This window comes from Phodopus roborovskii, unplaced genomic scaffold (genome assembly GCF_943737965.1).
Source record: "Phodopus roborovskii unplaced genomic scaffold, PHOROB, whole genome shotgun sequence".
Taxonomy (NCBI): domain Eukaryota; kingdom Metazoa; phylum Chordata; class Mammalia; order Rodentia; family Cricetidae; genus Phodopus; species Phodopus roborovskii.
In genome coordinates, this window is record NW_026126416.1 from 28,302,889 (window position 1) to 28,591,246 (window position 288,358).

A 288,358-nucleotide genomic window follows, 5' to 3' on the forward strand; every position below is an offset into this window, starting at 1 on the left:
CCTGCTTGCTCTCAACCTTTGCTACATCTCATTCTCTGCCAGGTCTTGGATCCACTGGGAGTCTTCAATTTATAATTGCAAATCCCCCCCCCCCATTTCAAAAGCAAAAATCGCAAGCAACAAGTGACATCTAGTGGGCGTCTGGGTTAGAAAATAATCTCAAGAGTATCTTATTTTATAATTATTTAAAAATGTTTTTTCTCAAATGTTCTTTTCTCTCCCCAAGATGGAAAAAACTAGACGGAAGACTATCTGATAAAGATGGCAAATTGCTATTTTCTTTCCTTATAGAAAATATTCTTCTTTCAAAGAATGAACAAGAACTTTGAAGATGAAACCCTAGAAATAACCGAGATCTCTGCTACTGGGCATTGGTGTTAGTGAGGATGATCCCAAACATGTAGGTGGGTCTGAAGACAAGGCGACCTGGCGACCACAGATTCCAGTTCATCTGATTTGAGAGTATTAATTTGATAAATCTATACCTACTTCAATTATTACCTCTCCTCAAATGCCATGGAGAAAGGGACAGAAAGGGAAATTAGTCGCTAAGAAGTTGATAGTGTTTAAATTTAGCATTTTCTTTCAAGAAAATGTACAACTGTAACCCAGATACCAGTTGTCTATTCTCCCCAAGTGCTCGGGAAATCTTTTTTGTTGTTGGTTTTTGTATTTTGTTTTGTTTTCCAAAGACAGGGTTTCTCTGTTTGTAGCCTTGGTTGTTATGTAAATCTTCTGTAGACCAGGCTGGTCTCCAACTGAGATCTGCCTGCCTCTGCCTCCTGAGTGCTGGGATTAAAGATGTGCACCACCATCCTGCTAGGAATCTTTTGAAAATCTTCACTCTCTTACAAGGCATAGGCTTTCCTGAAACTCCCCACAAAACTCCTTGGTTCTCATCTCCTCATCTTAGCATTCACCGTCCAGATGCCCAAGAGTTCTGGACACCCAGAGCACTGTATGAAGTGTCACTTGTCTTATCTTCCCCCACTTTGACTGGAATGTAATCCTTGGCTCCCCTTTCCATATCTCCCCCCCCCCCCAGCACCACTGCTACGGAAAACAGTGATCTATTTGACTCTACTGTGGATACAGGGGCAGGGCAGGGAGCTACAGCACTAATCACTCAGCCAACAGATTAAAATGTCACCCATGATGCTATGAAGTGTGGGATTTCTTTCTAAACACTCGGGAGGGGGAGGATTGGGAAGGCGGCAGTAGAATGATGCGATGTGGGGGAGGCAGTCACCTGCAGGGCTCTTGGAACCATGGGAAGACATTGTGTTAGGGCACCACCGTCACATATACTTGGGATTTCTCCAAAATGTTTAAAGGAACAAGTCTCTTGGCAATACCCGAGGCAGGAAATTTCCCAGTAGTTCCCCTCCAATCAGTTCCCTGCCAGGTCTGGAGGAGTCCCTTATACCTTTCTGACTCCTCTTTTCAGGCTGCTCTTGGGCCCTATTCTAAGACTCGGGTAACCCATCAGAAACTAGGATACAGGAGCCAACTGCCTCCCTCTCCCTAACAAGTCCATCCAGCTTTTAGGTAAAAGTAACCCACATAATTTAGCACGAGGCTCACACAACGCTTATTAATCACCACCCCACCCCCTCCCCCCCACCCCGTCTTCCTGTGTTTTCCAATTCAAGAGCCTAGGACTGAGGGTAAAGCATTCAGGAAGATAAGCTAGCTCTACAGAAGTCTTGAAGAGAAAGACACAGAGTAGGTGGGCAATTATTTTACCTCCTCAACAAGATGTTCAGTATAGACACTGTGCTAGGCCCAAATAAAACAACCTTTAAAACCCCCATCCTTACCCCTGAGGTCCTTTCCACTAACTGTGTTACAGCTCACACAACCCTGGCTGAGCTGGAAGCCTGAGGAAAGAGTTAGTGCACAGGTCTGCACTGAGGACTAGCAAGAGGCAGCCCCTCTATACCTCAGCTTCAGCTGGCCCCAGCTCATTTAACTGTGTTGTCTATTTGGAAAAAGAAAACAAAAACCTAAGAAGTCTCAGTGAAGGTGTGATTGAGATCTGGCTACTGTTCAAACTCCCCAGGGGTGTGCTTATCCACCAGAAACCCTGCTTTCAAATGTGCACAGACATGAGCTCTCCCTCTGAACAGCCACAGAAATTAACACCAAGGTGAAAGCTATGTCTCCACCTCTTCTAGCCCTCAGGGGTAGGTAACCCAAGCTAGGGACTAGGGGGTCGGAGAATTGGCTTTCACCCCATTTCCAAAATATCCCTAAGCAACGGAAAAGTGGACATGTCACCATTGGCATGTGCCATTGTCCCCAAATGCACAAATGAACCTCTTTGTCTTTTTTCCAGTACCATTTTCTTACCCACTCCGTTGAGACTGGTGACAGAGACGGCTGGCAGGGAGTTGGGCACAGAGATCAGTTAACTGAAGCGAACAGAGACTTTCAACTCAACCTTCCGAAGCTTTATCGCCTCGTCATCACACAGGTTCTTTGCTTTGCCTGTATATTGATTTCTATTTTTTTTTTTTTGTTTTTATTTTTGGACTATGAAAAAGTGTCTCATTTCTTCTAAGATAATCACAGCCAAAAGGCAGCTTCTTTTCCAACGTGCATTATTTGTCTATTACAGAATTACTCCATGCTCCCCCCTGAGACAGGACCTGGTGTGGTGTTTGTCTTTTCCCCCTAATACTATAGCCCCTGTCATCTCCCAGCATGCAACTGTGGGATCGTATTCCTATTTGCCTTTGCACCCCACCCCAAACATACTTTCTCAGTTCCCCATCAATTGTTCTCATTTCTCTACCACTTGTCAAAAATATCCCTCCTGAAATGGTCTGTTTCTATAGGATAGAAAAAGAAACTCAGTAAAAGCAAGCTTGAGCCTGGTGGTGGTGGTGGCACACACCTTTAATCTCAGCACTGGGGAGGCAAAGGCAGGCAGATCTCCTAGTTTGAGGCCAGCCTGGTCCACAGAGGAGTTCCAGGATGGCCAGTGCAACATAGAGAAACCCTGCCTTGAACCACCACCAAGGAAAGAAAAGAAGGAAGAAAGAAGGAAGGGAGGGAGGGAGGGAGGGAGGGAGGGAGGGAGGAAGGAAGAAGTTCAAGAATCAATAACCAGGTGTTTCAAAATGAGGAGCACTTGGGGTTTTTATTTCCCCTAAGTATTATGTCTTTTCTTACACAGCGAGTGAGCCTATGGAACCCATTTTTGTCTTATCCCCGCCCCCCCCCCCCAGTGATAGCCACTAAGCTTGTACCATATGATGCAAGTCCAGCCTCCTCTTTCATTCAGTGTTCATCTCATAGGAAGGAGGGGTTCACATCACCTGTGGAAGGGGTACTGGACCCTGCCAGGAACCCAAGCCCAGCGTCACGCCTGCTGCATTTGGGCTAGTATGTGTTGGGCCTAAAAAGGCCAGGACTCGAGGCCTAGTGGAACTTCCTGAGCCTGGCTGAAGTTTGGCGACCTGTCTTTGGCCTGTAACCTCCACGTGGGAGTGAATTTTTAGGCCTGATGTAAGACTGGCCCCTGCCTAGCTAACCACTAGCTTGGTGGAATATTATTGGCCCTTTCCCTTCACATCACCTTACCCCATCCTAAGATTCCTACCCCCACCTCAACCCACGTAAGTCCCTGTCACGTCCCATTGTCCCTGTGGTGGATAGCACCCTCACCCTTCCTCGGTCCTCTCCTCTGAGGAAGGAATTGTGGAGCGGCTAACCCCCACCCCCACACCGGCAAGTATGGAAGCAGGCACGCCTTGGCTTTCCCTTGCTTGTCTGGTCATTTTTCACCTCCCACTGCTCTAAGTTGTCTCAGGTTCATTCACAACCACACTTTGGTTTCTGTCCATTTGTAGCAGTCTCTGCTCCTGATGTGGCTCCACTGGTGACAGCAGAAGTGACTCCTCAGACATCAGATGTGTCCTGATGTTCAGCTCCAGGGATCTGTCCAAAACTCTCTTTCATGGCTTCACAGCTGGCAGTAGCTTCCCTGGCACTGTGTCCCCTCCAGGGTAGCCCTGCAAGCTACCGCTGAAAACACATGAAACAGTCCACACTCTTTTAGTCCGGATTACTTTGCCTTTTTCTGATCTCGTCTCTTGTTTTCATAGCACAATCATGTACCTCTATCGCCTACCTCTCCACCACCCTTTCTGTGTTGAGACAGTCTGCTACACAGCCCAGGTTGGCCTCAAACTGTCCCCAGGAGTGTTGGACCTCAGGTCCAGTCAGTTTTCAGACTCCAGTCTCCTGGGGATGATTTCACGGCGCTTTTTGCTGTGTATGCTATGTTAGACACATCATCTTTTTCTAGTATGATATCCATCTTTATTTTACTGACACCCAATATATTAAATGCTGACCTTAGAGTCACAGTGGTAGTGTGTTACAGTTCATTGCTTTAGTTGTCTCCTTTATATCATCTAATAAAGGGGAAATGTGAGTGAATGCAATGTTAGCTCTCACACACTAGAAACAGAAACCTGAATGATGGTGCTTTTATCCCTCAAATTCAGCCTCCTCACTTTAGAAAGATGCCACCAGGTGGCAGCATTTTGCCATGATCTCAGTCTGGTGTTCAGAAAAGCTGGGACCTCACTCAGATGTGAGACATACTCTTTATGATTAAAACACCCTGAGAGCTGGAAGTTTATTGGATCATTTTAGCAAGAGCCCTACTTAACTTTGGCTGTAAGCTTCCCCAACTCGGCTTTCTATTTCTATGTTTTTCTTCAAAGCTTACATACATTTTCCGTATTAAAAATATTCATAGGAACCGGCTCAGCATGGCCCACTGATTTCATCTTGAATGGTTGGTTCCTAAGACTCCTGAGCTAACACAAGCCACAGTCCACAACTGCAGCTGGACTAAAGACACAGACAGGGCCTTAGGTAGCAGCTTGGGCCCTGACGTCACCGACTCTGGGTGGAAGACTCATTACTGAGGTTGGGGTGCTTCTGGCAGCTTAATGGCCACCAGACACCTCAAAGGTTTCGTGTTGCAGCCCCAACCATGCATGGGCTTCTGTGTGACCTTTGGTGGCAATATGGTACTCAGATTTCAGCATAGACCCCAGCCATAACAGAACCACAGACCTAGACATGGTCCTTGATAGCAGCTGAGTCTGGATATCACCATTGTTGGCTTTGCCTCTCACTAGACACCACAGCAAGAAAGCTGGTCCCTTCCCTCACTACAGGTGAAACCAACCCTTAGAGCACGGGCCTAGGTGAGCTGACTCCACCTTGCCAGAGGTGTGTGGCCCCAATGGTTAGGACTGACCAGCTCAGCTACCACCCAGGTCCACAACAGGACCTTGAGTTGGCCCAGCCTAACATCTACCCATCTAGGACCTGCTACAATACCCACAGGGTCTTCATGACTGGGGGAGCCTCAGAGTATCCAAGAGTTCAGAACCAGTGATGGTGGTGTACCAGAAACCAGACCAGCCACCCATTGCAATGAACATTTGCTAGTAAAGCCGATAGGACATGAGTGCTATGTGACATACGGAGACCCCCCAGTGCCACCAGGTGGAATGGAGGTGTTGGAGAGGCAGGAAAAGAGAAGCAGAAAGTCTTGTTTTGCTTTTGTTCGTTGGGCTGCTTGTTTACTTTGTTTTCTTTGGGGGCAGGGAGCACTGCAGGGGTGAGGGGAGGATATGGGGGGACCAGGAGGTTAAGCAGAATTGGGATACATGTGCAACTCTCAAAGGAACAATAAAGTTAAAAAATAATCAAAAAATTAATAGGTAATAAAGTTTAAAAGGTACACATAAAAAAACTTAATCTTTTTTCCTTAGCCATTTCTTTAAAGTTTATAGACAATACAAAAAGAAAAAAGGGGGATTGGAGAGATGGCACAGTGGTTAAGAGCACTGGCTGCTCTTCTAGAGGACCCAGGTTCAATTCCCAGCACCCACGTGGCAGCTCACAACTGTCTCTAATTCCAGTTCCAGGATACCCAATGTGCTTCAACAGGCAAAAATGAGCAGTATTTTGGAATGCGTTTTCCAAAACACATTTTTGTGTATGTGTGTGTGCATTTGCATGTGTCCACTGCCCAAGGTGTTGGGTGCCTCAGCAGGAATTAGATCGTGACCAGTAATTACTAAGGCATTTGTCCCACCCCCATGAACTGTAGCAGCATTTCTTGCTTGGCCATTACATCCTAGGGGCGTGGCTTCAGGTGTGCAGACATGACCCTTTATAAGGCAGAGGTGGGGCCGGCTCACTCTTGGGTTGTGGTGAGAGCATCACAGTGGTAAATATTCTTTGTGTAAATAAATGCCTGCTTATCATTTACCTTGGGTCCTGTGGACTCATTTAAACTCCGCCTTCAATTGGCACCAGCGTGTCAAGTTGCTGCCCCATCCCCCAATTTCCCCTGGAGCTACTGCTGCCTCCCAGTGGGGAAGTCCTGAGCACACAAGTATTTTACTTTTGTTTGGGGGAGATACCTGCCCCCCCACCTCTTCTCAGGGTGATGAAAAAAGAGGGCTTTTCTCATCTAAAATCATCAGGTTGGTTACTGAGTAGGGATGGGGAGCATAATTTACCCTAACAGAAAATGACTAACTGTCCAACCACAGATTACAGAGTTATCATTACTAATACTAAAATTGGCTTGATCTTTAGGATTTCTACTCTATCACAACCTTAAGGTTACGGCAGAGACAGACAGTAGGACTGTGAGGGAAAGTAATCAGTGGCAGATAATGCAAAGCAAACACTGGTCCTAGTGATGTGGGAACAGTGGGGTATGGCACGGCAGGGAAGAACCCCTCCCCCATCACATCCCAGTGAGGCACTTAAGACCAGGCTGTGAAGTGTGCTCTAGGTTTATGGCTATAGCCAGTCACCATGCTGGGTGAGCCTTCAGTGAGGCAGGTACCTCTGAGTCACTTCCAGGACTGTGTGCAGCCCCTCCCCCATAATTCCTGGTTCACCAAGTTATACTTTGGTGCTGTCCTTTATAGTCTGTTGTGGGTTCCCAATCCTGAGAGAATAGACCTTTACAGAATTCCAGTCACATAGCAACAATGTATTAAAGAACAAGGAGTAATGTTAACACCGCCTCCCTTCCTCAGGCAGCATCTGACAGTAGCCCCCCCCCCCCTCTAACTCACAGGGATCCTCCTAACTCAACCTCCAAGTACTATTACAGCCCTGAGCCAAAAGCTTGACCTCTTTTTAGTTCTTTAGTCGGCTTATGTAAAAATGTTACCTGCTAAAGACTTCAACTTTATTGAATAATAAAAAAAAAACCTTACAATTGATGAAGCAATTACAACAAAACAGTAGCTAGAGAACTTAAATAACTTAAATAAGACAACAAAAAACCCAATTGTACTCTTCTTTTGACCAAATCTGCATGCATGTCCTTTCCATCCTCACAATGCAGTCTTACAGGTATCCATCAACTGCAGTAGAGATAGTCCAGGTTCCCTTTCTGCATCCTAGAACACAAAGCACTACCAGAACTAAAGCTTCTCTTTACAGTGTTGAAAAAACAGCAAAATACTTCAAGCGCTTTTAATTCTTTCCAGTGGAGCCGAAGCCTCCTGAGCCCCGTTCAGTGTCATCCAGTGTCTGAAAAAACATGACAGGAGGCAGGCAAGACAGTCAGTGTCACAGCCTCTCCGGACAACTCACAAATTCCATCTTCACAGTATCAACACTTACCATCCAAAACACCACATTCACCCAGAGGAAAAACATTTAAGTCTCACACTAAAAAAATCAATTTTGCTTACATAGCACCAGTGATGCACATTCTCAAACATTCCATATACCGGCCATTCTCCACTCAGCCATTACAACACTTACTTTAACTTCTTCCAACTCTGGATAAAAAATCTGTTCACAAATGAGCTGTGCAATTCGATCACCTTTTTTTACTTCAAAGAAAAAAACAAAACACAGATTACTATTGATAATTACTGATGTATTTTTTCTCCCGTCTATTATTTAATGAGAGCTTGGGTGAGTTTGACTAACACAGATAACTCAAAATTTACTATACATGTAAATGTACACACTTAACTCACCTTCAAACTTCTCTTTTCCAAAGTTAAACAGCACAACACCAACATTTCCTCTATAATCTTCGTCTATGACACCAGCTGGAGGAAGGAATAATGTTATTTTGATTTATGACATCAGAACACCAGGTGTCTAAGATTATCTCAAACCCTCTTTTCCAAAGTCTTTCTCAGACTTATTCTTACACCTGACAAAGTGAATCTCACTTTGGTCCTACAAAGTCAGAAAACAAATGATATTACTAAAATACAAGAATTTAAAAAGCATGTCCCAATTTGCCATCCTGAAAGCTTATCAAGTGGTAAGCATCTGGTACTTCACGATAGGTGAAGCAGCTATCATCTTCGGCTGACTACCCAATCCACAAGCTAAAAGGACAAGGAGAAAAAGATCTGGGCTCTAAGTCTTCACTGGTAACAGCTTCCACGACATTCTGATTAAATCACAGAGAAAAAACACTCGGAAGCCCGTGATATACAATGGAGAAGTCAATGGTGATATGTAGCAGTCTTGCAATACTAGAATATTCCACGTGCATAAGAAAATGGGGCAGGACTACTGTTTATATTTTACTTTCAATTCAAATCCCTAACCCTTCTTAAAACCACGACTGTTCAGTAAACACTGGTTGGTAAGCATAAGCTCTCTTAAAAATTTTGTTGTTGTCATTGCAACAACACGTGTGGAGGTCAGAAGACAACCATGGAGGCTGGGCCGTATGTAGGTAGCTCTATTGATAAAGCACTTGCCTGGCATGCACAGAGCCCTTTGTTTGATCCCCAGCACTCTATGAAAACTAAGCGTGGTGGTTGTGCAAACCTGTAATCCCTAGAATTAAAATTCAAGGCCACCCCAGCTGAAGATCACATTCAAGCCCAGCTTGGGATACTTAAGACCCTGTCTCAATAAACAAACAAAAGACAACCATGAAAGTCAGTTCTTTCCTTCTACCAGGTGGGTGTGAACTCATTTGGCTTGGTAGTAAGGTACTGCCATCCACTGGGCCATCTTGCTGGCCCAAGATTATTTTTCAATGTCTAATTAGTACCTGTTTGATATTATAAAATTAAACAGAACCTTACAGGAAACCTGAGCTAGGTCTTTGCCATGGCCCAGGAGACACATGCCCCAGATTTTCTCGCAGCCATTCCGGAGTCAGGAATTTGATGCATTTACACAAGCACAGATAATGTGGCTAATAGCCCTGTTTCTGTTTTTAACATGGAGATCTAATTCGAATGTCAAAGGCAGTTCACTCTGTCTAGACTAAAGGAGAGTCTATTTTTTTTCCCAGTAGAACAGCAACAAACCTTTTACCAATCCAACTATTATATAAGGTTTCCTTTATTACCAGTTTATTAGTTTAGCCCTTAATAGTGAGGGAAAGAACTGATATGAAGATTGGGCCAGCTGTTTTTATACTCTTTGGAGAAAGGTTAACTGCAGGAGTAATGTAGCTTGCACTTAGCAGGGAAACTCCCTAGGATAAGAGTGTATTGTTCCCTGTTGGAATGAATGACCACAGAAGGCTGGAGAATTTCCACTAAGGAAGACCTTTGAGGTATAGCCTAATAAGTATACTGATTACAAATGAATCTCTGAAAGATAACCTGGACTGACTTCCAAATTCTTTGGGTTGTACCTTATTAGGAAACTATTAAATTACTCAAACAGTATCATTATGCACAAGGTAAAAACCACTATTACAGTAATAAAGTTTATAAAAGTAATTAAGTTAATTTAATTCTTGCACCCCAAAGAATCAGTTCATTGAAATAGCATAAATTCTAGTGATCGCCTTTAGATACACACACAGAAGGGACCATTATTTCGATGTAGATGGTTTCTTGCATATGTAACACCACATATCATGCTGCTTTCAAGTTTGTGCTATGAAACACAAAAACAGCCCTTGATGTAAACTATGTAAACTAGTACTATCTCAAGTTACAAAAAACTTTCCTGGATCAAAGGATAGACACACACACACACTACATTACTAGGTAATCTCAAAAAAGAGGGACAGCCATTTCAACTTCCAGCAGCAATATCTGTGCTAGGATCATACGGAAGCAGTATTTTAATTACTGGCCAATATGATAAATAAGACATTCCATGGCTTTACTTTTCATTTCCCTGTGGTTGGACATTTTTCTTTCCATACATACATGGGCACTTGTTATGTCATGTTTCTATATTTTGTACATGATTTTAATGTGTTCTTTTTCATGAGTTGTAAATATAGTAATTTTCTAGCATATACATGCATACATATATATCTCTCCACTGTGTATCTGCAAAGTTCTCCTGTTGAGAGTATTCAAATAGCTAGATGTCTTGAATCCTACAGGGCTGGATCATTTTATATGCTTGGAATATGAAAATGTGAAAATCTAGTAAGCAAATAAACCAAAATAACGTTGGCTCCAGGGCAAAGGCCTACAATTCCAACTACCTGGGGTGGGGGTGGGGGGGCTGATGCAGGACAACTGCCATGTTCAAGGACTACCTGGTAACTTAATGAGATTTTTGTCTCATGAAGACATGAAAAGAGGGGCTAGAAACATGGCCCACCAGTTAAAAGCACTGGCTGTGCTTGCAGAAGACTTGAGTTCAATTCCCAGCACCCACAGGAAGTAAAGAGAGGGCTAGAGAAAAAACGGAGGGGAGCAGAGCACTTGTGTGAGCTCTTGGGTTCAATCCTAGTACAATTATAACAAACAAACAAAAACCAAGAAAGAGGAAAAAAAGGGCAGGCAAACAAAAACCCCAAGACCCATCTTCTCTGCATAAAGACGATGAGCACTGTCTACAATGGCTGCATAAAGATGAACGCATTCTCATATCTCTTCACTGAGTATCTTGGAAAGTTATCACTGGAAAAAACAGGCACTGGAACTGGCAGTGGTTAATCAACAGGTTTTCTGTGTCAAGACTTTGGCATGTCATCATTGGAAACTTCTTTAGTGAAAATGCTCCACATCTACCAGATGTGAATTCAGAGCAAACTTGCACAGTCAACTTTTCCTTTTGACCCTGATTTCCAGCCTGAGGCTTCTAATAGCATCTCCCTTCAGCTGCCAACTACGATAAACTTGTACCTAAGAGAAATGTTTTAGATACTCTGCATCCAAGAACATACCACAATGTGATTTTATGAATAACCTCATACCAACCACCAGGCAAACTAACTTTCCAACTACATGATTTTCCCCCAGACAGTTGTTTTAAGCAAAGTAGAATTTAGAAACAAACTTGGAGGGGAGAAAGAAGTTTCCACATTAAAAAAAAAAAATCCGTTATATCTGTAGGAGACAGACTGTTAACTTGAATTAATGTATGTGCCAAAAACTGTTGGATGCTTCACACATATATCTTAGCTCTAGTACCCCTCAGAGGTAGGCACACTAATTTCTATTATATAGGTGAGGATTGTGCCTTTAAAACCCCTTTGAAATTTCACTAAAAATATGAAATATATAACTTTAAGTTAGATAATTAAGTGACTATATTTAAGTTAGTAAAGCTTTAAAAATTTTTCATTTGCCTGCATAGATGTCTGTGAACCACATTCATTCAGTGCCTTAGGAGGTTAGAAGAGGATGATCAGATCCCCTAGAACTAAAATTACAAACAGTTCTGAGCTGCCATGTGGGTGCTGAGAATTGAACCCAGGTTCCCTGGCTTTTAGCTGCTGAGCCATCTCTCCAGCCTATAAAAAGTACTTTTGAAAATTAAATGTAACTCACCAAGCCCTAGGATTTCTCAATCCAAGTGAGGACTGTAAATATCAACCTTGAGGCTACACAGAAAACTATTTTGAGGTACCTGCCTTGTCCCACAGCACCACCTAGTGGCACCATGGGAGACACCAGTACTTTCTAAAATGGGAGGGCCAATGGATAGGTAGGTGTCTGGGCAGCTAAGCTTCATCATGACTTAATTAACCCCCACCCCCACTGGCACAGAACAGTACATACAAGACAGTGAGGAGATGGGGCAGCTTTGAATCCCACTGGTGAGAACGGTGGTATTAGAAACACATTTCTAAGTCAGTTTTCTCATTTAAAAACCAAAACCCCTCTTGACATGGTTCTGTAAAAATGGCAGCCAGACAATTTAGCACAAGCACATATCTGAGGGCCAGTGTCTCTGAAGTGAAATACTGGATAAAGACAAAGAAAAGTCAAGATTCCGCCACTACAACAGTGGACTTGTGTGCCCTAATAAGAGATCATTAGAAACAATCCTATCAGCAGGGCCTACAAAGATGGCTCGGTGATTAAAAGCACTTGCTGCCCTCACAGAGGATCCCTAGGATCAGTTAACCCAGCCTTCAGGGCAACTCCAGGTCCGGTGGATGCCCTCTTCTGGCCTCATCCAAAAGACCCAGGTGTGCACATGGCACATACACACACAGGCAAAATGACGGAATATACACTAAATACACACAAGAAAGATCCTATCAGGGAAGTGAAGATTCTTTACAGAGGCAGTTGGAAACCCTGTAGCAAGAATGGCTACCAGACAGACTGCCACAAAGGCAACAAGATAAGCAGGCGTCACTCAAGACACTTTTGAGAAATGTAGAAAAGGACCATATTTTGTCTTCATACTGTGGGGGAAAAGTACTTTGTTATATTTTGCAAAACAAGTATGGCCTTTCTTCCAAAGCTAAGAAAATTCTTACAAGCTAGATCTGTCTTTCTAGAACCTTTTGCTTACTAGTTCAGAAAACTACAACTCAGTTAACAACATGAAAGTTTTTCCTAGCCTATGAACCAATTTTGTATTAAATACAGATTCTCAGTACAGCAAGGCAAAACCCTGTTGGACAGTGCCTGTTATTAGTAAAATAATATGTTCTTCATATAATGTGATCAGTAGGAATTAGACATCAAACAGTATCTCAAACTACAGCATTGTTGTCTATCCAGACCTGGAAATTCCCAGAGGCAATGATACCACAAGAAAATTCATAGAACAAAGAAATAAATGTTACCTCCTACATCTATGAAGTGCTTTACTGCCAAGCCAGAGCGTGGAGCTAAAAAACAAAATAGGAAAAGCAGTAGTTATTTTAAATGGTAAGGAGAAACAGATGCACTATTTTTGATATAAGAAGTACCATGGTGTCCTCTAAGGTTTATATTTCCACCTTAATTTCAGCAGACCATTCTTTTTTTTTTTAAAGATTTATTTATTTTCTGCTTGCATGGATGCCTGCATGCCAGAAGAGGGCACCATATCTCATTATAGATGGCTGTGAACCACCATGTGGTTGCTGGGAATTGAACTCAGGACCTCTGGAAGAGCAACCAGTGCTCTTGCCTCTGAACCATCTCTCCAGCCCTCAGCAGATGATTCTTAAAGAACACATTAACCATATACTATACCAACAAAGATGGAAAGACTAGTCTAGGAAAATTCAATGCCGTTTTACTTCCAAACAAGTGCAGAGCACAGCCCCGTGACTGCTGGCAGTACAGATGGTTACTGGAACCAACTGGAAAGTGAGCAAGTACAGCCCAGCCTGAAGACTTCTGACTAGTGTTCACATCCTATTCACTTACTATGACACACTCACACTCTCTCTCTCTCTCTCTCTCTCTCTCTCTCTCTCTCTCTCTCGTGTGTGTGTGTGTGTGTGTGTGTGTGTGTGTGTGTGTGTGTGTGTGTATAGTCAGAAGTCAACTCTGTGGACTCAGTTCTCTCCTTCTACATGTGGGTCCCTGGGATCACACTGGGTCACAAGGCTTTTGGCACAAATGCTTTACTTACTGAGCTACCTTTCTGGCCCAACTCAAGATGGGAGATGAATATGCAAATCCGAGAAGAAGGGAGGAGGCTATGCAAACAATGGCAGAGCTTAGCTGAGAACCTGGAACTTCTTTTCATTCTTCAGGTTAGGAAACATGTTTACATGAAACATGAGTAATGGCCAATGCTCTAATGTTAGCGAACTAAAATACCTATGGAATTTCATCAAAAATTAAAGTCTCCTGTACATTTTTTAATTCTAAAAATGGAAGGACACTTTATACCTTAAACTTGCTGACCCAACCATCAGGTCTATCTCAATAATCCTAACATCTAGTACCATGCTTCACAACAATCTAAAGCAGGTACTTTGTCAATAAACACCACCTCTTCAGGGTTGTTTACCTGAATTCCAACCAATTGCTTTCCTACCCTAGGACTTTACCTCTTATCTAAGTGCCTCGGTTTTTTTTCCCTCCTATTTAGTTTGAAGTTACAAAAAGCACTTAGGCTCTTGACAAGTTTTGAATTTACTCTCTAGACAAGTGGCACTCCCCAGGATTTCTTTCTCAGCAGTAACTGATGGACACACAAGTGCCCCTTGCTCTAATCTCTGGGACCCAGAACAAGACCAGGCTCAGGGGTTCAGTTCTCTCTCCCATAATATAAAATGCCAAAACCACCATTCTAAGACCCCACTTTCTCACACAAATATTAGTCACCCTTATCATTATATTTATAAATAATGTGACCTCATCTGCAGACTAACTCTTGCAGAGTTGACAATACTACTGGGAAAATCTCCAACTAAAAACCACCTAAATTTTTCATTTTAAGAACCAACAATGGGGGTATGTATAGCAATTCTATAAGCTCAAGAAGGTATTTGAAGTAAAAATGCAAAAGCAGACATGTGAATCTGAGTTTTTATAAGTAGGTGTATCTGGTTTATATGATACTAAGACGACAAAGGGCAGGCATGACAATTACCTGTTTCTTAAACCACTTACCTACTCTTCCATAACACCCAGAAGGAACAGCTATCTGAATGTCTGTTTTCACAATGGTTTTCTCCATGGGTGGTATTGTATAATCATAGGCACTAAAAAGACATTTAAGTATTCATTAAACTTTTGTCTTTTAGGGTTTTTCAAGACAGGGTTTCTCTTTGTAACAGCCATGGCTGTCCTGGAACTCTCTTTCTGAACCAGGTTGGCCTTGAACTCAGAGATCTGCCCGCCTCTGCCTCCCAAGTGCTGGGATTAACAGCATGGACCACCATTGCTTTATTAAACTGTTTTTAAAATTGTTTGCTTTGATAATGAATATAAAATGTATTCTGATAAGTCATTACTTCATATAAACTTAGAACCTATAAAGAGTTATGACAAATTCCTAACTCATCTAAAAGTTTCCTTAGAAGGCAGTAATTTCTTTTAGCTGCAATAAGACAGCTTTAGGCTGGAGGTGGTGGTATATACCTTTGATCCCAGAACTCAGGTAGAGAAACCTCAGTGAGGTAAGGGGGGGTAGGATGGTGTGGACACACAGCTTAGCTAACAGTTCTCTGAATTAACAGTGGAACAAGATGTCAACATTGTCACGGCTGTATGTTTGCTTTTTTTGTTATTGTCTGTGAAAGCAATGGTTGGAGAATTAGCATGAAGAACAGAAAGGCTGACTTAATTCTCTACCTTTATGGAGAGAAAGTGAAAAACCAAGGCAAATAACAGCTACCACTCACTAGGCTCTCAACCCATGCCAGGCACAGTTCTAATCTGCTAATGCATATGAACCCATTTTACTTTTGTAACGATTCTCTTGAATGAGGGTGAACCTGAAGAAGAAAGTGTTAAGACAAAACATTGGTGAGAGGCTGAGATGCACTGCATCCTTCCTCTTAGCCAGGAGATCAACTAGCCTCCGGAGCTATGGCTGTGAACTTCGGTGGCTGAGGGGGAAACTGGTCACCCATCATCCAGCTCCTGGGGATGGGCACTGACCAGAACAGACTCCCGAAGGTCCTCCTACAAATTGCTGCTACGGTCACTATTACTGTTGCTCCCTTCCTGATAAAAAAAAGTCAGAGACTTTACAATAAGCAACATGGAAGTTACTCTGGAGGCCTTAATTCAATCTGGTAGAACTTAACTGTACAATAGCTCCATTTTTCCCCCCACAAAGTATTTGCACTTCTTATACACCAGTCTTCAAATACACAGAAAACACCATCTTATTTACAAGATGGCCTAAGTAGCTAAGCTCTCTCCCAAGTCTCGCTGTACTAGATGCATACACACGGGTCAACAGGCTTGCTTTCACGCTGAGACATCTCACTAGCCTGGGAAGCCCCCCCCCCTTTCCTTAAATTCCCAGTCCTTCGGTGGGATATACAGAGAAATAAGCAGCGTCTACAGATATTTTTCCTAGACTCCCACGTAGCTTTTCTAACGTGCACCCCGCAGACGGTCAGGTCACCCTCTGTCAAGTGTAATACTTTCCAGTCGGCAAAGGTGGAGCGCACGAGGCACAGCCATGCTTTGGACATGTCAGCCGTTTACTTTCTTCTCGCCCAAACCCCTACTGGGTTTGCTTAGGGTGAACTCTTAAATTTAAAAGTCTCAGCGAGAACGCGGCGGAGCCCCGGCTGCACCGAGGCTCGGTGTTTGCAGTCCTGCAGGCCGCCCGTGGCTCTCACCTGTACAGGTCGTAGCCCGCAGCGCGCGCGGACCCACGCGTGGGAGCCGTGGCGTGCTCCGAGAGCCGCACGAAGCGCAGAGAAGCGCCATCCTCGGCCCGAGCACGCTTGCTGACAGAGCCGGCCGCGGCGACTTCCGAGCAGGGCATGTTGACAGGTGGAGAAAAGCGGAGTGCAGTGAGCCCAGGAGCCCGCCAGCCGCGGAGGAAAACCAAAATTTCCCGCCTGGACGAGCCCACCGCGCAGGACGGGGGCGAGGCCTTCCGCAAAGGGCGGAGAGCGGCCTAGTGGAGGCTCCAACAGCGGCAGGCTCCCCTCCTCGGCGACCCCAGTGGACTCGCTCCCGCGCTCCAAGCTCTGCCCGGGCAAGCCCAACCTCCGCAGCAACGCGCACGCGTCCTCCCCGGCTCCCGCCCCAGCCCCCCCATCCCCTCACCAGCGCGCGCTCCCGCCCCGGCACGCGCGCCCCCGGCTCCGGCCGGGACTTCACCGGCTCCGTGGCAGATTCTGCTCTGCGCCGGCAGGAGCGCGCGCGAGGGGAGCCGAGCCCGCAGGAGGCGGCCGCGCAGCAGCGTACGCACGCACGGGAACAGCATGGCGCGGCTCTCACTCGGCGGCTGGCTGGAGGTTTAGGCCTCCGCAGGCCCCGAGCCCGCATTCCCGCCCCGCCCCGCCCCGCGCTCCGCCTAGCGGTCCTCCTGCTTGCCTTTCCTCCACCCCGACGTTCCATGGTGAAACCAAGAGACCGTTTGCCTTCTACAGTTGTACACGCAGAGTGTTTTTAAATCTGTTGTCCTCACCCAAAGCAATTGGGAGATCCCGTGGCTGGGAGGCAAACACTCTTTGACTTTACAAAGGGGATAATTAAGGAACTCGGTAGAATCTCCGGTTTTATCTGGAGCACTTTGAAGAAATAGAAGGCCCAAGGCACTTTTACAGAAATGTCAGCTAAACATACTAGGGGGTGATCGTCATTTCCTTGTCTTTCCTACGAGCCAGTGCGGTCCTCTGGTGGGTGTGCAATACATACACTCTCTTTCTGATGCTCTTTAATGAATCTGTTAGTAGCCGGGTGATGGGGGAGAATGCCTTTAAGCCCTGCACTGGGAGGCAGAGACAGGTGGATCTCTGTGAGTTTGAGGCCAAATTGGTTTACAGATCGAGTTCCAGGACAGCCAGGGCTATACAGAGAAACCCTATCTCGAGAAAAAATAAATAAATAACATAAAATAAAAAGAAGGAAGGAAGGAAAAAAGAATCCTTTGTGAGTTCATGATGAGTAGATGTGGTCCTGCAGGCCATGCCAGTCAGCTCTGCCTTCCTCCTTCCACCTATCGGTGGGTTTAGGGGTGGGCCTCCGGCCAGGACTGAGCAACAAGCTCATTTTCCCGCTGAACCTTTTCCCAGAACTTCTAACAGTGATCAGGCATTCTGCTCATGTTCTGGCTTCAGCGACTATCCTGCTGCCCTCTGGGCACAGTGTCTTCCTAACAGTTTTTAGACCCAGCTTTGTCCTCAACAAAACTCAATTCCAAGAGGCCATTCTCAAAAATCTTCAGTTGTTACCCTGCCTTCCCTCAGTTTACTATCAGAATATCTTTCTATTTACATTTCTTGTGCATATTTTCTTCTACATTGCCTACTTATTGGTTAGATACTTGATCCATAAGGGAAGGACCCTACATACTTAGATTGGCCTTTTCTATTCCTGCTGTGTCACAGTGGGTTTCAAAAGCCCATGCCAGGCCCAGTATCTGTTATTGTCTGCTGGCCTGAGGATGAAGATGTAGCTCTCAGCCACTGCTCCAGTGCCATGATGATAATGGTCTGGCCCTCTGAAACTGTAACGCTTTCTTTGTAAGAATAGCCTTGGTCATAGGGCCTCTTCACAGCAATAAGACTAAGGCAGATTGTTTAGTCAGTCCACTCAGACCCCTCCATATCATTTCCTTTCACAAATCTTAGCATTCGTGTGCTTTCCTTTAAACAAGATTGAGGTCAGCTGTTCAGAGCACTTGTTGCTCCTGCATCAGACCCCAGTTTGATTGGCAGCATCCACATTGGACGGCTTGCAGCTGCCTGAAACTCCGGCTCCAAGGGCTTTGTGTGGCGCTTGGACACATGGTGCACATATAGACAATCGGGCCCACACAAACATAAGCTTTTCAATTTTGTACATGAATTTGTTCGTGCTTTGATCATATTCCTCCAGTTATCCCATCTTATCACTTCTCCCTACCACAAACCCCTTCTCATGAAGTGCCTCTCCTGTTTTTCTGTTTTGTGTGTGTGTGTGTTGTTGTTGTTGTTGTTGTTCCTCTTTGTGGCCCATGACATTTTAACTACATTTGCCTTCCTGAGCATGAGTGGGCAACCATTAACTGTCCTTAATTCCTCAGGGATTGTATTTATTTTCTTCATCAGTCCATTATGTTTTTGAGACAGGATCTCATGTATCCCCGTGACCTATACTGGCCGCGGAAAGGATGACTTTGGACTTCTGATTCTCCTGCCTCTACCTCCCTGACGCTGGGGTTACAGGTGTGAGCCACCATGCCTAATTTTGACAGGAACTGAGGATGGAATCCAGAGCTTTGTGCATTTAGGCAAGCACTTTATCATCTGTATTGTGTCTCCACCCCCATTTACTTATTTATTTATTTATTATTTTTGTTTGTTTGTTTGAGACAGGGTTTCACTGTACAGCCTTGGCTGTCCTGGAACACTCTGTAGAGCAGACTAGCCTTGAACTCACAGAGATCTTCCTGACTCTACCTTCCAAGTGCTGGGATTAGAGGCATGCACCACCACCACTACTCAGCTCTTCTAATTTTTAATTGAATACTTTTTTCCATGTTTTGCTTTTCAAAATAAGTAACAGGTACAATGAAGATTTGTTTGCATCCTTGCTTCTCTCTCTCTCTTTATCTCTCTCTCCATCTCTCTCTCTCTCTTTACTTAAACAGAAAGCTGTGTATGACATATCCCTACTCCTGCATCTTCTCAGCCATTTCTTCCTTGTATTTGTACTTCTCCTTTTCTGCTTGTCCAGACTTGGCTTTCCTTTCTAGGGTCTTCTTGTGGTTTTTGTCCAGCTTTAGCCTGGTGATAACCACCTTGCTGGGATGGATGCCCACATGGACAGTTGTGCCATTAGCCTTTTCTCCCTTCACTCGTTCAGTGTAGATGATGTATTCCTTCATGTACACCTGGACCTCTTTGCCAATCTGCTGACCTTTGTAGTGTCCTTGGACAACCTGAACTTTATAATCCTTTTGAATGGGCATAGATGGAACATTGTACTTCTGTCTCAGCTCTTTGGAAAGAGGGGAAGACATGATCTTCCTCCAAATGTGAAAAGGTGCATTGAAATGCCGCTTGCAGTTCTTGCTTCAGTCAGAAGTCGTGAAGGGATTGAACTTCATTTTGGCAGCTGCTATCCAGGGATGGCAGCAAAAGGCATCCTTGCTTCTCTTATCAGGTAGTAATTACAACTCTTTTTCCTTAGTCTCCGATCAAAAGCTTACTTTATTCAAGACACTTAGAACCAGGAGTGACTTCTGCTCCCATCTTATCTCCCACAACACTTAGTCTATAATTTATTTGTCACTTAGCTCTAGTGTGTGAGCTCATATCTTATCTTCCAGATTAGCAAAAGTCATATAATTTCATGAATGCTTTGAAGTACTTACCTGGGTGTTTTAGTCAAACAAAAACATTGCTTGACTTATAATACCTACCACTATGATAGTGTTCTTTGGTATCTTCTGTTAATTTGGGTATAGAAAGTGCTTATTGCAATCACTTTTCATCTAGGGTATTTTAGACAGTGGAGATATAGACCACTGACTAAGTAGCTTAAATCCAAGCTACTTCAATTAAGAACTAGATATCTCCCCACTACAGTTTATTCTATCAGGACACAGCTATCCATCCTGCTGACTAATTTAATTGCATATGCTCAGTGGCAGCTTGAAACTTGAGTATCAAATAGGAGCTTTGTGAGCAAAGTTTGCCAGGTAGCCTCCAATGCTGCAGGTTTTAGTGTGCCCCAAGAAGACTATGACAACACTGAACCCATGCTCTCAGGGGCTAAGATGACTGGTAAGTGAATCAGGATTCTTCATGTTGGAGTTGATGGTTCCCTGTGGAAATGCTTCTTCCCTGGGCCGTATTCTCTGGTTTCCCTCCCTTCCCCTGGGCTTCCTCTTCTCAGGTACATTTCTGATCCTTCTCAACTGCTTATGCTTCAAGCTTTAAAAAGTCTGAGAGCCAGGATGATGACATATACCTTTAACCCTAGCTCTTGGGAGGCAGAGGCATGTTGATCTCTGAGTTTGAGGACAACATAGCCTACAGAGCAAGTTTCAGGACAGCCAGATCTACACTGTGAAATCCTGTCTCGAAAACAAACAAAGCATTTTAAGAAGAGACTTTTTTTTTTCTTTCTCTCAGGTTTTCCCCTCTTTGAAAATAGTCCCCTCCTGGAGACTAGCTAATGCTTTGCCCTATTTGATGGTTCTTCGTTGCATGTACCATATATGAAATGATAGATTTATTCAGTTTACCTGCTCATATACCTGTCCTTCAGTAGCATGGAAGCACTATGGTAGATCTAAAACTGTACATTTTAAACACTGTTAGTCAGTGTTCTATAGTTGTGAAGAGACACCATGACCGCAGTAACTCTTATAAAGGAAAATATTTAACTGGGGCTGGCTTACAGTTTCAGAGATTTAGTCCATTATTATCATGATAGGGCATGGCAGTGTGCAGGCAGATATGGTGCTGGAGAAGGAGCTGAGAGTTTTACATCTTGATCTGATGGCAACAGGAAGTCAACTATCTCACTGGGTGTAGCTTGAGCATGGAACCTCAAAGCCCACCCCCACAGTAACACACTTCCTCCAACAAGGCCACACCTACTCCAACAAAGCCACACCTCCAAATAGTGCCACTCCCTTTGGGAGTCATTTTCTTCCAAATCACCACTGTTGGTTTCTTAGTAATTAATGGTTTTACCCTTTCTTGTATTCTTTTAAACTTTCTAAACATTTATCTTAGTTTTTTTTTTTTTGTATGTGTTTTGCTCTGCTTTTTTTTTCTTTTAATTGAAATGTGTGCTTGATTTATCAGTTTTAAAATATAAAATTAGTCTAATTATTTTTTTCTGGATAACACTGGGTCTTTATTCAAATGCTTTGACTTTGTTAATCTTTTTTCCATTTACATGAAATTATAATTTTCAGTGTTCTGGGTGCTTACTTTTGAGAAGCCTCACTATTAGTGGCACTTTGAATAGTCATTTTAAGCAATGTTTACCTATGGCTATGTGTTATTTTGAAAATATATCTTGCAGTATAAGGACCTGGAACATTTGGACACGGTCGAAGTTAATAATACATCTTGAGATCACTTCAGTTTAAGACGGCTGTCCTATTGTGTGCTCACCCTATTTGTTTAACTTGCCTTTAAGAGAACAGTGGAACAACCAATCTTATTTGCCTTGGATTTTCCATGCAGTCAACATGTACTACCTAAGCTGGTGTACAATTGTAATCTTAAGGTATGTACTCTTCCATTGCTGCGACACAGAGAGCAATGCATGCCATGGTAATAAATGCTAGAAATAGCAAGTAGGTTGAAAGCAACATTACACAATGATGATTTGCCATAAATGTTGAAAACAACATGTGGATGTTACTTGACAGGATTTTTTTTGTTATCTAGGTCAGCTGGAGTCATTGCCTTAATCCCCTGGAAAACTGTTAGAGATTTCCGTGAAGTATCCCCTAGTTATTTTCCTCATGTAAGCTTTCTGCACTGTTGTACATAAGAGAGAGCCCTTTGTTGGAGGCATAGACACACAGACAGACACAGGGTAAGATTCATAAGACAGCACAGATTCAGACTCGTGGAATAGACAATGAATGACAAAGGTACAGGGAGAATTCAAGTCTGGCCTCACTCTTGGTGAGATTACACCAAGGGGAAGTGATTTAAATTTTTTTTTTTTTTTTTAATGGGACACTGGTGCATTGTCGGTGACTGGGAGTTTGTCACCAGTGCATCCAAACCAATGCATTTAACACCGTTTATTGCTTTTTCCTTCTTCTTCCGGTGTCTCAGACCTCTGGCCAGTGTCACCATTTTTCTATCCAACTTCCTGTGGTGAGGGTGCTTTGTAGAGTTGTTTTCTCAGATTCTGGGGGTTTGAAAACTCTTGTGTTCCTTTTCGGTGGGAGTATGTTTTCTTAGACAGTAATGCAGGGGTGGGAGAGATGCAGGCAGTGAAGGAAGATTGTCCTTATTGTCCTTAGCTAGCCAACTCTATCTGAATTTAGAGCATCCCCAAATGGGCCAAAGCAACCTTGCTTCTCATCAGACAAAGATGCCAAGAAAACAAGAAGTCACTTAGGGCTCTTCCACTAAAATAGAAATGACGTCAGAGATTGGCCTCTAGCCTACACAGGCATGCACACACTGGCACATAGAAAATAAGACCATTGGGAAACTTCTCAGAATGTCTTGGGTTCTCCCAGAAGTGTGTTCAGACATATTTGAAAATATTTTATTAGTAAATAATGTAGCAACCACACATGAATATTCCTATGAGACTCTCATGGGGAACAGAGGCAGGATTTTCATTTCACAAGGCCAGCACAGGGATCTTAAGTATACAAAAAGCTCAGTAGGGGATGGAGAGATGGCTCAATGGCTAAGAGCACCTGCTGCTCTTGCAGAGGACCTGTGTTCAACTCCCAGCATGCACACAAAGGCTCACAACCATCTGTAACTCCAGTTTCAAGGGATCAAATACCCTCTTCTGATCTCCATGGGCACCAGCCACACATGCAGTACACTTACATATATGCAGGCAAAGCACTCATAAAAATAAATACATCTTAAGAAGAAATAGCTCTGTAGATTGACACAAAACTGACTGGCAGTTAAGTAGTCCAGAAGCCAATCACACAAATATTTCTTGCTGTAAAACTATTAGAACTAATTCACAAATTATCGCCTCATTGTGCTTTAGAGAAGTTGTTGGGGACAGAATACTTAGCATAAAATCTGAGAGCGTGACATTCTCTTGAATAATGCTGAATACTCAATCTAACTTAACGAGGGTGGCCATCATGAAAAGCTGACTCTAGATAATATAGACGTGTCAGGAGACACAATCTCTGTAATTATAGTTCATAGATGAGTTACTGTTATCTAATTTTAAGGCATAATTTGGCTCTTATGAAGTAAATAGTGTAAGAGCAATAGCTTTAAGAAGACAAGCACACAGGATGGTCCACAGAGAGCCTGCCCCTCCTGGTTAGAGACCGTTGCTTTGGGGATTTGTTTTAGAGAATTTTGAGGGTTTATCACAGCCTGGAAAGAACTCCTTCACTTTTAGTCAGCGCTACCAAGCCTGCTGTGCTCAACATTGTGATGGAGACATCATCAACTTAAATACAAGAGTGAGCCCAGTGTCTTTGTCCCTAGTACAAATTTTATGGTATAATTGCATTAACAATCACAGAACAGACAGCATCCCGAATGTCTGCTGCTTTCTCAGTTAACGCGAATGGTGAACATCAAGACAAGTCGCCAAAGATGCCCCCTCAGCAACTGAGTTAAAAACAAAACCAAAAATGATCCCTTTTCTTTAAGATGTTATCCTTACATATTTTGTCACCGTGAAAAAAACCAAAACCAAAAATGAATTAGTATATCACCTTTTCCGATTTCAACCTGAGAATATCACTGCATCAATATTAGTAACCAGCAGAACATTCTGGGCCCTGGGTTTTGAAGTGGTAGGTGTTTCCAGAAACCAAGCAAGAGTGGAAAGCTATAGTTTAGGACAAACCAACTCTCAAGTAAACTGGAGAGAAGTGAGCCATGAGCCAGCAGAAGGATTCCTTTGATATACTTAGTGCCTGTGTAATGGCGAGTCCCTAGGGTGGGAGAGGAGGAGTGTGACTGGTAAGGAAAAGATGGGGAGGTTGTCTTGACTTCTTGGTAGGAAGAGACCTGCAGGTGAAAGCATGGCTTTTGCTGAGGAGAGAGAGGGCCAAGAAAGAGTCTAAAAGCTTTGGTGTCTTTGTTGTGTGGAGGTAAAGAAACACACGAACAGAACAAAGCAAAAAGACGCTTTCTGGGCAAGTGGAAACTTGGAATAGTCTTGAAGGCCCCTCCTCATTTTCGAGGAACTGTAGGCAAGCATTGGGACAGGAGGCAGGAGGGGACTCTGAGCAGCCGAGCTGAGCTCTAGAAGTTGTGCTCCAGGGCCATAGCTTCTACAACTGTCGTGAGTGTTGCCTGTGTCTGGTGGGGTTTTCAGTGCTGCAACTGTTCTGGAGTCATCCCTGTTGCTCTGAGTAAGCCCTGGACCTCACTCCTGTTAGTAACCCTGGTAACAACCCACTGGTATTGGCTCAGGAAGTTGGATTTTGGTCAGTTGTTACTTTCATCTTTCCTGGGGTTCCTTTCTTTCTGGGGAGAATAACAGAGAAAGTGTATGTGTGTGTGTGTGGGGGGGGTGACATTTTATTTATGATATAACAAGCAAAGCTTGCCTGAAGATCAGAGCACAAAGTTAGTCACACTAGTCAGCCACATAGGCCAAGCAGTGGTGGTACACACCTTTAATCCCAGCACAGAGAAGGATCTCTGTGAGTTCAAGGCCACCCTGGGCTACACAAGATGGAATCTGTCTAAAAGAGAAGTAGAGCTCACACAAAGGTGATCCCAGGACTTGGAATGGAACACCTTTAATCCTAGCACTAAGGAGGTGGAGATAGGAAAGGATTGGCTGGAGCTCAAAGCAGTCTAGGTAGTCTGAGTGGTAGTCAGTGTGAGGATGCAGTCTGAGGATGGGATCGCCCTTTTTGTCTGAGCATTGGTAGAGGTAAAAACTAGTGGCTGGCTGCTTTGCTTCTCTGATCTTTCAGATTTTACCCCCTGGTAGCTAGCAGACTCTGAATTGCTATTATTAATACCAATTAGAAATTGTGCTGAGAGAAAGAGATAGAGAGAGAGAGAGAGAGAGAGAGAGAGAGAGAGAGAGAGAGAGAGAGAGAGAGAGAGAGTATTGTCTCCCTGGGAAAGTATTTCACACACACTAGTACCCAAACAGGGAAACAATAGAACCAAAGATGAGTTGGAGATGTGATTGCAGGGTCCTGGCTATGGGTAGCAAGACTCACAACTGAGGCTAAACAGCCTGGGGGGGGGGGAGGTGTAGAAGTATTCTAGGAGGGAACTCCCACATAGCCGTCCTTTCCCTCTGTGGAGTTCAATAGATGCCCTTTTTGCTATGGGAGAGCTTTCATGCTTCTTACTATTGGTAGTGAGATGTGTAACCAAGGCTAAGCCATCAGGAGGTGGAGTGGCTGTTGGGGGGATCCTAGAGTGGCAATCCTCTGTGTCATGTGGACTGGCTTGCTTACTTAATGAGTGGAGGCAACCATTTGCTTACAGGGGTGCTCTAAGAACAGTAAAGGTATACATAAGGTTTGGGTCTGGGGGCCTCAAGGAGGTGCCCATTCAATTATGGAAGGGAAAAAGTTTTATTTCTAAAGAAGGGTAAATAGCCAAGCTCAATCAGCCGAGCAAACATACCCAGCAAGGGCCCACTGGATTTTTTTCCTCCTGCAGTGGGCTGGTGCCTCCCATTCTTGAGACTGGTAACTAAGAGCAGAGAAAACAGGCTCAAGCCCTTGCTCTAATTCCAAGACTATGCTGACTCAGGATGGATTTTTGCCAAATGGGCAATTTTTTTAAAAAAATTAAATTAAATTATGTAACCTTTTGACTGAAAAGGCAGTGCATTTCTTTTACATTTCCCACAGTTGTGTAGACAAATCCCGCAGCGTTTGGAATTAGCATGGAGGGGCTGGGAGTGTTGGCACTCCCAGCCTGTGACTGTGGAGGTTGCCTGGCCACCCTTATGTGTAAGAAGCCGCACAACTGTAGCCTAGAAGGCTGCTTGGCAGGAGGAAGTGTGTGAGAAAGGGAGATGCAGCTAGCATCCTCCGAGTTTGCCTCCGGTTTGGCAGGTAATGGGAGAGGAGAATGTGGAAGTGTTGGTTTGTCCCTTTTCATGGCTGTGGGCCAATAGGAGAAGAATACAGTTAAAACTGTGCTGAAGAACCCTTCCGGGGTCCAAGAACTTGGACCTCATGGGAAGAACAGGAGAGTGAGGAGGAAAACACGGCAACAGGGATAGAGAATAATCCCTGGGTCAGCCCTTTACTAGAGAAAAGGGGAAATCCGTGACCCCGCATGCAGATAGAGGTCTTAACAAAGGAAACAGACAGTCGGGAACTACTTAGCTCCTGAACTGCTCCAACTGGGGAAGACTTCTAACCAAGCAATAAAAAAGCTTGTCTCAGTCTGGCTCCTGAGGCTGTGGGACATGGGAGCAGACGGAAACCATCCAACTGCAGCTGGGGGTAGCAACACTGAGCAGGACAACGCCTCACACCTCAAGTGTGAGGGAAACCAGTCATCGATGGGCTGGCTATCTCCATCTGAGGTCCCTATAAACACAGAGGACAGAGGCCCATAGAGGAAGGACGGGGGTCACTGAGGAGACTGAGAGAAGCTATGTTTGATCCCCAGGTCACAAGACTAGGAAGACTGATGTTCACAGGGCAGTTAAAAAGGGAGCAGATTCAGCAAGGACCTTGGAACTGGTATAGAGGGCTTTAGTGGCTTTGTTGAGTCTCACAGTGGGTTGTGATATTTTTGAAGTAGGAGAAGCTTTGGCAGACATTGGTGACCTAGATCAGCACGTGAAGTGAAAATGTTGCAACAGTTCACACGCAACATTAATAACAACACAGTACAAATAAGAAAGACTAAGCTTGTCCTGTCTCCAGACTAATCTGTATATAGTTCTCTCCAGCAGGAAATATTGCTGGGGATGGTGGTGGTGGAAATTATTCATGCAGTATGGAGCCCTCAGAAGCCAGGTGTGGCTGAGAGTGAGACAATGGAGGTGGCCAGAGTTAGAGAGCCCACTCATACCCTTCCAGACTGAGGATTCTCATAGAAGCCGGCGTGGCTGAGAGAAAGGCAATGACAATTGGCTGAAACCCAGAGCCTGTCAGATCCAAGGAGCCATCTCAAGTGGCCAGCGCAAGCACAGCCCACTCTCCCTTGGACCTGGCCATACACACACAAGCAACACTAACTGGGCTCAGCAGATCTCTGTGAACAATTCTGTCTCATGAAGACTAACAGGTGCTGTGACCCTGAAAAGAGTTTGGTAGAGGAAAGTGTCTGAGGTAACTACAGAGCAGATAGGTTGGAGAGATTGAAAAATTGTCTTCTGTGCTAATCCAACCTCCGATTCAGGAAGGAAAAATAAATTTTCCTTTATTTTGAGACTAGGTTTCTCATAGGCCAGGCTGGCTTTGAACTCCCATGATCTTCCTGCTTCCATGTAGATGGAAGTTTCTGTCTTATCTGGTCCCTGAAACCCTTTTGTCCCAAATAAACACAGAGAGGCTTATATTAATTATAAACTATTTGGCCTATTTCTCAGGCATATTACTAACAAAGTCTTACAGCTTAAATTAACCCATGTTTCTTATTATGTTTAGCTATGTGGCTTGGTACCTTTTCTCTATAAGGGATTCTTATCTTGCTTCCCCTGAGTCTGGCTGCTGTCTTTGTCTCTGCCTTTCTTTTCTCCGAATTCTCCTAGTCTGCTAGCTCATCCATATCTCCTGCCTGGCTCCTGGCCAATCAGCGTTTTATTAAACCAATACGAGTGACAGAGTGACATGTCTTTACAGTGTGCAAGAGCATTATTCTACATCATTTCCATCTAGTGCTGCATTGCAGACTGCAGCTCCATACTCAGCAACTTTCAATCTTCTATTGCTGGTATAACGAAGTATTATAGTCTGTGGTGGCTTGAAAAAAATGCCCCCCCACACACACACAAAAGGGAGTGGCAATATTGGGAGGTGTGGCTTTACAGGATAGGTGTGGCTTGGTTGGAGGAAGTGGATCACTGTGGGGTGAGCCTTGAGGTCTCATGTATGCTCAAGATACCACCTAGTGTCACAGACCATTTCCTGTTGCTTGCAAGCCAAGATGAAGGATACTTGGCTAGTTCTCCAGTACCATGTGGCTTGCTCCCTACCATGCTCCCTGCCATGATGATAGGAAACTAAACCTCTGAAACTTTAAGCCTCCCAAATTAAATGCTTTCCTTTGTAAGGGTTGACTTGGAGCCAGGTGGGTTGACTTGGAGCCAGGTGGTGGTGGTACACAACTTTAATCCCATCACTCAAGAGGCAGGGTCAGGTGGATCTCTGTGAGTTCAAAGCCTGGTCTATAGAGCAAGTTCCAGGACAGACTCCAAAACTACACAGAGAAACCCTGTCTTGAAAAAACAAACAAATGAGTTGACTGGCTCATGATGTCTCTTCTCAGCAATAGAAATCCTAAGTCTTAGTAGCTTAAACATTGTCTTTAAAAGAAATCATTCTTTAGGTCAAAATCCAACCCAGGTATTAATAATCTAAACATAACAGGCACTAAGCTGCCTTTTTTTCTATAAGTTCTAGAGAGAGCTGTGCTTTCCTTCTCCTGCCTTCCCTGTCTATGACCTCCTCTCTTTGAGCTCAGAGCTCTCAGCAGCAGATAGAGTTCTACTGCTAATGTCATCTCTTTGGTTCTTGGCCACACCCTGGACTGGTTTTCCTCTATGTGATTGTAATTGCAGTGTGTCTACCCAGACTGACCAGAATGCTATCCCCAGCTCAAGCTTACACATGGGCCAAACACACACACAGTCTCTTCGCTGTTGGAAGTACTATACATATAGGCTCTAAGGATCAGTGTGTGGACATCTTTGAGAACAATGTTTTGATCACCATAGATAGAGACTTTGTGCTCCAGCTCCAGATCGCTAAGCAAGTCTGTCCTTAGTCTCCACATCACTGCTAACCACTTCCGGGCTGCTCCACCCTGAAAGGTCCATTGTGAGGAGGATGCGTTGCTCACTGATGAACTTCTTGCCTTTCCCAGAGACCTGCTCTATTTCAGAGGATGCAGCCTTCTTTACCAGGTCAATAGTCATTTAAGCTTCAGATCCATAGGGTGAGCTGAGTTTCCGTGGACAAGGCATCCCAGCTTCCCATGCCTTGCTCCTTGCCTCTGCTCTTCTGTTAACCTCTGAGCACAACTAAGCTTAGAAATACTCATTCTGAATCCAAGATTTAAACAAGCCACAGGTATGGCCAAGGGATGCACTATTCAGGCTTGCATCCCTGTCCCATTGCACAGTGTTGTTGATTTCGATGACAGAAAAGGAAAATACACTACTTTGTCAAAGCAAACACATTTTAGTGATTTTATTTCAGGTTGATTTGCCCCCACATGTTTCCCCAGAATTGTCAAAATATGCCAAGAAAAAACAAAACAAAACAACAACAAAAAAAGTTATTCATCAGATAAATAATTTTTAGGTTTTTTTTCTGATTAAATATTATAGACACACTATCAAGAAGAAAAATCAGTACCTGTATTCTTAAATTTTACAACACAACATTCCCCATTCATATCTTATTCTCTAAAGCCTATATAATAACTATAAAGAGTAAATGAATGTAGGGTCTAGATGTATTTTTAATAGTGTATTAAAAGTTTATGAGATTATTTTCAATGAGTTCTATTTTGATTTCATCTATTCTAACCATTAATTAGACAGAAAAATAAGTAGTACTAAGATATAAATTTAAATATGCTTAGCAGGGAAGACAATTGATATTTTATGTTAAGAATCCACTGGAGTTCATCTAAGTGGAGCATGTGTCTCTTGCTCGCCTCCCTAACATACCTTCAGCAGGCAGCAAATGCAAGCTATGTGTTATCAGAGATCACTTGTAAGCATATTATCTGCTGCATTAAATAACCCTTTAGGTAACTGCTTTGAACACTCTGTAGACTCTAGTCCTTCGTAAAGTTTTCTGTTATTGATTTTTAAATCTTCATAAGCCTCTCAGGAGGCCAAGCAGAATCAGGCCGCTGACCCAGCAGGTCTTTTCCTGTGATTGCCACCTGCAGTCACCATACCAGCCTGTCAATAAGCGCTTATGGAGAGCCTGCTGAGGGACTGAGGTCTCCACCAGGGCCATGCAGCAGGCTCCACAGATTAAGTTTGCCTGGAGCTCACATCCAGATTAGCATGTCTCATAAGCACGCCGACTAGGTTTTATTCATGTCTTGTTTATCAGCAACTCCGACAAAGTGTTTCTCTAGGAGTGGTATGGCTTAACTAATGGGGAAAACCTCTTATTAATAGTAACTTTTTTTTTTAAAAGATAAAATTTATGTAGAATCAGGTAGGCTAGTCTTCAGAGATTTGTATATCCATAGATGAGGTTTTACAACATAAAATACCAGAACCGAGTTTCACATTCAGACGTTAAGTTGGAACATTTCTCATCTTTCATGTTTTAAGAGTAAAATGTCAGGACATTTTTGTGATTTCCTCTAACCAGTAACACAGGAGGGAGGTTCCTGGTCAGAATTTCTAACCATGCCATGTACAGCATATCCGATATAGAACCTTTTCTTGCCACTGGAAGGCTCCTGATGACATGGAAGAAAAATTAAAACCAAAGAGAAAAATTACAGCAGGCAGGGAAATTATCTGCACTTTTGAATTAGTAATAACTAGTAACCTGAAATGTTTATCACACCCCCTTCAAATGAGAGTATTGCAATTATTTTAAATACAGAAACTAAATTGATATATTCTTCAAATAATGCAAACATGTATAAATGAGAAAAAACATACAGTATAGTCATTGTACAGACAAAAGATTGTAACTTCTGATTTTTTTAAACAGAGAACTTAATAATAGATATTTTCCCTATGGAGGAAGTTTTCCACCCATCCATAATCTCCTGGATTTTTTGGGGGGGGGTACATTAGAAGCACAATCCTCCAAGTCACACCATGCTTGAAGATACACATAGTTTTATATACAGGTTAGTTCATTGGGCAAAAATAAAATAGTTGGACATTTCCCCATTTTTTAGCCCCAATCTTCATTACGTGAGTAATATTTTCAGTAGAGGCATACTCCTAACATTGGTAGGGCCATGGGATAAAGAATGAAAATATAAAAGCTTGTGGCCTTTTGTCTTTGGTGATCTGTTCCCACATTGTACGGGACCCTGTAAGTCAGCCACGAACACATGTAGCTCAGAAATGCCCACCCAGGACATGGACACACCACACATTTCAGTGGCACCCATCTAAGGAAGTTACTTGTGAGTCCTGTGGTCCACTTGGGCTATTGGGAGGGAATTTCAGTCTTCCAGGCTCCTGGAGCCTATTCCATATGGGGCCACATGGACACTGTAGTCTGACTAGCCCACTCACCCTTTCCCTTCCTCCTACCAGTCTTAAGTGTCCATCCATACTTACAGCACAATGAGGTTGGCGGCTCTTGAATGTTCCTGTAAGAGCTCATTCAGTCGAACTTGGCGGTAACTCTGTGGATAGTATTTAGACTGAGTTGAGTATAGGGGGACCAGAACTATGAGTGAGAAGTTATCTTCTTACCTCAAGTCATGAATCAACAGAAGATACGATTAAAAGTTATTACTAAATAAAATTGAGTGTACTAAAAAAATGAAGATTTAATGTTGTAAATTCATGGGGAATTGTAGAAATGTAAAGGGTGATTCTGGATTGTCACTGTGACATGGTGTCTTACTAGATTCTAGGGGAATAGAATAATACAGATGGCAAAAACAAAAACATGAGAACAGAGGGGTTGGAAACAGGCTTTAATTTGAAGGAAACCAATTGAATCTTGCTATCTCTTTGATAGCCTGAGAAGGTAGGTTCTATCCTGTTTTCTTTAAGCTCCCTGATAACATTAGTAGACTGGTTTCAAGTAAAAAGCCACCAGTAAACTCATTGGAAAATTATTTTACAGTGATAAAACTACTAATACTATTTTTGTATTTCACTGGTTGAGAGCCAGGTTCATGTCTGACTTGCTTAATTATATATATGCTATGTCTCTGTTAAAACTGGTTACTTAATCACATGCACAATTAATTGTTCTAGTTCAGCATTGTTGTCATTGATGGTGGAAGGGTTTAAGATTTTCTTCCTCTATAAAGCTCTTGAGATCCTTGTCTTTTGATGTCCAGTTAACTCCTTGAGTTCTGTACTTAAAATCTTCTTTTCATTATCATTACTACCAACACTTCAATTTAAGCTCAGGCCAGAGAGAAACTTCTGGTTGTTCTCTCTCCTCCTCAGGCTGGCTGGTGTTTGTGATCCTCCTGCCTCAGCCGCCGGAGTGCTGGGATTACTACTAGCTATTGTGCTATCTAGGAAACTCATCATTTTACATCCATTTTACTGTGTGTGCCAGGTACAACTTATACACACACATGCATACACACACACACACACACACATACACACAAAATTTTATTATTTTTCTGTATGTATGATGTATGTGAGTGCTGCCATATGCTTGTAGATGTCAGAGAGCAGCTTTTTATCAATCTATTTTCTGCCTCCACAATAGAATCTAGGGACTGAACTCGGGTCACCTGATGAATTATCTTGTTAGCCCAGGCACAACATCTGTATTTAATATTCCAAACAATACATCATACATTTCTATTGATACTTTTGTTAGTTTTTCTCAGCTATGTTTATCAGGCTAGAGGCCTTTGTTATTGTTTAAATTGTGGGTCAATTTACCTTTATCCTCATTGCATTCCTAATGACTTAAATTATTTTAGGTTAATGAAAATACATTTCAAAGGAGACCTAACAATATGGACCAATAACTTGTTTGGTTAACTTAAAAATAGGTTATATCCAGTAATAGATCAAAAAGTCCCTGTTAGCGCAGGCACCCAGGATGCTGAGGAAGACTTGACCCGATGTATCTTTTCTTGAAATCAGCCACTGTTTCCTCTTTATATTTAGAAGGCAAAGTGAAAACTAAGGAAGATGAGTTCTTACCTTTTCCTTGACAGCTTCCAGTTCTGCGTCTGTAATTTTCCATGGACTTTCTCTTTTTAATTTCTCAGCAGTGGTCAAATCTTTGTGGCTTTCATGGAGACGATAAGGTTCAATCATCTCTTCAAAGACTTTCCAGCTGAAATTGGAATTGTAAAGGAGGCCTCACAGTGGGAAATGGACTCATTATTTCACAGATGCATAGAATCAGAGCAGAATGGCATGCAAATCTTTTAAGAATCTTTGTACAGAGTACTGTGAGGAAAGCCATGGGCCTTACTCCTCCATAGTCAAAGCAAGCAGTCAGTGTGTTTGAGACCTGGTTAATTTGCAAGGATCATCAACATTAGTAATTCATGAACATGTAGATAGTAATTATTCCACAAATGTGTTGTTTTCTGCATAATGTAGTTAAAGAGCCACTTATAGTATAGACAGGGAAGCCCACATCTGAGTTTTCATTTGCTTGTGGTGCAGGTCAGTGGCTGACCTCTAGCAGTTACTGTAGTTGGGAGATAACCTACATTCATTGAGCTCTGGGGGGCCCTCCCCACCTGCAGACAACTAACAATGCCCACTCCTGCCAGGAGGCTTTGGGCAGATAGGGAATCAGCCTGGGCTCTCAGAGGCTTAACAGTTCCAGGAAAAAAAAAAAAAAAGAGTCTCTGGAAAATAATGGCGTCCTTGTCCTGGTGTTTGATGTTGCTGTCTGAGATTTTCAAATGACTATTATTCATGTTTGTGTTAAGCGAGAGGGCGAAAATCAATAACATTTAATGCCTAAAAATCTGAGGCCATCTTAGGGCATCTAAAAATAAATCATTGAGGAGAAAGTGAGAGGCAGTGTCTGAGAGCTGTGGAACGTTTAAAAATTGCAAAAAGAATCTCATTCTTGTCTTACATGATAATCTCCTAAGATTTATTCTTCAAACTGCACACAAAGTGAAGCTTCTAATTTATGGAAGGAGTTGTCTTCGGAGCTCTGCTTAAGAGGACCTCAACTATGAATAATTTCCTTTGGTTTTATGTAATTTAGCTTACTTACCATTTAGTAACTTTGGGATGAATAGTAATTAGAATCCATACGCTTTGGGGTTAAGAAATTAAAATACGAAGTGATGAATTTAATTATCTCATCAGTTGGACTGATTTAGGATTTGCAGATAAAGTGCAGGGATTACAAAGGAGTAAAATTGTCTCTGCCAGTTAGCTTCTGTAAAGGACTGAAGAGAGGAGAGGTACTGCATGCAATAGACTCCCATTGTGCTGACTCACACAGAGAATGGGGAGATGACAGGTAAGCAAGAGAACTGATGGCCCCTATTATTCTTTCAACAATACACTCATTTGCCACTACTTCCCGACAGTGTCAACCCTGAGAGAGCTGTGGTGACAGTCAATAAGATGCAGGGTCTGGCCTCAGAACCTGGATAATTGCTCTAGGGCTTCTACTTTCCTCATATAGCTAGCTAATCTGGTCTTCAGAAGGGAGTGACAATGGCCACGGAGAGCCCTGTGAGAGCCAGAGTGATGGTGTATATGCAGTGCCTTGGGAAAGTGAGGTAGCGTCTTGCTGACCAGCTCCAGAACTTGGTGTCCAGATGGAAAGCTGTGTTTAAACTCTACAAGTACAGTATGAGTTTCTCTGCACCTCAACCAGAACCTGACTAGAAAATATATTATAAGAAGGATTTCTCAAGAGACAGAGGGGGAGTGAAAATTAGTAGTTGTTTCCACAGTATCCAGGGTGTGAACTATTCCATCTACAACATCAACCAATTCTAGCACATTTCTGGGTTTTCTACAAGGACTGGGTAAAACCCAGGCAGTTTTGAACCAATATATACCCACTATTATAGTGCCTACCATGAGTGGCCCAGTGGTTTAGGGGGACAATGAATCCTGAATGGAGTGTAAGAACCTGATTTCAGTGATTTTTGAAATTCTTACTGAATACACAAGAACAAGTATGGAACCTTAGTTGCTATTGTCATCCACCTTGTTTTTATAAGCTAAATAAACTCCATTGGCTGTCTACAGGAAGGGAGAACTGGAAGAATGAAAGAAAATCAGTCCATTGTTTTAAAGCTTATTTTCTATGTCATTTAGCTGAAAGCCAGCCTACACTTGTACTTAATTTATGTGTGACAATAATTTGTCATCTAAATCACTATAAGGTTTTCTTTCACCGGCACTGAAACATACTAAGGGGGTGAGGAGGGAGACCAGAGCAGGACATTGGATCTCCTGGAACTGGAGTTATAGATGGTTATTAGCCAGAGTGTAGGTCTTGAGAATTGAACCCTGGTCCTCCGGAAGAATAGCCAGTACTCTTAATGCTGAGCCATCTCTCCAGGCCCCAGCTGATTGTCTTTAAAGTACCTTTTAATTGATTCTCGGCCAAGTAATATCTGCTGCTAAATATAAATGAGGATTAATTCAGTTTTCAAAAATTAAGTAACTGTCCTGCCTTCTCCATCATTTTCTTATACCAAAGTTCAGCACTATTTTAACTGCACCAAACTTTCTCCCTGAGAGAGGAAAGGGAAGGAGGAAAATGATGCATTTTAATCTCAAAAAAATGTGATAATAATTTAAAGCTTTATCCTTGATCCGCATTAAGTTTCCTCTTTCAAAGTAACATATTGTTGTTTTTTTTGACTACTCTAGCATCTAGAATCTTTAAGCTAAGTTATCTACTTAATTGCTTCCAATTTCTCCTCGATTTCCACATAAAGATTGTTGTCTTTTGGCCCATGACTTTTAATTCAGTTTATAAAATAAAAATGGGTCCTAACCACAATATGTCCTATGTTTCTCTAGACTCAATTATTTTCTCATTTAGTTGGTTTTTGTGCTGTCTTCACCCTTGTACCTCCCATATTTAGAGGTAAGGTTTCTATGACAAAATGCCTCCAATGTGGCTAACCAACATTTCACAGTGACTGCAAGATGTACTAAAGGTGATTGAAAGATAATTTAACACTAGCCTTTCCCAAGAAAATCACTGACAAACTGTTATCCACTGTGTATAACACCAGGTGAGCAACACAAAAATAGTGATCTGAGGACAGTTGTTAATGGTGGTGAAGGCTGTCCAGTGAAGACAGATACCCTGGGTGCTGAAATTGGGACAGTATTCTCTTGATGGTTCAGCTTGATGGCCTGGGGCTACATCTGTGTACAGAGCTTTCTCTGTTTGATTGTGCTACCTAGAGTTAACACAAACATGACTGACCCGCTACTAGAGGCCACAGGTGCCATGAACCAAATGACTGTTTCTGTTCCAAATTAGGGCTACTTTCAAATACGGGACATGAGTTACAGTGAGGTACATGGGAGAGGAGGAGGGCTCCTCTGAGTACTCTTTCTGGCAGATGGCCTCCTTTTCTCAAGGCAGTATTCATTAGCCACCAGAATCCTTTAACCTTAGCGAGGATGGATGTGTTCCCCTGTGTCTTCTCTGCAACCTTCAGACAGCAGAGAGAAAATCTGCAAAGCTCTGAAACCGAATTTATAGGTTTCTCATGGAAGGGAAGTAATTCTCTCCTGTGTGAGGAACACCAATGGTGTCTGGAACAAAGTTTAGACACACAGACAAAAAATGAAAATGCCCTGAGGAGAAGACAGTATGGGGCAAAGGTTAGCGTGAAAAGACAAAGTTTGTCTGTACTATGACAATCAGGTTCACCCACAGTGGTTAATAAAGACCACATATCACAGATTCATTGACAGAATAGAAAGGGTCAGAACACAGGGCGGTGGCCACAGCAGATGAATGGAGGCTAGACTTCGTCACACAGAAAGAAACAAACCTTGAGTAGAGAAAACCAGGTTGAGGAGTAAATAGACACGGGAGTAGAGAAATAACTGCGTATTTATGAAGATGAACAATGAAGACAAATCTGCTGCTATAAAAACTGGGCGATTAATTTTTTGTTCAGCATTCAGCATGTATGAAGAGATACAGTGGTTACCCAATAGGAAATAGCTTGACCTTGATGTACAATGATACCTAAATCCTGTCACTAAGGGGTTCATGCAAAAAAAAAAAAAAAAAAATCGTTCAGCGTGTTCTGTTATGAAGCACCCATCTCTACCAACTAGAGTCACACAGTGGGCCACATGACTACAAGTATCACTGAGGCATTTGATCAGTGAGCTACAACTCTTCAGATGACAGTCCAGTTCTGATCAGACCAATTACCAAAGGGAATTATAAATATGTCATTTTATAACTGCAAAAGCATAAGAATTTCAGGCATGGCCAGGCAGTGGTGGCACAGGCCTTTAATCCCAGCACTCTGGAGGCAGAGGCAGGTGGATCTCTGTGAGTTTGAGGCCAACCTGATCTACAGAGTGAGTTCTAGAGTTCTAGGATAGCCAGGACTGTTTCACAGAGAAACCCTGTCTTGGAGGAAAAAAAAAAAAAAAAAAAAAAAAAAAGAATGTCAGGCATTTGAGTTATGTATGATGCAAAGAAATGGTCATGGTTAAGGTGCTCTGTAAAGCACTGACCTGACCCATAGCCTTAGTTAACTCACAGACACCCTAAACAGTATGAAGTTCATGTTTATCTGGTCAATAAAGTGCATCTTAAGTCTTAGTATTTTTAGATGGTTATCAAGCTCATACAGGAAACACTAGACCACAAGAAGGGAAGAGGTGAGAAGAGCTATGGCTTGTCAAGACTTGCCAGAGGAAGCAGAAATGGTGGTGAAAGACTATCCAATAGGACTGTGGGACCCAAGGCACTTAGAAGCCTTCATGCCCACTATGGGCTTTCTTTGTGGGCTTCAGTCTCTTCTAAGTCAAATGCATTAAGTTGTATCCACAAGAAACAGTAAAAATAACTTACTATGAACAACTGAAAACTTCTTGTAATGGCTAAATTACAAGTCTAAGCAGTTCATTTAATGTGCAATTGACCATGATTCCAGGCAATACCCTTGCCTCTTTGGGATATCCTGTGAAGACATAACCTGCAATATCACTAGTTTTCAGATGCTGTTGCTATGAACTGAAGGTTTGTTGTCTGCCACAGTTCACACTGTGAAGCCTAAATGCCCAATGTGGTGAAGTTTGGAGGTGGGGCTTTTTGGGGTACTTAACTTTAGACAGAGTCTTAAGGATGTTGGCCTCATGAGGGAATTAGTACCATAACAGAAGAAAAAGAGATACCAGAATTCTTTCTCCATCATAAGAGGACATAGAAGTGACCAGTTTTAGGCTAGATAGAGAATCCTCAACAAATACACACCAAAAAGCACCTTGATCTTGGATTGCTCAGCCGCTAGAACTGAGAAACAAATGTCACTTGACCATGCTGCCTAACCTACAGCATTTTGTTAATGGCTAATATAATAATGGGGTTGAGAATTCAACAATTGATAAGGGCTAAAATGCTGCCATGCTTTGAAGGCATTTAAATGATCATTTCCACTTTGTCACTCCCCATTTTCTGGGAGTGGGGCTTCAATCACCTTTCTAGGTCTCAGATTGTTTTAGAGACTCCCTCAAAAGTTCACAGGCCATAAGCATTGAGCCCCTTAGTGCCTGGACCCTAAAATAGCCCTGGGATGGGGGACCTGTCCTCAGGCTTCTTACCATAACCCAATTCTCTCTTAAAATGGACTTGATGGCTGTGTGTCATAGTTACTGAAAAGCATTGCTTTTAGTATCTGTCAAGAAGACATTACAGTAAATGCATTACATTTTCAACTCTTTGTTAAGCAACATGAAAAAGAGCGAGACATTGGCAGGGGTGAGGAGAGGAGCTTGCTAAACAATTCACACCTCTCTTTGTTTGGCTTAATGTTGATGTCTCCAATTATATGGATGTCTGCAAATTTTATCCTAAATTTGCTGAGAAGAGAAGCCATTCTGAAAAAGAGAGAGAAAAGCACATAGTTAGTGCCTATGTAATTACTTTCTATCAAAAGTGTCTTTGTATTTGAGTTAAGGCATCAAAAGCAATCAGTATAGCTTTCAGGCAGAGGCTTTTCAGTTGATTTTGTTAACGTACTTGTTGGAGAAGTTAAGTATGGACAAAGCTGCTCCACTGAGGGTATAAAGCAAGCCCTGCCAGTTGATCAGGGTGGCACACACCTGCTATCTCAGGGCACTGAGGCAGGAGGACTGTGAGTTAGAGGCCAGCTTGACACACTCAGAGACAATTTGCCGTAAAAATAAAATCCAAGAAATCAAAACAAAGTCTGGTGGATGCAGAGAACACAAAGAGCAAAGGGAACTCTGCATTCATCTTCATGGGAGAGACCAAAATTCCTTGTCATCAGCAAGACAGAACATGTTAATTCTTATTACTGGAAGTTTGTATAAAGTTGCTGACAAACTAATAGTTCTAGTATATGGCTATATGTGGACCCCCCCCCCCCCACTCCTAGAAACTGGTCATTTGAACTTAAAGTTACAGAAATCTTGTAAAGTGTTTCAAAAGTTCCTAGGCTTATCATATGCTTACATTTTGTCTAATTTGGCTTATTATTATTATATGAGCATTGTATAATATTCATTGAAAGTAACATACAGATATATCCTTGTTATAAATGTGAGTGTATGTGTGTGCTTACCATAATGAGTCCATTAGCCTGAGAGGAAAAAGAAAATATGAAAATTGCTAGAATGTGAGACCTGTATAATATATTGCACAGGTTCTGGAAGGTACAGAGCTCAGGACTTTAGCCTGCCAGGCAGGACTGAGAGCTGCTGATGGTGTCTCCCCAGGTTTCCATGACAGCTATGAGTACACCATGCTCTCTGATGTTTGTCATTCTCACATCTATACATCAGCTCCAAGCGGCTACATTAGTGAAAAATCTACATAGATACATGATACAACTTTAATTAAAAGTTTTCTTTCTTTCGAGAAAGGAACTCATTATGCAGCCCTGACTGGCCAGGAACTCAACATCTAGCACAGGCTGGCCTTGAACTTGGTATGTAAAGCAGGCTGGGCTCAAACTCAGAAAGATCCGCCTGCCTCTACCTCCCTAGCGCTGAGAATTAAGGCTTATGTCACCACACCCAGCTAGCTCAAAGGTGTTCAAAGCACTGAAAACTCAAGTCTTAGAGCAGCCGGTCCCCAGGACAACCAGAAAGGCCAGCCCCAAATCACTCACGAAAGTTTTTCCTCTTCGATACGGTTGATCTTTCCTCCAACGTAGATTCTCAACTTACAGTCTTTCCATTTTTTTCTGAGAGTCAAGATGTATGGGATAAGAAGTGTTAACCCTGGAATAAAGAGTAAATTAGAGCAGAAAGGATGAGAGAAGTTGAGTGGAAAAAAATGAGAACATTATTTGTATTCATTCCCATTATTATAACTATTAAATGATTTATGGCCTTCGGGAACTCAGAAGTGGGGTTCCTTCTCATATGCAGCCACCCTGTTAAAATAACCAAGCAGGAGTTCTGCTCCCTTGTGAATATTTTGGGCAACTTACCTCCATCATCAAATAACCACCAAACATCGATTGTGCCTTTTCCTTGCTTCTTTTTAAACTGAGCACTGGCTTCCACCAGTTTCTGGTTGAACTCCCCGACGTGCATCGACTGGATGGTGTTGATATTGCCCTCTGAAACAGAACACACAGTGATGCATCTGTCTTTTGAGGACAGAAACAAGGTGACTTCCTAATAAGCCTACTGAGGAAAAACAGAGCAATTCATGGTGTCATGGAGAAATTCTGAGCTGCATTCTCCAAAGTCAAAGTCCACAATTTAGCTCGCCTTCCTTAGCTAGGGAAAGAAATGCCCCAGTTCTATGGACAGCCCTTATTATAAAGCAGGTCATTGTTTTTGATCCCTCTTAGTCTCATAATGGAATTAGAATTTAGGTGTACGGTGGCTTAAATTTCAAAGATATCCCTCAACTTTATATTTTGAGGCTTTTGCTTTTGTTTTTGTTTTGCCCCCTGGCTGATGGTGCTATTTTGGGAGGTTGAGGAACTTTTACGGGGGCTCAGCACAGTTGGAGAAAGTAATTTAGTGAGGGGCGCGCCTTAGAAGGTTACAGCCTGGCTCCTACTGTAGGAGCTTTCTGGTGTGCCCTGATGTGCATAGTATCTGCCTTGAGCATCTGCTGCCAAAGATGAAAGCAGAGTGGTTCATCTTTCCTCTGATAGGCTGAAACTATCTGAGATCACGAGTCATTGGAAATCTTTCCTCCTATAAGGTGTTTTGTGTTGAGGCTTGTTTTTGGTCAGGAGACCATGAGTAAACCGTCCATGGGGATGGTTTGGAGGGGGGGAACAAAGTGTCACATGTGACACCTATGTGGAAAGAAGGCTGCTGGGGAAGGAGGGGGACAAAGGGGACAAAGGGGGAGAGAAACAATACAAGCAACAGTTGTTTGAAACCATAATGAAACCTAATTCTGTATATGTTAATAAAAAACATTCTTTTTAGGAGAAGAGGGCTGGCTACACAAGCTGCTTTCTTGTGGGATGTTTTTAGCCTGGTTATGCTCCAATTATGAGTGAAGTATGTGACGATGCTCAATAGACTCTCAACCTTTGGGATTTTAGAATGGAACAAAAGTTTTTAGATTGACTTTAAATTAGGTGTGGTAATGGAATTTTCTAGAAGACTGGGAAGGCCACTGAGGGGCCTAAGTACTAGCTTCAAAGAACTCCACGAAGAATGGCATGAAGAGTGGCATGTGCTTGCAGTCGAGAGAGGTGGAGTCCTGGGTGCTAATTGGCTAAGCAGCCTGCCTTGCTTGGAGAGTTCCAGGTCAGTGAGAGGCCCTGCTGCAGAGTGGATGGATGACTCTCCTGAGGATGATGCCTAAGGCTGTCCTCTGGCCTCCTTACACCTGTGCAATGTATACATACATACACATTCAAACACACACATACAAGAATGAACTATCCTTTCATTGGAGATTTCACTCCACAAAGGTCTGGTTTCCCATTCTCTGTAATGCCAGATTACATGTTTCTCTTTCAAGAGTTCTGTGATGCGAAAGCAAAAGCCATTGAGTTGTATGAATTTTTGTGAATGCTATGAAAAAATCTAGGACATGTAAAGATTAAAAACCGATTTGAGTTTTAATTAATGATGGATACATATATTATATTTAGAAGTAAACAATGTTTTTCTAAACTATTAATTTGTTTAAAATTACTTATATATATATATATATATATATTTTATTTGTGTGTGTGTGTCTGTGGGTAAGTATGTACACTATGTGCACACAAGTGCAGATGCCCTCATAGATCAGAGGTTTTGAATCCTCAGATCTGGGATTACAGGTTGTGAGCCACCTGACGAGTGTGCTGGGACTTGAACACATGTTCTCTGGAAGAGCAGTGGCTTTTAGCCACTGAGTCATCTCTTCAGCCCCAGGTTTAGTAGTTTTTGACTCTGACATGGGTACAGCGAAGGAGTATCAGGAGAAGCAGGCCTATTTCCCAGCAGAATGCTCATCACTGGGTTTCTTTGGCATTCTGTCTCTATTATTTTTAATTTCCTTGCTGTTGAGAGTCATTACTCCATAGCACCAATGCAAAGAGGCTGTGTTGGGGCAGTGCTTAGCCACACTGACAGCCTCTTCAGAGCTCCCTCTCTGATCGAGTGGGCTCTGAAGATGCTTTGTTCTGTTTCCGCTGTCGCCACGTTCTGGGCCTGTCAGTTCTAAAGCAACAATCGTATATTGTTTTTATATCCTTAGGACTGCTGAGAGAGAAAGTAAATTTATTTGTAGAATGGACCAAGCTCTGCCCTTACTTCCATGCAAATCAAAGCTTCTGGAAGACTCATTAGGAGAGCCTGCAGCTTTGGGCTTGATCTAATGCTCAAAAGAGTTGTCACCACCTGAAGCCCAGGGTGGCGTAGCTCCCTGCAGAGCAGTGTTTGCACGCCTATGTACTAAAGCACACAGCATCATGATTTCGTTTTTTCTGAACACCAAGGCAGGTTAACATTGGGACAAGTATCTTTTTACCAAAACAAGTGTTGTGATGGAGGAGTAGACTTCCAGAATCAGCAAGCCTTGCTTACACCCATGACACCAAGGGCTCTCCCACTCAATTAGAGTGCAGAACGGGCTGAGCTTTAGCTTTGATTTTTTTGTTGCTTTTCCAGGCCATGTCACTTAATAGAGATTAATATTACAAATAAGACAACAATAAAGTCTTATTGCTAATTAAAAATTTTAAACATTTATTTATTTTTGCACACGTGCATGTGTTGGGGCACGTGTGTGCCGTGTATGTGGCTTACACATACATGGAGGTCAGGGGACAACTTGAGGGAGTCGGTCTGCTTCTTTCACCCTATAGCTCCCTGGGACAAATCAGCTCATGAGACCTGGTGGCAAGCACATTAACCTGCTGAGTTATCTCACAGGCCCTTACCGACTTATACCAATTTCAACTTCAGATTCAAACATATAATTCTCGTGGGAGTGTGTGTGTGTGTGTGTGTGTGTGTGTGTGTGTATTGAAACAGAGTCTCTTTCCATAGCTCTGGTTGTTCTGTAACTCACCCTGTAGACCAGGCTGGCCTCGAACTCACAGAGATCTACCTGCCTCTGCCTCTCAAGTGCTGGGATTAAAGGTGTGTGCCACCATGCTTGGGAGGGAAAAGGATATTTTAAAATTCCTGGGAAGGGGCTAGAGAGATGGCTCATAAGAGTGTTGGCTGTTCTTCCAAAGGATGCAAGTTCAGCTCCCAGCAGCCACGTACCCATGTTAGATAGATCACATACTCCTGTAACCCCAGCTCTTGAGTTTCTGGTGTTTGCTTCTTGTACTTACACATACAGATAAAAGGAAATAGATTTTTAAAACTTGGTGGGAAATTTTAAGCTCCCACAGTCTGCGGGACACAAATTTCCTGTCATTCTTTTATTACAGGTAAAGTTTAAGCCTTGGGCTACACACACTAGAACAAGCCAACGGAATTAAACTATTTACAGGTTAGGGAGTGGTCTTTTCAGAGCTGGCTGTCACCATAGACCAGGGGCTGGCAAAGCTTCAGTTTGGATCCTGCTGCTGGGCTAATGGTGAAACCATCTCTCACTGGGTATGTGACAGTCTGTGTCTCATGTGTATTCTGATTTCCTACCGGCAGAGGCCACTGTGGACCTCATTAAATTCGAACTTAGACTTGTGTAGAAAAGAAGGCAACCTTCAAAAGAAAACAAAGAAAAACCCTCCCATTTCCTCAACTTTAAACAAATGGTCTCATGTTTGATCTTCTGTCCTCAGGATGTCTCCCAGACACGAAGAGATAAGTTTGCCACTAGACCAAAACTACAGGAAGTAATTAGTGTTAGGGAAGGGGCCCAGTCCCTCGTTCTGGTTAGGTATGAGGATGCCTTTCCAGAAACAGGTTTCTAGTTGTACCTCATTTGCCTAGTGCACTAGCCAATTGTACGCCCCTGGTACATCTGCATAAGGATTGTACAGATAAAATTGATGGATATTATTGGTTCTTAATTCTCTATTCTTCTGTCTCAGTAGACATTTCTATTTTGAGGCACCCAGTCTACATAAGTACCAACTACTTTTTAAAAATAGTGTTTTTAACAGTGAGGTGGCATAGAGTGCTTAATGACCCTCCCTTCCTGGAAGAGACCTCTCTGTGCCTGCCCATACTCAGTGTCTTAGGTTCTTTTCTGACCCCCTCGTGATGCTCAGTTATGTGTTCATCTTGAAGTCTTGCTTCTAAGATTTAAAAGTGCTTACCTTTCTTAGGGGCTGGCTTGGTAATGTTGAGCTTGCCCGCTTTCTTAATCAAGCCTCGGATGCCTCCCTTACCCTCCTCATACTCGTTGTCTTTGATTGTGGCTTCCAGAGCCAGTCTCTCCTGTTCCAGTTTCTCCAGCTCATCTGAAGAGAGTAGAACAGTAAGCAAATTCACTCAGAGGAACTGTTTCCAGAAAAGCCTTAGACACATGTCTAGCATTTCATACAATTATACGAGATGGCAGTGTTTCCAGTCAATTGTATTTAACAGCTGCTCAGAAAAACAGCTCCATGCTTGACATCATGGGGCTTTGATTTGTGAGGGCAAGAAAGACTGCTTTTCTTTCTTTCTTTTTTTTTTTTTTTTTTTTTTTTTCTTTGAGACAGGGTTTCTCTGTAACAGCTCTGGATGTCGTGAATCTTGATTTGTAGACCAGGCTGGCCCTGAATTCACAGAGATCCTCCACCTTCTGCCTCTCGAGTGCTGGGATTAAAGGTGAGTGCCATCATGCCCATATGAAGACTATTACTTATTTACACCTTTATTACCACCATCAGGGGAAAACCTGACCTAGTGAGATGATGTCCCTGCTAAATCACTGACTTAATGATCAATTTACCAGCTAAGAATTTCAACAAGCAGAAGTAACAATATTGCAGAAGTATTCTGGGCACACATTCCACATAGCAAGGCCTCCGAACCGAAACAGAAAACTAAGAGCAAGAATTACAGACAGATTCCCCGGGCATGCTGGTGTACACATGCGATCCTAGCACTTGGGAGGTGGAAGCAGAAAGGCCAGGAATTCAAGGTCGTCCTTGGCTACACATGTAAGTTTAGTTCTTGCCCAGGCTACAATGAGACTGTCTCAGCAGTCCAAAGGGGATGTGATGAATTACAGTAATATAATCAGATCTTAGAACCAGCTTCTCTGATCTTTGAAAACAAACTGAACAAAGTATCCAGCACTGATTGACTGTTTGGGTCTCTTAAGTGAACAACAAGGACAAAAAATAGCATTATGGAGCGAGTGACTGAAGGCAAAGGGCCAAAGTCAATGATTCTGGGAGAATGCCAGAGTCCAGATGGCTGAAAAATCACTTGAAACATTTGAGTCTAAACCAAGAGTCAAACTATGCAAAAATTTCCTCCAGAAGGTTCTAGACTACTGTCCAGGCTTTGATATTGTATCTGTCTGCCTTTTAACTTTTCTGGGTTCTGATTGTGTTGGAATGTTCCTATCTGATCTCTCTCCTCCCTCCCCATCTCTCTGTATCACATAATATAATATAATATAATATATAATCTCTCTTTGACCTTAGAAAGTAAGTCACGTGACAGTGCTGAGCTCACGGGCATATTCTCGAACTTCCCTCGGATCTTCTATCTCATTGCCTGCTGAGAAGTCACCCTTGGGAAATATGCCCTGCTCCAAGGGAGAGGGTAGAAAACCCAGATTCAGTGTTACAAAACTCTACTAGGGCTTTTGCAAATATCAGTCCTCAGAACCCATCACCTGATCTCTCTGTGAAAGGATGATTTCGCCTTAACTAAATCTGTCCAGCTACACAGAACCACCAGGCCCCTTTCCAGGTCTTAGCAATTAATCTTTTGCCAGTGGCATGAGATTTAGAGTCAAATCTCCCATGTGATCTCCCCAAAGCTTCAAAGGTTCTCATGATGAGCGGCCATAGAAGGCTAGGAATGAGGCTGATGGTCTTAGAGACCAGACAGGTCATGCTTGCATTGACATTAAAAGGTGAGGGCAATCTATATTGCAGTGGGGGCCCCAACCTGTAGGAGCTCGGCAACTGGCTTTCTGTGACTTCAGTCATTTACTCCATGTCTCAGACCTCCTGTGGAATGGAAAATCAGAACACTTTCCCACCCTATGAACTTTGAAGGAATAAACAGCAGTGCAACTTGGAGCTCCAGGAAGACAAGAGCAGCAATGCATTCATTAGGCAGGGTATTAATGCTCCTTCTGGAAATGGGTCTTCTCGGGCAAAGGAAATGATCTTGAGAAGGCCAGGAGTTGTTTTAACCCTGTTTATTGTACACTCTCTGGGTGCTGTGTTTTATTCCTTTCCAAATGGCTCAGAGATGGTTACTATGATTTTCTTTATTTTGTAGCAAAAAACAAAACAAAACAAAAAAAACACCCAAAGTTCACAAAAGTTAAAGAACTTTCATGACTATTGTCGAGCAAGGTGAGGACTTAAGTACAAAGAGGTCTGTTTGGCTGTCATTCTGAGTGCCTCCCAGCATGAAGACCTTCTTGCAGCTTGTTATGATTACAGTTGTTTCTATTAACTGCCAGCCTCTTCATCAGATGAACTAAAACATTTGCAGGCAGAGGGTGCCAAGCCAAACCACACCCCCAATGATGGTTCTGGAACATGACATTTTAGGGAGTGCTCTAACGACCTGGGTTGTATGGGAGGTTGCCTCAGAGTTCCGGCTGGGATGTTCTTCTGCAGACCTCTTCCAGGGGCTTTGCTGTGAACTACTTGGAGGCAATTAAGGACCGCACAGAAGAGGGGGCAGCTCCCATTTCTTTCTCTCTCTCTCTCTCTGACAGGCTCCAGCACACCCTATGTTTAGCTACTAACTGTGCTCTGCTTGGACAAAGATAGTTTAAATCCTCTTTTGTCAATGAGCCAGCTAGCTGAGCACACCCCAAGTGACTCTAGCCATTTGTTCTAAGATGAGTTTGTAGCCCACCCAGGACAAGCAAACCGCAGAACCCCAGGCTCAGGAGACAGACCAAAGTGTCCTCCTAAGTTTCATTGTAGAGCAGACAGGCTGATGAAATCTGTTCTAGAGGCTAAAATCAGCTTGCTTAGCCATCTTGGGTTTCAGGGCCACAAGTGGTGCTATGTTCACTGCAGACACAGTAGGCTTGCAAGCCTTCATTCGGGATGATGCTTCATCATTTACTCTGTGGGAGATAGATAGAAGACCCTGTGCAGCTCCTCACATTACAGTGTGGAACAGAAGTGCCCCTTGGATGGTCTTAGGTCTGAATTATATCTGGTATACTACATACCTCTGCACTGGAAACAAAGAATCAATTTTTCCAAGAGATTTAATAGGGATACCAGCCAGCTGAGTTGCAAAAGTAACCATTAGTCACAAGGAGGAGGTGGTTCAGGGGAGATATGAGGTTGAGATTACTCATTCTATATGATAGCCAGGAACACCATTCTGTCCTTTGTCTTGTTTTGTTTTTGGAGACAGGTCTTCTTCTGTAGCCTAGAAGTCTTCATGTAGTTGAGGCTGTCGTGACTCTCTACCTCTTCACTCCAAGTGCTAGGATTACAGACCTGTGTTCCTAGACTCAGCTACTTTGAATATTCAGGAATCACAGTGTTCACATGTAGGAGCTTTGCTTCGGATGCTGGTGTGCAGGGAGAACTGTTTTCATCCTCATTTTCTTATAAAAGAAACTTGGACATAAACAGTGCAGGAGATTTGTCCAAGGTCGCATAGTTAGTAACATGTCTTCTACGTCTAGTTCTAATATTAGCCCATGTCACCACTGTCTTTGAGACTTATGTAGCCTCGGCTAGCCTCACGATCACTGTGGAGCCTAGGCTGGCTTTTAACCCCTTGTTTTCTTGCTTTGTCAGTGCTAGGATTACAGGAATGTGCCACCACACTCTATTCTTCATCCCTCTTTACCAGTGATTTTCAACCCTCCTAAGGCTGTGACTGACCATGTAACACAGTGCCTTATGTTGTGTTGACTCCGAACCATAAAATCACTTTTGTTGTTATTTCATAACTATTTTTTCTACTGTTAGGAATCATAATGTCAACATCTGTATTTTCCAATGGTCTTAGGTGACCCTGTGAAAGGGTCATTTGGGGTGGAGACCCACAGGTTGAGAACTTTAACATTTTTCAGTGCCCTGATCATGGTATCTGTCTGCCCTTTGGTTTTATAGATTTTGAGAGAATCTCGAGGCTATAATAGTGGAAGTAGATGACCTTTAGGTTGTCAGTTGAGAGCAGGATTTGAATAACTTTTTTCCCATGTACCCCAAAAGGATTCTAGTGAGACCAGATACCCAAACTGCTTTGAATAGTGGTTACTATGTTCCGAAGTGCTTCATAAACCACATGGTAACCGATTTTAGAGACTGTATTTTGAAATTCATTTGGTTGTCAAAGTGGCCTCCTGTTCTAATGTGTCATTTTTTTTTAAGATGTCATTTGGGGGCTTATAATTCACCATCTGCTTTGAATCTTAAGGACAGCAGCAGGAGGAACAGAGGAAGCCAGAGGGCAGTCATACTCCCCTCCCATTTTACAGCCTATTTTTTCTTTATTCATTATTAAATTATAACTCTTTCCTTGGTCAATCAACTTGAAGCCACAAATGCTTATAGGAATGGGTTGCTGATCCCCAGGTGAAGTCAAGCTGGATTGAAGGCAGGAAGTGGTCCTACAGCCTTGCCTTCCAATCAAGCAATTATTTACTGCTAGGCCATCTGTCTTTATTTTGCTAAGCCACTCGATCAGACACAGCAGTATCACCATGCTCTGAGCAGGTCATAAATCGTGCAGTACTTACATGAGGTACTCAATTGTGAATCACACTCTACCACTTTGTTTACTACCAGTGCAATCTGGATTCTTTGTTGTAATTGGCAAACTTGCTAAATACCTCTGGGATGTGAAAAATATGAAATGCCACATTTTTTTTTGTGTTGCCAGGCAGTAAATTAATTTATTAAGAAGAAGTATTAGTCATCAGTATCGGGTGACTTGCTGTGGTGAAGGAATTACAACGTTATGAGCATCAATCTTATTTAAACAAAAAGTTATTCTCATCTAAACCTATGACACAGTACAGAAACGATTGTCATTAGCTGGTAAATTACCTAGAAAGCTGATTTCTACTCACTGCTTTATTAACTGTAGTATATGGGCTCTGAGTTGCTAATGTTTCCCTTAAATTATAATCTGTGATGACACTGCGGTGCCCATGTTGGGAAAGCTATGATGATAATCATTAACATACTGTAATGCAATACTGAAGATTTATCAGGCTCTTATTAAGCCCTATATTATAGTATAATATAATGAACTGCAAGTTTGCTTCTTCTAATCCAAAATCTAATGTAAGACTTGTGCCATAAATTGCCAGAGCTTTATAACAAAGCATGGAGCTGTGGCATCAAGCTAATTCCTATCATTATGTGTTTTCTTTTTTCACATGGTCTCTGTGTATTTGTGTGACATTGCATTTCTGTTTACCTAGATAGATGGTATTTATGATTATTTTATTAGCATCCAACTGTATTTTGCCTTTCTTGGCTAAGAAGCAGAAATATTTCAGACACAAATTTGATGTAAATAGTTCTTTTTCTTTGGGAAGTTTAAAGGAACTATAGTTCCGTGCCAGACTTCTTTAAGAAACATTACAGAATCGAATGGTTATAGCGCCTCACAGAAATAAACTGGTGGTACATTTCGGTGCCTGCAGCAGTAAGAGGCAGAGGTGATGTTATTCAGCTACACTGAATAGATCAGCTTGAAGAGACTAGCATAATACATAAAGCAAATGCATAATCTAAATACAAATTATATTTTTCATCGTTATTTTTAGATAAAAAACTCAACAGCACCAAAAACAGAAAAACAAAATAAAAAAGATTGGATTTGGAGGATCTGATTTGGATCTGACCAAGAAGACTTCTCCCTGGTGACTAGAAAGTACTATGCAAGCTTCCATGGGAGGGAAGAAGTCAATAGTCCTACCCAGCTATGATGCCCATGAAGTACATCAGTGAATGGTAAGATATCCCTAAAGATGCAATAATGGCACTCATATCTTAGCAGTAACCAACATCTGTCTAATTGGACTTAAGACCCTCTCAATGAGAGGGAAATCATGCCTGGTACTGGAAACCTAGCCAACTATCCAAGACTAATTAAGTCATGAATCTTAGAGGAGAAACTACTACTGCACTTTACTAAACCAGCATAATTCTTAACTGCATTCTAAGGGGTTATATGTATACCCTTAAGTGTAGTCTTCATCCCTCATCAAAGAAGCTTCTCTTTATAACAGATGGGAAGAATTACAGAAATACACAACTGATCAAAATTCATGGAACAACTGATCATGGGATGTCCAGCCCGGCCCCAGTGAGACATCTACAATACAACCCCTGCAATCTAAGGCTCAGGGAACATCTTGGAAGAGGGGGCACAATGACTGTAAGAGTCAGAGGACCAGCAAATCTGCTGTGGAGGTATGTCTCCTAGAAATGACAGGGAAGTTTCTCCATGACACCTCAACAATATGGTTGCCTAAACAAGACCTGAACAAAGATTTCAACACTGTACTTCTAGAGAAATCTCTTTCACTACAATTACCTGTGTCATGTCAGTTATATTTCACTCACTCTAGCTGGGTTTGTCTGCAGTCCCTGCTGATGCTGATTATTCTTATGGTTCCCCAACACTAGTCACCTGGTCCCTTCTGGCTCCTTCATAGTTTCTTTCTTGGGCTGCATTTGCATTGTTCGTTCTATTGTTTGTTTGTTTGTTTTTTGAGGCTGGCCTTGAATTCACAGAGATCCACCTGCCTCTGCCTCCCGAGTGCTGGGATTAAAGGTGTGCACCACCACCGCCTGGCTTGTATTTGCATTGTTGTAGTTTCCATTTCCACCTTACCAACAATGATTTTCCACCTTTGCTGGGGAAAACCACAAAACCACCACACATTAAAGAGATTTGAGCAATGGGATTTGTCTTCCAAAGTTCTAGGAGTGAGAATTCTAATATCAAGGTGTTAACTGAGATAATTATCCCAAGGCCACTTGGCTTGGTTTGAGGGTGATGCTTCCCATATGGTAATGCCTAGCTCTGTGTCTTAATCTATTTTTGTAAGAGTACTAGAAAAGTTGAATTGTGATCTATCAGTGTGGTCCTATTTTTCCTTAATTACATAGTTAAAGATGATCTTTGCAGATAGTTCCAATCTGAGGCACCAAAGTTAAGACTTTGGCATATGAATCTTATGGTCCATGAGGCACAGTTTAGTCACATCTAAATCTAGATCTCAGATCTAGGTGGATTAAGACTATTGACTACCTATTGAACACTCCCAGCAGGATTTCCCACTGCCTTTGAGTTGAGGCATATATCTCTCCTTAAAGTTTAAACCTTTTCTTGCATTTCCCATCTCCTTTGCTAGCCTCAGCACTAAGCCAACTAAGGCATTTTTTCTTCACAGTTCCCTGTCCTATCTGCTGGGAACCAGCAGTCTGCTGACCCTGCCCCTTGATGACGGGAGGGATACTCATGTCCATGTCTCCTCTATGTCATGACTTACCTGGCTGCTCAAGCTTTACCTGGCTGCCAGGGGACTCAGTTACCCATTCACAAGTTTCCCTTTTAAAGCAAGCACGCCAAGTGTGCCTCTCTCTTGCCTTTTCTCTCTTGCTCTTTCTCTCTTCCCTGCTTTTGGTTGGCCACCAGCTATCCCCCTTTCCCTCCCCTCTCTCAATAAACTCCACATGGGTGCTGAGTCTCCTGTTTGTGTTTCATAGGCAATAATTATAGCAAAAGAACAACACTATCTCTTATACATTCAATCATCTTCCAATGCTGCCCCCAAAACACTTGTCCAGTCTGCTTTTTTTCTCTTCATCCCTGAAGGAGATTTCCTAGTTTGGGCTTTTACTTTCCCTAGCTTCTATTATTGAGGAAATCTTTTTCAAGTACACATTTTACAGTGTTTTTCCTTGGTGAAATATTTAAAGCAAGTTAGACTTATCAACACTTGTAGCAAGTTTGTATATATCTCTCTACACTTGTAATTCTAAAAAATAAATTTCTTAACCTACAAAACAGTAGGTTTCTTTTGACATCTTCATACATATATATTATTGTGTCTTGCTCATATTCCCACCCCCACTGACTACCTTCTGCTCTCTGTCCTGCCCTCTCTCACTGGTCCCCTTTCTCCCTCCAAATGTAACCCATTCTGCTTTCACATCACATATATGTTTATATATATATATATATATATATATATATATATATATATATATATTTAAACCTAGATTTCACATATGAGAGAAAAAGTGACATTCCTCTCCCCATTCTAGGCTTCTTTGAGTCAGCCTCCAAATGACTGAAATAGTATGAACTTTGTAAGCCAAGTTTGACAATTGTAATCTCACTTACATCCTTCTAGGTTTCTCTTTGATGACAGACTACAGTCCATCCATTGAGTATGGCAGACATAGCTTGGGAAGCCCTCAATATTGCCTGCCTCATCCTTTTCCCTTTGGTGGTGCTTATCTGCTCTGGCTATCTATGAACCCACCTATCTCCTCATCTTTACCTTTCTTCATGCTCACTGCTGGGCAAGAGATATTTGTTCTCAAGACTCATTATTCTCCTGCCTCTCAACATTGTTTACTAAACTCCTACTCATCCACTAAACCTCTGTCTTAGTTAGGGTTTTTATTGCTGTGAAGAAACTCCATGACCACAGTAACTCTAACAAATGAAGACATTTAACCGTGGTGGCTCTTTTACAGTTTCATCAGTTCAGTCCATTATGGTCATTATGGGGAGCATGGCTGCAGTCAGGCAGATGTGCTACTGGAGAAGTATCTGAGAGTTCTACATCTTGCAGGCAACAGGAAGTCAACTGACAGTAACACTGAGGGAAGCTTGAGCAAAGCAGACCTCAAAGCCCACCCCCGCAGTGACACACTTCCTCCAACAAGGCCACGCCTCCTTGTAGTACCACTCCCTTAGGAGGCCACTTTCAAACCACCACACCTTCAAATCATATTTCTTTCAGGAAATTTGGCATTAAATGCCCCTTCTTTACCATAATTTTTCATTCATTTATAATGATCACAATAATATCCATTTCCCTATTACAGTGCCAGTATCTTAAGTGTAGAAATAAAGCTTATTAATATCATATTACCATTAATACCAATATCATCACCTGCATTCACCATGCTCTACAATAGGCATCCCAAAATATTCCCTTGTCTAAGTGTCGTTAGAGGATTCAGTATAGAAGCTCAGCTGAAGAGAAGGACTTGTGTTCTCTACTAATCTTTCAGAAACTGTCCTCGTATGCTCTCCTTACTTCATGTCTACCAGATTCTCTATAGTGAAGAAACAGGTATTGACCAGAATGAGTGTTTCTGGGGAGAGTATTACTTAGTGCTTCACAGACACCCATTCAGGTTCATTTCCATGAAGTCTACAAACCAGTTTTTGGTCACCTGAGAGCAAAATATGTGCTTCTCCATGGAGGAAAAAAAAATCTTCATTTTCTTTAACATCTTACAGAAATTAATTTGGCAGGCTACTATACTGAAGGATCTTGATGTTGGCTTTGTGGTATTACAATAAGAGAAATTATTGATTACCCTGAGTTTAATCTACATATCTGATTACCAGAACAAAGGCTACTTGTGTTAGCCACAGCAAAGCAGAGGTGGGCTGAGGGAGAATACTTTTGGCCATGCTAAGCACTGTTCTGACCTTGCCATCTAGCACAATTCACCATCTATTGAGTGGATAAGGAAAATACTTACCTTGTACCTGGAGAACTGGAGAGATGTCAAACCCTTGGCTGATTCTGACGATGACCACACCAATCTCAAAGTCAAAGGCGTCACTGAAAGGGAAAGAAACATGTTAAGTGTTTCTTTAATCTTCACACGCGGTAAATATTAAACTTATCTCTAGGATTCTGATATGAAGCTGTTAAAATTTACTTTAGAAGATAGCTAAGAGCAGATATCTTCTTTGGGTTTGTGTTTTCTTCCTTTGTCTCTTTAAAAAAAGTAAATTCTGTGTAGAGGTAAAGAGATGGCTTACCTCTAATAGTCCCACCAACTAGATGTTTTGATTAGGAGCTCTCTACATACTTTAAAATAATTAATTTGTTGTTAGATGATCAAAACAGTTCAATATATTTAGAATAGAACATTTATAGATTGCAAATTCATTTGAAATTATCTGCTTTCTCTCCCTGCCACTGGGAGGACATCTCCAGTGACACTGGACACCAAGTTCATGGCTTGAAACATCTCCAGTATAGATGGAAGGCACAGATGGATCTCTGAGTTTGAGGTCAATCTGCTCTACATAGTAATGTCTAGGACAGTCGAGGCTGTCAACAAACAGACAAATAGGTTTCCAGTTTCTCTGAGGAACTTTTGTTACAGACTCTGTACAAGCCCTTCAAAGAAGCGCTCTGCCCCAGAAATCCTGTGTATTTTGCAGATGGTGCTGATGACTTCTCTGCCCCAGCCTAAGGAGATTAAAGGATGTAGACAAGAAAGAAAAGCTACTTGGTTTATCTTAGCTCCTGCAGTACAGCACATAAGTCTAAAAGCAAGCCCATCATTATTTGTGTTAACTAAACATTTCCCTCTGGAAGTTCCCTTGTTGGCTCATCTGCAGAACTGAGACCCAGAATCCCTTATGGTCAGGCCCCTCCTCTTTAGCATCACTGTAGTCTGTGATTGATTGGTCAGGCCATCCTCTTCAGTGTCATTGATGTAGTCTATGATGGCCATAAGCAACAAGCTTCCAGTAAGAGGTCAAGCTGAACTTTCAGGGAATGATATGAAGAAGTTCCACTCAAAATTCAAAACGTACATTTTCTTCACTTAACGAAATAGGTGTGTTCTAACACAGAATTCTACATAAACAAATTTTGTTTCTAGTATGATTATGAAAAAAACTAGACAATTAGTTTCACAAGAAGATGTTGATTCTTTTATAGGCAGGTTGGTGGGCTTTAAAGGACATCTTAATTCCTAAAACCTATGAATACATTTCCTCACAAGACAAAAGGGACTTTGCATATATAATTAGGTCAAGATTTTGGAGGGTGGGGAGAGTATTCTATAAGATCTGTCTGGGCCAGATATAGTGACAAGGGTGCTTGAAAATGAAGTTGAGAGACAGAAGAGGTCTGTTTAATGTGGCTATTGCCGAATTGGAAATGGAGAAAAGGGGACACCAGTCACATATATTCACAGGCAATTTCTAGGAACTGAAAAGGAAAGTTAGGATTTTACACTAGAGTATTCTGTGGATAATCTAGCCTTCTCCACTTTGATTTGGACACAATAAGACATGTGTTAAACATCTAACTCATCTAATTGTAAGGTGATAAAACTTCATTGTTTTAAAAGCTATCAAAAACTAAGACAGATTCTAAGTGAAATGAACCATGCTTGTGGTGCAGACATTTAAAACCTTTTACTGAAAGGAGTATAGTAAGGCACCATACGATAGTAACCGTAGCCTAGCGTTAATAGTGTGTGGCTACTTCCTCCTGCTTTCTCTTTGCTGGTAGATTTATTCAATTTTATACTAGTGCAAGCTTGGATCACCTTAGGTAATACTGATTTTACTGTGAAGAAGACCTGTGGTTAATGTGTTATAAAAGCCGGAGTCTTCCTCAGTTTGATGTAATTAGGCACAATCATTCTGATCCTTGGAATTGAGTGTTTGGGATGGTGGGGAGGCTAATCACAGGAATGCTATATCACATATTAGACTGTCAGGCTGTACACAGTTCTTATATCTTATGTGCCATATACGACAGAAATATAAGATTATATTTATCTCTGCATTTCTTTCTCTACCCTGTTTGTTGGCATAACAGCAAACCCAGGATTCCAAATGTTTTCAAAGAAAATGTCTTCCCCCTCTACCTACCCTTGGCCGTCAATCTAGTAGATAAACTTTTAGGTTGTACCTTACATTAAATGCCGTAGTGACCTGTATACCTTAAACATTACATTTGCCTTTTCTTGTCTTCAATATCACCCCACCCACTCTCTCTGATGCTCCAACTCCTTTTGCTTCCTATTGGTGGTGTGGGTTTTATTTTTCCACTTTGGTAAAGAACTTACAGGAGCAGGAGAATGTGTTCTTCTCCAACAACTGAATCTGACATAAGAGAGCTTTGTTTGTACAGGCTGTATGCCGCTCCGGTTAGTACGTTAGAAACAAGTGCTCGTCTTGGAAGCCATCACTTACTGTATGATTCCCACGTAGTTCTCAATCTCTGACAAGGGAGCTTTCCTCCAGTTTTTTTTATATCCAATCACTAGAGTGTTTGGCTTCATTCTCCCCAAGCCTGAGGCCTAAACAGAGGACATAAACACATGAACAATCTTTTCCATGCCAGAAAAATACTACTGCAGATGAAAAATGGTGTCAAAGAGCACCGAAGTAATGTTCTGAAGATTAGATTATATCTTAATGTATGTCCTTCATGCTCGTACCCAAGCATAAAATAAGAAGATCAGTTCTAAATCATCTCAGCCATAAATGGATTTTAGATGACAGGAATGTAGCTTTGCTAAATTAGCAGTCATTTGCATTACTTCTGACATACTCATTAAAATGGTTCAATAATTTAAAATCAAGTAAGGGTTGGCTTAACTGTCAATGTGCATGTTATAATTTAGAGGTTCAAAACTCATTTTCACCTGTGATGTTCAAAATTTCATCAACAATAAAATCCATGTTTTGGAGACCTTTGAAAACTTCCTTATGTTAGTTGCTGGAGAACAACTGAGCTGTACTTCTAACAATGCTCTTACATGATAGTGTTCTGAAATTTTATATTTCATATCAAAAGTTTCAGTCAATTTTAGATGACAGGGTATGGCTTCCAGTTAATCAGATTTAATGTGGTAATATTATCAAGCCCTTAGTAATTGCAAAGTGATGTCTGAGGCTCTTGCAATAGGATCTTGGAATAATGTGGAGGAGCCAAGATGTACATATGCAATTGTAACACAATAATACATGCAACAGAGGATGCACAGGGAGACTTGGGTTCCAGCTGATGGCTTGCAGCTTCATGGAGAAGTGACATTTACACTGGATTTTCAAGTTTAATTGGACATTGACAACTAAAGGTAAGGAGAGCTGCTAGTGAAGGAAGGTCACCTGGGACATGAAGATACTAAAGAACTGACCAACATCAGCCATTCTAGAGGACACAATCATGAGTACAAAGATATAGGCACAATCAGGAATTGCTAACACGAGCTTGGCCTTTCCATACTTGGTATATGCTTCATGTGAAGCATCATGTGAACATCTGCGTGTTCAATTTTTGTTTTACATTTGTTTGTATGTTTCTTTACTTTCATTTTTTATGACTCATTTACTATTTTTAAAAAAATCTTGGACAAATTTATTCATGTCCATGCTGAATCCTGGGTTCTATCATGCCCCCTCGCCTCCTCTCTACCCCTTGCCTCTTGCTGAAGCTCTTTTCCCTAACAAGCCGTCATCTGTTTTGATGGCCATTTTCTTAGCCCACTGAGTTTAACTGTGGTCAGTTGCGTGATCATGAATATATGTGAGACCATTAATAGTACACAGTCAGCCTATCAGTGGATATACTACTGAAGAAAAAAACCTCCCTCCCCCAGCACTCATAAATAGCCTATAGTCCTTCTGTAAGCGGTAAGGCCTCATGAGTCCCCTCCTCCATGCATGATGAAATGGGTAGAGGTCCAAATTTGTGTAGGTCTTGTGCAGGTAACCACAGTTGCAATGAGTTCACGGACATGAATCTCATGTCATGTCCAAAAGACACAGTTTTGTAGCAGCCCCAGCTCCTGATTCTTATTTCTTTGTCCCCTTCTTCTGTGATGTTCCCCAGCCTTAGAGGAGATGATATTGATAACACTTTTAGGGCCCAATACTCCACAATCATTTAGTCTTCATAATTTGACTAGTAGTGAGTCTCAACATTAAATAGCACCTATTCCAAAAGAAGCTTCTCTGATGAAGCCTGGGACCAGCACTAATCTGTAAACAATTCTGTCTGTTTAGTAAAACAAGAAGAGCAGTCTCTACTCTGGGACCTATGAACTCCCTACTCACAGGCTCTTGACCTGGTTCATGTTAAAAGGTATGAATTCCTTTCTGTGGAGTGGCGTCAAATCCAATATAAAAGTGCTTAGTTATTTCCATAATGGTCATGCCACTGTTACACAAGTGGCGGTATCTTGCCAGGTAAGTTGTTATTGTAGAATTCCTGGAAAGAGGCTGTGACTGCAAAAGCTGATCAATCGATTCAATGATGTGGAGAGGTTGGAATGGTGCAAGTTCAGGGCCAAATAACTATTTACTGCCTCCCTCTGAATGCCATCTAACATTTTTGTAGCCACTGGGTTACCACTTTGAAGTACACAAATGCTATATTCAGAGACTCTCTTGGATTGTTTTAATTTTTTTTTTTTTTTTTTTTTGTACTTTAAATTACAGAGATGAGAACTGGGGAACACGTTTCTGTCATCACTATAGAAATAGGAGAAGGAAGGAGGGCAAAGGAAAGAACGAGAGGGATGGGAAACTGCATGTAGCTGTAGAGATGATGACATTCATTTAATGTTCTGGAAATAATTCCCAAGGCTGGGGAGATTTTCTGCCCTGATCCACATGCATTTATTAGCAGAGTCTAGCAGCTGCCCGCCCGTCATTTGCAAAAGAAAAAAGAGAAACCGTGCCTGACTGGTACCTGCTGCACAAGACAAAGAGTTTGAAGTTTTAACAGGATCCTGAGTGTCCTCAACCACCAGAACAGATTTGCATTTCAATGAGTGTGGGGACAGAACGGTGCTGGTAGCCAAAGGCAAATTCATTTTCTGTTTTCTTTGGATCATTCCTAGTTCAATGCAACAGAACCTCAGCTTTTGTTCAAGCCCTGCCTATCCCAAGGAATTTGAAACATGCGTCCTGACCACCTGTCTTGATCTCTGATGCTTCCTTGGTGAGTGATCTAACTCTAGCCATTGGTTTGAGGAGCTTCATCCACCAGGATGCTGCCTTCTGCCTCTGTGCTCACTCCCTCAGTGCCTGCCTTACCTGAAGGAGACTCCGGACACCGTCTCTGAAGCAATCTGCTGCTACTGCAGCATAAAATGCCTTGATTTTGTTCTTTATAAGCCAGGACTGCTTTTTAGCCATGCCACTGTTCATCTCCTTAACACACAGCTTGCGAGGTCCCTGTATGATGTAATGAAATATTAGTTAGAAGCCCAGCTATTATACATCTCATTACTGTTGTTTTCCCAGTGACAAAACCAAGCCCCATTAAATGAAGAGATAAGATTGAGGGAAAAGTACCTCCTTAAATGAGGTTTGTCTAGAACCTTATTTTTGGAGAGGGCCTATGCTGCTCATGTGATTCATTTCAACCCCAAATCCAGACTTAGTAATAGCTACTTAAACAATTGCCTTGTACAGAAAGGAAACAAAAGCCGAGGTTATGGTGGCACACAGGGAAAACACTCAGCATGTGATTGAAGAGGCTCACGATGAATTCACAATCAACCTGTGAGAGCCATGTTTATGAACCTCAAAGAAATCTCAGTTAGATTCCGATTTCCAGAAAGGGACAGAGCTCTTGGGAGCCAGCTATGAAGAATTGCAAATTCTGCCACAAGCAGCACAACCTGACACTTCTGTTGGACTCTAAGCACTGCTTCTTGGTGTGGTAAGAATTCCTTCACACCACCCTTTTCCTGCACTGATACATTTATAATTGGCAAGTTAGTGCTTCCTCCTCATTCATTTAATTTGGTGGGAGTGAAAGGTCACATGACTAAGAGAAGGGGAGGCAGGCATGGTGGCAATAAAGCACCTCATAATCTTAAGGTTTAATTCTGGAAACCAATATTTAGTTAACAGTTCTTCTTCCATAAAGGTCCAAGTTAGTTCACTTCTTCTCATGTTCTGATGAAGTCCAAGAGGTATTTCTAATTATCACCTATGCATTTGACAGGACAGATGAACCACCTACTTTCTCCAGTCTATAGAGGGATTTGCATTTTGTTTTGATGTCTTAGTTTTTAAGTCTCTTGAGATAACATGTAGTGGACTACCCCTAGAAGGTACAGAGTATTGTTTAAGCATCTGCATTTCTAATAAGTATCCAGATGATTCGGACGCTACTGGTTCCCCATACTGTACTTAGGAGGACAGTCTTGGAGATCTTTGGTGGGAAACAAAGGGCTTTGGGATACTGGAAGATACGTTCAAACTTCAGAGTTGGATAGAACTTGTCTAGCCCTATGCTTGGCTACTCTGGAGGTCATGTGTTATCTCTGAGCTTTGGAATCTTATTCAGGAGAGCCACCTGGGGACTGGGGACTGCACACAGGGGAACCTGTCCTGGTAGACCAGCCCACCCAGAGTCTGCCAATGTTCTACTCCTGCCTCCACCCACTGGAAGAGGAGAGCCAATAGAATACTGGACCTGTTTGCACTCACTGGAAGAGAACCTTGGTCTCGTACTCACCAGGAGAGGGAGAGACCCCACTGGTACACACCAGAAGAAGGGGTGGGTAGATGACAGTGTAAGAACACAGTCAACAACAGAAAGATAAATATGATGCCACCAGAGTCTAGGGACTCCATACCAGCAAGACCTGAATATACCAACACAGATGAAGCAGAAGAGAATGATGACCCTAAAAACAACTTTATGATGATGGTAGAGACCATCAAAGAGGTAATGAGAAAATCCCTTAAAGAAATGGAAGAAAAACCAAACAAAAAATTCAAGAAATGGAGGAAAAGACAAACAAAAAATTGCAAGAAACATTTCAAATAGTACAAGACTTGAAAGCTGAAATAGAGACAAAAACAAAACAAAACAAAAACAAAAAAAAAAACAAAAACAAACAAAAAAAAAACCTCACAGTCTGAGGGAATGCTAGAAATAGAAAAACTAAGTAAATGATCAGGAATTACAGATGCAAGCATAACCAACAGAAATCTCAGACATTAGAGATGCACTAAGAAAAATAGAGTCATTGACCAAAGAAAATCTTAAGTCCAACAAATCCCTAACACAAAATACCTAGGAAATGTGGGACACTGTGAAAAGGCCAAACCTAAGAATCACAGGTGTAGAAGAAGGTGAAGAAACCCACCTCAAAGGCACAGAAAATATATTCAACAAAATCATAGAAGAAAACTTTCAAAACCTGAAGAATGACATGCCAGTGAAAGTACAAGAAGCTTACAGAACACCAAATAAAGCAGACCACAAAAAAATGTCCCCTTACCACATAATAATCAAAACACCAAACATACAGAATAAAGAAAGAATATTAAGAGCAGCAAAGGAAAAAGGCCAAGTAACATATAAAGGCAAACCTATCAGGATTATACCTGACTTCTCCAGGGAAACTCTGAAGGCCAGAAGGTCCTGGATAGATATTCTACCAGCACTAAGAGACCATTGATGCCAGCCTAGGCTACTATACCTAGCAAAGCTTTCAATCACCTATAGAGGGTGAAACCAAGATATTCCATGACAAAACCAATACATATCAACTAATCCAGCCCTACAAAACAGAAAGGAAAACTCCAACCCAAAGAAGTTAACACCCACAAAAACATAGACAATAGATAATCCCACTTTACAGACAGCCAAAAAGGGGGGGGGGGATGCACACACAATACCACTACCACCAACAAATCTAAAACACAAAAGAATTAGCAAGCAATGGCCATTAATATCCCTCAATATTAATGGTCTTAACTCACCTATAAAAAGACACAAGCTAACAGAATGGATATGAAGTCAGAATCCATCCTTCTGCTGCATACAAAAAACATACCTCAACTTCAAAGACATGTTACCTTAGAGTTAAGGGTTGGGAAAATATTTTTGAACCAAATGGACCCAAGAAACAAGCAGGTGTAGCAACCTTAGCATCTAACAAATTGGACTTTAAACTAAAATCAATCAAAAGAGATGAAAAAGGTCATTTCTTATTTATCACAGAAGAAATCCATCAAGATGAAGTCTTAACATCTATGTCCCAAATCCAAAGGCACCCACATTCATAAAAGAAACATTATTAAAACTCAAATCTCACATAACACCTCACACATTTATAGTGGGAGATTTCAAAACCCAACTTTGACTACTAGATAGGACCACCAGACAGAAACTTAACAAAGAAACAAAGGAACTAACAGAAGTTATGACCCAATTGGGTTTAACAGACATTTTAGAACATTCCATCCAAACACAAAAGAATATACCTTCTTCTCAGCTCCACATGGAACCTTCTCTAAAATATAGCAAACCTCAGTAAGTACAAAAAAATCGGAACAACTTCCAGTATCTTATTAGACTATCATGCTTTAAAGCCAGAATTCAACAATATAAACTGCAGAAATCCTGTAAACAACACCCAATGGAAAAAAAGAAAGCATCTTCAACAAATGGTGCTGGCATAACTGGATGCTGGTGTATAGAATATTGCAGATAGATCCATATCTATCGCCATGCACAAAACATAAGTTCAAATGGATCAAAAACCTTAACATAAACCCAGCCACACTGAACCTCTTAGAGGAGAAAGTGGGAGGGACCCTTGAACAAATTGGTACAGGAGACTGCTTCCTGAACATAACACCAGTAGCACAGACACTGAGATTGACAATTAATAAATGGGACCTCCTGAAACTGAGAAGCTTCTAAAGGCAAAGGACACAGTCAACAAGACAAAATAGCAGCCTACAGAATGGGAAAAGATATTCACCAACCCCACATATGACATAGGGCTGATTTCCAAAATATACAAAGAACTCAAGAAGCTAGTTACAGAGGGGAGGGAGAGGAAACTCAGATTGACATGTAAAACAAGCTTGTTTCAAATTTAAATTAAAAAAAAAAGGAGGGGGAAGAAATTTTATTCTGTACATAGGGATAAACATCCTTTTCTTGCAAGGTTGCCTAAGCAGTTATAATTAAGTGAGTAATTAACTATACTTAGTACTATATCTAGTACTAAGCTTGAAATGTACTAGGTGTCTTCCTACGCTAATTTGTATTATTGTATTATTGTAAATGTGTGTTCATAACTTCCGGGAAACCCCAGTGCCTAATTCTGCATAGTGTTTGCTCCATCACTGAGCTGGTTGTCAGAATGCTCGGTTTAAATGTGGCTCTGGACTGATCCATTGATACTACTAGTGTCCTATTTTGAGACCAAATATATTTATACAGATACGGCAATTTCCGGGTCATCACTGCCCAGTATAACAGCTCTTATCCACATGTTGCTATTGAGCATTTGAAATGTATTTCAGATGAGATATCCTAGAAGTCTTAGAACACAATTATATCTAAAATAAATCTCATCAGCATTTATGCTGATTACAAATTGAGATAACATTTTGGACATATTTGAATTAAACAAAAGAAATAATTAAAAATAACTTGATCTATCTTTCTAATTGGTACCTAAGATTTTAAAGTATGCATGTAGCACATATTATATTTCTATCATACAGCACTAGTTGAGCTCTGGTGCCCCTTCTATTTTAGTATTCTGTTTAAATTGGATCAAGTTCTTTGCATAGTTGTTTGCCATCGTATGTTCTAGAAGTTACCAATATTTCAAAACAATTTGATTATCTTATATTAGTCAAAAAGCAAGAAAATGCAATGAAGGTAGAAAATGAAGATGATATTGAACCAGAAGACCAAGGAATGATTTATGCTGCTGTGAAGGAAGTTTCACTCAGTGATCCAGACTGTCAGTGCATTTTACGTTTCCAGTCCTTCCTTGGGCATTCTAGGCTTCACCCCCTACAAGAGGAGGAAAGAATGTTGTATGGAAGGTTGTTTAATGTTGATGACAGCCATCAGAGAGAAGAATAACCAACAGCTAAGAAAGATGTTAGACCATCAGAGTTCTAAGCTACTCTTCAATGACAGAAAGCCCCTGGGGGAAATGGGGTTTATTTAAAGAAATATAGTCTAACATATGTCTGTTAGTATTACAAAAATCTGGATTAGACATGAATTGTGACAGAGAGATTTATTTTAATGTCTGAATTTGCTTTACTGAAAAGTCATAATAATATTTCATACAGAATCTCTTTCTGCTAAAAGGGATTATGATGTCCTTGTAGCATACTTGCTAATATGAAGCTAGACTGTACTGCAAACGCAAGAAGGTGAAAGCCAACTAATAGGAGGGGAGATGTCTTGGGACATAATTAACCAATACTCAAATATGTCATGATCACAAAAATGGATTTTATCATCCAATTAATATATTACTGAGATTAACTTCAGTCAGCATTCCCAAACATAAGCACATGCATTAATCCCCAAATTTGAACAAGGAAAGTTTGGAAAATATGTACATTTATGTATCAATGTCTCACGGCTTTGCTTTCATTGCTTCTCTGGTTGGAACTACCAAGAGGCTATTTTTTCCCTTTTTCTGATTTGGCCCATGAATTTATTTCACCATATATCCTAGTGCCCATTCATAGGCCATTTCATTCTTCCTGTATTTGGTCATGTCATTGTTTTATTAACATGTTGATAGATGCCCACTGATGTAGAGTTTAGTGTCCCTCATCTGAAACTGTGAGGATGAATTAATAAAGACAAGGGGAGGGAGGGAGAGAAGGGGGAGCTTCAATGGCTGAATATGAGTTAGGTGAATAGGGGTTTACTGTCTGGACTTGAGTATATGTGGGTTTTGTTGAAGACCACATTTTCAGGAGTGAGAACAGCAACTATCATACTCCCTCAATAATAACATCAACAACATTACCAATAATAACAAATGAAGTTAATTCAGTATATACTATCTGATAGATACAAAATAATGCTTGAAAGCATGTCTAATTCTCACAGTGACTCCTAAACAGGTGATTTCTTATTCAGAGAGACTAAACTATATGTGTAAGGGAATCAAAGCTAGTAAGTGGCAAAATAGTGATTCCAAACATGATTGTTAGTTTCAAAGACCCAGGGGAGCTAGCTTGCTAGAGCTGAAAACAAAATTATTGTTCCCTTTCCATCATCACTACTTAACATTTCCATAAGGCTGGCTTAACCATCATCAGTATACTTTGGGGAAAACATTTCCAGTGGTGTGCTGCCTCCCCTGCATCCCTTCCCATCTGTTTCCTTGGAAAGATGATTGACAACAGAGCCTTGAATCTAAACATTCCAACAGCATCCACAGCCTCAGGAGTTCACAGGAAGTAACTAACCAGGAACCCTTTAATTGATGCAGTGACTCTTCTCTGTTCCCAAGGGAATTTCAGCACTGGGGAGTAGGGTTCATGGGCTTTTCATGGCTACAGCAGCACAGTAATGTGAAGTGCTGTCCAACATATGTGTGAAACTACCAGGTCACACGCTTACTTCACATGAAAGGGGCTTCTAGGACCATACTCCTTTTTGTAGTTTAAAGATTCAAAGGGTTAATTAAAAGCAGGTTTCTTGTCTCTATGGAAGACTTTTACCCCCTTGCCAATATATGACTGTTTATATTTCTTGTTCATTTCTCCAGTCCTGAAGATATTTTATTGCTTGCTAAACCAAATTTTCTCTAAATTGCTAGAGAAGAAAAACACCCCAAACTGCTTATTCTATCAAAACCAGTTCCTATATTATATTGGCCAAAATGAAATCCACTAATCCAGGGCACTAAAGTTGATAATAAGGGAGAAAGGCTCTTGATAAGTTTTCAACAAATTCTCTGGAGTCACAGTTGGCCATAACTTAACCTGCCAATCTTCCCTATTCAGTAGCTCCTTCCACACTGCTGGATAATTGTATTTAGTAATATTGTTTGAGTTACTGTCATCTAACAGAGAAAGGAAGGAGAATGTGGCCAACTTTCATAGCATTTAGGATATTGCTAAGTTTAAAGAGATGCTTGAGAATGTCTCGGGATGCAATATGGTGAATTAGTCCACTGCATCATTGCAGAGTTGGCTGCCCCTGGTCACAACTTCCTCACACTCATTCCTTGGCAGATATTGGAAGTGTAAATAGTGGCCTTTGATTGTGACAGTTCTCCCTGGGATCAGACTGTCTAGGCTTTTTTCTTTGGGGCTTAATAAGAGGCACCCTGGGAGGCCTCCACTGACATCCCAATTGCCATTTTCTTGTCAGGATGGCCCAGTACTTGATTGAATTTTCCTGTCTCATTTTCCTAGTTAGTAAAATAGAAACAAGAGTTTCTTTGTTTTCTGCATCTTACATGCTTGTGGATCAAGGAAGTCATGTAAACATGTACTGATAAAGATTTCAACTGAGAGAGACAGAGTGAAAGAGAAAGAAAGAAATGAGAATACATGTAGAGGTAGGCTAGTATGGAGGATTAGATGTATTTTTTTAATTCTAATTTCAATGCTTTGTCTCAATTTAGAGAATTGGAAAACAATTACTGTTGACTGATGTGAGATGTCATTCTGTAAATATGTTTCTTGTATTGGTTAATGAATAAAGCACTGTTAGCCAATAGGAAAGCAAGATAGGCGGGACTAGGAGACTAGGAGGAGAGAGGAAGAAGTAGGGAGGAGTCAACATGTAGAGACTTGAGAGAACAGAGGTCTGGGACCTCTCTCTGGTAAGATGAGACCACGTAGAAATACTTAGATTAACAGAAATGGGTTAATAATTAAGACAGAGCTAGCCAATAAGAAACTAGTAACTGGCCAACAGCATTATATCAAATACAATGTCTCTGTGTGTTATTTGGGGCTGGTACAGCTCTGGGACCAGGCCGGCAGGGAAAAACCTGACCATAACAGTTGTCTTTTTAGGATCTACTTTGAAAACTTCCCAAGAAAACCTCTAGTCACTTGTTAGTCCCCCACATGGTCCCTAAACAACAGGGAAGTCTCTGAGCTCTGTCAAAGTCACAGAAAGCTTAGCTTAATTCCCCAGATACTTGTAGTGTCATCACAATTATCCAAACATTTAATCTAAATTCCATGTGTGGCCATTTAAGGCCATTATGCCTGGTTCCTTCTCATCGGCTTCTGTAGACTAGTGAGTATTCTGGTATGATTCCCTCTACCCTTTTAATTTAGACAGTTATCACCCAAGATATGTCATTTTATTTCTGAGCCAGTTCAATTCTTCTTGACTCAAAGGCCATTTCTTAAAAATTTCTAAGAATTCATGATAACTTTTTCTGATAGTTCTGAATCAAGGAGAAGAATTCTTGTTCAAGCTATTCTGGAACTTTCCTGTTACTGTAGGTCTCTTTTGTGGCACTTAAAATAGCCCAAGATGAGCACTTCCCTTGGATGAGCTCTTCTTCCTTTGCATGAAGCAATTCTTACCACGAAGACTTCACAGCAGATGCAGAGGCCACTGTTCTTTGTAAAGGCATGGGTTATATCTAAGAGAGCAGGTCTTGCCATGGGTCCCCCTGTTAAGACAATGCACTGTGGTCTGAAAATAAAGAAGACATGATAATTGGCCAGTGCAAGAAGCATGCGAGCTCAGAAACTCTGAAAGGAAATAAGAGAAAGTTAAGACCAAGAAAACTTGGGAAAATGGAACACTTGTTTTTTATTCATTTCTTGGATTTCCCTCCAGAATCCTTGAATTATCTTGACTCTACATCTTGTCATCTTAGTGTGTTTCATTTCATTAATCATAGCAAAAAAATGAAGTGGGGAAAAGGTAGTCTTGGGCTTCGCTTGTCTTTCGTTTGGGAGTACCACATCATCCCAAACCTCCACACACCCTGTCCCTCTCTCATCAGTATTTTTCTTTATCTTCCTTGCTAGCCTATGTTGTGAGGCATCATTATAATATGTAATTAATGAAGATCTAAAATTACTACTTCTCCTACGGGAATTCATTAAATCATAAAGCCTCAGACTGAATGCAGATAAGACCAATGATTAAGCTGCCCGGGGATCTGGGTGATACCTGTCTGGAGTCACTGTCTCCAGGCATGGAAAATGACACAGCAGTGTGAGGAGCTTTGCTCTGGGTGAGCAGAGCTCAAAGCAAAAGGAAAAAACAAGTTCATTTGTGTTCTTGGTTACAGCATGAATTATAGACAAGAAAGCAGGCCTTCTGCTGTTGTCAGAAGTGGAGGCTTTGCTATTCACATTGGAAATGTGCCCACAAACCTACTTGCAGTGACTCCTTGAAAGAAAAGTCACTTGGAATGTGGAATACCAGGGGACCCCAAAAGACAACTTTACCTGAAATTTTTCACATGGTCTTCCACTGTGGTTAATTCCAGAGCATTGTCTAAAGCGCTCACATAGGAAAGAGCCTGTGTGGAAGAGCCCCAGTTCACATCTGTGGACAAAGGAAATTGGTACTTTCCAAAACTGACCTTTTCTCTGCATGCCTTGAATAATTTTTAATAAACCATTCTCTCCCACAAATTTTCTCGCCTATGCAAGCAGTGGTGAGAGCCCAAGTTAGAGAAAATACAACATAGTGTTTCCTGGAAAGAGCCTTGGACCCTCCCATGAGCACCCACATGAATACTTAGGAATGAGCCTTCCTTCCAGCAGGGTCACAAGGTCAATCTGCCCAGCCCCAGAAAGCTTGCTTAGTAAGAAAGCCTGTGTGCTGATGGCCACGCAGACACAGAGTTCATGGTTTTCACAAGTTCTTATATTGGAAACAAAAGAGGGATTTCTGTATGCAGAGGTAGTGCAGTCATCTCTCTATTTTGAGTGGCAGCGCTGGCCAGCTTGGGAATTCTTGCTTGTGGGGGTCATGAGGAGAGTTTTAGGCTCTTTAGCAAGTGTCTTAGTCTGATCTGCCAGAAACCAATCTTCAAAGAATGGAGCTCAGTACTCTCCCTGCTTCAAAAGCAGTGAGTTTAAATATTAAATGAACTCTGTATGCTTTCTGATGGGAAGTTCCAGAGATGAACCAACAGATCTGCCCCAGACGGCGGTCTCCCAGTGCTTGCTGTGGAGGGTGGGGACAAGCGAGTATTTTACCTGAGGATTGAACAAAGTGATGCACAGTGTTGACTATGTACCAGACAAGCAAACCTCAGGACATTCGTTCTTTTATTATATTATTATTGGGGGGGGGCATGCATGCCACAGCACATGCATCAGGAGTCAAAGGAGGAGTTTTGTGAGTGGGTTTTCTCTTTCCACTGTAGGCTTAAAAGATTGCACTCAGGTCCTCAGGCTTATGTGGCAAATATTTCTCCTGCCTGATGTTCATTCTTTTAGGGCTAAAACCTTTACTGGTCAATTTCATATTCATACGTAAAGGAATGAAACTCAAATCATACCACATACCAAAATTAACATAGTAGATAACAGACCTTAATTAGTTATTCAAGTATCAAAAGTTCTAAATGCTTGTGGCCTTGGACTGAGGAAAAATGTCTCTTTCTTTCTCTCTCTCTCTCTCTCACACACACACACACAATCACAAAAGATAAAAGATAGAAAAGAAAGATCAATTAGTTTTGATAAAAAATAAGAACTTTTATTGGTAAAAATACATTACCAGGGAAAAGAAAAGAAAAGCCACAGGCCTGGAGAGCATAGTTCGAAAGCACATACCACAAGGAAGAAGAAACAGAATACACAAGGAAGCCTCACATTTGAGTTAGAAAACAATTAAAAAGACAAAAGATTTAAATAGCTGCTTAATAAGATACATAAATGTATAAGATTTTTCAGGGTCATTAGTCACTAGGAAAATGCAAATTTAGCCTAGGATTATGCCTCTATTACAAGGACTTTAAAAACCAATTGACAATACTACATGCTGACAAGGGTGTAGAGTGACTAGGACACCTTTTTAAACTGCTGTTTTGAATGGAAAATAACACTGCTATTCTAGCAGACAATCTGGCAATAAAGTTACATACACCATATATGAAGTCTCACTCCTAGGCATTTACTCAACAAAAATGAAAACACAGGTCCACTTAGACTATATGTACATAATATATATATATATATATATATGTATATACAATATATAATATTAATATACAACATTATATGTAATAATAATATATATCCAAAATTGAAAATTACCCAGATGTCCATCAACTGTCAACAAGTGACAAAGACTTGTGGTACATTCATATACAGAACACCACTCATCAATATCAAAGGACAAATTGCATATATGCTCCAATATGGACAAACTAAAAGTTTATGCTAGCCCAAAGACAAGCATAAAGACCATATGCCACGATTCTATTTATGATATTCTGGAAAGGACAAAGCTATGGGTTCAGAAGTTAGGAAACTGGTTGCTAGGAGCTAAGTTTTAAAGGAAGAACCTGAATATACATGTGTCAAAGGGGACTCCTGGAGAAATCCTACACCTTTATTGTGGCAGCAACAGGGCTTTATAAATTTGTCAAAACTTAACAGCTGTACATCAAAAGGGGGTGGAACTTTCCCAGCTGTAAATTGTACTCATTGTTAAAAATGTATACATTGATAACAAAAACTACAACAGAATCCCTCTAGAGTAGTTGTTCCCATCTGCCTGGCAGGCAGAGTAAGGTAAGGGATACCGTGGTGGCTCTGGGCCTCTCAATGCTGAATTCTGGTCCCTGGATGTTTCTAACTGTTCACATTTCTCTTGGGTTCTGAAGTTAATAGCTGAAGCTCAGGCCCCAGTGCCTACAATGTCCAGATTCTTTCTTACAACAGTGGCCTTGATTTTGGTTGGGTTGGCTATCCTTCAAGGATGCCTCTTGCCCCTTCATGATCTCAAAGAACTCTATTTCTGTTAAGGCCTTGAGACTTCCCAAATGTTTCATACCCTTGCATGCATCCACAACCCACTCCCATTCTTCTCCCTTGATTCTCATTTTCTGTCTCTGGCATAACCCACCTCCATGGGGCTTTATGTTGTTTTAGAAGTTCATTCATTCATTCAACAAATATCTACTAAATTCATGTAGAGTAGTTGGCTCTGTAAATATAAACTACAAACCAAGAAAGAATTTTGAACAACCCCGAGGTTGCTCACGCCTCCCCCTTTTCCCAGCAATTTGTTTACACTGCTCTTGTGATACTTGATATACTGTATTATAGCTAATTGCTTGGCTCTGAGTCTGAGCAGTCCTCGAGGACAGGGGCCCTGTCTCATTAGGACATTAGAAGGAGGTAGAAGGGGAGGCTTGTGAGGTTTGGGGTCACATGCCTGTGGTCTAAATGTCAGCTCTGTCAAACCCTAACTTGTATTTTGGCAAGTGATCAACTCTTTGAAATTTCTTCTCCTCTAAAATGAGCCTTACAGCACCAAATGAGCAGCATCACCGCAGATTAAATGAGCACACGACATGTATAATGCTCCATGCTGTTAATTACTACTGTCCTTCTACTATGCAGCACTATGGTGAACTGCCTTACGCACACTACATGTAAGTATGTGGAAGATGCATGACATACATTTAATGGATGGGTAGAGACAGCCATGGAAGCCCATCCTAGGTGGCCTCTTTTTTCTTACCTGGCTTCTTATAAGTCACGTAGATGTAGAGGGATAACTCAATGACATAGGTGATGACAGCTGCCCACCAGTTGATGACAAACATGACTGCACAGCACAAAATAGCTCCAAAAAGAGATACCCACATGTTGTAAATCCCATATGCTGGCCTCCATCCTGGAAGGAAAAATAACATAGGAAAATTTTTGCTATTGTACTATTCTGTATTATAGAAGTATAGATAATATGTCTTTTTCTCGCATAAAAAATGTAGTTTTCAGGTCCATTTTCTAACTCTTAACTGTTTTTCTATGATGTTGGATCCTTGGTCTACAAAGATAATGTTTGTACCAAAGACAATGCTGTAAAATCTGGGAAATATAAAGAATTCTGAAAGTAGATGGTCATATACTGGACCTCCATGCTTCCTGCAAGTCCTCATTGTTCTCCCAAACTACCAGACCTCAAGCATCTAAAACCAGCACCATCAGAGTGGAAAGGAAGGAGGTAGGGTGGAAAAAGTGATGTTCTAGCAACAGGCGAGGAAGGACTTCCTGTCTACGCAAGGGCCAGTTACTAAAGAGGGCCTTTGCCTCATTTGCAGAACAATAGAGACAGTCTGACTTAGATTCATCCTAAGAGGACAGTGTTTTTTCCTTCAAATACGATCATCTTAGAAGAGGAGAAATATTTCCATCAGTGGTCCTTAAACTCATCCATTAATATGTACAGCATCATATTTTACAACATATCTGTCACAGTTACAATTCACACACAGCTAATGTTCCATTAGCTTTCTGAAGTGAAGGAGACCATGAAAAAATTCGGTCAGGATGGGAAAACCTGAGTTGGAGGATGTATTTGGTCAGTGGGTGAACACAACTTTAAATCTGGAGTCATTGAAATCCAGTGCAATTCTGTCTAGAGGAGCAATTTCCTCAATGGCCACAAGAGGGAAACAGCACTCCAAAAACACCATTCGTAAAGTCTGACTTTCTTAGTTCTGCTCCCTTTTAAGAGAGCTGCTGGATGGCAAGAGAATGGGAGGGAGGGATGGAGGGGGTGGTGGTGGTTGGAAAGTCATATTTGGGGTTTGTGTGTTTACATGTGTCTTCCTATGTATGCTTTTTAAAAATTTTTTTGTTTGTTTGCTTTTTTTGATTTTTTTTTAAAACATAACAAAACATGGCATGGGATTACAGATTCATATTAAAAGACAAACCACACTAAACTAAAATCTTCAGTTACTTTCTATAACCCAGCATCCCTGCATGAATACAGGCCCCATGGCCTCCCTTTCTAGTAGCTCTTGGTCTCCTTTGCAAACCTTGCTGCCAGTAAGGCTGAAGATGGTGGCAAACCGTAAACGAGTATTTATTTAGCATTTTGGACAAAAGTCCTCATGGTGAAAAACTTCCTGAGGGTCACATGACCTCATCAGATGACTTTCTAGAAGTGACAGAAGGAATTTTTTGGGCAGTGGAAGCAAAGAGGAGATGAAGGGTGATGCGGTAGAGGAAGGTTCTTCTTACGGGTGGAATTTTAAACCATTTAAGGCCACAGCCCAATTGTGCACCAATGTGCCTGGCATGAGCACCACAGCAGACCTGCATTGCCTGCACTCAGCAGGTAATTATGGGAACTGCTCATCCTTCTCTTCAGCACCATGGGCAGGAAACAAATTGATAGTGAGGAAGTCTCAAATATATACATTTATTCCACTTCTGTGGTCACTTTTACCCTGGAAATAAATAGTGGTGTTTTTCTACTGCAGAAATAAATGTGGTTTCTCTTGCAATGAATAATTTATTGCCACAGGAGAAAATTGACTTTACGGTTGGTCAAAAAGGCCATTGCTCACATGATTCTTTTTCTATTTCAGAAGTCATCCCCCCCAACTCACCAAAGTAAAGTGGATTATGCTGCCTACTAAGATATAAGAAAACATAAAAAAACACAGATTGAACACTTTTCACAGACAAACTAACTGCTTAGACTTATGTTTTTATTTCGGCTTACCTGGAGATTTGGCATATGAGGCATGGAAGCAGGAGAAATTAATAAGTGCGTATGAGGCCAGGAAGAAGTTGGAGATGATGGGCGCAATGACATTCAGCTCCGCTGCAAGAGAAACAGACCAGTGCATGAAGATCTGAGCAGGGACAGTGGAGGGCAAGGCGGGGGACGGGGAGCAGCTCTGAAGGCCTAGGAGCTCAGACTCTTCTGGAGATTGAAAACATAGCTAAAATCTGTAAGAAATTGAAAACATAGCCAAAAATCAAAGTTTAAGAAGTTTCTTTGAGGCTATGTACATATTTTCAGCCAACGTTTTCATGAGGTGAGACTCAAGACATGCCAATCAGAAAATAAACCATCCAGACCTCTGTCTACACCAGGGCTAAGTGCATAATGAACTCCTCTATAGCAATTTTGGAGGCACCAAATCAAGAGGCTCTGTAGGATGGAAATCTATGTAGTTTTAAAGGAGATAATGTAATGTGTACATTTTTAAAAAGTTGGTTGTGTGATCATTTAAATGCAGAAGGGGGCTGGTAAGATGGCTCAGCAGGTAAAGGTATGTGCTGCCAATCCTGACCCCCTGCATTAGATCTCAGGAACCCACGTTGAAGGAGACAACCTTCCACAAGTTGTCTTGACCTATTTACAAGTTCAGGCATGTGCACATGTGCACATGCCCATACACCCACACACGCACGCATGCATGAACGTGCACGCGCACGCGCACACACACACACACACACACACACACACACAAATGTAATACAACATTTAAATACAGTAGAGGGCAATAATTTGAAGTCTTAAACACTATATTACATTACTAGAATATCTCTATATAAACCATTTTTATTTTCTTAAAAGTCTAACAAATTGAATAGGAATTGTAGGTAGCCGCCCCCTACTTCATAGACACATAACACATAAATTATAGTTGTTCCTAGGGATTCACATGCAAAGAAGAACTCTTAGTTTTTGCCTTAAGAGAGAGCAAGGATTGTGAGCTGACAAATATGCCTTTTCATGGCCATGTGATTGCTTCTAGTCTGGGAAAGAAAACTCAAATTATAGTCCAGGTAAGTGGTTCTCAAAAAAAAAAAAAAAAAAAAAAAAAAAAAAAAATCAGCCTAGGATTGATTTGAGGAGCATGTAATATGCAGATTCCAAATCCTCAGTGAGTCTAACTAAGCAGCCCTGACTCTGGGCCTTCGAAACATGAACTTTCAGGACATCCCAGTGATTCTGAGCAGATGGCCAAGGAGCTGCATTTAAAGAAACGTTGGTATAGATGATTTAGCTTGCCAGTTTGGAGCTATCAGGCTAGTGCATGCTGCCAGGATGGGAGGGTGAGGGAGTCTCCAATTTCCCATGGTTAGGAAGTATTGCATTGGAAGAAGGGGTCGGTTGCACTTGTCAGGATGGGCTTCTAACATTCAGGTTCAAAGCCTGCAACCCCCTTACTTCCTCAAATGCCCTCTTATAAGGATTTCTTGCTTCCTTCTTAGACAAATGCCCAGATAGAGTCTTAATATAAACCAGCTAATTTCTCAAGCTAAAAGCAAAAGCCTGTGTAATGAGAAGGATCCTTAGCTTTCAATAGTACAAGAGAACTACACACCAATGAGAATGAATGCCATGGCTATCACAAAAGTGAGGAAGTATCCTCTCAGGGGCTCGTTGTTTTTCCCATAGCCCTTGGCGAAGAACTGCAGTCCTTTGAAGATGTTGTCCTTGCACAGAGCCTAATGGGAGAAAAGAGAAGACATTTTTCACTTATATTTATGCACTGGCATTTTCTCTAGGTGATTCAGAAAAGAAGATTTGGGAAAGATTAAACGGTGCACAATATGAGGCTCAACACTGCGGCTCATCATCCTTTATATTATTGGAATCGCTCTTGACTTTGTGACAGTCAAAGCATTTGAGCCAGATGCAATCATTAACGGTTTCAGAAAGTGATGGAAAGTGATTGCTGGTGGGAACTGCTATTTTGGATGGTTTCACATGCAGTGAAGACAGTGCACACTTCCATGGCTGTATTACCTGGAATACTTTGGGCGCACTGACTAAGGAGGCCAGGGCTGAAGAGAGTGTTGCCGAAAAGATGCCCGCAGTGATGAGGGGGCCGAACCCTGACACCATGCTCATGACCTTGAGAAGAGAGAAGGGTTTGGATAAAGCAGCTCATCCAATAGACAGTCTGAAAGTTAATTATTCTTCAACACAGTTTCTTCCTTCTCCACATCCTGTGATTTGCAATCTTATAAACCAATGCTCGCCACCCCCCACCCCACCCCCCACTTCACTCTTGAACTTGGAATACTTCTCTTTTCAAGATGTAATGACCTTCCCCCACCCCAAGCACTAGATACCCATCACAAAATACTTTAAAAAACAAAACCAAACAAAACAAAAAAAAAATAAAAAAAAAAAAAAAAAAACACTGAAAAACTAAGGAATGCTCTCAAGGACTTTCACAGCGTCTTCCTTGTGCTCTCAGTAGCTCTGGTGGGATAAAGTCCTACCCCACAGCAACTGGTGTTGAATAGGTGTGAGGACCACTTGCCTGCCATTGGTCTTTTTAAGGCATTGGTTTTTCTTCTACTAAAGAGTTTCCAAACTTTTGCTTTTCTTGTGCTCTTTAAGCATAACTTTATTTTATTTTTTTTTTTTGAGATAATTGAGATACTCATGGTTTGCCTCAGAATAATAGTGAAAATGATACCAATCTGGTCCCTGGGAAGAGATTTTTATATGTTTATGAGGAGCCTATCAGCTTGAGTCATATTTTGGAATAATGATTTCAGCAGAGTTGATATCTGTGTTGGTTGTCACAATGCAGACCTCTCAGTCCACTTACTTCTTTACTGACTATGTAGGACAGTTAGGATGTCTTAGGTCCTGTACTTTCCCCATGTTGCTTGGCTCTCATTTCCATCCCAGTTTCTCATTCACAATTGGTCCTTGCCCTGTCTCTTGGCCTGTACACAAAATGCACGCCAAGTGCTAGCTAGCCTCTTCTTTCCAGAGTTGACTCCAAGCTACCGAACAACATGGTGTTCCCTCCTGGAGGCACCACCCACACCACCTACTGACTTCTTACCATAGTGCCCAAAAAGCATAGGAATTGCTATCACATGATGCCTGTGTGGCTTCTTCTCTCCCACACCACCTGCTCCCCGCTTAATTCCAATCAATCATGTACTCAATTGCAGACCCAGAAGCCTCACTGTGCTTGATATTCTGAAAATGCAGACAATAGCAACTATTTGCCCCCCCCCCCACCTCTATGAGTTCATACCTGAAAATTGTTCATCAGCCCGTACTGACACGGTTCATGCTGACATCTTGAGAAGTCGTAGCCCAGCCCACAGGCTGCAGATCCGTTACAATTCATCCCAGAGATGATGGTGTCATTCATGCTTCCAGTGGCATCTCTGACCACACATGCCGCTGAGGAGACAATGTGCCTGTCATTTCTTTTTCCCTTGCTCCTTTTCAGTGCTAGGGACAGAGCCAAGGGCCTTGTGCTTGTGAAGCAAACACTGTGGCACTGAGCTAAATCCCTGACTCCCCTCATCCCCCATCGTCTCATCATCTTGTCATGCCTTTGTCAGAGTCCTGCTCTCTGAGGGTTTTCTTCTAAAACATGCTCAGTTGGCACTGAGTCTGAACACATATTTTCAGAGCCTGTGCTGACTACCAGTTCTTTTTGAGACACGGTCCCCGGAGCTCCCAGCCTCTGAGTCCTGTGAACACCCTGGTTTATACAAGCTGTCACTCACACTGCCTTGGTGGTCCTCACGCCTAGGGTATCTTGTAGGAGGTTTGGGAACTGAGACAGTGTCTTATTTTCTGATCTCCTAAAGCATGCGGTGCTCTGGCATAACATGTACACAGCTCACATCTAGTGCAGTTTTGCTGATCACGTTTTTTTTTTTTTTTAATTCTCGTTACCTGAGAGGCAATCAAGGGAAGGCACTAAGGAATTTAATAACTGAGATAATGTGGTCTTGTTTTCAACTAATTCTTTGCATACATTTTAGAAACAGAGTAATAATTCTACTTTAGATGTAATTTTAAAAACTTTTCAATGAGATTATAATGAAATCATAACATTTTCTCCCCTTCTCTGCCCTCTCTCCAAACCCTCTCACATACCCACCCAATTTGCTCTTTCAAATTCATGGCCTCTTTTTTGTTTAGTTGGTGTGTGTGTGTGTGTGTGTATTTCTAAATACATGAATTTAATGTGTGTGGCCTGTATACTGTTTGCCTGTATGTTTTCAGAGATGGCCATATAGTATTTGATTACCAATTGCTGTGCTCTTTCCTGGGGAAGACTACTTCATCTTCTCTCAGCATTCCTTGGTTCCCTATAGTTCTTAGTGTATTGTTGAGGCTTTGTGTGCTTTCCTAACCCCACCCCCACACCTCCCCATTCACATTAGCGTGTCTATTGGCATCCTCCTTGTTCAGGTCACATGTATGTAATTTTAATTGCTTTAATAATAAAGATAGCACCTCCCGATGGGTAGGATGGTTGCACAGTTTCTGCCTATGTGAGCACAGGTATAAAAGACAGAATAAAAAACATTAGGCTTCATCCCAAACAGAAATCTAGGCAGGACCTTGGGAATCCCCAGAGGAAGGAAGGAAAGAAGCTGAATAGAGTAGCAAGCTCAGCAGAACTTCACCTGCACAGTTCCCTGGCTGGGTGATGGGACTCAGAAGCCACTCCCAAAAGATAAGCTAGGGGGAGGTCAGGCAGTTCCACCCCCAGCACAAGCCAAAGCCCTCATGAGCTTAAATCCAGCTGTGGTATTTGGAGACACAGTGATTTCTCCAGCTCATGAGGCAGCACTGGTGAGAGATCCTGTTTTGTTGATGGGATTCAGGGCCATGGAGGTTAGAAGGCATCTAGAAGATCTTCCTTTGGGCCTGCTAGAACCCTTTGGTGAGGGATGGTCCAGAGAGGCAGTTGTAGAGAGCAGAGAGCTGGACATTGAGGACTGAAGAGTACAGGTGGCCGTCAAGCCTAGCGTTTGATGCCTCAGAGCCTGAAACTTACAGGCAGATGGAATTCTGAAGATAACCATGGCTCACTGCTTTCGAGCCCTAGGACTCGGAAGTTCTAGCGGTGCACCCGCCAGCAGGTGATTAGTACCCAGGAGGCCTTGCAGTACCACGTCAGGTCATCCTAGTTCTCAGTTCAGTGGTTGCTCCCACGTCCTCACATCCTTCTGCTAGAACAGGCACTTCAGGTTTATGATCTGGGGGTCTCAGGAAAGTGAGAGAAGCTGTCCATCTTACAGAGGGACACTGAGTGGCCAGCAGAGGCCCCTGGTGCCCTAAGAAGAACAGCTGCTGTGCAGTGAACCCTGGCAGGCATCCTGCACTTGTCCAGTACAGACTAGGCAACAGAATAAACCAGCAGAGAGAAGAGAGCCCAAAGTCAACTGGCTCCCCTCCCCCAGTGCTTGTAACTAGCAGTTTCAGTTCTGAAGACGCTGGCAGGAGTCTAGCATCATTTCCCCTACTGTGGGATTCCTTTCTTTTCTGTCCTGCATCTTTAGCAGTATCTTTGCTGTATTATATCTTTTGAAACTTCTTAATATTTATACTTAACTTTCTTCATACACTCATGTTATTTTATGCATTTTTTTTACCCCCACTTTGAGCAACATTTTATTTCATCTTTGTTTCTTTTCTGGCTTTTCCCCATACCTCTCTACATTTTATAGTATTTTGGATTTGCTTCATTGGCTTTTTATCTTTTCTTTTCTTTATATTTTCAACTGTGTGTTTGTGTGTATCTTTGTGGGTGTGTGTACATATGAGCATCGTTACTTAGGCCTTGGATCTCCTGGGTCTGGAGTTACAGGTTGTTGTGAGCCACCCAATGTGGGTGCTGGGAACCAAACGTGGGTCCTCTGCAAGAGCAGCACATGCTCTTAACACCTATCTAGCCACCTCTCCAGCCAGACTGCTTATTTTCTCTTAATATTCTTATGCCTTTTAGTTTTGTCCTGTTTAATATATTTATTCAACTTTGTTTTTGAACTTGTCTCACAATCAGGAAATATTTTTCCTTTAAATTTTTTATGTTTCTTTTCATTCCCTTTCTTCTCCACCTCCTTCTTTTCCTCTTAGCTCTTTAACCCCACTTCTTCTATTTCCTTCATCCTTCTCCACATCCTTCCTGTATCTCATTTGTTTCTCACTTTATATAGCACATGCCATTCTCAGCTCGTTGTCACTGGTTATGTATTAGTGGCTGTAGATGATTTTAAATGGTTTTTTGTGTTTCATGTGGTTTGATGTTATTGTTGGTACAGAGGTTTATTCCCTCCTTGTTCACTAGTAGGGATTTAGATCGCAAGAGAAAGTAACCAAATAAGAAAGACCAGCCCCCACCAAAAAAAAAAAAAAAAAAAACAAAAAAACCTAGAAGCCATATCTAAACCAAGAGATGCACTAACCACCACAAACATAAGATACTTCAAAAAAGGCAGCAGCATGACTCTTCTAAGAGATTATAACTCCGTGAGCACCAAACCCAAAGATAAAGAGATCTGCAAAATGCAGTGTGATGATTTCAGTTTTCTGGTAAAAATGATCAATAACCTAAAAGAAGATACGAACTATCAGATGAATTTGATCCAGGCCATAGAGAGAAGCATCAGCAAATAGGGGGGAAAAGTCATCAAAATGAAGTGGATCATCAACACAGGCAAAAAAGTCAGCAACACAGACAACTCAGTAAAGATACAAAGACTTCAGAAAACAAAACCAAAAACCAAACCCAGAGCACTGAAAATGAAAAACTCACTGAATCAAATAAAAAAAAGCACAGCAGAACCGATCACCAAAAAAACCTGACAAGCAGAAGGAAAAATATCAGAGATGAAGGATGGGGTTGATGGAGCATGGCGTCCAGATACCAGCACAGAAAACAACAGTAGCAAACAAGCGTGACCACATCTAAGGACTCTGAGACTATAAAGCTCAGAATCACAACACAGAAGGAAGAGGACGGCACTAAGGACATCAAGAACCTACTGAATTATACCAGAACCTTTCCAAATTTAGAGAAAGACACAGATATTCAAGCACCAGAAGCATTTAGAGTTCCAAGAACCCAAAGCGAATAACTTGACCAGCAAAGTCATCTTTTAGAATCAATGGAGAAATAGGGCTCCAAGAACAGGCACTGATTATGGCAGTGATATGTGTCAAACCCGCACTGCAGAGGATGCTTAAAGGGGCATCGTGTGCAAAAAGGGAAGGGGGAATGAGGTACTTACAGCATAATATCATGAATAAGACGAATTGAGGAAAAGAAAACAAAGGTCAACATATGCTGGTAGGGAAAGATGAACTCTTAGTTGGTGGGAATGTAAACTTGTGTAGCCCCTATGGGAACCAGTATGAATATCCCCTGAGAAACTGACAATAGAGTTAATGTAAGACCCAGACATACTCTTGGCTACATACACAAAAAGTTCTAAGTAGACATATCACGGAGGTATGTGTACTTCCATGCTTATCACTTCCCTGTCCACAATAGTCAGGACATGGGAGTAGCTTAAATGTCTGTCAACATATAAACAGGAGAGCATGTGTGATGTCTACACAGTGGAACTGTATGCTGCCAGAAAGAAAAATGAAATTATGACAGTGGCAAGAAAATGGACACATTTGAAAATCATGTTGAGTGAAACAAACCAGCCTCAGACAGATAAATACTGCGTGTTTTCTTTCAAATATAGAACCTAGGTTTAAAATTATACATACACGTGAGTGAATAAGTGTTTGACGTTCATGTAACTAGAATGGAGGTTATGAGAGAAGATGAAGTAGTGTTAGGAGAGGTGAGAAATAGGGTAATAGGATACAGGAAATAGGAAAGTAGAAGCAGGAAGTGACATGGGGAAGAAAGAGGCAAGGAGAAGGCATGGAGAAGAGCCGTGGAGATGGGAACAACTCAGAACCAAGTGTTCTGACAAGTACTTCTGTGGTTGTTGTAAAGGCATGCATCCCTCTGTATGTTACCTGAACAAAATAAGTACATAATAAGGCTAAATATAAAAAATGGCTAAATATTAGTATTTCCTAACATGCCATTAATGAGACAATCTTACTTCTTTCTGTTTCATTATTTGCACACATTTGAATGCTTCCATTATTTTATATTATAAACTTTGCATGATGACTATCTTTGAGCATTAATATTTTCTTCCAAATTTTTAAATATTTCTTCAGGGTTGAGTCTCCGAAACAGAATTGTGAGCATTTTAAAAGACTTCGTTTTTAGATGCACTTATGTGGCCTTTTATGTGTATGTATGCTTTGCCTGCATGTGTTTATGAGCACTGTGTATGTGCCTGGTCCCTGCAGGTCAGATGAGGGCACTACAGCCTCTGAAACTGGAGATACTGATGGTTGTGAGTCACCATGTGGGTGCTGATAATTGAACCTGGGTCCTTCTCAAGAGCAACGAGTGTGCTCAAGAAGAAGAAAAAAAAAAAAAAATGAACGGAATGGAAATCATCATGCTAAGCAAAATAATACAGAGTCAGAAAGGTAAATACTGCAACTTTTCCCTCATATATAGACTTCAGATTTAAATCTAGATGTCTATATATGTGTGTGTGTGTGTATATATATATATATATATATATATATATATGTGTGTGTGTGTGTGTGTGTGTGTGTTTGTGTCTACATATATGTATACATATCCATATCCATATACATGATGTGGAAGTAGAAGGGGGACTAAGTAGGCAGAGGAAGGATACTAAAGGGAGGTGAAGGGGGGGTATAAGAAAGTGCTGTGGAGGAGCAAGGATGAGAAAATACAATGATGTGTTAGAAGATATTCGATTATACTGTGAACCCCAAATTTGCATTTGTGTTAATTAAATATACTTAACCTTGGGTCAGGAGGCTATATTAGTTGACAGAAAGTAATCATAGAGTACCAGAGAGCACCCGGGAGAGATAGAGAGACACAGGAAGTAGTAGGGTGGGGTCTGGAGAGGTGCAACTTTTTCTGGTTTGGAGAAATAAAGCACTGGTCTTCTGTGGATGCCAGCAAGGAGAGACACTTAGCTAGTTGCTACTTAGCCTCTTGGAGCTTGCAGGTTTTCACCCCAGCCTTTATCTGGAGTCTTACTCATCATTAGAATGATAGAGATTTAGTTAAAGCTATCTTTAGTGGCAGAGACAGGGCCAGTGCCTGTGGGAGCAGAATTCTTCTTAGGCTGTGGCCTGAGAGGCCAGGCTGCTGCTAGATAAGCAGGCTGGTAACTGCAGAGTCGCAATGTAGATTAAGGCACAGCCACTGTGCCGAAGTTAAAACAACAATGATGCATAGGAATAAGTCAAGGAAATGAAACAAAGAGAAAAGATGGAGTATATATTTTAATTCTTTTACTTTCCTTATGAGTTTTTCTGACTATTATCTCTGCCATTGTGTATTTGATAGTTATTGAAATACACTAAAATATACATGAGGGTTTAAAAATGCATAAATGATAGGTTCTTTGTAAACCAAATGCCAATTAATAAGATGTTAATTTTGACTTTCCATTCCACCCTGAGTGGCCTCTTATTCGTTACCTTTAAGACAGCTCCCATAGGAGGCCTGCTCCTTTCTAAATGGAGATGAAGGAGTTGTAGAAGGGAAGCAGGATAACTGGGAAGGGGGAGGGACTTTGAAGAGAAGAGGGAGGGGAAACTGTAGTTGGTGTGTAAAATAAATAAAAAAAATTTGTTACTTAAGTAATAATAAAAAACACAGCTCCAAAGGTAGCTCATTGGTCTGAGGGTATGTCTTGCTGATGGTCATGGGTTCTAACTCTAGGTAAGCCTTTCCATTAGGAACATTCAGAACCTATGTAAAACCAGGCATGGTAATATGTGTCACCAAGCTCCTAACATGCACCTGCTGTCCTAAAACCACATTTGGAAGATGCCGCCCCAGATGGCTTCGGTGTCATTCTAAAGTTATTGATGTCCTAACACACTGATCAGCCAATGTCTTCCTGTGTAACTCAGCACAGAATGCCACAGGGCACGGAACAACCTTACCAGGTTTCTCACACAAGAAGCAGCAAGACAGGCAACAGTCTTAATATTTTTTTTTTTCAGAAATCAATTGAAGACATACTGACTTTTCCAATTCTTTTCTTATAGCAAGCAGAGAACTACTGGAGTTTATCCTTTGGTCAAATGGCCACTGGGCTTCCATAGTTGTCGAACCCTGGGTTACATTCCTCACTATGTACTGAAGAGAATTTCTTTTCTTTGTGTTGGAAAATGCATTCCTTCCTTCCCATTATGGCATAAGCATGCTGTGTCTCCAAGAGAAGTGGCCATAGGCAGGGGGTTGAGCCAGCCCCATGCTTCTGGGTAAATCCAGCACAGCATATGTGCCTTTTACAGCTACCACAAGGCTGGCTTCCACACTGCTAACAGCTGGGCTGGGCTGATTTCCTGGCAGCTGGTGTCAATGACACTTCCAAGTTAGACATGAGATATTCCTCATCTTTTATAGTTTCCTTTGACAGGTTTGGGTTTGGGTTTTGTTTGATCCTCCCCCCCTCCTTTGCTCTGCTCTTGTTCTCATGTCCTCAGAGGGCAGTGCTAGAAGTGACAGCTTTCCCAGCAGTATGATCATCAAGGGTGCCAAGGTGGGGCCTTCTTTGGGCCAGGGCATAACAATTTGATAGGCTTTTTAAAAACACTGATCCAAAGATGTCTGTGTTGCATTTTAATTGCATCAAAGGCCCCCGAAGATACATGCTATTAAGAACCAAGAAAGGAAGTAAAATTTCTGCCTTTAAAAACAAAACAAAGCTTTCTACTCATGTCCCATGGAAAGCCATTAGATGAGCCATTAGATGAAATTCTGACATCAGGGATGTTTTACTCACCTACACAAATAGCAACACCTATGTAGGCAACAGTGGTGATGAAAATGGCCAGCATGGTTCCTCTAGGGATGGCATCTTGGGGATCCTGTGAGAAATTATGCAGAGGAGAAAACAGAGCTGAATAAAAAACAGAGAGCTAGTAGTTATTTCTGTATTTGCAAAATGTTAAACTATGCTTCCTGAGGCAAGCTCTAAGGAAACTATCTAGTAAATGGCGAAGTGAACAGTCCTTTGGACAGAGTATTTAGAGTGAATAATGGTGTATAAAACTTGGTACTGCATATAAACTCACAGAGCTTGTACCATTCTGTACCAAATGGGATTCTAGAACTGAAAGGAAAAGTAGACACATGCCTACATCCCTAACCCCGAAGCCATTTCCAATTGATAAGCACTTGTAAATGAGAAATTAGCTTTCTCCAAGGGAATTTCATTGGGTAAACAATCCACTCTTAAGGGTAGGCTTCATATGCACCAGTAAAAGGCCAACAGAAAATGAACTCAATGGCATCTTTGTCTCATGATAAGTCAGGCTTTTTTTTTTTCCTTACATGTACTTTGTGCATATATATACACATATATACATACATATATATAATATATATATATTTCCAGTTTTGTGTTTTTATGGGATTCTTACGTGTGTGAACATGTGTATCTCCATGTCTACATGTTTCTTGTGCTTTTTCTTTGGCTCTTTTTCTTGTTGGGTTATTTTGCCCTACATTTGTCTTTTTTTGTTTTTTATGTCATTTTATTAATATTTCTTAGATGTCTGTTTTCTATGGAGATACAGAAAGGGGGTGAATCTGGATGGGAAGGTGGGGAGGAATTGAAAGGAGTAGGGAGAGAGGAAACTGTAATCAGAATATTGTGTGAAAAAAATCTATTTTCAATAAAAAAGGAACGGTGGTCCTATTTTTAATAAGCAAATTCAACCATTAAAAAAAGAAAAGAAGACCAAACAAACAAACCCTCTGTGCAGAACTGAAGAGAACACTCCCGTCTAAAGAGAGATGTTAAGGAAGTAGAGCAGACCTCTTGCTCTCCACGGGAATTGCATATAGAAAATCAGACACAAACTCTCTGGCATGTTGACAATATCTGGTCATAGGTATGTTTTGTACTGAGCTTAGGCTTGTCTTTAAAACCAACAAACAAAGAAAAACAAGACAGAACAAAAACACAGTTCTGGCTGAGCAAAAAGGATCATATGCTAAATTCTCCAGTCTCTCTACATTCTTCATTTCCTCAAGTAAGCTCAGTAAAAAGGTGAGGACACCCCTTTACTAGAAAATTAGATTTTTCTCTTGCTTATAAATGTATTGCATACATAGAATTAGTCCACATGATATTTAATTCACCGGTTATATCTGGTTTTGAAAGGGACTGTTCAATTATTATATCAAACTGACTTGCAAGCAGCATATTACATTATATTTAATTCAATTTAAGAAATTATTAAAAAGATATTTTGATGCATGATTTTCTTATACAGGCAGCTATCTGGCATTCAGGAAGAACCAATGAATACTGAACAGAGAAATGTACAATTCCAGTAGGGAAAGGTCTCCCAGCTGGAGGACACAAGTCTCATCAATACACATAAACAATTGGTACAGGCAAATGAAGCTTGAGCATTGTTTTTTTTCTAAACTTAAATACAATGATCAAGTCCATTGAAAAGGTCACACGTGGAAAATGCAGACACAACCCAATCACTGGAAACCATGTCTTACCCAAGAAACCTGTTCCTTATGGGTGCATTGTCACCAGGCTATGCAGCCCCTAATCCATATATGCTCCAATTCTTCTAGGAACATCTGAATATTGGGGTTTTTGCTGGAATACCTGTACCCAGTTTCTTCCTTCCATACCATTGTCTCCAGAGTAAATGTGCAGGTGTGTGCAATACAACAGCTCCCACCAGGGAGATGAGGGCAGTGTGGCTGAAATGCGCCCTACTTAATCAAATTCACATGATGTTTTACCTTTTATTTTATTGCTTAAGAATTTATTGGGAGCTGGGAGATAGCTCAGTTAGGTGTCTGCTACAAAAGCATGAGGGTCTGAGTCCAATTCCTAGAATCCATGTTTAACAACACAAGACAAAACAAGTGTGGGCACACTTATAATCCCAGCACTGGGGAGGTGAGACAGGTGGGTGCCTGGAGCTCACTGGCCAAGCAGTCTAGCCTAGTTGGTGACCCTCCAGATTCCAGCGAGAGAGACTATCACAAAACCCAAACCAACCCAAACTGTGTGTCCTGAGGGATGGCCTGATATTGACCTTGGGCCTCGAAAGCATATACACATATGTATACCTCCCAATATTCGAAACACACCCCTACAATTTCATGGGATCTGGGTGATGTTGTAACCGACTTAACTGGAGCATAACTGGGTAAGAGGTGGAAGACAGCCTTGTGACGTAGAAATGAAGACAGCTTTCCCTTGCAGCTGCCTACTATAACCCCTAACTGTTGAGTGCATGTTACAGGAGGGTCAACTGGACTCTATGGCGCTACTGGATAACATATGATGTCAATATAATGATGTATGATCTTGTGCTATAAGATCATACCAAAATGGGATTGTTTAGTCTTGCTACTGACAGAGGGAGCTTGGAAATTTGATATATCCTTAGTTTTCACCCTTCTTCAGAATTAATCCCAAATCTAAGGTACTTCTCCTTTCCATCATTAAAAGTGCCCCCAGGACAGAATATAAGTAATCAATTAGGTTTCTGCTTCTTCGGGTCTAACAATCATACCCCAGTTTTGAATCTCAAAGTGTTTCTAAATCCTGATTTTCAGGATAGCTCCTGTTGTGCTGTTGCTATTGCACACAGAATGCTCAGGATGGGACTTTGTGCATCTGTTATTCTGTTCCTGGTTACTCTTCACTAGAGTGAGGAGCCATCTTGAGATGGATCCTGAGTCTGGAGGCAGATTATTCATCTGCATCTCTCTATATTGTATAAACAGTATTTTCCAAATTGAATCGACTCAGTTATTATCATTATTATTATTATTATTATTATTTATTTTGGTTTCACCCTCAGAAAAAAATAAAATCTAGAGATATAGACGTTTCCTTCCCAATTTTTAGAATATTTCACCTTTGGGAGCTAGCATGTTTGGTTACACTGACTTTTAATTATGCTCCGACATCTTCAGATAATTTCACTTTTCACTTCCTTTCCTCCTGGGTCTATGGACTGTTGGTTTCTCCATTCACTAAAGAGTTTCTGTCTTTATCTTCCTCTTTCTCCTCTCCCTTCTTTTTCTACATTAATACTCAGAGTTCCCTTGCTCCCCTGCCTGCTTCCTTAGATTCCTTGCCTCCCTCTTACAGACACCTGGGTGAGTTCACCCATGCAGTAGCTTCAAGTCCTGTCTTTCTTCCTAGAACACCTGTGTTGTGATGTCCTACTTCTATCTCAAACCCATTAGCTAAGTCTCTTCCTCTTCTACTATGCCATGAAACTGACTCAATGAAGTGAAGCCAATGTTAAAGAATAGAATTCTATTCAGAACAGAATGAAACAGAAACATCAGAGGGCATTGCTTGCATTTGATTGTGACTCATGATCCTTCCTTACTATGGGTTATAGTAAGAGAATTCTTTCTGTTGCTTCTAATTCTAACAAAAGCAGAAATTTAACCTCTGTCTAGTGCATGGCCTTCATTCAAGCATTAAACAAGATGAATTGACTAAGCACCTTGTTTTTTTAAGAAATCTAAAGACAGCATAATATTTTCCAATTTAAAAGCCTGTCTGTAGCTTCTGGGAGCCTAAATCAGTGAGCTCTGATCCTTTTGTAGTTACTGAGGAAACAGGGGTTCATAACTTAATTTCATTAAGTGAAGAGAGGAACTGAAATTTTTGCACAAGTTTGTGATGTTTTTGAGCTTTAGCATGACCTTTTCCTGCCAGTATCTGCTCAAGAATTTACCATGGTAGTGTGGTCACTAGCATAGCAAATCTTAAATCCTTATTCACTCATTCAGTCAATGTCTATTAAGACCATGCTATCTCTGAAGATACACAAGGAATAAGCCCAAAGGCCAAGTCCCTGCTCCCACAGAGTATGATGCTCCACAGTGAGCGTCTGTGGCACTTCCTTTCCTGTGAAGCTTTTGAGGCCCTCCAGTCTCACCAGGTTTTCTCCAGTTAACATGTAAGAGCCTCCCTGCTATCCTCAGGCTTCTCATGCCAGACTCTGCTTGCTTCCTAGGGCCAGACTTGCCTTGTTCCTCCCCAATAGTCAACTTCTAGCTTTTGCTTCCCAAGTTCTTCTTGAGGAAACTGACCCTGCTCAACCCAACAACTATTTGTTCATTATATTTATTTCACAGTCCCATTGGCCCATGCATGTTTTTCATACAATATCTATCTCCTGATGAGTCTTGCAAATGCTTACCTTCTGACCTTGATTATAAATACGTTGAGGTAAGATTTGCATCTTCTTTTTGTACAGGTGAGGTAAAACCCTTGTCCTTCTTATGAAAGATACTCTTTCTGTGCTCTAACCCTCTTCTTGTACTGTTGGAATGCCTCAAACTTTACTGGGGTACATGGTTTCCCTACTTCAGAACCTGTTTCATAGAGTCCTCTGAAGCTAGGTAAAGACATGAGTCAAAAACAAGACCAATGGGTTGTCAGCAGAAGTGATTTATAAAGGTTGTCTTTTACTGTCCCAGTCCCTTCATAGGAGGTAGAGTGAGAACCAGGAAGTGATTTACCACTCAGGACCTTGAAGATAGGGGAGAACCCCAAGGTAGAAAGAGGAGAGTCTCTCTGAGTTCCTAGGCTGCCTTTTGAAGTGGATGTTTTAATTTTGTTGGATAGTCTATGAGCTCCAAAATGCATGTGCAAGAAACACAAAGTCTGATTGTATTTTGGCCATGGCTAGAGGGTGGTCCTCTATAAAATACTTCAATCACCATTATAGCTAATACAAAGGTTCCTATAGGAGCACTTGATGGAGAATGCTGTGAACTGAGGACGGAGTGATCCCATAGCTGTTATTGTTGATTTGGTTTTGTTTTTCCTCAGATGTCTTGTGTCCTTAGACATGATTATTAAAGGGAAGGAGTGATTCTGATACTAAGTCACTAAACTACATTAATTTTATTGAAAAATAACTCTGTGTGAATATACTGTTTTTGAATGTCATGGAATATGGGTTTTGGGATTATACTATATTGTCAATAGTCTAGATTTAAAATTAAGGGGGAGAAAAAAAGGGGGAAGGAAGTAGGAGGGGAAGAGAAAGAGAGAGAGAGACAGAGAATAAATAGCTAAGAAATCATGTAGAAACCTTCATTCTTGAGTCTCTGGGGCTTAAGTCATAATCAGTCTGTACCAACAACTACATTCCCACCATCAGGACTACAAAGCAGAGGAGACTGCATACCTCCAGGTCTCCAGAAATGTTGGCACCAGCAAGGATCCCAGTGGCAGCTGGGAAAAAGATGGCAAAGACAGAGAAGAAGCCTTCACCCTTTGTGAAGCTTGGCCCAAAATTTTCTGCAAATATGGACGCTGAAATGCAAGAAAGAAGAACATCCTTTTGAGTTTTGCTATACTATAGGAGCTTACATTCTTGACTTCTATATTTCTAGATGGAAATGGATGCTTAGAATTGAGGCAGAGTGAACCTGAAACTGTTGGTTACTCTTCCCCAAGTACCAAGGTGTCTATTGTTTTAGATACACATTTAGATCTTAGATCTTTAGACAGATCTCCAAAAAGGTCACTAGAGACCAAACTTACAGAAGACATGGGAAAGGAGGATAAGGAATTCTTGCAGAAGGGAATATTAGTCTTCTCTAATGGGGTCTCACTGGACATACAAACCACAATTATGAGAGACCCCATGCCAAGCAGTGGCTGGCTAGTCAATATGAAACAAACTCAATGGTATTTTTGTAGACTTTCCATCTCATATTGCTTTATTTGAATATTTTTTCCTCACAGTTCTTTTGCTTGTGTATTATGGTTTTCTGATTCTGTGCTTTATGGGTTTTGTTTTTGTATGAGTCCGTGTTTTTTGTTCTTTGTTTTTATTTCCTTATTCTGTTTGTTTACCTGTTTTTAGAGAAAGAGAGAAAAAGGGCATGAAGGTGGGTGGATTTGGAGATGGGGAGGTTAGAGAGGAGTTGCCAGGGAGGAAAAACTGTGGTTAGAACATATTTTTATGAAAAAAATTAAATAAATATTGCCAAGAAAAAAGAAGCAATTCTTGCAGGAGCATGTTAGCACCCTCACAATATGCCACACATGTTCACATACCCCCTCATAACCATTCCGGCATGTATGTATCTTTAAACGACCTGCCTTTTTAGGCCTTTGACAAGTCCTACGCTGTTGGAGGCAGGCAGCAGGATAGACTTGTTTCTAGTATTCCAGTCTCTCTGTTCTTCCTCTCTGTGTCCTGATCTTAGGCCCTTATACTAAATTCTCAGAGGATAAGAATATGGTGAGGTGCTGTGTCCTAAGATCAACACTGTCCTGTAGGTTGTCACCAAATCACTTAATTAAGAAAGCAATCTACAGAAAAGTCAGAAAGGAAGAGAAAGAGGAAGAAACTGAACAAAGAAAGGAATCTGTGGTAAGGAAGGGGGTAAAGTTGAAAACATTGGAAGATGTAAAGTAGGGTCAAAGGTAGAAAAGGAAGGAGAGTAAAACCCAATGCAAATAAAATAACCACTGCAGAGAAAAGCCAGTAAAAAGCCAAAATAAAGAACTGGGTTTAAAGATGGGGGTGGGGTCACAGATACTGATAACTAAATACATAATGGAGCAAATGATATTTTTAAGGCCTCAGATATGTATTGAGTAAGCTAAGGTAGAAAATAAGAAGGCAGAGGAAGCAGATTGGGGAAGAGAAAAGCCAAATTTGCATGCAGTGATGTTTCTGCAAGTAGAAACACAAGTATTAACCCATAATTTCTTTTAAGAGTGTGTTTTGCCATGTATGTATATATGTTTGTATGTATATATGTATGTATGTGTATGTATTATATATGATATATGCCTGCCTGGTGCCTACAGAGGCCAGAAGAGGGTGCTAGGTCCCCTGGAGCTGGAGTAACAAATGGTTGTGAGCTTCTGTGAAGGGCTGAGCAAACTCTCCAGTCCCCTAGTTCATACTCCTTGAAAGCTTGACAGTGACCGACAGCGGATTATGTCCCAGCAAGGTTGGATGCTACAAAGCCTCTCAGGAAGATAAGAAGACTTGATTTGACATTAGTGCTCAGAAATTGCTAATTCTTTTTTCCAGTGTCAGGTCCTCATTCCCTACATTTAGTTCCTATTCCTATTGTCTAGCCATCTAGTAATAACCCGGTATTTAAGGATTTACAAGAGACCTTCCCATCTTCAATTGAAAATGATTGACTTCTCAAAATTACTTTTAAAATCTAAATACCTTACATATTTGCTTTTTAAAGTCTCCCTAGGAAGTTGTCACTATTAATTTAGTGGGAAAGTCTGAGAACCAAGCAGGATATGTATTATCTCTTCAGCTGATAGTCAAGAGTTGAAACCCAACCATGGGTCTCCTGAATCCAACACTAGGCCCTTTTCTGGACTACACAGGACTTCTGGGGGCTGAAGACATTTGAGAGAGGTAGCAAGGGGGTGGGGGGAGGCAATAAGACCAAATACTGAGAAGCGACTAGAGACTGATTGGTCCCTACCTTGGTAGTTGAAGAAGCCTCTGGATTTCTTCTCATTGTTGGATGGAATGACTGTTCCAATGAAGAAGTTTGCAATGGCAATGAGAAGAATGACCAGGAGAATCACTTGAGCCTGCAACACCAAAGGAAAGTGGCCAAGTTAAAAGCAACAATGATATAAACTAGGTTCCAATTTGGACATTCTTAATCTTAATATATTGTCTTCCTCACTGCTCGGGACTTGAGGATGAGACCTGAGTTCCCCATGTGCAGAGTTGGTCTGGACAATAATTGTACATGAAGATGTGCCAGCCTTGTTGGCCATGTCACCATAAAGGCAGCAAGCCAGGTGACCTGATACATAAGCTTGCGTTCTCACTGGATTTGGCACTTGTTGCAGAATATTTGCTTACACTGTGTGAAGATGTTTCACTGTGATTGGTCTAATAAAGAACTGAATGGCCAAAAGCTAGGCAGAAGAGAATAGGCGGGACTTCCAGGCAGAGAGAGGAAGTTGGGATATAAGATATGCCAGCAAGATGCTAAAGATGTTGTAGAGGCAACCAAGGCATGCAGCAGAACATAGATTAATAAAAACAGGTTAATTTAAGTTATAAGAGCTAGCTGGGGAAAAGCCTAAGCTAAGACCAAGCTTTCATAATTAACAATAAGTCTCAATGTCATTATTTATGTCCTGGTGGCCCAAAGGAAAGTCTGACTACAGGTACTTAGTGGTATGATGGCCACCCTGTGTGTACTCACGGCTTTTGCTGTATTAAAAAGATGACAGCTATTCTTTATGAATATGGTGTTGTTTTTGTTGTGATTAACTCAGGGCCTGGCCAGTACTTGTTACGGGGTTATTAAGAGATACCCACCTTTGCTTCCCACTCCATCCCAGCTACTGAGATGCCTAGAAGAATCACCACGGTGATGGAACCAATTATCCGAATGTCATTGGTTGGATCTACCATCATTGAATCACTTTCCTGTCATGAAGGAATCACTCAAATGATTAGAGATAGTTCTTTGTAGTCAAATTTTTTTAAATAATATTCAAGAAGAAAAGATACTGTACATAAATACCTGGGGCATATAGGATAATAAGAAAATTAATTATTTTTAAGGTCAGGAAGGCCAAAAAAAAAATCTTAATTTCATGTTTTATCTGTGACATCGGCCTTTGATAGGCAAGGCTAGGGACTAGAAAGGTTAGAAATTCCTTCTCGTCACAGCTTTAGGAAATATTGCAGCCCTATCTAAAAATATGTATGCCCACATCTTTTGTGTTGTGCTTCAGCAAAACAACTTGCTACTTTTATGTGCCATGGGGAGTTTTAGAAATGCGTGGTTTCCAATATGAATATTGGAAAATGAAAATAAGTATTGTTCAACTTAATAACAGAGGACACAAACTCAGTAATATATCTCTTGAAGAGAATATACCTTAAGAATACACACTATGGTCATTTATTCACGTCATTTCCACATAGAGGTAATTTCATCGGCAGAACTCAGCTAGACCTTTAAGGTGAGGGAGGTGAGGGGTTACCACACTACACAGGCTCAAAGAGCTTGTTCCCAGGGCTAAGAGGGACCTCATTTTCTGCAGTGAGTTGTTATCTGTTTGAACTTGCTTCATCTTTGGAGACCTTGTGAGCAGCAGTGTTGTGCCTACAGGAAATGATGCCTGCCATCTACCCGGAGCTTTGTATTTTACACACTCTCCATATACATCCTTTGTATCTGAACTGTATGGAACTCTGTGAAATGCACAAAGCAGTAAATCAACTCCTCTTTCAGCTTTAGAAAATAAGCCTCAGATGTAGAGGAAACTGGTCTAAAGTCTCCCAGATGGCAGGGTGAGAGCTGAACTCAAAGCCAGATTTTTCCAACGTTATGCCTGGGGCTCCTGTCCTGATACTGAACTCTTTCTCTTATGACATGAAACTATCCTCTAGGGCCCTGTAAAAGAAAGTTGAGTTACTTTGTCTGTACAAAGAAGAACTTTAATTACCTTGAGGAGATCTACCACAGTCTCCGCAAACCCCACCACATACATGGCGACAGCCACTGCATTGGCGAAAGCAAAGATCAAGCCTATGGACCCACCAAACTCAGGCCCTAAGCTCCGGGAAATCAGGTAGTAGGCTCCACCTGTAACAAGAGCAGCATTGTATCACCTGGAGCAGGTGCTAAGCTTTCCAGTCTCTATGGTTAAACCCCGACTGTTAATCATCCCAATAAGACTATTTTGGATTCCTGGTCATTTTGCAAGTCCTGTGTCATCATAATGAGTATTTGTAGGCAGACCTGCCTTGTGCTCTGTATATAGCCTAAAATGTATGTGCTGATAAAAGTCAATCTATTGAAACTTACAAATTGGAATCCTGATTTAACCTAATAGAAAATAACAATAAGCTTTACTCAAATGCTTTGTGTTTTAAAAGATCATTAGAGTATCAAAATTAATAATGTAACTAAAGTAAAAATTTTAGATTCAAAATTTCCAGAAACTGACAGACCAGGGTAGAAAAATGAAGTGGCAGAGCTTGTTCTTTTCTGGTGTTGTGGTACAAGCCTGTTCTCCTAGTCCTTGGGAGGAGGAGGCAGGAGAGTTAGGTCTTCAAGATCATTCCCAGCCATAGTAAATTTGAGGCTAGCCTGGGCTACCTAAAACCTTGCTCAAAAGAACAAAGCAGTTGATTCTTTTTTATTTCTAACCTCCATTCTATTGCATGAACTTTTATGGGAACTAATCTGTAAAATGAACAGCTGTATCAGGTGTGTGTTATCCTCTCTGCAAAGCACCCTTGTTTTCTGGTTTTAGCCTAAGGAAGCTTGAATTCCCACCATAAGAATGTGGAATAAAAAGCAACGTAGAGGGAGGGCTGGGAACCAGTGTTCTTCCCAGAACACTAAAGAATAGCTTTGTAAATGGCCACCCACTCCTGTGATGTGAAAACCAAAGGGGACCACTTCAGAGCTTAGAGCAAGTGACCGGCATTAAATGAGGCTAGATGAGGGATGTAGACACTGTAATGACTTCTTAGGAGGAGCTAGTCATTGGAGTCCACAAGGTCAACACTGGACAAACAAGCAGAACAAAGCTCCCGTTTATGGAGGAGGAACTATGCTCTGTATGGGTGAGCTCCCAAAACGGAACATATCTGGTAGAGCAAATCTCCACAAATTTTAAAACTTAGCTTTGCACAACAAGTTGGCTGGACAGTTACATGAGCAGGACAGTCACAATGTGAGAGATCCCCATGGAGAACTGGTTCTCCATGCTTAGGAGCACTTGTTGCCCCTGCAGGGCATCCAGGTTCAACTCTCAGCACCCCTGTGGTGGCTCAAGACCATATATAGTTCCGGTGCCAGTTGTTCCGATGCCCTCTTCTGACTGCCTGGGGCACCAGGCTCACAAAGGGCATATACACATGCACGTAGATGCAGGCAAGTACTCATCCCCATAAAATACAATAAAATTTCAAAAAGCAGTTAATAAAACTTAAGTTGAGAGTGACGGCTGTGTTGTGGGTGGGGTGACGTTTTGGAAAGCCCTGAGAGGAGGCGGCGGAAGCATTCAAGGCACTTGGATGGCTAAGACGAGTGGGTTGTAGTGGACTCAAGGTCAGTCCAGCCCCCCCAGAATAAGACTTTATCTCAAAACACCAAAACCAGGCTGGAGATGGCTGAGTGGCTGGGAGTGTATATTGTTTTAGCAGTAGCTCGCAACCATCTGTGAGTCTACTGCCATCTTCTGGCCTCTGCTAGCACCCGTACTGATGTGAACATACCCTCTCTCCCCCCACACACAAATAAAAATAAATCTTAAAAAAAAAAAAAAAAAAAAAAAAAAAAAAAAGACAACTCCCACAACTGACAACAAAAAGCCCAAGCAGGGAGACTTGGCTAAAACAGCCAAGGTAAAAATTAGTGGAGTCCTGACAAACAGGATGTGTGCAATTAGGAGACACTGACAAACTTCATCTACTTTGTTTTCTACCCCAGCCTGCCTGGTACTGAAAACTTGACAGAAACCTACTGTTTTACTTATTAATTTTTAAATTTTCTGCTATGTTCTCCCATAGAAGCAGAGTGTTTGGGGAGAACATGAAGGCTGGGTGCAGGAATGACAGCTTTGTGGGAATCACCCCCATAAGGTGGTGTTGGGGAGCACCCAGGCTGAGGAGACTCCTGAGGAAGCCAGTGTAGCTCACCTGTTAGGATTCACCACAGGAGCCCTTCCTCCAGATCGCTTCTTTCTCAATTGAGAAGAACTTTACCTTGTTATTTGACTTCTGCTTTGTTTCAAGTCTTGGGGGCCAGTTAGCAACATAAAATCTTCACGCTCAGTTATTAAGCATCTCTAGACAGGATATGCAACCACCATTTATAATCACAAGTAAGTCAGTTGGCTTACCTCCTCGTACCACTCCATTTGTGCAAATGGCAGACATAGAAATACCTGTGAGTGTCGTCACGACTACGCTCAGGCCGATGATGATGACTCCCAGACCTGCAAAACCCCCAACAAAGGTGTTTGACTCCAGTAGGTAGAGAGATCGCCATTACTTCAGCAAACAGCGGTCACAGAAGGTCAGTTGCCCTGCAGGAACCTGAAATGCTCTAATTGGTCTCAATCCGTGGTGGTGTGGGAGGCACCTGAAATGCACTGTACTTTTTAAAACCGCAGCCATTCTGACGAGTCGTTTCCTGAGTAACACCCCCAAGAGGTGTACAGGCTGACCTGGAAAATAAGAGCTTTCCTCAAGGACTGCACGCACGCATCTGGAGCAGGACCTGCAATGTGCCCGGATTCTGTTAGCCGTGACCTGGGTGGTTGGACTGCACTCACCGTACTGCTCTCTGCATTTGGCTCCTCTGCACTTCCTAGTGCCCATCAGTAACAAAGTACGTAGAAATTTGTGCCTACCCGTAACATGTGATGAGGACATTAGATATCTTAGAGATTTTACCTCCACGAACAAACCCGTTTGTTGCTATTGCAGAAGTTGACAAACCAGTGATAGAGGTGACCATGGTGGAAAGAAGAATTATAAGAACTCCGAGACCTGTTAGCAATAAAAGACAGAGGATATCACATTTTACTCATCTCCTTGGAGTCCCTACTCCTGCAACCTCTACTGCCTTTTAATTTAACTTTTCAGGTCCACGCCTTGGGCCCCAGTGGGGTTTCTTTGTACAACCGTGGAGGAGTTGGTACGCCTGGCGTAAAGATCAAGTCCAAGAAGCACTCATTATGATGAAGGATGGCATCCAAGAGTCACCAGTCTAAAGTGCAACCCTGGAAAGGAAAAGCCGACTTCTGTTGTGTCCTGGGAGAGAAACTACCCTGCCGTGAAAGAGGAAACATGACATTTGACCTTCTCTCTTGCTTGAGAGGAACCTGAATGAGAAAGTTGGGGATTTGACAAAGGTTAAACCCTTCTTCATTTCTCGTGCACCCCTTTGCCTGGGGGAGAAAAGGCACCAACTTGTATTACCTTTGAAAACAGCCCAGAAAGGTCAGCGGTGAGCTATTGGAGCCTGTGTTGCCTTTACCTTACACATGACGATCTGGCTCACAACCTTAATTACCTCCTCTGACATATCCATTTGTGGCGATAGCAGAGGTGGATAAACCAGTGATGGCTGTCACTGTCACGGCTAAGCCGATGATAATCACACCGAGACCTCAGTTGAGAGAGGAGAAATAAGTGCGATTAAATGGCGGAATAGCTCATTGGGTCATTTACATAAGAGCAAACACATCTGGGTAGTCATTGAAGGACCACATTTGAACTTAACAAGCTGGCCATGAAATCGCCATTCGGGTACTAAGAGATTCAAGATCTGGGATGTGCAGAGCTGCGCAGCCCCCAAGTGAACAATTCAGGTTGCTCAAAATGTAGGATGAACCTGGTCTTTGACGAAGTTCCCCACAGTCTCCAGCTGTTAGTATAGATGAAGGTTGTTCTAACTATCCAGGTAAATGTCTTCATTAGCAGATTGTTCATTAGGTAGATGGGTAAATCAGACAGAACCAAATTTAGGTGCATTCACTTATTTGCTGTGTGTCCTTGGAATTTACTTATTTTCTGATGCCTAAATGGCAGTTAAATCAGAAGGGGCGCATGTGTGAAGCTGCTGTCATGGTGCACAGTACTCAATGGTGGTACTCTACCAGTGTACCCACAGCACTCATAAATACCAGTGTTTATGAAAAGCCTTCTGCATATCTAGCTGTGTGGTTGGCAGTGCGAGAAATGCAAGCCACAAATACAAACAGAATGAAAAGGCCACCCTTGAGGACATATGGTTCAGAAGGGCAGCAATGATGAGGAGAAACTGAAAAAGGCCAAAATTCAAAGGAAAGGCTTAGGCATGGTAGTTTCAAGAAACTCACAGCAGGTGTGTGTGTGTGTGTGTGTGTGATTTAGGCAGGCATAGAATGTACTGGAATGAATCACTGTGCTATAAGGGGGTTTTGTTTTTTTTATTGTTGTTTGTTTTGCTTTTTGTTACACAAGTAAACATAAACCAAGCAGGCCCAAGGAAAGCTCTCAGCTTTCTTATTTATCCAGATCAGGGGCACACATGTGTGTGTCCTTGCCTCCATTATCTGGAAGGACTGGGCCTCACCTACAAATTCCCATCTCTTTGTCTAGTGTCTTCCCTGCAGTTTCCTTGTTCTTTGTTAAGACGGCACACAAGTGTTCTAACCACCCCTCTGAATCACCACCTGCCTCCAAGTCCTCAATACATTAATAGACATGCTCTTTTGTTAGCCTGATGCCTGCAGTCTAAGGCATGAGGCCACAGTCTATAAACCTAAGATGGACAGAAGGAAACTCATCCCCCCCATAACACCCTCTCCGAAGAAGCTGATGCAGAATTCAGGGAGAAGATTATGGGGAGTTCAATGACTCCACCTAGGGTGTTTTGCTCTGCTCCATGCCATTGAGTATTATCCCACGCACAAAATAGTCATTCCTACTTTACCACCCCTGCCACAGACTTATAGAGGAAGCTATAAGAAGCGGTCACACTCAGTTTTGTGTTACAGAGACACTATGAGGAGCATCCCTTCCCCTGTGTGACCTTGGGTGCTGGTGCCATGAAAGGTGGTTTATTCCCAGCCTCTACACATAATTTTGCTTTTAGGATATTTGAGAATGAATGTTTAGCACACCCTAGACACTTAGCGTGCTCACAAGTTTGCGTTGCATGACGTTACCGCCACTCTAATTTCATTATTTCCTGATCATTGTCTCCTGAGCAATCCCCACTTCACTCTCTTGTGCTGAACACATTCCTGTAACATGTTTGAAGACCAGTTTCTCCTTTAAAACACTGAGAAGCTTCCTTCTTTCTCACAAACAAACAAAAAGTCCCAGGGCGAAAGGCATCTGAGAGAGCCTGTGGTTCCTTGATTCCTCACAACGTGGCTTTTGCATGGCCCTGCCACTGGAAGTGCTGGGGATGCCTACACAGATGCCCATATTTGCTGGGTTCAGAGCTTTGAAAGTGAATCCCAGGCGTCTGCACTCTTCAATTTCACTCCACATAATTGTTGCTCATCCTGTAGTGAGATGAGTGGTTTAGTCTCAGCTCATCTCAACTTGTATCTGCCCATTCAGCAAGATTTTTTTCTTTTTCTTTTTGCTATATCTTCAAATAATTGAATGGGGGAGAATTAACTCATTTTCCTATGTTTGCCTGCAAAGTAAAACGTAGAGTGTAAGTGACTTGCTTCAGGTCACATCGCCTTTTCACACGCAACTTCCCTGACTAATGTTGAGTTTATTAGAAATGATACTTCCCCAGAAAGGTGTCCAAAGAGTGGAACCCCTGGACAGCATTATCAACTCAGTCCATTATGTGATGGGGTAGCCCAGACTCAGAGTCCCAGAATGGCTGCCTGTGCACTGTAACTACTGTCACCAGATTCATCTTGGCTTATTCTCAGGGTCTGGGCTTGCAAATATATAACCTATGCCTAAAACAAGAAGAAAATACTTGTATTTGTATCTTTTCTTCTCCCATATAGGGAGAAGTAAGCCAAACACAGTCTCCCCTGGACAGCTCTCTCTCTCTCTTTCTCTCTCTCTCTCTCTCTCTCTCTCTCTGTGTGTGTGTGTGTGTGTGTGTGTGTGTGTGTGTGTGTGTCTTAAGAGTAGAAAACTCGGGGCTGGAAAGATGGCTCAGTGGTTAAGATCATGGGCTGAGTGGTTAAGATCATGGGCTACTCTTCCAGAGGTTGTGTGTTCAATTCCCAGCAACCACACAGTGGTTCAGATCCATCTGTAATGAGATCTGGTGCCCTCTCCTGGCCTGCAGGGATACATGCAGACAGGACACAGCATACATAATAAATAAAAACATCTTTAAAAAAGAAAGAAAGAGTAGTAGGAAGCTCAAGAAGAAGACCCCTCCACAGAAGAGTCATCCAAACCAAAGATGCTGACATTGGGCATGTACCAGATGAAGATTTCAAAAGTTCTGGCAAAAAAAAAATGATCCAGGACCTGAATTCAATCTAGACCCTAGAGAGGAATGTCTGCATCACTGAGAGAAGTCAGCAAAATGGGTGAGAAAACGAGTCATACACAAAGCCCCATATGGAACCAATGTAGATTGATAAGATGTTTCTACTTCTGACAAATTTGATGCTTTGAGACTTAAAAGAGCATGAGAAAAAGCAACACCAACAACTCCAATCAACAGAAAACTCAAGGCACACTGTTAGGTTAGAGTGATTGCTACTGAATTCTATGTGTGATTCCACTATACAAATGAAAGGATTTTGTTGAGACACACTAATATCTAAAAGTGAAGCAAACTGCTTAGCAGAGAGAGGGTCCTTTATACCTTTGCAATAAACGTGAAACTGGATTCACTGTGAAGATCTGACTAAAGTGCAGATTGTTGCCCAAACATATGGGTGTTAAATACATACATTAGAAAGAATTACTCTTGCCTTTGGCTGTCTGTGCTCCCACCTCCACACAAAGAACTGCATCTTGATGATCTCAATAAGTTACTAAACTGCCCTTAAAAACCTAATTTTGCATGAAGCCCTGGAGCAAAGCCCTGGCAATATTAAGCTGCAGATTTTCCATGGAACAGCATCTACTTATTTTGGGCCCCGAGGCTGTAGGCATTCATTTGCTACGCATCATCAAACCGGCAAGCAGCCTTTTTTTGTCAGGCACATAACAGATGCTGAACAAGAAACGTGGAAAAAAACGGTGGGGCTGGCTCAGGGCTCCCTGTTGGAGGGGAGCCTTCCTCTCCACTTCTTAACTGTTAGTTCTAAAGGTGTGTTGAAGGAGGCAGATAACACCAGGTACTTTCCATACACAAATTGAGATGTCTTCCTGAGCTGCATAAGAAGGCACAGCTGAACTCCTGTGTTCTCCATACTTACTTCTAAGTCTCTGCTCAACATACAATCCATCTTTTTCCAGTGTACAAAATAGAACGTTGCTGATTTTTATCACAGTAACTTGGGAACTTAGGTAAAACTCAAATAAGTTTTTCAAACACACACACACACACACACATATATATATATATTTTTTTGTTTTGTTTTGTTTTGTTTTTTTCGAGACAGGATTTCTCTGTAGCTTTGGTGGCTGTCCCGAAACTCACTAAGTAGACTAGGCTGGTCTTGAACTCACAGAGAGGTGGTTCAGAGGTTAAGAGCATTGACTATTCTTCCAGAGGTCCTGAGTTCAATTCCCAGCAACCACACAATGGCTGAGTTTTTAAGTGGTACGTAATTGAAAAGCATTAAATCATCACTCTTAAAATAATAGAATTTTTTCCTATTCTGAAAAAAACATTGGTTACCTACATTGCAAGGAATAATTTGCAATGACTGGAGTCATTTAAGCTTATAGTTGGGAATATTTTAGTAACAGTCACTATTTTCTGCTGATATCTGATAGCAACACAGTTACTTTCTTTGGAAAATGTTCAGCAACGGAGCATTTTTATTATTCAGATCACATATATAGTTGTACATACATTCTGACCACTTTCCCACCTGTTGTTTTTGTCAAGTTTTGCCAGCCTTCATAAGTGGGATAGTTTGAGGCACATACAATGTGACTGTCAATATAACCCAAAGTGTGACCATAGTTATTTGAAATAAATATGCTTTATATACCCATATGCTTGAAACTCTATAGAAAGGTAGAAATATTCTCATGACCATTCCTTCCCCTGTCGGGCAAACTGGAAAATTCCAGTCTCACAGGAGCTAGCACCTTTCCTCCCTGGCATTGTGAAAGGCAAAGCAAAAAAAAAATTATTCTCAAGTGTAAATGCCTTCTGTGACCTTCATCTTCTGCAGCATTGATAGTGAACCTGGTTTGTTATTAAGCTTGCAATTTACATAAAAAGCATTTAGGAGGAGAAATTGCTTACCAATTCCGGCTTCTCCAACAATCCAGGAGAGGCGAATGAAGAGCATGACTCCCCAGATGTTCAACATGCATCTTACCTGTGGATGAAAGTGAGGATGAAAAAGGGTCCCGGGGCAAGTACCAGCCCCCTTTGTAAATCTGGTGTCCAGGGCTGGCTGGTGAATCCCATGGGATCACCCAGCATACGGTGCTCCTTTGTACACATAGAAGATTTCTCACCAGCACGCCTTTCACCCATCCAAACTTCACAACCCCAGAGGTGTCTTCTTCTTCCTTATTTTCTGCTTGTTCATCTCCGGGCATCCCATCGCCATTAGCAACCCTGTCAGCTGAACCAGGGGCCACGGTCACATTCTGCATTTTTATAGAGGGAAAAACAAAGAAAGAAAGAAACAAACAAACAGTGGTGGATTAAACAGTTTCTTAACATTTTCCTAGCCAAATCAAAACAGTGGCCACAAAACTCTAGAAGAAAAGTATTTCAATAACTTTAGCAAATAATGTTGTTATTGTTTCTTACCCTGGGAGCCAGTGGGCTCCTTGTGCGAGTCATTCTCAACCATGGCTAAGGCTGTAGGATGGTAGACAGAACCTGGACCATCCTGCCACTAACAACATAAAAGTGGTCAGACTTAAATGAATTTATCATGCAAAAGGATAAAAACAAGAAAACGGAGTCAAGAGAGGGTAGCCAGGCAAGGCCAGATGAGGGTCTTTTGTGTCACATGTTAGGAGGACCAGAGTGATAAGCTTCCCAGATGTAGAGTAGCTGGAATTCTTCCCCTCCAATTTGTTTCATTTGGTTACTTAAACGATCCCTCCTCTCTGCCTCATTCTCAATCTCTCTTCAAATTAATTTTCAGATGAGAATACAATCTCTCCCAAACTCCCTCTCTGCCAATACTTAACTCTGTTAAAGTGGTTTCTTAATCAACTACAACTTTGCTTAAAAATAAGCTAAGTAATTACAATAAACTGTTCATCCAGAGTCTTAAGAGGAGTAAATGGTAAAGCCCATAGAAGTGTTTTCTCTACGCACACAGATAGCAGCTTCTGGTGGTCTACAGAAGGCTAGAGGAACTGTGTGACTGCAAGAGTACTCGTCCTGTAATGGAACTTTCATTAACTTTATATTTTGCATGTATGAATGTTTGCCTGCATGCACATATGTATACCGTGTGTGCTCTTGTTGTGGACAGAGGCCAGAATAGACCTGAGATGCCTTGGAATTAGAGTTATGGATGGTTGTGAGCCACCATGTGGGTACAGGAAATAGAACCCAGGTCCTCTGGGGAAGCAAAAAAAAAAAAAGCAAGCCCTAAATAGCTAAACTCCAACCTCAAAAGGAAACTTCTTCTTCTTTTTTTTTTTTTAACTTTAACTTAATTTAGTATTTTGTTTTGCTTCCAATATATCCAGACTGCAGTTTTTCCTCCCTCCACTCCTCCTTCTAGTTTCTTTCCCCTCTACCCAATCCCTTCTGTTTCCCTTCACAAAAGAGCAAGCCTCTCAGGGATATCAACCGAACACAGCATAATAAGATACAACAAGACTAGGCACAAACCTTCACATCAAGGCTAGATGAGGCAACCCAGCAGGAAGAGAAGAGTCCTAAGAACAGGCAAAAGAGTCAGAGATACCCCCACTGACACTGTTGTGAGTCCCACAAAAACATCAAGCTAAATGGTCATACGCATATGCAGAGGTCCTAGTGTATACCCATGCAGACCATGCTTACAGCTTCTGTCTCTGTGAGCTCTATGAACCCTAGTGAATTGATTCTGTGGGCCTTGTTTTCCTGGTGCTTCGGCCCCTCTGTCTCCTACAATCCTCCTTCCCTGTTTTCTGCCAGCCTCCCCGAGCTCCAAGAGCAAAAACAAATTTCTTATAGATTCATATCTCCTTCCTTGGAAATTTTAGAACGTGCTTGCATTGTAAAGAGGTCTCATGGCTGGCAACCAGTAAAATTGACTCAGTAAAAACAAAAAGAACTATACATAAACAATTTCTTAAAAATTAGTATATAATTTTGTCTCTGTAGACAGTTTTCAAAAACTTCCTTTTGAAAGATTTTTTTTTGTATGATAGCCCTTGAATAGAATGTGGGGAGAAAATATATTTATTTCAAATTAAGAATAGCTCTCAGTGTCTGATTTTTCTTCTGCATATATATGAATAATGTCAGGTACTTTATTTAGTCTTTGTTATCTGTATTTCATTGATGCCTTTGTGCAGGACCCACTTTAAAAGGGAAAGAATGAATCTCAAGCCATGTCCTTTTTCCCCCTCCCCTTTCTGTCATGCTGAGGGACTGAGTCCAGGGCATGCGAGTCCATCATCCCAGCACCGGTACAGTCTCAGCCCATAGACTGAGCTGCTTACTATTCTATGACAGTAACGAGGAGAAACTGAGCAACAAAGGAAGTTGAAAATTATAGTTCCAACTTAGTGTTACTCGGGAGTGTCTTAGTCTTAAGCATTCTCAGTCCCCAGTTGCACAGATAATTGAAAGCTGACTTTACGTTCCCACGCCAATGTAAAATAAAAATAAACAAAGTCCAAAGATGCCGATCTGGCTGAGCAGAACTGGATCCTCTATGTGAGCTTTGAACACAAGTGAGTCATGCAATTAAGGAGTTTCTAATAACTACTTTTGATTGATTTTAAACATATTGTTCATGCTGAGGATTTAACCCAGGGTCTAGTGCAGCAGCTCTCAACCTTCCTAATGCTGCAACTCTTTAATGTAGTTCATGTGATGATGACCCCAAACATAAAATCACTTTTATTGCTACTTCCTAACTGTAATCTTCCTACCGTTATGAGTTGTAATGTAAATAATTATCTGTGTTTCCCATGGTCTCAGGTGGCAACTGTGAAGAGGTCATTTCCCCCCAATGGGGTTGCAACCCACAGGTTAAGAACCACTGGTCTATGTTTTGCTGTTGAGATCTGCTCTCAGCCCTTAGGAAAGAGAAAAAGCAGATACTATGAAAGAAAGAAATCTTCAGATGAAATTGTTTAAGTTTAGATATAATCAAATTTTAAAATTCTTAGAGGAAATTGTATTATAGATATTTGAAGCATAAATGTGTATTAGCAACTATAGTCACTCACTTTGTAAAATGGGCTGGAATCACAAGGAATTTTAGATGCACTAAAGTCGGTATAAAGTATCAGGCAGGCTTTATATAAGTACTTTTCATTCTAAGTTTCTAAAATCCAGTGTGTATTTTCCATTGACAGCACATCATGACTTCGTCTAACCTCACCTCATTTCCAGTGCTCAGTTGTTACAGGTCAGCTATCAGTCAGCTCAACCCAGGCCCACACAGTGAAGTAAATTTCTGAAGAAAGCGTTAGATGCTTTGCACACACCAATTAAAAAGCGTTTTTCTTTTAAGCAATTCTAGACACATAAAGCAGCTAATACTCACCTGTAGCTTTTACTTTCATTTGTATGTGTGTATACAACGTGTCTGTTTCTGATGTGTGTGAATGAGTATATACAATGTATGTATTTGTGATGTAGATGGTGTGTGTGCACAGATGCATCTATTTGTGTGCATGAGTGAATGGCATGTGTATGAAGGTCAGAGGATGACCATAGGTGTTGACCCCTGCATTTCATGTTGATTGAAACAGTTTCTTTTGTTGTTTGCTGATGTATAAGCAGGCTGACTGGTCCCAGAGCACCTGCACCCGGAGATCTCTCTCTCTCTCTCTCTCAATCCCCCCCCCCCTCTCTCTCACACACACACACCTGTAGGACACAGCCCTGTGCATCTATACCAGATAACGAATACTTCAAGTGTTTTTCACCTGTCTCCATCTCCCAGCCACAGCCACAGCTTTTACTTCCCATGACAACACAGTCTTCAAAAGCATGGAAATTACATGTGTGCTAATATGAATATTGAAGGGATTGTTTGTTTAGAGAATTCTTTTCTTCAAATTAATTAGAGAAGCCACTTCTACAATTACCAGTGTTCTAGTTAGTAACTATTCCCATGGCTGGGGATCATGTGAGAAGTCACTTGCATTTCTAGAAGTGGTTTTGGGAATACAACCTACACCTCTGGCAAAACCCAATGAGGAAAACATAGGAGATTGCTGTGTTCTCTGATGGATGCCAGAGATGACTCTGGCCCTTAGATTTGAAGAATGAGAGCAATAATAGCTGTACACAACAACAACAAACCAAACAGCCCCCAACCCAAAATAAACTAGGATAAAAAATAAAAATTTAAAAAAAAATATTTAAATTTTTTTCCATTAAATGAAGATTTTTTTCCCCCTGACGGATGCCATTCCTGATCATAGTTTCATAATTCTTCAGTCTGTCACTTGGACTTTAGAACATGCTACAAAAAAGAACATTCTACATGCAAGGTAGGGAAACCACTATACATAGAATTTAGTACAACAATAATTTTCTAAATGATCAAAAGTAGAGTCTACGTAGGGCCTGCAACTCTCTTTTTATAGATAAATAGAACTTGCTAGTGTTTTGAAGTTTTAAGTATATTTATGGCAAGGGCTGGGGGCCAGTGACCTTGAATGTATATTTTCTTTTGTGACTAATGTTCAATAGTAAATTTACAAGAACTGATGCCATCTTTTTGACTTGCTGTGATATATAGGAGCAAAAAGGCTCTGTACCTTATAAACTACACATGAATCTAATTTTGTCATGAAATTAATCCAGGGCATATCCTCCAGCAAGCTATTTTTGCTTTCTTAGGAGGTAAAAATGAGAACACATCCAAGATTTTTTTTCTTTTGAAAATATTACCTCAAAGTAGTTAAAGGCAAAATCACCCTTTATGTGGTAAAGGGAGTCTTGGTTTCACTTTTGGATAAGTGCTTCCTTTGTCTGCTGGAAGAACAAATTCAATGTCTCATCTGAATATTGAACATGGCATGAATGGAGGTTTGTGGGGATCTCAGGGTTGCTAAGCTCTGCCCAGGGGTTCGCAGACATCTGGATGCAGCCAATGTCTCAAAGAAGCAAAGTTTTGTGATTGCATTTTTCCTGTAGCTGTCCTTCCTTCCTTCCTTCCTTCCTTCCTTCCTTCCTTCCTTCCTTCCTTCTTTTCTTTCTTTCTTAATTTGAATTAATTTGCTTGTTTATATCCTGTTTCCATAAATGATGACCTTTCATAAGTGCATTTTTAACTCTATGGAATGATTATCCATTCACCAAGACTTCTATTTGTGTACTGCAGATTCAGTGAGGAGATAATAAAATGCATTTGAAGAGAAGGGAAGACCATTTGATACTCAGAATTAAAGTTCAAATTTAAAACAAAATAAAGCCAACAAGTGATAAGGCTTAGTGACTGTACACTTGCCCAGGATCTACAAAACTTTTGGTGCAATCTTCAGCACCCTCAGGAAAAGGGTTGTAGTGGAGTGGGAGGAATGTTGCTCTTAGCACCAGCATTCTAAAGAGAAAGGGAGCTTATATGTAAGTTCTGAAGCTTGTGAAGATCTTTAAGTTAGGGGAATAAACTCAGAAGCAGTGGTATTTCAGCATGACAGCTCAATGGCTGCACAGTTAGAATGCCGGAGCTGCCTTTGACCCAGCACTTTGGAAGCTGTTTGCTATGGCTTATCATTTTTGAACAGATGGAATAAGACCAAGGCCTTTACATTGTTCTGAGCTCTACTCCCTTCCCGACACAGTCGACCTTGGAGAGCTCTCCACATCAAAGAATGCAGTGATCACTTGGCATCTGAGGAGATTTTACTTCATAAAAAGCATTCTGCTTTCAGTTCCCCTTAGAAGGCGTGTGATTAAAGCTGCATTTATTGCTTAGTATGGGAAGAGGAAAGACTTATATCTTCTGGAAGTCCTAGCATGGAATTGGACCTCATGCAGCTCGGGGAGTAAATTTTGGAGATGTTTTTTTCCTCTGGGAAGAAGGTGAGAAGAAACCAAAAGAAGTCAGTGATTTTTCTGAATCATTCCCAAGAGAACTCATCCTGAGTGGGGCGTTGGGAATTATGGGAAACTATAGCTTCTTCCTTCCTCTTTCCTTCCTCCTCCTCCCTCCCTCCCCTTCCTTCCTTTCTTCCTTCTTCTCTCCTTCTTCCCTCCTTCCTTATCTTTCTTTCTTTCTTTTTTTCTTTCTTTCTCTCTCTCTGCCTCTGTCTCTCTTTTCTGTTTTCTTTCTAAGACCAAGTTTTTTCTTTGTAGCCCTGTCTATGCAGAAACTCACTCTGTAGACCAGGCTGGCCTTAAACTTAGAGATCCTCCAGCCTCTGCCTCCAGAGTGCTGAGGTTAAATGTCTGAGCCACCATGCCCTGTTTGCTTAACCTTTAAGAACCAGAGTGAATAATTGAGTGATTATGAAAGACACTGGGCATTCTTTGTTTTCCTGGAAGTTTGGGCATAAGTAAGTAAACAATATTTGAGAATGTAATATCCTTCCTAGAGTATAACCATGTTCCAAAAAGTGATATTCAGGGGTGGGAAGATGGCTCAGTAGACAATGCACTTGCCAGTAAGTGTGAGGGGCTGGCTTTGAATCTCCACACTCTTGTAAATTGGCCACTATGGTGTCCCACCTGCAGTTTCTGCACTAAGGAAGTGGAGACAGGAGATCTCCACAGGAAGCGAGCTCGTCTACTTGAATCACCAAGCTCTGGGTTCAAACAAGAGATCCTGCCTTAATACATAAGCTGGAGAAATAGAGGAACACACCCAATATCAACCTCAGACTTCCACATATACCTGCACACACGTGTGCAAGCACATGCAAATAGGCCCACGTGCACGGTGCCACACACAGAGACATGTAAAACCAAAAGTAACCATCATTACAAACTGACAGAAAGGCAGGAGAGTCTGTCAACAAATCTCGTAGGAAGTCACAGAAGAAATTTAAGCTTCTAAATGAGTACAAGACTAGAATCTTCCGAGACACTGAAACCCTTTTGCATTCTTTAAATAGGAAGTCTGGCCTCTGTGCTTCTGAGCTTAAATCTAGTAGAGGGGCCTCAGGCAAAGGTATGAAGAGGAGGAACCCAAGGGCTGAATCTTAGGCATTTCTGTTCTTTCTTTAAAGAATAGAAAAAGTAATTGTCACTCAGGCTCAGCCACCAGGGTAGCTATGTCTTGAGGACACACCACCACTGGCTCCCACAAATTAACTGCAACAGCACCTTGCTTGTTTAAGAATGGCTGTGGAGTTGTTTGAACGAAGGTGACACTACAGCGGAAGCAGCTTAGGATTCAGTGTGGCATGTTCAGCCACGTGGGACTTGAGTAAACCCTACTGCAAACACCGTAAGAATCGTTGCCTCACTTTCCGAGTTCAGTCTGCATTTTTCTCCCACTTGAGTAAACATTTGTGAAGCACCAGGGCATTTTCTGTTTCTTGGTAACCAGAGAGAAGGCTATGTAAGGAAGATGGATGGCATGGGCCAGTCCTCTTCATTTGACCACTACATGTGTGGTGTTATTACCATGAGGGAATGGTGAGGAAGGACACTTAACATGCCCTTCAAGCTTACCTTGGCCAGCTGTTCATGGATCTCCAGCAGGCTGGGCCGGTTGACCTTGGGTCCGCTCACGCTCCCTGTGTTGCGGTAGTACTCAATCTTGGGGACAGCATCCATGGTGTTGTGGCCAAAGGTTTGCAGATAGTATGTGTTTGTGTGAGAGTCATAGACATGAAATGTGGTGTCTGTTTTAGCAGCGTCTGCATTTTGGAGGAAGCTGTCATAGCACTCCTGGTTGCCAGGCCTAAAGCTGATTCTCAGTCTGTTTTGGGCTTCATCTCCAAAAGAGGTCTCTTCATAATGTGGGGGGTCTGTGCTGTCACTCATGGCTGCACCGCTACCGTGGCCCTCATTTATGACATGGACTTGAAAACGACTGGTACTACTGGGCACTGAGTTGGAAGGGGTGTTCACTGACATCTTCTAGAGCCTACTTTGGAATTACCTACTTTATGGGCTTTTTTTTTTTAAGAACTATATATTTCTGCTTCAAAACACAATAATGTGGTTACAATATGGAACACTCGGCTTTGGTTCTAGACGACTCAATAATTAGGTTCCTGCTGTATTGTTGTTGTATTGTCTCCCATTTAATCTTCAGAATGATCTTCAAAGCTGTTACTAAGAAAGAAAATTATATTTGTTCCAGGCAATACATAGAAACATGTTTAAGAAGGGCTCTGATTTAAGGTATACTTGTCTTTCATAAGATGAAATTGTAATTTTAAATTTGCTCCACTAAAAATTACCTGTCCACGAATCCTTGCTATCTGAGCAACTAAATCCTAATAACCAGGGACTGGTTTCTGCAAACAGAAATTCCAATGAAGTCACTAACATGGGACTGTCTGTCATGTTTGCTTGGAAGTCACTGGGACTTTTAGAAGCATATTAGTAACTGAGGACAGTAGGAAAGTTTGCAGACTGTCTAAGTGCCAAAATTGCAAAGGATTTTATGTTTATAGCACTGTCTGATACATAAAATAGGAAACACAAAGACTTTGAAAAGTATATCTTGCTAGTTACAAAAGTTCACACATCATCAAAGCTAAATTTGTCTAAGAAAAACTTTCACATGTGAAACAAGTAAAAAGTCACATTTTAGAATGTGAAAATTAAAAACACAAACAAACAAGTCTGTCAAGATGATTGTGAAATTTTAGATTTTTTAGTAGCCTTTGAAACATTTCATTTGCTCATATATTTGTGCTTTTTCATAAATGCTGTTATGGAAACCTTAAAAATGAGTGTTTGGGATATGAAAATAAGTTATTAGGTCTCAGTAAAGGCTTATAATCTACTCATTCCTTTTAGTGGAATAATTTGTGAGTTCAATAGACCACACAATAGTTCTCACAATTCTACAGTGATATACCAACCTTAAATACTGTCCTTGGGGTGACACTTCTTTGTAGATATCTTAAATTTTTATTTTTTTCAAAGAAAGCTAGAAAAATGAGAACAATATAACCAAACAACTTAACTCGTGTGCTATGATTTAAGACAGTTCTTTGAATTAATAAAGAAACAAACATACATAACTTACACTCTTAAATAAACTTTCCTGGTGAAATTACCAGTGAAGCCCCTATTTCTTAGCTTTTTAGATCATTTAACACCTCACAGTCCCTGACATCTTCAAGCCCAGTCCTCAGGGCCTACTTTTTGACACGGTTAGGATCTTGCCTAGCCCAGATTCTTACCTTGCCATCCAGCAGCTAGCTGTCTTCTGAGGAGTGAAACCCACTCTAGCACGGCACAAGCATATATGGAACCTTAACTTCAGCCCAGAGCTTCAGGCTTCTTCTCATTGGTTAAAAACTTCTTGAAAGAGATGACTTTTCAGTCATTGGCCTGGAATAGTGGGAGAAGCCCTGCCAGTCATTAGCCCTGGGGAGCCACATCAACTAGTAACTAGTAGTAAATCATTAATCCTCTTAGACAGTAAACAAAACAAAGCTTCTTTAATTCACAGATTGCCCAACAGCAAATCCTTCAAAATTATTGCTTCAGTTGTTTGGGACTAGACAAATTTAGTTCCACTGTCTGCCTTTCTTTCTGTCTCTGTTTCTGTCTGTGTCCATGTGTCTGTCTCCAGTCTCTATCTCTCTTCCTTGCAATAAGAATTGAACTCAGGGCTTCACACATGCTAAGTAAATACTCTACCACTGAGCTCTCCCACCCCATTTCTAAACTTTTTTTTTATTTTGAGACAGCATCTTGCTAATTGTCACTGGTCCTGTGTTTCCTTTGTACTCCAGGCAGCCTTGAGCTTGCCATCCTCCTGCCTCAGTCTCCAAAGTAGCTGGGAGAAGGTCTTTGCCACCAGGCCTAGCTCATCATCTTATTTTTGATGAGACCCAGTGACCTTATATTGCTCAGCATAGGAACCAGAATATTACCCTTAAGAGATAGCCTCAATATTTTGTAGCTAGGAAATGTTACCTGAAATCATTTTAACTTACTCACCTTGCCTCTTCTCTGCATAGGAAGTGAGCAGATAGGAATATCATGAGTAGATTATTGAAAAGATTTTGCCTAGTGAGAAAATTACTTTAAGCTGCTCAAGTCAAACTGGACATACTTCCCAGGGACTGGATACCCTTCCCAGGGGCTGGGTACACTTCCCAGGGGCTGGGCACACTTCCCAGCAGCTGGTACACTTCCCAGGGGCTGGGTACACTTTCCAGGGGGCTGGGTACACTTCCCAGGGGCTGGGTACACTTCCCAGCAGCTGGTACACTTTCCAGGGGCTGGGGATACTTCCCAGGGTCTGGGTACACTTTCCAGGGGCTGGGGACACTTCCCAGGGGCTGGGGACACTTCCCAGGAACTGGGTACACTTTCCAGGGTCTGGGTACACTTCCCAGGGACTGGGTACACTTGCCAATGGTGCTACTATGTGGTTTTTCTGTCTCTGCTTGGAGGATGTTTTTGTTTGTTTGTTTGTTTTTTAATCACATCTAGTTTTTTAGTTTCCTCAGAAATTTCTGCTCCAATCTGTGAGTTGGTGACTAAGACTGCACATACAATTCATCCACACAGGTTCTGTCATTTTTTTTTTTATTAAGAAAAACCCTTTACAGTCCAGGTCTTTATTTCTTTTTGTACATTAGGCCATGAATTCATATGGGATGGGCTCCAGCAGCTCAGGCTCCTTTCCGTTTGCCCTCACAAAGTGTGCTTCTCTGGGTGGAGCAGGCTGGCGCTTGAGCTGAACCCAGGTGCCCTTCTCCTTGGCTTCCTTTTTCTTCTGGTCCTTCTCCTTCAGGAAGCTGTCTCTGCTCTTAGAGTGCTTGATGTGCTCAATCGCACGTTAATCCTCTTGGCGAGAATCTTGCCCTTAACTTGCTTGTTTACAATGATGCCCACGGCATGCTGAGTGACACTGTAGACTCTTCCTGTCTTGCCATGGTAACACTTGTGGGGCATTCCTTTTTGAACAGTGCCCATTCCCTTGATGTCTACAATATCACCCTTCTTGTAGATTCGCATATACGTGGCCAAAGGAGCAACTCCATGCTTCCTAAGAGGCCGAGAGAACATGTAGCGAATGCCCCTCCTCTTTCCCTTGGTGTTTGTCATTTTGGCGAGTTACTGGAAGATGGCTGCCGCGGCCAAAAAAAAAAAAAAAAAAAAAAAAAAGCCTGTCATTGGTTTTCAATCGGGGTGATTGAATGGGTCCTCTTTGTGTCTAATAAGAAGATATCCAAATGATTTTCAGTTGCCTGGGTGGCTCTGTTTGGGTATGATGTAGCGGTTAAGTGTGAGCTGCAGGTGAAGAATGCTCGACTTCAGTTCTGGTCCTGCCACTTCCTGTCTGGAGCAATTTAGGAGACTAGTTCACTGTGTGTGCTTTAATGTTCTCTTATGCAAACATGGATGCAGACAGTAATGGCATGCAGCTTACTGAGTTATTGTGAGGATTAAATGAACTAATTCACATTTATGTTTAAGTTGTATTGGTTTGGACATAGTCCTTGCTTGTACTATGTTATCAATATTTATTACTGGTTTGTGACTTTTTCTTTTTTATTCATACCCATGATTCTGAGACCAACCATTAAAGACAGGTAGGACTCATACATATTAAAATGGAGGGAAAGGTAAGTTGATAACCAAACATAGAATTGTACAAAGGAGCATGCAAGATGCCAAAGGAAATCCCCTCAATGCTCTTAGCTAGGTGAATGCCATGGGACCCAGTCAGGCTAATGCCATACGGTTCTATCAGAAGTAGAACTATAAAGAGACAGTGATAACTCAATAGTCTCTCATTCTTCTGTTTTTGCAACTATTTACTTCTGCGTGGGGGGTGGGTGAGTGCACGTGACATGTGGTCTACATGGAGATCAGACCGCAACCTCAGGGAGTCAGTTTTCTTCTGCTATGTCTGTCCCGGAGTTCACAGTCAAGTGTCAGGCCTTTATTCCCTGACCAATCCTGTCAGCCCTAACCTTCTCATGAAGACTTTAAATAGAGGAGAATTGCTTACTCAGTAAAGGGTTCAAACTCTTATGTAGAAGACATTCAGCATAGGAAGTCGTCAGATGTCTGATTCAGCTGGGGGTGGAAATGTGCGCTGGGCTACTGACTTAACAGATCAATAGACTGCTGAGATGATGCTGGAGCCCCATACAAGTTTTGTTCCCTGTGCAAGGATGATTGACATCACCCAGCCCCTGCTTGCCTTCGGGACTACCTTATTATTCATTCTTCAGTCTTCCTCCTCCACCAGAGGTCGACCGCCTCCGAAGCCAGGTTCCGTTTCTTGCTGTGTGCTTGTCTGACTTCAGTGTATATGAATTCCTTCAGTTCAGTCTTCCATCAAGCACACATTTTCATTGGAGGCTGTTACCTCTGACTGGGGATTGAGACTTTTCAGAGTGACTGGGAGATGTCTGGGGGATATGGATCAAGTGACAATATCCACAAGTCAACTTTAGATGGCGAGCTGAACTCAAGCCTTTGACGGAGGTGGTCGGGGATGAGAAAGAACACTGTCTGGAGTGCAGACTCAGCCTTTCTTTCTGTTCTCCTTATCAGGCTCTTGGGTGTGGCATTAGAGGCTGATCTGGCTATGATATTGGTCATCAATCTGTCTGTGGACATGTTAACATTTCTTGAAGTTTCCATATTAGTCTAACCAGCCTTTTATAGTTATCACTTCTCCGGAAATCATGACCATTTTTCTATCCCCATCTTCACAAAAGACTAAGATGCACAAATACAATAAAAACAAAAGCCATGGATCAAGCACTTTCTTTCAGTGTGTTCTCTTCTTAGTGAGATTGGGGGTGGTAGTGTGCTGGGAGTCGATGGCCTGAAACGGTGCATTCTTTATGAAATATGTCTGGCCTTCTTTCCTTCCTTCCTTCCTTCATTCCTTCCTTCCTTCCTTCCTTCTTCCCTTCCTCCTTCCTCCTTCCTCCCTTCCCTCCTTTTTTCTTTTGAAATAAAAATCTGACCTTATGAAAGTCTTGGTGAATGTTATCTCTGGGGCAAATGGAACCTCTGCAAGTTGGTCATGAATATGAGGGAGTACTTCAGAAGCCCATGTCACAGAGACAGTGCCTGGTATTTAGGCACACATGCTTTCTATTGAGGTCAGCTGAGCTCAATTTACTGAGTTATTCTTGGGCCAGATTACCAGTTGATGTGAGGTGTGCTTGTACCAACCAGTGCAGCAAGAGCCTTCTTGATGGGAAGGCTTGATACAGAAGAACTACAGCCAGCACAGATATTTTGTAAATCCACTAGGAAAATAAACAAACAAAAATCTCTATCAGGAATTTCTCTGTGGCTGCTCTTTTGGAATGCCACAGACCTGAGTAGCAGTCTTGGTTAAAAAAAAAAAAAATGTTGTAAAGGCCTGGGTACTGGCTCAGTGGGAAAGGTGCCTGTCTTGCAAGCAAAGGTACCCAGAGTTCAGATCCCCAGCACCCATGAAAAATTCAGGTGTGGCAGAGGCATGTGCAACCCATGGGTTATAGTGGTGTGGAGACAGATGGAGAGCATGGTACTTTTACATGTTCTATGATTTTCCACATGAGTTTCCCGTCTCCATCCTTTTGCCAGCATCCCTGAGAGACACAGGATAGCTTTCTCGTCCTACTTTCATAAATATGGAAAACTCTCTGTCCTGAGGTCACTTTCTAGTTATGAAGCTAGATGAAGCTAGTTGCTGGGTGAGACAGCATCAGAATCCTGACTCCTGACCTGAAAAATGTGCATATGGTCAAACCTCACCTAGGCTCTCTGACTTTCCAGGGACACGTGTGGCATTTTTAGGACATTGGAGTTCAAAGGGCCATTCAAGCCCTCTGGCTATCTCTGCCCTGAAGCTCACAGGGCTAGATTAGTCAACTAGCTCAGAGCAGTCATGCTCCAGTGGTGTCAGGGCTGCTGCCGGGACTGCTTGCCTCAGTACAATCGTCCCTTCTACTGGGTGATGCTGGAGCTCTCTCTTCAGTGCTAGCCATGAGGAGGGTAATGCAGCCAGTGTATGTGTGAGGCAGGACTGGCAGGCACTCTGGACTAGCGCATTTTCCCACAGGAGAGTCTTCAAGCCCTAAAAGAATGCTGGGAATTCTGAGAACTTTCCGATTGCTGCTGAGTTGGAAGGTTTGGGTGTTAGCTTTCTGAAGTTGTCCTGTAGTGAACTTTCCGACCTATGGTCCCTGTTTAAGAAATAATATTTTTTTTTTTTTTTGAGCCTAAAGACCGTTGAGTCTAAGTATTCTGTAGCAATTTCCTCTGAGATAAGGCTCAGTCTTGGAGGGAAGTTCCCTAAGATACAGAATACCCTATGTGGAGGGAAACATTCCGTCTTTCAGGGAAGCTTGCTAAGTTTAGGAAATAAACAACACGAAAGATTCAGAAAGTATCTGAAACTGACCATATCCTCTAGTTTCCCCTTCCCCAACCTTACAGAAGCTGTAAGGACTGCTGAGAGGCAATCTTAGTCAAGCTGAGCTGCTTGGAAGAGACACTTTCCAACCTGTGAGACTGTGTGCAGGCTATGCTCCAGCTTGTGTGAGCTGTCATCCATGCTGGGTGGACCTTTGATGATGAAGCTCTTGTTGAGACATTTCTGCTCATGTAAGTAACTTTTCACCCATATTCCTGTAGGTAACCCCTGTCTATCACTGGTTCTCTATCTGGTGTGAGTAGACATGTGTTCATGTCTCCCTAAAAATAGTATCACACAACACAGAGATTTACTAAATCTATATTGTGGCTCCAGTATGGAATGTGGAGAGGAGACCTGGGCTTGCTTTGCTGAAGCCCCCAGCTATCTCACTGGCATGTGGAAAAGAGAAGACAGCAAGAGCAGAAATTGTAGGAGGGAACAAGGTGGCAGAGGTCATACTTCTGATCTATGCATAGAAACCTTCACTGGGGGGGGGGGACGGTGGGCAGGAAGAACATGAGATTTTACACAGCACGATGGATAAATCAATCATAGATGTTTATTGAGTTTTGTGAATGGAATGATCCTCTCTGCAGCACCACACTCAAGCTAATTACAAATGTGTCTGTCATGTGTCCCAGTGTCACCTGGACAAAAACATGAAGCTGGAGCCACCATCAGGCAAGTGCATACTCAAAGGTCCCTTTATCAAACTCTTCGACTTCATCTTCCCATGTGGAAGACGGCATGCTACTATATGGGTCTAATAGAATTTTGAAGCATCTGATAATAAGAAGTCCCAAGAAAATGCACAGGATGCCCACAAAGGCGAAACCAGTCTTTTGCTCCAGAGTCAGGGAGAAGGCAGAGACCTCGTTGACACTCATCTTAGCTGAGGAATTGCTGCAGTAGGTGCTACTCATCATTCACAGGTGCATCGTGGTGGCTCCACAGAGTTCCTGCCGGAGTCAATTCTCTACCTAGGTACAGAACAGACCCAGTTTAGTTTCATCCTTGTATGGTATTGGGCAAGAAATTATCAAAGCAGATATTTTCAAGGCCTCTTAACTCGTCATAGATGTTAGAAGGTATCAGATATAGGTCAGAATAAAATTGACACTGAATATTGTTATCCCACTGTGGGAAGTGCAGAGTTGTTTATGGACACAGAAATCCATGCCTACACACTGAAATAGAAAGCCAAGCATGAAAGTGATAGTCTTATGGTTAATACTAACTGCCTTTCACTTGCTGGGAGGTAGTTCTCCCTGCTTTTCTGATCTGGATTTCCATCTAATTTTCACTTCATTTTTGCATGTGCAGATCATAGCATAAATAGAAAGAGTATAAACTGTTCCTGTTGTGTAAAGTCCTAGCTTCAAGGTCTTTCTCCAGGGCCATAAAATCTGATTCTTTAAACAGCTGTAATATGTTCTTCATTTCAACTCTTGCTTTCATAGCTGCATACTTACGGTGTCTTCCCCATTATATGTGTCCCCCTCCATGTGTGTGGGGGGATAAATTCTCACTGTATAGTTCAAGCTGTCTCAGAACTCATGGCAACCCCTCTGCCTCAGCTTTCCTGAATGCTGAGGTTATAGGCAAAAGCCACCATATATGGTTTAAATGCTACTTTCTCAAAGATAAAAACATGCTTTTAAAATTACCTGAGAAGAGGTAATGCCCAACATTACAACTGCAAAGAGATAAATACAACATCTGTGGGCATTACCCACTTCCCTACGATCTACATTCATTTTCTGAAACTCTAAGTGGTTCTCAACCTGTGGACTGAGATCCCTCAGTGGGTCCAAAGCCTTTTCACAAGAGTTGCTGAAGACCATTAGAAATACCAGATATTTACATTATTATTTATAACAGTAGCAAAATTACAGTTATGAAGTAGCAATGAAAATAACTTTGTGACTGGGGAATACCACAGCACATGGAACTATATTAAAGAGTTGCATCATTAGGAAGGTTGAGAACCACTGCCATAAATAAACATAAAATCCAAGATAAAGTTCTGTGTTCTTTGTAATTCAGTTAACTTTAAGACAACTCCATAGTCCTCCTCCTAACAAGTATCTCACTCCTGTACCCCTATGATTGATATTCTAAAACTACAGCTACAATGTTAAGAAAGTTGACTTTAAATAAAATGGAGTCCCTTATGCATTTTTAGAAAGCAACTGAAAGTACTGGAGAGATGGCTCAATGGTTAAGATCACTTCTTGCACAGGAAGAGAGTTCATTTGCTAGAGCACACGTAGTAGCTCGCAAGTGTCTATAACTTCAGCTCCTGGGGATCTGACTCCCTTTTCTGGCCTCAGATGGCACCAGGCAAGCACATGGCGCACAGACATATGCCTACATGTAAAAAGGATGATAACTTTCAAACTTAAAAAGACACTGATAAATGATGGGAGATATCATTCTGTAAATGTTTCTTGTATTGGTTAATAAATAAAGCACTGTTGGCCAATAGGAAAGCAAGATAGATGGGACTAGGAGACAAGGAAGTTTCAGGAAGAAGTAGGGAGGAGTCAACATGTAAGACCAATAGAACAGAGGTCCGGGCCCTCTCTCCGGTAAGATGAGACCATGTAGAAATACTTAGATTAGTAGAAATGGGTTAATATTTAAGATAGAACAGCATTATATCTAATACAGCATCTCTGTGTGTTATTTGGGGCTGGCGCGGCTTTAGGGCCAGGCCTAAGGGAAAACATACTCGTAACAAAATGATGCCGCAACGTGGACCCAAGAACTTCTTCCACTTAAAATTTAACAAAAGCTTAAAAACAGGTTTTAGAAACAAATGAACAGAAACAAGCAAGGCTTTCTGATAGCAGCATTTTTCTCAGTAGGGCTCTGTTTTACTAGAGACAAGCAGAGATTTGTGCTGCTCCTTTAAGGGGGTTTCCTGACTCAGCATGGCTACAAAAAAAAAAAAAAAAAAAAAAAATGCATGGCTTTTAAGAAGCACAGCTAACGGGAGGGAGAGGGAACTGGGATCCACATGTAAAATAATAAATTAAATTAAAAAAAAATGCTGGGACTCCAAAATTTAAGTTCAAGGACAAGTTACTGGGGAAAAGGATTTCTATTTTTGTTTCCACAGAAAATAAAAAGATGTGGATTCCTTCCAGACTAATGTGGTTTGGTCAAGCCAGACCACCTGAAACAGAGTACCAGGTGATCCTTCATTCAAAACAGCTGGACAAAGCAGCCTTACAGACTACAGCCAGGATTTCTGAATCTTCTTCGAATCCCCCATGATAGCGCCCCTTACCAGCAGGAAGTAGTTTGGAAAGAACAATGCCCAAATTCCCAAATATTGTCTATAAATGTTTGTTTTCATTTAAATGGACTTTGTTATATAAAATAAATTTAAAAAAAAAAGAAGCACTGCTAACAATTCAATAGTGTGTATGAACAGCTGGTTTAAAAAAAAATATGTGGCACATGCCTTTAATTCCAGCATTCGGGAGGCAGAGGCAGGCAGATCTCTGTGATTTCCAAGTAAACCTGGTGTACAGAGTAAATTCCAGGGCAGCCAAAGTTACACAGAGAAATCCTGTCTCAAAAGATAAAAAAAAAATAAAAGTAGAAAAAATAGAGTAATAAGAAAGCCACGTGAAGATGGAAAGCACTAAAAGAGTCTGGATACTGTATGCTATGGTATTTTCTTTGAATTGCTCAATTACTAAGAAAGAAATAATTGCTACAATACATTTGATTATCAATGCTGCTAAGTTAATCAAATTTATATATTTTAAAAATGCTTTGACTCCAAAATTTAAGTCTAAGGACAGGTTATTGGGGAAAAGGATTTCTATTTTTATTTCCAAAGAAAACAAAAAGCTGTGGATTCTTTCCAGACTAACATGGTTTGATCAATCAAGAGCCCCTAAAATAGTGTCCCAGATGATCCAACATTCAAAACAGCTTGGACAAGGCAGCCTTGCAGCCAGGATTTCTGTGTCTTTTTAAGATCCCCATGACAGTGCCCCCTACCAGCAGGAAGCAGTTTGGAAAGAATGATACCCAAATTCCCAAATGTTGTTTATAAATATTTGTTTTCATTTAAATGGGCCTAGTTAAAAATGTTTAATAATCACAACCAATCTCTTGTTTTGGATTGGATTTTCATTTATTGATAAAAATTTAAGGTCAATTTTGTGATATGTATATTTCTCTCTTGTTTACATATTCTGTTTATATAGCTCATTTAGAAATGTAATGTATAATTTAGCACAGGTTACAGATAATTACCAATGACAGTCAAAATTTAGAGTTGTTATTTAGGTTTTTTAGATATATAAAGACATACTTGAGATGGATAAATAATCTTCAAACCTTTCAAAGACCTTCAGAATATGGCATTTAAAAGGGTTTAAGATTTTTCTTAATAGTGATACATAACTGCTCCTGGCAATACTACCTTCATCAGAAAGGAAGATGGACATTGAAGAAATGTGTTATGGAGTTTACTTTCAATATGGCAAGACTAGCCATTTGGGCAAGATACTACTACTCTTGTCTGGACTGTTTGACTTTATGCTGTATAAACTGGACATGCAGGACCCACAGAAAAGTGACAGCTGATACAAGATGGACTTTACTACAGTCCATCTTGCTTCATGAAAGAGTCTGTCAGACAGTCTACAGGACACAGAGAAAAGTGAGTGACAAACTGCCAATATAGGTGGACAGTTTAAAGTTTCCTGTTTTGCTGAGGAGTCTGCCAGACACACTATGGTCAATAGGCTAAAGATGAACATTACAGAAGAACTTCTGGTGACTGACCAGACTAGTTGTCTCTGTCAATTCTAGAGTTTATATATTATCCTTCTGTGGTCTTTGATGGAATTGAAGACAGATAGTTATGGTTATAGTTTTCCCTAGTTAGGAATAAAGATAAGTTACTTATAGGACTTTAGATTCAACAAAGATAGGATAGATGATGAAATATTTTCTTTAAATCTTGCTAAATGTTAATGGACTGAACATTGTTAACTATGGTTCTTATTTGATAACTGTTTTGATATATTTTTTTGCTATGTTAAGGTTAAAACCCTTCTTTTTATTTTAGAGAGAAAAGAGGAGATGATGGGAGATGTCATTCTCTAAATACGTTTCTCATATTGGTTAATGAATAAAGCACTGTTGGCCAATAGGAAAGCAAGATAGGAGGGACTAGGGGACAAGGAGGTTTCAGGGAGAAGTAGGAGAAGAGTCAACATGTCAGATCAAGAGAGCAGAGGTCCGGGCCCTCTCTCTGGTAAAACAAGACCACGTGGAAATTGATAGAAATGGGTTAACATTTAAGACAGAGCTAGCCAATAAGAAACACTAGTAACAGACCAACAGCTTTATATCTAATACAGCGTCTGTGTGTTATTTGGGGCCAGTGTGGCAGTGGGACCAGGCCAGTGGGAAAAACTGCTCTTAACACTTTTTTTTTTTTTAATGAAGGTTTGAAGAGCTGTCTTCAAACTACCAGTGACAGAAATACACCATACTTCTGCCATATTGGTTGGTTGACTTTTTGTTCAATAAAAGGGAAAAACATTTTTAAATCACTTTGTGGAATATCTGTCCACCAAGTTGTTTTTAATGCTCTAGTAAGAAAATGTGTGCTTTGCCTAGGTTTTAAAAATTATCTTTTTGGGCTTACTTAAGTAACTCAGAGTGATCTTGACAAAAATGAGTTCTTTTGCCTTTCATCCCATAGGAGATATAGGATACAGGATTAAGCAATATTTTATGCTTCTGAATTTTAAAAATGCCATCAAGTTCATGGTCTTTGTAAGCTACATTTACCATTTTCAGGGGGTGTATAGGTTAGAGGAGTTAATGACACTCAACCATTAAGAAGGGGTCCTACTCTTACAGAGTGTCAAAATTCAGTTCCCAACTCCCACATCAGGCATCAACTCATAAACATGGGTAACTGCAACTCCAGGACACCCAATGCCTCTGCCTCTGAGGGTGGCAGCACGTAAGTGCATGTATCCACACCTATGCACATAATTTAAGATAATAAAATCAACCTCAAAAAACAAAGGGGCTGATACCATTGGTTTACTGGTGGACACTATAGCACACCCATAGTGCAAGACATGTTGCCTAGCAGCTGACAGTGTTCCCAGCAGCTGTTGTTATCTCTTTTCATGAGCTGCCTCAACTGCAAAGAACTTCCCTGCCAAGGGTACGTTTCCTCCTGGGAAGGATGCTGTTCAGTGAGTGAGTGATGTGACTGTGACCATCTCCACTTAAGGGGGAAAAGGCTATAAGAAGTAGTCTAGCTCTAAAGTTCCACGGGGTACCAGCTCAGCTCAACTCTGTCTAGACCTGCTTCATTCTCCATCCTTCTCCAGGCTAGGAGCCCAGGGGCATCTCTTAATAACTGTGCCTCCGAGTCTGATTACTGAAACAATTAGCCTCCCAAATGCTAAACACCTGAGCAGTTTTAATGGTTTGTTCATTTTGGTGCCATGTAGAAATGGCCTAAGCAGATTGATGTCATAAAATTAGCTAAATGTAGTTACATATTTTAAAGACATCATAGAGTAAACATAGGCAAGTTGTCATAGCTGATCACAGAAGAAGGCAACTAGTTCCCCTTGGGCTTGTAATCAACCTAATAGACTTTGTTATTCTTAGTAAAACTTACCCACCAACTAAACAAGCAAAGCAACAAAAAGGCATTTTCCAGAAGCAGCAATCAAGCCCACAGTTCACATAGTTCTACTAACTTAAAACACAACCCCTTCCTAGCTAGAGATACAATTTGTCTAACATGTGCCACGTTAGACTTTGTTCTTAGATTCTTAGACAGTGAGTTAATGAATTAATGGAAAAATAACCACTTTCTAAGCTGGCATATCATCTTTATTTAATAAGTATTTGTACTGGAATAAGTTAAATAGGTCAGTGGACACAGTCTTTGAAGAATAAAGTTATTTTTTTAAATCTATTCTTTCAATATCTAGAGACGTTGAAATTGCATTTATTAGTGGTTGACATGAACAAGAGAACTTCCATTTGGTTTCAGTAACTTGCCTTGAAGATAAGCACCAGAGTGCAACGGCTCTTTCAATGTTCCTGCTCTCTTCAGTTAAACAGAGGTAACACAACATTCTCAAAAAGATACCGCTTTTCATGTCCAGAGATGGAGCAGGTGGATTTTTTTAGTAGCAATTCTGTGAATTCCACTTTGTTTTCTCAGGGAACTACATCATAACCATCTTATGTAGACATTAATCTCTACCAGGAAGTTCAGATGCCAGTTTTATATTTGATCTTTGTGATTACTTTTTAGCTTAAATTTTCTGATGTAGTGCTCCCTCTTCACCCAGTCCATGGCTGTTATCCTTAGCCAGGAGGGATGTTATGAGATACTTCAAAATCTTCAGAATGGAGTAGCGATGTGAATGGTGTGTGGATAAAGAATTGCTATTAAATGAAAAAGGTTACCATGACCACAAACCTAACTTGTAACACTTTGTCTCTCAATTACTAGTACAAATATGAGAAGAAATGCAGTGCTATTTGGACAGATGATAAAAAAGTGACCCAAAACGTTCAGGGAGGTGTCAGAAAGTCTAAAGGGTTGAGTGAGTTTAAGGCAACACCAACTATTTTCTTACCTTTTTCATTGATAAAAAGGCAGGACTGGCATATGTCAGAACTTTCCTTGGTGAACTTGGTAACAGTGTAGAAGATGCAGATATAATTATTTTAAAGTCATAAATGACCAAGACATGACTCTTTAACCTACTTTGGTTTTTCTAGCTTGGAGATATGCTTTTAGAAATGACTGACCATGGGAAAGCTACTAGAGTTACGGGCCCAGAAAAATGTTTCTCTTTCAAAAGATGGAAGAGGAAACTGTGGAAATTATATAAATAGACATTTAATAGGTAACGGTTGACACTGAAGGCACTGATGATAACTCAGCTTTCCACTGCAGGCAAATTTTAAATCATCTATTTAAAAGGGAAAAAGTTCATTTTGGTTCTCTGCCTTGTCAGTTTCAGCCAAGGTCATGTGAGCCCAATTTTGGTTCTAGAATGTGACACAGGAGGGCTGTTTACTTGGTATCTGGAGGAAAGGAAGGGCCAGGGTCTCACTCTCCTTTCAAGGTCATCTCTGTAGTGACCTTCTGATGGGAGATGCCATTCTGTATATATGTTTCTCATACTGGTTAATGAATAAAGCACTGTTGGTCAATAGGAAAGGAAGATAGGAGGGACTAGGGGACAAGGAGGAAAGAGGAAGTAGTAAGGAGGAGTCAAGATGGAGAGTCTGGAGAGAGAGAACCACCGGCCCCTGCTCTCTGGTAAGACCACGTGGAAATACATAGAAATGGGTTAATAATTAATACAGAGCTAGCCGATAAGAAACTAGTACCTGGCCAACAGCATTATATCAAATACAGAGTCTCACTGTGTTATTTGGTGCTGGTGCAGCAGAAGGACAAGACCAGCGGTGGGAGGAAAAACCTTACTCCTTACAACCTTCTTTTGCCAAGGTGCATCTCTTCCTAAAGGTTTCACTGTCTCCCATAGTCCTGTAGCTATAGTTAGAAGCCAGGACTTAGACGAACCTTTGAAGAAAACTTCTGATATCAACAGCTAAATCCACTTCCTTTTGCTAGTTAGCTGTTAACATGATGAACCAGAGAAACAGGAACACCATGGTTTAGTGACTTTGGCAATTTATGGACATTTAAGTGATGACTACAAAATTTGACATAAAACTTGTCTGAAATTATATGTAGAGTTGAGATTCAAAAGAATTCTAATGACTTAAATTCTGAGATGGAACCTGAACATAATACCTAATAGAAATATTTACAAAAGGCTTATATTTGAGAATGAAGGAGAGAAATGTGTCAACTGAAAATGGGGGAGATATTGCTTGATAATAAAATAAGTGTTCAAATTGAAACTCATCATAAATTCATATAAGCTGAAGATATGAAGTGGTTGCTTGAATAGCAGAGGCAATCTTAACTTGAATGGGATCAAAGGATCAAAAATGGTAATACCATGATTATGCCCCAGTCAGACAGGAGTGATTTAATTAATAATTGTATTCAAAGTATTTATTGCACTGCCATATGGGAGTAGATATGGCCTCTCTACTCAAAACGAGTCCCTAGCAAGGGAAGGAAGCCATGTTCAAAAAAGAATAAAATAATTCAGTCTTCTACATGGGTAATGAAAAAGAAAACAAATTACATTCAACATTTACTGCCTTTCTTCTATGTAGTGCTCTACACATATTTTATCTCCTCAGTGGCCATATTGGTTAATTTTATTATCTTCTACATATTTAAAAGGAATGGAAAACATTGCTTCATGTGAGCAGCAATGAAGATCTGCACAAATACGTGTAAGAGAAGTGTAGGTTAAAAGCTATTTATAAAGTCAGGATTTGGCATATTATGGAATGTGGTAAGCCATGAAACTCCACCAATGACAGCTCCACCCTATTAAGTTTGAACAAATGTAAAAACAGCTTTTTAATTAAGCATAAAGTAAGAAACATTATAGATTTAGAAAGTAAATGTAAATTTGGACGTTGTCAATTTGAGGTTCTCATGTAAGGAGTCAACCCAGATAACTTTGTGCAACACAAAGTTCCTAGTGTGGGGAGAATATTTTAGGTATGTTCAAGCAAAACTGATGTAGATGAGTAAAATGCAGGATAGAGATATCACAATACACAGAAGTATTTGCAATCTTCAACTAAAGAGAAGGAGACATTGTTGAAATGGAACACTGAAGAAGACAATAAATACAGTCAGACTTTTAAAGTGTTTTCTACTCTAGATTTGTTCTAGACTGGTCAAGGACAATTTTCTTGTAAGCCCAGCAAGAAGCTATTTGCTATTACCAGATAGAATTTGAATGTATAAAAAAAATCCACTATTAATAAACCACAATACATGCTTCTGTTGCAGAGGGAAAATAAGATCACCCAGTAGACCTGTAAGAAGTGCTCAGGATCATGAATAAATCTACAGAAGGAACTCACACAAAACTAAGAAAGTCGAAGTTTCCTGATGGACCGTTGAAAAACTAATTCTGCAAGAATGGAAACTAGGCACTGATAAGTAAGGCCTGATATCTGAATTATTTCACCATTATAGAAATTTCTAGAAGGTTAATAAGTTGAAGAAATTTTTTGTATAAGGGCTAAAGAGGAGATAAAATTGGATGGTAATAAAATTTGATAAAAAAAAGTTTTACTTCTGTAAAAGCAAAAGGTGCAGGATAATACATTCAAATTTGAATCATTCTCAATAAGAAGGACTTAACCAGATATTTGATTTTTCATAATAAATCTAAGTCAACTCATTTAATGTTTAAAGAACTGCAGCTTATAGTTTTAAACAAAATTGAGTTGAAAAAGGAAAGGATGATTTTGTTAATATCTTAAGAGGAAAAGCTTAGATTTTAATGTTCACCTTTAAACCAAGTGGCATATAGGAGAACCGTTGAAAAGGAGGTGGACAAAGGTTCACAAGAAGCCTGCTTATTGATTTAAACTCAGTACAAATAGGTAGATAAATACAAACACAGAAGCACATTAGCCTTCTTATTCAAGACATGGTTCACAGAGCACTCAAAACACTAGTATTTGAGGCTCAGCTTTTTCAAACAATTTCCCAAACTTTCCTATATTATATGACATATAAAATGAATGCCTTGTCTCAGTTCAATAGCAACTAAGTCTGAAGTTTTGAGAATGTATCATTAAGTTTTCTGAGCTTTGCGCCTTTCTGTCGATGTGGAGTACATTATATAAAATATTACTAATAACTATAATAAACAGAAGTCTTCAGTTGCAACATTGACTAATTCATGATGAATAAGGTCTCAAAAATACTTTCACATAAGGAGTAAAGACAAACTTTCATTTTTCATAATTGGGAGAAATAGGGAAGTAAAGATTCATTAGGTTCTATAGAATAAATCTAGTAAAGCTTACCTCAGGAGGAAAATAATATTCCAATACCTAAGAAATAGGTTCCCTGAGAACTAGAAGATGGATGAAATACAAGAGAGATAGATTATAAAAGAGTATAACTAAGAACTGAAAAAAAAAGCCCTTATGAAAAATGTGGTTTTGAAAAGAATAAGTGAATTTTAAAAAGGGAGTTGGATGTAAAGGTGAATCCAGGTTAAATTTACTTTAAATGGGATACATCACAAAAATGGGTAACATCAACACTGCTTCGTTTAAATATCAGGATCTCGCTATATAATGACTGAAGGATTAAAGTGTATTTTTGTACTAAGTCTGATGCTGATCAAATACTGCTTGGAACTCCAGCCACTGGAATTAATGATTAGATACTTCAGGTTGTGAGCAGCTAGATTCAAAGTGTCTTTTTTCTTTCATGGCTAACGTCATGTTTGCTCTGTAAGTCCTGATGAGTCATAGCACTGGGCCATGGCAGTACCTGTAGATATCAAAAGGCCCAATGCCTTGGAGTTGCTTTGTAGTTAGCAACAAATAACTGTCAATGATGACAATAACAAACCTCTGTGCTCAGTTATCTAAATCACATCACTGCCAGTAGCCCACCAGGAACAGCATTTTTATACCTGCTCATGCATGTAGCCTCTCCTGTCCATGAATGACTGTGGGAGGTAATTCTCTTTTCCTCTGTGAATTGTTTACTGATTAGGAGCTATCAAATTTGCTTTTCAAAAACAGTTATTTAATTTTCACACAATAACATGCAATTGCAGAAGCCAATGGTAAAATATAGGTACCTCCTAAAATCACACAAGAACCTCCTGTGTCTTTATTTTAATCAACAGGTTTTTTTCTTATTGTTTATTTATCTAGTAATAACATCTCAAACATTAAATCTGAAATAGTTACAATTGAAGTGCAATATTATATTCTAGGTAAAAAAAAAAAAACCTCTAATGAGAGGATACTTGTAATTTCATGAAATGAGACATGCAAACTCAAGCTTAAAAAATTATGAAACCTTCTGTACATAAACAACAGACTATAAAATACAAAGATTGTTAATTCTATTAAAATAAGGAACAGCAGAAAGTATTATTGAGGCTATATCTGCACAGAGCTATCATTTAAGAATGGATGTGTTGGAATCAAAGGAAATCCTTAAATTACAAACCCAGATGTCTTCATCATGCTGAAGTACATGCATTTTGGTTTCCTAGAGTTCCAGAACCTCGGGATCTTCAAGAATCTACCCCCAAAACCCTGGAGATGTCAACCTTGAGAGATTTTCCTTAAGAGAATATTTGGGTGGCTCCTCAGACACCCATTCCTTCCAAAGCACTGGTAAGCTTCATCTGGAAATTCTCAACATGTCCCATTAAAGAAGCCTAGACCATCGTTATTATTTCTACCTTGTGTTGGCTCCAGTTGTCTTCTACATGTTAAGCTGCAGGAAGCATGGAAACTTCCTACAAGACATCATGGGAGAAACATCAGCGATCTGTACACACACACACACACACACACACATACACACACACTTTCTTTCTTTCTTTTTTGACATCATCAGCAGCTGCAGAGGCATTCTTTCCTTTTCAGAATTTGAGCTCACCAAAACCTACAGACTCTCCCTGCCCCCCACCCGGCTCTCCTGCTTCTGAAATCCAAGAGAATAAGGACACCTTCTCCTCAGGACTGGCGCTGGAACCCTGTTGGTGAATGCTGAGGAAGGGGGAGAAAGTTACTTCGCAGGCAGCAGGGATGGATAGGCTCACCTTCCATGTTTGTTGCCATGGAGATGAATTCCAGCCAGAAGACTTGTTGGCAGGTTTGTCTGTGCTTGCCGATCGGTTGAATGCAAACGGCGTGTTCTGAGGACCTGCGTGAAGTCACAGGACCGTGGGTAGCGCTTTTCTGGCCTACGTGTATAAATGTCTGTGCCTGGGTGAGAAACAGGACACGGACAGCTGCGGAAGGACGTGCGCGCGAGTGTTTGCAGGAAAATGTGTGTGTATTTCTCTGGTGTGGCAATGTGTAAATATTGCACTCAGGTGAATATGCGAGCAAAAGAGGAGGAACGTGAGATGAGGAAGGGACTCTAACAGCAGCAACAGGGTCTGTTCTTCAGGTCCATTAGATAGAGCAGAGACAAGGGCTCGTTTTTCACTCACATCGCACCCTGAAGCAATCAGGGTTCCTCACTATTTGTGTTTCCTAGGGTAGTGAGGGGTTAATTATTTCATTGCGAAAATCCTTACCTCTGCTGTGTCCCCAGCTGTGCTGAAGGCATTTCACTGTGCGTGGAAACAGCAGTCTCGAGTTGTTAAGAGGCTCTAAATTTCTATATTTCCTTTGATCAGACAAAGGAAACACACACACACACACACACACACACACACACACACACTCACACACACACGGAGTGAAAGGTGTATTGGTTTAACTGAAAACTGATGCGTCATTTAGTCGTTTAATGTTCCTTTCACTACCCACACCCCTTTCCTCGTAAGCCCCACCCCACCCCTTTCCCGCAGACTCCTGGAGCTGTCCGCAGTGCTGAAACGCGGAGGAGAACCTCACTCCTGCCAGAAGAATCCTAACTAGCTGTGACAAAACCATTAGGTTGAACGATGCTGGTGTTCTAAAGTGTTGATTATACACATTGCAAACAGACAGCACTGGAAGCAAAGCGGAATACATCAAAGCAACAGACACTTTTCGTCTCATCTCTCCTCGAGGTTTATCCACACTCAGTTTTAATATTTCTTAATTGTAACCATATTTTGACTCTCTTCCCAGAACCTACCCTCTGGCAAGCACCTGTAGATTCCCTACAAACTTAATTGTTTCTCTTATGAGCCACTGAATTGCTAATATTTGTGGAGAATGTAGATACAGAACTTGGAAATTATTATTTCTGTTGTTATTTAGCTAAGAACACAGAATGTGACCAGATTTAATAATGAAGACAAATTCTATGGCCACCTCGAGTATTATTACTTAGGAAATTTAATGATCCTATATTTAAAAAAAAGTTTCACAGAGAATAAGTGTCAGTGGAGTGCCTAGTCACAAATGGAAAATCTACATCACCCCCCCTTCAAAGCTCATAGGACCCTGAACAATAGGAAGAGGAAAGATTATAAGAACCAGGGGATGGATCAGAGTGAAAAGGTGTTTTCTGATCAAGACAACCCTGCTTCATTCATGAACTCACAGTAGCCACACAGGACCCACACAAGACCAAGCCAGCTGGCATTCTAATATGGTGTGGGGAAGGGATCATGAGTGTCCACCCCTAATTGATGAGTTATTAACATTTGATAGCTTCTGGGGTGAGGGGAAGATAGTTTTTAAGGTTTTAGTCCCTAGTAGGTTGATCAAATTTCTGTATATAGCCTTATACCTAGGTGTCGAAGCATATGGTAAGCACAAATTCAGTGGGTTATTTTTTATTTTAAGGAGTAGAGAGGAAGTAAGGATATTATGGGCCTGGGATATAATTGGCCCCTATTAGATGTAAAAATATTAAGACCTGTTAAGGAGTAACTGACCTACTTGTGTGCTGTGAAAGGATGGAAAATGTGTGTTCTTCCAGTGGCATGCTCAGAGCTTTCATAATACTCTAAAACAGTTGCTTGAATTTTAATGTAGTTATGAATTTCATATTTGTGAGAATCAGAAGATGCTGATTCAATAGGTATGAGTTTATGTCTCAGAATTATTCATTCCTAACATCTGTCAGAACCGAACATAGAGGATCCTAGTCTTGCAACCACACTTCAAGTGGGCAGGTACTGGAAGTATTGTATTCTAGCAATTCAGTTCCTTGTAGAGTCCAAACAATGAGGTAATTTTCTCTGATCTACATTTTAATATTATTTCACTGGCTGGAGAGATGGCCTAGTGTTTAAAGGAGCCCTTGCTGATTGTGATGACTTGGATGAAAATGTTCCCTATAGGCTCATATATTTGAATATGTGGCCTCCAATTGTTCTGTTTTGGGAAGAATAATGAGGCAGCCTTGTTAGAGGAGGTGTGTCACTGAGGATTTACTTTGAGATTTCAAAATACTCTTTCCATTCCCAGTGTCTCTCTCTGTCTCGTTCTTGCAGATCAAGACGTGAGCTCTCTGTGGGCTGATCAACCCTGCAACTACCCAGGAATTAGTATTATGAGCTGGCCCACCCCTACATCCACCCATCTGTGATCTGCTGGAACACATGAAGGGACCTGTCCTGCAGACCCGAAGCTGCAGGATCTCCAGGACACAGGGCCACAACAGGATATCCAAGAGGAGTTCCAGTGAGGCCCAGCATCCACCATGTAGCAGAAACCAGAGGTCTTGAACCAGATCAAAGACTCTGCAATGAGCACTTGCAAATAAATATATATGGATAAAAGGGCTTACTGCTCAACTCACAGTGTCACACTACAGCTTCTATGAGACTGATTTTTCCTTTTCGTTGTTTTTCTAGTCTTCTCTTAAATTTTATTTTTGGGGTGTTGCAAGGTCAAAGGGCAGATATGAAGGTGTTAGGAAATGAATGGGATGAAGATTCATAATGTGACAGACACAGTGAATAAATAGAAAATTTAAAAAAGATGTGAGTTCTCAGTTACTTCTCCAGCAATACCATGCCTGCCTGTCTGCTGTCATGCTCCCTGCCATGTTGGTCATGGACTCTCACCCTCTAGAACTGTGAGCTCAACATTAATTCTTTCTTTTATAAGTTGCCTTGGTCATGATGTTTTATTACGGCAATAGAAAAGTTACCAAGATTTTTCTCTTCCAGAGGACCCCAGTTTGGTTCCTACCGCCCACATGACAACTCGTAGACAACTGTAATGCCAGTTTTGGTGGATCAGAATGCATTTTCTGTCTCTTAGCTCACTAGTACATACATGGCATATATGAATGCAGTCTATACTACACATAAACAAAAATAAATATAAATTTAAAGAGGAGGCTGTTATAAAAACTAATCTATTTAAATAAGCATAGAAATTATTCTTGTAACATTTTGTTTGTATAACATTAATAAAATATTTGTGAATATGTTTTACTTTATCCTAATTTTTGTGGTATATGGAACAAGGCTATATTTGATATCCTCCGTGTGTGTGTGTGTGTGTGTGTGTGTGTGTGTGTGTGTAGTGGGGGCAAATATGCTATGGTACATATTTAGAGGTCAGTAGACAAGCTGTAGGAATCAGTTCTCTTCTTCTATCAAGCGAGTCCTGGAGATTGAACTTTGGTATTCAGGTTCGGGAGCAAGTATCTTTACATTCTGAACCATCCTGCCAGCCCACTAGGTCCTTCCTCAGTGTTCTCAAGGGCTCTTAAACACAATCCACAATCATTTTTTTTTTAATAAAGCTTAGCTTAAAGAGTCAGAACCAAGTGGCATGGATCTGATACAGAGATGAACTTCATTTCAGAAAACATTATCATAGCTGGAGACTTTAAATTGTCATTTTATGACATTAAATATGGTTCTATGGTAAATGCCTATGAAGCCTAATCTTAAAGACCAATGTTCTAGAGTTAAAGAGATGGTCCAGCAGTTAAAGTGTGTACTACAACTAATGACCACCTGTAACTCCAGCTCCAGGGAATCTAATACTTTGTCTGGTCTCTGTGCTCACCCACATGCAGGTGGCATACACTTTTACACACACACACACACACACAAATCTTTTAAAATATTTGGGTGTTCTACAATTCTCATTCAGCCTATAAAAATGAGACAGTGTTATCATTTGATCATTGATACCACAAGTCCATACATAGATTTTGAAGATTGTTCTGGGTGGTTTGCTAATTTTTTAAGATTTATTTTATGTGTATGAGTGTTTTGCCAACATGTATAAATATACACCATTGCATGCCTGGAGCCCACAGAGGTTGAAAGAGGGCATGGGATCCCCTGGAATTGCAATTGTGGATAGTTGTAAACCACCATGTGGGTGCTGAAATCAAGCCCAGGTCTTATGAAAAGGGAAACAAGCACTCTTGACTGCTGAGCCATCTCTCCATCCCCCTGGTTTCCTATTTTAAAAAATCATAGATCATTTAATACAGTGCTTCCAGCTAATGCTTTCTAACTGATGCCAAAGGAAAGATTTAACTGCAAATTAGGCTCTTTGGTGTTAGTTGGCACATGACCTTGATCTTTTCAAGCTATATGGAAGACGATGATGTTCTCAAAAGCCTGAAAAGTGGCCCATTTAGGAGCGTGTGATTAAAAATCCATTATGTTCCATCCAAAGAAAAATTAGATTTGTTATCTGTCCTTGAAGAGAGTGTTGTAATTATTATTGTAAAGCAGTGTAAAACTTATTGTAAAGCAGTGTAAAAGCCCCTGCAAAGTTCTATAGATGTTAATATACTACTTATGTTTTATTTTCCATTGTATAAGGACCAGTGAATTAATGCAACTTAAAATGAACATGTGCCTTTCAAATTCTTGCACAACTTCCATAGAAACTATTGAAAGAAATGAAACTCATTAATGGCCTTCTAAGTAATGGCTTTCAGGAGACAATGATTTACTTTCAAAATAAAAAACCAACTTGTGATTGACATTGTTTGTACATCCCCTGGTTAAATCACCCTTAACATGCCTTGGTGCTATACTGGACTTTACCTACAAATATTCTATTGGAAGAACTCCTAATTTACACACACTGCTTGGCTTCCTTATAGGGTTGTTATTAGATATATATACCCAACACATTTCCTACTACTTTTTCTTTAAGATGTTAAGCAATTTAGAAAGCTTGGAAATTTCCTAAGAAGTACAGCTTACAATACAAATAGAACTCTCATACCCATTCCTTATTTAATCAAACCAGGCCAAGCATTGTTTTTTCTCATATATAGTAGAGACTGTGAGATGAATCACGTTTATTGCTTCTTTTACCTGCTCCCCCCCCAGCCCCGGGATATCAGAGTCAAATTAATCACTAAAAATTATCACCTCAAATGTTCTTCTAAATTTGTTTCTTTCTTCTATTTAGTTGTTTCTTGAATTTTTTAAAATTATTATTTTTTTAAAATTCAGTTTGTTGTCACCTGAAAAAATAATAACATTAAATCAGAATTGGAGTAAATAAATTAATGTCATTACTCACAGCCAAAATGATGACTTTTAGGTGAGTGTATATGACAGTTTTATGTATTTATTCATATAATTTGTTATAATAGGATATTGAAAGATAAGAAACTATATAACCTAATTATTATGGGAATAAAAATCCAAATTATAATAATACTAAATAAAAAGTTTGTACACCCCAAGAATCCTCTCCACTGATGCAGCAATCCAAATCAGACCAAATCAAACCCTTATGTAAGGAATGCAGTGCTCAGGGATGGTCTGCCTGTCCCACAGAGAGGAGATGAGAAAGGCAGACCAGAAAAACCATGAGTCTGCTTTCTGGGAGGCAGTTTAAATACCCTGTGGGAGTGGTCTTGAGCATCTCTGGGACAGTGGTCATCATTTGGTGGGCTTTCTGAGATGTGATATGGTTTGGAGAGAGATAGGGGAGGGGGCTGGGATGGAGCTTCCACCATAACACTAAATATTAAAATATTAAGTTGGCTGAAAGGAGTTTCAATTTTATAATTATAAATTAGCTTAACTTTAAGCAGTGTATTCCATTTCTTCTTCTAGATCCTAAATGTTGTCCTTTATGACTAGGTCTTCTAATTAAGTTAGAGATCAGAAGTGTTGGTTTCTGGGTGTGTTCTGTTGGTGTCTTCATTACTCTCTACATTGTTATTACTGTTATCATTATTGAGACATCGAAATAGTCTCTTACTGAAGCTCAGACTAGCTAGGCTGACTGGCCAATGTGCTTCAGGGATCCTCCTGACCCCACCTCCTCATCATGGGGTTACATATGCATACATCACCCCCTGCTTTTGCAGGGCTGCAGAGGAATCAAACTCAGGTCCTCACATTTAAATCACAGTTCAGCTTCGACAAGGAGCCGCCTCCCCAGCCCCTGCAGGTATTCATCTCTGCCTACCTTGTGAGATGTGGAACTTAGAAGGAACTTACAGGAACTTAGAAGGCACTACAGCCAGCCTCACTCAGAGTGCATTTTAGCAAGACTACTGCAATGAAACAGAAAGCAAGCCCTTCATCCTTCCAGGGGGAGGTTTTGTTTGCCTGGAGCCTCTTCACTGGTGATTTTTGCCTCCAAGGTTTTTATTGGAATAATGTCCTGGAGTCACAATAAAGCCAAGATGGTTTCTCTTTTTTTCTGGAATCCACATCGTCTGGTTGGTGGTTGGCTGAGGTAGAGTCTTCTAATGTGATTATTCCTTTTATTGCATAGTATAGTTAACTCAAACATTGGGTAACCAAATTGATTTGTTGAAGAAATATATAGACTAATTTTGATATAATTATTTAACTTTTTACATTAGAAACTTTAATAATCTAGTGAATTTAGAAATTATTTAGACAATTTGTATTTTGAAGTTGATTGATTAAAAAACAAAACAAAACAAACAAACAAACAAAAATTTCCCTTGTCAGTCTTGAATGTCGTTTTTTACCTTTGCACTCCATCAGTTTTAATCTTTTTGGAGGAAGGGGTCAGGATGTTTTTGAAATTTCGGTAAGATATTATCTGCTACTTCTCCAAAAGAGACACAATCACAGAAATTTTGCTCTGCATTCGGGCACATCCTGGACCCCCTAGAGGGTCATTCATTCCCATCATCCCAGTGTTATTCAAGCAGACCAGTTAAAAGCTTCCATGACAATTAAATGGAGCACGAGCTCACCCCCGTTTTGCAGCTAAGTAGTGAGTGCTTTCAAGTTCTGTTTTTGTTTTGTCTTGTTTTTAGTTACACTATTAGCTTCCTTTCTTTTCTCCTTAACCTCTCCCCACCCCAAGATCATTTTATCATCTGAGATCTCAAGCCAGTGCTGATTGTGCTGAAATGGGATGGCAGGGTTTGGTAATGGGATGATTGGATCAGAAAATGACTGTGTTGGATTTTGTCAACAGTGAAGAAATCATCTGAGTGGACTCCTAAGTAAATTGAGCTGATGACACTCCAGTGTGGATAATGATCTAATGCTGGCCTATCTGATGAGTTTCATCGGCAACATTACATTTTGGTAGAAAATCTTTGCAAAGATAGATGCACCCAATGTTTCAGCTCCAAGTGATGATTAAAATGAAGTTTCATTTGATTGGTTTTAATTTTACTGTCCACATGTTTCTAAATAGTTTCATTTAAACCAGAATTCAAGCCATCTACTATACTCTCTGTTAAATAGAATTATATGTTACTTACAGCACAGTCTCCACAAATTTTTGAGCCATGAATAGTAGGAACCGACTCAAGTTATTTCAAAATCCATTTTTTTTTCTGTTACAGTATATGATTCTATAATATCAGTTAATGCAAAACTGACAAATGGGGATGAAAAAGATTGAGGAAAATCATTGTTTTATACTTTCTTTTCTCCAGTGTGTTATGTTTTGACTGCGAAGATAAAAAATAAAATGCTGAACTCTGAGTCCACTTACACAGCTGAATGAGGCAAGCTCCGAGTTTATCACTCTGTGATGCCCAGGATACATTCATGCAGTCCCCTTTCCCCTTGGCTCAGCTGCACTGCCTGGGGTATGTTGAAAATTCCTATTTCATTATTTTTCCTTATCTTTGTATAAGCTTTTCATAATACTGTCTGTTATGATAAAGCTTGAGGGGAGCCTTGCATGGGGAACTTGGCTGATTCCATGTCGGTCGGGTTAGGTTGACGAAGGCAGAGGGACAAAAATGCCAGGCAGACAGAGCTTAAGTGAGAAGTTTTATTAAAAAGGGGAGGGAAGGGGAAAGGAAAGAGAACCCAGGTAAAGAGACATAGAGAGGACAGAAGAGAAGAGGGAGACAGGAAAAGTTCTGTCTGCCCCAGGGAAACCTGGGGGGGGGGGGTTAGAGCAGGAAAGAGAAGAGGATGGAAAAGAGAAAAGAGGAGAGCGGAGAAACAGAGCTGGAAAAGAGAGGAAAGGGGAAAGAGAGGGCAAGTGTGCAGGGGTCTTTCTTTTAAAGTGGTCCTTTACACCTGGGCTGACCAGGTTACTGCCTGGGTGCATTCTGCCAGAGACAGGAGAAGCCAACATAATGCCTGAATCCTTATACTGTCGTCCTTATCTTCTCATCATTATTTTTGTTCTTAGTCAAATTTATGAAGTCTAAATACATCATAAACTACATTTAAGCTTTCATGATTCAATTATATTACCACTAGCCATAGGTTTCCAAATGCCTTTATAGTCATCTTTATATATTAGAAATGGTGCCAATGGCTTGGAAATTGCAAATAGGGTGTTCCTGGGTACTAGGAGTCTTCAGCTCTTGACAGCCCGTAGGGTGATTCCTTTCCATTCTTGATTTTTTAAACTCAACAATAACTCCTCAACTTCTGCTCTCCAAGCCCAACTAGCTATTATGAAAGCATATAGGGCCCCGAATTAGGTCCTTCCTCCTATAAAATATCTAAATGACAGAATCAAAATGAAAACGATGTAAATACATGCTATCAAATTTGTTTCTATTCACATTCCACAGTTTTGTATAGTTTACCACATTTAAATTGTGAGTTAAATACATTGACACGAAATAAATTGAGTCTACTCTTCTCTAATGTATTATGATAAGTCACATTTATAAACTACTGTAAGACCATTGCTTTCAACAAACCGTATTGATAAGCATCTGTCAATAATGAATGCCTCTTGTTGAAAGGGCTGCCATGGAGCTAAATTCTACAGAGCTCCAACCTGGAGTACTGAAAGAGAAGTTATTTTAGCCCCCAAACATGAAGTTTGGTTATGGACAGCCAAAGGCTTATACAGTGTTTCTATGACATCTGTAGAGTTTTGGGTGTTTGTCTTCCTCTGCAGCTGTTCACATGGAGATCTGCCCTTAGATTTGTTGAATCACAGTTTCCTCATGTATGCTCAATTTTCCAGCCCCACAGGGAGGAAAAAAGCAAAGAACTCATGGGGGAAATTTAGCGCATGCAGAATCCCCTGAATACTATTCCTCACAACTTAGTAGATAGATCTGTGTCGTGTGCACATGCTCATCATCTGCTAGGCACAATACTTCTCTGGACAAACTGCTTTTATTCTGTAAGGAAAGTAGAGAATGGACATAAGACAGGGAACTTGTAGTGCTCTATAGCATAAAGCAAAAGAACAGGTCAAAACCAAATGTGAATGTCGTCATCAGTAAACCAGTTTGAAGTAGTGTTTGTGCATACATCCTATAGAAGTTATTAATCAAATCAGTCCTTTCCATTGACAGTTATTCTCATCATGATCAAGCTCAGTTGTGTATAACAGGAATGCTAAGAAGCAGCAATTTAATCAGGGTGAGCATTTGTTAGTCATTGTAAAAAGCAAGACAGGGTAGAATGACATGATCGTCACTGAGGCTTCATGCCTCATCCTGATTCTTTTTTCCTGCTCCTAGTCTTCCAGTTAGAAGTCACTTCTGAGTCCTACATGGTAACTGTTGCTGTAAACAACTTTTTTATTACAAGCCAATGACGACAGGAGGAGACAAAGAGGACAGAAGGACCATGGTCCTTGCTAAGATCCTGCTACATGTCCCATTCAACATTTCTCTTAGATTTTGCTAATATACCCTCATAGATACATGTAGCTGCAGGCAGAGGAAAGATGTATGGGTTTTTAGTAGTTATCATCATCAATGTATTTCCTATCAGCAGATTAAAAAAAGAAGATGGTTGGTTTTGTCAGTTATCTTCTACATGAGCTTCTAATGATTATCTCCAAATATTCAGAGCAGCACAGGGATTGAACTTCACAATTAATCGTTCTAAGAAATATATTTCCTCCTCCAAATGTTACAATTAAAAGTTGAGAACAATGCTATAAAAATGTAAATATTGAAAATAAAAGCAACCTTGAGTGGTAATCATCTTGGTGCTCTTAGAGTGGGGCTGCCAAATGAGACAGTTAAAATATTGCCATTTCATATCCATGGCTTTGGATGGAAGAAGCCAAGTTCTTCCACGGATTAAGGAGAGGGAGTGTCTCTTCCCATGCAAAGCAAAGTGGGCAGGTCTCTCCAAAACTCACTCTAATCTGCTTTTTGATGGATTTACTGTGTGACACTGAGGTAAAGCTAGGCTGACTTAAACTAAGGAAGCAGTATTTCTTTCTGTTATTTAGTAATAAACATCTATTTCCATCATAGGGTGAATTGCAAAACAGAACAGTGTACAGTACTGTGGATTGAACCTTGTTAGACAAGTACTCTCCCACTGAAATATAGTCTTAGATCTATAAACACTTAGAATGTTTAGAATCTTAGTGCTTCCAAATTTAGTCATTTAATTTGTCATTTGTCCTGCTTTTCTTTCTTGTTTTGTTCGTTTGGTGGTCACGGTCTGATCTTTCTTCTTCTTATTTCCTCCCGAGACGAGGTCTCATGCCCTACTTTGCTTCTTTTGTCTATGTGATAAAACACTGACCAAAAGCAATTTGGTTTCCAGCTTACAGTTCACTCTGGAGGGAAGTCAGTCGGGAACTCAAGGCAGCAACCTGGAGGCAGGAACTGATGTAGAGGTCATGGATGAACACTGCTTACTGACTTGTCCTCATGGCTTGCTCAGCTTGTTCTCTTATATAGTGCACTACCGCCTACCCGACGTTGGCATCACCCACAGTGGAATGGCTCCCTCAAACCAATCACTAATGAAGAAAATGTTTTACAGACATTCCTGCATGCCTGCCAGATGGAGGCAATGTCTCAATTGAGGTTCCCTCTTCCCAGGTGACTCTAGTTTATGTCAGGTTGACAAGAAGTATACCAGCACACTCAAATAGCCTAGGTTGACTTTACAGTTATTATATAGCTGAGAGTGACCCAGAATCCTAGATCCTCCTGTGTCTGTGTCCTGAGTGTTGGGATTACAGGTGTGCCCCTCTATACCTGGCCTGGCCTTTGCACTTTAATTCTTACAAAGAAAAAGGCTCATGGTATCCTAGCTGCCACTCCATTTCATCTCCCCCCCCACCACCACTATCACCACTTTGATGACAGAATTCCATTGGCAATGAGGCACTCACCTATTTAACATCTCCTCCACAGCTCAGTGATTCCTGGACAAAGTTTTGGTCCATTACTGGAAGTGTGTGAGACTTCTCAACAGGATGGTTCCTTCTACTGTGGACAACTTATGACCCACAATGTAGAGAAGATGCCCAAATTGCCAGTGATAGCCTAGGGTCATGGAGCCTCCTTAAGGATCAAAGCCTCACACTAGGATGGTCACAAATTAGGGAAGTAGAACCTGGGCTAATGATTGTGAGGCTAGGATAAATCATAACTAGGACATATCAATGTACTTCATTTTCTTAAAGAGATTAACGAAGTCCATCTTGTTTAGGAAACAATTATTTCCCTTCACTGTTACTAGCAGGTGACAATAAATGATAAGGGATATTAAGCTATTAGCAGAAAAGGCTGGATTTTGGAGTTACATTTCTAATATGTAAGAAGTCTTTTCTCTCTCATACATGTATGTAAATATGCATTCCGATTTTTGAGTTAGAAAGCCAAATGGTCTTGTAACTTCACTCCAGAAATATATTAGTTTCTTTTCTGTTGCTGAGATAAAACACCATGGCCAAGGCAAGTTACAGAAGGAAGTTTATTTGGTTTTATAGTTCTGGAGGGATAAGAATCATCATGTAGGGGAGGCATGACATCAGGCAGGCAGGCAGGCAGGCAGGCAGTTGGGACAGCAAGCTGAGAACTTATATTTTGTAGGAAGCAGAGAGGGTGAACTGGGAACAATATGAGTTTTTAAACTCTCAAAGCCCACCCCTAGTGACACACTTCCTCCAAGTATGTCTCCCAAAAGAGTACCACCAACTGAGGTCTGGGTATTCAAATACATGAGCAAAAGGGGCTCATTGTTGTTCAAACCACTAAAGCATACTTTGTACAATTGTGAAGGACAACAATTTTGCAGTAGGAACTGTGGGAAGAAACTTGAGCACTTGTTATCTAAGGGTTTTTCGATGTTCATACACACACAGAAGAAAAGAGCCAATGAGAGAAATAGAGAAATTGAATTTTACTCTAATCTCTGTAGATTTTGAGACAGTTAAGTATGATGGCAACAATGTGAGTGAAGGAAAGACCAGTGTACAGGGCAGTTTCTACTCTGCATGGAAGCTGCTCTATTGAAGGCAGTCTTCCAGGACCCATCTATTGCAGCAGCCCCTCGCCAGATCCTCAGTTGACATTGCCCTCTGCTCTTTATGCATTCACTAAGATCAGGACTAAACTGTAGGCAGGGAGCCATTTGTCTTAGACACAAAATTTAAACCTCTGCCTACAAAGCGAAGTCATAAAGATAGATGTTTTAATCGAATATTTAAACTGGCACACTATGCAGGATGGGTAAGTCTCATGTATGTGTGTGTGTAATAAATTATGCTTTTATCTTGATCACAGCTCTCAAATAGTAGTATTTACCAAAGTCTTCCTCCAGCAGGGCTCTGGCATTCCTCCTGTACCTTCTATTATGCTTTGACCATGAAGAACTCTCAAAAAGTGTTGAAGTGAGAAAAAGGTTCTGCAGGAATCTACTAGACCAGGGACCATCAGACAAGAGTTTCTTGGTGAAATTCAATGATAGCAAAAGAATAATGGGATGATGAATACTTTGAAAGTTGTTGCAATTTACTACTTCGTGGAAAAATAATCTGGTTTCTCTTTGACTGAAACCCCATGGGCTCCTTAAGAGACAGACAGCAATGCGGTAGCACTTGGTCCTGTAGCTTTCTTTAAATCCTTACCCTGCAAAGGAGGTATTGCTGTCCTCATTGTGAAGAGATGTGTCTTAACCAAGGGATTAGAAGGAGAAAATAGCAGAGGTGAGCTCTCACCCCGACTGTCTTTGCCTGCTTCCAGAACCTATCTGGTATCTGCAAACATTAGCCCCCAGGGTTTGCTGAAGAGAAACACCAATGGAGTGTAGTGAACACCTGTAGTGTCAGGACAACATGCGGGTAGTACCCTCAAGGCAGTTATTTTACTCATCGCTCCATCTCTTATAAAACATGTTGCAGTATGCCACTCACTTTTTAATGGGAGGAAACGTTGGAGGAGGTCTTTGCATTTTTCAACTGAAAAAGATCATTTTAGCGTGAAGTGTAATTATAGCACTCAAGTTAAATTTATGAGATCTTCATATTTAAGGGAAAAAAATTATAACCAAAACTCAAAATGTGCATTTGTAGTTAATCTTGTACAAAATATTTTTTTTTTTTCATTTATCTTTTTTTTTCCAAGACAGGCTTTCACTGTGGACTTGCTCTGTAGACCAGCCCACTGGCCTCAAACTCACAGAGATCAGCCTGCCTCTGCCTCCCTAGTGCTGGGATTAAAGGTGTGCACCATCACCGCCCAGCTTTAAAAATATTTATTTTTATTTCACATGTATGTGTGTTTTTGTATGTAATTACAAGCCCAGTATCTGTGGAGTCAGAAGAGGGTGTTGGCTCCCCTCCATGCGGGTGCTGGGAACCGACCCTGGGTCCTGTTCAAGAGCAGCGAATTATCATCAGGGACCCTTGTTACAGTAGTCCTTGAGAAAATGATGGATAGTCCACATCGATTGCTACCCCGAGAATGTAAAAATTTCGACTTCCTCGCTGACTGCTGATGTCTACAGAAATCCTCAGCCCTCAAAGAAAGCGGTCAACTTGGTGACGCTCCATCAGTTCATGGATGCACCGTACAGACGGTCCCCCGGGTGACTCGTGGGCTTGGCCGATACGTAGAGCATCCATCCACAGAGAGGACGCTAGCGCATTTCCCGTATCCAAAGGCCCCTCCCCCGGAGGACCCCCATCTCTGCGCCCCTAGGCGGACCGCGCTCTCTCCGCAGGTGGCCGCGCCGGAGCCCCGCCCCCCGCTCGCTCCCCAAGTCGCGGGGCCTCGTCTGCTCTCGCGAGATCCGGGCCGCCGAGCGCTCGGGGCCTTTTCAAATCGCGGTCCGTTACCGCTCCGCCGGCCGCCGCCATTGTAGCGCTCGGAGCCCTCAGCGCGGCCGAGGCGGAGCCCGCGGCGGGATGGCCGATGCCGACAAGTCCGAGGCGGCCGCGGGCGACGACTGTCCGCAGCAGCAGCCGGCCGAGCCGCGGCGAGACCCGCACCCCGCCGAGCCCGAGAAGCCGCCGCGCAGCAGCGCCAACGGCGTTAAAATGTATTGTCTCCCCCGGGCGGGCAGGGCGGGAGGCGCGGGCGGCCCCGGTGCGGGAGCAGGTGCGGCGCGGGCGGCCCCGGCCTCGGGCGCGCGGAAAACGGTCCCCTTTAAAGGCCCGAGGTTAGCCTCATCTCGGGGGAGGACCTAGGGATGACATCATCGGACCTTCCCCCCCCCCCGGCCCGGTTCCGAGCCCCGGTGAGGGCCGCGTGTGCCGGGGTGGCTTCTGAAGTGGTAGAGCTCACCGAACCCATTGTGTTCCTTGATTGGCTTTTTGAAAGGGGGACTCGGTGTCCTCCACTCACCCGGTGATGTTTGTGGTCGGTGCAGGCTGTTGTGTTTTTGCTTTTTTGTTTTTTTTTTTTTTTAAACACAAACTCAGTGTGTGGAGGCCTTTATTTTACTATATTGCCATATTATAGTTAGATTACTAGAATATTAGTGTATTTGGCAGACCTGGGAATGGAACCCAGGGCTTCGTGTGTGCTAGGCAGGCGCTAGGCCACCAAAATAAATTTAAAAAAATGACACCCCCCAACCCACAGAATACACTGATTTTAGAAGAAAACCCACCACTTTAAGGTTGGGTATGTCATCTGTGTCTGTAGAGAATTCAATTGGCTTTTAATCCGTAAGATCTTCAGTTATAAGGCAATAGGATGCCTCTTCTTGTCACGTGGGGCCATGTGAAGGCAAACATTTATTTTCCTATGTCCCATTCTGTAAAACTGAACTTGAAAATATGTCAGTCATTTAGTGAAAACACCCTTCACCTCTCAGTTCTGCCTCAGTAGAAAAGCAGTGAACACATGGTCATATTAGGAATGTCTTTCTGGCCTTTTTTTTTTTTTTTTTTTTTTTTTTTTTTGTGCATGTGGAAATGCTTGAGGTAGTGATGGTACCATTGACCAGTCAGTCTCTTGGAATGGACTCAATTGAATTGTTTGCAAATTAGATGGGGTAGCTCTCCTCAGCATCATTATGTCAGTCTTGCTCTTAGGATGACATCATTGGATATTTTCTCATAACCACTGACAGTGTATTTGAGAGGAACTACCCTGTTTCCCTGGGGCCCATGCTGAGCTTTGGAAGTCCAGTGGTTGGTATTTTCTGTTTTCTGAAGCGTATATTCATTCATTTTTGAAATGATATATGTGGAGAGGCACCTTAGTAATGTGTGCCATTAGGCAGAATCCATTGTGTTCCTTTGAGTTGGCTTGGAGTACCTTAAATAGGGACTTGAGCTTCTCTAGTTCCCTGGTGGCATTTGGACAGGCAGCATTTTCAGAGCAGAACTGAGTTTAACAGGTATCTGAGATTAGCACTCAGTACAGTTTGTTCCTGGATGGAACATGTGCGTACTGTGTACCTCCACCACTGAGAAATCAGAGAGCAAGTGAAGCTTATCTCATGTCTGCCAAATTTGGCCTTTCAGGGATTTGCCATGAAAAATGGAAATAAAAAACAAAGCAAAACAGAGTAATAACTGTAACAATACAGTCAGCCTGCATGTCTTTGGATTCTGTTTCCATAGATTTAGTCATGATTTGAAAATACCCCCATAATGCGTCTGTATGGAAAGTAAGCATAGTATATGCATTGTTTTAGGTATTGTAAGTAACGAAGAGATTAAAGTATGTGCAGGATTGTGTTTAAGTCATATGCAGACCCTGCCATTTTGGGTAAAAGACTAGAGCTTATGTGGCCTCTGGGATGAAATGGGGCTGAGGGATCATTTCTATGCATGAGTGTGCCACCCTTTACTCTGGGAGAAAATTAACCATTGAATCCTGTGATGTTGGTACTTGTGAAGCTGGTATCTAAACCATTGTTAGGTCTGAAAATATAGTAACATTTGCATTGCAGGATGCGAAAAGTGGGAAAGTACTATTTTCTAATTTAAGGAGAGAAAATAAGGTGCCAGCAATAAATAGAGAATATTCCATTTTCTAATTCATTTAATTCATTCCTTCTCTGTTTTTCCCAATGTTGAGTAGAGACCAATATACTCTTGAGGATTTCATTGTTGTCTGCTGTGGCAGCATGAGATACAGTGAACAAGGAGGGCCTTAAGTCTTAGGTACATCTACTGTGAACCAGTAGGGGTGTCTGATACCTCAAAACCTTGGGCTTATTACCAGGTTTTTAATGATAAGAATTCATTAAAATCATTGTGATGACTAGATGCTGCTTCACAACATACACTGCTTAGAAGTGAACTACGAGCTGCTGTCACCAGGATCGAAGTGACTGTGTTTAAATTAACTCTCGTCTTTGCACCTTGAGGCCTTAAATTTTAAAGGTCCATCGAGTATATGTTGAAGAAATATAGCAAGAACTTTTGTGATCATGAAACTCATGCAGAAGATTTAGTTGGATTGTTCTTTAGACAGGAATTAAAGATATTGTTCCCTCTTTCTACACTTTAATAAATTGGAAGGAAAGCAGCAATTGTGACTCCTCATTAGTCTTGTATAATTTTAAGTGTATTTATAGTGTGCTGTTTTTAAAATATCCAGTATTTGAGGCAGGGTGAAGTGTTTACTGATAAAGCATTAATTTTATTATGAATGAAGATTACAACTGTGATGTTGGGCCTTCAGCTTTGCTGAGTTATAATTTAAAAAAATGTGTATATTGAAGATAAACAACATGTTTTCATTTGCTCTAAATACTATATGATAATAATTATAATTGAGCTAATTAATATACCCTTATCTTCATGTAGCTAGCATCTATTGTGTTGCAAATGTTTGTGGCGTATTCTCAGTCATTTTTGTAGTATACAGCATGCCATTATTAACTTTAATTATTATATTACATACTGTCTCCTGAACTTATTTGATAATTGGAAATTTATATTCTTAGGCATGCATCTCATTATACTTCTGGTAATGATCATTGTACTCTGATCCTATGAATTTTGTTATTTTATGTTATGCAGTATTCAGCTTCTGTGTCTGGCTTATTTCACTTAGCACACTGCTTTCCAGGTTTTTCTAGGTTGCTGCAGACAGCAGGCTTTCCATCTAATGACAAAATCTCTCTCTCTCTCTTTCTGTTTACATGTGTATATGTATACATACAGAATATATACATGGACACACCCACCTTTTCTTTAACTATTCATTAGTCAGCAGACTTAGTCTTTAAGTTCAGTTCCATATCTTAAGTTATTGTGAATGATCTGGTGAATGAGTTCAGATATTGATGATTTTATTTCCTTTGGTTATATATAAAAAGTGGAATTGCTAGGTCATTTGATAGTTTGGTTTCTGATTTTTTTGAGAAACCTTTAGTTGCTCTCTCATTGTCCTTTAAGTAAACAAAAAGAAGATATCCTAATAATGTATTTATTAGTGAATGGTGAGAGTATTGTAAACAAATGTTTATTACAGTCACATAACCTTCAACCAGGTGAAGACTAGAGGGACTTAGTGCTTTAGAACTCTGTGATTTTCATAGTGGGTTTCATCCAGGATAAAGTAGCCAGAGAATACTTATCAAAAGACTAGATATCTTCTCACCTGACCTCAGACTGGAACATTCAGTGAGTTCAGTGGAAACACATTATTATGCAGATAGTTAGTCAGGGGATTAAAAAGAAAGGTTTGTTATGTCTGCTGTAGCTAGGAACCAGAGGAGAGGCCTTGTACATTTTGGCTGCTTGCTTCTGTTCTCAGAAATGCCACTCTGTTCACATAGAGATAATTTCTAGAGTTGAGCAGTTGAGAAGAACCCTTTGAGGTCATGCCATTTTTTAAGTGAAAGAATAAGGTTGATAGAGAAGACATCCATATCAAAATCTGAATAGATGGTGAAGCAAGTTTAATAATAATGTTTTTTTTTTTTTTTTTTTTTTTTTCCTTGAATGTGGAATGTGGGAGCATTTCTTAAAGATGGTACCACCATCTGTTCAGGGTATAGATTCAGTTTGTTTCCGAGATAGGGTGCTGGCTAGCTTGGTTCTTCATAGTCCAGGCTGGCCCTCAGCTCCTCAGTTCTTGGCAGTCCTTTTCCTTCTACCAGTTGAGTGCTGGTATCACAGGCATAGATCACAATTTTCAGAGAGTTTGGGTGCATGCGTGCATGTGTGTGCACATACTTTCTGAGAGGTTTCTCACTGAACCTAAAGCTCACTGATTAGGCTGCCCTGGTTGTCCAGAGAGGTTCAGGAATCTACCACTCTCCACTGTAGAGTTACAGATGTGTATTTCCATGCTCAGCTTCTTATGTGGATGCTGGAGATCCAAACCTTGATACTCAGTTTTGCATAGCATGTATTTTACCAACTGAGCCATCTTCCCAGCCTCCAGAGTGTGGGCCCTTAACTGATAATAGAGAAATGACAATTTAGCCAGCACATGTTATAGTCAGTCACCATGCTAGCTAGATACAGCATGTATATCTAAGGAGATAGGTTTTATTCTCGTAGACCTTATTTATGTACTTTATTTATGGCATTGTTGTTACCCTTCAGGGGAGTGATGTCTTAAGAAGTAAAAAAGTTAGCCAGGGGGTGTGGCTCACATCTTTAATCCCAGCACTCAGGAGGCAGAGGCAGGCAGATCTCTGAGTTTGAGGCCAGACTGGTCTACAAAGTGTTCCAGGACAGACTCCAAAGCTATACAGAGAAACCCTGTCTTAAAAAACAAAACAAAACAACCCCCCTCCCAAAATTCCCATATTAATGCAGTACGGAGTTTGTTTATAGCTTTCTAAAATTGCTTACCTTAGAGTTTATAGCCTGGATTATGACATTTGGTTTGGTGTTAGAATAATCCATGAAGTTTTTTAAAAAAATCTGTTTTCTTGGCCATTATTCTTGGAGATTTTTGACTCGTTAAAGTTTATAAAAATTGCCTTGAAATTATGTTCTTAATGAAGTTACTTTGGGTTGACTAAAGCAGTCCATGAGTTAAATCTACTGTCGTTTCTGTAATAAGATTGCTTTCAAGGCCTGGAGAGCTAGCACAGTTGAAAAAGTGCTTGTAATGAGGACCTGAGTTTGATCTCCAGAACCATGTGAAAATGCTGGGCATGGAAGCGTATTCTTGTAATTCCAGTGCTGGGGAGAAAAAGGGTACCTGGGTCTCCCTGGCTAGCCAGTCTAGCCAATTTGGTAAGCATCAGTCCAAAGACAAACACTATCTCAAAGACAGGAATGGCATTCCTGTTCTCTGTACACATGCTCACAGACATGCATATGCACCTGCACAAATGCAATGTACCTGCATATTGCTTTAAAAATATAAATTGTATTTTTAAATATTAATCCAGATTTTTATTTGCAGGGATTACTCTGAGTATATACCCATATCTTATTTATTTCCATGTTGGTATATGACATCATAATAGTTGCATTGTGATTAAAGTCTTATAAATTAATTTTTTCCAACTAGCCCCATTAAAAAAGACAGATTCTGCCTCATGATATTTTTCATTATTTCCCTATTTCTCAACTCTATCCTTTCATTATAGATAGCATTACTAATAAAAGAGATAATTCTATGAAGTATCTTAGCCTATGTTCTACATGAAGCTATTAGGATCCCTTTGAAATTTCCTGTGTTTATCTACATAAAGAATAGATTAAAAGGTTGACATATAGTGAATATGAGTATACCTTTATTAAACAGGTAGATAGAAGTGACTATATTTTGGTTATGGTTTTAAGAGGAGAAAATTCTAATAAAATAGTTAATCTGTATGTAATAAAAAATTTCAGATAATCATATTAGTTTATTCATTTATTTACTTTATCGAGGGGGCAGTCTTGACTGTGTAGCTCTGGTCTGGCTGGCTAGAACTTAATGTATAGACCTGGTTGTTTTGAAACCTGTGGTAATCTTTCAGCTTCTGTCTTCTTAGTGCTGAAAAATTTATGTGTGTGCTACCATGCATTAAGTAGGAGTTGGTTTTTAATTTTTAATTTAGTTAAAACATAAATCTGTTTAGCATTTTGCACATTTGTGTGTATGTGTGTGTGTGTGATATATGTGTATGTGAGCATGTGAACCTTGAAGTACATATTCATATCAGAGGACAAATTTGTGTAGTCGGTTCTCTTTTCCATCTTTAACATGGGTTGTGGTTTTGAACTCAGGTCATCAGGCTCCTGCAGTAAGTGCCATCTAGTTGGCCTAAATTGGATTTAGGCCATCTGTGATACTGAGATGACTCACATACCTCTGCCATAGGGTATAGTAATATTTATTAGGGAATATGCTGGGAAAAGCTGGATTTTGGGATGCTTGCAACTATATCATAAAAGAAAAATGCTAACTGTTGACTGAGAAATTGATACGCTTGAATAGTATAAAGCCCTTACTCAGGCTGACCTCCAGCTTCTTTGCAGAATTATAGCTTGAGAATTTGTGAAGTGACAAATGTGAACGATTGATGCACAAGAGTTCCATTCTTAGAAGCTCAATTGAAGATGCTTTTATTTGTCTTGTAATTCACAGGGAGAATGATGAATCAGTGAAAGAAGAAAAATCTGATTTAAAAGAAAAGTCTACAGGAAATAAGAAGGCCAATCGATTTCATCCTTATTCAAAAGATAAGAATTCGGGCACTGGAGAAAAGAAAGGTCCAAATCGGAACCGAGTATTCATTAGCAACATCCCCTATGACATGAAATGGCAGGCTATTAAAGACTTGATGAGAGAAAAAGGTAACAGTTTCTGCAGTAACTTACTGTTGTGATTGTCATAGGAGGGGGAGGAAATAAGCAAACTTTTTATTCCTCTTAGCCACACAGACTCAAAAAGAAAAAAGAAAAAGACTTTTCTTTCTTGACATGTGAATTAATCTTTTCTTTTTCTTCCACTTGGCAATTTCATTACAAGGAAGTATGGATAAATGAAGTATTTTTTTGCCATTTTAGTGGGATAGTGAAGCCAGCATCTGCATGCCACCAAGAATTTTGTTAAAGTGATTGCTTTGTCTAGTTGAAGATTTTATAGATTTTAAAGACTGTTGCATTAGTTAAGCAATGCATCTAGCTTGTTAATGTATGTATAATAAGGTCGATTTTTTTCCCCCCCAAAGATGTTTTTGGTGGAGTCTGGAATCTGGCTGTGGAATTCATTTTGCTTGCATTGTCACGACTGCCATGATGCTGTCTTTGCAGTTCTGTACTAAATTTGTGTTACTGCTGCTGCAGTTTTGTTTTCAGAATAACCTGAAAACCTTCATCTTATGCACATGCTTGGTTTTGGGGGAAAACAATTTCAATACTTGATCTTGTAAAAGCTAGTTCTGTTATCTCTTGAAAAATTGAGGTTCAACAGTCCTGCAAACTATGTACTTGGCTTTGAGAGTGATCTTCTCTAATAATTTTTTTTAATTGCATTGGTGTATCTGTTGTAAGGTGACAACTATTTGACTGGTTTTATTCACTGACTTTATTTAGAAGTGTGTGGCTTGCTGTGAAGCATGACTTGTAAATTTAGTTTACTGATGGCAAACATGATTGAAGACACTCAGGTAGGAAGTCACCTTAAAACAGCTGTTGTGTGTAGGCTGACCAATGTTGTTAATATGACAGGCTGAGGGATCATTTGTATGTATATGTGCATTTGTTCACCAACCACATCATGCTGGCCAAATATGATCTGCAGTATGAATTGGGTTAATATGGTTGTTAGCTTTTTTAGAGAATGTGGATGATGTAATTTCTGAAAATTAGTTAAATTTCTATAGCTATTGATAGGAGGTATGTTGATCTGGTCCTGATTGCTGGTGAATAATAGGTGCTTTTCTGTAGAGTTGTGCACAGGTGTGCAGTAAAGCAAGATACTGGTGTTTAAATGTATTGTTTCTTGGTATCTTCCTTTTGTATGTCTTATGTAGTTGGTGAGGTTACATACGTGGAGCTCTTTAAGGATGCGGAAGGAAAATCAAGGGTAAGTGCTGTGGGCCATAATCTGCTTGAGGTTTAAAAGTTCCTCAGCAGTTTACTTTTGTATAATACTCTATCAGACTTTTGGAAACTTAAGTTTCATTTTGTTTTACTTTAAGATTTGAGGTTTTTATACTAGCAAGTCTGACATGCCAACCAAACCAGCTTCCTGAAAGGGATGATGGGTTTTGCAAATATTCAAAAAGGGTATTCATTTTTCTAATGCTTTAAGGTATGCTTTTTCTTAGCTAATAAAATTTAATAAAGTTTTTCTTGTTGTATTTTGATGTCTTCAGGGATATTTTAAGTCACTGAATTGTTAATATTCCCAAGAGTTTCATGAGAGGCCTGTGGCTTAAAGGTGTTAATTTAGAATATAATTTGAAACTTTTATTGAAAAGCTTAATTTGGTAGCCTTCAGGACCATGTAAGAGGCAGTGCTCTGACCATTTGGTATGAATGATGTCTATGACTAAGTTGACCTAGAAGGCTGATGATAGATTTTGATTTAGCAGCATGTGTATATCGAAGAATATAATGGAAATCTTTTAATAGTGTCTCATCATATTCATAAAATGGTTGGGTACAAACTTTGTCATCACATTTAAGTGGCACTTTGAATAGTAATCACAGGAATTCTTTTTTAAAAAAAGTGATTCTGTAAGTTTCCTTAGCATGGGTATTTTATTTTACACGTTTCCAACTAGATGCTCCTAAATTGTGTTCACCCAGTTTTAATCTGATAGATATCTTTATTAAACATAAAATTCATGGGGACTGGAGAGATGGCTCATCAGTTAAGAGTACTGGCTGCTCTTCCAGAGGACCTGGGCTCAATTCCTACCACCACTGGCAGCTCACAACTCTTTGAAACTCAGGTTCCAGGAGATCTGACACCCTCTTCCATTCTCTGTTGTTACTAGACCCACACATTGTATATAGCCATACATGCAGACAAAATATCCATACACATAAAATAATAATTTTTTAAAAAAATTATGTTTATTTGCTATTTTAGTTAGATCTAAAAAGCATATTGTACACATTACATCTTTTGAAATACGTATTACTGTGCTAGAACATGTATATTTGAGCCTTCAGATTCTTCCTTTATTTACTGTTGACTGAATTTGTACAGTGGTACTAGTTTTAATTTTAAGAAGTCACTTGAAAATGAGAATGTACTCGAAGCTTGTATGTAACATTAGATTGATTTAAAAGTTTGTAGAAAATGCATGGTCACTTGCCTGTTACATTCTGGAGGTGTAAAAGAAAAAGAAAATGTCTTCTTGCTTACTTTTGATGACTTAAATATTAGTATCTTTAATTAAGTTCAACTACTGACCTAAAATTTTTTTTTCTTTTGCATATATTGACAATCTACCGGATATAGGGTTGTGGGTAAGAATATTTTTAAGTATCTTAAATCAAATTAATCTTGTGATTTTAGGAATGAGAAATCTTTGTACATAAGCATTTCTTATATATTTTTCCCTATTAAGTGTGGTTGAATTTAAAGATGAAGAATTTGTAAAGAAAGCACTAGAAACTATGAATAAATATGACCTCAGTGGAAGACCTCTGAATATTAAAGAGGTAAGGTTTTTTCTTGTTTTGTATTTGGAACTTAAATATCATATGTGCATATGTCCTTTCACTTTTTATTTTTTTTTCTCATTTAGCTGTCTGACAACTTGTTTTTTAAGGATAGGTGTTTATTAAAAAATTTTGGCTAGTGATGATTTTGCTTGCAGATTTGCTATTAATCCTTAAGTTATTCTTTATATTTAATTGATGTCATGTTATAGCTAGATAGAGGTCCCCAATTTATAACAAAAAATGAGGACCCATAAATTTAAAGATGACAAACTTAAGGTGAAAACTTCATTTACTATAAATACTTTAAGTTTTTAGACTTGTTTAATTTGAAAATTTAATAGGTATTATTGTTTATTACTGGTTGCTTGATAATACACTGAGCTTGTGGATTTGAATGAGGTTGGTATTCATCTTTAATAAAATTAATTTAGATTCTATAAGATTAGAGTTTAAGAAGCATTGTAACTTATTGAGATATATAACTAGAATTTAGAATAATCTACAATAGGAGTTTTCTTTTTGTATAGAATTGTGGTCGTATAAATAGATTGACAAATGATCAGAATGTACTTTATAAAATAATACTTACAGGAGTACTTGATCATGGTAATAATTAACTTGAATAACATAATTTCATGAGCTCTTATTTTATGTTGTTAATTTTACCCTAGACCCATTTGTACACATATCCTTACCTAATCTGTATTGAAAGGAATAGGCAGCTGGGTGGTAGTGGTGCACGTCTTTAATCCTAGCACTTCGTAGGCAGAGATAGGCAGATCTCTGAGTTTGAGGCCAGCCTGGTCTACAGAGTGAGTTTTAGGGCAGCCAGAGCTAGCTACATAGAAAAACTGGAAAAAAAAGGTGGGGGGGGGGGAGGGAAGACAGAAATAGGCAATGTTATTTTGAGTCTTTGAAATGTTGTACTAATATTGGTGCTATTCCTTGGCTGGCATTTAGTATGAGAACAGTAATTTTGAGTTCTGTCCTTTTATAGCCAGGTGACAGGACATGTAGCCTCTCTTCTCTAGTCTTTACTACTTATTATAATACTGCCCATCATACCTACCATGACTTTTATGAAGATCAAGTGTTATACCTCATTCTCTGTCACTAGAATAGCCAAATGACCCAGGCAGAGCAAATCACTTAACCTTTGTTAAGTTTCCTTATCACTGAGATAGGAGAAATACTAGTCTCTCTGGTAGTGAAGACTCAAAGTGTTAATCAGTGTTTCTTAGTAACTATGCATGTGATATTATTATGTAAAACTATTAGCACAGTGCTTAAAATAGTCTAACTATATCGTGCATGTAAGCTGTAAAAACGATTCCTGTTAGTGATTGTTGATACCGTGTTCTTTAGTGTGATGATAGCTTGAATGGCTTGGTACCAAAATATTCATGTGTCCTACATTCTTTACTGGAATTATCCTCTAAATTCCTTGAATTCTGTTTGATCCTGGGATTATAATTTGCTAAAAAAATGTTGACAGAGACCTGGAGATTTGGTAGGGAGTGTTTAAGCTTTGTTCTTTGACTAGTCATTTATTTGGTGCTTTTATGAATAAGCCAGGGATAAGGCTTTAGAAATGTGCTAGTATCCTAAATAATTTGTTCCAATTTGTAATCTAATAATTTAATAATCATAATCTGCTATTTTATGATCTGTTTCTCTTTAAAGGAAACATGTATTATAAAAAGCTCCATAGAGACACTGTAGACATCAAGCATACTGTGTTTATAGTATCTTTCTGTTTTTAATTGACAAAGGTGGTCATGTGATTGTGTTCCTTTAAATTGAAGCATATTTTAGAGCCCAGATCTATTGTGGAGACCTTAGAATGAAGTTTATAGGACGTCTCTATTTCTAACTATTTTAGAAGGAAAAAAAGGGGAGGGTCAAATTCAATTTTACTAAATAATGTAGGATTTATTTAACTTTGGCTAATGTTCGGTAAAAGCATTCATTTACCTGGGGATATCCAATTTACAAATCAGTGACTGATAAAACTGCTGAGGATGGCTTGGCTGGTTATTCAAAAAGAAGGTGTGTTCCTTATCAGGTCTTTAGAAATCTATCCGATTGAATGAAGATGAGTAGGAGTTGCATGTGTACATATTAGGTCCAATAATAGCATTAACAGTTAGTGATTGGCAGGTTGGATAGCAAGGGGAAAAGAAGAATAAAAAATAAGATCATATATGATTTGTTTATGTGTGTATTATATATATATATATATATAGTTCTTATGTGTGAAAAAAACAAATATTACTGTTAATACAACCTATGTATTTTAATAGTTGACAGGGCTTTCTCTTTTTTTTTAATCCTTTATGTAAGGACTATTATCAATTTTTTCTTTTTGTACAAGTGTTTCAATTCTCAAACCTGAAACATATGACTGTCTTAATATCTTGTTGCTGTAATAAAATACTAGAATAAAATCAAGTTAAGGGATAGTTTATTTTAGCTCTCACTTTTAAGTGAGGTCCAACGTTGTGGGGAATTGAAGGCAGCAGGAGCCTGCAGCAGCTGAATCCATTATCAGGAAGCAGAGAGATAGGAATTCCTGCTCACCTCATGTCCTTCATTTTATGCATCCCAGGATCCAGTACAGGGAGTGGTCCTGCTGATAATTAAAAGTAGCTATAATTAACGTGGTCAAGGTTATTCCCCACAAGCATGCCCAGAAATAATTTCTTTCCCAGGTGATTCTAGATTCCACCAAATGACAGAATGAGCACTAACCATCCTATTTATTAACTTTTAAAAGTCTTACAGCAATTCTTTGGTAACACTTCTGTAATTGTTTTAATTTCTTTCTCATGAAGAAACACATTCAAGTCCAGCATACTTCTATTCTTCCATTCATTCTTTTCCCTTTCCTTTTGTCCTTCCAACTATGCTGGAAATTTAATGAAACCATCCTTTCTTATTTTACTTTATTGTTTATTTTTTGGTTTTCCGAGACAGGGTTTCTCTGTGTAGTCCTGGCTGTCCTGGTATTCACTCTGTAGACCAGGCTGGCCTTGAGCTTATAGAGATCTGCTTACTCTGTCTCACGAGTGCTGGGATTAAAGGTGTGTGTCATCACCACCCGGCTACTTTACTATTATTATTTTAATCAATATTTACAGACTAGCAACAGCAGAGAAGTTTTTGATATAATATTTTTATTCTTTGAGTGCTCTTCACAGATGCACTCCTACCTCCCTTATTTACCAACTTTCTTTGTGTCCCTCCCAAATAGTTTTTAAAACCTGAGTCCAGTTTGAGCTAATCATATTCTCCTGTGTGTGGGGGGGATCCACTATTTCATGACTGACCTGCCAGGGATTATACCTTTACAGAAAACTGACACTCTCTTCCTAGAAATTATCAACTGCCAGTAGATCCCATTTAATTCCTTCTTATAATGTTGACTGGACTGATCTCGAGCAGGCAAGCACAAGTTCTGTGAGTTCATGAATAAGAAAGAATTTTTGGCATAGTAATTTGTATGCAGATGCTCATCCTCTCATTTTCTATAGTCTTATGTGTGTTGTGTTGTTGACCTTCTACTTCGTGGAATGAGTGGGTAGTTTGAAACACATCTGTACTTGCCTTTCTAGTTTTTATAAAGGATATTTCTTTTAAAAGTTAATGATCCTAAAAATACTTGTACAGACCCTTTTCATTGTTGAGGAAGGTAAGAGATTAAACTATGGATTATTGTATTCTGTTCAGGAGTGACGTCAACAAATGATAATAAACTTCCTCTAATTCAGTATTCCTAAGTGTATAGTAGTGTGTCCTGCTATTGAGAGGCTGTGAATGAGTCTGAATCTGACATTCCTTTGGCTATCTAGTGGTGAGCGTTCACCGTTAACTGCATTGTGGAAAGAAGAGAGGTACCGTAAGTGTTCTGTTATTCTTAGTAAGGACATTTATATGTATATGCACACACTTCTACAAAACGAATTTCAAGTTTCTCTGTGGCCTCAGTGACTGGAAAAAGGTACTTAGCTCCCATCTTGGACTCTGAAATCTTTTGCCTATCCACAGGTTTTTATGGAACTCATTTCCTGGATGAAAGAAAACAGAATAAGGAAAACCTTACTCTTCACAGATGTCAATACTTTGGTCCAGATGGGTTAGCTGCTGTTGAGTTTTTGCTGGCAGCTAACATTGAGTGTGCATTACAGGATCCTGATGGAGAAAATGCTCGCCGGGCACTGCAACGAACAGGAACATCATTTCAAGGATCGCATACCTCTGATGTGGGATCTGGGTTGGTGAATTTGCCACCTTCCATTCTCAATAACCCAAACATTCCTCCTGAGGTTATCAGCAATTTGCAGGCTGGTCGACTTGGTTCCACAATTTTTGTTGCTAATGTAAGTTTAAGCTTTTGTTGCTCCCATACTTAACTTTCATAGTGTCGTTATTTTGTTAGATATATGCTGATAGGTATGTAGATCATTCTTTTTATTTTTTAACTTAAGTAAATAAAGATAGAATTCTAAACTCAAACCTAATTTATGTATGTAGTCTGCAGTTAGATTCTAAAATATAACTAGTTAGCATTTTAAGACGGAACTTTGAAATTCTTATATACTAAACTGTTTTTGAAGTCACTTGTATGTATTTTTATTCATCTTGGTAGCTGAATTTCATTCTTGTAGTCTTGGTGTCTTAAGTGCCTATTGTGGTTGGTTTCCCATTTGTTTTATGCTCTTGAAAGTTAATAAAATGGACAATGTTTTCTAAAACCTGAATTTTCCTTAGTCAAAATAGATGCCTAAGTTTCACATGCATATAGCAGGATTAAGGAATTGAAAGGTGATTTGGGGAATTTAAATGAAGGTAGATGTAGCCGAACTGATTTTAAGCAAGACCTTTTTTTAATTGTATATCATTGGCTTATTGTTCAACAAGAATTACAGTTTATAGTTTTAGGAGTTTAGAAAAGGAACATTTGTTAAGAATGTAACTTTATATAATTTTATGTTAAGCTTGACTTCAAAGTTGGTTGGAAGAAGCTAAAGGAAGTGTTCAGCATAGCTGGAACTGTAAAGCGAGCAGATATTAAAGAAGACAAGGATGGCAAGAGCAGAGGCATGGGCACTGTCACTTTTGAGCAAGCAATTGAAGCAGTTCAAGCAATTTGTATCCTGATTTGTATTTTAGCATTAATGATTAATGAAGTTGGTGAGGCATAATACCTTTGTATGTTTCTTGTTTGTGTTATGTAATATTGCCTTGCTTGGAAGTTAGGCTTCTGTCTACAGCACTAAGACCTGTTGTTTGTTAAGTCTAGAGCCATGTCATCCAGGACTGGTAGGGATTTGTTTTCTGCTCTTCCAGCTGCAGCAAAATGTGTGTATGCAGACTTTTGACACTTACTTCTACCCCATTGCAATTGCTTTTGATGAAACCTAGTTTATTTTGGTTAGTTTAAGTTACAAATCAAAGGAAGAGACTAGTATGAATAAAGTCTAATGATAAAATAGTAAAGAAAGTTTCAGACTTAAATATGATAATTTCTCAGCAAGTATAATTTTACAGTCATCTTTACTGACTTTCCTTGACTGACTCAACAGCCATGTTCAATGGGCAGTTTTTATTTGATAGACCTATGCATGTGAAAATGGTGAGTTCCTACTTCTCATCTCAGCCTTCACTTGTTCAGACCTGTCCCTAGCACAACAGTTTTTGTTATCTGTTTATGAATTACAATAAACATTTTGTTTTTGCAATTAGGATGACAAATCTGTTCCTCATGAAGACTACCGTTCACATGATAGTAAGACATCACAATTACCACGTAAGTAGGAGCTGTTGTTAGAAAACAGCTGGAGTGTTTTGCATTATGTATAAAGCAGAAGTCTGTTTTTGTCACTCTCACACTCCTTACACTCTGAGATTAGTTTGGAATTTTGCACAGTTTGCTGCTTCTGATTAGGTATAGACTGAAAAGATAAATATAGGACTTTAAAAAAATTTGTTTTTGACTTTGTAGTTAGTGAGTACTAATATATTTGGTAAGTTCAAATACAAGAAAGGGGAAGAGTCTATAATTTTACTATAGATAACCACCATTTTTAACATTTTTTATGTATATTCTTGCTATCTTTCTGTGTGTGTGTGTGTGTGTGTGTGTGTGTGTGTGTGTTTGTGTGTGTGTTTAAATAGCTTCAGACTATTCTATTAGTTATTTAGAGGTACAACCATTTTTCCATGTTAAATTCTTTCCAAATATTTTTATTAGTGATCCATAATCATTTTTGCTGTTTTTTATTTTACATGATTTAACCTTTATTTCTTTAATAACCAATAAAGTTTAATGCATCCTTATGAAAATATTTTGCATTCAGAGAACATTGAGAACATTTAAGACTATGTATTTAACCTGCTGTCCTACTGTATATTCAACCTGTTTAGTTTAACCTGTCTTTAAGAGAACAGTGTAATAACCAGCCTCATTATGTGTTGGATTTCCCATGTAATCAGCTTTTTCAATCTATCCTACCTTTAATCTTAAGTTTTGTACTCCATGCCCTTGATCCAGAATAATGTGTGTGTCTATGTTGTGGTAATCATTTACTGAAAATGGCCAACAGCTTTAAGGTCAAAAGCAACCTTAAAACAGATATCCACCATAACTAAATGTTGGAAGCAACATAGGATATTGCTTGGTAATGTCTGTTTGCAGTGTTGTTTACTATTCTGGGTCAGTTAAATCTCTTCCCTTGTAAAAGTTCTGTTAAAAATTTCTGAAGAACATTTTATCCCATCCCTGTTCTGTGCTTTCTGTGATCTTGGTGAATACAGGACACAACTCTAGGTTAGAGACAGGCAGACATAGGGACAGTCAGATATCATAACAGTATTCAGGCAGTCACAGACACATACAACAGACAGACTGTAGACAGTCCAGTAACTACAAACTACTGACAGATGGAAGATAGAGAAACAAGTGGATAATTCAAATTTGGACTCACTCTTGGTCAGATTAATTTAATAGGAAGTCTGTGTTTTTGTTCTTTAATGTGATATTGATACAATTTGGTGCCTCTGAGATTATCTTAAATATCTTAACCAGCATAGCAGAGTAAATTAAATTTTTTGTTTAAAAATATTGGCTGTTTTCATTATTTTCTCTAAGATGTTCTGAGCCATGCCTGGTGGCACAGACCTGTGATCCTCAAGAGGCTAAGGCAGGGGAATCTAAATAAGTTAAAGGTCTGCCTCACCTGTAGAGTGTGTTCCAAGCCAGCCTGGACAATTTAGTGAGACCTGGAGATAGACTCAGTGTAGAGCTCTTGCCTACCATCTATAAGTAGACTTGAAATGCTCCAACTCCACATCCACCTCTCAATGTGTCACTCATGCAGAAGGGACAGTTCATGAATATGCTTATTATATCGATTTTAATAATGTGAGTATACATTTACATGTCCATAAACATAAAAATAACTCTTGAATTTAAGATGCAGTGACATCATTTGTTATTTCATAGTTCACTGTTTTGTGTTTTGGTCTTGATTCTGTTTTATTAATAAAGCTGATATCTTCATTTTAATGCATTATACTGAATTCATAATTTTTTTAAGACTTACCTATTTTTTGATATTTGCTAGAAATTGTGTAAAACTGGCCTTCACACATGTTTGTGGCTGACTTATTTACTGGCCATATTTTTTATTGCTGCCTGATGAATATCAAAGTTTTTTAAACATTAGTGTGTGTGTGTGTCTAAGAGTAAGAATAAGAGTGTGTGCTTGCTGTGGCAAGTGTGGTGGTCAGAGGACAACACTTGATAATCAAGTGTGGATTCCAGAGATTGAATCCAGGGTGTTAGGATTAGCAGTGAGTACTTTTACCCACTGATGGCTCAGTGTTACACTTTATTAAGAACACTGTCTTAAATTTTCACTATATTCATAGTTTTGTTTCCTCTTTATAAAGATGTTATTTTAATTATATGTATATATGTGTGTCAGTATGTAGGTTTGTGCATGTCAGTGCAGTGCCTTCAGAGGTGAGAAGAGGATGTGGGTTCCCCTGGTGCTGGAGTTACAGGTGGTTGTGAGTGGTACAGTGTGGATACTGGGAACCAAATTTGGGCAGGAACTGTTTTTCCTACCCAACATTGTTTCTCCATTTACTGGCTTATTATCATTAGAAACTTGTCACTTCGTTAGTGTTTATGAAGACTGAGCTTTGTTTTTAGTATATTTAATTTCTTTACTATTTCTTTCCTCCTTTCTTTAAGTTTAGTCTCATTTTTGCCCTGACTGAGTTGGATGCATATTTCACTTATTTTCATTCTCTCTTTTCTAACATAAGCAATTAAGATTATAAATTTAGCTACTGTACATAGGTTCTTCTTTGGACTAATTTTTTATTATAGTTCAGTATTACTAAACTACCACTACAATTTATTTTGAGTCTTGTATATTTGAAAATACAAATTTTGAATTTTCTAACTTAGGTCCAATGTGGCAATACAACGTAGTCCATATGATTGTGCTTCTATGAAATTCTCTGAATTTATTAGAATTTTATTGTGGGTGGCCCACCATAGGCCCATTTTTATCTCTTTTATATTTACTAAATCAAGTTTGTTAGTCATTTAAATTATCTTCTATCCTTTCTCATAAGTTTATTTGAGTTACCAGTTACCGAGAAGTGTTTAATGATAAAATTTCTTGGTACATAGACAAATTTACCCATTTTCTTCTTGTTGAAAATATTTTGAAGCTAAATTACCAAATATATCTAGAATTAGAATTGATGAAGAAATATTAGAATTGATGAAAAATGAAAGTTTATGAAAAATTTCTGGTGAATAATTTATTAGAAGGTGATTTTGTGATTGCCTTAAGTCCTTGTATAATACTAAATACAATAATTTTGTGTTGTTTCTTCATTTTATTTTAATGTTACAGTTTTTGATGTGTGTGTATTTAAATGTTTTAGGTGCAATTATATTTTTTAAAAATTGCCTTGACAGTCTTTTTATGTGAAGTTGAGTTCAAATTTCTTCACATCGGTCATTTGATTGGATGCACATTGGTCATTTGAATGGATTTCTGTTTTCTTATTTTCTGTTTCACTTTTGGCACTTTATAAATACTTGTCTTTCTCTGTTTCTGAGGTAACCCTGGATATTATGTATGTATAAATCTTCTTTTTTGTATCCTCTTTAATTCTAATGCCTTTGAATGCTATTAACACTCAGGGTTTTAATTCTGTTTTTCAGTGTCACAAAGTAGACATTATTTCTATTTTTTTCTATTCTCATTCCTCTACCCATAGACCTAGCTACTTGTTTTCTTCAATGAGGAGTTATTGTTAGTAAACACTCTCAATTTTGACTGCTCTGTAAATGTCTTTTAAGATAGTTTGACTATGTTAGAGTGTTTAACATTAAGTTACTTTGTCTTAGCACTTTGAGGATAGTTTAGTCTACTAGTTTCCATTGTTTTAATTTATAATTCAAATAAGCTCTTGGTTGAATTATCACCTCCCCCTCCCCCCGTTTTTATTGGTAGTCTGTTATTCAATGGAGCTTATTTTAAAGTATTGGTCTCTAGTGACAGTTTTACTGCAGTATGAGTGTGGATTACTGTTGAAATTTTATAGTGCTTACAATTTTAAAAGATAAATTCTGGAAGCTATGAACCACGTATGTTTGAACACTGCCCTTTCTCTTTGTATGGCAGTCTTCTTCCCAGTTACCTGGTCAAGAGTCCAACTGCATTTTTTTCTGTTAGCAGTAAATTTGAGTGCTCAAAACCTGAACAAAATCAAGTTGGTTGAAATCTCAGCCTGAGTGATTGGTGAAGGAGCACATGAAATCCCACCCCTAGCTTAGTGACTTCCCAGTCTCCAGTGGCTGCCCCTACACTCAAGCACGTACAATACTAAATGAACTCTAGGTTAAAAGAGCAACAAGAAAGCTTATGAAGTTGAGAAGAACAAGTGATGGGGAGGCTTATGTGGGAATTGGTAGGACTGGGGCAGTGATTTGATCAAAGCACATTTATGTGCATGTGTGATTGTCAAACAATAAATTTAAAAATCTGTGCTATTTATCATTTTTAAGTAATTTGTATTTTCATATTTTTTTTCTTGGATATGAGGTGATAGACTTTGTCAGATTTCTTAAGATGATTTTAAACTCCTATACTTTCCCCCTTCTTTCCTTCATCACATTTTATTACAAGTGGTAAGTGGGAAATTTCTCATTTCCCATGATTCTAATATTTTTTCCTTTTTAAATAACTTTGAGATTAATATAATTACTGTAAGATTTTTTCCTTTTTAAATAACTTTGAGATTAATATAATTACTATGATATCAGAACAGACAAGGTGGTGCTTGTACATGTGAGCATTGCTATGCTGTTGCTCCAAGTGGGTAACAGTTAGGTGGAGGAACACGTTAACTTCGTACTGATCTGTGCAGTTTAAAAGAGTGTGCGCCTGTACTCTTGAGTTCAGCAACTAACAGAATATAAGTCTTCCTCAGCCTCAAGCCCTAGTTGCTACCTTAGTGAGAATTTGGAAAAGATACTCGGGTTTTGTAAACAGCCATCCAGATTTTAGTTTTGCTGTCATTAAGCTTCCATCATTCAACTTAGTAATACTCCTTCCATCATTCATTAGCTAGTGTAAAAGTGGATTTTCTTCAGTCATTTTCATACATCTCATTGTTTCCCTTTGTCTCCTCTCACTCTTCCTCATCCTCTTGCTGGCCCTCTTTCTCCCCAGATAGTCTGCCTTCTTTCTTGCCACACATGTATATGTTGTGTGTATGGAGAATTAAATCTATATTCTATGTATGAGAGAAGGCATGCAATGTTTTGTCTTTTTCATTCCCATTACTTTTTTGTCCTCTTCCTCCTCTTCTGTAGTTGTGTTCTATTTCATATCACACATTTGTGTTTAAAATCTTCATGAAAGAAAATATGGTATTTATTCAAGTCTAGTTTATTTCATATGATGATCTCTGGTTCTGTTATCCTAAAAATTGTTTCATTCTTCTCTGTGAATGAGTAAAACTTCAATGTGTATATGTGTCATACTTTTCCATTTCAACAAAGTCTCCATACTTTGTCTACAGCAGTGCCAATTATTCTTTAAACAGCACCATAGCAGAGTTTTAAACAGATGGAAAAGAAAAATTTCATTCTGGTTATAGATCTCCACCCCTAAAAAATTTTTTTTTAAACCTTCCTTTTTTCCTAAGTGGGCCAATGTAATGTAATAGGCTTAGTGACTAGTCATGTCTGCTTCCTTTTGCATTAATGGTCAGTGCATTGCAAGAAAGCCCAACTTTCATCATCATTGCCTCAAGGAAATAACACGTGCTAGACTCTGGGAATGCAAAAGTGTTTATTGCTACTTTAGTGCACAGAAAGTTGAATCCACATACGACCTTGCAATCTAGGAAATAGCTTTATAACTCTTTCCTAGCTGATGTGTCCTTTTCCTATATTCTTTCCCCCTTCATCACCTAATAATACCACTCTTAGTTTCCTTTCTGCAGTTTTGCCCTAGACCCAGCCTACACCTATTTACTAGTCATATATACATTCATTATGGTCTGGGGTTTGCAAATGAGGGAGAAACATGCCTGGTGTTTCTGAGTTGCTCACCGCATTTGCTATTATGCTTTACAGGTTCACCTACAGATTTCATTGTTCTTTACAGCTGAATAAGTCTTTGTGAATATTAGCATGTTTTTATTATCTCTTTGTCTTTTGGTGGATATTTAGGCTGGTTTCTTTTTTAATTTTTATTTTTCCTTCATGGTAAATAGAGGAGTAATGGACATGAATGTGCAAGGATTTGAAGTTCTTTGGAAATAGACTCAGGAGTGGTTGTAGCTCCAGTTTTCTAAAGTTGGCTTTAATTAATTAATATATATACTATATATATTATATATTAATTAATATTAATTAATATATATATATATTCTCCTGAATTTAAAGACAAGACATAGACTCTAAATTTAATCACATAGGTAAGCAGTATTCAGGCAAGTTAAGGTCTCAAAAATTTCTTATATTTGCTTAGTAGATATGAGAACATTTGTTTTGTAAATGTAAATAAATGTTCATGATTAAGCTAGGCAATTAATATATATATATATATATATATATATTTTTTTTTTTTTTTTTTTTTTTCAATGTGAGTTTTTAAAAGGAATTTTAGGTGTATGGGTGTTTTTCTGCATCAGCTGTGTGCAGTGTCTATGGAGGCCAGAAGAGGGCTACAGATCCTCGCTGGAACTGGGGTTTTATATATGCTGTGATATGGGTGCTGAGAACAGAACCCAGGTCCTCTGCAAGAGTGACAAAGTGCTCTTAATTACTGAGTCATCTCCCTCTATACTTCCATTATTGTGAATTTTAAAATGGATTTGATGTTGATTGTTATATAGCTCTGGCTGGCTCTGAACTCACAATTCTCTGGTCTCTTCTTTGAGTGCTGAGAATGCTGACTAAAGGCTGTGTCCATTGCACAAGCTCAGACTTTATTCTTCAGTAGTTCTTGATTTTTCAATTTTACTTGTACTACTTTGAAAGTGATTCTGTTTTAGTGGTTCTACAATCTGGTCAAGATGCTCCTTTTCAGATATGTAATACTATGTGACTACCTGAGAATGCCTGACAAATGTCTCTGTACTCCAGGAAGGGTACCAGCCATAGACTATAGAAATTTACCTAAAGATTTCACCCAAGTCTTATTTTGTGAATTGGTAAATTGAATTGTCATTTACAGAAGCATAGTCAACTTACAGGTAGGTATACCAGCAAGAAATAGTCATGTGTGTCATTCATGCCTTTCCCATTTCCCAAGCTAATACGTTCTTTTGGGGTATAAGTGCTGCCTTGTTAGCTCCCTTCCTTACACAAAAGAATATTAGCAGCTTTGGGAGTGTCTCCGCTCTGATCTTAAGATTGGAGAAGAGAGTCCATGGCATTGTGACATGAGGTGATGTATTTCACGTTTCCCTGGGGTATGTGTGTGTGTTTTCCAGAGTTTGGGAGTGTGTAGGTGTGGAAGTGAGGCCAGAAAACAGTCTTGGGTATTTTTCTTCATGCAGTGTTTACTATTTTTTGAGACATTGTTTCTTACTGCCTAGAACTTGCTGAGAAAGCTAGGCTTGCTACCCAATGAGCTGTAAGGATCTATTAACCCTGTGAGCATTAAGATTAAAAGTGTGTTCATTCTGAGTATTAAATGTTTGCAGTACTAGCACTTTACTCAGGGAGCCATTTCTTCAGCCCTCTTGCCAGTTAGGCCTCTTGCAGGACCTTCAAGTGGAATATAAGCTGAACCTACTTCAAAAATTCTGTTCTTTCATAAATGGTGTTACAGTCTTTTTAATATGGTGTTTTATAAATGAAAACAAGAACCTGCTATTTGTAACCTTTGAGGATACCATTACAAGCATATAGCTAATTTTTAAGGCTAGTACCAGTTAGTTTTATATATGTGTCTTGGTAATGTTGTTATTTGGAATTTAGGTGGTCTTGGAGGCATTGGAATGGGACTTGGACCAGGTGGACAACCTATTAGTGCCAGCCAGTTGAACATAAGTGGTGTAATGGGAAATTTGGGTCCAAGTGGTAAGTTTTTCTTAAAACATTTCTAAGTGATCTATTTGCTATTTAATAAAGCTTATATTTATTAGTTTCCTTGTCTAGAGAACTTTGGTTTACAAATGACGAAGCCTGGAGAGCTGCTGACATGAAAAGAGGGCAGATGCAGGTCGGGACAGCCCCTGGGGCCAGGCATGTGAAAACTAGCTCTTGAGAGTCATGCATATTGAAGTGGCTTTAAGGTAGATGAATTCTTAACATAGTGCCCTGTACATAGTGGATTACAGGGTTTGTGGAATGGGTAGCAACATGACATAGCATAGGCAATTTAAATGTATTGCATTTGGAGGTCGCTATTGGCCCTCTTCTTGGACTCAGTTGTCATTAAAGATTGATTTTCAGCAAACTTTATTCTTTCAGGATTGAAAAATGTACCATGATTTTGCTAATGTTATGTTTCTTAATATTTACTATATTATAAAAAAACTTAACATTGTGAAAATTGACTTAAATAAGTCATATTTAACTCTGATGCCAACCTTAACCCTAAAAATTATATTTAATGCATATCAAATGAAACATGTAATAAACATAAGTACTGTTTTTAAGAAAATAAAGGGCTTCTAATGAAAATGAGAAGAGTGATTCTGTTTTTGGCATCTCTTTGTAGTGTTTGTGTTAGTGCAGATAGCTGTACTGCTATGTCTGCTGTGACAGCATGCACCATGTAGTTTATGGAAAGTTCCACGTTGTAGTCGTGAGAGGATAAGAGGAAGCAGCACTTTAACTCTGAAGTGTTTAGTGATGGAGATTATTTTATCTCTTGGCCCTTTGAAGGTCTCTAGACCATCCTTTGAGAATTGCATTTCAATTTATGGGCTGATACATTTGTCATAGTCTCCTTTTTGTTGAGTTGGTACAAACTTTATCAATTCTAAGGTGGTAATGGAAATCAGTCTCATTCTGAGGCAAAAAAGTATTTTCTTGTTTATTTTAGGATATCATTCATAACCTTCCCTTCTACACCAGCCTGTTAACAGCCGTGTTGAGAAGGAGTCTTTGCTTTGTAGTCTTATCACTAATCTGCTATAGTGATATCACTGTACCTGAAAGAGTACACACTGGTTCTAGATGCTCTCCAACTGGATGTTGTGTGTGACCAGTAAACTCTTTCTTATCTGATGTTCAGAGGCCCGTTTTGAAGACTGGTGACTAAGTCAGCCACTATGATGTAGCTCTGTAATCCATCCTTCTATACCCTGCACATGCTTCTCTAGTGTCCTGTTGTGACTAAACCAATGGTATTTATTTTGCTATAATGTCATTCGTTAGTCACAAAATAAGATTTACTGAAAGTACATACTGTGTATTTTATTTGAGGTATGGGAATGGATGGTCCGGGTTTTGGAGGAATGAATAGAATTGGAGGAGGTATGTATAAGTATTTGTTTTTGCATGTACTCATCGCCATTTTAAAGAAACTAGAAACTGTTGAGAATTCTAGAAAAAAGGTCATGGTTTATTGTTGGCTCATGTTGTAAATGCTGTTGGCAAAAATTGAGCCTAATATATCCTTAAAGGAAGGTGATGTGTTAAGTACCTGCAAAAGGTGGAATGGAGGAAGCACTTTCTGGTGACTTAACATTTCCAGAATGTACCATTCATTAACAGAGCTCCAGTCAAGTCTCAAAATTATTTTTTATTTCATAGGAGTTGGGTTTGGTGGTCTGGAAGCAATGAATAGCATGGCAGGATTTGGTGGAGTTGGCCGAATGGGAGGTAGGTGAATGTACACAGGGGGTTTCTACTGTCTTTACTTTCTCTAGTACTTAATACACATGTAGGACTAGATGCTGTAGAGGGTTTTAGAAGGCACTTGGACACTAGAGGACATGTGTAAACTTGCCAGGGAGGGAAGGAGTGGGTTGTGTAATGAGTGTATGAGGTAAGTTGGTGTGCCACAGGCTGTTCATTATTGATAACTTTTGTTCTTTTTTTCTTCAGTTATGCTTAGACATATTCCTGAATGGTTTTCTATGCATTGATGTACTTGAAGAAGGGTTTAATTTGTTGCACATCTTTTCAGAGCTATATCGTGGTGCAATGACTAGTAGCATGGAGCGAGATTTCGGCCGTGGTGATATTGGAATAAACCGAGGCTTTGGCGATTCCTTTGGTAGACTTGGTAGGGCTGGTTGTATACTTTTTTGCTTTTGCAGGTCATATTCTTAAAAGGAGTTCTTTTTGATGAAAAATTTTTAAAAGTTATAATTTATATAGTTACTAGTAGAAAACACTTTAGGATTTTAATATTATGGCTTTCTTTTACAGTATCTTAAATATTTTAACACTTATTTCCAGAAAATTTTATAAATGTTTAGTTATTTGTGAGTATAGTACCTTGGGAATTTTGAAGTGTCATTATTTAAATTAATTAGTATATTATCTTTCCATCCTTGTTTAGGCAGTGCAATGATTGGAGGGTTTGCAGGAAGAATAGGAGCTTCTAACATGGGTCCAGTAGGAACTGGAATAAGTAGGTTTAAATTTTAATAGAACTTACTGAATAGTATTTGAGTGCTTGCAAGGAGTTTGCAAGAGTAGTTATTGTAGTACAGTAATATTTTGCTCTATTGTGTTAATATGTCTTACCATATTTTGATGAACTTTAATGAGTTAAACATTTGTTTGGTTAATGCTTGAAAATTAACTTTGTTTTTGGTGTTTCTCAACTAATACCAGAATGTGTATTCAGTAGCCAGTACAAGAACTGTCTTTGCATATCCCATGTCACTAATGGCTGTTGCTTGAATGCCATCCTCACTTTTGTTTTATTTTGCACAGCAGCTACTAGCTTGTTTCATCTGTAAGCCTTTTGCCTTCTGGCAGATAGAGACATAACACCAAATTTTAGGGACTTCCTGAAGTTAAGGGATAAGGATGAATAGATGATTATTTTCCTCTCCTGTTAGACCTTTCTAAACAAGCATGTTGCAGCACTAGAGAATGCCAGATACCTCCCATCTACTCCCACATAATAAACCTCACATAATGCCTGCACTCACGACTGAGTTTCTGATGGGTGTTGCCAATAATTGATTGTGGCTATAAAATCTCCATACCTTGCTGACTTCCTTTGGGTGGTGAAATTTCAGGAAATAGGAAATAAACTTATTAAGCATGAATTCTGAAATCCTGTCTGCTGGATACATTTGCTTATTATGTGCTTCTCATTTTCTTTCCTGCTCTGCCATTCTTCAACATTCATTTTCCTCTCAGTAACTTCCTTACCTTCCCCTTTTATCTCAGTGCCTGCATTTCTGTTTTCCTGGTTACACCTGCTATTAACAGGGAGCCAGCTGGAGAGATATTAATTATGAGAAAGAAGAGTTACATTTTCAGAATGAGATCAGGAAAATGAAGGATGACAAGAAGTAAAGCCAGGGCAGTAGAGGAGATATGAACAAGAAACTAAATTCAAGCTTTGTGTAAGGGAGGGTACTCACAGTTTTTGTTTTTCCCTTTGCTAATTCTGTGTAATACTACTGAAAGTTGAATTGGTATCAAAGTAGAAGTTGTGTGGGAAACAGATGTGCACATACTGAGGTAAAAGGCAAACAAGGAAAGGAATGATGTGTAGGGGAGTGTGATGTGAGAGCAACTTGTATGCTAGAGTTGTAACAATTTGTTTTCAAGTTGTTATATTTGTTATTATTGCAAAAATGTAAGAATATGAAAGTGATTGGAGCATTTAAATATTCTATGTGAGATGTTTTATGATTATAATTTTATAGAGGCATATATAATTATATTATGACTAAAGTTTTCTTAACTAACCAAATGTATACCAAGCTATTACTTGTTTTGTTTTCCATGTGAAGATAATTTTCTATTATACAAATGAATTTTTCTGATTGTTCTCCTTTTTCTCTCTTGTCTTTCCTTTTGCTGCTTTTGTCTTTTAAAACTTGAAACTCCCAAATCCTCCTGCCCTTCTTCACACTGCAGGTGGCAGCATGGGTGGCATGAGCAGTGTGACTGGAGGCATGGGGATGGGACTGGACCGCATGAGCTCCAGCTTTGACAGGATGGGGCCAGGGATTGGAGCAATACTGGAAAGGAGCATCGATGTAGACCGAGGTTTTTTATCAGGTCCCATGGGAAGCGGAATGAGAGACAGATTAGGCTCCAAAGGCAACCAGATATTTGTTAGAAATGTAAGCAAATAAACATATTGGAAAGTTAAAATTCTTTTTATAACTTTGCGCGTGTGTGTGTGTGTGCATATATATAAATGCATATGTGTATGTGTGTGTGTATATGGAGGATATTTATTGTTAATTTTACTATTTGCATATAAATGGAAAATACAAATATATATATATGTGTGTCACTAATTTCTTTCATTCTAGTTACCTTTTGACTTGACTTGGCAGAAACTAAAAGAGAAATTCAGCCAATGTGGTAAGTATACCAGTAGATACAGATTGTGCTGGATATTTCTTGGGAGGAAAGTTTGATTTTTAAGCTTTGAAACACTATGTTTAGATCTTGGCTCATCCCAGTCATAGTCTTGTCTGACTCAACTTCAGATAAGTAATAGTTTTGTTGCCTGATGACTTAGAACGAACAATAGAGCTTAGTGCAGACTTGACAGGATAACCCATCATTACTTGTTGTAAAGAAGTTTTGTTTATTACCAGATTTTAAAGAGGTTGATATGTTTTTCCGTTAGAAGTTTTTTTTTCTCATGAGAAACATTAGTAAAAGGCATATTTACTTCTTTGCTGATGCATAGTTGATGGGAAAATCCATTCTGTACACTGTATTGCCTGCATATCATAGGAACCTTAAGCTATTAGCGTAGACCCTTGCTAGACACAGATACATTTTGGTACCTCTTCTAATCCTTTGGAAAATCTTCTTTGTTATAGGGAGACTAGCGACAGACTAAAATCACAATCCTAAGATACCGATCTAGAGCACATTATGCTGAAACAGGGCTGAAAGTAGTCATTTGGCCTCCTACAGTTAATAGAAAACTTAAGATCCACCACTTGCCTCTTCTAGAGAGCTGGGATTAAAGGTGTATTCATCTGTAAAAATACCTTTCTAGTTGAACTGGGTGCTACAGCCTGTAATTCCTTCTACTTGGGAGGCTGAGGCAGGATGCCTGGGCTAGAGTCAATTCAAAGTCAGCTTGGGCAGTTTATTGAGACTGTCTTGTTGTAAAAATAAAAAATGAGAGGAGTTGGAAGACACCAGGGAAATATGGCCCACCGAATCAACTAAGCAGGGCTCACATGGGCTCACAGAGACTGAAGCAGCAAGCATGGGGCCTGAATGATTCTGCATATGCTTTGGCTGTTAGGTTGGTGGTTTTGTGGGACTCGTAATAGTGGGAGTGGTTTTATTCTTGACCCTTTTGCCTGCTGTTGGGTTGCCTTGCCCAGCCCCTATATGATGACTGTTGCCTTGCCTTATTGTTCTTGTTTTGTCCTATTTGGCTTTTGTCTCTTGGAGGCCTGCTGTTTTCTGAGCAGGAAGTGGAGGTATGGGGAGTGAATGTGGGGGGAGGGTTGGGAGGAGTTGAAGGGCTGTGGTTGAGATTGTATGAGAGAAGAATCTTTTCAAAAAGATAAAACAACAACAACAGATTCAGAATAAAAAAATAAAAAGCAGAGATAAATTGAATGTTTCTTAGTGGTAGGGTGCTTGCCTGTCATGGATGAGGTTCTAGGCAGCTCCTAATACTGGAAGGGAATAAAAAAGCCTTTGTGAACTACTGTCAGGAGTATCTACAGGAATAAAATAGTATCCAGCTTCCTTTTAGCTTTTATTATAATGCTACTAATTTTCTTTCACCCAAAACTGAGGCTCTTTAGGGTAATTCTCACCTGTTTAAGTTAGTCCCTTTTATTATATCTGTACATCTAGAAGGGTTATAAAATGTTCATAAGTACTCTGTTATATCTTTATTCAGTTACTCATTTACTCATTAAATCTATGATACTGGTTTTTTTTTTTTTTTTTTTTTTTTTTTTGGCAGTCTGCTAGACCTTTGGAGATGAGCAGTAAAGAAACTAACTGAATCTGTATAGGGTGTTGTGTTGATGGCCCTTTTATTTTATATTAATTTAAAATTTGAAGAAGAGGCAGTTCTAACAGAAACCTTGTCAAATGCTTGTGAGTTCATGGTGATATATTGTTTATAATCTAATAAAGCCACTGAAGATCAGAAAGCAATGCTAGCCACAGCCATAAAAGATGGGCAGTTTGTGGTACACACCTTTAATCCCAGGACTCAAGGGACACAGGCAGATGGATCTCTGAGTTCAAGGTCATCCTGGGCTACATGAGAAAGAGAAACAGAGCTCATGCCTTTAATCCCCGCAGTAGGGAAGTGGAGACAGGAGTGATATGACTGGGTAGAGAGGAACATAAGGCAGGAAGAGACAGGAGTTCCCACAGAGGCACTTGGGGGAGAGCAGTGCAGTCTGGAGATGCAATCTGAGGTTCAGTGGGTCACCCCTGAGCATTGGTAGAAATGAGAAGTCTCTAGTGGCTATCTGCTTTGCTTCTCTGATCTTTAGCTTGTCTCTGGGTTTTTATTAATTGTGCTTTATGAGTTGGCAATTGTTGACTACTGAGAGAAAGCAGCATAGTGCATTATTTGGAAGGGTGTTGGTACCCTGTGTAGAGTAAGTATGAGCAGGTGCTCTTTTGAGATGAGGTAGGAGTAACACTTAACAGCCACAGCTAGGGTAGGGTAGCATTAACAGATAGTGATGGAGGGCGTTTTGTAAGAAGAGAAAGTATGGTCTTCATTTAGAAACAGTGGCTTGATTATATGGGACTCATTTCCTTCTCTTCTTTCCCTTTTGAATTAGTCGGTAGTTACAAGGTTAATGAGTTTGTTTGTTTGTTTGCTTGCTTGTCTTTCATTTCTAAATTAGGTATAAAAGCTACTTTTTTATTTTATATTTAGCACCATACTTTCATAATTCCATGTCATCCCATTTTTTTTTAACCAGAAGTTACATAGATGGCAAAGAAAGCAAGTTACATTAATACAGGACTAAATCTGTGTTGCCACAGTATTACCTGACATGTTTGAACTGAACCATCTGTTTCCTGCCATATCACATTATTTATAAGTCTTAAGAGCTTTTCTGTTTTAATAGTGTTCTTTTAACCTGACACTAACAAATAATGACCTCTTTAGTCATAAAAGCGGGTTTGATTGATTGTTCCTTTTGTTTTCCTGAGCCCAGACTAGCCAAGTAAATGTTCTTCCTTGCTTAGCAAGAATCTAGTGGTACTATAGACACAGTGTCTGTCAGGAAATAACTCACTGGCAGGTGCCTTGCCAATATAATCCCCAAAGGCAACATTATTGAACCCCAGATAGTAATATCATAGCTTTATTTAGGCAGATTTTGTTATTTGTTTATAAATGTATTAATTTGACTTATTTTTAGTTATGGTCTATGCCAGCATTCCCCCACATAATACATCATTTCCAAAAGTAATTGTCTGGACTAAGTAAAGTAGAAAGCATTCTTTTATTGTGTGCTAAGTAGTTCTTCATCTGCTCTGTGACCACAGTATATCTAATTTCCTCCTTATGGCAGAGCTTAGTCCTATACAATTGATAAAATGCCAGTCTTGTTTTTATTTTCTTGAAATCCTGCAAGACAGTAGGCCTTTTGAAGACTTCCTCATCATGTAAAATGTTAGGCAGATTGATTTTAATTATGTAAAACTTTACCTCCTAAATTATTTATTTTATAAAGAAAATACCTTAATCTGCATTTTCATAGGGTCCAAAAATGTAGGATTCACCTTAGTGTGGTAGTAAATGCTTGTTGTAGTCCTATCACTTGATGGCTGAGGCAGAAGGACTGCTTTGGCTATCCAGTAAATTATAAGGCCCTGGGCTCAGTCTCCAAGTTCTAGAAATAACCAAGCCAGCCAGCAATTTAGGATTATTTTCTTACTTGGGGTAGTCTAACTGTGGAAACAGGTGTGTGTGGCCTGATCTCTAGAGTGTAAGAATCCAAACTGAAAAAGTTCTTGTGTCTTAGCTGAGAGATCTTGTCAAGGGGAAGACCAGACCATGGTGAACTTAAGGAGTTTGGATTCGTAAGTGATGTCACCCTAACCTGACTGGGGCAATTGAAGAGGAAAGTAGAAACAGAATCTTGTCTGAAATATTGAAAGATAGTTTATGTAAGAGATAGTAATGTGTTTTCAAGATTGTAGCTCAAGTAAACCCCATCGTTGTTTATAGCCATATGCTGTAGAACTTAGAAAAACCTATATTTTTAGGTAAAACTAGAAAAAGGGAAGAACCTCCAGCTACAAAGGCTATAAAATGCTCTGTAGCCCTTGGAGATCTCTGTAAGTGCCATGTGCCAAAGCATGTTGCCTTAATGCCTTCCTGGGTTCCAGTTCCTTACAAGCTGGAGGATTTTGGAAGTTGCACTGTTTACTACTGTACTGGCTAATTTTGTGTCAACTTGACAGAAACTAGAGTCGCTTGAGAGAAAGGAATCTCAGTTGAAAAGTGCCTCTGTAAGATTGGGCTGTAGGGCATTTTCTTAATTAGTGATTGATAGGGGATGGCTCAGCTCATTATCGGTAGTGCCATCCCTGAGCTGCTGGCCCTTGGTACTAGAAAGCAAGGTTGAACAAGCTGCAAGAGCAAGCTAGTAAGCGGCACCCCTCCATAGCCTCTTGATCAGCTCCTGCCTCCAGGTCCCTGTCCTGCTTGAGTTCCTGTCCTAACCTCCTTTGATGATGAACATTGATTTGGAAGTGTAAGCTGAATAAACCCTTTCCTCTCCCACTTGCTTCTGATCTTATATTTCATCATAGCTATAGTAACCTTGACTAAGACAACCACTAATGTTTCTTTTATGTATGTTTCAATGTCATTCTGTTAACTTTTTTCCCACTATAAATTAAGATTACTGTTTTTCTTTTCTGTTTTACTAGTTATGGGCTAAATATTATTTCATTCTACTTTAATCATTATGTAATTTTTCTGGGATTAGTGTCTTTTTTAGGGATGTACTCAAGAATTTCTAGGCTTGCTTTATAAGACAAGATTCTGAATCAGTCTGACATTGTCTTTGACTATATTTGTTATTAGTTGGCTTTGAAAAGAAGGGCAATAGCAGAAAGTGGATGGAAACACAATAGTTGCCTAGGATGTTGTAGATTCATTAAGAGTAGTATTCATTTCCTTTGTCTGGAAAGGGCTTCTCTTGACACAGACCCTTGCCTTTTACTTTTTCTTGCTTTTTTTTTGTCCCTTTGTAAAACTAAATGAGTCTGACTGTCTGGTTTGGCTGCTGTAATGTTCAAAGTTTAGCTTGATTTGATGACATGTGCATCCTGGGTGGAGGAAGTAATACCTAAATAGTTGTGCCTTGAAGTTATGGCCTGTTTGGATTGGTCATCATGCATCTCAGTTGGCCTGAGCTATATATAGTCTTACTGGTCTGTCTTTATTTGCAAGTGGTTATCATTCCTCTTTGCTCTCAGAAGTCCTTAGATTTAATTGGTGTATTTTAAGGCTACTTTGAATTTGATATTACTGTTCTTATAGTAACTATAAATTTACTCAAGTTAACAGTGATGTTAATTGCATACAAATAGCTGTCAGCTCTTTAATATCATCATTGTTTTTATTTTTATCTTTATTGTTTTTTTTTTTTTTTTTTTTTTTTGGATTTTCAAGACAGGGTTTCTCTGTGTAGCTGGCCTCAAACTCACAGATATCTGCCTGCCCCTAACTCTCTAGTGCTGGAATTAAAGGTGTGCGCCTCCACCACCCGATTCAAATCTGCTGTCTTTTATAACCATTTCTTATTTGATGTCATCCTTAAGATTTTGAATCCTATTGTGATATTGACTAGATGGCTTTGTTAAAGTAGATGAAAAGTAGAATTGATGGGTCCTTTTGTGACCTGGCAGAACTTAGATATATGGACATCTGTTCTCATAAGGATGAAAATGTGAAATGAAGATAAAAGAGAAGGAAGAAGATTGAGGAAATTGAACAGTGAGCAGCTGTATAATTTTGACTAAAGATGTCATCTTATTAGGGGCCATGTTGACTTGGTAGTATTTGTGCTAGCTAGCCTTATTGCTATAACATCCTCTCTGGAAATTGGGGATTTAAAACCAAACTCAATGTCCAATTCCAGTTTTATGTAGGCTAATATATGTGTGTATACTTTAATATAGCAATTGTATTCAGACTATAGATTGATAATGCTCATACGTTTGTATTTTATATTAATATATTTAACTAAATTACCTGTGATGTCCATTGCTGTGAGGAGTCAAAAACTTGTCTAGTGAAATTGAACCCATTTAAATGGACTAGTAATTGTGTAACTCTTTTTACAGGTCATGTAATGTTTGCAGAAATAAAGATGGAGAATGGCAAGTCCAAAGGCTGTGGGACAGTTAGGTTTGAATCCCCCGAGTCAGCTGAAAAGGCCTGCAGAATAATGAACGGCATCAAAATCAGTGGCAGGGAAATCGATGTTCGCTTGGATCGTAATGCATAATTTCAAGCATGGTTGGAACATTCCTTCATCTGTTTATTGAATCTCCTAGTAAAAGTCATTTTTTAGTAATGTTGTATGCTTACAAATGCTGTAAAAATGAACTTCTAAAACTCCCACCAGCTTTTAACAGTATAATGTTGAAAAAATATACTGTGATTTTCGTTATCTCAAGTTTGCGTTTCTAAAGTCGGCAAGTCTGGTTTCAGTGGACAGACACACCATTTTTAATGAAATAAGCCATTTTGTTGTTTCCAGTAGTAGGGTTTGTTTGTTCTAATTTCTCCAATCTTGTAAGTTAACAGACACTTTAACCCCCCCCAAAATCTCTGCTTTGTATCAAATTGTTAATGAAAAGAAAGGGCTCAGACAAATTAGGATGTAAATTTGGTTTGGTTTAAATTACTTTCCTCTGCTTATAAAGAATAGTAATTAAGTGTTACATTCTAAAGTTGAGGGTTTTTTTTTTTTTTTTTTTTTTTTTGACGTAAATGAAGACATGGGTTTTTTTGTTTTTTTTTTCTTTTTTTTTTCTTTTTTTGCCCCTCTATTATTCCATTCCTTTTCCACATAACACTATTAAAACTATCAAACTCCAAAACCCCGTATTCTGTTACTTCCAATAATTCCAAGTTCATATAGAACTGATAAGGTAGCAAGTCCTAAGTATAACACTAGGCAGACCACCCCCAACTTTCGGTCTAGTTTCCAGCCATTAAAATGAACTGCTAAGAACAAAAAAATAATTGAAATGTTGAGAGAGATGGTTATGTAAGTGAGTCCCTTGCTATTCACTTCTACAGGAGCTGATGGATTTGTAAATGCAGTCTTAATAAACCAGGGAAGACCTAGGCATAACATATCAAACACATTGGATCCCACGATGTTAGATATAGCCATGTCTCCTTTACCTGCAAAAGAACAGCATGTTCTTAAAATGTGCACATCGATACTATATTTTATTAATACTCTTCATAAGGACACTGGATACTTTTTGTTGGTTAGTTTTAGAAAACTTATTGTTAGAACAAGAGTCTTATTGAATTTGTATTTCCTTGAGTTAGTATTTAAAGTCTTAACATTTATTTAATAATTACCTTTATTTATTAAACTGTTTTTAATAAGGTATGCAGCTTATTTGTTGCTTTTCATTCTCATTTGACAGTGAATTACCATCTAATGCACATATCAGGTAAATAGTCTTTGGGGGATTGGGTTGGTAGAATTAACCTGCTATTAAAAACTAAATGCTTCCTATGAGTCACTTCTTTTTTCTTCAGAGAATGTTATTACCTTTCCGTTCACTTGCTTTATGGTACTCAAGCTTAAAAGGACAGCCAGTGCCTCTGGGAGACTGCCAGTCTTACCTTTTCTTGCAACTAACACACTTGCAACTGTGTCTGGTATGCTTGTACCTGCTGCCAATAAAGTAAGGCCCATTACTGTGTCTGGAATTCCTAGTATTTCCCCTGTAATAGGCACAGAGACTGCAGGTTACAAATCACAAATCTTATATGAACCAGTTTTTGAAGACAGCTTGAATGCTTCTTCCCTATTCAGGAAAAGTATTTAGGTATGTCTAGATTTTTGAACCAATATATGCTTACTATATGGTTTCTAGATGGCAAAATATTTGAAATAGGTTGATGGTTCGGCTAACCAGGGCAGCACACATTTTTAATGACAGATATCTGAAGATATAGAGCAATGAGAAATCCTCATATTTGACATCTGGGGAAAGCTGTGGGTGTCACTGTTGCTTGCTGTATGGTGAAACTGATTGTTTACTTATTTTCTGTTTGAAGTTTCTTAAAGTACTTGAGAGTTAAAATACTTTGTAGCAGTTGTATCCATTATTAGATTGAAATGAGGACTTTGAAAGTGCTACTTTGTTTACTGTTTGTTTGTTTTGTCTTAGGGAAGTACATAGATCTCTGAGGTAAACAGACCCTGCCTGAGTCTAACATATGGCATCAGGTTCTTAATACTTGTGTGGAATTGATAGCAGACATAAGTTCATTCTGAGGAAACCATAGGGTAGTTAAAAAGGGTGGGAACAGGTAACTTTGAATGTTCAAATTGAAAACATGGTTTAGAGTAAGAATAGTGCTGCTTGTCATTTTAGTTACTCATCTGTGATCTTGTATTTGATTCTATTCTTCCTGTTAATTTAAATTATTTTGATTAAGAAAATTGGATACAGTGAATATGCAAGCCACCTGGACATTCTTATTGTCTTCATAAAAAAGAAAACTATTCTGTTTTTTTTTTTTTTATTAGCATGCAATTATAATAAAGTTAGTTATCTGGGAGAAGTTGAGGTCAGCCAGTTTGGAGCAGGGGCCAGGTAGTAATTATTTCAACTTTGCAGTCTTTGTGAATGTTTCTGTTGTAATTCTTTAGTCCCATCAGTGTAAAAACAGCAATATATACATGTAAGTAGATGACTGGGCCCAACTGTAGTCAGGGATACAAACAGGTTGGATGACTTAGGTATGTCAGAAGGAGATTGCTCATTTCTAATGTCGGTTAGTTCTAGTTAATCTTTTGGAGAGAAAATCCTAATTTTCATTTCTATTTATAGTCATTTTTCATGGGGATTAGAGCATATTATCTCTTAAGCAGTAAAACTTACTTGGAAAGATACTAGAAGCCTAATACAAAGCTTTTATACTCACTTAGTCATCTGTATCATATTCCCATTGCCATATTGTAAAGCAAAGAAAACATTTAGTTAAACAGCAAGCAACTACTGCTTATTCCTAACCCCAGTGAGTTCCTTTCTCTGGGTTTCCACTGTGGATTAGACTTCAGTATAAAGAGTTCTCATGAACCCTGTGTAATTATAGAGATAGCCTATAAATTATACCCCAGAATGTAATAATGGGAAATGCCCTTGTATTAAACTCACAAAACCTGAATGAGCTTGTTAGGTTGTGATATTAAGCTTTCATCTTTTGTAAACAACACTAGGTTTTAGTTTTTCTGAAAAGAGACTACTTTAAATGAATGTTAGCAGTTTCTTATTTTCTACTGCTATTATACTTAAATGACATACCTGTGACTGTGACCATCCAAACCAGGATGTATGTGAATGCAGATATCCATAGAGCAGACATGACAAAGGTTATCACAAAGTAGTTTTTCCAAAACTTTCTTCTACAATCTGGTGTTGTCAGAAAAAGTAATGTAATAATAGGAAGAGAGAGTACCCAAAAAATTCTTTTTAAGTCTGCTTCAGGCATCCTGAAAACACTTGGTGGATCTGTTGTGGAAAAATTAAACAATTTTGAATTTTCTCAAGTGCCCTGTTTCTCAAAGGCCCATTTAGAAGGCTGTGTTGAAATTATTTCACTGTATACATTTTTGAAAGACTGTCTACAGCATTGGTTCTCAACCTGTGGGTTGTGACCCATTTGGAGGATAAATGCTTCTTTCACAGGGTTCTCCTAGGACCATTGAAGAACACATTTATATTATGATTCATAACAATAGCAACGAAAATAATTTTATGGTGAGGATTGCCACAGCATGAGGAGCTGTATTAAAGGGTCTCAGCATTAGGAGGGTTGAGAACCACTGATCCTAAAACATTTGAATATTTCATTACTGTTATCGCCTGTCAAAAGAAACTTAACTGAAACTAGGCCGACAACATAAGCTGTGGTGCTCAAATTCCTCTTCTCTGGAGACTTGACTTAAGTGTCTTGAATTGTTTGTTGAATGTTGTGGTTGCAGTCTTTGCAGAGTAGGAGGTAAGACTCTTGCATCATTGTAGTATGGATCATTAGGACTTGGTGCTTTTAGGATTCACTTGGCACTCCTCTGCCCCCGAGCTCTTTCACTCCTTCCCTTTTCCAAACATGAGACGTATGGTTTGTTGTGTACTTATATATGCATAGGAATATTCCGTCTAATTCTCATTGTGTCTTACCATTTACTAAATTTGTGCTTCCAGTTGTTGGAAGAAATCTAGAGAAAGTTGGGCCTAGTGGCTTCCTGTTATAGCTCCAGAGTGTGTGCTTAGGGGACAGGAATGACAACTATATTGAATAAAAGTGAGACTGGGCTGTGGACTAATTTATATGGTACTTATGCCATACTTGGCTGAAATCACAAATACAACTCATAGAAGTTTACCAAGACTTAAGCAGTGTACCATTAATTTAGATAAAATTGTAACATGAACAATTTGGTTGGTACTCTTGAGGGTTTTATAAACCTCTTCTACCTTAAAGACTACAAAGTATGTTTTGTAAGGATGAAAAATGTCACATGTCATTTTTTTTTTTAAACTGGTAAACTAGAAGCTTCCTTCCTAATCATTTAACTGAAATTAGAATCACTTTTGTAAAGTTTTCTGGTCAGAAATGGCATTGTCATATTGAACGTACCAAACTCATGCTTTGCTTCTGTTACACACATTTCCATCTCACCTGCTTTTTTTTTTTTTTTTTTTTTCCTATTCCTCCAAACCATCCCTCTTTCCTCAGTGGCCACATTTGTCACCAGTGAAGAGTGAAGCCCTGGCTTTATCTCTGGTTCTGCCCAGTTATCCTGCTGCCCTTATTAATGATGCTTCCTCTCCATGCTCTCACCTGGGCTCTATCCCCACAGCCATGTCTGTTTTGTCCATGTCCTGTCATCTTAGTTCAGTCTCCTGCAAATACTGTTCAGTTCTGTGACTTTCTTCCTTGGAACCAGCCCTGCAGGACTCTGCTACACTTCCTTTCTGTCCACTGTTCCTCTGCTTCCTCTGCGTGTGTGTTCCTTAGCTCTGTCTGTGCACACATGAGAGCACGCCTTTGCTAGTGTCCCCTGGACTCAGTTCATAGAGTGTGCTCGTCTCCCCAGCTCATCTGTGCAATCGGGCATCAGTTGTTGCTTCCTGACTACAGTATCAGATTATTGAGTTCAAGCCTTTCTATCCCACAAGATCCCGTTCAAATGCTCTTCTCCATGTGCATCTCTCATTGAGTGTCATCTAAGTTTATTCAATCTGCCTAATATATGAGCCATAGTAGTAACAGTTTTATTTTTATGGTACTTACACTTTGTAATTTTAGCTGATTTTGGGTTTGGGGAGGTGGCTCAGTGGGTAAATGTTTTGTGTGTAGACATGTGGAGTTCTCCAGCACCTGTGTGAAAGAGCATGGCAGCCCACGTGTGGAATTCCAGTGCTGTGAAGGCAGAGACAGATCCCTAGAGCTCCCTGGTTAGCTGGTCAAGTTCACTGAAAGGGCCTGGTCTCAATGAGGTGAAGGACTCAGGAACAGCACCCAGTGCTAACCCCTGTCCTTCACATCTGTGAATACCCCTCCCCCACACTTCAGCTGATTTTGAAAATGTTTATTGGAAGCTCTTAAAAGGCCAGGACTTGCACTTCATCTCTGACTCCACAGTGTGTTTCATAGGCATGTGCTAATTACTAGAAATGATAATTTTTTCTAGTGTTTAGGTGCAATAGTGGGCCAGATGGTGCATTACCTTCAGAAACATGACTGAGACCATGTAAACTTAGAGAAAGTTGGGAGTACCCAGACTCCTCCTGAAATATTCCACTGTCTGTCCTTGATTGACGCCGAGTGAAGAGCTGGCTCTCGTCTTCCCATCCTAGCAGTGCCTGGTGTTCACTTCTCTCCATAGCTCTGGCAAGGCAGGGACAGCAGGGACTGCATTTCTTCATGACGTATTGGCTGATCTTAGTGTCAAAACACAGCAGCAAAACATAGACCCCGTAAATCAGCAGCAGCAGTGCCCCTTCATACCTATAATCGAGAAGTTTGTGTGTAGTTGGAGCCAATCTAGAATAATTTTTAAACAGTATTTTCTAACAAAACAGCATTCGAAAAGTCAAGGAACCATTGTGAAACACTTCATTTGCCCAGTCTTGGTTATAGTATTGTTACAAACTCATTGATAAAAGCCTGACTCATTATTTTTTTTAAAAAAGGGGGGGAGGTTTTATAAAATGTCTTTATAGATTCCTTTAAAAAATGCCTAGAAAATAGAGAATTTTCAAACTAAAACTATTTAATAATGGACATTTTCCAAATTCATTGACATACTACATTCTCCAAATATTTAATAATTAGAAAATAATATACTGTTAGATTTTTCTGGTGTAAGAACTTTATGTGAAATAGTCAAAATATGATTTTTTTAGGTGGAACTTGCCATTTGCTCTGCAGAGATTTCTAAGAAAGTTTGAGGTGGGTATAACTGGCTTTTGATACAGGATTTCACTGTGCAGCCCACACCAGTCTTGAACACTGTATACCTTGATTGGCCTCAAATACTCAAATTCACAATGCTCCTACCTCTTCTACTTGAGTTTTGGGATTTCAGGTCTGTGCTACTACTGTGCTCCCTTTTGACAGTTTTATTATAGCTGAATTGGCCGTATATTCACAAGAAATCAAAGATACTCTCAAAAAATGGAATTCCAACGTGAGGCACCAAGAATTGTCCATGACTTCCCATTTTACTGTAATTAGCTAATTTCATCACATTTGAATATTGTTATTTTATTTCATAGTCAACGAATCACTTCTCTGCTGCAGCTAAAACTGAAAGAAAAAAAAAAGTTTCTGATTTCCCTAATGAGGGAATATGTTTATGTACTTGGATATTTTCATGGTCCCTGTCACTTACAGATAACAACTGAATCCCAGGTTTCCTTGCTGTACTAGCAACCTGGTGTTTCATTTATCTTGGTTTTTGTTTCTGTTTGTGCATCCTCTGGACACATTCATGTGTGGCCATATGCTTTATATTTCTTTATTTTGTGGTTTCCAGCAGAATGATAAACATCTAGGACAGTGGTTCTCAACAGCCTATCACAGGGGCCACCTAAGACTATCTGCATATCAGATGATTTACATTATGATTTATAATGGTAGTGAAGTTACAGGTATGAAGTAATTTTATCACTGGCAGTCACCACAACATGAACTGTATTAAGAGGCTGTAGCATTAGGAAGGTTGGGGATCACTGGCTGGCGAAGGACCTTGGACCTATTAGAGAAATTTATGTCTGCCCACTGAGTCACTTGCTTTTTTTCATTTTCTTGGGCCAGCTCAATACAGAGAGGTTACAGGAAAGCAACAGGATTTTTAATATTGACATATAACACTCTTGGTTGCTAGAGAAGGCTGCAGTTACTTTTGTTCTGGGAAGATGGAAGAAATTACAGGAATGAAGGGTCTTTTACATGTTCTCCACGCCTTTATGACTGACCACTTCTAACCAAGATCAGTTAAGCAACAAAGTAGTAGAAGAGAGCACCAACATTTGGAGGTTTAAGTGAGAACAAACTGGGAAAGTTCTGAAGAGGGAGGCTGTCTCCAGTGACTAGGGGAGGGAAGCTGACTGATGTTGAAGAGGAAATGGCTCAGTAGAAAGAAGAAGTCATCAGTAGTTGTGTGAAGAAATCAGCTGAGACTGGAGGAGCTGCTTGAGTGACAGGTCCTTGAGAAGTGAGTTGAAGTAACAATTAAGCAAGCCATCAGACTTCAAAAATTCACTCAGTAATTATGTTTTACATGGTAGTGACGGTTATTTGAAGCTTACCAGAAAACCCGGTTATCAAATATTATGCCAAAAACCGCTCCTACACTAACTGCGTACACCATACAGTCTCGGAACAGTGGCCAGGGTGAAATTGTTGAAACCTGGAAAACAGTGGTTTACTACATTACAGCGGAAGTAATTCAAGAACAGTGCTTAGTATAATACCAAAATTGCTTGTTTATTTGTGGAAAAATATTGTTATGTTTTACATAGTACATAGAGAAAATAATTTTAAAGAAAAATTGTTCTAAATCTGTACTGACTTTTACAAATTTGATTATTAAAAGGTATCTGGGTTAAATGAATTGAATAAATGTTTTTTTCTACTGGTTATTAAGTTTGACTGAACGCATTTCCAATGCTATGTTGTTCATCCAGGCAGTTTAATTTTAGAATCTGTCAAGACAATACATCTTACTGATTAGCTTTCTTACCATGTTGGATAGCAAGCCACAGGCGGCACAGATGCCAAGGAGATTGTAAACTGCAGATCCTAGAATGGTGCTGATACCAATATCTCCCTTTGTGATAAATACACCTAGGAGCAAGATAATAGCAGCTAAGTTAAAGCAGACTAGAAGAAACTAAAATCACACTGAAAAAGCAGCAAATCGAAGGAATATTTACCCAAGAAGGCTGTAACTAGTTCAGGGGCAGAGCTACCCGCTGCCATGAAAGTTGCACCTGCAACATCCTGCGACAATCCAAGGGCTAAAAATAAAGGCAATGATTAGCATGGCTGACAAAATTACAAGGAGTATACAATAGAACCACATAAATGATACTCAAATTATGCCTTTATATTACACCAATAGTGACTGAAGCTGGAAAGAGAGACATTTGGGTTAGAAAATAGAGGAATCTCATGTCTTGCTTTCTTATGAATTCATAACATGTTTACAGAAAGGAGAGGAGGGCTGGCAAAATGGGTAAAGATGCTTGCCATACAAACCAGGCAACCTGAGTTCAATTCCTGCAACCCATGGAAAGGTAGAAAGAGAAGTCTGACTCCACGAACGTGTCATTAGGCCTCCACAGGTGCACCACAACACATTTACATGCATATACACACGTACATAAAATCATACAAATTTAAGGGCTAGACATAGCTCAAGGGTAAGGGTGCTTGCCACTAAGCCTGATGGCCTGAGTTCTATTCCCAGAACCACATAGCAGGAGATAACTAACTGCAAAAGTTGTCCTCTGACCTCCACACATGCCACAGCATGTCTCTGCTTCCAAATAAATTAGTTAATGTAAAATAAAAAGGAGAGGAGACAGAAAAGTTGGGGCTATTAGCCAATTCAGAGTTGATGGCTTTCAGCTGTAGGTGAGCTACAAAACTACTGCCTTGAAAAATCAGTCCAGTTGCAGAGAGGGAGGAGTGAAGAGCAAAGGGGTCAAGACCAGGCTGGGGAAACCCACAGAAACAGCTGACCTGAACAAGCTGGAGCTCATCAACCCTGGTCTGACAGCTGGAGAACCAAACCAGGCTCCCCCAAATGTGAATGTCAGGAGGCCTGGGGAGTCTATGGGGCCTCTGGCAATGGAACCAGTGTTTATCCCTAGTGCCGAATCAGCTTTGGGAGTCTACTTCCCATGTAAGGGGTATTCTCTGAGCCTAGACACACAGGGGAGGGACTAGGCCCTGCCCCAAATGATATGACAGACTTTGATCTGTCATACGGAAGGCCTTACCCACACTGGGGAGTGTATGGGGGGGGGGGGATCAGTGGGGTTTGTGGGAGGGAGAGGAAACTGGAATTGGTAATGTAAAATAAGATTGTTTCTAATTTAAATTAAAATGTATATAAAAATAGATTACAGTAGTTCAGATTCCTAACCTAATTTGGAAGAAGAAAGATTCTTAAGAGCTACAGTGAGGTGCAGCCTGCCTTCCCCTACCATGTGCTAATAGTTTTGTGGGAAAGAACTCTCTGATAGTGTGTTGTCCTCTCAACGGGGATCTGAACCGAATGCGATCTCAAAAGCCCAGGACTCCAGTCACCTGCGTCATGGCAGTCCCAGATTGCAACAAGGACAATGTACGAGCAGGCTGAAAAAAAAAGTGGCTACCCTGAGTGCCACAATTTTCTCCAGGTAGACCCCAAAAGGGACGTTGTGTTTGATGTCAGCAGCTCAAGCAGTGAGGACATCGATGAAGAAAATGAACTGAACAAATTGCAGGCTCTGCAGGAGAACAGAATAAATGAATAAGAGGAGAAGAAAAAGGAAAAGAGCAAGGAGTAATAATGTCAAGGCCAGGACACTAAAAACTGGTAGAGTTTCCTTGTGTCCCCTCTTGGGACATTTGTTCTAGTGCCCTAGACAGCATGTAAGCCCTGCTATCTTGAAACCTCCATCAAGGAGAGACCTCATGAGCCCATACTGAAAAACAAACTGCCAACATCTTTGCTTTCTCATTTTCCAGACTTGGCATTTTCTAGACTTAGGTACTAGGCATGCAATTGAGCAAGCCTGCAATGATTCCATATCAATTTTCACACTATAACTGCAGTAGGGACCCTAAGCAAGAACCAGCTAGCTGAGTTCAGTAAAGCCCTCCCCACCCCCAGACTATGTGGGACAATAAAAATGATGCTTCTTTATTTTCAACTCCTAACTTCAATTGCTGAGTACCAATACCACTATGCCAGATGCTTGAGTGTCAGGACATGACAGTGAACAGACCCAAAGTTCCTACTTATGTAGCTTTATGGTGTGGGAGAAGGGTAGGAAAGCAAAATATGTGGATTTTAGAAGCAGCAAGATCTAAAATGTCATGGAATAAGAAGTCACCAGAGGGGAGGTTTCATAGTGAAGGTGTTACCCCATGCATGTGGGTAAGAGTATTAGAGGCAGGTAAAATGGCTACAGACATCCCGGGCCAGCATCTGTAGAGCCCGTGTATTTGAAACAGACCCAGGTCTGGATTGAAGAGCACAGGGAGAATAATAGGTGGTAAGATTGAAGGTTCATCGTGTATGGCCTCGTGGACCCTAAAAAAACGAAGGACTTTGGCTTTTCTTCTGAAACACAGAAAAGGTTAGGGGAAAGCCTAGCCACCATTTCTATCCTTGGGAACTGTTCAGTATGAGGCTCTAAACAGCTCAACCCTGAGTCTTCTGACACCTGATAACTTCATTGTGAACAGGGTTGAGAACAGTTGGAATGAGAGAATTCAGTTCAGGCCTTCTCATCTGTTCCTGTTTGCCTTTGTGTCTCTTAAATGTTTGACTTCAGTGAGCAATGAAGGGAGAAAAAAGTGATGACTTGAGGGATTACATAATGTTTCTTTTAATGCTTACGAGTGCCATACATATGTGACATACATAAATCTTATATACCCAGCCTTGTCCCCATAAGTTCCATAGCCTGAGATTCAAACACTCATACATCAAATATATTCAAAGAAAAAAATTACCTTTATTCTGGATATGGAAAAGACTTTTCTTTCCTCTAAGCAACACTGCATATTGTATTAGTTATAAATCATTTAGAAATGAAGTACTCGGGGTGGTTATGAACAATATGCACACATAATAGTTAATTTTATATCCTGAACCTGAGTGTCCTCAGAATTCTGCATTCTTGGAGATGTTCCAGCACCAAACCCCCAGGGTGCTGGTCTTGTTTGTCTTAATGTATACAACATAACAAATATGTACATATGTAGATGTAAAATATATATATATACATGTATATATATATATATATATATCCATAGAATTTTTAAATTGACCAAAAAGGCAAAGCAGATTGCTCTAGAATTCTGTGTTTCATTTTAGAAATGGAGGCGTTATCTTACAATATGGCATTCAACGTACTTACATATTCATAAGTCAGTTCTCCTCAGATATGAGTTTTGGAATTTGTATTTTACAAAGAAGCAGCATTTGCCTACTATGCACAAGCCCCTGACTTTAGTAGCCAGTACACCCCAAAAAACCAAACCAGGACTTGGGAGTAAAGAAACCATTTCAAGTCTTATGGACTGTAAAGATTGCAAATGTGGGAATTAGGTGCAGACCAATGCCATGTCTTTGTTCTATTGGCATCAGAGCTATCTCTATTTGATGCCTTTTTGATTTTTTTTTTTTCCCTTTTTGGAATGGACTCATGTATCTCAGGTTGACCTTGAATTCACTGTGTTGCCAAAGATGACCTTTAACCTCTGATTTCCCTGCCTCTGCCTTCCAAATGGCAGAATGCAGTTATGCCAGCACTCCCAGATTGAACAGTGCTGGGGATTGAACCCAGAGTTTTGTGCAAGTGAGACAAGCACTCCACCAACTGAGCCAGATCCTTAGCCCCCTTTTTCTGTTCTTTAGTAGGAGAAAATTAGTTGTTGGGAGCCAAGAATCCTTAGCACATTTCCAAGAACTTAAAAATTAGTGTTACAAATTCTTAGGCTTTGCCTTCCAAAGACAGTAAGGGGAGACATTGAAGAGTTTCACCTTATAGTGGTGATGCGGTCCAGGGCAGGTCTTTCCTTAGTGCCCCCGGAGACTGCTTGGTTACACGAACTGCTCACAGAGAAATGGTGGTGGACTGGGCTGAATCAAGGTGGGAAGAGCAGGGGTCTTTGGGATGCTTTTGGCCTCATAAGGCATTGTTGCTTTTCCCTGGACTCTAATTGTAGTTATGAAAGGAAAGTATTGTAAGAATATTTTGTAAAATGGTTTATACCTCTGAACTTTACAGTAGATTGGCATTGTCTTTCTTGACCTTTGGGTAACATTTTCCTCTGCTGTAGTTTATTACTAAAGATAAATTGTCCCGTTTCCCCCCAATTGCTATTATTCCTTTTCTCTATTTTTCTGAAAGAACAGCCACATTTACTTCAAGATATAGTGGATATAGATGTCTAAGGTATGCTTTCCGGTGCCAGCATATTGTTTAAATAATGTACAGCATTGTGGCAATGAAATGGTTTTAAAATCCATTGGATTTTCCCTTAAGTGTATTCCTTTCTGTAATGCCCAGTTGGGGATTTTGTGATAGTTTTTCGAAATACCCTTCCATATCATGTAGTAAAAAGAACTAAGCTAAAATGGACACCCAAATTCTGGCACTGCCAAATAATTTGATGGGAAACTTGAGAGAGAGGTCTCTTGGAGAAGTCTTATGTTCACCACCTCATATTTTAAATTGAGTGAATTCGGAGATGTGTCTAAAATGCTTTTAAAGGTCCGATTCTGCTGGAAAGGGATTTCCCCTAAACTGCTCGCTGCACCAGTACAGTGAATTCATTACAGCGAATCCATTACCCTGGAGTCACCTGTCCTCTAAGCCTCATCCTTACTGTTGCCCAAGATCAGAGGTGGGATAGGACCGATATCTTTCTGCTGCCAAAGAAACGGTCCTTTTGGCCACCCACTGAGAAAGCCATTAGTGCACAGCCCTATTTTTATCATCTCTGCCTGCTCCTGTGCCGGCATCTTGGAAGAACACGAAGTACTTAGCTCCTACTGTAGATGCAGAGGTAGCGCCAGTATCTCACAGTTCGGGCCAGAGGGAAATTGCACTAGCAGTGACTTTGCCAGGCTCTCAGGAGGCTGCGCTCACACAGCAGGGGAGAGGAAGGGGCGCTATTCTGCGCTGTTGTTCTTTGAGACAGCTTCTGCCTCTGTAAATTTCACGAGGCTTAAGAGTCGGATAATTTCCCCAAACTGTAGGTCCTCCAAATGTCAGACTCAGAACTACTAAGTCCTAACTTCACCCATTAGAGTCGGCTCTACCTGGAATTAATACTTACCTTTTTAAAAATCATCTATGTCTGAAACACAGTGTAGAACAGAGGCAAGCATTGGCTCAAGGCAGAGGCAGTGGAAGTATTTTTTAAAAAACAAAAAGCAAACATTTGAAGTGCTTTTCTAAAACAGGAAGATCATTTTCACTGAAAATGTGTTAGCATGGTGAAGAGAATAGCATATTGGAGTAACATTTAAATGAAATGTTTTATAGAATTTTGGCTGCAGGAAGTAACTATTAAGAGCTTCACTGTTCTTTGTACGTGGATATTTCAAAATGTAAAGAAAGTTGTTCAAGAGTGATTTAGTATACCTGAGATACCTGAGACATAGCAAGAGGATACTGCTTTTACACTGTATTCTGTTTCTACAGAGATGCAAATCTCGTCTCTGTGTAGACAGAAGAGGAAATCTTAGTTGAGCATTATGCTCATGGATATACTATAAATATGAATGTTAGTTTATATTTAGGGATTGCTTTTTGAGCAAAGATTACTAATGCAATAATACAATAAAGATGTTGATTCAAGGAAAAAAAACCTAAAGGAACTCTAAATAGTGTAAAGGTGCCACATAGGTTGTTAGATAAAGACTTTATAAGCTTACATCTTGCCTTGTGAGACTGATTTTTTTTTTTTAACCCTAAGATGGGCTTCAAGCTGTCATAGATGCACCATACATTTGGTATTTGCTCCAAGCACATTTTTATCGACTTATTTCCCTTCTACACTTTGATTTTTTCCTAGGTAAAGAAGTCTCAGTAGCCTTCTAAGTGTATTCTGTAAAAATGCTCAGTGCCTTTTTCCTTTGTTCACTTATATTTTCTCATGCACACAGGACAGAGTTCTTTGAACTAAACTCTAATTATGTGCTTCGCAGCTGACATACCTGAGGCAGATAGATGGTAAGCACTTGCCCAAGAGCTAGCAGTTTGCAGAGCTGGGATTTAGATCCAGGCATGTCTGTCTCTAGCCTACACACTTACAGTCATTTCACGCTAGCAATTATGCCACTGTGATCACTGTGTCTCCCCCTCCAGCCTTCCTGTATGTTCAGCAATGTCGTGGACCTTTCACTGAGCACATGAACATACAGGAGGAAAAGATAAACGGAAAAAAAAAAAAAGCCCCAAGCAAGTAAGTAGTAAGACACAGCCACAGGTGAGTATAACTAACTTCACAAATCAAGCATGACAGTTGTGGACACAGCTTCCTGAGCTGTCTGAAATGACCAGACACCTCTGAAGCCACAGTCTTCCTTGTCATTTCAAATCCTTTACTTCTTTGTCTCGTGTATCCCCACTCACTCCTCAGCATCCTCCACGCTGTGGTCTAGCAAGATGAAGACAGTCTTGGGGTTTATGACGCATCCTAGTTTCCTTGGCTCTGTCTGAACTGATCTTTTCCCTCCCTTTGCAGAGTCTACATTCTGTCTCTCTCCACAGAAGCCAGGTCTTTTCTCCAGTTAAAACATGAACAGCTATTCTCCCTGTAGAATAATTTAGACCTCTGTGTTCAGAGGATCTCCTGTAATTCCCCTTTGTATGGCTTGTATGACCCTCCTTGTTGGAAGCCTCTAGTGGCAGCAGCTCTAGACTTTACCAGCGCACCATAGATAGGCAGAATGAGCGAGAGCACCTGTTGGGCTAGCTAGGGTGCTACCGTGTTGTCAGTAAGAGGCTGCTTCCCACTGCTGCCAACCATTCTCTCACAGGAGATTGCAGTCTTGAGACCCCCACACTTTCACCTTGCTGAGGACCCAATAAGGCACTGGTGATTAGAGGAGAGGGCACTGTATTGGGACAGGGACCCATCAGTTCGTCCATCATAGCCTTATTTGAGCTAGAGCATATATACCAACAGGAAGTTATAGCATTTTATGTGATCATCGAATTCCATACTAGTGTACAGTAATCCTGTCTGTATTTTAGGCAAAATGATAGGCTGAAAGCCTAGCGATGTTGAAATATGTTTATAAAATTAATTTACAACCCCCAATAGGTTCTAAGAGTCTAAACCTATTTCAGTAAACAACTCTTGCTTTTGTAGTATACATTATAGTTACAGTGAGTGTCTCATACATGTTTTGCCAAAATTGTCTGTGCCCTTCGGCAGAAAATGGCTTGTAAGATTTTTCAAACAGAACTGACCTTCTGAAACAACCCTATGATGGTAACTAATCTCAAAAGAGGATATGTAAAATTACAGCCCATAGCAGGTGACATCATGCTTGGACTGTGGAACACCAGAGAGAGTAGGGCTCGCTTTGTACTTACTGGCTGTGTGGTCTCAACTTCACTTTCTTTTACAGTAAAACTAATGTATCAATACTTATTTTGTAAGGCTTTTATGTAGATGAAGTCTCTCTCACACACACACACACACATATGTATATGTGCATACACATGCACATACACATGTATATACGCAAATGCATGGTGTGCTTGGGCTTCCATGATTGCATCATGATAGGTATCTGAGTAAGGGACTGCTCTGGTCCAATGTGGAATACTCATGGAATATTCTGAAGGTTATGTCATTTCTCCTTAGCTAATGAAATGAGTGCAAGTGTATAACTCTGTGCTTCTCAAGAAGCATGGAGGAAAGGCTTGCAGACTCTGGAAGCCAGTTCCTATGGATGGAAACAAACTGTGGGGATTGGTTCTTATTGCTGACATCATTTCACATTTCAAAGCAGACCTTGAAAGAGGAATGATAAGACTTTAACAAGTGGGTTGAAGGAACACTATTTCTATCTCATGTTGTTGGCTGTCTTCCTGATACTCAAGAGCTGAGTCAAATATTACAGCTGAGGAAGACTGGCTTCTGTAGGTATCCATCGGTGACTCATCCTAATAGCTCTGTGTTATGATGACGACAGTGACTTTCTTGAGAAATGCATATTTACTGATGTTTCAAAGAATTGTACAAGTGGTATGGAGGAAGTACTATGAGAGACAGAGATCACTTAATGAAGAATGAATGGAGGTCGTGATCTAACTTCTAATGCAGTAAGTTATGGCTTCTGCAGGACTGGAATTTTTTAATGTACTATTTTGCCTCTTACAGGCAACTTTTATAAACAAATCTCGCTAGATTTATTCGGTGAGCTCAGCTGAGTCATTGAACTTTACAGTTCTTAGTGTGGTGTGAGTAATATTTTAGATGCTCAGTTTTTCACATGTTTCTAACTAAATGCGCAGTGCTAACATAAAACTGAGAAGAGAATTACAGTGAGGGTTATGGAGACAGACATATATGTACTAAGTATGTGAGAACTGATAAGATATGCAAAGCCATATATCCTATGAAGATGAATTTGGGGTGGGAGGAATAAATGTAGAAGAAAAGCAAATAAGAAGCAGCAGCAGCTGCTTTGGAGTCTGCAGTTAAAGAGATCTTTCCAAAAGTAAGGCCAATGAAAGTCAAAGCAGACCTCCTGACTTTAAAACTTCTCAACTTCAACACTATGAATGCACACAATATGAAAGTGACAAACCACAACAAAATTATAAAAACTATGTTAGTGTATATCTGCATGAACATTTTAAAGTCATGAAAAAGTTATTAAGAAAAACAAGACACTCTCCAACCAAATGAGCACAAGAAAGTACAAAATAGCAAACATACAAGTGGGAGAGATATGGATTCTACAGCATGAAGTTCTAATTTAACATAATTAACAAAGATATTAAAAGTAATATTCCTTTCCAGGAATGGATGCTGCCGTATGCTGTGGAGGTTGGGATTGGCACACTTCTTCATGGAATATTTTAGGCAATATGTATCATAAGGCTTAAATGTGAATAGCTTTATCCTTTTATCAAAAAATAATCAGAGAAGTTTGCAAAGAATTTATACAATATGGGCATAATAGTATTTAAAGCAATCCTATAAGATTAATAGCTTAAAATGACACATTTTCACTGAACACTATAATAAGTAAAATCTAATGTTAGGTTCTCAATTTGGTCATAGGATCTTGGACTGTCATACTATCTTTAAAAATAATGGTTTTGAAGATATGCAATATGGGAAAATATTGGAAAAAGTAAAGACCCTTGGATGGATGGATGGATGAATATATAATAGCAATACCTAGGCTGACAGAAAATACTCTTGCAAAATGGTAGATTCAGGGATCTTTGGGGATCTTCAAGAGATGCAAATGTAGGTGGGATTAGCCTTGTTATTGCATTTCATTAAATAAAAATAATGTACTAAAATAAGCCAACATGAAAATAACAATGTATTATCAACATAAAATATACTTATAAACCACTTTGTCTACTTAAATATTAATTACTATAAACTTATTTTTATTGAACAAATAGCAATTTCATTCCTCTACTGTTTTAGTTCTTACGGATGCTGCTGTTCTTCGTGAAAGGGAAAGGTAACTTGCCTAGCATTCCAGCAAGGGTGGAGTGTGAGAGGATAGGAAAAGGAGCATTGACACTCAGTTCATGAGTGTGTGTGTGTGTGTGTGTGTGTGTGTGTGTGTGTACAGCACATGGGTTAGAGTTGGGGAGGATGCTGTTCCCTGTAATCTTGCAATAGGACACAGCCGTTAACTTTAACTTCTCTGTGAAATGAAGATACTCAACGATTCAACAAACTTTGACCAGACTGCAGACACTGGCCCTTCTGTGTAGATGGCATAGCCATCGTTTTCCCTTGTTTTAGGAACCAGTGCACACACAAAGGCCTACTATACTCAGAGTTCTGGGAAATCTACAGTGCAAGAGGCTTTGACTATCTGAACTTGTTTCCAGAAATGACTAACACTTAATACTTAATATATACCTTTATTATTATCTGCTAGTTGAGATCACTTTACATGGAGTTCAGGATTGATTCCTTGGTATGTGAATATCAGTTTTCTTAGTGGCAGGATGCCAGTAAAGGAATGGAGCCAAAGGAGGTCCTCAGTCACATGTGCTTATCACCTACTCAACATAACAATGAAAAACAGTTGCAAATAGCAACTGAGTACCTGGGGCACAGGGAGGGTACATTCTTGGGGCCATCCTCTAACAGCCACCTAGCTACTAGAACACACAGCAAGCTTCTGGAAGTAACCAATGTGTAATAAATAACTGCAAGATGCACCCTTGCCTGAACTCCCAGGATGAACCACACAGGTCCCCAGGACAGACCCTGGTGCACTGTTGCCATCTGAGGTGTACAGAGCTGTTACCGAGCTGTTGCAAACCGATCTGGGTGACAGCTCTTCTGGAAGGACACAGGAGAGCTTCCCAGCAACTTACAGTCACTGATGATTTCCAGGGAGGGCAAGAAGTACTTGTCACAGACGATAGACACTGCCATGAACATGTAGAGAATAATGAGGAAGTAGATCACTACGCCTCCATCTGTGCTCTCCTCCTTCGTGAAGAACCCTTCGGGAAACTCCGACACTGGAGAGGATGCACACTGCGTGCCATTTCCTGCCAAGAAGAAGGAGAAGACCACAAGATGTTGGAGTCACACATCGTAAGTCCACCATGACAGAACTGGGGTATTTGGTTGGAATATGGAGAAATCGGTGGAAACGTGAAGTGTGAGTAGGATACAAAACCTTAGTCTTTGAAAGAGATTATTTCAGGAAATAGCCGATATCGCAGTGCTCCTGCTTATTGCTTCTAAATGGTATTTCTGAAACTGCCCCCTTCCCCAAGAAGAAACCATGGCCCCGATGAGTAAGGATTTCTGGCCACTGGCCAATGCCATTTTCTGTTGTCAGGTCCCACGCTGTTCTCAGACCTCCAAAGAGTAACCCCCTTCTGCAGATTCTAGTAGAATGCTCTGATAATTTCTCCAACAAATAAAAGTGCAGCCCAGTTCTCCTTGCTTCCTGTGAACTACTGCAGAACACTCTTGAGAGCACGCTGTCTCATCAAGTGTGTGCCATTCTCCGTGGTGCAGAGCAGATACAGTGTGTATGTGTGGGGGGGCACAACTTCCCTCTCTGTCCCATGTTTAGATGTGAGACCATTGTCCACCTACCTGTGGCCCTTGGGAGGCGCCGGGGTAGGGAGACACCACGGACAGGCAGGTATGCAGAGACCCAGAAGATCCCGAGTAGCAGGACCCTTCTTGTCCAAGTGGGGCCCCATTTTGTCTGCATTTTCAGCCTGCTCTTTGCAGTGTGTGGTTCAGGAAGGGAGCAACCGAGGCTTATGCTGAATCATGTGAGGAGTCTCCTTCCTGCCCAGTGCCTGCCGGGGGGCACAGCTTAGGAGGCCAGTACAGGAGCCTTGCTCCTCTGATCAGGAGACCCAAGCCCCAAGGAGGTTGGAAGAGTTAGGGAGGGGCACAGATAAGCATCTCCAGCTGTTTCCACGGGGGTTTCTGAGGGCAGGCCCTGGCAGCCGACATCCGTGTTCACGCTGGATCTATTTAATGTCTTCATACTGACTTTACCTTTGCCTTCCTTTAGATTTGTGAGTGCCCGATTTTTCTTGATGCTGTCCTTCTTTCTCTCTGGCCACTGCCTCTAGGAGTTGTTTGGGCTGGTGTATGTGCACTGCTTGGCCACCATGGCACCTTCCGTGTTTTGATTTGGACCACTCATCTTCATCTACAGTTAGAACTAGTGACAGAAAGGTCAATAAGGAGGTGACTGTAACAGTTGAATTGGGAAATGAGGGGCGGCATGAATGAAGGCAGCAGCAATGGGGATGGAGAGGAGCCCACATGCCACGAGCTATTAAGGAGACAGAATGGATGCTGTTTGATCATAGATCAGCTGTGCTTTTTGCCAGAAGGAGCTGTATAAAACGTTAATTGGACAAGGCAGCCAACATTCAAACACATTCTTTAGCTTGCCAAGATCCCAAGAAACCTGTGGCAGTGAAGCAACCTGTGGCTGATTGCACAGGGTCTAGAGGAGACCTCCAGGGGGTGGGGTGGGGTGGGGTGGAGTGGGGGGGTGGGGGTGTTGAGTTCTAGCAATGTACATTAGCTGTGTGATCTGGGCAAAGTACTTAACCTGTCTGTTCCTCTTTTTCACTATCTGTAAAACAGGGTTTGATGAGTACTACATAACAAATGCATGTAACCTGTTAAGGACAGTCTCTTTCATGTGGCCAATGTTCTGTCTTCCTCTGTCTGTCTGTCTGTCTATCATTATTTTTTGCCATAGAGAAATTCTGTAGCTTTGCAACTGTTATGGTTCCTTTGCTTTGTATGTAAAATTGGCATGGTGAGAGTATATTATATACATGTATGCAATTATCAAATAATAAATTAACTGAAACACTTTGAAAAAAGTAGCTTCTTTGATGGAGAAGCTGCTTCATCTAGTGTAAAGAGTAAGCTGCTTCCTGCTGCTCGCGAACTTGTGTTGTTTAAAAAGCACCCAGCACACTGAGGCTTTTCTGGGAACCTTCCTGGTGCAAACTCTCCAGCCCCCAGCTCTCCGGATGCGTTGTGTGGTGCTCAGGCTGGAACGCTGAGTCATCCAAATATAGACAAGAAGAATCCATTTCGTCCTCAGTACATGGAGCAGAAGCTGCCCACATAATCACAAGCAGGGTCAGGTAATGGGGGTGGGGAGGAGCAGGATGCAGGCCACTCTGTGGATGGTGACTGGATGTCCTTTGTGATCTCTTCAATAAACAAACTGGATCATACAAGAAAGAGTTGCTCATAAATTGGAGTGTCAGCAGCAACAGAAGCCCAGACACAGTGAGCCCTTTCAACACATGTCAACCAAACTAAGGAAGGATGCAAGTGCCAGAGGTCCAAGCTCATCCATGATGTGGAACAGAAACTCATGGCACACAGTAGGCACACAGGGAACATTAGCTGGTTGATTAAAGAGTAATGGTTCTTGGAAAAAGTCCCAGAAACATGCAAGTGCCAGTCTAAATAAAGTAACCTATTAAACACGAATTTACCAAGAAAAAGACATTGGAGGTTAGATTTCTTTAAATATTTATTATTCCCTTTACATCAGTCTTAAAAATCTGGGAAATAAGTCGGGTGGTGATGGCACACATCTTTAATCCCGGCACTCGGGAGGCAGAGGCAGGCGGATCTCTGTGAGTTTGAGATCAGCCTGGCCTAAAGAGCTAGTTCTAAGACAGCCTCCAAAGCCACAGAGAAACAAACAAACAAACAAACACAAAATCTGGGAAATAAAATAGATAAAGACAGGTGAGTTAAGTGTATAGTTTTTGTTATGTTACTATATATGATGAAGATCCTTGCAAACATCTTAGGTTACGATATAGAACTTTGCAGCCACTCCGGGTGCTCCTTCATACGCCTCAGCATGTGTTTTGCTCAGGAAAGCACTCTCCCGACCTGTGCATTGGCCAGCAGTATAATGCCCCTCATGGGGAACACCCAGAAAGCTACAGTCTAGTCTTGTCTCCATTGGTGCCCTCTATGTGTGGTTTGGGCTGCGGGCCTCCCTTTTTCCCCCTCTTTCCTTGCAACTCACTGTCAGTCCCCCACCTTTCTGATTCCTACGTCCTGTGTCATGCTTCAGGCTGCTCGTGTGTCTGCCCTTGTTTCAGGTGGGCAGCTGCATGCAAAGACTTCCTCATACCCACCCTCATTGTCCTGGAAGAGTGGAGGTGGCATGCTCTCAGGAAGCACGCCAGGTCTGCTCTGTCTCTCAGCAGTGTGAGCAGCCATGTTGTGCTCATTGGTTAGATGTTTGTGAGTGGAGAGACTTTCAAGGACCACAGCATTTTCAGAGATGGTTTCTGCCACCTACTCTTTGCACCCAAAGGCAGGCAGTTAAAGATAAAGCATGCTTGAGTCTTTCCCACCAGCCACTAGTTCTCAGGGTCTTTATCTTCCTCCAGAATAGCTAATTAGACTTAAAATGATTTGAATTAACTAGTTCCTTTAGATTTGATAGACTCAATCAACTGCATTGGTTACTTTTTTTTTCCGTGCTTCGTGATGAGTTCTGACTTGGTCTTCAGTAGCTTCCTCGTCAATTGGTAGAAAAAGACATTCCAGGCTTTCCTAGAGATTAGCCCTTTTCCTTCAAAATGCTTAATTGCTTTTTAAATTGAAACCATTTCAAGGCCAGGGGCTGATGAGATGACAGACAAAAGTGCCTGCCACCAACCCCCGATCACCAGACTGTGATCCTGGGAACCATATGGCACAAGGAGAGAATGGACTCCGACAGGTTGTCCTCTGACTGCCACATAGGCATCTTGGCACAGGTGTGTGCACACAGATTAAGTGTGAGCACCACTCTTTACCCGCAGAGCTCCAGCACACAGCCTTAGTCTGTCATTCCTGGTAGCTCCATATTGGCCCTGGACTCACAAGTGTGCATGTTCAATGCTCACCCAGTCCTCAGGCTGATGCTCCTTTAAAGACCTGGTGCCAGAAACTTATTTTCTCAATTTCTTGGAAGGACAGATGGAATAATAATAATATTTGAGTTCTACCATGCTGAGAAGTTTTTTTGAGGGATTCCTTATTTGTTTTAATTGAAGACTCTTCTCTCATACAATGCACCCCCATCACAGTCTCCCCTCCCCACTCCTCCTAGCTCTCTCATACCTCCCTCTCCCGCAGATCCACCCCTCCTCTGTTTCCCCTTCAGAAAAGGGCAGGTCTCCAAGAGATGACAAAACAAAGCAAGGTACAATAAGACGAGGGGAAGCCCTCATAACAAGGCTGGACAAGGCAGCCTAATAGGAGGAAAAGAGTCTCAAGAGCAGGGCTGCCAGATGGAAACTCTTCACTCCCGCTGGTCTCTCGGCATCTTAAACACGTTACCTGTTTTCTCCCATCATAAGTGTTGGTGTTGAGAAGGTGATATATCTCTCTTTCCTTTATGAGCCATGTGCTCCCCTTTCTCTTGCATACTCGACCTTTAGAGCATTGACTGGCCTGAGCTCATGCTCTTCAGTGTGCAACATGTTCTTTTCTGTATCATTTTTGAGAATATCTCAAGAACGTTTGAAGTGTTTGTAGTGTTTTTCTATTCTCCTTTCTTTGGGTTTCTTCTTTATCACAGATATTCTTTGAGTGTCCAGCATTTGCTCATCGATGCTCGTTCTTTCTCTCTTTCCTCTTTCTCTTCCCTACACTCCCTTCCATGATGGCTTTCACATGGCTACTACATACATGGCTATGTATGTAGCACAGGATAATCTAGCTCCTTCCCTTTCTGCCTCTGCCTCAGTCTCCCCCATGTTGTAGTCCTGTTTTATTACTCTACACTCATTTTGTTTGCTTAAGTTTTCCTCTCCACTTTTGTTAAGATGTCTTATGATATCATCTGTTGTGTCTATTGCTCTTTAGTTCCTTCTGGCTTAAGATTCATTTTTAAGCCCCCTCTTTTGTACCAGCTCCTTTCTGAGTTTTCCCCTCTCTCATTCTGGTTTATATTCATGTCATCTGATTTTCTTTGTGTCTTAGAGTTGTGACTGTTTCAGGGCATGTCTTTTACCTTGTTTGAAGGGATATTGCTTAGCTCCTATTCTCATAACAGTTTGTAGGATTTCACCTGCTCTGATTTTTACACAAAATTAATTTCCCCTGAACTAATAAAAGGACATCTTTGTTCAGCCTGGCTTTTCTTAAATCATGGAACTTCCTCTTTCAGTGTTTTCTTGCATGTTTATTTTGTTTGGAGATGGTATCTCCTGGAGTCCAGGCTGTCCTGGAACTTGCTTTGTAGCAGATGACATTGGACTTTTGCTTCTTCTGCTTCTGTCTTCCAAGTGTTAGGGTTACAGGAATACACCACCACTCCTGGGGTCTGTTTAGATACCCTGTTCCCAGCTGGTGGCACTGTTTGGAAAGGTTATGTAATCTCTAGGGGGTCCAGCCTTTCTGGAGGATGTGCATCATTAGATATAAGCTTTGAGTTTTTATAGCCCGGATTCCCTTCCTGTCCTCTCTCTCTGTTTCCCGTGTGTGCATGCAGTGTGACCTGCTAGCAAATGTTTCTGTCACTCCTTCCCTGCAACCATAATCCAAAGGAAAACCCCTGGCTCTTCAAGTTGTTTTCATTAGGGTATTTTATCACAGCAACAGAAATGAATAATGTAGACAGTTATTGCATTTTGGTCAGGTTGTAAAGGGGAGACCATTCTTTTTCCCTTTGTAAGAAAGCTACCAGAATTCAGTACTCTCTGCTCATTGATCAGTTTCAGATAAAGGCTCTGGATGCCTCACATTTACTGATGCAGAGAACCACTGTTGTGCCTGGGCATCAAAGCCGTTGGTTGCATGTTCATTTAGCAGGTTGTGTTGGTGTATGTTCCTTAACACCCAACTCTAAAGAAGAAAGGATTTCTCACTGGCTTTTCAGTAGAAGTACCTGTGACTTTAAAAATTATTGGTGATTTGATATTTACTTAGGCCAACTGAATCAAAATTTGTAAGGGGTCCATGTATGAAGCTTAATGTTAAATCATCAGGTAGCATTAGAAGATGGAGAACTATTGGGGTGGATTGACCAATCCTTGCTTCATATGTGCTGGTGAGTCATTTGCCTAAAATCTGAGGGTACATTCTTCCCCTGTAATAGTCAAGATGTGACCTGAACAAGGCCTGTCTGATGCCAGAGTACGTGGGAGAAAACTATGTTGTGCTCCTCAGTGATGAGCTTCTCCAGGGCAGATCTCTGTCCCGTGCCTTTCTGTGGCTCTTTAGTGTTAAGTGTGGTGCTCTACGTTGTGAGTGATCGAGTGAAAGGACAAATGAATGAAGTGGGTGATGCATTCATTTCTCGCTGGGTTTCTCTGGAAAACATCCGTGGGTCTGTAGGAATACAGCAGGTCTTTCCTGTCATTTATCTAGTAGTACAAAATGCTATCAGCACAGACTCCATGTCCCCTAACTCAGTGGCACAGACAGCTCTTCAGCTCCACCTGCTGATGCATCAAGTAGGTTCTGGGCTTTGTGACTGAGGGCTGACTCAGATGGAAGGACAGTTAGCACGCTGCTCACCTCTGCTTTTATCACCTGCACACAGGACTCTGAAATGGAGGTGCTTGCAGGCTGCCCTATGACAGTGAAGACTCAGCAGGGCAAAGGAAGGGGAGGCTATGCCTGTGTTTGACTCAGCTTGTTAATGTCGCCTTTTTATATCCTAACTCCTAGTTGGTATAGATAATGTGTTTATGTAAAAGGGCACATATTTTTCTAGTTTTGCTATTTAAACACATAGATTTGTCTTACATGTAGCATTTAATGTGTTGGGTGGTTGTCACCATGTCATGAACAGCCTGAGAAGACAAACATGGAGAGAGCACTGAGTGTTAAGAGCATCGCTCCTTGGAGTCCTCATGGTCTCCACCCCTACTTTTCTGAATTTCTTCCTCTTGTATTCTTCACTAGGAAGCAGCTTGGATTTCAGCATGAAACGGAGCTGGGGATCCGACGTCTCAGTGTCTTTGATTTTTGTGGCCAAAGCTGGAATCAAGCCAGCATTTCTACTCAGTGTTTCATATATTTACATGAGCCCTGTCACCTGCTGCGGACCCACATCCTTAGTAAGCTAGCTAGGAAACCCACTAACATTGAGCATGCTCACTCATGCTCACTTTGGGCATGAATAAGCATCCGCAGTTTGTAGCTCAGTTGAAATGGGTTCCATTGTTGCGTCTTTGTGTGGTGGATGATAGCTAACTCAGAAACTCCCATCTGGTTAGAGTGTCAGTGGACTGCTCAGCTATTAATGGGACATCAGTACCACTCCCAAGGTTCAGGGACCAAGGAGGAGAAAAGCTGGAAGAGTCAGAGGTTGGGGGGGGGATGGAAGCAAAATAGCATCTTCTGGACATGACAGCATGACAGGAAGGTTGCACTCATGAACTTACAAATGAGTCAACATGCTAGAATGGCGTGGGAAGAGGCTCATGAACTCCCACCTCTGAGGAGTTGCAGACAGTTGACGGCTTCTCGGAGGAGTCAGAGGGAGAGTGAGGACGGTGATGTTGACCAAAGGACATTACATGGAATGCTCCAAAATTAATAAAAATACTAGAAAATAAAGGGAATTATAAGGAGAAGGGAGGATGAATAAGGACAAGAGGGAGACAGGGCATGGGAGGGACAGTGGTCAGATGCATTGCATACATGTAGGAAATTGTCCAAAAGTTCAATAAGAGATAATAAAACGAAAACCCTCAAGTAAAACAAACCAACAATTCTTAGGATTTTAGGCCTTCTCAAAGCTTGTAACCCCCACATCCCCCAAAACAAGACAGGGGTTTCCTGTGTAGCCCTGGCTGTTCTGGAACTCACTCTGTACACCAGGCTGACCTCAAACTCAGAGATCTATCTGCCTCTGCCATTGCCTCCTAAATGCTGGGAATAAAGGCATGTGTTACCATTGCCTGGTTAAGCTTGAACTTTTTTTTCCACTGTAGGGCACATCCCACTCCTCTAAATTACTGGGAACTATTCCAGTTTTGCATATCAGGTATTATTTAAAATAAGCAGCACAGTTCTGGAGAGGTGGTTCAGTGGTCGAGAGCACTGACTGTCCTTCAAGGGCCAGGATTCAATTCCCAGCACCCATGTGGCCGCTCACAGCCATCTGTAACTCCAGGTTCTGGGTTCTGATGCTCCCTTCTGGCCTCTATCACCACTGCACTCACATGCTGCACAGACATACATGCAGACAAAAAACACATACTTTTTTTTTAAATGAATATTTTAGAGCTGAAATAATTTTAGAATTAGCAGAACCCTGGTTAAATCCTCCCTCCTCCACCCCTTTTGCGGCAGGGCATGAGGAAGGTACAGTTTGCACTAGGTTGGTACTGGGACCTGGCTGGTAGCCTAGCTCCTGGTGAAACTGAATGTGCTGGGCAGAAAACTTCAGCTGGGGAAAATTCAACAGATTTTTGTTGGCTGTATTTAAATTCAGTGAATTTTGACATTTTTGATACTTGTTACTCTCAGTTCATCTGGGCCCATCTCACTCAATCTCAGCTCTCAGGGTTCAGACAATGCCCGCCCAGGGCCTCACTGTTTTGTGGCTTAATGAGTGATCTGGAAAGTGGCCTGTCTCCAGCATGGCTTTGTCATTTTCTCCTCCATCTCTACTTCATTGTGAGTCCAGAGGAGGGGCTGAGGGCACAAAGAAGCCGAGCACCCTGAGTCGAACACACTGGGGTGTGGAGATTTATTTTCTTTGCTTTAATATAATAACGCCCTCAGGGTCTAAGTTAGCATAATCGTTTTTTCCTCCAGCTGCTGTGCAAAGGCTGCCATCCCTACGAGGGGAGATTGATGCTCCCTCTGCTCGGGATGAAGGAGTTCGGCAGGGATTCTTCAGAATTTTCTGGGCTTGGAAGTTCTCCCCTAGGCTTGGCAATCAAAAGTCACACAGCTCATCCAGGCTGAACGGAAGAGATTCTGGTCCTAAAAAGAGAAACCCAGTATAGGCTTTGTAATTCTCTCCATTCTATTCGGCCTCTGCAAGTTCCTAATATTCCCTGAAGGCCTTCCTTTGCAATCAGCTGCAGGTTGGCCTTGTGTCTGTTGTTTGGGGGTCGGGAGCAAGGAGCTGGAGGAGAAGGGAATTGATTGGAAACACTCCATGACCAGTGCACTAGGCTTTGCAGGCCAGCACGTGTCTCAGAATGGAAATACAGCTACTAAATCAACCTCCTGAATGCATTGTTTGAAGAACAGTATAAGGAGACACCTTGCATTCCTTGCTGCTAGCATATCACCTGGTTGCCCAGACCTAAATTCCTGGGTTTTTTTTTTTTTTTTTTAGAACACATCCCTTCTCCCCCATCACACTTGTCTTTGTGATCTTCAAACTGGGAGGGGTTTGGAGAGTATATTCATGGAAAAGAGCCTCTCTGACCCCTTGAAGAAATGCTGTCGCAGCAGCTGGATGTACAGGTAACACATGGACTCCAGCATCCAAGCCCTTCAGGCAAAGGCCTCAGCTGCAGAAGGCTACCTCACCTGAATCATGTCAGCACATGAAACTGTAGCCAGGGCAGGGATATAAAGTTTGGCCATTTCAGACTAAAATAAAACAACTATGGTGGGTGAGACATGAGAACTGCCTGCTGGCTTGGCTGAGGTTGAACCTTTCCCGAGACCTGGGCTTCCTCTAGTTTGCTCTTATTTCACAAGTGTCCCATCCCTCAATGTATTCCAGTGACAACTTCCGAAGAGACTGTTCAGTGATGGGCACTGAGGTCTTCCCGAGTTCTGCAGAGGTCAGTACTTAGAACTGCAGATTTCCTTGTGGCATATAAGCAATGAGTTTTAGGCACCATAGATGCTACTGATTCAATGCGTGGTAGCCATAGGGCAAAAGGAAATGAAGACAAAGTCAGAAAGTGTTTAAAAACATTCCCAATGTGTCTGTATTAGAGACTTATGAAGTCTTGGGTACCAGGCCAGCCCTAGTTGTTGGAACCCAATGGGCGTTATTCTTTGGCTTGGTTGTAGCCCTAGAGTCCTAGCTGGCCTCATTTGTCCATATTGTTTTAGGTAACTTGGGAGGCTAATATGCATGGATAGGAAGAGCCTACAGCTATGATGGTGGTTGTAGTATGATTATAGTCTAGTTTCAGCCTCTCTTTTGCTTATCTTTTCCTATCTTCCCCCCAATTCACACCAAGACTGTCTTTGTGTGAATTGTGCCCGATTGGCAGATTGTCCAGTGGGATACAGAAGGAACAAAAGGTTCATGTTCAAAGACAGCCTCTTCTTAAGCTCCTTCGGTGCTTACTTTTGAATGTGACCGTTCCGACATTAGCCTGCCTGCATACAGACTCGTGCTCATGTCTCTGGATATGTGGCTAGTGGTGAACTTCCAACCATCGTCACTTGGATTTTCTGTTGAAGGAGAGCGGCTTAGCTGCACCCCATCTAACATTCACACAGCCAGTAACTGCAAGCAAGCTCAGCTTCTGCTGTGGGAAGTCACAAGCTGGATTGTCAGGAGGGTGAAGCTTTCCACTATTGTTTTTGGGGAGACCAAAGTAAAACCTAAAGTTTCTAGACAAGTCTTAGGAGTCTTACTCTTTGAAAACTCATATTATTTGTTTGTTTGTTTGTTTTTTGTTTTTTTTCTTCAATACTTCCAGGAAATCATTTGATTCTTCCACAGAGCAAGTCAAAAGTTTTCTAATGAAAATATTATTTATTTTAGAAATACATCCTTAAAGTTATTCACACACCATGAGTATCATATGGGAATTTCATCTGTATGAACAATGCATTTCAGTCATATACCCCTAACTCCCCCTAGGTCCCCCTTCATGTCTCCTTCCCAGTGTAATGCTCTCTTTTTTTTTGTGTATTTTGTACCATACTGAGTCTAATTACTGTACCCTTATATGCATGGATGTGGTCACCCTCTAGGGCACCTACCAGAGACCACAACACTAAAGCAAACTGACTTGCCTCCTCTATCAACTGTCAACCTCAGCTGGGGGTGGATATTATTTTCAGATTCTGATGATAGGAAGACTTATGATTCTCCTACATAAGCTGATACTTTCTCTAAAAAAATATTCATTTATATATTAACTTTGTGTGTATAGGCGTGTGTGTGTGTGTGTGTGTGTGTCATCAATTTGGTTCTAGAAACATAGGCAGAAGGAAGTTTTAGGTCCTAGGATCTGGAATTACAGGCCTGACACATATGCTAGGAATAGAGCTTGCTCGGGTCCTCTTGAAAAGGTGCAGGTGCCTAGAGCTGCTAAGCTACCTCTGCTCCTCTCCACCCCATAGGAATGTACATTTTTGTGACTCTTTTAAATGAGTTTTCTTTTTTACTTTAGAGCCAGCTTTATGTTCCAGCTTAAACTTTAACCAATATCCAGAAAAACATAGCAAGCATTTTTTTTTTCTAATGAGATAACTTGGGTATCATTAAGGTTTACTTGAAAACTGTTTATTTAACATGTTTATATTTTATTTTAAATTATTAATTTAGTTTTTAAATATTTTAATCAAAATATAATTATGTCATTTTCCTCCTTCCCTTTCTTCCTTCCAGTCATTCCCAAGACCCCATCCTCCAACCCTTCCAATGTCTCTATTGCTCCCATTCATTTGATGGCCTCTTCTATGTTATTATTGTTACCTATACATAAACACATAAATATACAAATGCAAGCTGTTGAGTCTGTTTAGTGTTGCTTATGTGTATACGATTTCAGGGCTGACCACTTGGTGTTGGATGACTAATTAGGGGCTCATCTCTTGGAGACACTATTTCTCTTTCTCTCGTTAGTCTTTACTTTGCCTGTAACTCTTGTCTAGAGATGGGGCCTGTATTTTTTTTAGGAACTAACTTTATTTCTTGTTTATCTAATTATCTTATTTGACTCCATCATCTTTGATATTTTTTTCCTGTGCTTCTTTTCCTGTTCTGCAGTCTTTCTCTAAAGTGAAATGTGAAGGGTGGTTTGCTAGGATGGCTGGCCAGTGTGTTTTCCTGACGCTGGTGTCATCTACTCAGCTGTCCAGTGGTCATGTGAGTCCCTGGCCGTCTTCAGGAACGATGACTGCAAACCTGGAGTAGAGCCAGTTAAGCCAATGCACTTTTCAGAGGATTCAACCCGCCACTCTTCTCAAGGAGTACTTGGAATTTCCACAGCTCAAAATGTTGAACGTGTCACATATGTTTCATGGATCACCAGAAGAAAAAGCCTTTCTGCACCGACCAGTTAAATCAGAGGCCCCTGTCAGAGACTTCACTGAATTAGTCAGGAGATTCGTAAGTTTTGGAGCATGTATTTGCGTAGGTCATTTTATGAGTGTATAGAAATAAAGACTGGAAGGCCCTTAAAAGAATGCAAATGCACAAAGAATGCAAAAACCAAGAGGACAAATGTGAGCAGAGACCATGGCAGATGAAGAAGAGCAAGCATAAACAGGGGGACAACTGAGATTCTATAGAATCAAGTACAAAATTGCCACGGTCTAAATGAAACAAAAGAGAAAAAAAAAGTAGGCAAACTGCATTACTGTGTGAGTTCTACAGCACACGGTACTGGGGAGCCAGTGAATACATTGAGTAGTGTATGTATGTGTCACTGTGGGAGGGTTTCTTCCAGAACACTAGGTGAGGCATCTACTCCATTTATGAGTGTTGCTTCAGGTTACAGGAGTGACTCTTTCAGGGACAGACCATGCCACAGGAGTGCAGCTCAGCAGGGCACCAGCACACATGGAGCTTGTGGCCAGACCTCAGCCTGCAGCATGGTGAGAGATGGCTATGTGCCTTCTCCTAGCTTTGTTCACTAGGAACATGAAGTGCTACTCATGGAAAGATGATTGTTCATTGCGTTTACCATGAAATAGAGAATAAGCAAAACAAAATGCATTGAAATGTTATTGACAACTGTTATTACCATTCTTTGGGAATGGTAAGTTATGTGGGTGCAGGCAATCTTACATATTTTTGTAAGCTGAAAGGCTTTTCTTGCAAGAAGCTGGGTTATTTATTAGGAAATATAAAGCCATACTTTCAAACATTGGATTTTAAAAAATGGTAGGTGAGGGAATGTTTGTTGGTGCTATTAGGGTTGTTGACTGGTGTACTTTGCATGCTCCTAGCACTCGAGGTTAACTTCGCAAGCTTTTTCTGTGCTTTATTTTCTCTCCTCATTCCTTTAGCCCTCTGATGGTTAATGCTGTCATTACCCCCGTTTATTCATTCAGCAAGTTCTCAAGTTTCTGTGAAGTGTTGAGTGAGATGTAGACCTGGTTATTTCTCTTGGTGCTTTCCTACTAGCAGAGGACAAAAACCAAGTCATCTTACAGACTCCTCATGGTCCCAAGTGCCAGAAGGAACATAAAACGGCATGATGGAGAGTGACAGGAAGCGGCACTTCACACAGGGAGGACCGTGAGCGCCTCTCTGAAGGGAAAACACCCGAGCAGTTGGAATTTCATAACACGATAGATTATTTGCCCAGGGTTACACAATGAAAATGGCAGAGCTGAGATTTAAGCTCATGGACGTTAGACCCTCGAATCGTCCCTGCCTCCACATTCTGGGCTAATTCTACAACTGGCTAGAGTGCAGTTGGGAATGCGGAATCTCCATCCCTGAATTCAGTTGTAGGACTGCTATGGCTGCTGCAGGGTGTTCGGCCGCAATTTTGTGGAAAATTGGCGCAGATGTCTATGATTTGCGCTTGCTTGCAAAGCATCAGAGTACGTTCTGCTGTGAAAACAGTGGGCAGGGCGTGCCTTGGGAAATGGTGTGGTGCAGTGTTGGCACATCCAACGTGCCACCCAAGCCGAACCCTGCTCATGTGGCATGAAAACGTTTTCTGTTATTTCTTAGCCAGAGTTCTACGGGATAAAGTTCACTACGGTGGAGACATGGTCCCCACATACTCTTGTTTATTTCCCTTGTCATGCTGTCATCACTGTTGGAAGAGAATGGGAAGGCCCTGTTCTCTGGACATTTATCAGCCCACCCTTGTTCATCCAGTGTTCATGTAACCTTTTCTCCTCTCCTTCCAAGGATGGGGGCAGGATCTGGCTGATCCCACTGTACTGGGTGTTTGGAAGGACTTTAGTCAACAGCTTCCTCGTCAGAACTGGCAGCAGGCACCTGTTCACAAGAAGAGACGACATACTACTGAGGGGTGACTAGATTTTGATGAGACCTTGACTTTTAGATATAAAAAAAGGGCGGTCTTCTAGTGATTTTGAGCAGGTCTCAGGTGTTTTAGAGAAGTCACAGATGAAGCAAGAAAATGCATAACCTATTCATTCATTTGCCTGTTACACACCATTCATCAACCACATATTGAGTATCTCTTACAGCATAGTAAAATTCAAACCCAGGAAATATCGAGAACTCATTGTAATAAGGAATGGACAGGCATGCATAATGTTTTTCTTTTCAGTGTGATAAATATTGCAAAAATTGGCATAAACAGAATGATGTGTGGTGGCGAACAGAGTGGCTGCTGGGGAATGACAAAGCTTCACAAATATGATATTGTAGCAAGTGGACTTTCACAGATGAGTAGAACTGTGGGGAGCTGGCAAGGACAGCAACATTTAGAGACAGAGGGAACATATATAATGGATAACAATTCAGAACTGGCCAAGTTCATTCAGGAAGCAACACAGTGGCTTCAAGATTCCCTGAAGAGAAGTAGAGGGTAGAGCTACAGAGGGGGCTAGGCCTGGCAGAGGGCTCTGCCCCTTGTCACCCTTTGTAGGAGGGAGCATAGACCTTGTAGCAGAAGGGTGTCAGAGCAGATCCAGCTGACAAAGAACTTGATGAAACAAGGTTTAGAAATCAGAGCCTGTGATGTTGGAGTTAATGGCAAACAGCAGATCCCTTGCTAAGGACTTTTGTTATGTGAATATAGTTTATTAACATGGCCATTTTATTCATAGGTGTGCTCATGTGCATGATGGACAGTGTGTTGTAAGGGATTCAGAGCCTTAAATCATAAGTTCAGTCTGTCAGTGAGTTAGCTAGACAGCGTTGCGATTTATGTTTTAGACCATCACCCAGCGTAGGGGTGTAAATTGGAATGACTCCTCTGAAGGGCAGTTTCGCAGCCTGGATCAAAACAGCTTTTGAAATCTGAATAGCTTCCCCATAACTTCCCTTTGAAAGATTTGTTCAAAGGAGTGACCACAAATACACCTATAGTGTATTCGTTGATTGTAGTGTTGCTGACAATGTCAAAAACTGAGGAAAAATCTGTATTTTATAATACCATGGAACTGAATGCTTTGGAAATAGGAAATTGATTAGAGGGGAGTTTGTTAATATGAAAATATATTCCTACAATTAAAAGTAAGCCACAAAAGCCCATATATACAATGGCACTATTCCTGTAAAAATTAGAAATGTGTTCTATGTGCATGTAAAAAACATATTTCTAGTTACTAATCATAGTTATTACCAGGCGATAGGATAATGGGCAATCCTTCACTTCTACTATTAGCTAATCTACATAATTTCTACAATTCTTTGTTTAACAATAAACATGTACTAATGAATTACTTGTGCAATGTGAAGTTCCACTGTACCATTTCCCACATGTGTATAGTGGTTGCCTGGTCACCAAACCTATTTAAGATTCTTCTGTTATTCCACTTTAAACCATCTTGCAAATAGTTACATGGGGAAAATGTTAAAGTCTTGAGACTATATATTATGGTTGGAAGATTTGTGCCTTGTGCTGGCTGGGTATGTGATGGACATGACAAATTGGGCTTGTCTCCATTCCTTTCTACTCTTTGCATTAAATATAGATGGCTAATTTCCAAATTTTCTGTCTCATGAGTAACTGAGTACTATAATAAATTGAACAAAGTGATGGGCTACTTTTCAAATCTTCCATGCTATGTAAAACTTTTACCCAACACCTGAATGTCCTTTAAAGATGTGGTTTTAACATTCTGTTTATACAGATGACAATAGTCCTGGATGAGACAGTCATCTCCATAGAACTTTATATCTGGCTTGCTTACTATTAGATTTTATGATCAAATGGGCATCACACAAGCCTGGTGTCTAGTGCCTGGTAACATGGTCCTAGTGTCTAACATGTAGTAGTAAGCACTCTGTAACTTGAAGTTCAGTATGATCCTAAATGTGTTGTGGAGAGGGGTCAACTCTCCATTAACTGTTCTTGTGTGCAGACCTCAGGCTGAGGAGAGATGCTATATGGCCCTCTGCTCCCTTCTCCCCCTGATATGGGATGTCCTTCTGTAAGCTCCAAATATGCATTGCTTTTATTGGTTGATGAATAAAGCTGTTTTGGCCAATGGACAGGCAAAATATAGCTAGGCAAAAATTCCAAACAAAGGTACAGAGAGAAGGAAGACAGAGTCGGGGAGATGCCATGTAGCCAGAGCATCACTGGTAAGCCGTAGCCTGTGGCAATACACAGGTTAATAGAAATGAGATAATGTATTTGTGAGAGCTAGTCAGTATATGCTTGAGCCATTGGCCAAACAATTCTTATTGATATTAAGCCTCAGAGTGTTATTTTATAAGTGGCTGTGGGGACCCGTGAGCAGGAAAGAAACTGGTCTGGGGGAACAGACCAGGCAGACTGCATAAAAGTGTCCAACTACACACCCCCTCCAAAAAATAAAACCTTAAAGATCATATTTTTCTAGACTAATTCTGGTATACATTGATTTCTTCTCTGCATGTCTTTGCTGCTCTTATCTACAAAGATCTGATCTGCCCTTGGACACCCACATCCTATTTTTATCTTCATTGTGGAATAAGATATTGAGATATCAATTGGTGTGCACATTTCCCTATTTTTCACCTCTCAGTTTCATAGGATACAAGGTTGTTTGTATTTCCTAGAAATATAATTCCTTCCTGGAAAATTTTATAAAGCATATAGGAAAAGCTGCAAGAAGGCCAAAGTCCTCTGGTGTTCTAGAAAACTATGAACTGCTCAAAGGCAGCGTTGATTGGAGCAGACTGTTGGACGACAAGGTGAGAGTGGTGGAGTCCCAGATCCTAAGAAGTGTCTGAGGTCATTCTGAGGTCATTGTCTAGACAACACTGAGACTCAGTGCTTGGCTGTATGTGTGTGTGTATGTGGGTGCCTGTGTATGTGAGTGTGCATGGTCATGTGCATGTGTGAGTGCGTGTGCATGGTCATGTGAGTGTGCATGTGCATGTGTGTGCGTGGCCATGTGAGTGTGTATGGTCATGGTCAGTGTGTGTGCATGGTCACGTGTGTGTGTGTGTATGGTCATGTGAGTGTGCATGGTTTTGTGAATGTATACTTGCATGTGTGTGTTGCTTCTGAGGAAGAGGCTGGCCAAGGCAGCTGGGAAAGATGGGCTGAGTGTTCTGTTAGCAGGCAGTCAGACTCTGAGAACTGTATTAGATCAGAGAGAGAGGAGAGAGGAGAAAGAAGATTTGACTTTCCTGTCATGATTTCTTATAAATATTGTACCTCCTGGAGGAAGAGGCAGGTGGGACAGTCTTAGAGGGCATACATACCCCAAAGGACTTGAGAGTTGATTTAAGTTGATGAAAACAAAATAATCGTTCTGCCTCCAGTGTCATTATCTCTGAGTCCCTCAAATACACTTTTTAGACTTTGTTTCTCATCAATATTGCCCCAACATGCTGCCTATGGTCATATAGATTTCCGGCTTCTGTGGCTCCAAAGAGAGATTGATTGGACAGCCGCATTCCCTCTGTGAGGATTAGTAATTTGGGAGCCAGAAGCAAAAAATTTAAAGGATTGCAGTTATTGATGAGGTGTGCAATTCTTATGTGTGAGAAAAGTCACTTTCTGGTTGGAACTAAGAATAGATAATCCATTTTGAGGCATCATGAGATTTTCTGTGTCCTTGCCACCGTAAGAGCTCCAGCATGACTTTTTTCCTTATGCTTATTTGCGTTATTAAAAAAACAACGCCTTTACTTATTGTTTGGTTGATTCCATGGTTATGGTAATATAATGTCATTTTGGATGAATCATTATAGGTCTGGGTCTCTCTCAGACGCTGTTGTCAATGTATGTAGCAATTGGGGCTTTCAGTGTGTGCTGGAGTCTCAAGGAGGACATGATGTGAAAAGGAATGTGGATTATACACTATGAACAAGAAATGAAAGCAGGAGCTCTGGCTGCATATGGGTAAGCTTGAACATGGTCAGCAACTTCCAGAGTACTGGATAACCTCAACTCAAGTCTGGACTTAACAAGGACCAGTGAGAAGTATAGCGCATCATTATGTGTGTTCATTCTTTGAAGGGACATTTATAACATAATCAAGAATAATGAGTGAGATTTGAGTAGAGAGGAAAGGGGAAACACAACCCTTTACTATCAACTCAAAAGAGTTAAGGAAATTGGCCAAGGTTGTTAGCTGGTACTTAGTGTAACATTAAAAGGCTCACCCCGGAATCACAAGTGTTAGGAGAGAAGAGTAGGGATATTTACAGGGAATTTCTGCCAGCATTGTTTTGTTTACTTGTGAAGGAAGATAATTTAATAGCTGCTGTTAGGATGAAGCAATGACTGTATTTAAAGGACTCGTGCCTTGCATCTCCCATGATACTTTCTTTTGTCCTAAGTCATCAGTAGTGTTTTGACTAGATAGTGGCATTTTAAAAAAGTATCAATAATGAGTTAAAATAGCTTTCTGGTGGAAAAAAATATTGATAGCCTCTTTAAAAAACCCACATTTTCACATTTTTCTACCTTGCCCGCAGTTGGCTCAAGAGAGCAAATGAAACAAAAACCTTCAGCATGGGGTCTTTTTCTGACCTGGTATCTGAAAATAAATAAGCCAACAAACCCCTCGGGCAAGCTTGTTGGTTGTGTGTCAGGACTATTATTCAGCAGTCAAGAAACATGAGCTCGCATTCCTAATATGCCTTTGCTTTCCAGGCACATATTTCAATAATTCTTTGACTTATCATAGGAGGAGTAATGGTGAATTCACATCCTGTATTCAGTTGTCATTTACAACTAGGAGAAATACTTTTAACAGAGAAGCAATGATCAACTGTAATTAATTGCTTCCTATGACTCTCTGGAACACCAGTGAAATGAATCTGCTGAGGACATTCTTGGTTTTAAAGAAAACATGCTTATATTTTGATAAAAAACAACACATGCGCATGGCAGTCCAAAGCTCTAAAGATGTTAATCATATATACTGAAAAGTAACGCTTCCATCCCTTTACCACCCACCTCTAAGCGGTGGACAGTGGTCTTTCTGGTGTTACCTCCTCTCTGGGTTCACAGGACCTGACACACACATTGACCTGACAGGATATCAAACTACCAAACTCTTACACTTCCAGCAGCACCCAACACACCCCTGAGATATTTGCTAAGACTTGCTCCTTGCCCACTTAAAGAGGAGATGTCCTTAGGCACAGGCGTAGGCACAGGCAAGCCTAGGGAGGAATCATGGGCATGGAAAGAATCCATATTGTGCGCTATGCCAATCAGTGAATTTTTTTTCTGGATTTTTATTTACTTTAGTATTAATTTGTTAAAATATTTTTCTTTTAGTTTTGAAATTATCAAAAATTACATTATCCCCTCCTCTCTTTTCTTTCCTCTAAACCTTTTTATACAGCCTCTTTGCTCTTTTTCAAATTCTCCTCTTTCCACTAAATGTTATTGCATGTATATATGTATATGCATATACAAGAATATTCCTAGATATAGCCTGATCCATCTGTATAATGCTACCCATATATATATTTTCAGGGCTCACCATTTTGTATTATATTCTTGTTGCTGGGGAAGACTATTTCCCCCACATTTTAGCATTCCCGTAGTGCTTTGTTTAGGGCTGAGACCTTGTGGTTTTTCCTCTGCTTTTACTTGTTTATTGCTGTTTTCCTTGTTCTCATGTCTTGGCAGTTATGTTGGTGAGGCTTTATGGGCATAACTTCTGACATTATTAGAAGACACAGTCTCACAGCTGATCCTCTGGCTCATAAATCTTTCCAAACCCCTTCACAATGTTCCATGAGTCTTAGGTATGGGGGGGGGTGTTTCGTAGATGTTTCCACTGGCACTGGCCTCCACAACTCTGCAGTTTATTGCTTGTTGTTTTCTGGAGTAGGCTCCTTCTCTTGCAAATAGAAGTTTCCTAGACAAGGACAGAGGCTGTCTGGAGCTATAGAAGTGAAGTAAAGGACAGAAGGGACCTGCTGTAAGGACTTTTCAGATGTGACAGTTAGGAGAGGGTTCTCATATATTTGGGTAGGCTCTGCATCTAGTGGCGGTAGATTTTTGAGAAAGGGTAGCCTTTAGCCTGAGTGGTCATAGAGACAGAACTAACAGGGTGAGCATGAGCACTGATAGGCTCATTTTAAGGACCAGGCTCATGTGACTACGAAAGCTGGCAAGGCTCAAATCTACAGGCCAAGGAGCAAACTTCAGCCCCAGAGAAGAGAGGAGCTGGTGTGACAGTTCATGCTGGAAGGCGTTCAGTAGCACATTTCCTTCGGGTTTCAGGAATCAGTCTTTTGTTCTATTCAAGCTTCCTACTAATTAGAATGGGCAACCTGCTCTATTCAAAGTCCACTGGCACAATATGGGTCTTCTCCCCAGCACTCTCATAGAATAATCCAGAATAACACTTCCCAGACTTAACATCTGGGAAGAATGGTTTAGTCAAGTTGATACAAAAATTAACCATCACAGAGCCATACAAACAAAGAGGAAGGCAATGTGAGGACTGAAGCCGAGACTAGCATGGTGGGTACCAAGGAAGATGATGGAGGACCCAAGATACAAGATGTTTTCTTCCCCAGGGACTCCAAGAAGTACACTCTCAGTATTTTCATTTTGGAGAGCAGGTATCCAGAACTGTGAATAAAGTGAATAAATGTACTTCTGTTGTAAGCTACCAGGTTGCTGGCAGCTCGTTGCTGTAAAACTGAGGAAAACAATTTGTAGATAAACTCATGAGAGGAATGGATGCTTTCCCTGTCAGAGTCAGAGTCTAGGGTATTGCTGAGAATGTGAAGTTCATAATGTCAGGCACAAAGCTTAGTGTGGACCTGGGAAGAACCAGAGAGGACAAAGATTAGCTTTGATGTGGAGTTCTCAGGGTCTACCACACACAAAATTCAAATCAAGCCATCCTGAAAAGAATGGCAATGTATATACCAGAAAAACAGGGTCAGCTTCCTCAAGGAGGAAGCCATGTTTTAAAGTTAATAAGAAAAACATGTCATTTGAATTGCTTAATTGGAAAACATAATACAAAAAGAGTAACGAATGACTGGTAGATGGACATGTGGCTGGTCCAGTTCAGTGGGATGCTGGCTGCCTAGATTCATACTCAGGATTTGCTCTTTTGAATGCATCCCACAGATGACTGTTAAAATCCATCACCGAAGGACCAGAGGTAAAGCCTTCACAGGGCCATGTCCATCAAAGTGGGCTTGCTTTAAATGGGAGAAACTGATGTAATCCTAGAGTAGAGTTCATTGGAAATGGAAACAACCAATCAATTAAATAAAAGCCATGGGTCTGTTGAAGCCTATTTCACCTTCAGCACAGTAGCATATACTAGAAGAATGAAAGAATTTCAGGAAGGAGGAAATACTGGAGGCTAAGACTAATAGTTTAAAGCTGGAGTGAACTGTTCAGTTTCCACTTGGGGCTGTGTTGTGGAATATTTAACTACGTAAAGACGTGTTACATTTGTTTATGCTGCAGAATATTACTTTAACTTTGTAAAGGTGTCTTACATTTGTTTCTGCCACCTTTGCTAAGGTGTCAAGATGTGTCACATTTGTTTATGCTGCATTTTTTTTAATTATGAAAAGATGTGTAGCAATTTCATCTTGCCTGCTTAAGGCATCTGATTGGTCTAATAGAAAACAGAATGGCCAGTTGCTAGGCAGGAGAGGGATAGTCATGCCTGGCAGGGAGAGAGAATAAATAGGAGAAACCTAGGCTAAATAAGCATGAGAGGAGAAGAATGAAGAGAATGAGGGAGAGAGAGGGACACATCCGAGTCCAGAAGCCAAGAAGCTGCCATCCATCCAGACACAGAAGCAGTGAAAGTAAGATATACAAAAGGAAAGGAAGGTAAAAAGCCCTGAGGCAAAAGTGTGGATGAAGAGAAACAGGTTAAGTTATAGGACCGACTGGGACAAGCATAAGATAAGGCTGAGCATTCATACCTAAAAAAGAAGTCCCCGTATCATGATTTGGGAGCTGATTGGTGACCCAAGAGGAAAATAAGAAAGCTTGGTACAAGGTTGGACCTTAGAATCCCCAAAGAGCTTTTTGATCACACCATGCCTACTAGACTGCTCATAACAGCACCATTTGTAAAGACTCTGCATTGGGAGCTGTCCAAGGGCACATCCATAGTAGTATGGATAAATAATTAGGGAACATTCTCTTAATGGAGTATCATTCAGCAAGGAGAACCGAACATCGACCACTACCAACAGGAGGTAAATCTCTGAAGTCAAATGTTGAGTGAAAGAAAACAGAGAAAAAGCCCCACTTAAATTTCCACAGTTAGGCAAAGTGTTAAATACAAGAGGGACCCAGGGTGGGATATGTGCGCAAATGCTCTCTTTGCCATCTCTGTTTTTTTTTTCTTTTTTTTTTTCTGTAAAACCAATCTGAAATCAAAAGTTTTACATAGGCGGCATGGATGTAGTTCTGTGGCAGAGTGCCTACCTAGCAAGGCTCCGGAGTCAGTCCCCAGAAGTGCAAACAGAAGCTTACATAGTAAATGGCTGTCTTGGTTCTGTTTTCTATTGCTATGATAAAAATACCCCCCAAAAAAGTGAATTAAGGGAAAAAAGAGTTTATTATAGGTTACAATTGCAAGTTATAGTCTACTAAAGGTTAGAGATCACAGCTTCAGGCACTGAAGAGTGCCACACACAGTGGGCAGATGCACCCTACTCCAGTGTGTATAAGACAATCCCCCAATAGACATGCCCACAGGCCCACCTGATCTAGACAATGTCTCACTGAGATTCCTGCCTGGTGATTCTTGATTGTATCAATTGACAACCAGAACAACCACGCCAATAGTGTACTGTGTGTATGGTTTAATTTACAGCATCCACAAAGATGGACATTAGTCTGTTATTAGAAGTAGGTTAGTTACCACTAACTACTGGTAGGTAGTTACCTAACTAATGGTAGGCCTGGAAGGGCAAGTGAGGGGCTTTTGTTGTGATGTTACACCTACTGATCTTGGTGGTAGTCACGTAGCTCTGCACTTATGTGAAAATGTACTGAGCTGTATACCAATGCGCCTTTTTCTATGTATATATTCTGTGTCAAAAAAGCTAAATGCTCTTGTAATTCCTAGTCTTATCAAGACAAAATTGGAATGTGGAGGGGAAGTTCCTAGATAATTTTTATATTTTTGGTTGTGAACCTAGCCATTAATGGTTGAGCCATCTCTCTAGCCCCTTCCCAGGTAATTTTTACAGTGTCTCATCTTTACTTTGATCTCATATTGTCTGTCATTGCTATTTGTCTTGTAGTCAAAGGAGCTAGACACCAGTGTAGGATGGTATCATGCATCCAAACTTCTCCCCAAGAGGTAGAGCTCAGAGCTCTTGGGTCTCCAAAGCTGAGAGGGAACGAGGCTACAAGAACTTCACAGTAAATGTGCATTTCCAACCCAGGAAACACTCACTTTCCAATTCTCATTTTCTGTTTTTCTGGTGGCGCCTGTGCTTGGCCCAGGAATTTAATTCTCCATCTTAAATGCTTTTGTCTTACGTTGGCCCATTCGGACCAAGAGTTGTGAACAAGTTCTCACCATGCTTCCCACAGAGGATTGTAGAGTTATCTTGTGAGAGCTTTTTGCCTCTGAGGATCATGGGGACAAGATTGACATTTCAGCTGGTTAGAGGTAAGATCAGTTTCTGGGTCTATTATTTTTCACGCTACAAGGTACTTTCAGTGGGTGAATGTGGTGCAAGAAAGCACATGGATATCAAATCATTCAGGTCATTATGGCGAGCCTTGCTTGTGTAGGGGGCAGCGGTCCTCATTGAATAGTTATTGGCCTAGGTTTCCTGGGAAGAAAAGCTTACTCTGAGGAGTTAAGTAGGAGCTTACCTACCACTTCCTGTTTTTTCCACCAGCTCCAGAAGAGTTCTGCCATGTGTTCTTTACCACCTCTGACATCTTAGCTATATGCACACCCCTTGAGCCTTTCAAAGTCCCAGAGCAGAGCAGGGCAGGAACAGCTGCTATATCTGTGTCTACCTCTGGCTCTCAGAACTCCTGGATTCTGCATAAACTTTGGTTCTCTAGCCAGCACCCGCAGCTATCTATGGCTTTCTCTGGGTAGAAAGTGTGATAGGTCCACACGGTAGGGTGTTAACATCCCTGCAGGCTGAGCGGTGATGGGCCAATACTTTGCTACCGTTGTTCACTGGGATAAGACCATTATAAAATGTGTGCTGTGTGGTCTTCTGAGACTTTAGGTAGAGTCTAAGACAGCTACTGCAGCAATTTATCCACCAATACATCCTTCATCTGTTGCCTTCTGGTTCCTCTCTCATCTTGCTATTCCTTCATCAATGGTCCCAGGGTTTCTGGGGATGTGACTCAGTGGTAGAGGTAATAGATGGAACACTATCTCAGAGATTGAGACCCTGAATTCAAATACACACACACACACACACACACACACACACACACACACACACGGTGAGGGAAAGAGGGTTGGAGGGATGGGGGAGAAAGAGATGGATGGAGAGTGATTTGATTTAAAATTTAGAGAAACCTGGCATTGTGGTACATACCTGTAATACTAGCACTTGGGAAGCAGGGCAGGAGGATCAGGAGATCAAAGTCATCCTTGGCAACATAATGAGTTGAGGACAGCCAAGGCTCCTGAGACTTGATCAGGAAACACCAGCAAAATATTGCTAGAATCATCTCTAAACACTTATCTCAGCATCTGGTCCAGGGAGAACCCAACCTTAGGCAACAGAGTCCATTGTGAAGGAGGGAGTGTCACAGTTCAGACCAGTGGTGAGTACTACCATATTATGTCTGTGTAAAGGTGCTTGAGGGGACTAGAGCTGGTCACTAAAGACCACTGAGGCTGCAATAAGGGAAAGCTGAGAGGATTAAATCCAACAGGTATGATATACACCCGGGAAAAGAATCAGAGCTCAGTAGCTTAAGTAGGTTCAGAGTAGTTATCCTTGTAGTGGCCATGCTAAACACAATGTGACATGTGATCAATGTCTTCAGTCTTACCATTTGTCAAATGGTATCATAAAATCTCCTGAGATTAAATTCCTGGGAGGGGGGATAAATTATTCAGTTTTTAAGCATACTAACTACCTTTATAGAGGTATAGAATTCCATTCCCAGCACCCACATGGTAGCTCAGACCATGTAAAACACCAGTTCGAGGAGATCTGACACCCTCTTCTGGCCTCCATAGGTACCTGGCATGCACTTGGTATACAGTCATGCATGCAGGCACAATACCCACACACAAGAAGTAAATATAAAATTTAAAAGATAGGCTGGACAGTGGTGGCACACACCGTGGTGACATCTCGCTGGTACAAATAAAGCTCGTCTGAAGATCAGAGGGTGGAGCTTGTCACTAGCTAACCATAGAGGTCTGGAGGTCTGTACAGACAGACAGGAAGTGAGCTGACTGGGCAGAAACAGGAAGTGAGATGGCTGGGCAGAGAGAGGATATAAGCGGGAAGAAAGAGGAACTTGGCTCGTTGCTGCTGGGAAGCTAATGAGGTAAAGGTGGCTTTGGCTTGCTCCTTCTCTCTGATCTCTCAGCATTTTCCTCTATATCTGGCTCCAGATGTTTACTATTTAGATCAATTTAGAACTCCATTGACAACATGCCTTTAATCCCAGCACACAGGAGGCAGAGGCACGCGAATCTGTGAGTTTTAGGACAGCTTGGTTGAGTTCCAGGACAGCTGGGCTGTTACACAGAGAAATCCTGTCTTGAGAAAAAAAAAAAATCAAGTCACTTGCAAAAGGTAATACTAAAGAAAGGACAACAGTAATACCTGAATTCATGTCCTCCTCACCCTCCAACCGAGGCAGCACTTCTATATTCTTGGTTCAAGCTGATGGATCTTGGTTACAGCTGTATAGGTGTTTATGGCCATCATAGCCAGCCAGGCAACCTGTTCCATTGATGTCTGCTAGGGCCCGTCCTGTAGGTGTGTCCCTGCCTGTGCACAGGGTGTAGGGAGTGTGGAAGTTGAGGGACATATGAAGACATAGACCATTTTTCTGAAGTGGCTCCCAGAGAGAGAGCCTCCTATTTTGGAAAGCAGAAACGGGGCCCAAATACTGGATCTTGGTTTGGGTGTTTTTCCAGACCCAGGCACTGCTTCCAAATTAAACTCTAACTAGCCATCTAGTAACACAGAACAAAGCAACTCTTGAGTGACTTAAGCGTAAATGGGTCAGAGGCAGAGAGATTAAAATTTCTCCCACATGCACACGAGTTGAAAAACAGTCTCCAGAGAGGCAGGCTCCTGTGAACAGTTTCCACAAGTCAGCACATCGGAGAAAGACTGACTCTCAGCCAGACCCCAAGCCCTGTTGGCCTCCTTGCCACAGCTGCTTGCTGAACTCGGGAGGAATCCATCTCCCTAAATCCCTGCTGTTTGTCAGAACCTACGGCCCATTCTGTTAGAGTTTGTGTCACTTCCTCACAGCCTTAGGGACTCTTTTTTTTTTTCTTTTTTCTTTTTTAAACATCAGTTCTCTGTAGTGTTTCAATGAGGCTTTCTTCCTCTCCTGTCCATCTCTCTACCCCATCTTTGCCAACACATTTGAAACAGGAGCCACAGGCTTGCTTTGGGCCTCACCCCAATCTCACTTTCTGCCTCTAGCCGTCTATTTGTGACAGGTGCAGAGCAGGCAGGCTAGATGACATCGTCAGGGAGGTGGGGAGCAAAGGAACATGTGGAGATGTGGAGACAACCCTCCCTCCACATTCCCGTGGGGTCAGCAAAATCACCTTTCTGCCCGCTGTCTTTTCTTCTGCATGAACAGAGAAATCACTGTGGCTATCAGTCCCTCTCCAGTGCTCTGCTTTTACGAACACAATAGTTAGGAAATGATTAGAATGATTTGGAGTATCTGGATCTTTTCATCATGAGCTTTCACAGTAAAAATTTGTCCTTGTGGCAGCTGAGTTAAGAAAGCAAGCGTGTCCCCAAGTGTGTGGCAGAGGGACAGCATTTACAAGGAGCAAACAGGCTGACTGATGCAGAACACATCACAAATGAGGCTACCTAGGCTTGGTGTGCTCAGCTGCAGACAATTCTAGTCTCAAGGTAGGGGGAATGGAGATCCAGAGCTGGGAAAATAGACTTCTTCTCTGCATTTTAATGCCAATGGATACAGTTTCCAAAGCCTGGCCACCGTGCTTGCCAATTCCTCTGCATTTGGCTCTGGGTTTTAATGAGTACCCAGAGTGTCATCTTATAAGCTTTTTGCTGAGCATCTAGACAATGCCTCGGGGTGCCGTACTGTGGCAGCTACTGCAAGACTGCCTGGGACATGGCGGAGGCTTCTACTCAGCCACTTTGGGTCTGTAGCTCCTGGCAGGCAGTTGGATCTGAGAGTGGGACAGATTTCAAAGGACATGCATACCAACCTGTGAAGCGTTCTGCAGTGCTGGTGGCATATGCTAACTTAAAACAGTGCCCAGTTAAAAGGCTGTGCAGGCTCAGGAAAGAGTTCTGACGTGTGGCCGCCATGATAAAGTTGAGCAGCAGATGGAAAACTCCAAACCTTTTATTGGCCATATGTCACTTTTGAATGTTGGCCAACAAACTATATTTGTAGCTAATACATAATGATTTAAGCAGCAGCAGAAGGGAAAAAAAAAAAAAAAAAAAAAAAAAAAAGAGCAGCCCTGCTTTGATTCCTGAGGCTGCTCCTCCAGGCTCCCATCCATAGCTTGCCAGAGGTCCTGGATGTTTTCCTTTAACCTAGTACTATCTCCCCAAATCATCCCCAGGTGGCTTCATCTCCACAGCCCCACGTGTGAGCCGCCGCCAGCTTGACCTTTTTCCTGCTTTGTCCTTGAAAACTGATGTGTGTCAGACCTTGTTACTACCACTGCTTTTCAGTTTGGTAGGAAATACTCTCAGGAATGGGGCGCCAATGTTCTGCCTGCTGGACAGTGTCTTTGGTCTTCTCTAATGTCTCCGCCAGTGCCAGGTTCTTGCCATCCCTTCTGAATGCCTGGGGTGGCTTCCTGTTCAACCCGAAGTGCTTGTCCTTGGCATGGACTTGTGGGGGAGCAGCATGTCCTGATTTATGAGGTTGTAACCTGGGAGGGAACTCCCCTGGAGAAGTGCCACTCTTTTCCTGTCAGACCATCTAGGAGGAAATGATGGATGTTAGGAATAAAGAGACTGGGCCATCTTCTGGCTCTTTATTCTTTTTGGCTCTTCTGTCCTACACGTGGAAGTGCCAAGACTCCATTCTCAGCTGCCACGGACAGACTGGCTGGCCTCATGCTTGTGGCCCTCCCTGGAGAAGAAGTGCCTTGTTTTAAAGTGCGTGGTATGCACTTGTTTCTGAGCTTGGTGCTGGGAACAGCCAAGAAAGAAAGGGGGCCCATGGGAATGTAAGCCCATAGGCCTGCCAACCACCAACTCAACAATTCAGTCAGGTGTACCTTCTCTACCTTCTTGTCACGTCCACACCTGGGGCCATGCCCAAAGGGGTGGGGCCACTAACACATTCACTGGCAAGGTGAGTTGCTACTACAGTCAGGAGTGTGTCATTGCTGCCGTTGTCTGGTCACAAAATGACTCTATAGTTGGCATCTTAACCACCTCCAAACCATGTTTCTGTACATTAATCCCCACAAAATTCAGCCGTCTCCCACTGTTATTCGAAAGTCTTGCAGCAGTATCTCGAATAAACCCTCAGCAGAGCGTGACAAAAGCAGAGACTTCTGCAACATCTGTAGTAAAGCACATTAAATAGGGAATAAAATTCACATTCATCATGGCCATATGTGCTGGTTTTCTGTTTTTATGATGAGAGGAAATAGAAACATCTTTCCTGTGGGGATCTTTAGTTATCTGTTCCTGGGCTACCCTGGACACCTCACAAAGAACTGTAGTTTTGGTTTATGTGTTTGCAAGGGTTGACTGTCCTTTTAGGTCTGATTAAGACTTTTGTCCTGAAGTAACTTCACTTTGGGGAGTTTCCAGTGTGGCCTGAATTGCTGTGTGAACCGACAGGTGTGCGTGGCTAACCATCACAGCATCTTTTACACAGGCAGATGATTGGAAACCACCCAAGTGCTCATCAGTGGAGAGCAAAGTTGTTGCATAGCCACATGGTGGAGTGCAGCTGTGTAGAACAAAGATGGTCTTCATACCCAGAGGACCGAGCTCCAAGGCATATGCCAGTGAAAGCCAGGTACAGAACAGAGAGGGCATGTCCAGACAGTATTTGTTTATGCTCAGAAAAAGAACTCTTTGGAAGGACATATAAGGGAATAGGCTGAGAAGATGCAAGAAAGGAACATAGAGGAACACGCCGGTGATTTCTTAATCTCTTGGAATCCACTCTTTTTTTTTTTTGAATTTATTTTAATTTTTTATTATTATTATTTTTTTATTTTTTATTTTTTTTTTGGAATCCACTCTTTGTACCCTCTGTTCTGAAGAAATCTCTCTCTCCTGGCTCACCTCTGAAATATTCCAAATGCCGAAACCTTCAGCTTCCTTGATTTCTCTGTCCATTGTTGACCATGCACTCCGTCACCATGAAGGGAGTGTAGTCTAGTCCAAAATTCTGCTGCTCAGTAGCCCTGTGTGCTGGAGGTGAAACTGAGCTCTCTGATGGCCTGCTGTCATTGCGTGGATATTATAGTGGCTGTGTGGGAAAGGTGCTACAATCTATAGTTTACACATGAAGAGGTGGAGGCACAGAGAAGTGACCTTGTCTTGATTTATGTGCATCTGGAGTGCTGGTGTCAAGATTTGAACTCCACATAGCTCATCTCCAGTGTAAGTTTATCATGATGTTTTATGTGTGGGCCATACAGTAACACTTTCCCACCCCTTGTGCTGTCTCTCCTCCTCAACCCTGCATTGGCTTGTTTCTACCACACTCTGCATGCTCACGTGCACACATTGTTACTGTCTCTACTTTTCCTCAAACAAGAGTGTATCCAAGTTCTGATCCCCATCCTCATCTCTCTAGTACCTACTTTCCATCTTCTCAGAGGAGCTTTGACTCACCTGATGGGGATGTCTTCTGTACATATTGATAGATGAATAGAGCACTGTGGCCAATGAGGCAGGATGATAGGTGGGACTAGGAGACAAGGAGGATTCTTGGAAGTGTAGGCAGAGGGCAGTGGAGATGTAGACCACAATGGAGTAAGAAGCCTGGACCTTTTCTCTGATAGGGTAAGACCATGTGGTAATACTTAGATTTATAGAAATGGGTTAATGATTAAGACAGAGCTAGCTAATAAGAAACCCTAGTCACCGGCCAACAGTTTCATAACTAGTATAGCGCCCACGTATTTCTTTTTTCTTTGGGGACAGAGAAGGGTGGTGGGATAAGCTAGGACCAAAAAAAAAAAAAAAAAAAAAAAAACAAAACTCATGTTATACTCACCCAATGGGTTTACCTTCCAAGCCTGTGCTTATATACTCAGATACTCATTTCCATCCATCTGTTGGACATTTCATCTTGTTGAAACTCATGAAACATCTTGCCTGGGAAGTTTACCACTGACATTTACCCCCAAGGAGTCAGCAGAGTCGTCACTCCACCTTGGAAGCACCAAGAAGCTGGGTCTTAGATCAGTGAATGAATCAGTATCAACAGCAACAGAGTAGATGAGCTTGGAAGCAAGAATGAAGGGCAAGCAGGCAGCAAAACAAAATGATTTCCTTCTTCCATGTCCTCTTATCTAGATTGTGCCATTAGGTGCTGTCTGCATTCAGGGTGGACTTCCCACATCAACTGAGGCAATCTCTTAGGGACATGCCCACTGGCCAAACTGATGTAGGCAATCCTTCATTGGAGCTCTCTTCTCAAGAGAGTTAGGTTGGTTCGAGTTGACAAGCACAATTCCATTCCTTGTCTAATTGAAACAGAAACGTATCACTTAAAAGCCATAACCTTTTACTCCTTTCTCCTTTCATGTTAGTTATCTTAGTCTCATTTTCTCTCTCCCTCCCTCCTCCTTCCCTTCAATATCGGAGGATGGAACCTAGTGCCCCGCCACTGATCTCCATTGCCAATTGCTCCCTTTTAAGTTAAGAAAGAATAAGCAATGGGACGAAGTGTTCTTAAGTTGCCCAGTCAGGCTTTGCACTCACTGTGCATCCCAGGTAGGCCTCTGAAACTTGCGATCCTCCTGCCTCAGTCTTTAAGAACTACCATATCCCATATCCCATTCCACTTTTACTTTTGGTCTTCTCCAACAATAACTAACCCTCATATAGTAGGTACCTGTGAGATCAGTGTGAACCCTATTAAGGGCCAACAAGGGTTTCAAACATAAAATTTCATAAATGAAAAGGTCAAGAATACAAGTTACATGAAAGCTGCCAATTCTCTGTGAATTAACTATGAACCTAACACAGTCTGAGTAAAAATACCAAGAGCTAGCAAATATTTTCCTGAAACTGGATACACTGGAATGAGAGTTTTAGTGACGAAATAAGCATACCAAAGTATCCAGGAAAACTTGGAACAGGAGGAATGAAATGGGAGGAGCAATCCCCTCAGCTGCTAATATTATAAATTGAGGGCCAGTAACATAGATTCAGATCTGCATGTGGACACACAGAACCATAGGGTGAGCAGAACTGAGAATGACCTTGGTACTGGTGAGGATTTAGTGCTTAATAAAGGTTGAATATCTTCATCAGTGCAGAATAGTTTTACAATCCAATAAATAATGCTGGGACAATTGAGTAGCCATCTGGAAAATAATAAAGTTGTATTTCTCCAACTCTTCCTAACAAAATGAGTGCCAGATGGACTATCAACACGGAAGTTTAACTACCAAGGGTCTAGAAAAACATTGAAAAACAATTTAATGGTCTTGCAGTTGAGAAGGCCTTTTGAAGCATGATATAATTCAGGAGCCATAAAAGGAAAGATTAATACATTTGGCCATAAAAAACAAGTATTTCTCCATGGTAGGAAACACTAAATAAAGTCAAAGACAATTCATGTACAGGTAAAAAAAAATATTTGTAACAACCAAGTCAGATGAAAGGCTAGATCTGTTAAAATACAACAAACTTCAGAAATCAATAGAAAAAATATCAGCACTGTATTGGAAAATATTCCTGGGTCCTTCACAATTGGCGTGTCTAATTAAAATGTCATTTTAAGACCAATAGTCCAATATTTTATAAATGTATTTTTGACCAGCTTGCTTTGACAAGCATGCAGGGAACTATATATACCCTGGGAGGGAGAGTAGTAGAACTCTGAAGGTTCAGCTTCAGAATTTCTATCAAAATTTACACCATATGAAACCCTCTACATATCAACTGCATACTGGGAATGTCCCTTACCATCACATTGACACTCACAATTAAATAGACCTGTCCCTGAATAAATATATAAATATGTAAATGTATTTCCTGTAACCTTGAACATGGTAGTATGTTTTATCATTAAAAATATAAAAGAAAAAGTAAAGTAAAAAAGAAAAACAAAGCTCAGTGCTCATTGTGCTAGTCTACTTGTGTCAATTGTGTTTGTCTCATATCAAGGTGGAGATGTTTGAACGCTGTCAGCCTGTGTAGACTCGCTACACTCCTTGCACTCTAGTTCTGTTGTTTGTATGCATGTTCCCATATGAGCTTTCTGCTCCTCTCTGTGCTGGTTCTGTTGCTGACAAAACCCCTTCCCACTGCCCCTCATCTGTGAAGTCCTGTTCTGGCTTCCACGCATCCATTTTCTGAAGGCATTGTTGGGTTCTCCCCATCTGCCCATCCTAGATGCAAGTCTACATGCTCTCACCTTTTTCAGTGCTTTTTTTTTTTAAAAATAAAGATCTTTACATTTTTACTTACTTGGCGTTTCTATGGCAGGGGAGGGGGCACATACCATGGCCTGCATGTGGAAGTCATAGGACAACTTCCTTGTGGGAATCCATTCTCTTCTTCTACTTTATGGATTCAATGCCATCAGACTTGGAGGCAAGTGCCTTTACCTGGTGAGCCATTTTACTGGCCCCTGCTCTTCATTTAATGTTATCCTTTTGCTACAGGAATTTGGGGTAACCTCGTTAACAATAGTGTCATCTTGAGGCTCTTCCTTTGATGCAATGCAACGTACATTAGACAAAATTATTCTTTTTTTATTGTATAAATAATATACACATATTAAAAAAAGGAAAACCATAGGCCTGGCTCCCATATGTGAACATATTTGTGATATGTGTGGTATGCATGTAAAAGATAAAAGAAAAATAAATTTCTTTGAGTAGAATTCTCAGGCAAAGAATATACTTATGTCTAAAGTTGGCATGTGTTATCATACTGATCTCTGGAAAGATTGATAATTTATTCAGTAATATTGACTGAGACCCCAGTATGTGCCAAGAACCATGTGCTAGGTCTTTGTGAAGTCTGCTGTTCTGTTGAAGAAAGATCCATAGTATTCTTGAGTTGATAGAGATGAACTGACTCAGTTGGAAGTTCACGGAGGACTTTCTGCAGGAAGAGGAATTATAGGTAAGGCCCAATGGTCAGGCAGGAGTTAAGTGGTTAATGAGGGAGGCGAGTGCTCTGCAGATGGCTCATAAAAGCACAACTGGACCAGAAATGAAGAAAGCTTGCTTGAAAATGGGGAAGGGGTGGGGGTGGACTGACAAGGTTGTAAGGAAAAAGAACTGAACACAAGTGGGCTTAGGGTCACAACAAGGATCCCACCTTATTTTATTTTTATTTTTGCAGGTTTAATTATTTATTATATGTATATGAGTACTATATCTACCCTATAACTTTAAGCCAGAAGAGGGTATCAGATCCCATTATAGATGGTTGTGAGCCACCATGTGGTTGCTAGGAATTGAACTCAGGACCTCTAGATGAGCAACCAGTGCTCTTAATCACTGAGTCATCTCTCCAGGAACCCTCACCCCCACTTTATTTTTAACAGGAAGAAGAGATATAAGGAGGACCTGAAGATCATATCATCTTCATACCTTGAAAGACAATTTTGGCTGAGTAGAGAGAACTGAGTAGCAGAAGCAAGATGGAAGACAAGTTGATAAGATAGGAGGTTTATTCCAGGAATCTAAGTGACAGGTGACAACAGCTTTGATTAATCTGAGTTACAAAAAGGCATGGTCAAGGCAGAAGTATAGGAGAGCAGATGATTTTATGATTTTTTAAAAAAGAATATATTTGTTTCTTGCCTTTGCCAAGCTAAGGATGTGTGTATTGGTCTACAACATAAAATATACATAATAATAGTATGTATAGTATATATTATATAATATTATATGTAATGTTTCTTCTTTTGATAATGATTGATGTTGAACATCTTTTTATATTTTACTATTTTCATTTTCACTTATTTGTTTTGACTTACCTATGTGTACCCTTCAGCCATTTTCTTACTTAGGTATGTAATCTCTTTCTTTTCAGAAGGTAGTCAGAGATCCCATGCTGCATTTTCATTATCATGTGCTTGCTGTCTCCACTGACTGATGAGAATTTCTTAGGTTTTATTTATCATTTAATTAAATATGCAAATAAACTATTATCATTTTGATAAAAGACAGAGCTTAATTAGAATCCAAGTATAAAATCAGAGCAAGGTTAAACCAACTTAAAAGACCTAATGAATAACTGACAGTCAACAATATACATGATATATGTTGCTTAATTTGGTATGTGTGTGTGTGTGTGTGCCATCATCAAATGAGACAGTCTTTTCCTTCAAGTCTACCCCCATCTGAAAGTTATAGTAAATTATGGTGTGTTACTTTTACAACCATATATTTTCAGGTTATATCAAAGAACATGCAAACCAGACATCTTTATTCTATTCTCTATCCTCTCCACCCCCAGCTTTACCAGATGGACAATAAAAAACAGTGTAGAGATGGTGCTTCAGATATAACCAGCAATGTAAAACTGGCCCTGTGTCAGCTTTTGCTACTCTGAATGGCTTTGACTTTGCAGCTAACATGGATACAGACCAAGGTCCTCCCTCAGTTCACCTATGCCTTCTCTGCATGTGGAGCAAGGGGCTATCAGATCATGAGTTTGATGAAGGCAGAAAACATGTCTATTTAATTCTTTGGGTACGTATATGGCTGGGCCTCATTAACAGCCACAGCCAGCATAGCTTTTCAATGGACTGCTTCCATGAAGACAGCACAAATTCTCAGCACAGAGAGGAGGAAGAGTGTTCCTCAGTGCTATGAGGCCATTAGGGCAAGTAAGTTCTCATCAGAAGCCCCAGAGCATGGTAAATACGGTGACACAGGAAGAGCAGCATTGCTAGATTTCTCTCCTCTCTAAACTCTCTCCAAAGAAAGCAAAAAGCCCACACATCAAAACATGAAGCTCTCCCTAAGAAGTACCAATAATGGGGATTGTGTTTTTCTCCAAATTTCCCTTTAACATTTGCATTCATCATGGTTGTATCCTTGATGTTTTATCATGGATTTTTAGATATAGCATAGTCAGTGCTGGCAATTCCTTTCCAATTCTTGTTTGCATCTTTGGGAAAAATGAACTCTGTTGGAAACATGGCACCACTACATAGGCTATCATGTCAAGTTCATCTTGGATTCTCTGCAAAGGGTTTAGTTGTTGAAGCAGTGCTTCAAGTGAAGCTTAAGTAGCTTCACAGTAGAGACCCAGGAGATCATCTTGTTGCAATGAGTTTGGGTGCTCTGAAATTCTAGCTTTAGCCTTTCTGTCCTGGGAGGCCAACAGGTTCTGGTTCACTTGGAGTGAAGCTTTCAGATGGAAACCTTCAGCCTCCATGTGGATGTTGACTTCTTCTCTGAGCAAAAGAACACAAAGAACTGAGATGCTTATATAACACTGGACAAAGTCCATTTGAACAGTTTTGGTCACAAGGAGCAAGCTGTTTTTGAACCTTAGTTTCCTCATCTGAAATCATCACAGAAAAGAGCTCTGGACAGTTTAGGTAGAGAAACCAGTCCAGATGTCCAGTTGATGCTCCCATGACTGGTATTAAGAGAAGATAATTTTCAAGCTGTCAAGCTACTTTATGCTTCCTGTCTCTCTCAGGCTGTTGATGGTAAGATTCCTTGAGGACAAGGACAACAAAAGACAGACTTTGTCTTGATTTCTTGCTGTAGTAAAGTTCTCAGAATGTAGATTCCTTGCTGTTTTGAAAGCCTGGATGATGGCTCCCTAGTATCTCTTCAAATGTTTCAGCCTGTGAGTTACGGCTTCCGCTGACCTCTCTGCAGGGTGGGACAATGGCAGGCAGCATCTGTGGTCCACAGTAAAGATACAGCAGTCCAAAGATTCAGCTGGGTTAATGATGCTGTAGTGTTGGTGTAGCTGTCTGGAGGGTGATAAAAGAAAGAGAGAAAGTGAAACAAGGAAAAAAATATCCCAAATTCCCAAACAAAGGCAGATGTTTTGTCTTAGAAAAGAAGCATGAATGGTATCAATTCAGAAATATGACAGACTAACAGCAAAATGAATATTTAACTGGATTAAAAGACATTTTACAGTAAAATTGAACCCCATGAAAGAAGTAACATCTAAAACCTCTCTATTCCCAAGCCTCTCTCTTCCTTCCTTCCTTCAGTATAAAAACTACTATTTCCGATTATCCCACAGGCTCGGGGTGGGCTGGCCCACATATGTGATGGATGGAACCTCTTCTTGGGAATCTTAGAAATCCTGCCTATTGGGACTTGTCTGGATGCAGCAGAGACTAAGGTTAGTGAGTCTAGTGTGGTGACAATGTAAAGACGGAATGGTTCCCTGTGTCTGCAGGAGAGTGGAGAGAGCCCTGAGATTTGTGAGTACAAGTTTCTATTCTCACTGGGCCCTTTACTCTGGTACGACTGTGGGAAAATAACTCAACCTTTTACTTTTGTCTTCAGTACATTCAGACTTCAAAGTCATGCATGGGTTTGATGTGTATGGTTATATTGGTTCAATGTCCACTCGTACAACTTCAAACACAGATTATGTTCTCTTTGTCAAGACTACCTGCCCAAAGGGGTAACTTTTTGAATTAGGCACGCTCTTAAAATGGAACAGAGGTGGGATTGGAAGCTGAAAGCAAAGCAATACAGATATGGTTACAGTAAATCAAGGCCGGCTTAGGGGTAAATAAGTCTAAGTCTGCTAGAGACAATATGGAACAGTTCAGAAGGTGGAGAGGAGTATCAGGGGAGAGGAAGCCATGAAAGGGTCTACAGAGCACAAGGGGAGTATCTCTCCTCCCAATGTCAAGGTGACTTGGTGTTTGGCCTAGCCTTGGTTTCAAGGTAAGGTTCAAAGGAAGTAGATAGGGGGTTGTCCCCACCCCCTCGCTATAGGCTGCTGACAGATGCTGGGTGCTGGCTGGAGGGCTCGTAGCAGGAGGCTATGGAGAAACTGAAACTGATAGGCTGGGAGAAGGTAGAGATAAAAGTAGAAAAGAAAATGAAATAGACTCAAAGTCTCTGTTTTTAGGTAATGAATGGCTGTAATTCATCTACTTTTATGTTGTCTGGAGTTTGTCTCTTACAGTGTCTACTCTCCATACTAAAGTGGTTTCTTGTGCCGGCCAGAGTTGGATGCAGTGACTTCCCATTAGGTGTGAAGATGCCATAGGGTGGAATGATGATGCATCATGAGAACAAGGGGGAAAGTGAACACTGCAGTGGCATTAAAATGAATAAAAATGAATGAATAAAGAAAGAGGAAGGAGGCCTTTCTACTTGGAATTCCCTAGTTCTGTTTTCATTAGCCAGGCAGATAGATTATGAACTGCATACAAGAATAGGAAATAGTAAAGTGCTTTAGAAAAGACTTTGGGGAACGAAGCAGAGAAGAGCTGATCAGTTAGAGTCTCCAGAGCAGTGGTTCTTAACCTTCCTAATGCTGCAACCCTTCATGTTGTGGTATTCTTCCACCTTGAAATCATTTTGTTGCTACTTCATAGCTGTAATTTTGCTATTGTAGTGAATCATAATATCTGTGCTTTCCAAGTATCTTAGGTGACCCCTGTGAAAGGGAGTTGACCCCAAAAGGGGTTGTAACCCACAGATTGAGAACCACTACTCTTTGAAGGAGCGTGTCTCTGATGTTTGGAGATAGAGTGGGGACCAGAAAGGAAATAAAGAAACCTCTCTTCAAAGCACATCCAGACCTTGTGCATACGGGGAAAGGGAGGTGATTTTATTGGTAGAAGCCATTGGAGGCAGTCAAAGGCAGCTTTAGGGAAGGTACTATGTGCTGGGTGCTTTTGCTAATCCCACCAACCCAGAATAAAACCACTACAACAATTTAAAGCAAAATTTGAAGCAAGCTTTAATTAAATACTGGCCAGGTAGATGGGCTCTTGTTCCTGGGAAATGGCCCTGAGTCACAGTTCGCAGCAGATTAAGAAGGAAAACCCATAATTCATTGCATTTCCCACCAGGTCCAATCAGGGGCAAGTATACATCCTGAGATACCTCCAGCCTACATCCAATCAGGGGTAAGCATATAACCTGACATCTTTCCTGCCTGTGAACCTCGTGCCTACATGTGATCAAGCATATTTGGTGCCGTTAGGTCAAACACACTTGTTTTGGGAGTGAAAGCATGTGGCTTGTTATTTCCTGTAAAGACTAGCCTCCAGCATTTCAGGAACTGTCTGTCCCTGGACAAGGGGATAGCAGATCAGAGGCATTGTTTTGTTTCATGGATCTCTAAGGCATAGTAATTAAAACTTAAAATGGAACTTTGGCTCTTAAGGGTTTGACCTGGAAGTGGGTTGAGAGAAAACCTTGGCTCTACTTTAAACTCAGACAAAGGACTTTGTTCAGTGAGATATGTTAAGAAGTAGCCAAGAGAAGGATTTTATTCAAAGCTGACTCCATACCCCACATGGTCAATCGTGATACCTAAAAGACACTCTCCCAGCTGTTAGCATGCATAGTGTAACCAATACTTTGCCAAGGTGTTTAGAGGCTTTTGTATGAGAACTTATCTTGTCAGGACAGAATGTAGGGCCAGGAGCAAGCCTGCAGCTAACAGGCTGATGGGGTCCAAACAAGATAAGAACAAAGGAATTTCCCCGAAGGCTGTGATTCTGCTCCAGGCGAGATGGTTGGGTTCTGTTTGTCAAGTAGGCTCTGTTATGGCTCAGTCCCAATTGTCAATTTGATGGAACTGAGGATCAAACCTTTGGGAAAATCTGGGGATCCTTCTAAGGGAAGTTTAGCTGAGGAGGGAAGACCCACCTAGAATGTAGTTAGTACCATTCTATGGGCTGGGATCTTGGACTAAATAGAAAACAAACACACACACACAAAGCATTTGTAGGGTTCTCTGTTTCCTGACTGTGGATGCAATGGGACCAGCTGCCTCATAGCCCTGATGCTCTGATTGACTGTACTGATGACTCTGAGCCAGATGATCCTGTTCTCTCCAACACTGCTGCTTTTTAAAAGTTTACTTATTTCTTATTTTGAACATGTGTATGGTATGGCGCACACGGGGCACGGTGTGCATGTGGTGGTCAGAGGACAGCTTTTACCTCTGTGTGAGTTTCAGGGACTGAAGTCAGATTACAGTGTTTTCTGGGATGTACTTTCACCTGCTGACTCTTATCACTGTCCCCAAGCTGCTTCTTATCAGGGTAATTGGTTATAGCAATAAAAATTTAACTAAGGGGCTGGGGAGATGCCTCAGTGGTTAAGAACACTTTTGCTTTTCCAGAGGGCACAGTCCCCACCCCCTGCACCCACATGGTATTGTCTGTAACTCTAGTATGAGGAGATCTAATGCCCACTTCTGGCCTCCTCAGGCAATGTACATGTGTGCTGTACCGACATCCATACACATAAGTTATTATTTTTGTTTTTGATTTTTTGAGTCAGGGTTTCCCTGTGTAGTTTTGTAGATCAGGTCAGCCTTCAACTCACAGAGATCTGCTTACCTCTGTCTCCTGAGTGCTGGGATTAAAGGTGTCTGCCACCATTGCCCAGCAATAAACACAAATTATTATTATTGTTGTTGTTTTTGTTGTTATTTACCTACTATAAGCTCCTTCATCTTTAAGATTCTTCTTAGTTTTCTGAGACTGAGATATATCTCTTGACTTGATACCTGCATTCCAGTTGTGAAACTCCAGGGAGTTATTCACTAAAGTGTAGGCAGAGAATGGGACACACCCTACCAGCCCAGAGTGGAGCCTGATGCATCCTTCCTGCAGCCAGTACCCTTGACTACACACACCATCTTTTCCTGTGTGAGAACCACTGTTAGTGGAGTACCCCATACTCACACATACTCCCACGAATTCCAGCTCATCCTTGACAGACAGCCATCGATTCTTATTCAGCAAGTGAGGAATTCAGAGTCTAGAGAAGGTAAATGTCCTGCTTAGGTCACACAGCCTAGGCGTCCAACCAGACCCACTTTGATCTTTCTAATTAATTCCACCTTCATATTTACTATTGGAATTACTCAGACCTCCTCAAGTGCTCAACTTATTTCATAAAACTCTTTCACCCTCATGAAAACACAGGTAAGCTTACACAAAGCCACCTTGAAAAACACTGTCAAATCAAGACTGCTGTGGTGGTTTGAAGGAGAATGGCTCCTATAGGCTCATATGCTTGAATGTTTGGCCTCCAGTTAGTGGAACTATCTGGAATGTCTGGAAGGTGTTGCCTTTTTGGAATAGATGTGACCTTGTTGGAGGAGATGTGTCCCTGGGGGGGTAGGCTTTGAGGTTTCAAAAGTTCATACCAGTTCCACTCACTCTCTCTGACGGCTGCCTGCATATCAGGATATAAAGCACTCGGCTTCTTCTCCAGCACCATATCTGCCCATGTGCCGTTGAGCTCCCCACCATGATGATAATGGACTAATCCTCGGACACTGCAAAGAAATTCTCAACTAAATTCTTTCTTTTATGAAAGTTCCTTGGTAATTGGTGTCTCTTCATAGCAATAGACCAGTATCTAAGACAACTGGTAAACCAGAGGAAAATCAAGCAAAATTATGTTCTCTTATTTCTTTAAATCCATCATAAAACTAAACAGCTCTAATGAACAAGAAAAACCTCTCTAAAAATCACTAAGTTAAAAATAAACTTTAAAAATTGATTGGCAATCATCATGAATAAGAAAATTCAGGTCTTTAAAACTAGAGTGGTATTATTGTATTGATCTGGAGAAGTATGACACAGAAAGGAGCTTGGGGTTATGACTAATAACTAATGATTACAGCCCAGTGGTTGGCAAGTTTTAGGAGGTCCAGTGAGTGGTTAGAGTTTAGGAACCCAGAAGGGGCTAACTCTTTCCTACCCCTGCCTCAGAATTCCACTCAGCAGTGTTAGCGATTTTCAGTGAGTCCAGATGCTAAACCAAAATAAAAGTACCTTGCAAACTGTAAAGAGATTTTCAAACCAAGTAATGCCTTGGTCCTGGACCTAGAATTCAGGCCTGGTCCAGACTTGTGTTCAAACTCTTTAGACTCTGTAAGGATTTGTTGGACTCAACTATCACACAAGTAACACCATTCTAAGATCACTCCTAAAGGAAAGCATTTTAGTAGAGAAGCAGTTACTTACAACCCAGGTTTGACCCTACTATGAAGAACCCTATAGAATGGCAGAGCTATTATTAAGAGATGGCAGCAGGAGAGGACATTGGCTGTTGCTGATGTTCTGAGTTTGGGGCTGTGGGCTCATGAGTGATACTACCTGGTTCTCCTCCTATCTCCTCCATTGCAAGCTTTCTCTGTAGCCTGGCTGGGCTATCTCATGGTATTTATTTCAGCTCCTGGAGACACAGGGATTTCTTGATTTCTATCAGTCAGTCCTTGAACTTTTCCTTTCCAAATCACAAACCACTCCACCCAGGGTTTATAGAAGTAGATTTCTAGGTTTCTTCTGAAACAGGACTTCATCCTCATTTATCTTTCACCAGGTACCAGACATTCTACTTTTCCTGTGAATCTGACCACATGTAACACCAACAAGTACTTCTTTTTATGGAAATTATTCACTGGTGCCTGGGTGAACTTTTTGGTGAACCCATCCTATGCTGGGGCAGACTTTGCAGTAGGACCCAGCTCAGTCATATGTTTAGAAGGTCTTAGTGACTTTCAGAGGTAACATAAACATAGTCAATCTTGCACCCTCAAGATGCTTGGCTTGCTCATATTGTGCTGATATGGTTTCTAGGACCTTTGTGTTTCTATTAGCTGGAGGATGTTACTGCTGGTTCAGGTGTCCACACAGAGTAGGGAAATTACTTCTGCAATTGCTGCCTCCTGGCCTATGACTACTTCATCTCTGTCCTGATTCCCAGCATAAAATCTGTATGACACACGTAGAATAACTTTGATGCTAACTAAAAATACTTGGGTTGAAGCTTAGGGATAATGTTCTATTACCATGACCCCCCAAATATTCTCTGGCACAAATGTGGCAGCCTGGAATCTGTCCATAAAGCTATGGAATGTGGTATGCTGTGGCCTACCAGAGCTCAGCCAAGTAGTTGGGAATCTTATGGACTCCTAGGGCTCAGGGGTAAAGCAAGGGTTATGTTACACCTCATGGAGCTGAGAACTCTTATCTCCTTCAGCATGGTTCCTCAGTTTCAGGGAAGGCATGGCCACATTAAGGCTCCCTGTCTTTGGGGTATGTTGAGATATTATTGGTGGGATACCACCAAAATTCACGCAAAGCCCTAATGTAAAGAACTGGCAGATTAAGAGACTGGGTTGCCCTCTGTGGTGGCTTGAACTAGAATGATCCCCACAGGCCCATATGTTTGAATGCTTAGTCACCTGTGAGTGGAACTGTTTGGGAAGGATTAGGAGGTATGGCCTTGTTAGAGTAGGTGTGTCAGTGGGGCTAGGCTTTGAGATTTCAAAAACTCATACCAGGCCCCCCCCCCTCTCTCGGTCTCTCTCTACAAATCAGGATGTAAAACCCTCAGCTACTGCTCTAGCACCATGACTGTTGCCTTTCTACTATGATTGCAATGGACTAATCCTCTAAAACATTAAGCAAGCCCCCAAGGAAATGTTTTCTTTTGTAAGGGGTGCCCTGATCATGGTGTCTCTTTACAGAAATAGAACAGTAACTAAGACACCCTTCACCTGGTATTGCAGTTCCATTGCCAGCTTGACTTGTAGGAACCCTGGTCATGTTTGGTATGGATTCTCAGCACTAGTTTGAGTCCATAGCCTTCCTAGATCTCAAGATACTTGAATCATTTGGTTCAAGATGTACAACTGCTAATGAGTGTTCCAGTGTTTTGGCCACTACTCAGAGTAACCAGAGCAATGCTGAAGCTGTCCCCAAAGCATTCCAAAACCAGGTAAAGTTCACACACAGAAAATGACCAACAAATTAGTTAATGGTGGTATGGTACCATGGGAACAGTGAGAGAGAGTCTCCCTCAAGACTTGCCTTCAACATAAGAAAACAGCACTCTGAGACACCCTCTCTTGCAGCCCAGTAGCATATACATTGTTTCCCCATAGCTACACTCGGCTTTCATCTTCCCCTTTCCCTGCCTCTTCCTCAAAGCAGGGAGGCAAGCAACCCGGACACCAAGGAACAAAGCCAAATACTACAAAGCACTAATGGACTATTCACTCCAAATGAGAATTTTAAAGAGGCACTTTATATGCAGAAAAGACCTAGTGCTAACATCAATGTTTCTATAAGCAGAAAAACAAAATCTACAAATCAAGTTGTAGAGAAAGGGTATCACTGTATCCCTTAATATATTCTGAACCCGTGTGCGATTGTGAAGGACTTCATGAGACATCTTGCTTGTCGGTAACAAACAACAGACCTAGCCTGGCCTTATAACCACTCAAAACCTCATCCACAACAGGCATATGTACTTATCTTTTGTCTCATTTGCCATTTTTGCCATTTTGCTGATGGTCAATGGCTGATTTTTCTCTCTGTCTCTCAGAGACCCTCCTAGCAACACATCTATCCTCTAGTTTGTGTTCAGAATGACACCTATCGCGGCCCTCCTTGGCTGTCCAGGGACAGGTGAACCGAAGGCACTGTGGCAGTCTGGCGGCAGAAGCACTCCTGGGACTCCAGTGTACTGCTCTGAACTGGCGCAAAGTGGCAAATGATGTACCCAGCACCCAGAGCTGGATTACAGGAAATGAGAGTTTATATTTACATGGTGCTTTGATTCTTGGAAGGAGTGCATATGACAACTCTGTCTGATCATTCAGCCTTCACAATGCCATTCCCCTGTCACCCTGGTGGCATTGAGAAGTAACTTTCCCACTTTATAAAGCCCAGCATTGTCTTTTGTTCCTAAGTTCGGGGCTGCCACTGCATGCCATTGACGTATTCAAGATAAACGGATAAGCACTGGGAATTGACAGGGTGGCATGGACTATTGGACAAGGTAGTGTGACCACAGAGGCAAGTGAAGGCAATGACACTTGGACCATAGTGCACAGGACTTCTGCCTCAACAAGCAGATTGGCTCCAAGTACAGGCCTTGGAGAGATATCTTTTGGGGAAATAGTGAGTGTAGACATTATACCTGATGCTGTCATTCTACCTTAGTAAGGGACTTTGCCTTGGCACTAATTGGGGGGGGGGAAGAGTATTAGTAAAATGCTTATAACAGTGTTTGGTACTGTCAGAAGGAGCATTATTGGGATATCCACTACAGCAGAATTCACTGTGTTAGCTTTCTAGCCTGGCTTTTTTATCCAGCACCTTTTGTTTATAGATCCTGGATCCTATGCAAGATCTACTTAATGATAGCCTCTGATTGGAGGCTGGGAACTTGCATTGTATTAAATGTCCTTGGCAATTCTGCAAACTGTTGAGTGAGCCAATTCTCCAACCTGCCCTGGAGCCAATTTAAGAGAATGTTCCATACTGTGGTCCGACTACAATCTCTTCAGTCACTCTGTTCTCTGGCCACACTGTCCACTGAGGCCTGTTTCCTCATCTTTTTAGAAGGAGCTCTTATTTCCTCCAAGTACATCTGGACTTCCCTGCTCCCTGGCTGTACTCAGCCATACCCACCTCCTCAGCTCTTTCCTCCTCTTCCAAAATAGGTTCTCTCCAGTCTGACTGTACGCATACCAAGCACTTCTTTTTTTTTTCTCTGACATCTTCTCTGCCTCTTCCCCTTTATCCAGCAGACTGTCAGCCATGGTTGGGATGTTGATGAGGGAACCATCTCATTCCTGTAGCAGTCAATTCTGCACCCGCTCTTCTACTTCCATACACATGACTCACTCCTGGGAAAACTTTCAGTCTTTTTGTACCAGTTCAAGAGCACACCTGGCTCCAGATCTGTGCCTTGTGTTTGCTCCCATCCCCACCAATGACTCCATTGCCATTTTGCACTTTCCACTTTGCTGCCCACACAGGATGTGAGTCTCCTCCCCATAGCTATTCCTATGGTTGAAAATGGCTCAACGTGATCCCTATCTGTGGTCTGGCTGCTTAGCCAGGACTGCTGACCTCATCCCTCTACATGAACACTGTGGTCCTTGCTATGGGTAAAAGAGAATTCGTAGTCAGAATTGGGAAACTCTTCAGTGGCAAGGAGGTCAGAGATAAGGTAGGAGGAGACACAGCCCAGTCTCAAATGATAAATCTTTCCTGGAGATGCAGAAAGAGGCCAAAGGCAGCCAAGTGACAGACTTGGGCTTCTGTAGTCATCTCTTCCATCTTGTAGACTTATTTGACTCTCCTCACTTTTGGGTTTTCTTTCCCTTCCAGACATTCCCTTGTTCTGTACTTTGCTGCAAGGGGTTTAGGGTGGGAGGATAGTGGTGGGGGGGTAGGGTGTGATGGTCATATCCTGTCATGACATAGGAAGCCCACAGGCATGAAGCTACCACAGGGGGGAAGTCTTATATCTTCCCACATTGCTCTGTTTCTAAAGGAAGAGAGATCATAGTGAGAAGTCACCATGGACATGTCATCCCAGGAAAAAAATTATTATCTCCTTCTTGTTGAGTTTGATTCTTCTCTAATCATCAAAGCCAACAGTTTCTGCAAGAACAGACATATGACTTATGTGTCCACATACTCCTCCATTCGACAAATACCTACTCAGAATGTATTTTGCCTGGGGTCTTGAGGCAGGGGTACTGGCAACAGGGATGGGCAGGGCAAAGACAAGAGACAAGCCTGTGACTTACACAAAGGCCAGTGGCAGTGCAGACCTCTGGGCATGGACCTTGAGTAGAATTAGGCAACTGCTGGAATTAAAGGCAATGGAGGTATACAAATCAAACTTCAGGCTCAGAACATCCTTCTCGGCTGTTGAACCTAAGAGAAGTGTCAAGGCAGAGGAAGCCCTATGGGTGGCTTTGAAGACCAGGTGGACTTGAAACCAGACAGATAGGTGAGGTGGTCTTTCTAGGTGGAATCATCCTAAGCCACAGGATAGGGGAAGGCTCTGGCGTAGCATATTTGCAAAGTAAGCAGTATTTCCTTTGGGTTAAGCCTGGAGTTTCTGAGGAGGGAAGTGAATGAGAAAGCCTGTGAAGCTCAGGGCAGGCAGCTCCACATCACAGGCACACCCAACAAGTTCTGATGTGACTCAGTTCCACACTGAGCCAAATCATGTTTTGGAAGCTGAATCTGACCTTCTAGATCAGGAAGATCTCAACACTGCAGCTTGGGAGGAATGAGTGGGAGCAGTAAAATCCTGGAGAAGGTATATAGTGCAGGAACAGACTACTCAATGGTGACCAGTTTCTGGTTGCATGAAGAATATCTAAGATCTGTGAGGTATACGGAAGCTGTTTATGCTTCTGTACACTGACGTCTGTGGCTAGGAACCCCCTCAGTCCAATGTCCATTTCCATTATTGTTTCTAATGTGCATCTTGTGTAATAGCAAGCCATCTAGGGACAATATGGCACACCATAGTCCATGCTCCAGATGAAGAAGGGAGTACGGGAACTATACCTAGAGGAACACAGAACCTTGGATCGTCTTGGGAGATGTTATACCATTGCATTTAAACACAGGATGTTTATAGCTAGTGCTCTGTTTTATCTTGTTAATGAATTTTAGAGTAACAGTTGGAAATCTAATTTGCTTTGGAAGTTGTGGCTTAGTTGTTTTCAGTTGTGCAATGTTCTGAGCCTCTTCTTGGGACTAGAAGACATCCTGGCGTGTTAACCAGTTGTTACAATGCCTTTGATTAAGTGATTGCTCCATCCCAGGCAGGAAGTATGTGTGTTGGGCTTTGATTTTTGGTAAGAATATATCCTTGGGATAGTATGTTGATCATGCATGGTCTTAAGAGGTGGAAATCACATTACTGTCTTTATGGTGTCTTTTTAGGGATGTTGAAATGTGTGGGTGACAGGGCATGTAAGGAACCAGATGGAAATCATCCAGTCCCATAAAAACATTTACGGGAACTCAAATGCTCCAGGTCAGGACCTGGACAAAATTAGTCTTTTGTATTCTCTTACTTCATCGTTATGGATCTTCTTACTCTTTAAGAGCTGTTGATCCATCAGAGAATAACTGGAAGTATTATGACAAAATAGTATCATTTTCGTTCTCAATAAGAGGACATGAGAGACCACCCAAGTGGGAAGGGGACAATTAGCCATTTTAATTATCAACAGTAAATTGACAGTAATTCTTAACTATGTTCTTGTGGTAACATTATGTACTGATATGGTTAAAGTGAATACAAGAATAGATTTTCTTTTCTTTTTGGCAGAGCATGGTTGGGGGAGGGTGGATGGAGTCGGGAAGCTGCTTGTCAGAACAAAAAGGATTCTAATAAAGCCACGAGAATCAAATCCTAGACATGTCTCCAAGCACAAAGTGAACTTGAGGTCTGGCTCCACCAGTTCTCTCAGGGCCAGTGTAGCAGCTTGCCACGAACTAAAGCTTTTTATATAACAGAATTTCACTTTCTCTAATATTGGAAAGCAAAGTTCAAATTCAGGTGTTTCCAAGGCTGCATTCCTGCTGAAATCTCAGGGGGACAATCCTCCCTTGCCTTCCCCTGCTCCTGCTGGCTTCAGGAGCTCTTTTGTTTAGTACTGTAGAGCTCTAACTCCAATCTCTCTAGTACACGGTTATCTTCTCTGCATGGTCCCGGGTCTGAAACCTCCTCTTAGAGGTTCAGTGCAAATCTTGGTCAGTGTTTGAGATCTTTAGCCCTACCTACAGGAAAAGAAAGCTTTTCCTAAGTAAGTCCATGCTCTCAGGCTCCATGGATAGGGCTGGGATGCAATACCAATGGTGTACTGTTTGCTGGCACAGAATGTGCCTCTGAGACCCAGCACGTCTTTGTTGATGGACTTGTCCAGCAGACAGTAGAGCAGTCTCCTGGATCTCATGTGAGTAGATGAAGTTGTAGGAGTCCCTGAGAATCCTTGAAACAAAAGGAGTTGTATGATTTACTGGAGAGAGTTTGTAAATTCATTTTCAAAGCACAGTGCACTCTGAAATCTTATCAACAACTTTCCCAACAGACTCCAAGGCTGAGAATTAGATCAACCAAGAGAAAGTAATCTGCATGAGACATTCGGTCATTCCAAACAGCTTTGCTACTCTTGTTTACTTCTGAAATACAGACCATGTTGAACTAGTCTAGTCAGACATTTGAAACCATGGAATCTCTGAAACACTGATGTATTATGGAATAAAGAAATACCTTTATAATAAAGCAAGTCTTTCTAAGCAAACCTGAGACATCCTAATAAATATTGTGCAGGGTAGTTCTTAAAGATGTTCCAAGAAGGTCAGAGTTCTTTCTTTTTTTCTTTATGGGGACATTAAATCCTAGAGTGACTAGGATCATAACTGAGAAATCAGCTCCTTCGACAATAACTGCAAAGCTCCTCTTTCCTTCCACTCTCTGAGAAAACAGCCACTCACATGTCGTGCTCACTCGTCTGCAGTGCTTTCGACAGGGCTAGTGAAATTGCAGGGTTCTCTCTTTTTTTTTAGAGTAAACGGCAAGAATGAAATCATGTCGGCACCATTTACCAATTTCATTTTTAATTGGCTACTGTGCCATTGATCACTGGAGAGGAAATGAGTAAATGAGGTCTGGTTTGGGGCTTAGGAACCTGCATTATTACCTTGTGCATTAGTTTATGTCGTTTTTTCCACCATCCACCTGAGATGTATTTATTTGTTAGCATAATGTGGTTACAGATCTATCTGCAGGGCTTAACGATGGAGATTGAAACTCTGTGATGATTTAGTTGAAAGTTACTGGGGCGTTCATAAAGCTGTCAGGATTACGAGAGAAACCACGTGAAGAAAATGTCTGCGCTAGTTGCTATTAAGTGGCTATTCAGACATCGTCAGTGCTGTCATGCACACAAAGCCTCTCTAATTTATAAGCTCCTGGATAAGAGGATGGTGGTTGCTGCAGGTTCAAAGGAAAGTAGCTCATAAGAATGACATTAAGAAGAGCGATCACATGTTTTGAAACATAAATCAGGAAGCAGAACAAAAGAATTCCCCTTATTTGTTAATTTACTTGCCTCTTAAGTGGCATCCCTGCCTAATAAATCCTATTATAGAAAATGTTAAAAATAAAGCACAAAACGAGCGCATCAAATCCTGTATACCATTTTCATGACAGGCATGGTTTTAGTGGTCACTGGGATATAGAATTCACAGATAAAGTAAATGTCATAGATGGAATCCAATCACTTTGTCAACAGGTGTTCATCAAGTAGCTTCTGCAGACCAAGTATGGGCTGTGGTTGATGTCAGTCACTTCATGGCTGTTTGTGTTTGAGCTAATGAGGTTTGAGCTCTCTAGACTCCAGACCCAGCACACAGAAGTAGCAGATTTGGCCTGAAATTTTGCTCTTGTTTTCACCGATGCCTCCATGACCACAGGCTCAAGCTAGTGTAATCTAGGAATCAACACTAGAAGTCTGCCTGAGTTTGATGTTGATGTCCTTGGAGTGTGCTATGTGACCTGGGGCTGGCAATGCCATTGCTGTAGCACACTGGATCACAGTGTCCAGCTAGTTTGCTGTTTTATTCTTTCTCCCTGTGACCCTGGCCTCTCTCTGAAGGTGTGCTTTCACATGGCATGCTGGTGGTATCTGGTCTCCTTACACAACCTAAGAGAAAGGCTTCCTGTCACATATGAGTACCGTGTGATCTCTACCCACTAGGCTGAGGTATACACATGTGTATCTTGGTTTTGTTTTATTGTTTAATTGAAAATAAAATTCTTTTTTATATAATATAGTTTGATCATGGTTTACCTCCCCTTCCCCAACTCTTCTCAGATCCTGGCTTCCACTCCAACTTCATGCTTTCTTTCTCTCTAGCTTAGCAAACAAACAGGCAAACAAACCTGAATGTAAAAGCAAAAATAAAAAAGCACAGTAAACACCACACATACACACACACACACACACACACACACACACCATAAAAACATGAAATCAGAAACCATAATATCCAAGCAAAAATCCAATGAGCAAAAACTGTCCAAACAAAGCAATTTGACACAGAAGTCTTCAAAAACACCAGTGAGTTAGTTTTGTTTTGGCTACCTACTCCTGAGTATGGGACCTGCCCTGAAGTGTGGTTAATATACCCACTGAGACTCCACCAGAGAAAACCAAGTTTTCCTTTGCAAGCAGATGTTAATTAGAGATAGGAAACAAATTATTCCTGAGGAATTTGGGGTTGGTGGGCTTGGGAATACAACCACTAGGTCCAAACTAAATAAGGCAGAGCAGCCAGCCAGTACTCTATGGAAGTAAATACAAAGATAAACCAGCAACCAACCACAAAGGCAAAATACAAATGCTGATACGGCTCATAGAAAGAAATGAGGTTGAAATCTGGGTACAGTAATTAGAAACATGGGGTTTTGTGGGAAAGATCAATTAACTGACAAAGAACTAAATGATCCATACTGGCATCTTCAGGATGGAGAATTACAGCATATGTGTGGTTTACCATTCAGGACACAAATATCGAACTATTCTGAAACAGTGTGCTTGGTGCTGGTGACCCAGGGGTGAATCAGTACTGGCCTTTCAGTAGCTTCTTGTTTCAGAAATCATCAGAAAGATATGGCCTGGGAGGCACATGCAAACACTTCTTCCCTAGTCCTGTGAACTAAGAATAGACAGTGCCTAGCCCAACCATCATCAGAGAGGTGTTATCCAGCAACTGATGGAGACAGATGCAGACCCAGAGGCAAACATAATGGGGAACTCAGGTAATCCCGGAGAAGACAGGAGAAAGGAGTGTAGGAGCCATAAGAAAACTCACAGAATCAACTAACCTGGGTTCATAGGGGCTCACAGACACTGAATTGCCAACCAGAGAGCTTGCATGGGACTGACTCAGCCTTCTGCACATGTTACAGTTGTGTATGTTAGTCCTCTTGTGGGACTCCTAACAGTGGCTTTTGCTACCCTACTCCTCATACTGAATCACCTTGTCCAGCCTTAATACATGGGGAGGTGCTTAGTCTTACTGCAACTTAATATGCCACGTTTTGTTGGTATTCATGGGAGACCTGCCATTTTCTAAACAGAAACAAAGGAGTGCACTTGGGGGGTTGGAACAGATGGGGTGGGGAGAGGGGGGAGGGGAAACTGAGACCAGGATGTAAAATAAATGAATAAATTGAAAGGAGAGAAAAAAAGCTAAACAAACAAAAGACGAATGGCTTTTCTGCTTTTAGATGGGAAAGGAAAAATCCCAAAGAATAACTTTTGACACATATAAACATATGAACTTCAAATTTCAATATTTGAAAATAAAATATTATGGGAATGCATTTAACCTTATTCATTCACTTGTTACTCTCCATGGCTGCCTTGGGGTTACAGCAGCAAGGTTGCTTTGGGGACAGAGACTACATAAGCCACATAGTGTCTGGGCCAAGAGAGGAGATAACATAAGAAGTAGAAGACTTACACAGAAACATGGAGGTAAAAATGTCCTCAAATGTATTTCTGGAGCAGAGTGGGAGGTTATGAAGGAGGCTTGGTAACACTTTCCTGATGCTCCCTGGGACAAAAAATATATCCAGTGTAAGAGACTTCAGAACTATAGTTCTTCATGTCCTGTCACCTCTAGAAGAATCCAGAAGGAACAAGATAAAGAAATGAGCATCCTGTAGTGTACTTACTTTCTAAGCAGTAGCAACAATATTTCAACTTATTCTTGATTCCAGTTTATACACACAAGCACAAGTTCTGCTTTATTACCCACTACCTCCTATGAGTTGTGAAAATACTGTTTGGTCAAGATACCCTACGCAAGATGGAGTTGAGTTAAGAGTAAGGGCTAGTTACTAGTCATCTGCAAGGAGTTAAAGAATAAAGGCTTTCTAACCCCCATGAAAACCAGAGTTCGAGAGGGTCTCTGTGGTGGATTTTTGTGCCCTCTGAGAGACTCCTTCCTCCTGGAAGCTATGAAGGGGAGATGGGAGTCTGATGCCAGGAGAAAGGCTGTTCTATTGAGCATGGCTGATCTCTTCCCCCTTATTTGGCTGAGGATCGCTGAGGAAGGTGATGGAACCAGGGCTTTTAAGCCAGTTTTCCTCTTTTGCCTTTGGTTTTGTCAGGTCAAAATGCAAGTTCGTCTTCTAAAGGACAAGAGGTCAGAGAGGAGTGGGGTCCACATGGGCTCACTGAGAGGAGAAGAGCACAAGATGGGTTAGAATGTTTTGGCTTATGTCCTCACACTGCCTGCTAGCAGCTTTGTGACTTGAGGAAATTTACTCGTCTTCCACGCTCTGGTGATTTTTAAATGAGAAGAAATAATAGCAGCTTTATCACAGGATTATTGTGAGGATTAAATAAATTAGTCCATAAAAGCAATTTAGAACACCTGGCACACAGGTGGATACTTAAGGTTTGCAATGACAATAGTAACAATGGTGGTGATGCTGGTGATGGTAATGCTGAACACATTGATGGTGGTGATGCTGGTGATGGTAATGCTGAACACAGTGATGGTGGTGATGCTGGTGATGGTAATGATGAACACAGTGATGGTGGTGATGCTGGTGATGGTAATGATGAACACAGTGATGGTGGTGATGCTGGTGATGGTAATTGGTGGGAACCAGCAGTCTGCTGACCCCGCCCCCTGATGATGGACAGATGTTCATGGCCATGTCTTATCTACATCATGACTACCTGGCTGCTCAAGCTTTACCTGGCTGCACAGGGGACTCAGTTACGCATGCTCCACTTTCCCTTTTAAAGCAAGCGCACCAAGTGTGCCTCTCTCTTGCTCCTTCTTTCTCTTGCTCTTTGTCTCTTGCTCTTGGCTCTCTTTTGCTCGTTCTCACTCTCTTGCTCTTTCTCTCTTTCTCTTTCTCTCTCCCTTGCTTTCTTTCTCTCTTCTCTCTCTCCTGCTTTCGGTTGGCCACCAGCTACCCCCCTTTCTCAACCTTCTATCAATAAACTCCACGTGGGCGCTGAGACTCGTGTTTGTGTTTCATTGCCAAGAATTATAGCAAAAGAACAACATTGGTGCCCAAACCTGGTCAGGCTCTCCTCGAGGACTCGGTGGCTGTCTGCTGGCAGGTGGCCAGCCAGAGACACTCGGAGAACCTGATTCCGAAGCAGCAGTCCATTTCCATCCACCCGTTCACTGGAAATACCATCCCACACCGGTTACAATTTGGTAAGGTACACCTTTTCATTGTAACTTGTTTCCTTGGGGTCTGGGATATTTTTCACGGGTGAGTTAAGATTCGGGCTTCAAGCCTTCCTGCCTTTGGACTGCTGAGTCCTTATCAGGCACCTACCTGGTCCTTGGCCACATTCTTGGGCTGATGAGTTCCAAAAATGATTGGCCAGTTTTTACTTCACCCATGGGAAACAACCAGCCTACATATTCCCTAGAAAATAGGTCAAATTGGCTACAATTTCTGCCAGTGAACAGGTAGATGGAAGTTTTTTTTCTACCTCTCTGCTAAACAATCTCTTTTCCTAAACTTGTTTCTGTTCTCTTCCCACCACGCTAAATCTCTTCTGCCTGCTGCAGCTGCAACCTGTCTCAGGGCAGGAACCTCCCTCCACCTAAAAGTATTCTGTTCTACTAGGCATCTTATGCTCCTGTTCAAATGTCTCACTCTTGTTTGTCCTCTCTGCTGTTCTTCAACTTTGCTTTTTTTTTTCCTTGCAGATGTCAGTGGTTCACAGTGGGCTGGGATGAGGCAGTATGTACTCAAGATGCTCTGAGAGTTTTTCATTTTTCCCTAAAAATGAGGTTTTCGGATTTTGTGCCCTAGCACCACTCATGCTGACTGGTGCATGTGTTTCTCAGACCCACGAGGGGTTGGTCTCTCGGGTTTTATACCCTAGCACCGCTCTTAGATTGGTACATACATTTCTCAGACCTACGGAGGTCTTTTTGGATGTTGTAACCCTTGGACTCTGGTGTCCTGTTAGTTTCACAAATCCTTCTGCTTCACTCGTGGAGAGAAAAAGCCAACAAAATTATGTCTTAAAACTTTATGACTTCTGCCAGCTGTTGGGAATGTGTTTATGGCAGCCGCCATCTTGACCATGTGGCCTAGCTTCACCCCCCACCCCCCATGTTTCTTCCCTCTGCTACACCAGCCGCCTAGGCAGAGGGAGTCTAGTCAGCTTCTGCCGCCAACAGAACCTGTAATTCATTTATCTTTTGCCTTTTATTCTTTGTCTCTAATTTCTTTTTTTCACTGACTCTTTTACACATAGCTTCACACTCTGGTTCTTCTCAATTTACCCAGTCCTGCTTAATATATCTGTACATGTGATTTAAATTTAACATTATATGTAAATGTAAGCTAACTCTATACAACTTAAATTCAACTATATTAAGTCTCAAATATTTCTAAATTGTTATGTGTCTTTAAATGATGGTAAACATTTAAGGTTATAAAGGTCTATTTCAAACTAACAAAATATTTATGCTACCCAGTTTATAAAGGTTAAGCTTCTATTATCAAAGGGAGTTATTCTCTACCTCTTTGTCCTTTACAGATGTAAATCTAACCTACTAGGTTAAAACCAGTTACAGTCAGGCTGGAGGGCTCTGAGTAAAACATCCCTCCACAGCCTCTCAGCTTGGATCCAGTTTTCCAGACAGATTAATTAATTACAGGTATAAAGCCTTACCTAGTCACCTATGTGTTTAAGGCAAGTAACTAAAGACAAATTTTGTCTATTGAGATGTATTAAACAGTCAGACAGCCCTCAAATGCTCAGATATCTGGAGAATATAGCATTTAAAATGTTTCATTAAAAAGCTTTTATAACAGAGAGACAGGCCAGCTGCTGGCACCACCCATTTCCTCCAAGAAGACTGGTGGACACTGAAGAAACTCCACCCTCAAAAGTGGCAACACTAGCCACTGAGCAATCCTGTCTTTTGCAAAGGGCTCTAAGGACCATGGACAATAGGGCAGTGGAATAGACTTTCTCCACGTTGCTTGGGCCAACGTTAGGTAAGCCTTTCAAAAGCTCCCAATCCACAGGTCTTGTGCCATTAGTAGAAGGCAGATGTCCTTAAAACCTCTAACCTCAACAACTGTGGAGGACCTGGGGGTGGCTGTCCATGCTGCCAGCTAGTAAGTCCCTGTTACTCTCTAATCATTTAGGTAAAATTTTACCCTCTCAAGAACTCTGATGCTTTTGACGACTGGTAGTTTTGTCAGCTTGAAACAGCAGCCAAGGTTCCAATTGTTACAAAACAGATTTCAGAAATGGATATTTTAAGGTTGCTACTGTTTATAATCTTAACATTAATCAATAAAGTTTTAATGAGCTACTAATCCAATTCTTACAGAGTACTAAACACCATACTATCCACTGTATGATCATAACTGTAACTATAAGCTCAAAATGAAGGTGCTTTTCATTGTGCTAAAAATGCCAGTTGTATGTGTTAATTCTTTCAGCCAAATCATTTCTAACATGAGTATGCTGCTAATGTGTCTTAATATTTATGTTTTCATAAACTCAAAGGATTCTTGTAAGTTCCAGGGAGCCGAATTGGACCCACCAAACAGGTCAGATTCACTCCAAATAAATATTCAACCTTTCCCTGTCCCAGGACTCCCTTCCCTCACCTCGGGAACCCCTCCCTCATTTTACAGTTCTCCCCTCAAGTACCAGGACCTAGAAAAAAACCTTTGTTTTTCTAAACTTAACCTTGTCCTCTGTTCTGCTAACATCTTGCCAGGTCTCAAAAAGACACCAGAGTTCCATACTGTCAGGACTGCAATGAAACAACCAGCTACCAGGACATGGCAGCACCCCAGCTTTCTCATTCCCCCAAAGACGATCACCACCCCAAGTTAGCAGGAAGCAGTCTTGACAACTCAACGTCCTTAAAACCCCAACCTTTTTAATAACAATAAGAGGTGGGAATGTTGGGAACCAGCAGTCTGCTGACCCTGCCCCCGGATGATGGGCAGGATGCTCATGGCCGTGTCTTATCTACATCATGACTTACCTGGCTGCTCAAGCTTTACCTGGCTGCCAGGGGGCTCACTTATGCATGCATGCACAAGTTTCCCTTTTAAAGCAAGCACACCAAGTGCGCCTCTCTCTTGCTCTATCTCTCCCTCCCTCTCTCTCTCACTCTCTCTTTCTCTTTCTCTCTCCCTCGCTCTTTCTCTCTTCTCTCTCTCCTGCTTTCAGTTGGCCACCAGCTACCCCCTTTCTCTCCCCTCTAATCAATAAACTCCACGTGGGCACTGAGTCTCGTGTTTATATTTCATAGGCAAGAATTATATTAAAAGAACAACAGTAATGATGAATACAATGATGGTGGTGATGCTGAGGATGATGGCAATGCTTTTGACATTTCTCCTTTAGAAATACCAGAGTCAACCCTAAAAACTATTCAAGGACCTTGATAATATTCTGGTATCTTTCTCCTCCTGAGGTCCAAATCCCCACTATCTATTCTTTTGCTGTCCTGTCTCTGTTCTGTCATATTAGTCCTGATTAAAATGACCTAGCATACATGCCAGGGAACCAGTTTGTTATCAGTGTGAGCAGCAGTGGCTGATTCAACACTCTACAGCAAACCACTGTTGACCTGCATTCTAACTTAGATCACTTGTCATTCCCTCTGACTTGGAAGTAGTGGACACCACTTGCTTGTCATACTGAAGTCTGTTATTGCTTTGACAGTGGTGAAGGCCCCATTCTCAAAAATATATTGCTGCCTTAAGTTAGCCTTGAGTTTGAGGGCTGGACAAGTATCCACTTACTTCTGTTTAACTACTTGCTGCCTTTCACCTGACTGTTTTGCCCTAGAAAACAGTTTTAAATTTTCAGCCCGATTGATTCAAGGTACGTGTTATGATTCTTTGGGAAGATTGATCCTTTTCCGCAGTTTCTGGGGAGCCTCCTCCCCTTGCTTGGTTCCTTATCTGTTGCTAACTTATTTGTATTGACTCAGTGTCCTCCTCCTCCTTGGACTTGGCTGTTCATCTCCATTTCAGAAATCCTTCCAGGGCTGACTCTGGATTGTAGATGAGGTGAATGGTTCAGTTATAAATTTCTGTGTGATAAATAACCCTAAACTTAGCTTCTAGAAGCAACAAGCATCTATTGTTATGTCAGTTGCAGTGGACCACGAGACTGAAGTGGGATCCTTGGGTTAGAAGGACTTAGAATCTCAGAATGCTACAAGAAAGATGTCACCCAGGAAAGCAACCATCTGAGGTAGAAGATACCATAAGCTCACAGGGTTAGATGCTGGCTGGAGGCATCGGTCTCTTGCAATGATGGCCTCTTTACACGCTAATCACACAAACCAAGTAGCTTCTTCCACATGAGCAGAGATCTGTGAAAGTGGCAGCTACTGATTTTATAACATGGTACAGAAGAGGGGCACCTCTGTAGTGTGCTCATCCAGCTTACCTGTGCCAAGGAGGGAGAGGCTACACTGAGTCCGCCACAGTGGAGGCTGGGCATCACAGCCTGCCCTCTGTTACCTAATTTTCTCACCGGTGTCACAGGCAGCACACCTTCATTCTTGCCCGAGGCCCCAGCATTAATATCATTTAAGAAATCAGCTTGTATGAGACCAGACCGAGACTGAGGAGAAGATGGGGCTCCTCAGGTGTCCTTTCTCAAAGACAGTTCAATGCAACTCAAGTACAGCGCCTCTTCACCTGTGAAATGAGAAAACCCACTTCTCCATCTGCTGCTGCAGCTGCACATGGGCAGTGTAGGGCACACAGAGTAAGCACTGCGAGCGTGCCTGTCCATGAGGGAGAAAAGGGGAGACAAGAAGTCATTGGTGCTACAGAAACAGCAATTCTCTTTTCCAGTTGTAAGGTTCAAACATTATTTGGCTAAGTGTGAAAGTCTGAGAGCTCACTGAGTAGCCTGGCCTGAGTGGGCAGATCTGCCCATCTCTGACTCCCCAGCTCTAGGATTATAAATGTGCAACCCCAGGTCTGGCTTTTCCACATAGATTGTGAGAATTAACCTCACGTCCTGTGTTTTGAATCAAACCTGTGGCCCTCATTGAGAGGTTTTTCCTAATAAGATTTTTTTTTTCAGTGTATTTGTCTGTCCTTGCAGTATCTTGGATAAGGCAGAGTCAACGCTACAATAGGAATAGTGGTTTTCAGGGCTGTGCCCAGGGGACTAGGAAGAGAGAACTCCAGGATAGCATGAGGCCTCACTGCTTCTTGCCTGTGAGATCTTGAATCACTGAAGATTATCCAGCACACAGCTGCTCACAGCTGCGCACAACTCCAGTGATCATGCTCCTGAAAGAGTCATTTGGATCCTCCTGTGTGCTTCCAATTTCAGTGTCATGGGGCTGAATCCTTGAAGAGAGTTCCTCTGGTCCTTGGAGATGTGATGAACATCCTTGAACAGGACACCCATGTTCTTGAGGTGTGTGCGAAGTGACCTGAAGATTGCCTATGTGGAACCCACTCTCACTGTTTAGTTCTAGACTTTGGAGCCTTACAAAATGAAAGGGTGTCTTCTACATGACAGTCTGTAATTCTACATTCACTTTTTTTTTGCAGGGTAATAAAAACATCTCTCTCTCACACACAAATATCAATGACAAATGCAAAATATTTAGGAATAAGATTAATGCAGAGAGATTCTAAGATATATATGTATATGTGTATATTTATGTATGTATACACATATGTCATTCCAAACTATTTTTGAAAATAAAGAAAACAGGAAACAAATGAAAAGAAAAGGCAGCATTTCAATAACAGTTTTGGCAAAAGATCATTAGACCGATTGTAGTTATGGGTGCACTCATGGTTTCGGCTTTTAGAGGGCACTGTCTTGAGTTGGGATTCCCAGGAGGCTGACTGGACAACAGTTTCCTGGCAGGGCTTTGGGTTCATAGTACTGAGGGCTAAGGAAGGGGTAGTGAGTGGGGATGGGCAAGCTGAGGAAGGCCTGCACAGAAAATTGAAGACGGCTCCCTTGTGCTCATGGGCAATCCTGGTACTATCTCAAATCCTGAGCACTGCATTGAGCTAGGAAAGAGGGCTCGCTTGTGTGGCCCCTCATCCACAGGCAATCATAAAATGCACACTATTTCTGGAAGGAGGCCTGATCAAGGGGAGGTACTCTTCTCCAGCCAAATGTACATCTGCAGCATTATTCTGGCAGTACACCCGGCATCTGGGGAATAAGTGTTTGCTCTGGGATGAAGACCTGAGTGGCTCATCACAGCGTTGGCCAGAGACAGGAAACTAGACACAATATCTGTCTTTCTAGTTTGAAATAATAATAAAAAGCAATAGTGTATATTATACTGTATTAACTAAGAAGAGTGATGTGACATTTTTTTCAAGGTATTATAATGCACCAGGGAGCGGCCTCTAACCATGAACACTAACTGACTTATACAAGGATGGGTAGGCTGGCTGAGGGAAGAGAAATGCAAGCCTAGAACTGCATAAACTTATAAGATGCCCTCCATGATATGGTTAAGGGGAACATTTTATTGTAGATGTGAGACAGAGACAGAGGGAGGGAGAGAGAGAGAGAGAGAGAGAGAGAGAGAGAGAGAGAGAGAGAGAGAGAGAACAGTCGAGGCATCTGGAAAAGCCCACAGCAGAGGGAGAAAGTTGTGAAGACTGAGACAAAGGCTTAACATGGCCAGCAGAATGGACAGGAGCAGAGAGAGATAGAAAGAGAGAGAGAGAGATAGATAGATAGATAGAGAGAGAGAGAGAGAGAGAGAGAGAGAGAGAGAGAGGGAGAGCATGGGACAGCAGAGAGATAGGGAGGAGGGATACACAGAGAGAGCAAATCTGAAATAGCAGGGTTATAAGGAGAAAGAGGAGATGATGGGAAGAAGGTCCATGAGTTGGGCAAGCTTTGGGAAGGGAAGGAGGTGAGAGGGGCTTGGAGGCTAGCATGGATTTTGAAATATGTAACAGGTACTTGTAATACTGAAGGAGTCTGAAGGCCAGCATGAATTTTTGTATACTAATAGGCACCACAGACAGCCATTTATTCCTTCCACTTTTATGAATCTGGGGAAATTGAGTTTCCTTTGGACCTGAAGAGAACCACTGTCTAATTCCTAAGTCATACTGCATCTCAGTGTGGTAGGAACAACATTGGGATAAAAAATGAAAGTAAATTCTTTAGCTCATAACTTAAACTTTTGAGTTGAAACTTTAAATGTGAAAATTAAAATCTAATAATACTAAAACATGCAATAATTAAGTAGGAAATAGATTTTCTGAGCATAAGGGCTAAGACAGAAAAAATTAGCTCCAAAATGAGGTTAGCATTTCATAATGATAGTAAACCTGCATTGATAAGAACCTTATTATACCAGGCAGTGTTTCAGGACTTGATAGGGGTTTATATCTAATCCTAGAAGCAAAGTATTATTTATTATTATCATTATTATTGTTGTTATTATTAATGATAATTGCCATACAGTAGATTGAATCCTGGGCCTCACACATGATATATAAGCACTCTACCTCCCCACCCCATCCTCTTTCTCCACTCATTTTATATTTGTGGTGTGTATGTGTGTGTGTGTGCAGTGTGTGAGTATGTGTGTGTGCATGCATGTGTGTGTGTGCATGCATGTGTGTGTGAGTGTGTGTGTGTGTGCATGTGTGTGTGTACGTGCCTGTGTTAGTATGTGTGTGTGCATGTGTGTGTGTGTACGTGTGCGTGTGTGTGTGTGTGTGTGTGTGTGTGTGTGTGTGTTTATGCATGTGCTTGCAGGTATTGTGTGCTGATTTGAACAAGAAATGTCCTCCATAGGCTCAGGTATTTAAACACTTGTTTTCTAGTTTTCTAGTTGGTGGCATTCTAGTTGGTGGTACAGCCTTGCTAGAGAAAGTACATCACTGAGGATGGTCCTTGAGAGAGTATTCCTCTGCAGCCATTTGCCAAAGTAAACCCTTCCTTCTGTAAGTTTCCTTGGTCATGGTGTTTTATCACAACAATGGAAAAGTCATACAGGAGTAGTTCTAGAGAAACAGAATGCCTAAACTGGTGACATAACCTCTGTGCGATATGGGGAAGGTTTTTAATTGCAGATATGAGAGAAAGAAAAGGCAAGGACATCTGGAAGAGTCAAGAGCATAGAGAAAGTAGTAGCCTAACAGGGCCAATAGACTGGACCTTGCCAAGAGCAAAGCAGGAGCAGAGGGGGCTGGGGAAGCGAGCACATTAAAAATAGCAGGGTTATAAGGAGAGTGAGTAGCTAGGGAGGGAAAGCCTGCAGCTGCAGGGAGTTTAGGGGAGGGAAGACATGGGAAGGGTTAGGATGCTAGCATGGACTTTGAAATGTATAACAGGTACTTGTTATATTGAGGGAGCCTGGAGGCCAGCATGCACTTTGGTATACCAATAGCCACCACAGACAGCCATTTGTCCTTTATGCCAATGATAAGGAAAATGACTTCCTTTTTGTAGAGGGGAACTGGCTTTACAAGTTCCTGAGGAATGCTGTCTTTTGTCTAACTGCCAGACATCCTCTTACAGTCCAGATTGAGCCCATTTCTGGATATTTTGGAATTCAGGGAAATGGACTTTCCTTTGGACCTGACACAGAACTGTATGGACTAATTTTTATGATGGGCTTGGTGGTATTTGGAGCTGTTTATTCAACACAAGGACATCTGCAGCTACTGAATGCTGCCCTGGTAGCATGTTGAACACTGAAAGCCATGTTATGGAACCTTTGATGGGATCGTCAAGACAAACGGATTTGATACTCCTGATTCACCTATTGTGTGAAGCATGAAATTTAGGACTCAATGAAAAACAAAACAAAAAACAAAAACAACAAAAAACCAGGATCTGGGCTGGTTGCTTCTAGTATGAAGTTCATTCTCTGGATGACAAAGGATAAAATTAACTGGTCCCAGATTTGCATAAACAGTCTAAACCTGTGGTTCTCAACTTTCTTAATGCTGCAACCCTTTAAGACAGTTCCTCATGTTGTGGCCCCCCCCCACACCATAAAATTATTTTGTTGCTACTTCATAACTGTAATTTTGTTACTGTTATGAATTGTAATGTAAACATCTGATATGAAACCCCAATGGGGGTTGCAACCCACTGGTATAAAAGTTTCTAGGTGTGCACTGGAAGAGAATCTTCTCTTCAGCAGCCACAGAATACACGTTTCTGAATATCAAACCCAAGCCTTCATTATAAAATTGACTAATCTACAGCAAAAATCCAAATCCATACCTGGGAGGCTGTTAGCAGTTAAAGTAAGGGCACTGGTAAGTAAGGAGTGGGATCCTGTAACTCAGGGTAGAGATCTGTGACAGGAGGACCCAAATGAGGCTGAGGACTTTGAACCCTTAAATGCTGAAGAGTTTATCTCACCCATGGAAGAACTTTCTCCATTCTCAGCAGAGGATGCATCCCTAATCCCTGTAGTATATTCCAGCATAGACTGAAGGCCAGCAGCTCTCCAGGAATACCCATGTCTTCAGTGCCAGATTGGGCCTGCTAAAACACCCAGATTAATGAAAAACCAAAACCAAAACCAAAAACCAACCAAACTACTGGATTCTTGATCTCTCTCTCTCTCTAGTGTGAGTCATTGCTAGACTACCTGAACCTCATATCTCTCTCTCCCTCTCTCTCTGTTTTTGTTTTTGCTTATGAGACAGGATTTCTCTGTGGCTTTGGAGGCTGTCCTAGAACTAGCTCTTGTAGACCAGGCTGGTCTGGAACTCACAGAGAGTTCTGCCTGCCTCTGCCTCCCGAGTGCTGGGATTAAAGGCGTGCACCACCACTGCCAGGCTGGACCACATCTCTTAATTCAATCTAATTTACTTTAAAAATATTAATTCATTCTCCTTTAGAGAACCTGTACAGCATTCATGTCCTCTCTCTCTCTCTCTCTCTCTCTCTCTATGCAGATCAAAATCAATCTTGGTTGTCATTCTTCAATACCTGTGTATTTGTTGAGACAAATTTGATGTGCCCTGGGGTTGCCAATTAGGCGACACTGGCCACCTTGGGAGCCCCAGGGATCTACCTCCCCAGGATTGGTATTCTAAGTGCACTACAGTATGCTTGGATTTTTATGGGGGTCATAATTCTGGTTCTCATGCTTGTGGAGCTAGCAGGTTACTGACAGAAGTATCTTTGTAACCATCATCTCTTCTCCTCCTCCTTCATCTTCTCTTTTATTTTGAGACATGCTCATTAAATTGCCCAGGCTACCTTTGAACTGGTGGTGACCCTCTTGCTTTAGCCTCCTGAGTAGCTGATGTTACACAACTGGTTTTGGCTCAAAGGTACTGTTATAATCTCTGTTTTATACAGGAGCAAACCAAGGCCTAGACAGAGCAAACAGGTACTTAAGTGGAGAGCTGATCCAGTTCAGAAGTAGCTATGCTATAAACAAATACAGTGACAGTCTCAGAAATGGCTCTCATAGAGAAGACTGATTCATTTCCGTTTATGGGTATGAGTATTTTGTTTGCAGGTATGTATGTGCTCTACATGTGTGCCTGGTGCCAGGAGAGGAGCATCAAATTCCCAGGAACAGGAGTTATAATTGGTCATCAGCCACCATGATGATGCTGGGAACTGAACCTGGGTCCTCTGCAAGAGCAGCAGGGGCTCTTATCCACTGAGCCATCTCTCTAGCTCCTCTTGAGCAAAGATTAAGACTGAAAAGTAAGCTAGAATGGCAAGATTGTGCGGAAATAGCTACTCACACACAGATAGTGAGAAGGCTACTTCAAATTTTCCAATAAATATTTTTAAAGGTTTAGCAATATTTTATTAAAAGTTTTGCCCCAGATATGTTACTAATGAAAAAGTTATCTTAAGAAAAGTGTATACATGTATTTACATGCATGTGCATGTATGTGCTCATCTGTATGGATATGTGTATGAAAGTGTGTGTTTGTGTGTATCTATGCATATATGTATATGTGTGTGCGTGCAAGTGTGTTTGTATGTGCATATGCCTATCTGTGTATGTGGACATGTGTGTGTATGTGCATATTTATCTGGAGCAATAACAACATTTTATATCTTGAAAGTATTTTGAGCTGGGTATAGTGGCCCACTTCTATAATCCCAGCCCCCAGGAGGCAGAGGTAGATGAATCTCTGAGTTTGAGGGCCACCTGGTTTACAGAGTGAGTTCTAGAACATCCGGGTTACCCAGTGAAATCCTGTCCTCAAAAATAAATAAAGAAAAATAGAAAAAGAAACGGAGGAGAAGGAGGAGGAGAAGAACAGGAACAAGAAGAAACTTCAGCTACTGTCCAATCACTGATAAGCATGAGCATCTACATTAATCTGTGGGAGGTGCAGATTTTGGAACTTAGTGTTGATTTGGAGCAGATTTCTTTAATTCTAGGAGCTTTGCAAAAATCATCACCTGTGGTTACCTTTTTAGTTCAGCATTTAAAATTTCTTATAAAATGTGTTTCAACCTGGCACTTTGGTTTCATTCTTGCTGCTTTTAGAAGGGCTCCTCTGGGTGTGTTTACTCCATGTACCTGAGAGCTTGCTGTGTCATTTGATGAGTACAGCAGGCAGGGAACAAAGCCACAACGTATTCTGAGTAGGTGTGGATCTGAATGAATTAGTCCAGGAAATGCTTTGGGACAGTTTCTCAGGATCTTTGCTTGCTTCTCAGTATTTTATATTCAAAGGAAAACTGGGAGCCCGAGGAGGGGAGGAAACCTTCCAGGTTTCCAGGTTTTTAAAATTCCTGCCTTGAAGCCCTTCCACAGAGTTTCCTCTATAGGATCCCTGAACTCTTCCTGCCCTTGAATTTAAACATTTTCCCCAGGAGGGAAAGAAAATGGCACTTTAATTTTTAGTTTTCAGGACTGCTTAGAGAGGCAAATAGCTCATGGATGTAGTCAAAGATGCTGTGTTTTTGTTTTGCATAACCATAGTCCCTTTCCTGACACTGTCTCCATGTTCCTTCTGCCTTTGTAGGATTCCTAAGTAATAACCTACAACATGGAAGAGGCATGTGTGATAGTGTTGCCATGGACACAATGGGTGCAAAAGTGATGAGAGGTCTTCTCAAATGTACTAGGCTTTATGATACCACAATGGCTCTAAGTGGCCCTGTCATTTTAAATTATTAATTAATTAATTAATCCACTTATTTACTGATCTGCTGAACATGGATTTCATTCGTGTGTGTGTGTGTGTGTCAGAGACCATATCAAGCCCAAAGGGTATATGGATAAAGCTACTTCCTGTCCTCAAGTGATTCATAGGTTGAAAAGTCTGATGCATGGATGTTCATCAGGATTGCTTAGATAGTTGCAAGAGAACAGGTTTCTGTATCTCATCTCAGACCTTCTCTATCCAGGTTGATAAGGAGAAGGTTATGAAACCTTAATTTTAGCAAAATTTACTAGATAATTCCTTCCTTGAGATCTGATCTGAGGATCACTGTTAGAAAACATTGGGTTTGTGATGTGTGAAAGACTAAGAGGCCACCTCAATGTGTTTGCTAAGCCAGCCACCTCTTCTTTTCCTCCTCTGTTCCCCCATTTCTCCCGTGAGCACCCACATAAAGGCTGGCATTCTTTCCTATTGCTATATAACCAGCCTCCCAAACACTTAGTGCTCTCTAGCCACACTGGTGAGTTTTTTCACAATCCCATGGGCTGGCTTGGATCTGCTGTATGATTCTCCTGTCTACCTGGTATAGCCAAGGTGTCTGGATTAAGCTGGGTGGTGCAAGAGACATCATGTCCTCTGGGGGTCCCTCTCCAATGCCTCTCATTATTCACTAATCAATTTTGAACCTTGTTTCCATTTGTTATAAGACTTTGAAAGAGAAAGAAAAAGAACTAGACAATGGAGACAGATGGACCTGATCATTCCACACTTTCTAGAAATCAAAGCAGGGGTTAGTTCAACACAGATCTACTAAAGGAGAAATGGGCCTACTCCTTGTTGAGAAGAGCAGGCAAACAATGATGACCATCTCCCATCAACAGAGATTTTTGAAGATCCCTTTGAGTTCAGGTTAGCATCCCAAAGACTGCTTTAGAAACTGGGCAGCTACCTAGATGGGCATCTTAGGTAGTTGTGTGAGTGGCCACAAATGAGCCATAAAGTTTAATAGGGGAAGACTGTAAATAGAAGATGGGTCACTCCATAGTGACTATATAAAAAAGAGATAATGATAAGTAAAGGACAAACAAAATTGAGGATGCAGTTACAAGACAAGCATGCTATTGGATATGTCTAGACACTAATGCACAGTCAAACTACAGTTGGATATTGTTGTGGTTCTGGTCTTTATAATTAAAAGTCTAGATTTTTTCAGGCTACAAATAGAAATTCTTTTTTCCTGCCTTCCTGTAGCTGGGCATTATTGGGCAAACCAGGTTAGATTGGCTCTGGAAAATGATGACTTTTGATGGATGGATCAAGAGACAATAGAATGCCAAGTACCCACTATCCCCATAGAGTTAATACTTGAGTTGTAAATCAGGCCATATTTCTTCATCCAATACCTGAAATTCAGGATGCTCCGAGGTAAGACTAACTCCTTATAAGAGCTATAAAGCCAAATGAAATCCAGCCTTCCATGCTGCCTTCATCTTCTAGGAATACTTCCCCTCTCACCTTTTCCCCACTACAGCGGCTTTCTGTTGTTGGAAGGAATGCTGAGTATGACTGCCTTGGGGCTTCTGTGCCACCCTTGTACTGCCTGGGATGCCCCTGTCCTGAGGTCTCCGTCTGTATTCAGGTTATCACCCTACACAAAGTAGGATGCCTCCTCCCATCCTCCATGCTAACCATTCCCATTACCTTGACTCACTGTTTCCATGAACTTATCTATGTCTGCCATACCTACAGCAGACTGTTTATTTCCTTCTTCATATACTGTCACCTCTCTTTCCTCAGCTTTGTGAAAGCATTTTTTTTTTTTTTTAGTGCTAGTGGCAGGACCTAGTGCCTTGTGGGTACTCAGGAATAATTTCTTAAAAGAATAAGAATCTTCTTGTGAGACTTATAGAACTAAATACAAAACCTAGATCACAGTAGCTTTCTCTCCTCTCTCTCTTTCTCTCTCTCTCTCTCTCCCTCTCTCTCCCTCTCCCTTTCTCTCTTCTCTCCATCCTCCCCATCTTTCTGCTTGCTATGCAAAGCATCGAATCCCAGGACTTACACAGTAGACCTATAGTGGCACTTCCCTGAGCACTTGATGCTCTGGCCTCTTGGTCATAGGTTGCAGAGCAAACAGACTTCTAAGTTCTTTGTGGCTTAGGCAGGTATTTAGTTTTTCCATGCCTCATCTGGCACGAAGACCAGGGAAGAGGCTCAACTTCTACATATCTTATGGAATTATGGGCAGGAAGACATTTTGGCAAGATACTGATGGCCTCTGTATTTTCTATTATGGTCTTGTTTAGGGTGAGAATACTACTGTCCCGTCTACAGCTAATTTCTTTGGGCCCATTCTGTTGGAAGAAAAGAACACTGTGAACTTATCACAGTCTCAATACAAAAGGAAGGAAAGGGGATTTGGGACTCTTGGGGAGGAAGGGAGAACCAAGCTCAGAACAAAGGTGTCAGAGTCTCAGATACTGGAAGACAGGGCTGAGGTGGGGAAGGTGTCTTTTTTTTTTTTTCCTTGCTTTTGAGACAGAGTCTCATTATGTAGCCAAGACTTGTAAGCCTTGTTCCCCCACCTTCACAAGCCTGCAGCAGCACTCCAAGTGAGATGTGGGGCCCATTACTGTCTGGGTCCATTGCAATGCATGCCAGGAAGACCTGGGTGAGGATTTGTTAGGGTTTAGTATTCGTTTGAAATAAATTGTGGTTATTTTCTAAAATATGAATAAGTATAAAAGTGTAAGACTCAATGACCTAGGTTGAAACCCCATTTCATAATTTCACCTGTGAGACCAGAAAGGAATCACTCAATTATCTTTTTTAATTTCACTTTTAACTTCTATTAAGAAGGGGAGGGTTTAGAAACAAATTACCTTGCTGGGTTGTTGAGGAGGCTGTGTGAAAGATTGTGTGTAAGGCATTGGGAACACATATGTTCATTATTATCATGGTTGCTGCTCATAGGAGGTGGAATAGAATAGTAATGGCTACCCCAGCTCCAGCATTTAGTAACCCCAAACTTGTGAGTTTCATTTTCCACATGACACAGTAAATACAATAAGCTACATTACGAGATCCATGACTGCGGTACACTGTGGAAGCCACACAAGTTTCTCTCCCAGTGTCAGTTTCTCTCCCAGAAGCCTTTATAAAATGGATGTCTTGCCTGAAGATGGAGTCTGGATCCTAGGACATCTCAAGATCCACCTATTAATATTCCTCTTCACTGCCCGAGTTTGTCTAGCTGCTCTTTCTGCACATAAGTCCCTTCAGTAATTAAATCTCTGAAGGTGCTGGGCATTCATTATCTTGAGCATTAATTCTGAAGGCCGATCAAGGGATTCTGCAATTTCAAATCATTTGGTAAATGGTCATTTGATTATTACTCAGCCGAGGGAGTTAAAAAGAGATTTTTGGACTCCATCCTTTTTCGGATGCCTGTTTTTTGGGTTTCTGTGTTTAAAGATCTTTGATTAAATGACGGTACAGATGCCCTTCTGAGTTTCCTTGTAGATGTAGCTGCCTTCTCTGTGGCATGGGAGCTCCTTAGGGACTGGACAGTGTGTGGAGCCAATGGCCTGATGTCCTTGTGTCTCTCGTCTGTCATAATATAGGACATAATCAATAAACAGTATGTGCTATTTGTGTTTTTCACACAAATGAGTGTATACCTCAGAGGGAATCAGTCAATTGATTAGGGTCAAATTTAGGACTATACACTGAGGAAAACCCAGCTTATGTCTGCTATTTGGAAATAGTTGACAAAGATTGTTGATAATTCTGGATGAACTTAAGTGTATATGATGCTTAGTTTTGGTTGTCAATTGTCACAATGTAGAATCACAATGTAGAAAAAAATTTCATCCAGACCAGGTTGGCCTGTGGGATATGGACCATTTCCCAGTCTGAAGTTGCTTTAGAGTGAGAGAGAGAGAGAGAGAGAGAGAGAGAGAGAGAGAGAGAGAGAGAGAGAGAGAGAGGAAATATGAAGGAAATTGAAACAAGGATGTTGGAATTCTAATTCTGGGATTATAAGGAGTGTTTCGGAGAATGTAAACTCTAATATTCCATGACACAATGCTGCGCCCCTAGATACCCCAGAACACACACCTAGATGCACCATGGTTTTGATGAAATTCTCTGACTCTGGAGCTTCCTATTATGTCAAGAGCACAAAAGTGCCAAAGAGATACTCATTGCCTTGTAGATCATGACTGGAGGTCATGATGGTCCATGGCACCGGCTTTGATGACAAACTGAATTTCTTTCAAAAATGTAAATTCAAAAAAAAAAAAAAAAAAAAAAGGCCCACAGCAGGGACTGAAATGAGTGTGGAAATAATGTGAGAAGTACCTAATATAGAATAAGGTGTTGTCCTGTAAGATATTAGCCTTGTCTGCATCTAAGAGTATCCTGACTCTTGGCACACTAAGGATGGAAGAAATAGTCTGTACAGACTTCCCAGCTCGGGAAGCTGCAATGTGCTATTTCTTAGGATGGGAATTCTTGTTATGTTCCCCTATACTTTCCTATCCATACTTCCTGGTCTTTGTCCTCCCTGGTGATCTATGAAATAGAACCATCTATTCCTTGTAAACATGGTTTAATGATTCCGTAGTGTCTGCGTGTAGTCCTTTCTAACAAAAGCTCAGGGCAAGAGGTATTCTGGGTTCTCAGAGCTTCTCAGATGCTCTCTGGGGCCCCAGCCTCCCCTGCTGGGAGTTCATGAACTGAGCTCTGCTACCTGGGCAATGGAAGCTGAAAAATATTAGTCTCTAAAGTGGAGGAAGGATGGAGCTGATGACAACCAACTGAGTCACTGCTAGAGACAAAGGTGTCACATGCCCTATCAACCTTTCTTGCCAAGGGGGATGAAATGAGTCCATTCTAGCAGAGGATGTGGTACACGGGAAGCATTATTGAAGCCTTAATTTAAAAACTGTACCATGTAAACTAGTCATCCCTCCCCAACTCCCCAAGGCAACAGGTGCCCTGTAAGCGTTCCCCTCTTGGGCCTGCCTGGCTTCTTTTGTGTCTGTCTGTCTGTCTGTCTGTCTGTCTGTCTGTCTGTCTGTCTGTCTGTCTGTCCCCCCCCCCAGGGATGGGTGCATTCAAAGGGCTTACTGCTGTGATCTTCCCCCTCATGCCTGCACTTCTGTCTCCATTTACTGCTGTATCCCATGGGTCACGAGGGGTACTTTGACAAAGAGGTGCATCTGTTCTGTGTAATCAAAGGGCTTCTCATGCCCTGCTCCAAGGCACATGGCAACGCAGCAAACTGAGGCTCAAATGCCAGCAAAAAGCCAAGCCCTCTTTCATCTCTCCCGTTTGAAGACACCCTTTGTCAGGGATTCCTCGTGAATAGCATCTTGAGGCAGTGTTCAGTTGGCCTGTTTGTCTTGCTTTTCATTCTGTTTCCCACTTGGGGAGGCAATGGAAAGTGCAGGTCTGTGAGAAAAGTTCTCTGTAGACCATATAGAAGGGACTGACTTCAGGGGCCTTGCCACAACCACTGACCTATTCAGGATGCCCCATCTGCTCAGCGTTCATCACACCTCACAGGGACCTAACAGGGAATTACCTGCAAAGATCATGGAAAGGCTTCTAAAAATAAATGGATGTTCTCATTAAAGTTTGTGCATCGGAGTTAGGGTTATTAGGTAAATTTTCATATTTCAAATATTTTCATCTGGTTGCTCTGATCGCTGTGCACTTTGAATCTGTTCAGAAAGCACGTTGGGTCCTGGGAATAACCAGAGCCTGGCCTAGCTGGATCTGTAGAGATATTCCTCCTCATACAAGTAAAGAGCAGAGCAGAGCAAAAGCGAGAGAGAGCGAGCGAGAGCCAGCGAGAGCGAGCGAGGCGGGGGCGGGGGCGGGGGCGGGGGGAGAGGGAGGGAAGAATGAGACTGAGAGTGTCTCTGTGTGTGTCTAAGTCTATGTTTGGCGTTGGTTTCATCACTGGTCATTTCCATCTGGACATTTCCAGTGGCCTAAGGCAGATGCAATAGTGTGGGAAGGCTGAACTGTCTACACACAACCTTAAGAAGGGGTCCCATGAGAAGTCCTGGGTCGTTAGGAAGACCCTCCAGGCAGGGCTTTCACCTTGACTCCTCTGCTTGCTCTAACAATGTCTGTTAACTAAGTCTGTTCCTTTGCCAGGTAGGATGTGTTGCTGAGATGTTCGGTAGCCGTCCGAGGAGAAAAAAGACCATTTCTGTGTTTTGAGGCCTAGCCAAATCTCTGAGCTGAGAATCTGCACTGGGCACCCACTGTGTACAAGAATGTGCTACACCTTATCCCCAAGCTGTACATTATTCTAGTTCTCTTGGGAAAAGAATGCTTCTAGGGCCCAGATTTCAGTTATTGAATTGAGTATGGCAGATGGCAGTTTCAATGTATGGCTACCTGTATGTCTGGCTTCAAACCCCAGAAGGCTTTCTCTAAAATAGTCCATTCAGGATATTGCCACATTCCCCCTGAGCATTGATTGAAGCCATTTCTCCATAATTTGTTGTTGCTGACTTCCCAACAACAGAATGTTGTAGAAGTGATGTTGCATGCTTTGGTCTTATCAATAACGGTTTTCTGTTCAATGCCTTCTTTTTCTTTACCTCTTTCTTTCACTCATCATTGAAATCCAGCCCTTGTGTTTTAAAGGCAGCTCATGCCACATGCAGGTGTTTGATTTCACAGCAGAGTAACCAAGACACTGAGCTTGTGTAGTTAGTTAGTCAGTAGATGGCCCAGATTTCAACCTAGACAGTGTGACTGTGACCATGCTTTGTCGCCTCCACTGTCTGAGGTCCCAAGTCTTAGTCCTTCAGTCTGAGCATAAGAGCATTCTTTCTTTCCATTCAGTAATCTGTGGTTTTAAAGTATCTCCAGAGTTCACTTGTTGTACGCTCCCCCAATGCAGCACTGCTGAGGAGTGGGTCATTTATGAGGTTCCCAGCTTATGAGGGATCTGCCTTCAGGAAGTGCAGGAGGAGCTTCAGGATGCCCGGGGTGGGTTTGTTGTAGAAGCACATTAGACATTTGTATAGAGGAACCTTAGTGCCAGGACACATACCAAATGGAGCTGTGTCTTACATTCTCCTGGAGGAGTTGTGCACACTGTCCTGGCTCATGTCCTCACTGCAGCCAGGGCAGGGGAAAGGTAAGTGTAGTGCTCCCAGAGCCTGAAGGACTCAAATCCCAGCTCTTGTTAACTATTTACCAGTGTAACTTTCCTGCGCTTTAGTTTCCTCATCCATAAAATAGAGCTATTGTGGTCCCTTTCTCACAGAGCTGCAGGCCAACCTTAAGGAACTTAGTTACTAGAACAGCTGTCAGAAGATATCATTTCACATCAGTTACCCATATTTCGGACCAGTATTCTAACCCCCCTCAGGCCAGATGTGTTCAGGCCAGATGTGTTCCAGCACCAGCCTGATTCTGACCTTGCCCACATGAGCTTCTAGATAAGACCCTATCTTTTCATGATAATTGTTTGTAGAACATGTGAATAGATATGTGAACCAAAATATATTTTATAAGACACTTGAGAAAATGGGGTAGCTCTTCATAGACACTCAAGGGAGCCAATGAACAAACAACATGAGAATCCAGAGAAATCTTGCTATCCTACTAGAGAGACACAATCATTAGACAGAGCATGGTGGTGGCACACAGCACGCAATTACCACACAGAAACCCTATAGACTGACCTGCTCATTGATAGGCAAGAGCCCAGGGCTGAAGTGACTTCCCCGGGCTGCCATTTGTGTTTAAGAGCTGAACCAGGGCCCTGACCACTTTGTGTCCTAGATACCTAGCTCATTTATTTTGGAGTCCATAAATTAGATTGTTATGACAAAAATGACTTGGATTTTCCATTGTGCAATTATCTTTTCATCAGGTTTTATTTCTTGAAGAAAAGCTGTGGAGGTCAGGTGTGTGTGTGTGTGTGTGTGTGTGTGTGTGTGTGTGTGTGTGAGAGAGAGAGAGAGAGAGAGAGAGAGAGAGAGAGAGAGAAGTATCGTTGCCAAAACTAGTTGACTGTCAGAAATAGGAAACATCTAATTGTCAGTTTGTTCTGTAGTTGAAAAGCCCTGTTGGTGTGATGACTAGATTAGGTTCATTATACTATTTCTGCCTTCAGTTCAGGCGAATCTGAAGATATTAGAAGGCACACAAACTTTCCGGCATTGCTGTCTTTCAGAACACCTTTTTGATATGTTGGAACGAATGTATGATCAATACAAAATAAAACTGGAAAGCTTGCCTTGGCCCTTGGCACACTGGCTGGCCTTCTATACCAGTCCCTGGGTTTCTGTTGCTTAAGGCCTTTGCTGCTTCGATGTGCTGTTTAGCTGGTAAAGGCCTCCTCTGCTGAAGCCTCTGCCTCAGAACTGGTTTAATGAGGTCCCAGGAAGTGGTGCTATGCTTTGTAGTACAATTTCAGTTTCCCAGAGAGATGGATGGCGTGAAACAGGCAAAGGTGGCTCCTCAAATAGGGCCTGAGCCACCAAGAGCTCTGGCTGCAATTCCACCAGGTGGGATTGTATGGTCGTGGGTGGGATGAGGAATCCTTTTGACAAAAAGACAAATTGAAATGGAAAGAAAATCAAGAGACAATGTTTTAATTGGGAACTGGGAGTAGAGGCCATTGCACCTGATGGTATACAGGTTCTAAGCTGTGGTGGCTTGTGACTGTTCCAGGGAGACTTGCATCTGACGTAGGACAAGGCTTTGATTAAGGTTTCTTTTGAGGAAAGAAACTGTTCTTTGCACATTTGGGTGCTAGAATTATTCTCATTCTGATGATGTCCCCATTTGGCTGAACAAAGAATAAAGAACACAGATGTACGGATAATGGGTGGTTATGCCTTCTTCCCTCCCTTGTCGGCTTTCATTTCAATGGCAGTTCTCTGAAAATAAAAGATTAGAAACGTGCACACACACACACACACACACACACACACACACACACACACACACACACAGAGGGAGGCAGAGAGAGACACATACACATAGAAACGGGGGAGGCAGAGATTGAGATGGGCATACACACAGAAAGATTTTAGATGAGATATCATTATTTTTTTTCTATAGGCACACAGTCCATCAGAGGGCTCTCTGCCTAAGTTTCTAACTGGGAGAGTGTATGTAACCTCGGTAGGAAGGATAATCACACCATGCTTTTAGACTTAACTGGTGAAGTTCTTCATTTTCTCAGCCAGTTCTCAAGGCAGTGGTTTCCTACTAGACTGATGTGCAGCCCGATGACTGGAGAGTCAGATAACTCAGGTGTAAATCCAGACTGCTCCATTTTCTTGGCGTGAGACCATAGGTGTTAAAGTAGCACTGTGGAGGCTTCATTTCCTCAGCTGTAAAATGGGATATTTGCCTTTGCTGTGTGATGTCAGAGCTAATAACACAATCCCTTTAAATGTGGAACAAGGTCCTTGTCAACTACTAAGTACTCAGTCACTGTTACCAGTGTTAACAACAAACAAGGGCCTGTGGTATTGACCATGGGGGGAGACAAAGGCTGAAATTACAACATTAGGAAGAAGAAGAAAAAAAAAAATTAAAGAATGAAGCTCATTAAAAGGAACATGGTTTGGAATGTAAAGCTTAGTTAGAATACAGCACCATTGCATAAGTGGACTTATACTGATGCATTAGCAGGAAAATGTGCCATGTGTGCTGGTTTGATTGAGAATAGCCCCCATAGGCTCATATATGTGAGCGGTTAGTCACCAGGGAGTAGAAAAATTTGGAAGGATTAGGAGGTCTGGCCTTGTTGGAGGAAGTATGTCACTGGAGGTCAACTTTGGCCTTTCAAAGTCCATACTAGTCTCTCTCTCTCTCTCTCTCTCTCTCTCTCTCTCTCTCTCTCTCTCTCTCTGTGTGTGTGTGTGTGTGTGTGTGTCTCTCTCTCTCTCTCTCTGCTGCCTTTGGATCAGGCTGTTAAGCTTTCAGCTACTTCTCCAGTGTGATGCCTGTCTGCTTTCTGCCATGATGATAATGGACTAATCTTCTATAATAACAAGCAAGCCCCCAATTAAATGCTTTATTTTATAAGTTGCCTCAGTCAAGGTATCTCTTCTCAGCAATAAGACAGTAACCAAGGTATTGAGCAAGCCTGACAACCTAAGTTTGTTTCCCTAGAACCCATCTAATTTAATAATAACAACAATAATAATAGTAACAAAATAAATACAGGTGTGGTGGTATATGTCTGTAATCTCAGCTCTCCTAAGAAGAGCTGGAGAGAAGACAGGAGAATCCCCTGGAAGTTCACCTTGAAGAAAGTCCACAATGGAAAACAAGAGACCCTGCCTCAAAAACAAGGTGGAGTGCCTGGGAGGCCAAGGGTACTTTAAGAGATTGCCTAATGAAGGGATGTTGGGTTGCTTCAGACATGCTCACCTCACAAAGTAGATATTGGGACTGTGGTTACTGCCTTCCACTTCTAATTCTAGGTCACTGTAAGATGAGCATCTTGTTCTACCATCTCCTCCCACTAATATCAACATCCTATACTAGACTGGTCCCATTCAGTGTCCCACACCAGTCCACATTCTACAGTAAGGTTCACTTAGTGTTGAAGTCAAAAAATTGGACAAATATATGTAATGACATTACACATTTACAGCATCAGGCAGCATAGTGTCATTACCCCAATAATGCTCTGTACTTTACCCATTCGTACCTTCCTTCCTACTCTTGGCAACCATGGCAACCATGGCAACCATTGCTTTTCTTTTTTTATGGTTTCCATGGTTCAGCCTTTGCCTTAATATCATATAGCTGGGGTTCTATAATATGTAGCCTTGTAGGCTGGCCTCTTTCCTAGTAATATGCATTTAGGGTTCCATGTGTTTCTGTGACTTGAGAGCTCATTCCCTTTCAGCTGTGAATAATATCCTTGTTGGATAATATCCTATTGTCCTTCACCTGGCAAAGGTTGCCTTGGTTTTTCCAAGTTTTGGCAATTATGAATAAAGTTACTGTAAATTATCTCTGGCAAGTATTTGTGTGGGCTCAAGTCTTCAGCCCAATTTTCTGGAGTAATATTTATGTTTAAAACCCAAGGAACTTGGCTGCTGACCATATACAGAAAGAGGATACTCCAATGTCAAATGTCGTCCACCGCAGCTGTACTGTGTTTCACTTACACATCCTCACAAGGGCACAGTCTATCAGTGTTTGACTTTTGGTCATTCTCCTAGATATCTCTTGCTGCCATGTGACTTACTGTGCATTGCATGAAGGCAAGATCTACAGTATCTTTGCTGACCCCTAGTTGTTATCTTTCATCTTAGGTGATAAGGTAGCAATCTTTTGCCTCCTTTAAAATTAGGATGGACATTTCCTTATTGCTGAACTTGGAGAGTTCGTTGTGTGTTTTGGTTAACAGTCTTTGATTAGATAAATATTGTATACATATTTTCTTCCTGTCTGCCTTTGGTTTGTTGTTCTAGTGGAAGCTTCTTTCACAGAATAGAATGTTTCATTTTAATGACACTGTTTTCAGCAATTTCTTTTGTGGATGATACCTTTGTTCATTTTCTTCTAGAGTGCTACTGCTAAACCCAAGGTCATCTGAGCTTTCCTCCATTTTGTCTTTCAGGACTTTGATAGTTTTGGGTTCTCCATCTGAAGTTAATTTTGGAGAAGGGTATAAAGCCTGTGACTAGGTTCCTTTTTTTCCCAGGCGTTGCTGAATGCGTCCTCCTTTTGGAATGGCTGTTCATCTGGAGGAGTTGGTGTGGAGCTTTACAAAGTCTCTACTGATTCATTTTGGGCTGGTTACTGTTCACACTTGACACCAGCAGCCAGAGCCTGCACTGCTCCAAAGCAAGGTGCACCTTACAGTTCTAAATAGGAGCCTTTCCTACTGTTCCCCACCCCCACCCCCACACCAGTTTTTTGACACATTGGATTAAATTTCAGCCCTGGGCCAATCTGTCAAAGAAAGAGGAAATGTCTGTTGTGATGACATATTTGCCTGCAGCTGAGGTTTGAAACCAGGGGTTAGTCTTTTTTTTTTTTTTTTTTTTTTTTTTTTTTTCTTCTTCTTCAGAGAAGCAATTTCTCTCCATGGGAGAAGTTGTATCGCTGGGTCAGCTCAGCCCAAAACCTTTTGCTTTGTGCAGATGAGCCTTTGATATTAAGAAAATCTTTTGATAAATATATTTAGCCATGTTGAGAAATTCTGGAGAAACCTGAGGAAATAAAGGAGAGAGTCTTTTGGGAGTAACTACTGGGAGAAATACTAAACCTAACTATACAGTGATTTTTGTCAGTATTCAATGAGTGGGTAAATGGCTGTGGCATAGTTATCAGTGCCCTTAAGAGACTGAGTGATAAGAGGCGGGAAGGCATCTTTTTCACCGCCCCAGAGGAACCTACAGTTCTGATAGATATCGAGAAGAATCCCTGGTTCATTTTTTCATCTCCTGTGAAAGATAAGGACTTGCTGCTGCTGTCTCCCAGAGCTGGCTGTGGGGTAGGGGACATCACTGCCGTCTCGCCCTCATGCTGCCCTGCCTTTGTGACTCTGCTGCAGGAAAAAATCAATAGTTAGTGCTGAGAACAAATCTAGCAGCACCCACAAAGCCCTGCTCCCTTGTGCCTGCCTAACAAAGATACCTTTTGTGGCCTCGGTGAAGAACTGTAATGGCTACAGAGGGCCTGGATCTTCTGTGCAATGGATGCTGAGGTGCCTTCTCTATGCATCACCCTGGGTATCATTCAAAACTAGCTACAGATGCAAGTGGAAGCCCAGTGTAGAGTGAGGCATTGCATATGTTAAAAGCCAGGGTTCTTTCCTCCTGGAGCCTGGGGGAGGAGCCTGGGGTTGGGCTGCTCTGCTTGGGCCCAGGAGCTGCCTGTCTGTTTTGTTTGCCCTTGCTGTTATAAGGTACTCACTTGCATAAAAAGCCAGAGAGCATTGTGGGACTTAGCTAGAAATACCAGCCAGCAGTGACTATTTTCAAAGCTCCAGGTCTCCCAGAGCAACCACTTTGCTGTATTGATCAGTGACCTTCATTCCATTTTCTAAATATAAAAATTGCTTTGTGCTTTATAGGTTGATTTATAACTAACCCCACACATGTGGATACCTTTCAAATGAAATGATCACCTTAAGGCATTTACCAATGAATGTTTACACACTTAGGACTTCGCCATCACAGTCACATTAATCATTACAACAAGACTTTCCCTTCCCTTATTCACCCCTATGAAGATCTTACTAACACACCACCTACAAGTGCCTCAAGAGTGACAAAATGCAAAAGGAGGCTACTGTGCATTTTTGGTATGCACTTTTTTTTTATTTTTTGTTATTTGTGTTCTGAAACTTTAGCTTATTGCTTTCTTAAACATGATATCTAGTGGTTTTGAGTCATGGTATAGGTCTGCAATTTTGAAGTCAAGCTATAGGTTGGCTACCCATTCTTAAAAGGCAGGCTAATATTAGCAATAGTAGTAATGAAAGGTACCCACATTTCACTCAGATCTCTTTCAGCTAAACACTGGAGCTGAGCAATGCTATGTTTCTTTGTAGATGAGGAAACTCATCCACACAGCTAATAAGCGGAGGAATCAAAGCCAAACTGGTATCACTCCAATCAGCTGGTTGTCTGGCTTCTACAAAGCTGTGTGTGGCAGGGTGTGAGCTCACCAAAGGCTGGGGAGGTGTGGAGATGGGGAGAGGACATGAGGAACAACTCTGATTGGCCTTTTGAGGGCTGAAGTCCTTTCCCAGAGGCCACCTACGTCTTGTGTTTATGATACAGTTAAGGGTTTCTACTGGCAGTGACAAAGCCTTGAAATAGATAAGCCTGGCCAGAGGCCAATACTTGAGAGTATTTAAACAGCAGGCCCATTTGCTTAGTGTCTGCTTCCTCTGAAAACTCTCTCCTGCCTCAGGTGACTGTCACAGCAGATGTATAGTATAGCCCACTGACCAGCACTCATTATCCAGGTTTAGACACCCAAGCTAAGAAGGGCCAGCCACTGTTGTTTCACTGGGAATGCAGACATGAAACTTAGAAGTTCCAGCCAGGGTAGGAGCTGTGGGTGTCCTGCCTAAAAGCACAGAGACAGACACCTAGTAGGGTTACATTCCAGGCACAGGCTCATCTGTTCCTGAGGCCCCCGGGTTCTTGTCCTGGTGCTCAGTGTGATTATGCAAGAAAAATTTAACATTGTAGAGCAAAGCTATATTTTTGCTTAAATCGATTATGTAAGTGGGCTCCTATTATTGGAAAAGGGTCCTGAACTGAAGTGTTTGTGGCCTAGGTCCAGGTAGGAGAAGATGCCTGAAAAGGTGGGACATGCAAGTGTGGTGATGACGCTATGCTGGTTGGGGTAAAGAATCAGAGAAAATAACTGTATTCTTATTGTTTCTGTAAAATGCTGAAAAACTAAAGGCCCAGAACACAGTGCCTGGTGAAATATGATGATGCAACTGTTGTGTTGGGGGGGCAAAGCTCACCCTGGCTCTGTGACTTCTTGGGTCTAGAGGATGTGGTGGCCATGGACAGGAGGATGGAGGATCAGGAAGCTACAGTTTGTGGAAGAAGTCCGTGGTAGGAACAGGAACCATGGACAGCAGTGGTGGAAAAGAATTTGTGAGCACACCTTATGGAAAATCCCCGGGAAGAAAGCTGGAGTGGCTTGGGGCTCCTGTGATCCCAGAGAAGGTCTGAGAAGGACAGAGAAGGAACCTTGGCTCAGATGGAGGGCAAGCCAGCAGAACTACCTTGCTGGACTAACATATGGCAAAGGCCATTTTGATTGTAAATCTCTTTATCTCTCTGTTGTGACTCCGTGGGGAGCTAACAGATTCACACAGAATCTGTTATTCACACCTCTATTCTTTTGAAGCCCCCCCATACTTCTAAGGACACTTCGTGGCTTGGTGGAGCCCAAGGAGAGAATCAGGTGGAATTCTTTTTCCATTTTATCATATTAGATTTAAAATAAAAGAGAAAGGCAGAGTCAATGCCCCAGTGGTTAAGAGCACAGGCTGATTTTCCAGAAGACACAGATTCGATTCCTAGCACCTACATGGTGCCTCACAATCATTCATAATTTCAGTTCCAGGGGACCTGACTCCCTCTTCTGGACCCCATGGCCTCCAGGAATGCACATGGTACACAGACATGTGTGAAAGCAAAACAGCCATATACATAACATAAAAATAAATCTTAAAAAAAATAAGAGAGAGAAATTACTTTGCAGAAAGTGGTTGAGAAATGCTATGTTACACAGAGAAAGAGAACACTCTTTAGATACTAGGTATAAGATGTTTATCTAAAGAATACTTCTAAAGAGTCCTTCTTCCAGAGAGGTTTCTCAGTCTTCACCCTCAATAAACCCTGTGGTCCTCTAAGCAGAGAATCTCCCCCTTCATGGTCCCAGCTCAATTTAACAATGTGTGTCAGGTTGTATTTGTGAGAAATTGATAATTTATGCACCCACTCGCATGCTTTATATGTGAATAAAAGAGAAATATTCCGGGTGTTGCTGTGCTCCATTGAATCCGTGCACGTGGTGACCTCAGCATGTTTACTCAAAGCATTGTAAGCAATTAATGATTCACCTGTCTCCAGAGAACATTACCTGGGGCTCAGAAAAGGCAGCATGCAAGCACAGAAAAATCTTATTAGTTTGTAGGAAGAGGTGATAAGATTTCAAGCATAGCCTTGCCCTGGCAGAATACTCAGTCTTGGGCAAGCTACTTGCAGTTCAGATTGCAGTAGCAAAGAGGCTTTTGGTCTCCACTCACATTAATCTTTTAAGCAGAAATTGAAGCTGCCTAGAAACACATGGATCTCCAAATGGAGGGTGCCTGGTGCTTAAACCCTGGGCACTTCAGGAATCAGGAGATCAAATGTGGTGTGATACCTGTGGACTTCTCAGGGGATCTTTCTTCTGGGGCTGAGTCAGTGGAGGTGGGCAGACAGCTTTGTTTGTTTCTGGGAGGCAACCCATCAGAAAAGGACAGGACATGCATTTCTGACTGATGGGCTGTTAGAGGTTTAAAGTGTTTGCCTAGAGTGACCTTAGGGAAAAACACCATCCTCTCTGGCTTAATTCGAATTAAATTTCGATTACTCCAGAGGAAGGAAAGGCAAAGGCTCCAAGCATGCTTATTTGTGGGAAGGAAAATGAAATTAAACACTCCAGCAGAAGGAAGCTGAGCGCCTCACAGATCCCAGGGCATCACCCTTGCCACTCAGTGGCAGGGAAAATTTGATTTGAGGGGAACAGATATTTTAACCGGACTGCCCAGAATCCGTCTCAACATGTCAACATGTTTTGATTCTGAGACAATAACTATACCAACTTGTATAACTGGGGAAGGAAGTGAAGCATTTCCATATTTCTTTTTCCTCCTTGAAGGAAGAGTACTTCAGATGTTTTTAGTGGTCAAAGGAGAATCCAACTTAAGAGTGTGCGGTCTTCTTTAGGGTATCTTTCTGAGATTTGTCATATACATAGGTGTAGAGGATCCCACTGGGGTGCTCAACGAACAACAGGGTTTCTCTGTATTATTTTGGAGCCTGTCCTGGAACTCACTCTGTAGACCAGGCTGAACTCAAAACTCACAGAGATCTGCCTGCCTCTGCCTCCCAAGTGTCGGGATTAAAGATGTACGCCACCAATACCCAGCTCCTTATTTGTTTTAAAGTGTACTGAGATCAGATAATAAAAGCAATAGCTTCCATGTCTGGTTAGAGCTTTAGGAAGAGATATGAGTTCATGCTTGCCTGATCTACATATCATGATCCAAAGCTACATAGTGAGACCCTGACTCAACAAAAGGCATATGTGATATAGGCGGAATGTTCAGGTGTGTAAGCTTAGATTTTCAGTTAGCAAGTAAGATGCTCCAAAATTGAGAAAAATGTATGGAAATATTGAAGCCGTTATTCCACTAGCCATTATTATGACATCTGATTGTCTCTGAGGCACCTGAGGATGTTTGGACTCCCATGAAAGAAGTCCCTCCATATCAGGAAAGAGTTGGGCTATAGTTGTTAGTACTGTTTAGTAGTAAGGAGGAGTCAAGATGGAGAGTCTGGAAAGAACAGAACCGCCATTCTTCCGCTCTTGGTAAGACATAGAAATGGGTTAATACTTATGACAGAGCTAGCTTATAAGAAACAAGTAACTGGCCAACAGCATAATATCAAATACAGAGTCTCTGTGCATTAATTGGGGCCGGTGCGGCGGTGGGACAAGACTGGTGGCAGGAGGAAAAACCTTACTCCTTACACTGTTTAGTTTTTGAATAAGTTTTGTGAAATCCCGTATCTAAAATGAGTTGTGAACTAAGAATTAGACTCATGATAGTCCTTTAGCCCATGCTAGGAAATGAATATTCCCAGATAGAGGATAAATGGTGGTGGTATAGTACTGATCAATCACAGAGTGTAGGATGACCGGTAGAGAGCTTGAGTTCTCACAGTTGTATTAAACAGCTTTCCAAGTGTCTATGTTACAGATGACAATTAGAAGCTCACAGAAGTCACGCTTAGCTCTATGTTGACTTGCAATCACGCTCAGAGATTATGTCTCAGTCTAGTTTCTATTGCTGTAACAGAGTCTTGGAAATGTATAGAGAAAAGAGTATAGCTCACACTTTGGGGAACTTAAAGTCCAAGATAGGGCAGCCCTCTCAGTTTGATTGTGGCTGGGGCTTCCTGGTGAATTGCATTCCTCAGAGACAGAAAACCGAGGAACTGAAGGCTCAGCCTTGTTATTTGACAACAGGTCATCGTCATGGACTGGGTCTCTCGAAAACCACCTCAATTTCTTCTCAAGGCAGTGCTGCCAATGACCCAACCGTTCTCACCACTTTCTACTTCTTGTAGGCTGCACCAGCTCCCCTCTTATTGAGGACTGATGCTCCAACACATGAACTCTGGGGCAGCAAACCACATCTAATCCACAACAACTAATAAAGGCCATTGTTTCACATCAATAATAACTAGTGTGCAATGGTGCTGTTCCTATGCTCATTAAGGTTAAATGAAGTAATGGAGAAGGACAAAGACAAGAAATGGAGGAAAGAAACAAGAGAAAGGTGAGGACAACAGGAGGAAGACATGGTGGGCAAAGTAACATATTGTTGATGTGTGCCTGAGGCTTGAGTTTAATTAGTTTGTGGGGATCAGAGAAATCCCCGTGTGAGTGAAGTCCTGAATGAATGTGTGCTGGATATGGCCATGTCAGGGACCCCAAAATCTCAGACCCATGGGAAAATGCCAAAGCCTTCCCTCTTGGTCTGAATGTGACTATTGATGGTGTGTGCAGGAAATATCCAGCATACCTTCTCCCCTGGGACATTTACAGGCTAAATGTGGTTTCCCTATAGACTGCTCCTACTGAGATTAGCTAAACCAGTCTCCTTGTTCAGCTGAATCCCATGAACCTCACCTTGTCTATCTGTGTGTAACAAGTACTCTCCCTTGTTGTGCTGTATGCAGTAACCTCACCTCTCTGTTCACCTCTGTATAGCAAGCATACTGAGCCTCTGGAGCTAGGGGCCAAGGATGCTGCATTGGAGAACCCAGTCTACCCCAAACCCAATTTTCTTGTCCATGATTTCCTTCATTCCCTTGCCATCCCAGTCAGGCTCATCCTTGAAACCATGCAAGACATGGCACCAGATCCTCTGGAATTTTTCTGACAATCACAAGCTTGTTTCAGGAAAAAGCTAGGCATTTTTCATGTATAGATATATAATCTTATTTAAATCGTATAGAACCATCAAGAAGGACAGCAGAACCTAACTTTTCTTTTCTGCCCGCCCCCCTTTTCTTAAGACAGCAACTTACCCTATATCCCAGGTTGTTTTGTAACTCATTATGTAGCCCAGGCTGCCCTCAAAACCCGCTCCTCTGCCTCTTAAGCACTGGGATTATTGGTGTGAGTCACCACACCCAGCTTCTATCCATTGTCTTTTAAATAAGTACACTAAATGAAAAGGATTACCCAATATCACCCAAGGCATAAGTGATATAGCTTGGCAGGAATCCAGAGGTATCCTGTAGGATTCTATAGAGTCCTTAAAAAGTAGAGAAAACTAAGAAAAAATTCAAATATCAAAGGTATTTTAAAATAATTGAACAGATACTTTAGTGCAGAGAGACAGACAGATACACGCACACACACACACACACACACACACACACACACACACAGAGACAGAGAGAGAGAGAGAGAGAGAGAGAGAGAGAGAGAGAGAGAGAAAGAGAGAGAGAGGACAATTATCAAGGCCCATAGCCCCCAAAGAGAGTCAGCACCTAGTTCAGTGTTGGCAAGAATCCCTTGGGGGAAGGCCCCTTAAACTGTAATGCCAAATCTTTGGCGAGAGAGACATTCTCTCTATCCACTGCTGATGGAACAAGTTTTAAAATCATAGTCAGAACTAGAGAAATGAAAGCTTAGTGGGAAATCTCATAACAGCATTCCCTGAAGATGAGCTATCCCCATTAATTATGACAAAGGACAATATGATTAGGCAAAATGTGGGTCATGATTGATCCTCTGTCCTGCATGCTAGGGACAGGTGCCAGAATGCACCTGACTTGTGTGTTCAGGCTGTAGCTAGTGGGAAGAAGATGGTGAGCATAGCATGGACTAAAAATCCCCTCAAATAATTTGAAAGAAGGAGGCCTGGGAGTATTTTATCTGAAAGTAGAGAACCAAGGGACACAGGAAGCCATCTGGATCATGTGACAGATTCCTAGTTCTGATATGTCTTGGCTGAGAATCTGTTGATAAAAATGACAGGAATAGAGCAGCTTTGGTTCGCCGAGGGAACCTTTTATGGAGGTAGGCTCTATTTAACTCAGAGGACCATTTTCTCTAAGCCAAAGTGGTCCCTTGGTAGGATGGCTATACCTGGAAACTGTTGTACAGAAGATATCTGAATGGAGTGACAGCTTGTTCAGATGGCACCACATGTGCTGAAGAAGTTGTACTTGAATTGAAAATGGAATCTGAGGAGCAAACACATAGTTTGTCCTCTTAGCCACACCCCAGGCAGTTCTGCTTCCTCTCTTCTCATCCAAATATCCAGACCTCCAAGCCTTCTTTCTTCCAAATGCCCACTTCCTCAGAGCGCCCACCATAGTCTCATCTAAATTCAGGCATAATAATTTTATTCCTCGGTTGAAAAACCTTCCTAGATCCCAAGCGTCTATGAAGACTGCATTGCCATTACTGGGGTGGCCTTCCAGCAGTGTTCAGCCAAGGCCTCTTCTGTTCACACTCTTTCCTCTCTAGCACATCTGTCCACAGCTTCAATTTCCCATGAGCGGTAAGGTCCCTTACAAATGGTTCTTTATTTGGATACCCTTTAGCCCTTCAACCCATCTAAGAATTCACATTCTTCTGGCAGTCTTTTTGATGGGCCCAAGATCTTCATCATTGTTTACTTTACATTTCTATCTGTTCTCTGTGCTCTTTGTAATCGGCCCCCTCTCTTCCCTCCCTCCTTCCCTCCCTCCCTCCTTTCCTTCATCAATTCCTCTTCCTCTCCTCTGCATTTTAGGCAACCATTGAACCACACATGCCTAAAGCACAGTACTATTATAAAGATCTTTGGGAGAGCTGAGGAGATGGCTTGATGTGAAACATAAGGGCTTGAGTTTGGATCCCAGCACACATGTACAAATCCAGACATGGCACATGCACCTGTAACCCCAGCACTAGAGACAGAGGTGTACACAGAAGGATCACTGAGGTTTAGTGGCCACCAGCTTAGCAGAAAATGGCCAGCTCTAGGTTCACTGAGAGACACTGTCTCAAGAGAATGCAGTGGAAAGTGCTAGAATATATCCAGCATTGTCCTTTGGAATTAACATGCACAAGTGCACAAACATGGACTTGCATGGGCAGACACACACACACACACATACACACACACCAGAGAGAGAGAGAGAGAGAGAGAGAGAGAGAGAGAGAGAGAGAGAGAGAGAGAGAGGTTAGGAAAAATCCATGCTTGCCCCTGTATTTCTGAGGCCCATAATATGGATATAAATGGCAGCCTGTAAACCATTTGCTGAAAATTATAAATCAAGTTAGGTCTATTTTCCTATTTTCCTATTTTGCCAGGCACATTCTCTTCGTGGTCATACCAAATACACATAAAGCTGCTTAATTTTTAATTGCTGAGAGTCGGCAAAATACCAAAGATGACTGAATTTAATTATAAATTCATGTTTGAGAATTCTTTTGATGAGTCGGTGACATTTGCATGAGAATACAATGAACACATGCATAATTCATAAATTAACATATATTTATTGCATGAAGTTTGTTCTTTCACCTTAACCTTGGCAAAAGAAAAGTGTCTAATCCTGTGATTTTTTTCACATAATTTTGGTCCTCTTTGTACTAGAGAGTAAAAATGATTTGGTGTATATTTAAAAAAATTTGAAATGGGTCAATATTTTATTTTTAAAGAGATAACTTTATTTAGATGTGTTATCAAATAAAATGATTGGCAGTTCTGGTGTACAGGGCTCCCTAGATGCCAAAACAAATGCCAGTGTCCCACTTCATGCATGACTATTGATCTAAATGCAGTTGGAGCTGTTTAATATTGCAAAAATATCCCTCAATTACTACATGCAGCTGTTGCCAATACCTTGGCAGTCGCAAGTCTATCTAGAACTACAATCTGGAGTATGAGGAAAAGAAAGGAAGAAGACTCTTGGCATGATTTGGAAACAGAACTTCATTCTGCACAGCTTTAATACACTAATGCTACTGCAGGGAGAGGATTTGATGAGTTAATAGGTTCTTTTGTTTTTTTTTTTTTCCTCTTAGCTAAGCAAGGACTGTTTTTGCCCAGAAGCCATGCCTGTCATGGATGTTGGACAAGCAGACCTGTCTTCCCAGCATCCAGGCACAGTGAGCTGCCTTTTCTTTTTAGGACTGAGAGGAAGGGATGTAATGTAATATTTGGCTTGGATGTGGACACTGCAAGCTGCAGGAGCAGATGGTTGCAGTTGAGACTCATGTCTCAATGCAGAGTGCTGCAGCCTTGAGAGGCGAAGATGCTGGCATGCTTTTCACACATTATTTTTAATGTGTGCATCCTCTAGCTCATGCAAGACCTCCTAAAGGGCAAGGTGGAGTACACAGGCCTTTGGCCTCAATATAGGTGCATAGCGTGTTTTGGACGTCATGGAAAGGAAACAGCCTGAGGTGGGTGTGTTTGGACTTTTCTCAGTGTCTGGTGCTGAGTAAAACCTTGAGGTACTGAAGAGTTTGGATTCTTCTGTAGCATCCCTCCTGGACTAATGCTGTCTGAACTCTCATGGTCTTCTGTGTGCCTTTCTCCGGATATCTCCTTCCCCTCTCATTTTTAAAATAATGTCATCAACCATATACAGTTAGGACCTACCCCAATGATCTCATTTAATCTTAGCTACCTCTTTAAAGGTGCCATTTCTAAGTCCAGTCATGCTCTGGGGTTTTAGGCTCTAGGACTTTCACACATGCGTATTATGTGGTGTGATTGTTACTTATTTGGCATACAGCTGTGACAAAATACCCAACAGAATCAAATGCAGGGGGAAAGATTTCTTATGGTTCATGGTTTCAGTCATGGATCCATCAAAGGGAGAAAGGGATGGTGGAATAGCCCACACCCAGCAGGGAGAGGATGTGACCAAGGCTGTTCACACTACAGTGGATCAGAAATCAGAGAGGCACGAACCAGTGGCTGGATATCTTCCACAGGTTCTTCCCCTAGTGACCCATCTTACCAGCTAAGGCCCCACCTCTCAAAGCTTCCAGAACCTCCCACAATAGTACCATGAAATGGGAACCAAGAATTCAAAACACTCACCTGTTGTGAATCATTTCACATTCAAACACTAAAGGGCAGAACATAATTCACTTATAACCAATTTTAAATGTACTTTTTTTTTTTTGAGGCAGGGTTTATCTCCATGAAGATTAGTACCAGTCTTTGACTCACAGAGATCCACCTGCCTCTGTCTACTAAACACAGGAATTAAAGGTGTGTGTCACAGGGTTTAACAGTTATGTTTCTTTGAAGTGAATTTCAGAATTCCATTGACTTACCCTAAATCCAGTGTAAAATTCCAATGCCTGTATGGGCAACAGTTCCCAGTGAGGATAGATCTAGGAAACTCAGGGATGATGTTAGCTTATTTGAACTGCCCTAAGCACTTTCCTGCAGAGGCAAGCAGGCCTCATCCCGTGGGGAGATGCTGTGCAACATGCTTGCTCCCACGGGTCCAGATGTCTTTCTCAGGTTTGCAGCATGCAGAGGTTCTGCCCCACAAGGTTCCATACGGAGCTGGGAAAGATCTCTCGAATGCTGTGAGCAGGAGAGGTAAGATAGATAGGCAGCAACTTGGTGAATCTGAGCATCACTGTTTCAGAGGTTTCCTTGGGATTTAGGGTATCCCTGTGAGCGGCATATGTATTTGCCCTGTACTTAGTCCTCCAAGGCCACCACCAAAACAGCAAAGCATGCCTTGTCACCAGCAAAATTCTTCCCTCTTGGGATTAATGCACATTTTAGCCAATTTAACATTAGTTCTTCTCATCAAGTTCTTCTAATCTCTTGTCTTCTTTTTGTGCATCACTTGCTGTGCTTAATTAGAGTTGCTTCCATGAGCACAGGTGGGAGGTTATTAACTGAAACATGGGGTCAAAATTCATCACAAACATGCAAAACTGCCAAAGAATTAAAAAAAATGGAAAAAAAGAAATCAGAATATCAGATCCATGGCTTACCTAAGAGTATACAGAACATGGCATTTTGGCCCCTCAGAATATAGGGATGCACTCAGGAATCCCTTTCTTTTTAGGGACATAGAAGGGAAAGTGGGGAAATACCATCATGTATTTAATGATAGACCCTTCCGAGAGAAGCATCATTAGGTGCTTTTGTCTGTGTGGCATGGTTGCATGTGCCTAAACTGACACCTATAGTGAGTGTCTCCAGGCAGTAGAACCTGGTACCACCATCATGTAGCACCCTGTCACACACCTTTGCTGTCACTAAGAAGTGTGTTTGAGTATTCTCAACCTTGTGCAAAGTCTTGGACGGCCATAAAGCCTTTGGCTGTAGATGTTTCCCAGCGTTATGAACATAATTAACTGCAGGGCAACACAGAACTAAGTGCACATTATTTTGCCTCCATATCCCCTATGTAGCTACACAATCAAAACAAATTTACAAGTTTAATAAAGAACAGTCTGTAAGAGCCAGAATTTCCATGTTAATATTAATATTCCTTTAACTTGAAAATACTTGACTGTGACAAAAAGGTGATATATATGTATAGCCTGCCTTTTAATGCCATACCTCAAATTAAAGTTTAACAAGAACACATATTTTACCAGAACAATTAATTAATCAACTACTACATTTTATAGCTCACTCCGCCAGTAGCTACTCTAGCTGCATAGATGGGACTTGGGTGTGGATATGAATCACATAGCTCTAAGCAGCCATTGGGTTTCAGTATTCTGGTACCACTCTGTGCCTCGTGAAGCTGGCAAGCCTCCTTCCGCTCTCTTGTTTTGTTGCACCTTAGAAGCCATAGGCAGCACATTATCCTGGTCCTCTGCCTGATACACTGTAGGCTTTAAGTCATGCTCAGCAAATAAGAACCCTGACAGGAAGGATGACATCACCCATAGCTCTCAAACTGAGTGAGAGAGTTGTAGGGGCAAAATCTATTGTGGCATATTATTTGTCCCTGTTGCTGAGACATCATTCCTGTA

The 288,358-nt window shown here is 41.0% G+C and overlaps 4 protein-coding genes, 1 long non-coding RNA gene and 2 pseudogenes across 6 annotated transcripts; 2 read left to right on the plus strand and 5 right to left on the minus strand.

The window, feature by feature from the left end:
• Positions 1 to 7,228: 7,228 nt before the first annotated feature.
• On the minus strand, positions 7,229 to 16,878 carry Dut (deoxyuridine triphosphatase). The gene is made up of 6 exons (XM_051183505.1): positions 16,505 to 16,878; positions 14,817 to 14,908; positions 13,049 to 13,093; positions 8,052 to 8,126; positions 7,831 to 7,901; positions 7,229 to 7,593 (listed from the first exon to the last, which is right to left on the minus strand). Exons 1-6 carry the CDS (start codon positions 16,651 to 16,653, stop codon positions 7,537 to 7,539), a joined length of 489 nt encoding a protein of 162 aa, XP_051039462.1. The 5' UTR covers positions 16,654 to 16,878; the 3' UTR covers positions 7,229 to 7,536.
• Positions 16,879 to 19,491: 2,613 nt separating this feature from the next.
• On the minus strand, positions 19,492 to 19,929 carry LOC127221227 (60S ribosomal protein L26-like 1; annotated as a pseudogene).
• Positions 19,930 to 30,840: 10,911 nt separating this feature from the next.
• Slc12a1 (solute carrier family 12 member 1) lies at positions 30,841 to 111,577 on the minus strand. Its single transcript, XM_051183506.1, has 26 exons — positions 111,146 to 111,577; positions 103,843 to 103,977; positions 103,625 to 103,700; positions 97,611 to 97,706; positions 95,202 to 95,341; positions 94,063 to 94,173; positions 93,206 to 93,317; positions 90,919 to 91,046; positions 85,497 to 85,581; positions 77,855 to 78,006; positions 76,597 to 76,704; positions 76,172 to 76,295; positions 74,554 to 74,655; positions 72,556 to 72,711; positions 69,297 to 69,396; positions 68,418 to 68,529; positions 60,153 to 60,293; positions 57,300 to 57,406; positions 54,833 to 54,915; positions 45,242 to 45,385; positions 40,988 to 41,119; positions 40,664 to 40,775; positions 39,321 to 39,407; positions 33,528 to 33,663; positions 31,959 to 32,026; positions 30,841 to 31,114 (listed from the first exon to the last, which is right to left on the minus strand). The coding sequence occupies exons 1-26, from the start codon at positions 111,551 to 111,553 to the stop codon at positions 30,979 to 30,981; spliced, it is 3,291 nt and encodes a 1,096-aa protein (XP_051039463.1). The 5' UTR covers positions 111,554 to 111,577; the 3' UTR covers positions 30,841 to 30,978.
• Positions 111,578 to 114,207: 2,630 nt separating this feature from the next.
• On the minus strand, positions 114,208 to 114,733 carry LOC127221228 (60S ribosomal protein L21-like; annotated as a pseudogene).
• A 15,526-nt stretch (positions 114,734 to 130,259) lies between these two features.
• LOC127221525 (uncharacterized) lies at positions 130,260 to 133,263 on the plus strand. Its single transcript, XR_007834451.1, has 3 exons — positions 130,260 to 130,394; positions 130,650 to 130,878; positions 133,166 to 133,263. It is a non-coding gene; the product is annotated as an uncharacterized LOC127221525 (long non-coding RNA).
• An 11,815-nt stretch (positions 133,264 to 145,078) lies between these two features.
• Positions 145,079 to 179,204, plus strand: Myef2 (myelin expression factor 2). The gene is made up of 17 exons (XM_051183509.1): positions 145,079 to 145,339; positions 151,807 to 152,015; positions 153,197 to 153,249; positions 154,639 to 154,646; positions 154,748 to 154,841; positions 159,032 to 159,223; positions 159,842 to 159,995; positions 160,430 to 160,479; positions 160,590 to 160,653; positions 168,373 to 168,474; positions 169,828 to 169,878; positions 170,158 to 170,226; positions 170,534 to 170,632; positions 170,912 to 170,983; positions 172,456 to 172,664; positions 172,860 to 172,911; positions 178,870 to 179,204. The coding sequence occupies exons 1-17, from the start codon at positions 145,206 to 145,208 to the stop codon at positions 179,031 to 179,033; spliced, it is 1,776 nt and encodes a 591-aa protein (XP_051039466.1). The 5' UTR covers positions 145,079 to 145,205; the 3' UTR covers positions 179,034 to 179,204.
• Positions 179,205 to 179,557: 353 nt separating this feature from the next.
• Positions 179,558 to 198,519, minus strand: Slc24a5 (solute carrier family 24 member 5). 2 transcript variants are annotated; one of them, XM_051183507.1, is made up of 9 exons: positions 198,365 to 198,519; positions 197,626 to 197,805; positions 187,231 to 187,314; positions 187,038 to 187,141; positions 186,604 to 186,704; positions 184,518 to 184,798; positions 182,089 to 182,295; positions 180,398 to 180,499; positions 179,558 to 179,941 (listed from the first exon to the last, which is right to left on the minus strand). In XM_051183507.1, exons 1-9 carry the CDS (start codon positions 198,483 to 198,485, stop codon positions 179,619 to 179,621), a joined length of 1,503 nt encoding a protein of 500 aa, XP_051039464.1. In that variant the 5' UTR covers positions 198,486 to 198,519; the 3' UTR covers positions 179,558 to 179,618. The 2 variants fall into 2 exon arrangements, with proteins under 2 accessions (XP_051039464.1, XP_051039465.1); XM_051183508.1 differs by lacking the exon at positions 180,398 to 180,499.
• Between the last annotated feature and the right edge of the window lie 89,839 nt (positions 198,520 to 288,358).

Coding starts and splice junctions, on each gene's coding strand:
- Slc24a5 (XM_051183507.1), bottom strand. CDS start 198,485: ATGCAGACAAAATGGGGCCCCACTTGGACAAGAAGGGTCCTGCTACTC. Junction 186,705..187,037: donor GTGGCTTGCTATCCAACATG/GTAAGAAAGCTA, acceptor ACTGTTTTCCAG/GTTTCAACAATTTCACCCTG. Junction 182,296..184,517: donor TCTCAGTCATGTTTCTGAAG/GTAATGCACCAT, acceptor TTTCCACAACAG/ATCCACCAAGTGTTTTCAGG.
- Slc12a1 (XM_051183506.1), bottom strand. CDS start 111,553: ATGTCAGTGAACACCCCTTCCAACTCAGTGCCCAGTAGTACCAGTCGT. Junction 78,007..85,496: donor AGGTGTTGCTATTTGTGTAG/GTGAGTAAAACA, acceptor TTGTCTCCTCAG/CGGCATGTGTGGTCAGAGAT. Junction 33,664..39,320: donor ATTAAGCCAAACAAAGAGAG/GTGTGAATTGTT, acceptor TTCCAATTTCAG/CTGGAAAGTCTTTGAAGAGA.
- Dut (XM_051183505.1), bottom strand. CDS start 16,653: ATGCCCTGCTCGGAAGTCGCCGCGGCCGGCTCTGTCAGCAAGCGTGCT. Junction 14,909..16,504: donor GCGGGCTACGACCTGTACAG/GTGAGAGCCACG, acceptor ATGTCTTTTTAG/TGCCTATGATTATACAATAC. Junction 7,902..8,051: donor TGGAAAAGAGAAGTTTGAAG/GTGAGTTAAGTG, acceptor TTTTCTTTGAAG/TAAAAAAAGGTGATCGAATT.
- Myef2 (XM_051183509.1), top strand. CDS start 145,206: ATGGCCGATGCCGACAAGTCCGAGGCGGCCGCGGGCGACGACTGTCCG. Junction 160,480..160,589: donor GACCTATGCATGTGAAAATG/GTGAGTTCCTAC, acceptor TTTTGCAATTAG/GATGACAAATCTGTTCCTCA. Junction 172,912..178,869: donor AGAGAAATTCAGCCAATGTG/GTAAGTATACCA, acceptor CTCTTTTTACAG/GTCATGTAATGTTTGCAGAA.